Source organism: Cavia porcellus, unplaced genomic scaffold, assembly GCF_034190915.1.
Source record: "Cavia porcellus strain 051 isolate PalLab524CR breed Dunkin Hartley unplaced genomic scaffold, mCavPor4.1 scaffold_22, whole genome shotgun sequence".
In the NCBI taxonomy this organism is placed as follows: Eukaryota; Metazoa; Chordata; class Mammalia; order Rodentia; family Caviidae; genus Cavia; species Cavia porcellus.
In genome coordinates this window covers 28,781,802-29,070,159 of record NW_026947505.1, presented here as the reverse complement: position 1 = coordinate 29,070,159, position 288,358 = coordinate 28,781,802, and the positions used below count along the sequence as shown (strand labels likewise).

The window sequence follows — 288,358 nt, the reverse complement described above, 5'->3', positions numbered from 1 at the left end:
TTCATAAAATAGTTTCCACTCTTTAAGTTTGTTGGAGAAATTATGGTACAAATTTATCTAAAGCATGTAGAGAACAGTGCCCAGCAACTTTTAAAATGTTTATCAGTATTATGTTTTTGTCTTTACTCTCACATACCAGTTACATAGCCTACGCAGTGAGCATATCCAGCTGTATTAATCTTTGTAGCTAAATATCTCAGATTAGTGGGCTAACCTAATTAGATCAGATGGGCTACAGCCGAATCGTTCCTCACCAGTGTTACACATGCTACACCATAAAGGTGTGTAGTAGGCAATGGAAACCCAGTGAAGGGGTGGTTTTACATACTGATAGGCTGAGTTAGCTTTTCTAGGTGACAAGGAGAGAAAGTGTGACAGGAGACAGAGAAAACTTTCTAGGCACCCTGTGTGTAGGCTGAGAGATAGATGGAGCCAGAGGAGGCGTGTGGTGTTGGTGAAGATGAAGGTGGGAAGGATGATAGCGTACAGGGTCCTAAATAAGTCTCCACTTGGTCATTCCCGAAGTAAAGAGAAGCATCATCTCCCAGCGGTGAAAGACAGGGTTACCCTGAGTGTAGAAACGTATCTGTAAGCAAGGATTGGGACAACTCATTAGCTCTGTGGCAATTTAGCAACTTTATGGCTTAAATAAGTTATTACAGTCTGACCTGGCCTGGAACATCCAGACCATTTACTGAATGGTTTCGCGCTGGAAAATACTGCTTTTAATTTCAAACAGTCTACAGGCAAACCAACTTTTGGGAAACAATTTGTTCATAAAATGAAGTCCTCCTGAAGTGTTTGTGGTCATGAAACTCTCAGTTCTAGTTAAAACAAACAAACAAACAGAAAACAGAAAACAAAAATAAAAAAAGTCAGGGGAAGACAACCAGAATTCACCATGAAGCAAGCTGTCCCTGTGAACCAGTGCCACGCCTAGGCTGCCACCACCAGGGAACAGCTAGACTCCAGCCCCTTCCAGCACATGGGTTGAGAAACAAGAACCAACCCTCTTCCACCATAAGTAACTGGCTGATCTGGAGAAACACAGGCTGTGATGATAGGCATTCAGGTGAAATGAAATTGGATGCTTATGGTGTTTGGTGCTGCACTGACTTTGTAGGTGTAGGACCAGTGGTCTCATCATCTATTCGGAGGATAATGGTACTCAATGTGGCATCTATGGGGCATCTCCTTCTGAAGGTGGTAGCCATTGTTAATTCCCTGTTATCTTGTTTTGAAGTTCTATATAATTTTCATTGTTTTGTTGGGTTGGGTCTTATTCTGTTTGATTTTGTTATATCTGATGGCATAGACAGCCATTTCAAAGATAGTAAGGTATATCATGGTAGCCATTTGGATTTACTACGGTCTTGTTTACTATTATCTTGTCCTTTATTGTATTCATTGTTTTGTTTTTATTGGTTCTATTCTGTTCTGTTTTGTTTGATTTTTACTATGTCAAAGGTATCTGCAGCTATTTTGAAGACGACAAGAGGCATTATGGTAACTGTTGTTGATTTTCTATTGTTTTGAAGTCCTGTGTAATTATACTGGCTTGTTTTAATTTGCTTTATTCTGTTTTGTTTTGCTTAGCTTTATTCTCCTTAAAATAAAATAAAAATATAAAAAAGAAGCCCAAACCCAATTTCTGAAGGGTTAGTGACCAAGCAATGTTGCTTTATTCTGAAGAGATAAAAGAAAGCTTGCTCTAAAATGCACATTATGAGATTTATTTGTATGCATTATCCTTAAATTATGAAATTGGCATGGAAACGTCATTCATTCTGGGTCCTGTCCATTGTGTACCAGGCATTATATGAAGGTTTTTGCACATATTGTTTAATCTTTATGAGCCTCTAAAGTTGTCGTCATTTCAGGTGAGGATATGGAAGTTCAGAGGGTTACCTGGTTTTGCCAGTATCACAATTGCCCAACAGTAGAACCAGAGGTGGAATTTGGATCTGAGTTTTAATCGGGTAACTGAACCACCTCCTAGATGTCTGTGGATCAGTCAACACTCACACCATTTTTATTTGGTCTTCAGGCTTTAAAAACAGCCCCCTTGGCTGAGCATCTGGCCTGTGCGGCAGATGCATTTGCTGTGTACACTTTGTCCTTACTGCTGTCTTCTCATTCACATCAATCTTGTTCAAATATTGCAACATGTGATATTCTCTGCATGCTTTTCAAGTGTATCATTTAATATATTTGAAATCTCACAATACCATTCAGTCATAAGCAAATATTCACATCCATTAGTTACAGAACAATAAACCAAGCTAGATGAAGGATGGATGGCAAGTTCTGAGACGTAGCAATGGTGGAAGGTATCAGTGGAGCCCATAAAAGTTCCACAGAACTGTGAGTCAATAGAAAGAAATTTCCTCCATGCGGTGACACCCAGAATGCTGAGATCTCAGGATGTTTGTTTGGCTCCAAAACTCCATTCTTCCCTTCCCCCTTTTACCACATGAATTGTAAATATATAGTCATGTTTACAAGTTCCTAATTTCTTTCTGGGACTCCTGTGGTAATAAATAGCAGAATCATGAGCAATATGCTTTCTAACTCAGAATAACACCCCATATCCAATTAACCTGAGCTAAATTTTAGGAATTCTATGCAGTTTGACTCAGGACTGAAAAGTGGGTACAACAAGGAAAAGAGAGACCCTGAAAGGATAGAAACGGGTTAGGGGCAGGGTTAAGAACTTGCACACTTTTTTGAGTCCCTCTCCTGTGCGACATTTCCTACACAGGTGCAAACTGGCAGCCATAGGCTCGTACATAAATACCATGTATGGGAAAATGTGTCTGTGTGTATGTACCCACAAACTAACATGTATTATTTGCCAGACATTGTCCAAAGTGTACCAGTTAAACCTCAACTGCACACTGTGACGTGGGAGGTGGTCCCTGTTCCCACATTACACATGAGGCAAGTGAACAAAGGTTAACTGCCCAAGAGCATCTAGGAAGGAGGGAGTCAGGACTGTGCAACTGACTGTTACCCATCATCTCATTCCTGTGAAACGGATTAACTTTAATTGTCTGTTGCAAGCGAGTTATGACCTGATCATTTCAGCTTCCTTGTTACCCAAATTAGATCACTTCCCTATCCAACTTGATGGATCTCCCATGAGTAACTTTGCATGCAGTTGACAGCAACGAGGTAGATAACTAAGGAAGATCTCTTTTCCAAATCATCTTCGGCATGTTTTTAAAGATAATGCCCAGGTTCTCATCATTGTATCTTCAGTTCTGTGCCTGAAATCTCCTTCTTTCTTGACTTTTTCAAAGTCAAGAATACCAAAGAACAAATGCTACAAACTGATGCCAAACATGAATTAAAGAGATCACAGGGAAAAAAAAACCATCACATCCTTCCAGCTGCTTACACTGATACTGAATTACATCCGATTAATGCCCAGGGAAAGGTGGACTCCCCAGTGGCTGTGAGCCCTTGCTTTTTTCTTAGTTTCTACCTTTGTATGTACTTCTTTCCTCTCCTACTTCCTTCAGACTTCTCAATTTTCTAGACTTCCTAACTCCCCTCCTGCTCCTCTTTCTTCCCTTTCTCCAAAATCCATGTGGCCATAAAGCTCAGCGGCTTTGGTGCTGCTAAAGATTCATTGATGTATAGCCTTGCTTATTGTACAGAATCTACAGAAAAAGTAAAAGTGGACAAGAGAAAAAGAGTTAAGCCACATTTTATCTTCTCTTGTATAATGCCCTTAGACAAGTTTGATGCCCAACTCCATCTCTTCTGGGGATGTCTGAACTATCGTCACCTAGGTATCTGCATTTTCAAAACAAAGACAATAATTCCTAGCCTACCAAATTGCATTAAATGGCATAGTGCACCCAAGTATCTAATACCTGTCACTTTTTTAGCAACCTCTACCCTTCAAAAAGACTGAACGCTCACTCAAAGGAAAAGCTTCACTCAATGAAGCAAAGTTAGAGGCTGAGATTGGGTTCTTTCCACAAAGGATGGAAGAAGACAACATTCTTGTTCAGATATAAAAAGGCAGAGAGTTCTAGTGACAAGGAGTCTCAGGCTTCCCCAGCCCATGTCCCATACTGACTGGTCTTTATGTAGAGAGATGGGCTTGGAGGACATCAGACATAAGCATTTGTTTGGTGAAAGGTCTATTTCCAGTGAGAACTTTGCTTTGCCCTTAGGACTACATAAAAGAAACTTAAACTGAATGACATATCCCCATTCTACAGACAGATTCTGCTCTAAGATGCAGCCTTATCCACCCCATTTAGTGGCTAAGCCAAACCAGAGCTGAGGTTCCTGATTTCAACCATGGCTCAGGACCCCTCTGTCCTATATCACGTGCAAGGCCTTGTGAAAAGAACAGGGTTGGAAGGAGGGGTAAAATGGGGTCATAGTAGGCTGTGTGCATCTGCTTTCTCTAGGTAATAGCAGCCTATCCAAGCAGCTTGCAACGTGAAGCTGAAGGTTAACACAGGCAGCATAATAGAACACCCAAACCTGGGAGAGAAGGGAGGGAGAGATGAGAGCAGGTGCAGGGAAATTAACGCTACTGCAGAGCCCACATTGTGCACACATAATGATCATGTAGGCGTCAACTTTATCTCTGCTGTGGAACATTGTGATAAATTATTAAGAAAATGGTTTGTGCAAGTGGTGATGAAAAAAGACCTATTCTTGCCAAGCACACTTCAGCAAATTGGAGGCAGGGGCTTTTTATTTCCCATTTTGAATTTTGAAAGCAGTTAAAATCAAATATGTAAATTGTAGGTGTACTCTTCATAAATTCATAAATGAAAGAGAGAAAAGAACAAAATTTGTATTTGAACAAGCATCTTTGAATAAAGTTAGCATAAGCAGAATAGTGGGTCTGAGATTTAACCACATACTTCCAAACGACTTCAATCCTGGAAGATAATTTTACACTTTAATAGTAAGGACAGTTCATTTCACAAATTTCTTCATTTACTGAATAATGGGTTTCCATTTGTTAGATCTCTGATTTGAATTCTTATAGTTAGAATATTAGATTTTTCTGTTTCTCTCTCTTGTACTCTCTCTCACATACTCTCTCTCTCTCTCTCTCTCTCTCTCTCTCTCTCTCTCTCTGTATTGCTATGTAATCTAGATTAGCCTTGGATTCACTGTGTGGCCCTGGTTGGCCTCAAACTTGCAGCAACCTTCCTGCTTCAGCCTCTTGAGTACTGCGATTACAGGCATGCACCATCACACCCAGCTTAGATTTATTTTACTTAGTGTTTTTACCTGCTTTAAATTTAAGTATATTTAAATGTACATTGAGTACACAGTTTTGTTTCATTTTTAGTGGTCAACGTTGAAAACTCAGGAGACTTAACAGCAAATTTGAGATCTTTGCCTTTGCAGGGATACTAGAAAGACCAGCAAGGTTTAGGCCCAGGTTCCCAAGTGGAAGTGAATTAACAGCAGTAAAGGATTTCCTCCTACAAGTGTGTGACAGCATTCACACTGCCCTGGCGACCCTACACTCCTGCAGTTCTAGGTCTTCCTCTTCACCTCCTTGATCCCTCTTGGGACATGTCCTTTCTCTGACAGACCTTGAATCTACACAGATTTGAATCTGTCCTTTTCCCAATAAATCTTAGTTAGGTCATCTTTTTCAGCCTTTTCCTACTTGTTGAATTTAAACTTTGGCACAAAAGTCCCAAGCAGACAGAAGGAGCTTTGCTGAATAACATGTTACTGAACTTCTAACACAATTACTTTGGCTTTTTATAAGGTTCTCAATTCATATTTAGCAAGCAGTTGACTATCTCTGTCTCAAAAGAAAAGACAACTTGCAAGATCTCTCTCTCTTTCAATTCTTTATCTCTTCAATTCATCACCTTTTAGAAAAGTAAAAGATACACATTTACCTAGAGATGTTAAACTAATTAACAAGTACCAAGTGAATCATTTGGGAATATAATCGATGTCATAAGTTTGACAAATATTGTTTACATTGGAAAAGGTGAAGCCTCACTATGGGCCATGCACAAAGAAAGAATTTGGCAAGTTCAACTGAGAGATGACCATATTGGGTAAAGACATAAAGATCTGCAGAGAAGGGAGGGAGATCTACCAGAGAAGGAAAGGAGGCTTAGTTCATGCTAGGGCTGCTTGTTAGTTCATGTTGGCACTGAGGAATATAAAGATCCTACCTTTGGGTCAGTGCTAGCAAATGTTTTAAGATTAGAGGACAGGCTGAGCATGAAAACCTGGACGTTCTCCTCAGAAACTCTGTACCCCACACCCACTGCTGCACTGCCCCAGCTTCTCAGAGGCCCAAACACGAAGCTCCAAGTCACCAAAGATTCCCAGGATGAACGAAAATCAAAACATAGAAGTTCCTGAGTTCTCTGGGCAAGGCTTCCCTCTCTGGGTCTTCTTCCTTTAAAGGAGGCAAGCCCATCATGATTTTGCACTCCAACTTGTGGACTACTTGCCATGTGAACAGAGTAGATGCTGGCTAAGCTCACAGAACCATATGCACAGGAGACACAGGAAGAGCTGGGTTATGCTACACAGGTCTGTTCTTTATGCTGTTCTACTTGTGCTGTGTCCCGGGAAGTCAATCCATATGAAGTGCGGCTACAGATTCTGATGGCACCTGATTTGTCTGGTTCACCAATAGCGGAACCAGTGGACACCCAGGAGCGAGAGGCACAGGAGACCCATACATTTATTGCTAATCTTTCTCCTTGCCAGGGTGCCGTTTTTCAGGAGAAGTCGACTGGCATCCTTCTCCAAACAGTTATTGTGGCTAAGTGCCTGCACAGGCTCTGTTCTTCCTAGCCCTTGGGTCCTACTCTACACTGAGCTCCCACTTTGCAAATACTTCCTTTGCTGACTTCTCCTCCAATCACCGTATGGAACTGTGGAGACTCTTGTCTCCCAATACTCAACTATACACCTGTGCACCTGCCCACACCCAGATGCTCCGTCTATGCCGGTGACAGTCGCTGACTCTGTAACTGTGCTTATTTGTATAATGCTGAGCTTTGGGAAGCCCTGTTTGTTATTTGGAAAAGGAAATATCTTACAAAAAATATGACTCTGCATCTATATTTACAAAATGCTTTGGATCCAGAAGGCATGTATGAAATCAAACACCCACTATATGAAAACAATTTTCATCTAGCTAGACCTACCTCATAAACTGAAATAAAATTTGGAATAAATTGGAGGCCCTGGGACATAAATAAGTCTTGACTCCTGGATGATGGCTATAGACTGAGCTTCCAGAAAAGGAAAATTTATTCTAATAATCAGTTAGTAGGCTTGTTATGATTCCCAGTAACACCTGGGAACACTTGAGAAATTCAGTCATGCCGGAGGTAGAGCTCCGTGGTAGACAGGGTGCTTGCTTATCATGCTTAAGGACCTGCTTTGACACCCAGCAAAGTGAGAGGAAAGGAAAGAAGGGAGGAAGGAAAGAAATTTTCCAGCCCCCTTTGCATCCCGGTAGAAACAGAAACGGGGATTCTGACTGAACACAGAAGTTTTGGGACCTCTGAGCCTGAGTCGTCATGAGAAGGAAGGACAAGCCAACCCTCAGGAGTGTCAGTGAGCACCTGGGATCAGATGGCCTCACAAGCAGTAAAGAACTCAAGGACAGATGAATCCAGAAACAAGGAGGCTTCTTTTGGAGGGACTGCTTCACTATAATAACCCCCGCACTCCTGGCTACAGCTCAGCAGGACTCCAGCCCCTGGGGGGTCTGTGATGAGCAGAGAGATGTACAACCAAGGAGCGCCCCGTTATCAAAAGAGCTGAGGGTTAACTTGATGAAGAAACAGAAGCAGTGTGCACTGGAACAGGAGACATGAAACCCCTATGGAAAAGGCCGGGTCCTCATCAGTGTAGATGTCTGAAATAGCTACACACCCCTTTACCAGAAGTAAAACTCAGAATGAGAGCTGGATGAGCATTTAGAGTGATTCCATCTTTACAAGAAAGTGTGTGTCTGGAATTTTCTACATCTTCAGTGCCTTAGGTTAAAACTAGTCCTGAGAGACACAATGTAGTTATTTATTCTGGTGACAAGGAAACATGTTGGCTGTAGGGAGAGGGATAGTCACCACGACCCAAATTTCAGGCAGGGCTTGATGATCATACCTTCATACCAGTCCCTGGCTAACCAGCTGGGCCCTGTTTTAATTCATTATTTTATATAAATTGATCTGCGGTTTTCAATCTTTAACGTATAGTAGACTAACTTATTGAGATAGTACCTTGTGTTTTATTTGCTGTCTTTTCTTCTTGCTTTGTTCCTAGACATTGATGAAGATCCTGGTGTATTCCTGCTTCCGTGGGTTTAGAGAAGCTGAGAAACTTCTAGAAGGCAGCATCTATAGTAATAGCCAAAGAAACTGAAGATTACAGAAAAATCAGAGAAAGATAGAGTGGAGGCAGTGGACAGAGCTTTCATAGGCAGAAAGTACAGAAGTAGAGAAATGCCCAAGGATGGGAAGGAGGTAGAGTCAAGGGACCCAAGGGGTAAGACTCGAAGAGAAAGACCCCGAGGCACACTTGATGACCACTGACTGCATCTTCACACCATTAAAGAGGACTTCAGGGAGTTCTGTGTCCCCAAGTTTATTCAAAAAGCATAGCCCTAAGAAAAACATGTAAAAATAACAGTAAAACAGAATTTCAAAATAGCCTAGTAGGACAGTAACAGTAATTAGTACATTGCATATTGCTAAGTAGTAGTTATTCAGAGTACAAGATATAGGCATGAAATACTGTTCAAACAATATTATCACACACCTTTCTTTTCAATGAACCTAGAGAAACTGACTATATTAGTATCTTAACTAACACAGTATCTGTATGTATTAGTATCTTAACTAAGCGTTTTGAGAACTTCAGATTAATCATATCTCTTCAGGGACAGAACAGTCACTTGTTAGGAAGTCAGAGTGCTGAAGTCCACTCAGACCCCTTGCTTCAGTAGTAGCTCTGGGAGGGCTGAAGCATCCACCCTCTAATAGATGCTCCCAATGCAGGTGGCATCTAGAATGCTTCTCCTAAACATTAGAAAAGTAAAGCAAAATCTACACTGCTTTAGTAACGCTGGTAGATATTCAGTTCCTAAAAATAAATCCTCCTTTTTTGCATCTTTAGTGCCAGCCACTCACCTCCCCAGGAACAAAGCTGAGAAAGCGACTTCTGTCACTCCTAGAATCCATAATTTCCTCTTTCTGTCTTTTATTACAGAGAAACATATAGCTGGTTAAAATGAAAGTAGGTCCTTCAGTTTTGTGCTGCATACAAACCATACATCAATGACATAACGTCCTGACAAATAATGGCGCTACTCCTTCTGCCTCACTAATTTTGCCTTTGTCAAAGTGCCTTTTTATGGTGTACTCTTGAAACTGTAACAATTAGATGGGAACGATATTGGGATGAGTCATTTTAAAACATGCCACTGTGCTTACTAGATATAAATCCACACCTCGTCTGGCCCGGGGACATTTGGTGTGTGATGTAAATGCAGTCATCACCTCCCGGCTGTGGGGTTACATCATCTTCACATAATGATATTTGTCTCAGAAAAGGTCACTGTGACCCCGCAGGTGAATTCTACATGGACTTCAAAGCCAAAAATTATTGACAACAGTCTGTATGAAAATACAGTCAGTCTCGGAACTTTTATATTGTTAAAAGTTTCTGAATGAGCACAAGACAATAATGGGAAGTTTAATAAGGATAGTTGGGTAGTTGAGTATTTTGTTTATGGTAAGCACAGCAAAGTTCGTACACATGAAGCCTAGATGCAAATCAGGATATTGGGGGAGACTCCTTTTTGATGGTTAGTGTTTGGTGTGTTTCCTTCCAATATTTTTGTTTTGTTTTTGTGACAGGTTCCCCCTATATAATGCAGGCTGGCCTCAAAATCACGGCAATTCTCCTGCCTTAGTCTCTTAGAGCTGGGGTTACAGATGTGTGTCACTCGGTCCAGTCTTGGTTTTTTTCTTCCTAAATGTACATACATATATTTCTTTCCAAATTAGTATGATGCTGTGGATGAAGATAAACTTATATGCATTCTGAGCAAGTATGTGCCACTTTTAATTCATTTTATATTCATGAAATTTTTGTCATTAAAAATGTCTACAAGACTATAGGCTATCCACAGCAGTGTTTTGGGTTCTCTATTACGTAAGAAAATATCCACAAAAGATCAATGAGAAAATTAGATTGTCTCTGGGAATTCTTTCTCAGAGTAGCAGCTACAAACAAGATATTATAAGATCAAGCAGGTAACCTAAGTTGAGAAAGTTTAGCTCAAGAAAAATGAATCCTTTCCATTTTTAAAAAATGCATGGCCTTGTCAGTGTGTATTTTATTTTCCAACTTTTCACAGAGATATGTAAAACTTTATGTTCCTCAGTCAAGAGAAAAGCAAGAGCCCCAGCCTGACGATAAATCGCAACCTAAAATCAAGCTCAGCCAGCTCTTCTAAAGCTAATGAGATCTGTTGTGGCAGGCACTGTTGATTTTCTATTATCTTATTTTGGAGTCCTATATCACTTCCATTGTTTTGCTTTGATGGGATTTATTGTTTTATTTTGTTTGGTTTGATTCTCTTTAAAATAAAATTGAAAAACAAAGGAAAAGAAAATTGAGCTCAGTAACAGGATGAGAAAGCAATGGGGCCTGGTGACTAATCAGTGAATATCTCACCTAAATGGCACAGTTGTCATATGGAAATGCCTAACATGTCTGGATTACAGTATTATCAGGAAGATTTAAGCACATTAGCTTTTATGACAGCATCCTATTTTTAAAAGCTTGGAACAAATTTTCTAAAAATTTTCATATTCTGGCCAAATCTACTGACAGTTTGTAACTTCTTGTGGTGGCGAGAAAGCAAATTTCAGACCACAGGCAACCAAATCCCTCTATCTAAGGACCAATGTCAGTGACAAACCCTCTGACTGAGCCAAGATTCTCCTTGTGTTAGCACTGCACATTCTGTTTCTCGGGGAAACTCTCAATCCTGAGCAAACAGAGGATGTCAAACACCCTCAATCCACATTCACCTGACTCTAGTTTATTTTGAACTTTGATCAACACATACATACACACACACATGTGTGCGTGTGCCACAGACTTTTTGGTTTCAATTTTCTAAAAAAGTATTGATTTTTCTAGACTGTTTTCTTTTTCTTTTTGACTCATCTCAGCAGATGAAGAGGTTGAAAAATTTGGACTGGGGACAGGTGTTCCATCACATTTCTTGATCCAGGTCATCAGCTGCACCTGCAAGTCACAACGAGTAATAAATGGCAAAACTAGTTATGAAGTTCTATGGCACGTAACAAAAAATGACAGCACTCAATTAGCAAATCATTTCTCCAAAAGGTCAGGCATTAAAAAAGGATTATGGGAGCAAGAAAATGACTTAATATCTATTATAGATTGGGCTGAATCAAAGTACTAATCAGCGAAATAGGATGACTCAACTGCAACTGAGCCAATGACATGGTTAACGATGCAAGAAAATCCATCTTCTAATGAACAGAGGCTTGCCGCTACCAATCACTTTTCTGAGACAAGGCTGTGACTTGCCTCCAGAGTCACTTGGGAATGCTAGAGCTGGAAAACTAAGTCTTACCTGCTGGCCTTCTTTGCGATACAGCTCTGTAAGAGATTTGGGCACCTCCAACTAGACGCACTCACATAAGATTTGATTCACAATTAAGTCACCTTGGCAGGAGGGCAGGGACAGGCATTCCCTGATGGTTTGGGGGCCTGCATAGAACTGTGAATTTATGTCTACATCTGGCAGCTGAGACAGCAACTTCTTGCTTCTATAGCTTCCTAATTAACTAGAGGCGACCTTCAGTGGCCTGGCTGTGCAGCGTGGTTGGGCTTATTCCTGGCAATGCAGTCTAAAGCCATTCCTCAGCTCTTTACTCCTTAGTAAATTCCTTTCTGCTTATGATAGCAGGAAAAGATTCTATTCTCTGCAGCAAGAATGCTGATTTATCATTGAAATACCTATGTTAAGCTTTCTTGACACCTCTAATTTTAAAAATGATTACAATAAGAGAAGTGTGTAGAGTCCTACATTTCTGCTGATATTCCCTACAGTGCCTAGGAAGAGTGGGTAAAAAAGAAAAGAAAAGCCTACATAGTTGAAAGTGATAAAACTTGAACTGTTGGATCGCCAATGATCATTCCAAACTTTCTGATTTTTCTGCATAAGGGTTATTAGTTTAGTGTCTTTCCTTCTAGTCTGTAAACTATAAGAACTGGGACCATATTTGTTTAGCCAACCAACCTTCTATAAGTGACATATATTTTTCGCTTATTGATAGAAACTAAATAATGTGTGACTGCCTGAAGTCATAGAAGAGATAATGAATATTTTGAGGTACAGTGTGTATTGTTTCAATGATGTCAAAAGTTGTCACTTACAGAGCAGCTACAAGGACCAGCCAGTTTACATCTATTATCTCACCTCCTCTGTATATAGGTTTTATTTTCTGACTTTTTTATTTTAAAGAGAACAAAACAAAACAGAATGGAACACAGCAAATCAGAACAGAACAATGAAAGCAACACAGGACTTCAAAGCAAGACAACAGGAAATCAACAGTGGCTACCATAATGTCTCTTGTTTTCTTTGAAATAGTTGTCCATACCTTCACACACATTCTTTTGATTGGTTTTATCCTGTTTTGTTATGTTTGATGTTATTGTATATACAGGTTTTAGTGCCTTTATTTCACATACAAACAAACTGAGTCTCAAACAACTCAGGGAAAAGTCATAGCCAGTGTTTGGATTTTTATTCAAATTCGAGAACTCTGATTTCAAGCATGATAAAGCTTTATTATACCCCACATGTTCAGTTTTATGCATTCAGTGTCCCTGTAAGTAACTATGAATCTCCTTGCAGAGGTTCAAGTATCCGAGAAGTCCATAGCACCTACGGTTCTTCTCCCCATCCTACGAAGTCCTTTAGAAGTGACTCCTGGCATTTGTGTACATCTATGAGTGACAATACTACTTCATTAGCGTGTGTCTCCTTCCAACTCACAGCATCACACCTGAAGTGTGGGAGAGAAACCCATGCACACGCTACTAAGGCTCAGAAGCAGGTTGCTTTACCCTGAGGATGAGTGTTTTGCCAGCAAATTTCTGAATATACCACCAGTAATTTTCCATTCAGAACTTGGTCCAGGGAAAACCTATTTTGCTCAAGGGTTGTTTCTATAGTAACAGTCATACTCACCTTGAGAGTACTTTCAATCTCAACTTCAACCCCTCTTTTAAAAATCAATGTGACACAAAAGGAATTTGGTTATGTCACTTTAGTATTCATTCATATACTCACTTATTCAGTCAAAAAACATTTATACAACCTTAGTGATATGTTCAGATGCTATAGTAAGAACTCCCTTATAATTTCTTAAATTTTCATCTTGCCAATAATTACAGTAAAACTAGGAAGGCTGAAACATGTTGTTTTGTCATAAAAGCATTTATGGTGGTCACATCTTTGGAGCCCTAAATCCAATTTGTGTGTAGTTCTTTCTTGTTGAAATAGTTGAATTAAGCTTAGTCATAGAAATATAAATCCCTCTAACTTGGATATGACTCGTTGTCATCCTAATTGATGTGTAAGTGTCCCTTGGCTACATATAAAGTCACACTAGTTAAATAACCCACAGGATCTGACAGAAGACCTAATATTTCAAGTATAATATTTTATCTTTTGTATTTCTGACGATTCTTAAATCCTGATGCCAATTATATTAACAAAAATTTATTTCCCTTCATGTTCTGTTCATCAAAGTGCAGGCACTGATCCAAAGCAGAAAAAAAATCAGCTTCTAGCATATTTTGCATGATATATTTTCCCCCCCTGTGGCTATTTTAAACTAAGACCAGTTTTGCCTGGTCCTCCCACCCAGCCATCCTCCTGAGATAAAACCATACACTCCAGCTGATGGTTCATATAATGCAAGTCGAGGTGGAGAATAAACTCAAGCAAAGGATCCAACCTTGTTATAGTCATTCCTCAAGGAAAAGCCACTGCAGTTCAAGGACTATTGGAAAGGCTATTCTCACCCATAAAAACTTAGCTTTGGGCTGAAATATGGCATGTGACTTTCTAGCCCATAAGTACTTTCAAATGAGAAAACTCAATTACGTTCTCCTAAATTAAATGGCTGTTAAGTGGCAGAGAATTGGGTTTTGATGTTTTTAAATTTCTTGCCAAAAGCTTAGGAGGAATTTTTTATGTTTAAAAATGTAATGAAAATATAGTGTGGCAACAAGAGTTGAGCAAGAAACCGAGATGTTGATTTAGATCCAGCTCCTCAACTTGCCTGCCTCCACTTCCTTGATTATGGAGACTATAATACTTCCGGGTTGGTACTTCTGTTGATGGATGACTGTGACATTTACCTCTTCCTAGCAGGTGTCAGGAAACCAATTTAGTGATTCTATTTTGATTTTTTTAGTTTCAAATAATGCACTCTTTCAAGGTAGTAGATCAACAACTTCTCCTCCTGTCTCTGCATTAGTCTGTAGCAATGGAGCACAAGCCCAGACAACCTAACAAGGAACAGAAATCCTTTGTACCACTTTTATGCCAATGAGTTTAGAGTCAGTGGGATTCTTCCTTTCACTAATTCCCAGCAGAGAAGGGTTTATGCCTCAGAAAGAGTAAAGGATTTAGGAAATTTGCTGACCTCGGTTTGAAATTTATCTCCCACTTTCTAGATGTGTAGTTATTTTCTTCCTTGTGACACGAGAATTGCTGGTCGTGAAGGATGAAGGACAGAATGGCTATAAAGTGCCCTGCACACAGCAGACCTCAATGGCAACAGCAATGAACACCCCATGAGGGAGCCCAGGCCAGAACCATTCACTGGCACCCATGACAGTCTCCCTCCCTGCTGGGAAGGGGGGCTCTCCAACCAGAGAGCCTAAGTAAGTTGGTGACTCTTTCACCATCATGCAAAAGGGCTAAAGATTTGATTTGGGTCAAGGACATGAACTCAGACATTGCTTTGGAGCAGATACTCCAGAAATGAAGGATATTTTAATATCCTGGCAATGTAAGAGTAAGGTTTTCCAAGCAGCGTGGCTTTTTTCTCTTGAAATAATTAGCTTTCATAATGATTCCTAATATGAATTTGCTTACTTAATGGAAATACAATGTGCAATTCTGTATTCTTGTTAACACTCAGAGGGGCAATAATAGTCAAAGCTTGGAAAGCTTATTAAGACTAATACCCAGATGTGGGTAAATGCATTAAAAAGCCTTAGTAAAAAATACGCACTATTGATCCTATTCACAGTCTCAGCTTTTGCAGAAGGTCTATTACAGTACAGCGTGCTATCAATGCAAATTAGTCCCTAATGTGCAGCTTTTCTCCCTTTAAAATGAGGCAACCTGAAACTAAAGCTAAAATATGCTGGAAATCACTGCATAATTGTAGTCCTTTTTATCCTTTCCTTCATGTTTTATATAATTTACTTACATAAGGTTGCAAATGTTTAGCATCTCATGTGCAAACAACAGTTTTCCAAACTGGTTAACAAGGCTACAAAATGTACTTTTTTGCATAAAAAAAATACAAGTTCTGATGTAGATGAATAATAGACCCTAGACCAAGTTAGATACAAATAAAATAAAATTTACGTTGCTGAATTCTCATGGTCCAACATTCTGTTGTATAAACTGATCATCTAAATTAGAACCCCCCTCTCCCTTGAAGTCATTATTTAAACACCCCTTCAGAAATACTGTAACCATTTTCTTCCAGAAACCACTAAATAAGTTTTCTTTTTCCTCAATAATTTTTAATTAAGGTTAAATTTCACATACTATAAAATTAGCTATTATAAAAGATACAATCTTTAGCAGTTAATAAATAACAATGTATGCAACCAACACCTCTATTCAAGTTTCAAAATATTTTATAACCCAGAGGAAACCCCTTGTACACATTAAGTGATCAAGCTGCCCATTCCACACACACACCAGATTCTGGTCTCTTGTAACCTCTGATTACTGTTAAATAGCTTTCAACAAATTATACTGAAATTCTGGGAGCAGAACAATTCATAAATATGGTATTTCTCAAGCTTTGCCTGAAGATTTTAACGCAGTTGGACCTGGAGGACAGCTCTTCGAACCTTACAACATCCTGAGGAGCTTTCTCCATCCTTAGAGAACATCTTCAGTCTAACAGAATGACTGAGATGTGAAGAAGAGAAGACCCCAGACAGATGCCTCCTCTAACAGAAATGGCAAGACTAAATGCACAGGAGGGTCAGGGTGGCTTAGGGGAAGTTTGGGGACAGGTGACGTGCAGAGGGGAAACAGCTACTGAAGTGTCATGAAGGAAGAAAGGAAAGAAAGAAGGAAAAAAGGAAAGAAGAAAAACAGGAGAGGAGGAAAGAAGAGAGGAAAGAAGAGAGGGGTGGCATTCTGTGCACCTGTGATCAGCTTTGCACATGGGCAGAACTAGCTGCCCATGTTCTCAGGGGGCAGCGCAAAAGTGTTGGTGGGCTTGGGAGATGGGGAGCAAGTTGTAATCCGACTGATGCCTGCAGCTTTCTCTCTGCAGTAAGTCGTGACTGCAGGAGGGAGTGGTGGGTGTGCGAGAGTGGGTGTGGCTCCTCACAGCAGCGTGGCACAGGTAGGAAGAGGCAGAGAATGAAGACAAACATTCTAGAGAAGCTGGGTGTGCATGCGGGGCTGTGCTGAGGGCAGCCAAGGAAGTGACAATCAGGAGCTGCGGGCGGTTCCATTCAGCTACTGTGTACCCTTCTCAGGAGGCTCAGCCCTCTGCTGCAGGCAGGACACAAGACTGAGGCTCAGTAGCGGGTAGTCTGTGCCAGGAAGAGGGAGGAAGAGGCATGAAGTATTTTCAAAAGGGAAAAAAACCTCAGATTCTCTCAAGAAGATAAAACAAAAAAGATTTTTATTGTAAGAATGGTAGGAACTGGCCATGTTTGTAGCAGCACAGCGCCTGAGTTTGATTCCTGGTACCAAAACCAAAACAAACAAACAAATGATAGAAACTGATGCAGTATTTCCTCCTTCCTTGTCTGTACCTCCTTTATTATTCAGCTTGTCATAAGGTTTCCTTTCATGCAAGGAAAATAGTTAATAGTCTTCAAAGTGTGTGCATCATGACCAGGGTGCACAGAGAGCGAACACAGTTAGATTACAAAAATGAGAAAGATGCTTCAGTGAAATGAGTCTTTCACTCACTAGCAAAGGAAGTAAGGTTTATTTAAAACAAAACTACAAGAATAGAAGGTGCAAACACATTCAGCTACCTTATCTTTGACAAAAGAGCCAAACATGTTCACTGGACGAAAGATAGACTCTTTAATAAATGGTGCTGGAAAAACCGGCTCTCTATATGCTAAAGACTAAAACTAGACCCATGTCTATCACCATGCACTCAAATAAGATCAAAATGGATCAAAGACCTAAATATTAAAACAGAAGCACTGAATCTACTGGAAGAGAAAATAGGCAGAAATCTTGAAGGCATAGATATAGGCAGAGACTTCATGAATAAATCCCAAACTGCAAGGGAAATACTTCAAAGAATCAACAACTGGGATCTCATCTTATTAAAAAGTTTTTGCATATCAAAAGGAATCACCAACAGAGTGAAAAGACAGCCCACAGATTAGGAAAAAATTTTAGCCAATTGCCCCTCAGACAAAGGACTTCTGTCTTGAAAAACGTGTAAAGAATTGTAAAACATTAAGCCTCACAAATTCAAAGACCCAATCCAAAAATGGGCATCTGAGAGTGAGAACACATACTTCTCAAATGAAGAAATACAAATGGCAAATAAACACAGGAAAAAGTTCAGCATCACTGTTCATTTGAGAAGTGCAAATTAAACAATACTGAGATTCCACTTCACCCCAGAAAGAATGGGTGTCATCAAGAAATCAACCAACAACAAATGCTGGAGGTGCTGTGGGGAAAAAAGAAACACTTCTCCACTGTTGGTAGGAATGCAGACTGGTGCAACCACCATGGAAATCAGTATGGAGATTCCTCAAAAAGCTATGGTTAGAGGACTCATTTGACTTATTTATGCCCTTTTGGGTATCTTCCCAGAAGATTTAAAAACATCATAGCACAGTGATACGTGTGCATTCATGTTTATAGTAGCACAATTTTTAATAGCTAAATCCTGGAAATAACCCAAATGCCCACCAATTGAGGAATGGATAAAATAGATGTGGTATTTTTATACAATGAATACTACTCAGCCCCAAAGAAAGATAAACTTGAGACTTTTATAGGTGAATAGATGCAACTTGAGACCATATTCAGTGAAGTAAATCAGACTCTTTTATTGCCTCTCTGGTATGAGCAACTGAGAGTAAATAGGTCTAAAATATATAATAGGTATTGTGAAATGGGATAAAATTTTTAAAAAGGAAAAGGAACTAGGATGGAGAAAAAGGGAAAGGAAGAAAGGGAAAAGGGAGGAAAACAATGCAAGTTATTCTGTTTCTTAGTTCATAGAAAAGAAAGGTTCATGCTAATATCAATTGGAGAATTTTTTATGCCCATATCCAATGCTGTAGGCAACTACTTTAAAGATGGTAACATGTAATGTGTTAACTATTGTTATTCTTCTGTCATCTTGTTGCAGAATTTGGTTGTTCCTTTTACCATAAATTTTTAAAAATACAACTACTTTTCTTGTAGAGGAAATCTGTTGAATTTATCTGCCCAGTTTTCCTTATATCCTTTCTGTAATTGACCTGCCTACTCCATATATGTACTGTAAGAAGCTGCCTAGGACCAAATTTTCCATGCTTTCTCCTTTCGCAGCCCTCTTAGTGCCTCAGTAATTTCTTTTCAATGTCTGCAGGCTCAGAGAGATATTTCCCACTTCTGCTTATCAAGTAGTTAAAAGCAATCAATTTACTAAGTACTCATATGCCCCATTAATTTATTAGCTGTTTAAAAAATTATGCATTAGAAATAAAACTCAGACAAGTATTGCATGTTATCCCTAATAAGTATCTAGGAAAGAAAAAGCATAAATATAGAAGGCAGGCAGACAAGAGGCAGGAGCTGAGGGAGGGGAGGGTTAGAGTTGGAGCTGACATGAACAAAGGATGTTAATCCTTGTATGAAACTGAGTAAACTATTTTAAGTATGCATTATATGAAAAAGGAATAAATTCATAAGAATTATCAGGTATGTTACCTCCCTAATTAAAAAGCATGGATTAAAAGCAATAGTTCAAGTCAGAGCAAAATTAGATGAGTGTCACTATCTGGGGGACTGGCAATTAAGCTTAGTGTCCTCATTCTCCAAAAGCAAAGAGAGTAGAGCTGATTCACATAAGACAGGACCTTAAATGATTTCTCAGTTGGTGAAACTCTGCAGGGAAGGAAAAGAGTCATAACGAGACACATTAATCTTTTTTTTTTTTTTTTTTTTTGAGACACATTAATCTTTAGGCCTTTCAGTTCCATAGACTCATTCCAAGAAGTGGGGAAAAATCTTAACAACGTGTTCAAATTGTTGTACGCTTTGTAAAATTTGTGAAAGCAGCCTACATTTTTTAACATACATTGTTGAAAGACTCCTATGCCATTTGCGTAGTAATTTCCCCCTTAGATTTCTGCCACCCAGTGGAGTTGGAACGGCTGCATGCATGTTGTGGTTCCTGGTAAAGGAAAGTTTGGTTGACAATATATTCGTTTGGCTTTCCTGGCATATATTTATATGGCTCGAGGTCTCTTCCACGTTGCCGTTAATGTTGGTTGTCTTGGTGAAGGAATGGCTGGTAGGTGTTTCTGCTCCCCACTGGGCTAACTCAACCAGTAACATGACACAGAAGTGTAGAAACAGAAACTGAGTCACTACACAAATATTCCTTATGGTGTCTGACACCAGAAGGTGACAACATGCAGAAAGGGGAAGAAATAGTGATGCAATGATTGAAACACAAGGAGCCTGAAGCTGTCTGTGGAGAAGTCTTCCAATCTTCAGATGTTTACAGTTTTAAATTGGACATGCATTTCTCATGATGTCTAGTCAAATTTAAACTTCTCTCCTGTCAGGACATACTTGACGATGGAGTATATGCAGTAGTAAATGGAACATATTCTTCTTTCTTTTTAAAAGTTATCCTGTGAAATAACTTCCCTCTTTTACAGAGCATATAACCAGTGAAATGTATCTTGTAAGCAACTGAAGCTTTTATTAATCTCAGTTATCAATAAAAAAATTTCAATCGATTGTCTTTCTTGGATTCTTTTCATGAAAAATTATTTATTTATTTATTTATTTATTTATTTATTTATTTATTTGAGATAGGGTCTCACTGTGTGTTTCACACTGGCTTTGAAGTCCTACATAACCCAGGCTGGTCTTGAATGCTCAGCAATCCTCCTGCCTCAACTTCTAAAGTGCTAGAGTTACCAGTATGTGACACTGCGCCTAGTGCAAGATGACTTTCAAATATTAGCATATGAAGAGAAAAACTAAAGCGTGTAGGGAAAAAAGTATACGGAGGTGCAGGAAGCTATTAGCTGGTGGCGAACATGATAATGCTTTTCTAGGTTATACAATATTTGTGGTACTCATATATTTAACTTGTAATTTGTTGATATTTCTTTTTCCAAATCTGTATTTGTTCATGTTCATATTTTTTCACAAGTAAAATCTACAAAATTATACAGTTGTGAGGTCCTACAAAACCTGGACCTATCCTCGAGATCAAGTATCCCATTAAAAAAAAAAAGTCTTTACTACAGTATCCCTGAGAAGAGCCAGTGAAACCCTACATCTTCATCTCTGGAATAATTCCAAAGCAATGCAAAACAGTTCATGAAATGACTTTGCAAAGAGCTCACCACCCATGACGTAATCAGTGGACCAAACCTGCTCAAAGACCTCAGTGAAACACAGAGCAGGAGTTAACGCTGGCAGGCAGGTGTTCCGAGGACCCAGTTTCCCACAGATATCTGCACTTTCTTCACCTCCTTTAAGCTCAGTAGTCTCAAAGGTAATTTTACGATTTTTTAAATAAAATATTGCTACTTCTCTAAAATATACTCTCTACATGAAAACAAAGAGCCACAGTTGCCCAGAGGTAATACGTAAAAGAGGTAAGTATTTAAATCAATGGATGAATGAATGGATAGAGGATGGGGAGTTAGGTAGATGGATGGGTAGGTAGATAGGTAGATAGGCACAGATCTAGGAATAACTTGGGTAGATGTTAAATGTCCTTATCTTATATGGAATTAAACAGTTTCTGCAAATCCATCTGAGTCCACAAGCACTTCCATTTGCATGCTGTGTGTCAGAATATTCCATCCTGCGTTAGTCAATCTTAGGGTCCACAGAAGTACACTTATATCTTTTATTGGGAAAATTAATAATTGCTATAACTGTCCTGTTGCTTTACCAAGTGACAAAAAACCTGCAACACTAAGTGTTAGTTGTAGAAGACACTCAATTTACACAACAAATAAAAATGTGAAGAAAGTACAAAGCGTCATGGGCAGAATGGATGAGAGAAATGGAAAGCTGACGGTGAGATGACAGTAGCCAAGAATGACGGGAACAGTGAGCAGTCAGGAAAGAAGCTGGGGGAGCTGAGGAAGTAACCGGGCATCCCTGGTCAGCCTGCTCAGTCTGGATCTGAATAGATCTGCATCTTGATTCCATGTGATCACCCTGAATGAGCACCTCAACTTCCAACATCAACCAGAGAATTTCCAGAAGTTGATGCAAAGGCAGTGCAGCCAGGTCTCTCTCCGTGCTCTAATCCAGGAACTTTGTCTCCAGACCCCATCATACGGCCCCAGACTGTTGTTTCTTCTGTTTTCAATTCTTTGTGGGACCTTCCATTTGGTGAGTAACTAAGGAAAAGTCAAAGTCTGTCTGTAAATCTGACTGTCCCAGGTGAGCAGGAGGGCAGGAAGTGGGAAGCAAGTGTACAAGGTGCTGCATAGGTGCCAAAGAATGTGGGGAAGCTGAGAGAGTATAGGGGGAAAGGGTGGGAGGCCTCTGACAAAGCAACCTTCCTGTGACTGCCACCAAAGCATCCTCAGAGTAAACTGAGTTGTGGCTGACGCCACAACTTTCCAGGATGCTTTCTTTAATAGTACTAGAGAGAAAATTCTGTCCCATTTTAACTTTTTTATAAACTCATTCACTAGTGAAATTCTTCTATATCAACATCTTTTATTTGGTCTCTTGGGGCTGAGGAGGAGGAGGTAGCATATAGAGAAAGAGAGGAAACTGCCCCTGAGCCCTCTCTCTCTCAATTTGAGGAGGGTTTCTGGAAAATAATAGCTCATTGTATAATCTTATGAACTATGATTTAGGAATAAAACAGATTTTTTTACCAATGAGGACGAGAAATAGTGTTTACACTTTATTTTCTTTCTTTTTTTAATTTTTATTTTTAAAGAGAATAAAAACCAAACAAAATAAAACAGAATAAAGCCAATCAAAACAAAACAATGAAAGCAATATAGGACTTCAAAACAAAATAGGAAATTAACAGTGGCTACCATAATGTATCTTGTTATCCTCAAAGTAGCTGTCCATACCATCAGACATGATAAAAATCCAACAAAACAAAACATAATAAAAGCAAACCAAACCAAATAATGAAAATGATAGAGGATTTCAAAACAAGATAATAGGAAATTAACAATGGCCACCATAATATCTCATGCTATCTTCAGATTAGCAGCCCAGACCATCAGACATAGGCATGTAAAATTAACCAAATAATACAAGAACTAAGTAGCTTTTTTATTTTAATTGTTATCTTTTCAGAAATTTCCAGTGTGTGACTTCTAATTTCTACTGTGTCTGTGTCTCCTGAACTTGTCCTGAGTGGGCCGGAGGTCTGAAATTGTATTTTGCTCCTTCATCTTGACATTTTCCTGTGTTCCTCCAAATCAATCCAGTGCTGCATCCTGAGTGCTTCCTACATTGACTGCCAGTCCGTTGGGGTAGTGGATTGGATAGGTACCTGGGTTCTTCTGATCCAGGGTTCCTGAGTAGAAAGACATAGGCAGTGGTTCACTGATGGTCCTCCTGGTGTTTTTCCTGAGAGTGGTGGGGCCTTGTGGCATAGTTTCTTCTCCAGGCCAGGACTGCACTCACCAGATCACTCCAGGCCATGACTGGGCTCACCAGATCACCATGCTCACTAGTGCATGGCCCCTGGAGAACTCCACTGACAAAAGACTAGTCCCAGCCCCTATATTCATAGTCAAAGATTGGCCACATACACAGCACATCTCGGAGATGTAACACAGACATTATCACAGGACAGTAAACACCAGAAGAAGGTAGGTTCTTGGAAAAGCTATAAAGAACCATCTATATCTGGAGGACAACCCTGAGGAACAGACGTCTGCTTGCCTCCTTGAGAGAGGCATCAATGCTAGTGGTAGAGTTCTATATCATGAGAGGCTGGCAGGCAGCAACATAGAAGACCAAATAGAGGACACAAATAAAAGAACAGATGAGCTTAGGAAAAGATGGAAACAAAAAATGCCCAACATAGGAGAGAAAGAGAATTCATGAAACAGATCCAAATAGAGATCCAGAAGACTAAAACTTCCATTGAAAGTATATGTAACAGATGGAACAAGAAGAGGTTAGAATTTCAGATCCTGAAGACAGAATTCCAGCTAGTGACCATGAAAAGAAAGATATCTCAAAAATACACTTTGTTTCTTAATATGATACACTTAAAAATCTTATATGACCTCTACAGTTTTATTTTGACTCCACAAAAGAAAACTTACAATATAAAAGGAGATTATTTTCAAAACAAAAACATCATGCCAGGATTTGACTAGTCATCCTAGTATTTGTATAATCGACTAATTTAATTTATTACTAAAGAAACCACCTTTGTTTACTGTTGCCATGATGGCAGGCAAATCTCATGCTGTAACATCATAATCCTCAAGGTCTTTAGAGTCAAGCAACTCTAAAGGACTAGCATCACTGTGGTTGCTGGGAAGGGTTAGTATCTTTCCTCTCCCTAGATGGTGTCCAGTGTAAGCACATCGTGGCTTCAATCACACGCCACTGACTACTCAGAAATGGGCAGGCCTTCCCTTTCTAATCTAAGGGAACTGCAGAGACACTTACTCAGCTCTAGTAAAGAAGTCAATATCTCCCTTGGTGACAGTGGCTTTTGGCAGCTGCTATTAGTCAGGGCCTCATCAAGATCTAGTTGCTGTGCTTAAATTAGGACAACTCAATAATGATTTAGTTAAGAACCAGGCACAATAGGTCATGTCAGTAATCCCAGCTACACAAGGGGCCTGAGGCAAAAGGATCACATGCCTGAGGCCAACCTGGGCAGCATAGTAAGTCTCAAAACAAAAATTTTTTTAAAAGGCTGGGATTGTAAGTAACTCAGTGATAGAATGTACAAGGCCCTGGATCAACCCAAAATAATGAAAGAAACTATTCATAAAGCTGTGGGCAGGTTGAAGGGAAAACAGGGAATAAGGCAGCACCCCAGAAGATGAAACAGAGCAGCTGTCATCACACTAAAGGCACAAGGGGTGGGAGTGTCAGAACCCAGTAAAGAGCAGTCATACGGTGGGCCCCCGGAGAGGAGGCATGCACTTTCAGCGTTAAGGAATGTGTTCAGCACAGCTGGACCTAGCAGGGGGGCAGCCAGATAAGTAAATACCCCACCTTTACTCTTCTCTGTTCAAGTTCCTGTATGGGCTCAGCATTACTGAATCCAAACAGAAGCCAGAAGGTAAGGCATCCCATTCATACAACCCATACATGTCACGGAGAAGAGAGGAAGGAACAACTGGGAAATATTTAATATGCAGCCTCTCCCGGCTGCAGAAGGGGCCAGTCCATGCATGAAGCTGGGACAAGAGATGTCAGACAGACACAAAGCAACTGGTGACCAGTAACCTTGAAGTCTGCCCTCTCCTGGGATTTCTGCTATGTAAGGAAGTCATGCTTCCATAGCATATAAAATCAGCTTAACTTGGAGGACCTGTAACCTGCAACAGAAACTGTCTTAAATGGATGATTTTCAAACAGCAAATAAACTCATTAAACGCTTGAGAAATCATTTTAGTAAGTTAAAATCAGTACTTTTTAGAAATGAAGAGAAAGAATGGAGCATATAGATACATCACACAGAAATGAGTATCTTTTCTTAGAGTTGTTTCTATTTTGAGTTTTGTCCAAGAAATTATAATTATTTCAATAGTGATAATGTTTCTGTCAATATCTATTTTTTAGATCGCATGTATTTTCAAGGTGTGCCCTTTTTGTACAAAAAATGGGTCACTCTCCATTTCTGAAGACCCTGAAGAATGATTTGAGCCTTATGTTAACAGGAACTGATTTATTTTATCCTGGGCCTAAAGCTTTCTCTAAGGAGACTGCTGGACATTTTCTTCTCTGAGTCCCTTCGCAAGCTGTTATAAAATTCCTCCTGTCAACCAAACTCACTGCCCTAAGAAGGACCAGAAATACTTGATCTAACAGTTTAACAAGTACTAGCATCTCCCTGGGTTCTACTAGTAAAACACTGAATAGAGTTTTGTGCTCACTTTTCTTTTTTGTTTTTATGTTGTTCAGGTTGGCCTTGAATTTTCAGTGTTTCTGTCTCAGCCTTCCTAGCAGCTAGGAATGTAGATGAATACCACTGCACCCAGCTAAACTCACTTTTGAAAGATTATATGGTGGGAATTTTCCAGTCTCTATGTTATTACCAGACAATGATCAGATGAAATGAAGCATTTCCAATAAAAGGGCTTAAGGAAGGCGGGCAAGTGGAAATGCCCCTAGGAATACTTTCAGCTGCAAGGAATAGAAAAGAAATACTATTCGATTATTTCCACTAACAAATTATCCAGAGGTTGGTGCTTCTGGTTCCAATTAGGTGGTAGAAGCTCAAGGTGAGATCAAGGATTCAGGCTTTTTTTTTTTTAATATGTTTACCCTGCTATCACAGTGCCTTTTTATCTAGTATTTGTCAACTGATAGTTACAGAGAGATCAATGTAGCTACCAGCAAGTTAGCCTTAATTACTTTCAAGACAACAAGAAAGATTTGGGGGACCAGAGGGCTTCTTCAAAGTTTCTATATTTTTAATCAGGAAAGAAATCTTCCCTAGATGACCCCCACTACCATCTACCAAAGTAACTACATCTTTTCAGCCTGAAGTGGGCCATTTCCTAAATGCTGAACCAAACACTGGCACGGGGGAATTGAATTACCATAGCTGGCTAAGACCAGTGAGATTCACATGCTAGATTCCCCACCAGATTCTTCCTGCCTTGAGATTTAGAAATTGAAACATAATCAGGATCTCTTGCCTTACAAAGAGGAAGTCGCTGATGAATAAGCAAGTAACAGAATTTCTCCTCTTCCTTGCATTCTGCCATCAAAATTGGACTTCTGCATCAGAGCAAACTCTGTAATTTTTGTAACATCTGTTCATCCACAAGACTCTCAGAAAAATAGGTCACCTATGTGATTTCTCCATAGTGGATAAAAGAAAAAGAAAACTGGGGTATTTAAACATGGCTTGACTCTCATAAAGCTTTGCTTCAACAGGAAGGCTTTAGCTAAATAGTTTTTGCCAATTGCCTGTTAGAACAAGACTGAGGATATACAAACCCCTAATGGTTCAGGATCACAAATCAATTAGAACAAGTGGGCTGTTTTTCATATGGGTATGTTCTTCATATCCATAGTCCATCCAATCTGTGAGCAATTCCAAGTGCTGGCTCTATAATGTGCCCACAAATACATCCAGGATGTTAAAATTCATACAAAGGAAGGACTGAACTAACACCCTGTTGGTTGACACATTCCACTGAATGTGCTTTTCTGCTGGATCACATGCGTATTCAGAATAAAATGGAATAAATTCCTGAGGATATTCAGGTTGTTTACTTTAGTAGTAAAAAATCTTACTTAAATGTTCTGATAGAAACTACTCCCTTTGTTTTTAGTGGATTAAAGCTATTGTATTAAAACTGAATACCAAATTCATCAGAGTTCCACTAAAATATTGAAATGATCGATATAACTTTCTGCATTGTCAAAACTCGGGGAAGGTACAGCATGGCAGGATGTGACCATAACTCAACTGATGTTTGAGCTGGCCTTGGATGCAGATGCTCTGCCAATAGACATCATGTAGTGAGCGTGGCTAGGGGATTTAGGTCACTTACTCTAGGGGTGGTGTATGGACATTTTCCAGGCGTGTTCTCATTTAATTCTCACAAGTCTGAGAACTGGAAATTACTTTTAACTTTTGACATAAGAGGCAACTTCTTAGGAAAATAAAGTAAATGTTTCATGTTTATTTTTATCTTAAAATGATAACATTTTGCTGGGTGTGGTAGTACGTACCTATAATCCTAGCACTTGGGACACTGACTCAGGAAGTTTGAGGCCAGACTGAACTACAGAGTGAGACTTTGTTTCAAAAAGTCATATGAATTAATATAAAAAATAATAAGTTTTATTTGGAAATATCTTGAGGTCCTCAGTGTATAACTATCAGGTTGGATCAGATCCATTATATTTGCTGAAGTCCATGGATATTAGAGTTATGATTCAAGTTGTCCATTTAGACTCTAAAGTTCTTTGGTTACAATTGAAACAGAGGCTGAGTAATTTAAATAAAGCCAAAACATATTGGAGAAGAAGGACTAGCTCACCCAGTCAAAGGTGAGCAAAGAAATCATTGCAAGTATAAGTATAATCCCTAGTTTTTAGGTCACAGGAATGCATAGATGGTGTTCTTCAGGGGGAAAAAAAAATCTATAAAGATGGTCAGTTCCAGTCTCTTCCTGTTTATGTGGTCTGCAATTCCAGGCAGTGAGGTTGACTCTCATTGCCCTAGTTTAGATTACATACCTCACTGCTTTTCAAGAGAAGAAGGAGATACTGATTTTAAGCCTCGAATGGGACATGACTCTCCCATGATGCAACCCATTTGCCAGCAGAGACTCGGTGGAGACTCAGTGCAGCACTGAGTCTGTTCTCAGCAAACACAGAATGTCCTAAAGCAGATAAGACAGGGCAAGGAATCTTGCAGGTCCCCAGACATCTGGAGACACCCAAAAATTTATACAGGATGCCTCAAGGACTTTGCCTGCTGAACTGCAAGACAGCCAGAGAATTTGACCACTGATGTTTATTAACATCTTCCTGCCTAATGTCCCTTGCCTCCTTCCAATCCCTATAAAAGAGGTCCACTTTTCTTTCTCCCCTACAGACCTTACTGCCCTCTGTCTGCCTACTCCTAGGTATTAAACTGAATACCTTTTGCTTTCACAAAGCCTGTGAGTGGTCTCCACCTCATGCAGCAGTTCCTTATATTGGTCATCAGCACATAAAGGGAAGTGTCAGCTCCCTTCATGAAAAGGAAGGTGCTGCTGCGTGAAGGAAGGAGTGATGCTCTGCTGGCCAACGCACCCAGTGTCCACAGCAGCATACTGTCTCGCTGGAACTCACCTCTAAACTACTCCAAATCTTTGCTCTTCACCATTTTTCTACTCTCTTCCCAGCCACACATGAATAAAGGCACCCCAGTAAAGCAAACTGAGATAAACATATAATAATTATCAAGTAGGGCTTGCCCCTCCTGGGTACAAATTCAGGGATAAGAATAACAGTCACAGAAAGGCCTTAAGACCCTAATGGCAGGCCATGCTGATGGTTCCCACATCCCATCTGCTAGTCACTGTAGTGTGGTGGCCCACTCCCTAGACTGTGCTGCTGGCAGTCAGGATGGTGTAACAAGCCAAACCTAGGGTCCCTGCATTGCACAAGTGTGTACTTCCTGTTTCTAGCAGGCTGACGTCAGAACATTAACATTATTGTTACTATCAGGATCACCCAGCAGTTTCATTACTGGTTTACTGTTTCAATATTAGCTCTGGGAAAATGTCAACTTATACTTTAAAAATTCCAAGTTCCTTCTTGAAGTAAGGATTTGTTTCTTTACCCTCACAGAATTTCCATGGTTTCAATGAATATGTGAAGAGACAATTAAATCATAAACTTTTTCTTCTTAAATTACACTTGTGTTTCCAATTGTAAAGTAACCACCTAAAAATCTTTTTGATATTTTAATATTCTTGCTGCTGTATCATATTAATTTGAAAGCTTGGAACTTCATTTGGAACCATGAAACTGTACATCTTCTTACCTCTTAAACTATTGTATATATTTTATCCTAGCATGGTCCTGGTGGATAAAATAAAAGGACAATGTTCTAGAACAAAAGAAAGAAGAGGGTAAGAGAGGAAAAGGAGAAAGAAAAGAAGAATGAATCCGCTGTTTTTAACTGATGTTTACTGAGGATGTAATGTGGGGTACATATCCACACACCCAGTTTTAATTGACAGCAAAGATAGTTACTGCTATAAATGAATGAAAGAAATTGAAGGATAAAGTACAAAAAGAAGTCGTCTCATAGCTTCAGATGGAATGGGCTTTAGCCGTGCTGTGCTGAAGAATTTAAAAGGTAAGCAGTTGTTATTATTTTTTAAATTTTTTTATTATTTTGAAGGTAGTAAAATACAACAGAACAAGACAGAATAAAGCCAGTCTAGACAGTATAGTGAAATTGGTACAGAACTTCACAGCAGGTTACTGGGATAATAGTAATAGATACCACAGTATATCTCATCATCTTTACAATAATGTTGTTCTTCAATCAGATGTAGCAAAATCAAACAAAATACAGAACATTATAGAATGTGTCAAAACAGAATATTGAATAGAGAAGTACCATTAATCAGAATAAAGCAAAACAGTGGTAAAAAGATTTGCCTTCAAAGAGATGGTAGAAGGAAATCCCCCTTATTTGCTATATTGCATATGGTCAACCTCCCAAGAGATGCTTAGATCTCTGGCTCCCATTTGCTAACAGGGGTGGGGTGGGAGAGCATGGGATGTCTGATTTTCAGCCTGAGTCCCGGTAGGCTCACTACCACTTAGCAGGGAGGTGAGCTGATTGCATGGTTTCCCAGCGCCCTAAGTTCCAACTAGGCATGGATCTCAGGAGTGGTTTCTTTTTTAAAAGCCTTTGTAGGTTCCAATACATGTATCAAACAGGGCAAGAGGATGGCACTTTGGATCGAGCCTGTTGGATTCCAATCCCAGCTGTACTGTGTGAGAGCTACCTGACCTCAAGTTACATCTGTGGGTCTCCGTTTTCTCATATGTGACGTGGAAAAGTGAAGCCAGCAACTACATAGTGTGTGTGTGTGTGTGTGTGTGTGTGTGTGTGTGTGAGTGAGAGAGAGAGAGAGAGAGAGAGAGAGAGAGAGACAGACAGACAGACAGACAGACAGACAGAGAGGAGCAGAATGGTGTTGGGACTTTACAATATTATCTATCAGGGTAGAATGGTGTGGATCCATGAAATTTGTGTTTGCAGGAACATTATCTATAGATGTGTAGAAAGATTATCATAAAACAGTATATGAAGTATGAGTCTAATTTTATTTTTTAGATACAGTTATGCCTCAGTACTCATTGTTAATCCATTCTGTAAAACCCATTTATGTGTAATCCATGTGAAAAATATCATAACTAACAAGTACTAAATGAATTTTTCCATAAGAAATATTACTAGAAATAATTTGTGACAATTCCCACTTTTTCCTGGGCTAATACTGTGTTAATATAAACCTTTTAGGTTTAGTGGTACCATTCTGAACCATTTTTGTGGCCCATGTTTAGCAATTAAAATGCACAAAAGTGTAAATCTGGAACAAGCAATATAAGGGTGCTGAACTGCTCAGAACCTGAGAGTTTCACCAGCCACAAGGGCTGAAGTATATTTTTCTGGTCAAAATGGGCCAAGTACTAGATTTCACTAGTATTAGGAGGGTTGTGCATCTGTAAGGTGCTGTGGCTTAGCGGTAGAGCACTTGCCTAGCATGTGGGAGGCCTTGGGTTGCATCCACAGTGCGAAAAGGATGGAAAGGAGGGGAGGAAGATAAGGAGGGCAGGGAGTGGAGAGAGAGAGGAAGGGAGGCAAGGAGGAAGAAAAGACTTGTCTTGTGTTTCTATTTGTGTGCCATATACGTTAAAGGAAGCAAAAACAACATCATGGTAGCAGTCAATGATCACCTCTGCATGGAGTTCTTTAAGTGACTGGATTGTTCGCTGTCCTTCCATGGTTTCCAAATTTTATGAAATGAATCTGAGTGACCTTGTATAAGAAAAAAATCATAAGTGGAACCAATATTTTTAAATGGTTAAAAGTAGGAAGTTTGAAATCAAGAAGAAAAAGGCCTTTTACTTTAATGTAAAAGATCAAAGAAAAACCACTTGGCTTGGAGAGAACACAAATTTCTGAGGCTCTGTCTGAGTATCTTCAGGGAAAGAAAATAATGTGCCATTGAAATTCAGTGTTTAGGTCTTCGCTGCAAGACAGTAAGTCAGTGAGTATGAAAAAGCTACTCAATATTGTTGTCCTTTAGTTCATTTCTAAACTCAGGCTGTTTGGTGACGACGTGGGGGTCAGATAAAGGATGTACAGAAGAGGCGCACAGTAAGAATTCAGTGATACCTGTATCTTACAAGCAGCCCCTTTATAATCTTTCTTACTAATTACATTGAAAAATAAGAAAATTTTATATACCTTCCTACTATATAAAATAGAAAGTAAAGACACTCATAAATGTAACAAATAACTTGATAATCCTTATTCCTTTTTATTAGTATATAAGTCCAAAGGGCAAGAACAAACTCCATTTAAAAAAAAAAAAAAAAAGACTATTTCTAGCTGGTTTATTACACCTATATTTATGAGATTTTTAAAAATTGAATTAAGGGCAAATCTTGATTTATCTAGAAAATTTTAGCTTAAAAAAATTAGAATTATATTGTTTCTATGGGCGCCCTCCCAACACAGCAGGGATTATTTTCATTATTTTTAGGTCTCACGGCTTTGTGATCTATTTAAAGAAGTGAGAAAAAATAAAAATGGGGAGAAAAAAAAGGTACTCTAATGTTACCTGCCTCCAAATCTCATTATTATCAGAAGCTTTACTTCTCAGAGTTTAAAATCTGTAGGAATACTTTGGGTATCTGACACAACAGGTCTGGAGTAAGGTCTGTGAGTCTTCTTATTCTCTTTTGTGGTGCTGAGCTTGAACCAAGTGCCTCACTCCCGCTAACTGTGTGTCCTCCGTCTACCCACACACCCTCTCCTGAGCCACAGTGATTCTATTCCCTGTTTCTAACGAGCTCCCATCTGGTGCTGATCCTACTGGTCCTTGGGCCACTCTTTGAATAGCCGGTTCTCAAGGCCTTTAGGAGAATCAGCGTATCTGGTCTAAATGTTTCTATATCACAGGTCCTCATGAGAAAAAGTTCCTTGTAATTTCCATCTCTCCCCAACTCTTTTCTTCAAACGTTTTAATGCTTCAAGTATTGCTCACTTTACTCCCTCTGATGTTTCTGAAGCCTGTCTCTGTCTGGTAAGCCGTTGTTTGTCCTGCATGGTTCATCTCAAAAGCGCTTCTGGGATAAGACTTGCTCAAGATATGGTTATATCCCTATAATGTAGTTTCTGTTTCTACTGGCTCCTTTTCCCATCCTCGTTTGACCTACTTGCTCTGTCAAAAGGCTGGAAAGAGCATTGAAGCAGGGTACTGCTTGGGACATATTCCTTCCAACTAAGCATTTCACCAGAGTCTGCCACTTATTGGCATCGTAGTCTACTCAGCGAGGAGGGATAAGCGGACTTTTATAATTTAATGTTTGCAGAGTCTTTGGGGTTCCTTGAGGGGAAGATACTTGTAAAACTACAGTGATATGCAAATATTCAAATAGTACCATAAGATGTATAAAAATCATTTTCTTTAAAATAAAAAATTACTTTCGTTCTACTGAAAGTCCTCTCCACCTAACAAGGGTAAACACAAAAACACAGATAAGTCAGGAAGGAAATAGGAGTACAGATGATCACTTGTGAGTTCCTGACCTATCTAAGCAGAGCAGCACCCAGCCAGCTAATTGAGGAAGTGTTTCCCAATGGGGTGCCCAGAGTTGCCCGGAGCTGCCAGATCTTTTAGATGACAGAAATCCAGACTTTTATATGCAGTCTTCCACACCAATAAATCCAATTTTTGGTCATTGTTATTGTTTAAACACTGTTAGAGCCAAACTGAGCAAATCAGTGGACCCGATGTAGCTGGTTGAGAAAAAACAGGAACATACTATTTTTTTTTGCACTTATTTAAAAATGAAGATGCTGCTTTTGAATTTTTACTTTTAGCCTGTTGAAATCACTTAAAGGTGATTACACCGCTTACTAGTGCCTGATGTCACTGGGCTCAACTTAGCCTATAAACTAAGATATGGGTATTACAGCCCAGTCCTACCTGTGTGGTCTTGTCCTCATACATGTGATTTCCTCACACAGGAAATATATCCAGCAGCATCGTAAAAACCTACTTCTTTTATCTACATCAGCTATTAGCCATATTTAGAGCACAGCTGGTAGGTAACCTGAAGAAGATTCATGACGGCTATGTGAGTATTTCTGGTTCTGACCAAAGTCTATATTAGCAGTGCAGCATTCAATTCCCATTCTGACGGTGCGGCAACTTCTTCAAGACTGGCAGGGCATACAAATACTCGAAAGCAGTAATAGTGAGCTTATGGTATCTATGCTATAGCACAGGTAATTTTTTTACTCAATAGTTGATCTATGCAGGCCTCAACTGATCCACCCCAATGTTTACATTAATTAACATCTGTTATGGTTTATATATAGAATTCCCTCCAAAGCCTATTGCAGTCATTGGGAGGGGGTGGGCTTTTCAGATGTGGCTGAACCTAGAGTGTGTGATGCTGGGATTAAGGGTGTGTGATTAGTTCAGAGACTGGTTTGTCACTGCCTTAATCCTAACAGCCTGGGTAGACTATAAAAGGGGGAAAAAGAAGCTGTTAATGTCAGTCATTGTTTTTGCTGTTTTCCACCACCATGAATGGTTGCCCTCTGCCATGAGCCCCCTACATTAGAGTTAGCCAATGATGGACTGAAACCTCTACAAACTATGAACTAAATAACTTTCTGCCTTTAACTTTGGGTGTTGGGCATTTTGTCACAGAAATAATAAAAGTAACTAAGAAAAATTTAGTACCAAAGGACAGGGATATAGCTCAGTGACATAAGCACCTGCACCAAAAAAAAAGTACCACAGAAGTGGAGTCATTGTGACTGTATCTATACATAGTTCAGGAGCCTGTGGGAATGACTTGTGGTAAGAATTTGGAAAGGTTTGGAGATGCTGGCTGAAAAAGTATCACTGGAATGCCTTTGGCTGTACAGAAGATTCTTGTCAGAGCTCAGAAGACCATAAAGCCAACAAAGACCAGGCTCAGGAGGATTCTGTTGGGAGGAAGGACTGCATTGTGTGTTATGGCTTGGCAGAAAGTTTATCTGCATTTTGCTCATATCCAGAAATTTTTGCCTGACACTGAAATTAAGGTGGCACACTAGTTAATCTGGCAGCAGAAATTTCAAGGCAGTTGAATGTTGAGTGGTGGCATAGCTACTGTTGGGAGCTTTTAGCCAGATCTATGTTGCGAATCAAGGGGAAAGAAGCCTGCAGAATGATTTAAGATATTTGAATTTGACTAGAAAGGAAGCTCCAGTAAAGCTGTGGACTGCAAAGATAGAGCAGAGGAGATCCTGACTGCTGAAAAGGAACAGGAGAATGGAAAACATGGCCTGAGAATATCACGACAAGCAATAGGCCATGCTTTGTGGCCTCAAAATTGCAAAAGTGAAACACTTTGCTTTGAATAGAAAACCTTAGAGTACTGTGTTCCAGAATGGCAGCAGCCTAGAGAACTTATACTCAGAATTGGGTTCAGAGTACACAACAATCCAGGCATTCAACACCTATAGTCAAGAGAGAGGGAAACCTGACTATTGCCCCAGCTGGTAACTGACCTTGGCATAATCTATGTGGCACTGTTTTAGGTGCGTGCAAAATGCAAGATATGTGGGGTCAGGCAGACCTCTGCCCAGATTTTAAAAGAAAGAGGTCAAGCAGTATGCTCCTGAGAGAGTAGTGTGTGAAACCAAAGGTACAATAAAGACCCCAGAAGTTTGGAGAAGCCAAGAACACAGATCATCTGAGGAAAACTGTAAGAAGGGAACAGAGCAGATCCAAGAGCAAAACTATGAGAGCTACAACCACCAGAAGTGCCATAGGGACAGAGACACCCTTTGGAGTTTACATTTTGCTGCAGATTTTCTCAGATTCTGCACATAGAACTACAAGGCTTAATATTTGCCTGCCAGATTTTGGGCTTGCTTTGGTCCCATTACTTTGTATCCCTGTTTGTAATATTTGGAATTGAAATATCTATCTTGTGCCATGGAATGTTGGAAGTGTTTAACTTTCTTTTAATTTGTACAGGCACTTACAGGTAAGAATTTATCTTAAATCTTAGAGGAGACTTGAGAATTGGACTTTTCAAAAATGTTGAAACTGTATGGACTTTAACAACTCTTAGAAATGGACTAAGTGGCTTTTTCGTAAAAGGACGTGTGTGTTTTGGGGGGTCAGGAGCAGAATGTTATGGTTTGTGTCTATATATTTCCCCAAAGCTTCATTTAGCCACAGAAAGATGGCTGACTCTAGACTATGTAATCCTGGGATGAAGTGTAAGTGATCAATTCACTGATTGGTTTGGTAACACCCTAATCCCAGCAGCCTGGATACAGTATAAAAGGGGCAGAAAGATGTTATTAAATTTGGTTGTTAATTTTGCTGTCTTTCACTGCCATGAACTATTACCCCTCTGTCATGTGTTATCCTGCCTTGGAGCCAGCCAGTTATGGACTGAAACCTCTACAGATTGTGAGTTAAATAAACCTTTCCCTCTTTAACTTTCGGTGTTGGGTATTTTGTCCTAGCAACAAGAAAAGTAACTAAGATAGCATATATGTTATGTTTTTGAACAGTAACACTCAAAACATTCATTTAAAAATAAGGAGAAGCATTCAGCACATAATTAGCAAATATATTTAATAAAAAATAATGTATGTATTGTAAAGCATAATAAAACAAAAATTTAAAAAATCAAAAGAAAATTAGGTAGGAGAAGAAATTCAATAATAGGACATGAGTCAGTGAACAAAAAGAATCCATAATTGAATAGTATTTTCTTTTCTGTATGCACTGATCCAGATCACTGACCTGCCATTTCTTGAGTAACAGTTTTCAAATAACATCTTGATGACAGTCAACTGGTTTTGGAAAAACAACATAAATGCATATTCTGCTTATTCTGTTCCCCCACCTAATAAGATTCAAGGCCTTATCTAAAGAACTCTTTAAAACATACACACTCTCTACAGGTACATATATATGATTAAAGCACAGCAAATAGAAACTTGATTTGTCATCCTCTTTGGGATCCAGTTCACTTAATTAGTCCCCCAAGGTCACAACAGTAATCAAAGTTTTGTTTGTTTATCTAATAATGCATAAGTACTACACAGTTAGTTGACCACACTGTCATTAGGACATTCCTCACTGTATTGTGTGATAATTGCAGCATAACAGAATATTAAAATGTGGATGGTACTATTGGATGTGTCCAATTGGTGACGGTCAGACTAATATGAGCCTGATACATACTTTACTAATATGTTGTACACACACGGTTATCCATGGCAGTTTTACAGCTACAAAGCACCAGGCCTGTAGGTCATGTGGTTTATACTGTTCCCCTTCCTGATAAGAAAAATGTATGGCAAAGTGACCCACTGGGATATATCCCAGGCTCTCATCCATCAGTCTGGTGTACTCTAATGCTGCTCCATATCAACACCCACATCTGTGTGTGAGCCCCTGCATTCTACACTCTGCAATTCTAATTTTCTGAGAGATAGAGTGAACAAATTCTCAGCAGCTGAAACTGCCTTTCCCCAGACCTGCTGTTCCGGCATGGACCAAACAGCCATCTTGCTGCTTCACAGGGCACATGCTCTGTTTCACAAGCAACCCCAAAGGCAGAGAGGCAGGTGAACTGAACAGATGGTCCCCTGATACATTCCATTTCCTGCATTCATGGGAGGACAGTCAAAATTTCGCACCTGGATATCAAGGATAAGCTGCCCTTGCAAGGTGTGCCACTGTGTGCATGTGTGATCATTTATTTATAGTATACTGAACACACACTATGGGCCAGGTACATGTCAGACCCTTCAGAGAAAAGCAACAGCAATGTAACAGGCTGAAATGTTACAAGTGATGCCAAGTGGAACATAATAATAAATAATACAAGTCACAGAATACATGTAGTATAAGGAGTACAAATATTATAGATTATAAAGATACAGTAAAATTGAATGTATTGTATTCATGTATCTACATCTGCAAGCCAGGTTCCAAGATTTCAGACACATACAAAATTACTGCCACCTAACTGAGTTATCACCAGCTTGTCCTATATTTTCTAGTCATAAAAATGTTGCTGGAAGCAACTTGGAAGAATTTAGAAACATATCTGTGTCCCAGTTTTGCTCTTTACCAGCTGAGTGACCTTGAGCACATTCCTCCAACTCCCTGAGTAGCACTGGTTTTTCTCATAAATGAGTATGATAACGTCTACCTTATGGGGTTGTCAGGAGGACTAAGACAATGGAGGAGTATGAAATAGCTACAGAACAAGTTCTTTCAGCTTTCTGTGTTGGGTTGTCTGCCTATAAAGACAGGATAATAGTAAAATTCAAGTCATAGCATTGCTATGAAAATTAACTGTAATAATGACACATTCAATACTGAAGTTACTTTAGTTACAGAAAAGGGTTGGACCAAAATGTGTAAATTTTGTTGTAAAAAAGAGAGGGGAAAAAAAGTGCTCTAAAGGATACAACTGCAAGTGTGTTTAGGGGCGTTAAATAGCTGACCATATTAATGTTTTTGGTTGGATCATTGAACTCAACTGTTTGCAATCTCACTGTTTGAATGTCTACTTTGTATGCTTTGATACTGTGACTTGAGCAACTATCTCTAAGATGATAATGTGAATCTATTAACTGGTGATTTCTTACTGGTTTTTTTTTTTTTTTTTTTTTTTTTTTTTTGTAATTCTGTATTACTTGTACCTTTACACCGCTTTGTTTTGTTTTGTTTTTTCTCTTTTTTTTTAAATAACATTTTTTAAAAAGAAAAGGTTTAGATAAACTATAAAATTCTAGATACAATTATGATACTATTGACTACCAAAATTGAACATAGTCAAGTGATTGCTGGAAACAGAATTGTTCCAAGGAGCTACATATCCAGGTTGAAGCTTCAAATCTCAAATTTTCAGGCTCAAAACTAGTTTGAAGATTGAAATATATGGCTCTTGACTGGGGGTATAGCCCAATAGTAGAGGGCTTCCCTCACAAATCCAAGGCCTGGCTTTGATTCCAGGCACTACAAAATCAAACAAACAAGAAAACAAAAATTGTCACACACATGGTTCTGCCGTGACTGTAAAGTTACCTGCCTCCCAACTGAATGTACGTTCCTTCCTGAGGCCTCTCTCTGCATCTCTTCTTATTTATTTATTTACTCATCCCTTCACTCATTTACACTGGAAATGGAGCCCAGCACCTTGATTATGCTAGGCACATGCTCTACCACTGAGCTACACTGCCAACTATTTCTTTTAAAATCATTTCTCAAAGTATGAGGACTTTAAAATCCAACACAACTATTTATCTTAGTCCTCATATATGTACATAAAGAAGGTGAGACAATGTCCAACCTTTATATCTTAGATCTTTATGCTTTGCATCTTTTAAAGAACAATTTTCCCATCTATAGTATGTTGCATTGTCAAAATGAGTTAATATAGCACCAGAACAATTTGCAAACCAAAAAGTAACCTGAGTAGAGAAGATAGAAATATCTACTAGAATTTGAAATTACAAATCTCTATATTTTTTCTTTGAGTTTCTCTGACTTATTTTTTTCTTTCTTTTTTTCTTTTTTGTCTTTTTCCTTTTTATAGGTACCAGGGATCAAACTCACAACTGCCTGCTAGCAAGGCAGGCATTTATACTGCTGAGCTAAATCCCCAGCCCCACTCTCTGACTTATTTCTACATGCTGAAGAATTCCTGTTTCAGTGGCCATTGGTAAAAGAGTATTAGGACATCTTATGACCCAAAATTTATTAATAGTTCAATTCCAGTAGGTAATCAAGTTGTTTTTTGTTAGAATTCTTAGTTTCTGTTAATGCAATAGTAGAGGGCTATGTGAAGGAGCACAGTTAAAATAGTAGCATTCTTCAAATCTGTTTGTGTACAAATCCGTACTACCAGGAAGCACAGACATTTTGCTTAAAAAGAAAATTAACTACCCAAACTTTTAAATTATCAGCCTTAGAATTTTCAAAAAACAACAAGAATAGGACAAGGAGGAAGAACAATGATAATTTGTTTCAAATGATAGAAAGATGCAAATGAGAACAGAGTGAAAATTTCAGCTAAGCAGACCTCAAAAGTATTTCCGTGCCTGTTGCATATTTAAAGGAGATTTCTCTCCCCTTTCACATTTTCTTAAGTGCTCTGACTAAATAGTGCTCTGCGAGCACCTGCATTTGTTGTGTAATATTGATGAATTTGGAGCCGCTAGTACTGTACATCTCTCTATGAATAATAGGACACACATAAATGATTCAAGTAAAGCAACCAGAAACCTGATATTGCCGATCTTCCCTGGGATCAAATTCATTTATCAGCCTACTGAGGTCACCACCCTCAGTTTCCCAGGACCTACCCACTACAATGTTTAATTGATCTACTCTCTCATTTCACTCATTCGATTCAAAAAGAGAAAGAGTAAAAATTTCTTCAATGAATTGACCAGCAAGCAATTGTGCTTAGCTTATTGTGTCCTCTAAAACACATATTAATAGTTATAGTGCCATTAATACATGTTATCTCACAGAGATAAGGGAGAACAAAGAAATTGGGGCTTTTCTTGTGGTAGTGATACTATTAATACATGCTTTTGCAGAGATAGTGAACAAAGAAAGAATTGAACAAAAATCATAGCTTTTCTTTCTTTTTTTAGTCAGGGTCTTTTCTTGCTAATCTTTTCATTACTTGTTATCCCAAGTTTAATTCTCTCCTTGCTTACATTTATCTATATTATTTTAACCTCAAGAGTATACATATGTAGTTGTATATGAAGATACATCTATCCATGTACATATGCATTGACTACATTGGCAGATATAGAGCTCTAACTGGGTTTCTGTGAAGTAAATAGTTTAACAATTTTTAAAAACATCACAATGAACAATGGAATAGCCTAATGTTGAGAAAGCATCATTTCCTTTAAAGCTACAGTGCTAAAATTTGTCCATATGAAATTTCCTGTAAATGATACTACTTGGTGAAATTGGGATGATCAATACATATGGAAAATTGTAGAGCATATGTTTAAATGAATTTATTTTCATTGTATTGACCAAATAAAGACCAAATACATTCCAAGCATCTGAATTCCAAGAATCTTTAATATTGTGAAGATGATTAACATGAATTCTATTTGTTGGTATATTTATAAATATTTAACAACTGTTGAAAGTCAGGTGCCCTGATTTACAGAACGTACTGATTCTTGGGTAAATGTACCCATTGTGCTTGATCTCAAACAACCAACAAAAAGTCACTGAACACAGTTAGCAGGATCTGTTGTATAATACACTACAGCATTTCCACCATGTAGAATCTTTCAGATTTCACAAATAAAAATCCAAATTTCTTAGTTAAATTAAAATTTCAAATACACAATGAATAATTGTTTTAATGTATTTCCACCACAATGCCTTAGAAAAACTCATACTAGAATATTTTTCACTAATTGAAATTCTAATTTAACTAGACATACTGGATTTTATTTAGCAACCTGAATATACATAATGTGAACAAAAACAACACAGTGTAAAAATAATAGGACTGATGATGTTTGAATAGGACTGATGATTTTACTGATGATGTTTGAATCCTTATTAATTTTCTTTGAATATAAATTAAATTTTATATTTATAAATTAAATACGTATTGGACAACTAACTGGCAAGATGTGTGCAAATTTAGCAATCAATTTTGGCAAGCTTACTCCAACACAGCACTGATAGTAGACTTCTGTTTAATAATTTTACATTAGAAGGTTAGAATTTGTAAATGGAATGGGAGTACATATTTTAAAGCGTATGTCTGTTTATAGTATTACAGTTTTAAAATAAGATCTAAACATGGTTTAATTAAGTGTAACTGAATTTTCCTAATCCTTACCTGTACCTTCTCCCGCCAAATTCTATAGGAAATTTCTCTTTGATAAGGATGAATACATGTTTAGGTTTCTTTCTTTCTATTTGTAGGGATTTATGTGAAAGCCTCCTTAGAATTGGATAATTTTAATGAAAAAAAAATACATAGTTTCAAAGCCTTTGCTATTTTCTGTGGGCTTGGGATGGAGGGATGGAGAATGAGAAAGAAACTCTTTCTATTCTTGTATGTAGCTGTGCATTGCATCAGAAATTACTAGTGCAAAGACCCACCTGAAATTTGTTTGAGGTAAAGGTGAAAACTTTTCACTGGTCCATAAACAAAGTAAAGGGACTGAGAATATGCAGGGAGAAAACAAGATTAAGATAAACTTTGGAGAAGAGGCTCCAAGCAAAAGTTTACCTAATTTTAAAAAATTTAATAAATAGATACACAAAGAAAGGAGTCCTTCAATTTAGTTAAGTATTGTATTCAAAAGAATTTTCAAAACCAATCTCATTTTGACACTTGAGATTTTCCTGTTTCATGATAAAAGCCTGTAGTGTCACTGGTCGTGGTGGCGGTTGCCTAGAATGCGCGTGCTCAAGACGCTGAACCAGCGATTTCATGGCCAGTCTGGGCTACATAGTGATTTCAAAGTCAACCTGGAATCCATAGCAAGGTCCTGTCTCCTAAAACAAATAACAAAAAAACTTGCAGTGTGGAATATATACAATGTGTATTAAGTTAGGCTTTAATTTTCAGCTTGTCTTCAAGCAAGAAACCCTCAGTACAAGTTCTATTTAACATTATAAGTTTATGCATGGTGTAATCCGATTTTTCGCAAACATTTGCCCTAAATGTAAACTTCAGTTGTCTTTCGAGAACATACAAATGTATTTTCTTTTTTTTAAAATGTATTTTCAAAGTAGTGTTAAAAGCAATTGTCTTTTATGTTCAAACCTATGGCTGGCAAAGACACCCACATGGAAAGTGGTAAATTTAGATATTAATACCAGTAAACAGCTGTAAATTCCTTTTGTTAATGTTTTCATTTTTAATATTAGATAATTATACCACAAATAAGAATAGTTACTAAATATTACTATAGATGTTTTGTGTGTGTGTATGTGTGTGTGTGTGTGTGTGTGTGTGTGTGTGTGTGTGTGTGTTTGTGTGCTGGGAATGAATTCAGAGCCTTGGGATAAAGTCTTTGTTTTTAATTTAATTTGAATAGTGATTCAGTAAAATATTCTCACCAGGCCTTCAAAGTTGTTTGTAAATGTTACTTTCCAAATTGAGTTTCAACCACATCAAAAAAAGCTATTATAGTATTAAAAATAAATAAGCTACAGAATTCAAGTTATTTTACTAATATAATAGACTTTTTAAAAGCATCATCTGACCACTTGGTTAAGCTGGTATCAATCAGCTCAAAGGAATAACCTAAAATTATTATAGAAGTTTACACCCTCTGTCAAACTCTACTCCCTTCCATATTGACTGATGAAAATTAATCCTTTCTGGCCTTATCCACGCAAAAGAAAATTGAATTTGTTTCCATTTTCTCACTGAAGTGGAAGTTGGAAATACACATCAAAGAAAGATGCTGAATTTGTTCCCAATAGCAACGCAAAAGAAATTCAAAACTGTAAATAATGTTTCGTAGATAGTATTGTTGTGGCTGTGTCTGGATGTCCTCCTAGGGCCTCTCATGGTGATGGGGACTTTTCAGAAGTGGCTGGATCTAGAGTGTGTGGTGCTGGGATTGAGTATGTGATGCTGATATTAATGATGTGTAATTGCTAAGTTAGTTCTCTGATTGGTTTGGCAAGTTCTGGGTGTGGATAGTGGGAGGGGCAGGTGGCCTGAATGGATAAAAAAGGACAGAAGGAAGGTAGGCTGCTCCTGTGCCGTGCTACCCTGCCTTGGATCCAGCCATCTATGAAGTGAAACCTCCCCAAACTATAAGCCAAAATAAACCTTTTCTCCTTTAACGTTGGATATCGGGTGTGTTTTTTTCTGCAAGGAGAAAAGTATCAGCTGGGGATACAGCACCTGCCTGTCAAGCATGAGATCCTGAGTTCAATTCCTGGCACCAAAAAAAAAAGGAGAAAAGTATGAAGGAAATAAAATGGTAAAAATACAAGAAAAAGAGAAATGATCATATTTGAGACTGGCATTCATACATAATGCAGTATTATTATCATTACTATTATTATTGTTGTTATTTGGCCCCATTAATTTTTCATTACACCCACTACAGAGGTTGCAACACTATCAGATGATGGTGAAAATGTGATCAAATTATAGACCAGGGTCCCAAATTCTCTAACCAGAAGCACTACAAGAACAAATGCCCAGTCTCTCTTGTCTTACTTCTTTCCCTTGGAGAATAAAAGCTTGGCACAGACTTCACTAATTTTCTTTTCTACTTAAAAACCTTGTGGCTCTGAGCTCTCACTTTGAAGCAGAACAGGCCTGAGATGACTCAGCTACTTGCATACGGTTGGTGGGGGTGAGTGACAAGATTTCAGCAGCCTCCGTCAGCTCTGTGTCATTAGAGGACAATCTCATTACTTTTTCATAAAATCAGAATACTAACAAATGTTCATTTGATAGGAAAACTATATTCCATATTTAAAAAAAAAAAAAAAAACCTTATCCATTTTAACCCCAAACAATGTCCTTGTAACCTAGGCACAAACACTAGAAATCATATCCTTTGTTTTTTTTTTTGTTTTGTTTTGTTTTTTTTTAATTTTTATTTAAGGAGAAAAGAAAAGAAAGAAAAAAAAACAGTGAAGGGGTACAAGTTATACAGATTTACAGAATAAAAAAATGCGCAGTAGGAAATCACTAGTTAATGGATTACATATTGCCATCTTAGAAATAATTGTTTAAGTCACAAAATTAAAGCTTGTAGAGTGGACATTCCAACAATGATACTGCAAACAGTTCTGTTCAATGATCCAATAAAACTCTGTGATATCATTTTCTATCTTATACATTTAAATATACATGCAGTTATATAGTTTAGAGCACTTTCTTTTCCTCTCTTTTGTACAGTGACTATTACACATTTTGGGTTTCATTGCTCCCACGGTTCTTGTTGCTTTTTTGGAAGAGAGTAAAACCAAATATGACATAACAGAACAGAATCGGTCAAGTCAAAAGGGTAGACATAATAGATAATATAAAAACATAATACAAGGTGATCAACAATGGTTACCATAATGCCTCCTGCTATTTCTAATAGAATTGCCTATATCATTAGTTGTAATACAATTGAACAAAACCGTAAAGAATAAAACCGACAAAACCAAAACATTGGAGATATTGTAGGTCTTCAAAAGTAGATAAAAGTCAACGAGAATGGGCGTTATAATGAATCTCATTATCTTCTCAGCTGATGCCTAAACTTTCGAACCTGATACTATCCAGCAAAACAGAATATAGGAACCTCAGTCAAAAACAAGATGGTGAGAGTAATACAGGGCTTCAATTCGAGATAATAGAAAGTCAAAGTGGGTTACTATATTATATCCTGCTATATTTTTCCCTTTAATTAAATGGATAAAAATAAAAAAGTAAATAATGGAGTGGAGATTGAGAAAAAGGAGGGCATAACAGTGAAACAGGGCAGATCAAAACATAACCATTTAAGCAGAATAGTGTTTCACCACCAGCTAATCCTGACCCAAAAATAGTTACCATATTGACTCCCTCCCTGAAGTCCTTGAGTACAACTTCATATACTGTAGCATTAAGTATATCAAAACAATGTAAATCCATTTAAGAGAATGACAGCATTATAGAGTATTTAGAATCGACTAACAGAAAATGAACAATGGTCTCTGTATAATCTCCTTGTCTTTAAAAGGTTTTTTCCTTATACTATCGTACATAACAAAATCAAATAAGATACAACCTGTTTAGACCATTGGAGACAGAAGAACAAAAGCTAGATGAGACTTCAAAACAAGATGGTACTAAATCAGCATTACCTATTAAGATGTCATTTTCTCCAAAAAAAGCTGTTCCTATCATCCAATCTTCTGTCTCATAGAAATCATATCCTTTGAAACTCTTTAGTATTTTGACTTAAAAATAATGTTAACTGAAAAATATGCAAGGAACCACATGTGTCTGCAAAATTACTTTAGAGAGTATTCTAGACAAAAATTTAAGGACTGTTGTTGCATGAATTGTGTTCAATACTTCTTAGCTCAAGCATAATCTTCAGCACAACTCTTAACAAACCCATTACAATAAAATTAATAGATTTTCTGATGTGTTTGACTGACTTGAGGGATTTTAACAATAACATAGTTTGTAGATAAATTAATAAATACCTAAGATGGAAAACTGAGCAAATCAATTGAGTTATTAATGAGTGAACAAAAAGAAAAATAAGGAAATGTAATACTCAATATCTGTATAACTTTCAAAAAACTTAAATGCACTGAGAGGATATAATAATAAAGTATTTTAATATATAAGGTAAATACGGTTAATTTAGATTTTTAGATCTGATTTAAAAGGCAGTTGGTAAAACATGATTCCACAAAAACTGTTTCTCCCTTAGGCATTTAACTGTTTTGAACATGGTTTAGCCAAAACAAGAAGCGCACTCCAGGAGGTCTCCATGGGCATTGTCGATGAGGATGGGCAGGTATGGGGAACCACATGGAAAATGAGGAGCCTGCTAGTAACAGCAGGTGTTAAAACTCACAGGGTCACCTTGAGTAGAGTGTGATGATGCACACCTGAAATCCTGGTACTCTGGGAGACGGAGGTGTGCAAATTCAGCCCAGGCAACATAGTGCCTTAGCAAGATTTTGCCTCAAAATCTAAAAAAGAGCTGGGGATGTAGCTCATTGTAAAGATCCTATGTTCCATCCCCAGTACTGAAGGGATAGGGGTTGTTGTTGAAGGGAAGCTACCTTGTGAGTAGTTGTGACCTTGGTGACGATTATGTAGCCAGTCCAAGGTAACTAATGGGAGGAGGAAAGAGCTCCAGAATGCGACCTCCCCGTTCTCTTCCCTCTGACTTCCTCAGGAGCTCTCTGTTGGACAAACTGTCCTCATAAGGGAGGGCCTGTAAATCTATACAGGTCTAACTCTGAAACCAAGAACTTGGTGCAAAATGGTGGTGATGGAAAGAAATGGAAGAAAGCAAGCATACAAACATAGTATTTATTGCATTTATTTATAGCTATCATATTACAAAAATATTCCTTACTATAGAAAATTGTCCACTTTATTTTGATTTTAGATATAAGACCAAATAATAATAATAAATCATACATTTTTAAAAAACATTTCAATTAAACATTCTCTAAGCACATTCTGATCACACTGGAAAATTAAAATATTTATGAAAATTAACTTATTACATTTTCGATGTGATCATAGGGAAAGAAGCTAATGGGGAGGACTGTGAACAGAAGATGCTTTTGAAATGCACTAGAAAGACCAGAATTATTATCATTTGAGGAAGATGTTGTTTTATTTGGTTTTGCAATTGGATAAGAGGAACGGAAGAAACATTTTCCACTAACAATATTTACTGAAACGGGAGCTTCTACTTTCTGATTCTGAAACACAGCGAAAGTCTGATCCTAACTCTAAAAATACAGTATCTTTACCCACAAGTAGGTTGCTGTATTTAGACATAATTCAATAAGTATTTATGGATCCCATACTCAGTACTAACCACAATTTTGGGAACTATTGACACCACAATCAATGAGACTGACATTGCTCCCATCCTGATGAAAGCTTTACTCAGACAAACCTTGTGCAGAAGTCCACTGTTTATTTAAAGAGAACAGACGAATAATGATAAAAATAGAGCTGTGCTGCTTTAACCACATGGGGAGCCTTTTCGGTCTCCCTGTCTCTTCTGTCCTTTGGAAGTCAGCATTGCAGCACAAAATTCACACAATTTATAATCCCCAGGGTTAGGGGTCTCAGTATGTACCAAAGGGCTGGGCTCAAATCATCCTGGGAAGATGTTTACTCATAATTCTCATTTAAAACACTGAGGAAATTAGTTACGTGGTGAAGTTGTGGAATACTAGTTTTGTCATCAATCAATTCTTTAATTGAATGGCTTCTGTAGCTAAAGACCTGAGAACATAGGGATGAAAAAACAAGCGCCCCTGCCCTCCAGCAATGCCCATTCTAGCAATAATACAGGCTTTCAATACCTAGTGACACAACTGGTTGCTTAATTATAGCCATGATGACTGCTATGAAGGGAAAGTCCAGGATGTTCTGAGCGTGGTAATGTGAAGGCTTCCTTAAGGAAGAGAGCTTTGTGCAGATGACTGGTTGATAGGTAGGAATTGATTAGTCCAAGGATTGCAAACTCAGATTACTTCGGGGGAGCAGGTAGATAACACAAAGTGTGAAGCCAGCAGTGGTAAGACTATAACAAATATGACAACCCAACATGGACTGGCGGGAGTCCACTGGCCGTGAGGCACTCAATTCAAACTTTGAATATTTCTGGACTGGCCAAACCAAAGAGGTCTGCAGCCAAAGACAGCAGAAGGACTGGCAAGCTGCTGCAATGATTCACACAGGAGGAACAGCAGGAACAATGGCCCTGGGGCAGGGAAAGAGCCCATCTGTTTAGATGAGCTAAAGGCCACAACTGTGAATAAAGACAGACCCCATAGAAGAGAGTGGGTACCACCTCCTCCCACAGGTGAGCAGAGAGGAGCCACATCATGCAGGGCCTCATCAGAAGGTCAGGGCTTTGACCCTTAATACCCTTGGCTGTCCAGTATTGAAGAGTTCTAAACAGGGAAGCAAAAGATTGGAAGATTAGTAAGAAAGTTGTGGTTGTTCCCCATTTCTCTTTTGTATTTTTAAAAAATCTATTATTAGAACAAGTTTTTAGGCAGTCTTGCCTAGTATTTTTGTTCTAGATGATTAAGCTAGATGCTTCCATCTCAGTTCCCAGTTCTGAGCAAGGAAGTACAGTGTCCACCCTGAAAAGGAGTGAAATGTAAACCTGGCCCTATGCGTGGAATCGTCTAGCTGCTGGCTGCTCTTGCTTTTGGTATCTCTTGCTGAAGTCAGGATGGATAAGACAGCCCCACTCCTCAAGAAATCCACTTGATTAAGAAAAGAAACACTTAAGGCAATAGATTGCAAGCTCTCTGTTGCTGGTAGTGATAACATAGATTCTAAGTGTCATGAGACCACTAAGAAAAGGGACCTCGTCTTCCAGAGTGGGGAATCAGGTGAGGCTCCTCCAGAAACCTAAACGCAATGGCTGCACTTCATCATTTGGTTTAGTGTTTCGAAAACCACACGTAAATATCATTTGGAGAGATTGTCTCACACAGATTTTTGTCGACTTAATTATGTATGATGATATATTTGTGGTAAGAATGACTTGCACTGTTACCTCATCCAATCTCTCGGTTGCACAATTCTTGGTTCTTCTAGAATCAAAAAACTAAAGGAAGCACTGCCCTAGAGGCTGACTATGAGTCAGAAGTCTCCATGGTGAGTATTTAAGGGTGAAAACTTGAGGTTAGGAAAAAATTAAGACAGACACATACTTTCCTTTTGAAAAGTGGAAGTGACAAGCTCTTGCAGCTTTCATATGCCACATGACATGATATATTTGTGTTTTGGTTGTTACTGTGCAAGGCAAACATTCTGATGTTGAAATTAACTCTTTTTAAAAATGTGTTTATGTACTAGTATACTTAGGGTGAGCATTAATTTCTTCCCTCTCCTGCTCTCTCTAAAGCTCTATGTAAAAATGTTCATCTGATATTAATGCTACAAATAAAGCATTGAGATTAGAAGTCATTTCCTGCATAAAAATTACCTTCTTTAATATAGGCATCATTCCCCTTTATGCTGTCTCTAAATCTAACTTCAGAACTCTCTATGTCTGAATTAAAATTTCATCTTGTAGCTATTTGGCCTTGCATAACTGACACAAAATCTTGTGGTGGTAGAAAGTTAGCTTTCATGTAGAGATCAATTTCTGATCACGATCAAAGGAAGAGCCCTGTGCTTTTATCTCTGGGCAGGAGGAAGACTTAATAAAACTGTACAGTGGACTTTCCACACAGAAGTTTCTTTAACACAAAAATGTATACCTGCATTTTCCTGACCAACAGGGAAAAACAGTATAGCTTTAAGACGGCAGATACATTCTGAACTCTATCAAACAAGACTGGTATTATTATCATGACTAATTCAGTTTCAGAAGAATGCTCTGATATCTTATACAGGAGCCCAAACATCTGCCAAGCTGCTTTCTCCCTCCAAGTGACAGAAATAAAAGAAAATAAAATGACAGTTGTCATCAGCCCACTTTCTACCTTCATTTCTCTAGTCCCTAGCAACCGAAGTTTCTACAATGGGCATATTGCAGTGGTTGTCATAATTCTTAAGAAACCAAATTTCTAATCTTTTCCAGAAAGATGTGTCAATCTTTTAAAGGTACAAACATTAAATCCAAACCTGAGAGGCAAAATATATCATATTCTACTAAAAGTTCTAAGAGGCAGATAGTTGACAGAGTGTACAGTTAATAAGGGTAATAGTGACTTCTGTGGGGAATGTGTTAAGACTTCTAAATTTATTACATTAGTTCATTTAATTGTTGAACTATAAAAGGAAATGCAAAGAGATTACTTTTTGATGTTAAATGTTATAGTCTCACCTATATTAAAAGCTCAAAATGGGTAGTAATGATACATAGTCCTTAGTACAATGTCTATCACACAAAAATATTCAACATATTCATTATTCAAGAATGTATTCATGAACGAATGCCTCAGATATTTTTCAACTGATATTTTTCTGATAAGGCTATTTAGTTGTCTGTAAAGCAAAGAATAAACTTTGGAAAACAACTAGGATAAAAGTTTTACTTTCTAGCTCCTAATATGATAAATACATTATTCTAAAGCCACAGGAAGAAGATGAAATAACGTAGAAAGAAATAGAAACACTGGCCTTGAATCCCACACCTACCTCCTACTCTGGTATCCCAGCCAGCAGCTGGAAGTTGGGTACATCTCTTTCATCCCCAAATGAGCTATGTGGAGTCCTGTGGCTACATCCAGGGAGCAGGGGTGGAGGGCATAGCTCCAGCACTCTGGCCGTGCCTGTGGGTGTGTGGTTGTTGGGAATGTGGCTCAGGGCAGCCAGGTGTTAGGAGCCACCAGGAGAGGGCCAAAGCTTGCCCTCAAAACAAGTGTCCCTGTAACTCTCTGAACACACACATCTGAATTAATAAAGTTCAGACTTGAGCTTGATACCAGAGTACACTAAGAACCTTCGAGAACTGGTGTTGTAGGCTGAAGATAGGCTCCCACAATTCACATTCAATTGCAACCTTAAAATAGAATGTTATTTGGAAATAGCACCTCTAAAATGTAATGAGTTAAAATGAGCTCATAGTGAATGAGGGTGGGTCCTAAATCTGATATCACTGGTGTCCTTATAAGAAGAAATGGTACATAAAGATACACAGATGCAAAGGGAGGAGCCATGTGGCCACAAAGTAAAGACCAGAGAGATACAACTATGTGCCCGAGAAGTGCTGGGAACCGTGGGAAGCGAGGAGGAGGCCAAAAAAGTTTAGTCCCAACACCCATGGGGGGAGCATGGCCTTGGACAATACCTTTTCATCAGGTTTCTAGCCCCCTGGAACTGCAGAGGAATAAGTTACCGTTCTTTAAGCCTCTCACTGTATGAAACTTTGTTACAGCAACCCTCAGAAACTAGAATAGCTAGGAAAGTTCGAACTCCCTAACCGAACACCAACGGACTCTGGATCTTGGTCCAGTATCTTCTCACAGCTTACAGGCAGCAACCCTCCTATGGGTCCAGAAAGTACTCAGAGTTCCTAGGACTACAAATGTGCACTCCTGCCACCTAGGGGGCCCATCTCCACCCACCTCCACTTCATGAGCAAACCATCCTCACCGAAGTCCACATCAGACAGCATCCCCAACCCCAAATTGGGCGTGGTCTAACTGCCTCTCACAATCTTGGGCACTTTCTTCACATTTAGCATTTGCCACTTTATATTTTGAATTAGTTGTTACATCTACAACTTAATCTTCTTTACTGTACTAGAAGCTCTTAGAGGAATGAGCAAGTCTTAAGTAGTTTTGCATTGACCTCAGTATTTGGGGTCAGTGCCTGAAACAAAGTGGTGACTACTGAGTTGACTGATACCTATGTTGTCTTTCTTAATGTTTCATACGCACATGCAAGTTTAATGAGGAGGAATGGTTAAAGTTAAGAAAGTAGCCACGATACTGCAAAGTCTAATTGGAGATTATGTATAATCTCCAATAATGTGTATATTTAAGTTGATTGAAAAATTGATTCCTAAGTAATATTGCTCCTATTGAATGGTAACAGCAAATCTATTTATTACTAATGACAGCATTAATTTTCTGAAAATATCCAAGAAATAAGAAGGCAGTGATGGAAAGAGGGCATGCAGAGAGTCGTTTCATACTCCTACTTGGAATAGGCTTGCCAAAAAGAGCACTGCATCGTTCCAGCAGTGGAAATGGGGCCCTATTATCCTTTCATGAAATTCCTTGTCTCATAGCTCTTCCCTACTCTATCAAGAGCAGAGGAATAGGAGATGACGGTGAAGCCCGTGGCCTACGTCACTGCTCTCCAGGCTTTCCACAGGAGCTGCAGCAGGGACTGCTTTCTTGTTGTTGCTGTGGTTGTTATTTTTTTCCTATCACCCAGCATTCCCATGCCGGCATGGGCTCCTCTGCCACCTCCTACTTTCTGTGGGGAGAAACATCAAAGCAGAAGGATCTTCAAAGACCGGTTCAGTGGAACTCACCATGTCGTCATCCTAGCTAATCATGAGGTCAAACCAGCTGACTCCACATATCAGGTTTTTCTGGCTCAGATAAAGCACCTTGCATGACTGTGCAAGACTGATTTTCTCTCTGGAAATGAACATTTCGTTCTTGTCTAATGTGTTGTCAGAGTCCCCAGGGCTTCTGCCCTTGGGAATGTGGTAAGCCCTTGAGAAGTCATATCCTGCAGCACAAGTAACTAGCTGAGTCTTCCCTAGTTACAGGAACAGCCAGGGTTCAGAAAGAGAAACCTTACACAACTGCTAGACAGTATCAGACAATGGAGCTTTGCAAGTCCCCAAGGGTGCTCGCCTCTTGCAGGTCCACCAACCACTGAAAGAGTCTTAGGAAGGACCTGGGCAGTTGACCAGGAAGCCTCTGAAGGACAGGTGAAGAGAACTCCATTGCTTTGTGCAAGGAAAACTGCGTGTTAAGCAAAGGTCAGAGAGTCAAGTCATAAATGGAAACAATTTAAATGAGATAACCTAAGGTATAGGTCTAATTAAATTAAGTAAACCAAAGCCTGTGCACTTTCATTTTAAAATGCTATCTGTATCCATTAAATCTAATTATGTTCCCCTGGGGCATTGGCTTTAAATGGATGTTAGTGATGATCGCATTGAATTCTTGCTCCCCGCCTAACTCCAAAAGCTTTCATGGTATGGGTACAGCTATTAAATGATTGCAACTGCCAAATGCAAGTGCCTTCAACTTGACACAAAAAGTCACAGGGGAGACTAGCTAAGGGCACCATCTGAGTTAAATGCTTTTTAAAATTTGGGGTTCCTTTTGTTCTTTTTGTCTTCTTGATGCTCTTCATCCTCCCAAAAGGTACACAGGTGTGTGTTTTTGCAACTTTCCAAAAGTTTGGCAACTTACTCCCATAAACTCTTTCCATTTACTCCCCACCATCAGACACATCAATCCAATTCACAGAGCATCTCAGCGACTGGAAGCATGAATCGGCCATCACCAGGCAAGAAAAGCATCTTATCTTCCCTTCGCTGACTGGACAGGTGTGCAGGTGATGTCCCGCCATCAGAAGAACCTGGTGGCATCATTCTCCGAGCCCAACCAGTCCCATCTTTGCCCCTTCATAGTCTCCTGAAAGTTATTAACTTTCTTTATTAAAGAGGATGCACCAATAGGACCAGATGGAGATTTCACAGCTTTGACTACCTCTGGGTGAGATAGGATGGAACGAATTAAGCTAGGACAGGAGGAAATAGAGATTTTAAAAATTATACTTTAAAGAAACACTGCACTTTTCAGAACACATGCCTAGTTTACTTACTTTTTTTCCTTCTCTCTGAACAGCAGAGCTGGACAACTCCTTTTTAGCTAAGAACTAGTCTGCCCATTCTACTTTGCTCACAAATGATTCTTTTTCACCTGTGAATGGACCAGCCTTTTAGCATTTCCCATGAGAACCTACTATTAACTCACTAAGGGTGGGCCATCCTCTCCCACCTACCAAGACTACAGTTAATATATTGTCAAATTCCACAGATTTCCACCTCCCAAACACATGAGAGGTTCCCAGTTCCCAATTGTACTGCACCGCATCTCTGTGAGCATCCCCATTCCACTCTTGAGTGCCTCCTGTATCTACCCCTGATAAATCCTTCTCATGCCTCTTTTACTGATGCTGCCTGAAAATTCTTTTTCTGTGATGGAAATCAGGGAACCTGAATCCAAATTTCAAGTGGTGGCTTAAATTTATCCTTGGGGGCCCTTGGATCCAGCCTGGTGACACGGAGACAATAGACTTGCTCCACACCAAAGTTCTAAAAATCAGTGAAATGGAACTGAGCTGCATGAACAACACAGTTGATGTGACATGTGTTGGATTTTATACAGATTAGGTTCTATAAAGCTTTGAAATTAGAGATTTTATGACAAACTGAGATAAGCTTTCTCTGTACAGCTCTTCTGAGCAGCATAAAACGTGAATTTAGGGATCACTGTTATTCGCCATGGAGTGATGAAAAATTTTTCTGTGTCTTTTTGGGGAGATTAATCCTAGAATTCTTGTGTTACTTAAATTGTAAAATGTGGCCAAATTCCCAGAAAATCTCGAGCCAAGAATAATGGCTGTGTCAACTATTTAGGTTCAGAGTGTTGTCAAACCAAATAATTCTCATGTTTGGTGGAAGCAGAAGTTGGTTTTGGTGGAACTGATTTTTCTTTTAAATACTGGAGATTGAGCCCAGTGCCTTGGCATGGAGCTACATCCCCAGCCCCCTGCCCTCCTTCCTATGCTTGTTGAGATAGGTTTTCACTAAATGACTAAATTTGGCCAAGACAGACTCAAATTTGGCATCCTCCTACCACAGACTCCCACAGAGCTGGGATTACAGATGTGTACCACTGCACTTAGCTGACAATTGATATCTTAAGTATTTTTATCATCAACTTTGGTGCAACCTAAAATTTCAACTTCGACCATACTTAAAATCATTTGAGGGCTTTGAAACATGGGTTGTGCAGACCCCATCCCAGGCCAACTAAGTCAAACCTTCTCTCAGGGTGAAGGCTGGGTGTCAGAATTTCTCAAAACTCCCAAGATGACTATAACACATGGTAAGGGTAGAAAAAGCCTAAAATGAAAACTAAGAAGAGTTATAAGTGGTGGAGGGGAAGCATAACTAACTAAGCACATACATTTCAGGCACATCAACTCCAAACTTTGCCTTTCCGGGGACACAAAGGAACTCACAGAATTTTCTGTGTATAGATTGTACAATTATGGGGTAAATTCTTAACCGTATAATTGCAGTCAGCAAAGAAGACAACATTCCCTCCAGATTTCTCCTTCTGTGTCCAAAGCACCTATCAGCCAGGGTGAGGACTCTCTGGTGGAGAAAGTAGAGGGTCTGGGATGATCCTGGACAAAGTTTCAGTAACAAATAAGGGCCTCCGTTTGCTTCATGAAAAGGGCTGAATCAGAGACACAGGATTTGTCTGCAGAGTCCATTATTTTATATTCCAAGGGAACACCTTTTAAAATTAATCAATATAATCACCACAACTGTAAACATCGATTTTGAAAAGTCATAAAATAACTGAAGGTTTTAAAATATTGGTAAGTGGATACAGCATATCACAGTGAACTTTTCTTGAATAATAAACTTTTCTGTGTGTCATCCCCAAATAGGGAATGGGCTCTCGTCAGGCCCAAGGTCTAAGAGGCAGTGTTTCTGTAACTCCAAGGCCCACCAGAATTCCCTGTTGAGTTTGAATCTGTGCACTAGGGGATGCCTCGTGTAGTGGACAGTCCTCAGACCTCTGCCTGGAAGCCAAGAGTGGTACTTTATTGGAGTACTTTGAGCAAAGCGCTATTACCATATTATCAGTTACCTCTGAAAATGAACAGGATTTTTTGGTTAGAACTTTCTTAGTAGTATTAATCAAATGACTACATTTCTGAGACATTGCTGCCCGGCTTACACCTGAAGGGAAATAGTAAGAAAATCATCATTTTCTACTGAAGGCATATGTAAGGCCCTCCTCCACCCACCAGTGTAAGTTCCTCTCTGTGATCCAGCTGCCTCTGGTAAAGCAAGCTGTCTGCCTCTTGGCTGTTTGAAAATAAGTGGTCCTGATAGGTGGTATTTTAAGTGTTTCATTAGCCTACATATCAATCAGGCAGATTATTCTGAAATTGTATAATTTATGTTTTAAAACCAATTTCTTTTTGTCAAGCTGGCTGTACATGCCTATAATCCCAGTACCAAGAGTCGGAGGCAAGGAAGAGCCATGCAAGTTCAAGGCCAACCTGGGCTATATACTGACTTCAAGGGTAGCCTGAACTCCATAGTAAGAACTTGTCTCAAATACACAAACAAAGCCAGGAATGGCGGGATATATTTGTAATCCAAGCGCTGGGAAGGCTGAGGCAGGAGGGTTGCTGTTAGATCAAGACCAGCCTGAGTAGCACAGTCAGTTCAAGGTCAGTCTGAATTATATAGTGACACCCATCTCAAAAAAAGAAGAAAAAAAAAGCTAGCTGGGCATCATAGCACATCTCCGTAAGACCAGCTAATCAGAAGGTAGAGGCAAAAGGATCATTAAAACCCAAAGTTCAAGGTCAGCCTGGGCCACCTACCAAGACTCTATCATAAAAAAGGAATCTGTAGCTCTATGTAGCCACATATTAAGTTTAGCTTAATGAAGTTGGTTTTGGAGGTTGATTTATGGAAGAGTCACGTTGCATTGCTTTGGATGGCACAAATATAAATTTCTGTGGACTGACTGTTAAGTGAGAGATTTGACTAAATGTCCGCCTGGCATCTGAAGGAACTACACAAACCAGAAGATTATAGAAAGAGGCAGAGCGGGGAGGGAAAAATTAGTGGTGGAAACAACGTTCACCTGGGGAGCAGGTATTTATGAAGCAGAGGAGAGACCAGCGGAGTACGCTTAGGGCCCTTTTTGTCATGGGGTGACACAGTTTCCCGAGGGCACCTGCGGGAGAGGAGGGAGACCACGCCCTGCCGCATACCAGTGAGGATCTGCTCTGAAACAGGTTTGGGAAGCCAGAGAGAGGCAGATAGGGATTGAGAGAGAAGGATGGAAAATACAGTCAGGCTTCTCGAGAGAGCTTTTGCCACCCTAATAGTTGTATGATGCAGGATCTTGAGATAAGGCACAAAAACAAATACGTAATTTGCCCAAAGTCCTTCTGAACTGAAATTCTAATAATGCAGACAATCTGACTCCAGCAACTCGGCCAGAGGACTAAGACAGCTCACAAAATGGGAATGCGCTACTCTCTGTGCATTTTATTGCATCCCTGCTATTAAATTGATAACCCTACCTAGAATGAAAATAAATGGAAGGATTTACAAACAGTGATAAGAAAGGATTTTTATTATTTAATGCCTTATGTCATGGCACTGAGAGTTGAACTCAAGGCCTTTGCACTGAGCTACATCCCCAGCTCTTTTAAAATTTTTTATTTTGAGACAGTTTAGGCATAGTTAGTGGCCAGCTAAGTGTGGTGGCACACACTTGTAACACCAGCACTGAGGAAGCTGAGGCAGGAGAATTGCCATGAGTTTGAGATCAGCTGGAGCTGAGTCCAAGACCAATCTGAACCATGGAGACCCCATATCAAAAAATAGAACAGTAACAACAGCAACAAAAAAATAATTACTAGCTACATATAGATAAGAATTATCATACCTTGACAGAATCACTAAGTTGCCCAAGCTAGGCTCAAATGTGGATTCCTTCTGCCTCAGCCTCTCAGGGCCGGGATTATATGCTTGTCTAAGTGAATTTTTTAAAATGTACAGAATGATAGTAGCTATTACTTAAACAAAACAATATAAATAAAACAAAAAGACTGCTTACTACACTTCAATAATTTAAAATGAGCGAAAAGAGCTCAAAAGAGAAAGTAATGATATTTTGTTCACCCAAACATCACTTAAAAAGTTAAAAACCAGCCCTATTATTCTATCTCTATTATTGAGTGTTCTTTATAATAATTGGATGTTAACAGATCTTGTTTGGTCATTCTGAATTACTGTGCATGGAATTGACTTATGTGATATTTTTCCTTAACATTTTATTATAGAAATTTTAAAACATATAGCGAAGTTGAAAGAAAGTTCCCGTGAGCCTTAGCTACACTCAGCACCAAGGCTGACCATACTGATTAATCCAACATATTTAGCAATAACCTCAATTGTCACAGTTTGTTCCAGATTCACGTTCTAATATTCAATATTCACGTTCTAATATTCAATCACGTTCAAAAAGTTCAATAACTGAACATATGCTTCGATAACAAATAATGGAAAACCAAGTAATTAGTTCCAAGGGCCAAAACTTGTACTTATAAGTTCATTTTTGCAAGACTGTAACAAATTTCACAATAATTAACTCTCTTGTGGTTCTCATGGTTTATCTCTTAGCTTTACTGCTGGAATCTTTCTTTGGAGCCATGGTCATGATATTTTATGCAAATAGAATTCAAAAATGTTTGAATGGGCTAACACAAGCTCTGTTTGCTGTCTGGGTGAGAGTGGTGCTTAGACAGATGTGTCACCTTTGTGTCTGTGGTGTCACATGTGACTCACTGGGCTACACAAGTTTTTCCAAGTCAAATTTTCAGTTTGACTATGGAGCAAAATTATAAACACTGAGCAGATGTCTTTCCAGCTTTGCTGTTTGAGTCGTGGAAAGTTTGAGCTTGGAGCTGTTCAACAACTGAGGGATCACTGTACTCTAGGGACAGCACCTTTGAGGGGACTTCGGCTTTGTCTGAGTCATCTCAAAGTGCCCTCCATGATGCATGACCCTGGTTGCATCATTTGGATGGATGCTGATAACTCAGTGTGCCTTAGGCAAGGATAAGTGATAAGCAACTGATCAAGTGCAGAATTCAAAGAAGTGATAAAATACAGAATCCTTTGTGTGCTGTGCATGTTAGTACTAGTTGACTGTCCATGCACACCGATGACCAACAGTCTCCTGGTTTGAAAACATATCAAATGCTTGGTTTTTTTAAGACTGAGGATTGAACCCAGGACTTCTTGCTTGTGAGGCAAGTGCTCTATTACCAAACTATATGTCCAACGCTTTTTTTGTTTCTTTTGAGACAGGGTCTTCCTAAATTGCCCTGATGGCTTTAAACTATCAATTGTCGTGTCTCAGCCTCCTGAGTAGCTGGCATTACAGGTCTGCACCACCATACCCAGATCCAAACACTCTCAAACTTCTATTCCAATAATGCTTCCTGCTTACAGCAGCCATATGAACATTTTTGGACATCCCAACCTTGACTCTTTAGAAGCCCACCATCATCAGCCTCACTGTGATCCTGACGTGATCACCACGATGACACACAGCTGTGAATGCCATTGCCTGTCTCTCAGTTTTATTATTGGCTAAGCGTACATAAGAATTTTTTTTTTTTTTGAGACAGGGTCTGACTATGTAGTTCAAGCTGCCCCTGAACTCACTAAGTAGCCCAAGTTGGCCTCAAACTTATCTCAATTCTCCTGCAGCTGGGGACAAATAAGGATTATTATAGCTTGAACAGCATCTCTCCCAAAAAGAGATGTTGAAGCTCTCACACCCTAGGACCTCCATATATGAGTTTACTAAGAGTCTTTGTAGATTTAAACAAGCCAAAATCATTTCAATAGATTCTAAACAAATATGGCTGATATCTAAAAGAAGGGGAAATTTAGATAAAAGATAGACCTGCACCCAGGGAGACTGCCATACCGAGGTGGAGAGGTAAGGTTGAGCAGACCACCAACAGCTAGGAGAAAAGCATGAGCAGACTGTCACCCACAGTCCTGAGACAGAACCACCCAGGGAACATCTTGAGCTTGAATCTCTCACCTTCAGAACTAAGAAACAGTCATTTTCTGTTGTTTAAGCCATGAACCTGGACCTACTTTGTTATATCAGCCACAATAAACTAAGACAGGATATTGGCAGAAACTTGGTGACAGTTGTCTTTGGGGACAGGTAGAGAACTGATTAGAGAAACTCAAATGGTACAAACTTTCTTCCAGTGGATGTACTAACATTCTGAAGGTCTTTAAAAAGAAAAACAGTAAAAATACATTTTAAAGTGTTGGGGACAACATCTGGTGATAACTGTTGTGTTACCTTTTTGGCATTTGACTGTGGTTTATTTCTATCTTATCTGTACATGAGAAAGTGCATTTTGTTATAAAGGTAAATAATAAGTACCATGGGATACAGATGTGTAATCTTCATTTTTCCAGCTTGACAATATCCCTGTTGGTTTTTTTCCTTTTTATTTCTTTCTTTTCTTTTTGTAGCATATATATTACATTATGCAGGAAGCAAAGATGCTACATTTTTTTATACGTAATTCTTCACCACAAAGTTTATGTCACAATATAATTTAATTCACAATTTTTCTCTTATTCTGAGACTAGAAGTCAAATAAAAGGGAGTAATTATAAGATTCCAATTTTTAGAACTAAAAGGCCTAATGGTCTCTAGTTACTGCCAACTTTTATAGAAAAACCAGTGTCCCTCTATGCTGGCCCAGATACTTGACATCTTTCTTCAGTCCTTTAACCAAGACTATAATTGTTGTTCAGTCTCTTCTCTTATTTTCTGGGAGTCCTAAACCTCAAATAGTGAAGCTAAATTTAAAATTGTCCAGTGTGTGCAATAGAAAATGGATCTGATTCCATGAGTTATCTAACAGGACTAAATTATGCCTACAGAGAGTGGGTAATGGCTCAGGCCACTGACGGAGCCTATGATCTGGAAGCTACCATGTAAAGGACATGCCCATTGGACCAGGGCCTCTGATCCAATCTCAGAGCCAAAGCTATATCACACACAGATAAGGAGACACTGTCCTGAAGCCCTTCATTTTCACTGGTAACAGGAACTGGGTCAGAATTCACAGAGCTTCTTTTGACTTTTCCACACCAGTAATTTCAGTAGGCTTTATGTTTTATGTTAGATATAAAATTATATTCCATTTGCATATGTACATGTGTAGATGCATATACTACCTTTAAGAATAACAATAAATTCAATGTTTTGCTTTTGATTGCCGTGCCTTTATCATCAACAGATCAATACATATTGATTAAGCCATATATGAAGCAAGAGGCTAGCTGTGGTGGGGAACATAAAAGACTAAGAAATGGTTTCTGTCCCCAAAGGAGTCCTTACACTAATTGATTGAACAAACTCAAGGATCTTGTCATGCTCAACGTAAAATCATTGCTGAAATGTATGGTAAACACTGCATGGAGAGTGTAATGGGAGCCAGAAGGAAGTTATTTTGGTTCCAACAGCCAGTGGACATTCTATCCAAGACCATCAGATGTGAACTGTCTTAAAAGAGATGAAGCTAGGTCAAGGGGCAGAGCCTGAGTATTACACTGTACAGAACACAGAAACAAAGACAGGCAAATAGGACCGGGCACAATCTGTGTTAGGAAAATGAACGTGTCTGATACAAGCTCCAGATCTGGATGGAAGCCATAGGGGACCTGTGCCCTACAGACAGATATGTTTGTGACAGCATCTTGCTATGTATCCCAGAGTGGCCTCAAACTCACAATTGTTTCTCTGGTCTCAGTCTCCCACATGCTGAGATGAAAGGCCGACTCTGTGATGCCCAGCTGTCTTTCTGTCATTCTTTCTGTTCTTTCTTTCCTCCAGCAGCTATTGATTGAAGGACTGTTAGATGTTTCAGGTACTGGGGACAGGAAATAACATCAACTGGCTAGCAGCCTACATTCTTGTCAAGTTGACCAGCAATAAAAAATATATATATAATATCAGACAGCAATAAATGCTATATAAAAACAACCAAAGCACAGACACAAAGTCTATTTTTTGGTAGATAAGACAGTGAGAGATTTGGATAAAGTGAAAATGTTCAAGAATCTGGAGGAAGAATGTGTCAACCAGAGGAAACAGGACAAAGAGCCTAATTTAAAAAAAGACGTTTCAATTCTTAAGGAACAATAATACATTCTGTATGACTAGAACTGAGTGAGCAGGGCAGAGGATGTGAAAGAAGCCAGAGAAACTACCAGGCCCTTTGGACCACCGCAAGGAGGTGGAAACTTATCTGAGCATGATGAGGAGCCATTAGCAGGTTTTGTCTGTTTTACAGTTTTAAAAGACTTTTCTGCTTGCTTGTGTGAAGAATTTATTGCAAGTCACAAGAAATCAGTTTTGCAATGTTTTAGGAGACAGATGATGGATTCTTAGACTAGAGGGGTAGGGTGTAGGTGTTTGACCAAAGTCGAAATAAATTTCAAAAGTAGGGGCAAGAGGGCTTGTTGATGAATTGGATGAGAGAACGATGAGACAGAGGTGGACATCAGGCTGTGAGATTGCCCAAACAGTGGGATTAGCAAGAAAACAGAATAGAAATTGGAGCCAGGTGCTGAGCTGGAATGGAAGAGAAATGAGCTAGGAAAATAGAATGAGAACGAGGGAGCAGGAGTAGAGAGAGGAGTGTATACTCTCCAAAGCCATGCCAAAATACACAAAGCAATCTCAAGAAAAGAAGTGGTAAGCTGGGTCAAGTACATTAAAAGTCTGAACTCAGCATGCACTGCACTTGGGTTTGGCAGCGTGGTAACAGAATGAGAGGGAGGAATAGAAAGAGAGGCCTGAAGAAGACAATAGGGGAGGGACCAGGGGTTTAGGTCAGGGGCACAGTGCTTGCCTGGCTAGGGCAAGGACCTGCATTTGATTCCTGGTACCAAAAAAAAAAAAAAAAAAAAGAGCAAAATACATGAAATATAGAGCAGTCTTAAGGATACAGAGCTCTTGAAATGTGATGGGAGCTAAAGGATACACGAGTGTTATGCAGGATCTTATTTCAGATTGTAAATAATGTGGCCTTTCTGTGCCAAGTGATGATGGAGGCAATGAGAAAGGAACAGTGCAAGCAAGAGAGGAGATGGCTCCAAGAGAAAGATCACGAAGAAGACTCAGACCAAAGCAAGAGGTATCAGCATGAGATGGAGTTGGGTTCTCCTCTTCCATTGTGTAAAATAAGGGAAGACAGGAAACACAGCAATGAATTTAGAACCAGCAATGAACTCAGTGGTGGATTTTCTGTCTTCTTAGTCAAATAAGAAACCAAGCTCTCGGCTGAGAAAGAGCAGGAAAAGTGTTAGTTATCTGAAAAGAATGATATAAACAGCCGCCATATAAAGTGTGAAGTTCGTCAACTGTGATGGTGCATCCTTGTAATCCCAACACTCAGGAATATGGTCCCATCAATCAATCATTCAGTAAACACAATAAACTGTGAAGGAAATTTATGAAGCTTGCTGTACAATGCCAAGAGTCCACTTAAGATATGCGGTCATGAATTTTCTGTGAGTGAAATCAGCATGGTGAGATGCTTTTCTCCCACAATATCCTGCTCGTTGAGGGGATAAAGGTAGGTGGAGACTTGGGTTTAAGTTTTCAAGGTGAATAAACGGGCGAGAAAGGAATAAAGAATCATAGAGTGGTTATAGAAGGAAGGGAGAAAAGGACAGATAGTGTGAGAAGAGTCTGTGGTATTGGAGAATTACTGGACAGGGAGCGGTGTTGGGAGTGTTTCAAGGGAGGTGGTGGCAGCCCGGTCAGGTGGAGATTTGCGCAGCTGTAGTTGGTGAAGTTGTAGGCAATGAAAAACTCTTGACCGCACAATGAACGGTTGACAGGGGAGGAAACAGGCTATGCTCAAGAGACCAGAACAAGCTCCTGAACTTTCCAGTTTTCTTCTAAGAATAGTGGCTTTTCTAATCTTTTGATTTTTTGCTACTTCTCAATCATCAAACATGGATTAACCACGTGGCAGATACTAAATTATACCCGAAAAAAAGAGTGCTGCTCCACACACCAAATGCTTCAAATCCCTCGACCATTTGACCACAAACTATTTTATCTAAGCCTAAGACCTATGCTGAATAGTTTATAAAACAGCAGAGACTGTGTTTTTCTGTTTTTCAGGCAATTTTGCGCACTTGTCTTAATTGGCTTTCACAAGATTATAGTGGAATGGACAGATATAGAAGCTGAGACCATGGTGGCTAAGCCACTGGCTTAAATTCATATTGAAGGACATATATATTTACTGCCAGGTGAATGAAGGTTAAATCTCCGAGCTCTCTTGTTTTACAGGTTTATTCTAAGACTGTGAAAAACGAAGAGGTCCCCCAGTGTGTCCCTATGGTCATACATTGCTATAATTTTTTGTTACATTGAGAGATATCAATTCCACTTGTGTAAATACTACTGTTTCCAGTCCAATTTCCTCTCCATCAAATTTTCCCTCACATTGGGTGGCTTTGAGAATTTTAAACATACAGTTAATGAAGAATTGACTTAGGGATGTATGTGGTTTTATAGAATTTGTGTATGTGGCTAGAATCACTTTTATGTATTGTTACAGCATTCCCAGCCTTCCTAACATAGGACTGACTTTGAAGAATGCACTTCTCAAAGCATTATTCACTCTTCCTGAGCCACCTCCTCTGATTTCTATACAAGACTACAGAGCCAAAGTTTGTCCCACAACATCTGACACCAGTGTGGGGTACGGGTAGTGAGAAACACACAACATTCCTTTCTCTATAAAACATTGTCATCTCTTTGTTATGGTTTAGATCTGGGGTATTCTACAAAAGCCTCATGTGTCTGGAAGGTGATGGTATCATGGGGGTGCTATGTTCATCTGGCTTGCAGTCAGTAAATGGAGCTTGATTGGAAAAGGACCTGGTTAGTGATGGATCACTAGGGGTATGACTTGAAAGGATACATCTCCTTTCCCAGCTGCTCCCTTCCCTCTCGTGGCCACCATGATGTGAGCAGCTTCCTTCCCCTCAGGACCTTCTATGCCCCGAGGTATTTCCACACTTGAACCTTCCAACCATGGACTGAAGCTTCCAAAACTGTAAGCCGAAGTAAACCTAACCTCAAGTTGTGGATGTCCAGTATTTTTGTCTCAGCAATGAGCAAAGTGACTAAGACACTTTTGAAAAACTGAAGAGTAGACAGTCAATAAAATGGAAAAATGATGTTATAGAAATCTGTCAGACTGTTGCTTACTAAAAAGGTTGTTTTTCTATGGATTTTGTGATATATGTAATATTTGCTGTGAAAAATCGATAACCCCTGATATTGTTTTTCTCGTTTTCAATTTTAAATTTATATTCACTTTCATAACCAATTTTCCATTCTTTTTCTTCAAAAAGATCTTCCCCAAGCTGTGGAGCTCCCTTTATACTTGTAAATAAATTGTAAATCTTCTATCTCTTCACCTCATAAACTTTGGAACCTCTCAAATCTACTCAATTCATTTACAGTGACAGAACGAGAAAAGTATAGAGGGGACTTTAACCAGTGGTAATTTCCAATAAGCAGTTTTTTTTTTTCCTAGTGACTTACTCATGTTGAATATTTTGCTGTCATGAAAAGATTGAGAAATTCTGTGCTCCCTACCCCAAACCTCCACCCCAGTAGTTTTCCTTTTCAAACACACACCTCTTCATTTCCTGATTCTGGCCTGGACTTGAAGCAAAGGCACCTGAGTCCAGCCAGGAAAGCTGTTATTATAACAGCTTTGGCTGAATAGGGGCAGGAAATACCAGTAACCTTATGTGAGCTCTTCCCCAGTAGATAACCAACGTTAGTGCATAGATTTTGTGCCCTTGCATAATTCAGATGATGCTTAGATATGATATAGACATGTGACAACATGCTTTCTCCTAATTTTTTTAGGTTGATTGATATTGAATTCCCAAAATGCAATGTTGAAATAAGGAATATGTATAATTTTGTTTTGTTTTTTGCCAACTCCTGAAGAGCACTTTTAGTGGGAATATTGTTCTAAATGCTTCTTTTCTTTCTCTCTTTCTTTCTTTTCTTCTTTTTTCTCAGATACAGGCTCACTACATATGTTTCCCTGGTTGGTCTCCATCTCCTGGTCTCACATAACATTCATGCTTCAGCCTCCCAAATATCTGAGATTATGGGATCATACCACTATACCTGCTTAAATTCTAATTTTAGTTATCAAAGAAATAGACAAAAGAAAATCTTTAGCCAGAATGGAGAAGATTTAGTTATGGCTTCTTAAGCAAAAACAAATCACAACATTTATTGTTTAATCTTTGCACAAATAACTATGTTCACTTCAGTCAGTCCCTGGACCCCGAGTAAAATGGGAATTCCCTCCCTACTGTATTAAAAGAAAGACAATGAGAAAGAGAAAGAGAAAGAGAAAGAGAGGGAGAGAGAGAGAGAGAGAGAGAGAGAGAGAGAGAGTCAGAGACAGAGACACAGAGACAGAGACACAGAGACAGAGACACAGACACAGACAGAGAAATTCCCCTTGCAAACTCCCTGAATCTCCACCAAAGACTAGAAGCTTATTTATCCTATTAAGACAGGAAGCAGGGTTGACCTGTTAATTACAAAATCCCAGGGCACATCCACAGAGCACTTTCCAAAGTCTTGCCTGTGGACTTCTCATGGGAACAAAAGAGGTTTTCTGAAGGACAGCCTAGAATTGAGTTTACCCTGAGGAGCGGGTGATACAGAAAGACCAGTCCACACTGAGTTTTACACTGAGAGAGACTACTGTGGTCTCTCTCGCATGGTGGCTCCCCTCACCTTGCAGAGTATAGTTCTTTCCCACTTTTACTTGATCCAAAGTTATTCCACAGAGCCTATTCCTCTTTCTACCTTTAATAAAATGTCACTACCATTTGTGTTTGTCTAGACCAATTCTTTGCTTAGAACAAAAAGAACCTAGAAACCATCTCCAGAAGAAGACTCCAGCACCTCAAATCCGGTAACACTAAGAGACTAAGAGAACACATATCTCCCTTTCCCCCATGTTAGCGTTCCAAAGTTTGAAACACCTGACTCACGTGTTTATGATTGTCTCTCTTTTATTTCTACCTCAGGCAGTTTTGAAACCTTTATTGTTCCTTATAGCATTGGACATAATTGTTTTGAGTTGTTTGCTATGCTAGTGAAACAAACATTTCAGGACTGGAATTGGCCTTGCCCTGGCCTGCCTGATGAATCAATCTAGGTCAACCAACCCCTGGGTTCCCAGCATGTCTCAAGACTGTTTTTCTGCACTGAGGGGGAGTGTGTTTACACTCCAGTTGCACACCTGGGCTGGGCTGTTTGTACTGCTTGGGGGAAGAACAGGAGGGCCTGACCCTAGGTAGATGGCTCTTAAAAGTCTACTACTATTATGTCAAGATTATCTTGTGGTGAAACACTATTTTGCTTAAATGGCTATGTTTTGACCTGTACTATTTTGTTGTTATGCCCTCTTTTTTTTTTTATCTCAATCTCCTTTTTATTATCTACTTTTTCATTTTTATCCTTTTAATTAAGGGAAAATAAATGAAAAAATAGCAGGACACATTATAGTAACCCACTTTGATTTTCTATTAACTTGATTTGAAACTCTGTATTGCTCTCACCATCTTGCTTGGACTGATTTTCCTCTATTCTGTTATGCTTGATAGTACCAAGTTTGAAAGTATAGGCAACTACTATGAAGACAATCAGATTCATTGTGACACCCATTCTGGTTGACTACTATCTTCTTTTGAAGTCCTCTAATGTCTCCAATGTTTTGGTTTTATTGGTCTTATTCTTTACTGTTTTGTTCAATTTTATTATAACTGATGATATAGGCAATTCTTCTTAAGATAGCAAGAGGCAGTATGGTAACCATGGTTGATCACCTTGTATTTTGTTTTTACATTATGTATTATGTCCATCCTTTTGATTTGACTGACTCTGTCCTGGTATGTCACATTTGGTTTTACTTTCTTCAAAAAAAAAAAAAAAAAAAAGTAATAAGAACCGTGGGAGTAATAAAACCCAAAATGTGTAATTGTCATTGTACAAAAGAGAGGAAAAGAAAGTTCTCTAAAAGATATAACTGTATATATATTTAAGTGTATAAGATAGACAACCATATTACTGAGTTTTCTTGGATCATTGAACAAAACTGTTTGCAGTCTCACTGTTTGAAAGTCCCCTATACATGCTTTAATTTTGTAACTTCAACGACTACTTCTAAGATGACAATATGTAATTAACTAGTGATTTCCTACTGTTTATTTTTTCTGAAAGTCTGTATAACTTGTACCCCTTTTTCTGTTTTTTTTTTCTTTTTTCTCCTTAAATAAAATTAAAAAAAAAAAGTCTAAGTGGTAGGAGAGGGGGTGGCATAAGATTTCCAAAATGACTCCCTCCAGGAGAAGCCTTCATATTTTGTCTCTATATGATTAGTTCTGGGCATCTTCCATGACTTGTGTTTACTTCCCAGATATTTATGGAGTTGATACTTTAGATGCTAGAGTGGCCATAAAACAGTGAAACTGAACAAGATGCTTTGCCTGGAGATTGCCTATTAATATTTCCCATTAAATCCTTCACACAGAATAATAACAAGTATCTGCATCTGGGAATAGATTATGAAACAAATGAATGGACCTTGTAAGGAGTGAGTAGAAAAAGTCCAACTAGCTAAACTTTTTGGGGAATGAGGCCCCACCACAAGTTCAGCTGTTAATCCTAATTGCATCTTGGGTTGTGATCAGGCCCCTCTAAATAACCCAGGTAAGAGGAAATAAGGACATGACTCTTTTTCACTCTTATTACTAAATTAAAAAAACTGTTCACTGACCATCACTGCCACTAGCATCTCTGTTATCCATTTTATAATTTACTGCCTCCGGCTGCTCCACCTCCACCCACCCACTACTGACCTTTTAGCCTTATGACTATTCATTCTACTCCTCCCAAATTAAAAGGATTAGGGAGTGGCTTGAAAACCAGTTTTTCTCTTAATTAAAAATTCCAGGAAATGGGAGGAGGGTTGGGGAGAAGTTGTCTTAGGACAACTTCTCTCCAGAGTTAATTTACAAAAAAGAGGTAAAATATGTACAAGTAATTTACCTTCTTCACTAACCCTGTGTTATCTACAGCTCAGTTTGAATCATCATACCCAGTCCCATTGGTGAGGAGAACAGGGAGGGCAGATTGGAAAACCTTTGGTAACACACAGAGCACACTATGTTATAAACACGAAAACCACACTGAAGGGGGGTGAGAAAGAAAACCTGTGTAACTTTGAGAAACAGAATTTTGTCTATAAACCAGAAGATAAAGACAAAAGAGCCACACACAAATAGTATGCTCCAGAGCTTGGTGTGAGTTAGCAATTCTGAAACAGTTTTCTGTGTAGAACAAAAAGTAAATCTATTGTGGATAAGGAGAGACACAGTGTTCATTACCAGAGAAAGGAGATAGGAATTAGGGAAAAAGAGGGCGGGAACTCTGTGCATCAAAAGCAGGTCCAAACTGGGCCTGGAGATGCACGCCTGTAATCCCAGCACTGGGGAGGCTGAGGCAGGAGGATCGTTGCAAATTTGAGATCAGCTTGGGCTACAAAGTGAGCTGAAGGCCAGCCTGAACTGCGTAGTGGAGACTCATTCTCAAAAAGACCAAAACAAACCGAAAACAGGCCCAAGGATGTGTTTGTTGGACATATGTGTGCATAGGTGGGCTACTTTTAAGTTAATCTAGAGTCTTACTCTCCTTTTTAGAAAGGCTCACCAAGAACCAGGGAAAGAATGGAAACAGATTTTTGTCATTGCATTTTAAAAGTAAATAGGAGCTTTTTCTTTTCAAAAAATGTCCTGATTGTGGCCAGTGAGGCACAGTCATGGTGCAGAGCTGTGCAGTGGGGTTAGGGAGCTAAGAGAGAACCAAAACATGCAGGGCAGACCTGGTCCCCCAGCGAACTCCACCCCGCAGCCTGTTCTAAGTACTGCAAGCTCCCATCACTGCATTCAGCTCCCCAAGACTCTCCCAAGTTGAGATGGCTGATGAATTTTAGAATGTACTTTTGATGTGTGAAACACGTCTAAAGGGGAAAATCCTCCTGCTTAAAATGTAGGAAAAGAGCAAACCCACACTTTTAGGAACTCTTTTGAACCCCATTTAAATTAATCAGTGAGTAACATAAAAGGCACAGCCCTTCAGAAGCAGGTCTCAGAGACTCCGCACACAGGAGGGCTCAGGAAACTTACAAGTCACCGAGTTACTTTCTCCGGGGAACTTTCCCTCTATTAGTCACTCTCATGTCTTAAATGAGAGATTAGTCAAAGAGGTTTGATGTTACAGAGTGAGTCACTGTCTCCTGCCATGGCTCAGAGAGAGGTCTCTGAGCCGTTCTGACAGAGAACTCCTCTTCTCTTGATGAAGAAGAGCTGTTTGTACAGAAGTTCAGGCAGGGAAGACAGCTTTACATCAAGCTGCAAGTTGAATCAGAGAATTTTCAGGTACTCAAAGGCATCTGTTGATGAAGACTACGGCGGTAGTCACCCCTGCATGATTCTCTGTCCCGGATTTCCTTTCTTCTGGCCTGCCACTGTGAAAACCTCCTACGCCATCAATTCTCCATGCCTTGGGACTTTCCTGCAGTCTCATTGACAACTCCAAGAGACCACAAGGGTTAAAATCAGACTCTGATGTGTTTGTGTCCTTTGCCTGATTGCGGTAACGCTGTCTGAGAGGTTGACATTAGTAAGATAGTGAATACTCAGCTATAATCATACCTAAATTATGGGACCAAAAGACCTAGCCAGGAGCTAAAATGATAGTGCACAGCCATTTTTGGGTTCTCAAAGCTATAGACCTAGAAACAGCATTACTATTTACAAGTTTTAGCCTATAGTACAGAATCTGGTAACTCAGAATTTGAAGTTTACCTTAGAATTTATTTCGATGAAAGAAACTGAAATGTATTAAATAATAATTGCTAAGCCTAAAATCTAGGAATTTATTTGTATGTTTACCATATACTTTGATATTTGAAATGTTATGTACTAGAAAGGCCATTTATATTTCTAGAACAGATTGGATTTTATGCAGTCTTTTTTCTTGAATTAACAGCAATTAAAAATGAAAAAAGAGCTAAATAATAAAATAAAATGTAGGGTTCATTCATCAAAAAATATTGATTCGGGGAGGTGAGTTTTATTAGTTTGTTTGTTTGAGGTAGGGTTTTACTGTGTTGCCTAGGTTGGCTTTGAGCTCCTGAACTCACAACCCTCTAGCCTCCGCCTTTAGGTAGCTGAGACCACAGGCATTAACCACCATGCCTGGCAACGATTGTTATGATGTGTCAGACTCTATGTAGTTACTGGGGAAATAGACAAACAAAAAAATGGGCCTGGCTCTCAACAAGCTTATAAATGGGAAAATCACAAACAAACTAAACAGATGATCTGGTAGGTCACAGCCTGTGATGAATTAACAACTACTAGTGGTCAGTTTGTAATACTAGCTGAACTGAATCAGCGTGTGCTGGAGGAGACAGCCCACCTGAACATTGTTGCTAATATCAAGGAGGGACCTGGAGAGGAAGAAGTGGTTGTGTGTCGTAGTGTTGTTGGTTCTCCTGGGTGTTGTTGGTTCTAGTAAGTAGTTGTTGGTTCTCCTGTTGTGGTTGCTTCTCCTGGAGGAAATTGTCAAGCTTCTTTCCTGATATGAATTCAGCTGTTCTCATTGTCAAATGAGCTTGGGACCTCACTGTCACTGAGGATGGCTGTAGTAATTTTTAGGGGAGCCCTGGTCCTTTCTTTGAGTGTCACTTCCTGGCTCCAGTGCAGAACCCCCTATCCTACTTGCTCAGATCCTTTTTCCCACTGGCAGAGATTTTCTAGCTTCCACCACTGACCTTTGGGCCTCCCAGCACAGATCCATGAAAAAGACTTGAATAAGACATTGTCGCAGGCTCTATACCTTCAGCTAGACTCATGCAGAATGTTGCCATCGGATCTGGATCTTCAGTTGGATTTCTTAGAGTGTTCAGTGTGTGGACAGATTTCCTGCACTTTTTGTGTTTGCCTCTTTGAGTGATCATTACAAAATAACTCTGTAAATTATGTGTCCTGTATTGAATTGTCTTCCTTGCAGATCCCTGACTACCACACAGCCCATGAGAATAATGTAAAATAGCATGAAGAAGAGAAATCCTACTGTGGGGGCAGCAAGAGTGAAGAGAGAGCCCTACAGAACTGCCACCTGACCTGGTTTTAAAAGGGAAACCGAGGTCCCCAGGGAGGCTCCAGGCAGGGAAAAGACAGTGAATAGAGGGGGAAGGGCAGGCCTTTCTTGGAATCCAAGCAGACAGCAGGTGCAGAGTAATAGAGGGACACATATCATCTCATGCTGTAACACATGCAGTCCGTATTACCGGTGAATTCAGTGGCAAGGGACAGGAAGCTAGGAGCGCCTGCTGTAAAAGGAGCAGGTGCAGCTGGGGACTCTGAGCCACCAGGCCACCTGTACCACTCTCAGACCCAATCTAACCAGCAGCAGGGGGCCGAGGGAGGTGCTTCCAAAGAGACATGGCCACATCTGCGTGTTGGAAAAATGTCTTGGGGTAAAAGCAAAATGAGACAAACTCCAGGGACCCCATGTAATTTATACAGTCTAGTTAGAAATTCTTCTCACCGTGTCTTTTTCCTCTTGAAAGTCATGCTTAACAGTACTAGCCTTCTTTGATCCTTTATGCTTGGTGCCAATGCCTGATGATGTCTTTTATGCCCCAAACACAGTCAGCAGCATTAACATAGAGTGCAGAGGGCGAATTTCAGATTGCTATTACCTTGTACATTCTTTTCACCTACTTCTGCATCTCCCCCATATGAACATCCCATCTAAGTAAAGATAATTCCGTTACTGCATGGTTAACTGCCAAACAGGGCTCTCAGCCCCCTGTTCACTGTACCTGTGTCTCTAAGTCCCCTCAATAAACATGTCCTAGAGCATCCACTATCAGTCAAAGACTCTCACACTCACAGAGAATCGTTAGACTCCTCAGGACCTGCGAGTTCTCTCTTTCTGTAAAAGTTAAGGAAACCCCTTATCAGAGCCCCACTCCTCTGCTGTGGCTGGGGAGGCTTCAGCAGATGGGGTGCAGGGAGATGTCACAATTCTGTCTGCAGCAGAAGGCTTAGCCTTTGGCTAAATCCTCGGCTGAATATCCCGTGTCTTTTAAGAACTGGGCTGCCACACAATCACATTCTAACTGGAAAGCCAAAGATGACCCCATAAAATATAAAGTTGATCACTTAGTAAAACCAGGATGGGTTTCCTGCAGTGTTTTCAAAGCATACAACTAAGAGTTACTCATAAATATATTCCTTCATTTTGTAGTTTAAATAACTTTCACTAGGTATAATATGATCACCTCAGTTTAACTTTTTTGAGACTAACCACCCTATTTCTGTTTTCTCTCCTTTTTATTTGCTTTTTATTTTCTGTATACCTATTACCAAGATGACTGTTAATAAGAAATTAATTTTCTTAAAAATTAGAAATAATCAACTGAGCATGATAATAATTGTCTATAATTCCAGCATTTTGGGAGGTAGAGGCAGGTGGATGGTAGATTGGTTCAAGTCTAATTTGGGCAACTTAGTGGTATAATGAGACCTTATCTCAAAAAATAAAGCAAAACAAAAAACAGTAAGATGGGAAAAGGAAAGAGTTTAAGGCAAAGTTCTTGAATTCAATCCTGAGTAAAACACACACACACACGCACACGCACACGAAAAGGTAGATAACAATGAGGCAAACTAAACATATCCTGCCTCTTTTCTCGTCCCGTCCCTTTTCTCTTTTCATTCATACGATTGCTAGATTTAGCAAACAAAAAATACAGATGGCCCAGTTAAGTTTGAATTTCAGATAATAAATAGTATACCTTATGCAAAATACATGCATATACTAAAGGAATCCTATATTTATACAATATTCAAATTATCTAAAAAATATGTATTTTATTTGGCAACTTATTCAAAAAGACTTTGGTTTTATTTCATGATATTTTGGTTAGGGTACCTGTCTTGGAAAAAAAACTTTTTCCAGCTTTATTGAATGAAATATAAAGTAGTGTCACTTTGTCAGATTAAAATAAAACACTTTGATGCTGGAAGATAACAAAAGACATTTGTGAATAAGTGTAGCCTAACATGAGAACATGCACACTATAGGTTAAGTAAAGTCTCCAAAATATGTAATTAGATCATTATGATAAAATAATAATAGCTAGCATTATAGAATTCAAGCTCCGTAACAAGCGTGTTCTAACCACTCTTTTGTATTAACTTGTTTAAAACAACCTATGAGATGAATACTATTATTACTCCCAGTATAAACATGAAATAATTAAAGCCTCCAAAAGGCTTATGTGCTCACTCTATATACATCCACACATATATACAGTATATCACCAAAAAGTCAAAGATAAACAACTACAAGAAAATGTAAATAATACTCATTGTTTTGCATAAGAATATAATGATTCCAAAATCTTTTTCCTGCATTTTCTGTACTTTCCATAGGAAAATACATGCTTTTCAGTAGAATATAATTTAAAATCTAAAACCTATCTATTTGGGGAAACTATATACCTATTTTAATGCCCTTGATATTTTCCCAGAACATGCATTATAAACCTAGTTTCAGGGAGTTAGGTCATTGTAAGTTTTAACTACCCCAAGTTTTTATTTGGCAGATATGGGCCTCATTTTCTTTTTTTTTTTTTTTTTGTCTTTTTCGTTTTTTTATCGGTACCAGGGATCGAACTCATGACTGCCTGCTTACAAGGCAGGCGCTTATGCCGCTGAGCTAAATCCCCAGCCCCATGGGCCTCATTTTCAGAGAGAAAGAGAGAGAGAGAGAGAGAGAGAGAGAGAGAGAGAGAGAGAGAGAGAGAGAGAGTTTTGTTATACTCTATAGCTTTTTGTAGACATTCTATTCCGTGGAGCAATCTTGGCTTTATAGCCAATAAGGCAAGGTACAAGCAATTTGTGCTCGCTTCCACCTCTCCCCTTCCATGTGTTCTGAAGAATCGGTCAGCCTTTAGAGAATTATAGACTTGTCCCTGCTGAGGTCATAGTGTTGGTGTTGGTGCGCAGGGAGCAGGTTTGTCAGCTATCTGTCAGAGACAGGCCTCACAAAGAGCTCAGGGAAGGCTCCAAGAGGACCATAAACTCAGACAGTTTCGGTGGCTCTTATGTCATCACTAATAAGAGTTATTTTTACAGGAGACTCTCACTAGCAAAACACAAGCTTCCTTGCTTTAAAGGAAAGATGCCAGCTTCCAAGCATATCCTTTAATTGCCTTATATGTAATAGAAGAGGTTATTAATGTTGTGAACAAGCCAGAACAGGGACACAGAAACCAACTGTTCCCCATTCCTGTGGAAGTTCCCTGGAAGGCAGGGGTCTAAAGCCACTTGGAGGATGCAGGAGATTGGAGAAGGGATCCTTTCCCACCCACACCTTCAGCAGAGTACTCTGTCTTTTTTCCATTGCTAATGACCTCCGACCACTTCTCATGGTCTATGAAGGTGCCCCAGCCCCGAACAAGAGTGAGTCACAGTTTGTACAACTCATTGGCACTGCCAGTCCGCCTCTGCTCTCCCTCACAGTTTTTGTTTTCTTGGTATGCTAATTAGTTGTTGGCACACTATGCGTGTGTCTCCTGAGTAAAAATAAAAGAAAAAAAATTAGGCACCTGTTATTTCTGGAATGAGAGTTCCGTGCATCGCACCGAGGTAAGCCACTCACTTGGAGTCCAAATACAGGCCAGTGTAGGGTCACTGAAGCCAGAGCTCCTCTTGTTCTCATGCGCTACTTTTGCCAGGCATAGAGGAACACGATTTGTGGTACATATGTCCTGTCTTTTGCTGAGCTAAACAGAAAGCAGACTCTCTTCAGAAAAAAGCAGAAATTTTAGAGTTAGCGAAAACATGTAGTCACCCACCCTACGGCCTCCAACCTGGGCTACACATCAGAATCTCCTTGGTAACTTTTAAAGAAATACCAATGCCTTCGCCAGAGCGGTGGGGCCAGCCAGGACATCAGTACTCTTCCAGTGCTCCGCAGTGATTTCTTGGGGCAAATAAGCTTTAAAACCTTGATAGATTTTTGTCTATCAAGGTCCTTCCAGACAAAATGAGATCCAGAAAGACTGTCAGATTGTCCTAAGGTCCCATGGCTTTTTTAGTTTGTGTTGGACTACACAGTCTTAGAGTCCCTACACCTAAATATTGGGCTTTAAATCCACAGAGCCCACCACAATCAGTGTTTGATGAGGACAGAAAGCCAGGAGAACAGGAAGAACCAAGATCTCATTTTCCCATCATTCCATAGCTTCTCACTGAGAACAGTAGTTCAGATAAACTTAGTCCAAAAATTTTAGCTGCAAAATTCCATCTTTATATGTCAGATTCCCTGAGTTTATGACCAGTTCTTTTCTGTAAGAATTTCTATCAGTTTGCTTGCCCCTAAATCCCAACCCAGATGTCTGTATCCTAAATAATCCTTGTTTTACAGTAAGTACTTGACCTTGTCCAATATTCATGCCTTGTGAAGCTCCCATTTTGTGCATTCTAACTTTCCTAATTAAATCTGACATTTTTCAAATTAATAAGCTGTTTGAAATGGCATGTTTCCTTTGGTATCAAGACATCAGAATGAAGGGCAGACGTGTAAGAAGTGTGTGTTACAACTAAGGAGACACAGACTTATAGCTGGCCCTGTTGAGGTTTCAGCACAGAGTTCTATAGTATTACCTGGCTTTTCTGGTCACCACCAGGTCAATTCTGTCATGTTACTCATGTGGAACTTATGCCAAATCCAGTGTGTTAGTTTTTGTCACTGTGACAAAATATCTGGGAATAACAATTAGAAAGAGAAAAGTTATATTTATTTACTTATTATCTTTTTGAGACAAGATCTCATTATGCAGTTTAGGCTGGCCTTGAGCTCACTTTATTGTCCAAGCTGGTCCCGAACTCACAACAATCTTTCTGCCTCAGTCTTCCAGATCCTGGGATTACAGGCATGTGCCACCACACTCATCTGGAAAGCTTTGTTTTGCACATGGTTTCAGAGGTATCAGTTCATGGTTAACTAGCTCCACTTCTTGTAGGCCTATTGCAAGGCAGAAACACCATCACAGAAGAATATGGATGAGGGAAGCTGCTTACCTCTTGGTTGCCAGGAAGCAGGAAAAAAACCATGGAAGAAGAGACCAGGGACCACACATTGTCCCCAAGGTCAAGTCATCACGATTGGCTCAAACAACTAGGAACCACCTCTTATTTCCATCACCACCCAATAATGCCATCAAATTATGATCTCATTAGTGAGCTAACCCACTAATGAAGTGAAAGCTCTTAAGAGTCAATACTGCTCTACACCTACCCCTGAATTGCGCTTTGGGGTTGAGCCTTCAGTATATGAGTTTTGGGAGGACACTTCATATTTAAACTGTAACATTTGATCAGCGCAATATGTCACGTGTTCTTATCGTTGGAACCCCTCTCCCAGAACTGTACTGCCTGACGCTGACCTCTCACTCTGGACACCTTCCATATCTGCATTCCTTTGCCTGAAGGTATTTTCTGTCCCTTAATCCGGTTTTGCTCACCTGTACAGCAGACTAAAATTGCCAGAAACTAAACATCTCCCACCATTCCCAAGGTCTCAACCCAGTACTGATAGGAAGGTTCCAGTTCTCATATCCTTCAAACACAGTGTCCCTAACCCCTATATTGGGTTTTCCCTGAGTGGAGCTTGCCTGGCCAACACATCTGCTATTCCCCGCTTCCCCTTGGTACTCCTTTCCCACCTCTTGCTGGCATTTCCTAAGCTTACCCTCCACATATTGTGCCCTTCCCTCCCTTATCCAGTGCAACTCTCTCACTCCCTCTGATATCTGACCACGGGAGTTCTTTGAACTCTTGCAGTGTGCCGTGTTCTCACTCGCCTTTGGGATCTTACTCATGCTGTCCTCCACTCCGTGTGCTAGGCTCACTCACATGTAGCCTTCAGCTTTCAGTTTAAGTGTTGCTTCCTGTGGAGAAGCTTTTTCAGATACTGAATCTGAGATCATGCACTTGATGTACGCTTCCAAATACAGAGCCCATCTTGGCCATTTAGCATGTTTATTGTTATTCCCATAACGTCCCCAAATCCATCTCAATCCCCAAACATCATTGTCCTTGGTCCTTTGTGTTTCTTGATGGCAGGAACCCAATTCAGTTTGCTCCCTACCACATTTCTGACACCCAGTCCTACACCTGTCACAATAAGCACTTAGCAAATCTTCGAGTGTAAGGCAGACTTGTTTACTGATTGTCAGAGTGAACAAAAGTATTTTGTATAAAAGTTTTTTTAAAAAAATCCTACTCAATGTAATGTCCGCCTTATGTGGTTGTACCTATGACAACACATAACATTTTTTGCTCCTACTTTAAGCCCAGGGACAAGAGTGTGAGCCAAGGATGAGGTTCCTGTCAGCTCTGGTTTTTGACCTTAGTGTGACCTATCATCATGTTTTCGTTTAAGTTTTTTTTTGTACTGGAAGATGAACTCAGACCTCGAACTTGCCAGGTAGGCACTGTGCCTCTGAGCTAAATCACCAGTCCACAGCTTATCATCATTTTTAACCTAAAAAAAAGTAGAAATCGGGTCAGTATTCTGTTAAAATTATCAAGCCCAGAATTTAAAATGTGCAGGAGACATTTAGAATAGATACGTACAATATGTCAATAAAAATGAGAAATATGGACAAGAAAAGTTAGTAGTCAACCCTGTACATAAGCCAAGGTGTGGAAGCAAACCCTACTTACTGCATTTATCAGCTGTCAAGGTCGATGCTGTCTCCCTAGGCGTTAACCTTTCTGTTTATTCCTTTACCTTAGAGACCTGCAGTCTTTATCACCACAAGCCTAGCTTCCCCATGGAAGGTTGGGACTGCATTGGAATAGCCAGTCCTACCCATTTCCAGCCACCACTGCTGGGAAGTCCTGGGGGAGGGGAAGCAGGTCGAGGTTTGCCTACTGGCTCTTGTTCCTCCTTATTCTGCTGCCTGTTTTGTCAACTTATTTGCAGGTGTAAGATTGTTGCACACCCCTGGGAATAGCCTCTGCTATTCAGCCAACCATAGAACTCTTCCCTGCCCTTCAGTCAGCTTGGCCTGCTGACTTCCACTCACTCTGAGATTCATTCCAGCCCTGTGCAGACCCTGACAGCTACCCGATTGGAAGTGCATCTCTGTTCTCATTGTCCCCTGCCTTTTCCTCCAGCAAACATTTATGTTTTGAAAACACAAGTTTGCTCTTGTATACCAACATCACCCTGAGCCACTTCATGAGTCATCTGAGGACAGATCAGTGTCTTATTCCCCTTTTGCATCCCAAGCACAGTGGTTTTTACTAGCCAATAAATGTTTGTTCGACTATGCTAAACAAAATGACCACCTTTCGGAGAACCCAGACTCTGCATGACTACTGGCAGACACACTCTAAATAAGCTGCTACTGATTGGTTTATTATCAAACTATAATTTTAAAGGTTTTCCTTATGCCCTTTAAGTGCACTCAATACATTGGCACAGTTTAGAAAAAAATATATTTTGGCTTTTAAAAAAAATATGTTTCCTGTGTCAAGCACAGATCTGTCATTTTGAGGGATGTTATTACAGACAACTGTCCAGTGTGAAATAGCTGGGGACCTGGGCCAAAGGCAGGTAGGTATCACACTACCAACCCTAACTTACTCAGATTTCTCATGCATATGAACGTGTGGTAACTGTGGACAGTTCCCAAGCAGGCTGTTTTCTATTTTAAGCGGACTGAATAGAAGTAGTCCTTTGTTAAGATGAATGAAATTTGCAGTCAAGGACTGGAATTCTTTTCTGAGGGAGGGGCCCTCCAAGAAACCTACTCTAACTCCACCCTGGCGCCTGGCCTAGGAGTGCCTCGGGCCACTGTGTCCCCACCCAGGCCAGGAAAAGGCAGGGCAGCCAGCACCAGTGAGGTGGGGTGGGGTGGGGGAGTTGAAGCAGGATGCTCAGCCCATTTCAGGTTCAGGCCCCTGGGACTCAGGCAAGGACATTCCTGCACTTGTCTTGGTCCTTCAGCATAGTCTGAGGTCTCCTGAGGCTATCTCTGATCTCTTGTGTGTAGAGTAGCACTCCCCACATCCCTCATAAACCATAACAGTTGCTGTTTAATAAGCTTTTCTCAGGCAGTACACAAGTGTTTGCATAATATCTACTTTTTTTAAAACACAATTTGAAAAATTGAAATAATGTTCAAAATAATTTTCCTAAAGCTGGTGTTGGGCATCTGACCCAAGACCTGCACTCACAACAAGCAATGTATTAAAACTATGATAATAAAGATATTTTTATTGTCACACATATGGAATCATTTTATTCCTTCTAAGAAACTCCTTCTAAGAAAAAATGTCTTTCTGTTTATAAGGAAATTGAAATGCAGTAGAAGGTCATCTACTGTTTTTTTGATCCAGAACTCTATCCACTATGTAAACTCTCTCTCCTTTGTCTCTGTCTTTCCGTCTCTGTCTCTCTGTCTCTCTGTCTGTCTCTCTGTCTCTCTCTCTCTTTCTCTCTCCCTCTGCTTCACAGCCAGGGAATAAAACACAAGTGAGAAAAAAGCTCTTGAGGAGCTAGATGTGTGATTTAGGACTTACATTACCTAAGCGCTTCATAAACATGCCAGAAAACACAGTACCTCTCATCAGTAATTTAACTAAAAACCAAGCGGTCTGTTAAATCCCTGAATTGGTTCGTGGTAGGGATAACTGAGTTTTGCCCCAGTTTCTATCTTATTTTGCTTTAAAGTATAGGCTGCAATTATAAGAGATGTATGTTTGCCATTTTAGCTGCATGAATAAAAGCACAATTCCTTGCTAGCACCAGGAATGTAACCTTAAACGAAGAGTCATTTCTTGCTATGGCGCATGATATGCTATCTTCAGATATCTAAGGATCTCAAATATCTGCTTAGTCTAAAGGCCCAACTATTCTCAAACTCCGGTAGTAGAAATGAGCCTGAGGCCAAGGCTGGAGGAAGATACTGTTTGTGAAAACAATCCACTAATCTTGGGGGACCCTCCCCTGGAGTGACATATCTGAGGGATAAAGAATCATCCAATTGAAAACATCACCTTCATCTGTGAACAAGCTGATCAATTTCTTTCACTTCTTCTAGTGTGATGGCTGTTCTTCCTGGTTCAGTCTAACTTTGATTTATGATGCCAGTTTAATGTCTCAGCATACGGGGCATTGACCTCCATGAAAGAGGAGTAAAGCTTTGTCAATCTGATGAGGGCTACAAAGAAGAGGACGTGACAGCAAAGTGAGTTCTCTTGACACTCTGGTATTCAAGGATACTTGCATTAGAAGGTTGGATCATGCAAATTTCTGTTTTGTCAGTAAGCAACCACAAATCATAATCACCAACTGCATCACCTCCAGCTTCCTGAGTACCAAGTGGCTCATCCCTTCGGCATTAAAGAAACTGCCAAACTTGCTGGGATGACCAGCACTCTATTTCCAAACAGGAGCATACTACACAGGAAAACCAGGCAGTTAATATGAAGATCTTTTGGCCAGAGGTGATCTTACACACAGAGCTGAGGTCCATTTGCCTTGATTGCAGGCTCACTGTACATCATTTGCTGTTGTAAAACTATCAGCCTCAAAGTACCACAAAGTAGCTCAGCACCTTGCTGCCTCCAAAACACTCCCTAGCTATCCACATGACTGCACCTTCCCGTAGAGGCTTTCTCTGACTGTCCTGTTAAAATGTAAGCTTTCATTCCATCAACCCAGACACAGCCCTGCGTTTTCCCCATTTTTCTCCCTCCATTATTTGCTATATTATATACTTAGGTATTGTGCTCCTTATCTGCTTCCACTGAAATATGAACACCTTCAGAGCAGAGATCAATTGATTGATTGATTGATTGATAGATTGATTGGTTGAGACAAGGTCTCACTATGGAGTCCAGGTTTGACTTGAAGTTGTGATCCTCCTGCCTTAACCTGCTGAGTGCTGGAATTACAATACATGTGCCGTCATTCCTGGCTAGAACAGAAATTTTTGTCTTTGCTTCTTACTGCTAAAATCTATGCTTTTGGATGAATTCCTACTATATAATAGCCATTCAGTAAGTGTGTGCTGATGAATAGATACATGAATGAATAGGTGGGTGGATGGGTGTGTGGATAGATGGATGGATGGTCATTGGAGTCATGAATGGTACAATGAGTTGGAATCTGATACAAAGATTACAGATGTAAGAGTACATAAAGAACAAGCTGACTTCTCAATTCTCTGCTTGCTTGCAACTGTTGAAACACTGATTATTCAGGCCAATTCTGCCCCTGCAGTCTGAATGCCTGCTTCTATCACTCTGCCACATAGCTTCTGCACTTCTCCAGGACAGCTAGGTGGTAACGATTCTTTGGAGTGTTTCAAACGATTGTTGAAAACGATGAAAGTGGTGGCTGAAGAGGTACTGGGGTGGATCTTAAGGCTTCCTGTGAGGTCGAGCATAATTTCTGTTCTCAAGGGCCAGCTCTGTACTCACATTAACAGTCTAATTGTCAGTGGTGGCTTTTTGCCATTAAAATCTATTGAAATATGCCCATTCTGACCTTAGTAGATGCTGGTTGCTATACATATTATCGCCTGTATTTATTAGGGATGGTGTGATCAGTGTACTTATTCGATGAGGAATTCCTAGTTTGTTCTATTGGATCCTACTTGGGTCAAAGGCTCCTGCACAGTACCCTTTCTCATAAAATGCCCAAGTCCTCATAACCTCTGTGGGAGCTGAGGTAGCACATGGACTTACTGAAGTTCAGTGCCAAAGAGTCCACAATCCACAGGCAATGAGTAAGAGGACATAGCGTGGCCATTGTGCAAAAACTGTGAGTGGCAGCTGGAGGTCCTCATTAAACAACTGATGCACCTCGTCCCTTCTCTGGTCTTGAAGGATGAGATAAACTTTAGCTCCATCAACCCTAAATGCTCACACTTGGGATATCATCTTCATTGAGCTTCTGCTTCTGCTTTGACCATGGCTGTGGAAGAGGGAAATGGTCACAGGGAAGAGAAAATGAACAAATGAATACCTCCTATTTCAAAGGGTGACCTTTCCCGATGCTTAATAAAACCCTCCACACGCCTTAGTCTGAGACCCACAACAGTTCTGAGACCTGCTCCCCATTTGTCTCCATGTATCTGACCATTCCTGGCCCTGCTAGAGTTTTGGTTTTGTTGCCTTTTACTATGCTTACAGTTCAACTTTTTGTCTTTTTAACTGTTCTTTGTTCCTTCAGGACAAAGGCTAGCCATAAAATCACTTTACAAACCACTGTGCCTCACGTAGTGAGAGTCTCATTCTGGAAGCATCTATGAGCTACTCCTGACAGAGGGAAAAGGAAAATTGCTGACAGAGTACATGGTGGTAAATTTTATGAGTCAACTTGACTGGGCCATTCAGGGTCTAGCCTTCGTTCAGCACTCTCCTGGCTGTGTCTGTGAAGGTGTTTCCCTGGAGTGTAGTACCAGTGTGGGTGGGCCTCACGTGATCTGTTAAAGATCTGAGTGGAACAAAAGACTCTTATCTGTGAGTAAGAGAATTTTCTCCTAACTGCCCACCTAGTTCAATCTCAAACTGAAACCAGTTTCTCCTAGATCTCCAGCCAGCCAGCATTCAAACTAGACCCACACCACTGACTCTCCTGGGTCTCCAGCTTGCTTAGTTACAGATCTTGATACTTGTCAGCCTCCAAGATTATTTTGCATAATAAATCTATATCTAATGCTATGGTTATGTCTACATATTTATCTTTTATTAACTCTCCTCTTCTGGGGAACTCTCACTAGTATATAGTAGTTTTCCAAAGTCTTATGTTTAGGGGAACCGCCTATCCTAAGTATTATCCCTAGTGATCTTGATTAAAAAAACATGGTAAAGAAACAAATAGGATGTTTGCACTGGTGATGATGATGGTGGTGGTAAAGACTTGACTGTTCACTGTGTCCCTGGATTGTTCTGAATCCTTTACAGGTAGGGGTTAATTTAATCCTTACTATAAATGGTCTGTGTGATCTACATTCATGCAGAGAGCATCACATACAGCATGAGTGAATGAACTCAATTTGAAAGAGCAAAATAAAAATTGAAAGAGGTTACCTTTTGGAGTTAGTGGCATTTTCTTATTAAAAGTCTTAATTCTCACTCCAGGGAAACTGCAGAGTGTATGATAATAAGACATTTGCATTTTTGTAGTGGTCTAAAGCTCTCCATTACCGAGGGAAATGATTTCGACTCAATTAGAACATTAAGAAGAGGATTAGACAATTTGAGTCCCAAGGTTTAAAAGGCTTAGAGACTGTATATAAGGAAGAACCAACTGAAGATAAGAAGGAATGCGTGATGATATACATTAATCCTGGGTAGGACCTATTACAAGGTATTTTATTTCTTTGTGCCTTTGTGTGATTGCTCTGAATTCTCAAACTCATTTGTGTGGAAATGAAGGATGCACTCTGACACTGAACGTGAGTCTGGAAACTTTGGTCCATACGTAGTGTGCAGTCTAATGTCTGCTGTTATGCTGTGTTTAGTTAGAAACTAAGGTAAATTCTTGAGCTGGAACAAGCCAGTGGACCGACCACAGGCTGAATTTGTTACAGTAGAAGAAAATAATATGCATCCTCCAAAAACTTTATTAAGATATAAATTTGGGTAGGAAAATGCTGGCATACTAATTTTTAGATGTTGTTATTTAGTCTGATTTTTTCTAGGAAATTAAAGTTGATGATTTTTAAGGATTCCATAGAAGGGGAAAAATCGAAGGAAATATTATTAAATTCTTAGTCTGGTTTGGTTGTTGATTTCTTTCCATACCCTGGGGAAATGCAGAAACTTCTGTATGGCTCATTTCATTCTTCATTAATAAAAATAGTAATAACATTATGGTTAATTATAGCATTTCATTTTCCAAATGAGGACTTACCGATTGGATCATACTATAAAGCCACAAGGGTCACTCGGACAAGGTCAAGTATTCTAAAATCAACACACATTCCTTTGGCTTCCCAGCCACCAAATTGTACCCCAACATATACTGTTAGTTACTGGGGAGACCAGATGAGAGCGCATAAATAGAGCGGCGCATAGCTGACATTCAACAAATAGCTGTTGAATGGATGTTTGTTGAAATTACAGCCTCAAATGTTATACTTGGCAGCCGTTACTGATAACTGTCATCCCTTTTAAGCTAAATTTGATTCTTTCTATTGTAGAATATACATCAGGATGAAACAATAAAAAACTGAATGACATAAAAAATTGTCATTTGTATGGATAACTGATCTGAATTGTTCCATGACATTTGAAGTATGATAAGTAGGGACATTCATTTAGCAACACACACACACACACACACACACACACACACACACACTTCCAGACCTGCTGGACACCTCAATCCAGCCTACACAAGGCAAAAGTATGCATTCCACATGGTCCCAGAAGCTTACACTTGAGAAAGCCACAACCTGCCTGAAATTAGCTCCTCAGAGCCTAACACGTTTTTTTTTGTTGTTGTTGTTGTTGTTGTTTGTTTGTTTGTTTTTTCTGGTGGTGAGTTTTAAAGAAAAAGCAATCATAGGATCTCAGAGATAATGGAGAGCCTAGAAGAAGACTCAAAAGCTAGACCTAACCTGCAGACAATTTCTTTGGTCTATCTTGTAGAAAGTTTTAAACATTGGGAAATTTTATGTATGTATAGGGTTTTGCAGCTGCCCTCCTAATGCCAGAAGATTTGGCAACATGGATCTGACCATTCCATGGGGCAGTCATTGGTTGGTGCTGAGTAGCAGCTGCCCTTTTCAGGGGTCCCCACTTACCTTAGTTCCTAATCTAAATAATTGGAGTAAGAGTGGGACATCTGTCATAGGAAGAAAACTTTCAAAACCTCAATTAATTTATCACTGTGATTGTAGATGGCACTGTCTATGACAGCATATAGTATGACTATATCCACAATTGACATTGGTTTCTGTTTCCGGTAACAGTAAGCAAATTATTGTATAGAAGTTCTTATGGGTAGACATTATTTCAAAATTCATACATTAAATCTTTTTAATCTTCTTGAGAACCCTAGGAGGTACATACTATACCTATCTTCATTTTCAGATGAGAAAACCATGGACAGAATTTAAGCAACTTCTGCAAGACAACACTGGCAGTAGACCACAGGGCCAGGAATTGGACCTGGTAGTTTGAGTTTAGGATCTTGGCTTACAGACACAGCAGTATACTTTTGTATCCCATGTTTATCCAGATACAAATTTGTTTGTTGCTAAGGCTCACACCTATAGTCATAGCTACTAAAAAAGGCAAGAGGATCACTTGAGCCTAGGAGTTTGAGATCACCCTGGGTAACATGGTTAGATTGCATTTCCAAAATTGAAACTGAAAATGCAGTTCCTGAAACACTCTACATTTGTGAAAAGTATTCTGGATCCCTAAAGGTGAAGGTTTGTCTCCTCTGAGATCCCATATACCTTGTGCTTACTGCTTCTGTAGTAACTCGCATCAAACAGTCATGAAATTATCCTGAAATTATCCTGGCTAACTCTGAAAGAATAACTTATGCACCATCATGTATTATGCAGAAGATATTCAGCAGTTGAATTTTAGATGACAAATTTTAGATGTGCCTTTTTAACTTTTGGATTACTATCTCTTAGAAAAAAAAATGACATTATGTCCAAATTGGACCAATTCATAGCCTCCTGAGTGGTCTCACCTCTAGACTTCAATCTTTCCTTGAGAACATTTCCCTCTGCAAAGCATAACACCTTGTTCTCAAAGATGTTGTGGAAATTGACTGAGAAAATGCTTACAAAGCATCGCTCACTTAAAAGGATCACACAATATAATAACTATTGTAGATGATGTTAGAATATTTCATTCAACATCTTTTTCAGAAGGATGGCCCCAGACCCAGTACACATGACTCTGTTTTCATCTCTGACCTGTGCTTCTCCATCTGCCATCAATGAGGGAGTGCAGGAAGCCACACAATAAATACGTCTCAACCCTCAGGAACAAAAATTAGATTTACAGACTTGGAATAAAGGTGAAGAAGGTCCATTGCTCATATTAGCACTTACAAATACATTATTATGAGGCCCTACTGCAGAGTTGTTTGAATGAATTTTTCAAAAATTAAATGTAAGGTGTAAAAAAACAAAAACAAATTCTTATTTGCAAATGGCTGCTTTGGGCTCATTCCCTCAGACCTCTCTGGGAATTAGGTCACTTGCTCTATAACCATACTGTCCAGCACCCAACAGATATAGTCAAAACATTTTCGGCCTTCCATGCTCTGAATTCTATTGTGTAGCCACTAATGTCAGTCGCTACCTCCTCTCTGAACGTTTTTTTGATAACAGTAACAATAGCTCACATGTCCTTTTTTGATAACAATAACAATAGCCCCCACATCCTAATCGGCAGTGTGCCCTGCACCCTGTTAAACAACTTATTGTATCTTTGAATTGTCAAAGAACTCAGCGACATATATATGATGATTGTCCCCTCTTCAAAGATGGAGAACGTGCTTGGGTAGCTTAAATAATATGCCATGTCCTGTACCATAGCTGTCATCTGGTGAAGACAGATTCAGACCCAGACATCGCCACACTTCTGCTTTGGGCCACTTTGTCTCTAGCCGGATAACCCACTCTTTTGTTCTTATTATGGTGTTGATTCAAAGATGCACATTGAATCACTGAAATAAAAAGATAAAATTCATGGCCTTTATTCAGATTTCATCTTCTTTCTCACCCACACAGGGATGGCATGCATCTAGTAGACTAAATAAATACAGCTTAGCATATCTGCTATTAAAAATAGAGGGAAGTCTTATTTTAGACCTTTTCTTCTTTCTGAGGGTTACAAGTTTGTATATTATCTAGAATGGCTTACAATAAAACATGATTTTGAAAATCTTTCAATGGTCCATTTCATTATAAAAATAGCACACATGGGTTAAAAATAAGAGTATTCCACCCCAAGGACACTTTAACCCTTCCAAAAAGCTAAAATATTGGTACTCCATTCAACCTAATCCAAGAAGAAATCCTAAACAGCACTTTCTAGCAAAAATCTATATTAAAACTCAAAGTGAGGGACTAGATAAAAAGCCTTTTCTAAATGTAAATAATAAGCAGTAAAATTTTGAGCACATTGGCCTCCCCACTTCCCATTCAATGACAAGGTATAACTGAAGTAAATACTAAGTCAATAAGAATATGGCCACCAAAAAATGTTTAACATTTGCAAATCTGATCTTTCACAGTTCAGATGTTTTTGGATTGTATAAAAACTTTCCAAAGTAGCCAGCTTCTATTCAGACTGCATTGCTTTATATTTCAAATTAATTAATTATTAGAATTTATGTTTGTGATGCTAGGGATTAAACCCAGGGCCTTGTCCATTCTAAGAAAGCACCAACCACTGAACTATATATCGAGCCCTGTTGTTATATTTTTAACTAAAAACTATTTTTCCCCTTCTATCTGGAGAATTTTAAACTTTTGACTGCACTCCTTATAGACTTCTTTATTTTGGAAACTGAAAGCTTTATGAAAATCTTATGATGCAAATTTAGTCACATTCCTAATCTCTGTCAGAATCTTGTTTAAATAAGTATCCTTTCTGTTGATTAAGGTACTTTAATGAAAAGACTGTTTGACTGACTTTGTAATCAATAATAAAAAAAAAAACACCAAAAAGAGTGGCTACAATTTCTCAATATAAATTTTGTTCTACAGGCTGCTATAGAAATAAACTTCAAGCCAGGAGTGTGGCACATGCCTGCAATCCCAGCACTCAGAAGGCAGAGGCAGGAGAATCTCTGCGAGTTTGAGATCAGCCTACACTACACAATGAGACTCTGGTCAATAAATAAATAAATAAGATTATTGACTATACTTTCAATGTAATTCTATAATTCTGAGATTGTCTGATCACGTAGGAATCTTCAACTGCCAGGTGTGTTGGTACATGCGTGTAATCCCGGAATTTGGGAGGGTGAGGCTGGAGGACCTCTGCAAGTTCACAGCCACTTTGAACTGCGTAGTGAATTCAAGGCCAGTCTGAAATTCACAGTGAGACCTTGTCTCAAAAAGACAAAGTAAAGCAAGACAACCAGAAGAAAAAAAAAAAAAAAGAAATATTAGTAAATCTCAATAAATGAACCAGAACTTCAGAAATATGATGTATATTAGCCATTTTTGTGGCACTGCAATTTAAAGGAGGAGAGATTTGCTTTGCCTCTTGGTTTTAGTCCATGGCTGGTAGGCTCCAAAGAAGAAAAAGGATGGCAGAAGACATAAGGAAGGAAAAAGTGTTCAACCTAAGACAACCAGGAAGTGAAGAGACGAGAGAGGACTCTGGAACAAGAAAACACCCCTCAGACTCCCAGGTCTGGACTCCAAGTAAGCCAACCGGGACCCACCTCAGAGTCGCACAGTCAGCTACTGAACTCACCCGTGGAGGAATCTACGACCAATATAGTACCCCTACCCATCTATGTTCCTTCCATTCTACAAACATGGGGGATATTTTAGACCTCAACCACAGCAACCATTTAGTTCTAAACTCAGTAGGTAAGGACTAATTGAGTTCCCAATAGATACCTGTCTTGCTGCTTCATGAATGCATTTTATGGTGTTTTTATTTTATTTTGTGTAGATTTCATATACATGCCCGCAATGTCATTCACTATGCAGTAACCTCAGGCAACTCAGTTTCTGTCTCCAGGCCTGGATTTCATCACCTTTATAATGAAGGGCTTGGGTTAGAAGAGCTTTAGGCTCTGTTACACCCCACAGTCCTTAGGTACTGGCACATACTATTGTTTGTAAATGTCCTAGCACCACACATGGCACCTCAAATTTATGAAGCACACAATCAAAGATGAATGAATGGGACTTTTCAACAGAGGAAATAAAAAATCCTGTAAAAATGAAACAGTCTGGCTGCACAAACCAGCCATAAGATATAAAATGTTTTTCACCGCAATTGTAATACCCACTTACAATAAACACTACATCATAGATTCTTCTGTCCAGTTCCTAAAGTAACCGATTTCAACTTTTTGACATATAGCTTTCCATTCTTTTTCTATACTCATGAAAAATAAGATTTTTCCTTAGAAAATATTTTTATTTTTGGCATTGTGAATTGAACCCAGAGATTTACACATGCTAGACTGGTGTTCTACCATTGAATTACATTCCCAGACCAATACATATTTTATTTTGACTCAGGTTCTCACTTAAGAGGTCCAGGCTAGACTCAAATTTGTGATCCTCCTGCCTCAGCCTCCTGAGTAGCTACAATCACAGTTGTGCATCACCTTGCCTGGTGGAATTATATATATATATATATATATTTTTTTTTTTTTTTTTTTTTTTAATCAGTACCAGGGATCGAACTCATGACTGCCTACATGCAAGGCAGGTGCTTATGCCGCTGAGCTAAATCCCCAGCCCCAAATTATATATTTTTTATCTTGTTGGTTTTCTTGGTCCATTTTCTATTGCTCCATCTCACACAGACCAGGTTATTTATGAAGAACATTCCAAGTAGCTCAGGGATAGAGATTCTGTAGCATGGGTGAGGTTGGGGTCAGTCCCCAAAGGAAGAAGGAAAGAATAAAGTCTGGCACAATGGTGAACACACCTATAAACAACACTCTGGGAGGCAGGGCAAGTAAACCATAAGTTCAAGCCCAACCTAGGCAATTGGGTGACTTGGTGAGATTATGTCTCAAAATAAAAAGTAATGATGTAGCTCAGCGAGAAGGCCCTGGGGTTAATTCCCCGTGGGTGAAAAATAGGGTAAAGAACAGAGCCTTATTTCAGCTCACATTTCAGTAGGATGGGTTCTTGCATTTTGTGGGCATCTGGTGAGAGCCTCACACTGCGTCATAACATGGAGGAGGGCAGAAGGGAAGTGAGTGGGGACAAGAGGCACACTGTGTGACAACCCTCTCACAGGCACTGAATGGCAGTGATCCCTCTCAGTGGGGGTGGCACCCCACGACCTAATCACCTTGTAAAGGTCCCTTCACCACATCTCAATAGAGACTAATTTTCCAGTCCATGAATTTGGGGGGACATATTCAATTCGCTGCAATAATATACAATGAAAGCTTTAAGTTCATGTTCAGTAGATGAATAATACTCTTTGAAATATTCTTTATCTGATGCATTTAACAATGTCCTATTTCCCCAAATTCTTGCTGTTACAATCAACCCTGTAATAAGTGTGCTTTTTCATAGAGCTGTGCAAACCAGTGTTTATGCTTTCAAAGCGTACATGCTAAAAGCAAGGTTATGAGATCAATGGATTGATACCTTTTAATTTTATGTGTATGTTGTTTGATTCTTTTCAAAAATATTTATACAGTATATGAGAATGCTTACTTTTCACAGATTCTCACTTGCTTTTAATGTATGTCATTTTGATAATTTCTCGTCTGAGAAGTCAAAAATAGTACTCCCATCATTTTAAATTGCATTTCCCTACCTGTCAGTAATTTTAGCATCTGAACCTGAATTTATTTGTATGTGTTTTAGTTCTTCTGGCTTATATTTTTATTGGTTTGCTTCTTATATCCTGGGTATCTTTTATACTGAAGATATTTGCCTTTTTTTAAATAAAATTTTAGGAGTTTTTTTATATCGAAGTTATATAAGTCCTTTGTCCGAGAGTTTTGAAATTTTTTCCCACATATTACTTACTTAACAAGCAATATAATAATATTCACTTTTTTATATAGAAAGTGAGTATATCAGAGTTTTACTGCTATGGGTTGATTTATGTCCCATAAAAATTGTATGTTAATTCCTAAACCTCCAGTGCTATAGTAATTGTGTATGGGTCATTGAGAGATAATTAAATTTCAATGAATTCATGAGGACAGGAATCTCATAATCACACTGGTGTCTTCACCAGAAACCAACTGTTCTGGCACCTTGAAATAGGATTTCCAGCCTCCAACACTGATAAAATGAATTTTTGTTATTGCAATCCAGTCTGAGGTATTTTATAAGGCATTTAGAGCTAAACCAGTAACAATATATAAACTCTGAGAATATGCTGCCCCATCCTTTGACTTCACCAATGCTTCTCATCTGTTCAAGCATTTCCAATCTAAGTTATGAACCACTGTCACTAAACATTTCTTTTGGCTTTCAAGGTTTCCAACAGAACCCAGGAAAGAGAACATAACAAAACACCATCTTATGCTCACAGAATATGGTTCAAAAACCATGAAGTCTAAAAACTTAGCTGAAACACTTCAACAGTTGAGATGACGTGAGTATTTTAGTGCTGGAGTATCTGCAGTGTTACCCATTCTTACCCCTGAAAGTTTTGGTTGTGTTGACTTGCAACTGGGTTTGGCCAAGTTCATTAACCAGAATGCATGCTCTTGGTCTCTCCATGTGACTTGGACTTCCTCAATCCTTGGTGGCCTCTGAGAAATCAGACTGCTTACATAGTGGCTCAGATTCCAAATGAGAATGTCTCCGTGAATGAGGGAAGGAAATTACGGCCTTCCCTGAGCTAACCTCAGAAGTCAGACACCATCCTTTCTACATACTGAATTAGCCCCACACAGATTTAAGGAAGGAAGATAACAAACCCACCTGTCCGTGGGAGCAGAATTGAAGAATTTATCGCCTTGTTTTAAACAGCCACATACCTATATAAATACAATCATACATATGGAGCTAGGTACATATACAGATGTGTGTATTAAATCCTCTTTAAATTCCATTTAATTCTCCCAACCAGCCAATTGCTAGGTAGTATTTTGTTGTCTTACCTATTTTCACTTGCATGGTTCCATAGCCAGCAAGTGGTAGAAAGAGGATTCAAGAGAATCTACAGTGAAGCTCAAGCTAATTCTACTAAACCGTATTGATTTGAAAGGACATGTTATTAATTTTATCATTCATTATTGCCACTCTAATAATTTTGAGTTCATATCATATTTGTAATAATTTATTTTCTTTGGAAATAAAATAAAATGGATGAGATGAAACTGAGTTCAGTCTTAAGCAGAATTTACAAAACAGATAAACCTCAGGTAGACTGAAAGAATGTCAAATTGAGAGCAATCATGTTCAGGGATTGATCCTCCCCTAAGGCACAGCATTTTCTGGAATAATAGGATGTAAGGCTCCTGAGTGGGTTCTTTGTCTCTTTGATAGAGGGGTTCCTGCTTCTGGACATTATCTGCCCCCCTCACTCTCCCTTCTCTGCAAGCTTCAGCTGATTGGAATGATCTGATAAATCCCCTCAGCTCTGTTTCATGGTGCACAAAGAGATAAAACTGAAAACCATGCCTACACAGTGGGGAAACAGAACCCTGGCTGCTCATTAGCCTCCAGAGTATTTTAATCAATACCAACACAGCAGCCTATTCTGTCACGCACGTAGCCCAGGAGAAGATTGACAGGGGTAACCCTCCTGTGCCATGGTTCGTTTGTGCTGCACATAGAAAGGTAGCTAATGAACATCTTTTGGTAAGTTAAATTGAAAATATAACCTTCTGGTCCATCAGTTAAGAGATCATTTGAACTCGATCTGAAAGGCTGAATGTTGAAAGAAAAAAAAAAGAGCAGCATAATTAGTAATACCAAAAAATGTATCTTATAAAAAAGGCTGCAAAATCTATTGCTACCTCAAGGTCACACATAAGCCCATCCAATTCACAAGTGATGAATGGTTTTCATTCCCACTGGGTGTGTACATATGTGTTTGGGTCTCTGTTTGAGCATGCATACTGGTAATGCTTCCGAGATCTCTCTATCAATGAGATTTCCAGGATGATAAAGTCTTACTGAGTCTTTGAAAATGACCTGAATGAGGAGATAAGAGATCATTATAACAAGGAAGGTCAAATCAAAAGAGAGTACAAAGAAATATATTTTTTTTCAAGTAAACAATGTTTGAAGGTTCTAAATTGTTTCTATGATGTAAACAATGGATGAGGAATAATCATATAAATGTGAAATCTGGAAGAGTGTAAAATTTATCTTTGGTGTTAACTGAATTATCACTAATATTCAAATGAGCAATTTCTCACAAATTGATTTGTCCCCTTGGGCTACATGTTGTCACATTGCCACAAGAGAGCAGATTTCTTTATGCTTTTGTGACAGGAGAGACTATGTCATAAACATGTTTGGCACCATTTTATCACATAGAACCAGTGAGAGAAAAAAACAGAGAGAGGAGTGTGGGCGCCTGCGTGGGGGAGCAGGCTCAGGTAAAAAGAAAGGAACATGGTGAGGTGTAGGGAGGCGGCATGCGTTTCTAGTTGCTGCTACAGCTTCTCCTGAACTGAGGAGCTACACTTCGTAATTCTGAAACAGCTGAAAATGATTCAGGTAGCAAGTAAAAGACCAGTTTATCTGATGATCTGGCCAAAACCATATCCCTGGCACAAATACAGCATGCTTTACATGTGGACAAAGGTTGTGATTCAGTGGGATTGCCAAGCCATATATAGGGTGCTACAATGATTGCTCTCTTTCTTATAAATGTGATGTCTGGCACATTCTTGCTATTCGGTGTCAAGTAACAATGGAAATATTGCTTGACCTATTTGCCAATTAGAATAAAATAGGTGAGGGGGTGAGGTGGCAGAGGGCTTGCCCAGCATACTCAAGGCTCCAGGTTGATCCCTAGGACATTTAAAAATTATTAAAGAAAAAGATATAAATACTGATTCTAGAGCAAGCTTCATATGATTTCTCTTAACCTAGAATGATAACAAACTGCAGGCTGGAGCATTTTAATTCTTACTGAATCTCTTTCCTAGAAAAGCAAGCATAATATTTCACTTCTTGCATCTTTTATGCAAAATTCTACCACTTTACTCATTCTGGTGTTGATTATGTGCCTCTCAAAGAAAATATTAATAAAAACAAAATGATGTTTTAGTTTGATTTTTCTTTTATCACTTTCCTGTAATATATGCCTGAATTAAGTGAAAGATATCTGATTTGACGAAACCAAAGAAACATTCTACAATTCTTTTTTTTAAAAGTGAGTGATCTGTTTGTCCTTTGAATGTACAAAATCAAACCCAAAGAATTGGGACTGCAGTTCAGTTGTTAGTGTGCTTGCCTAGAATGCTTAGGGCCTTGGGCTTGTATCCTAGTGAACAAACAAACAAACAAACAAAGTCAGGGAAGTTTCTTGATTCCTAATTATATACATTACCATCATTGTGGCTGGAGTTCTAAGCACATGATAAAATCATCCAATTCAAATAAGAATGCAAAACATTTGTCATGATCTATTTGTATTCCCTTAGGGATATTTATCACTAAACAGACTTTTTATTGTTTATTATCTTTTGTGTTTTCCAGGACAAAAAAAAGTCACATTCCATTCAACAACTAAATATCTATACCAAACCATTTTAATCTCTGGAAATACAGACTTTTTAAAAAGTACTACAGCAGTACCTGTCTCTTGCTTTACAAAAACACAGACTTAATATTTTGCAAAGCACACCCACATATAATTTGTGTTTGTTTGTCTGAGACAGTCTTGTTATACAGTTCAGGCTGGTTTTGAACTCATTTTGTAATCCAGGCTAGCCATGAAACATGTATGATTTGAAACTGACAATTTCCTTGCGATATAGATGGAACAATGTTTTACTGTTATTTTATAGATGAGGAAATTGAGACCTCAACAAGTGAGTTGAGTGATCTCGTTGAATATTACCTGATTAGGTTAAGAATAAGATCTTTAAATAAACACAGAATTCTTTTCATTTTAGAAATACACTGGCCATCAATCCCCCCATCTGTGTGTGTATTTGAAGGAAGAAAATGGGCTATACTACAAGAAAGCAACTAGAGGTTCAAGGTTCTGCTTCTAACATTAGAATTTTCCATAAAATGGAAAGAAGCATTATTCCAGGGTCACAATGTCACTGAGGCTAAAGGAAAAAATGTTAAGGATATGATTATAATGAGAGTTAACATAATGGCTTAAGAATCTCCGAGCTATTTAGTGATTTCTGCAAAGAATCCCATGCCAGCATCACTGATATCAACCTTAATTTTTTTCTTTTTTGCATTTAATTCATTTGAAAACCATTCATCAAGTGCCTCGCCGGGCCCATATTGAGGGTACAAAAATGAATAAATATGTTTAGTGAGCAAAAGAAGTAAATACATGTGTTAATTAAATTGAAACAATAAACAGATGTTGCAAGAACCCAGTGGTTATTTTCTTTTGTATTACAAGAAATAGCCTACATTCCTTTCTAGCTTATTAACAATGACCTGTCAAAGCAGACACTGGGTAAATAGTAGTCATTCTGGGTCTTTATGAAAATAGAGGTCAGAGTGAGGTGAAAGGTGTTTTGATTTTCCCTTAAGTAGCCAACAGAACATTAAACACACTTCTCTATCATTGCACTGACCAAAATACAATCTGAAATAACGGATGACTTTACCTGTTCAGAATCTCTGCTCTGTGTTTCTGTTTCCTCATCTAGCATTTTTCCAGGCTGTGTACTGGAATCATCCTTTTAAGGAAAACCTAGGCCTCCCCAGTTCCCCATCACCACCATGCCCTCTTCCAAACAAGCATGGACTTAAAACTTTCGGGGCTGGGGATTTAGCTCAGCGGCAAAAGCGCCTGCCTTGCAAACAGGCAGTCGTGAGTTCGATCCCTGGTACCAATAAAAAGGAAAAAGACCAAAAAAACAAAACAAAACAAAACAACTTTACAGAGATAGATGTGCAATTCTGTTCTAGGCTGAGAGTTGCTTAGTGTCAGAAACCACTGAGCTTTATATTCCTAGTCTCTTGCATGGACTAGGTGATAACGGTAGCCTCAGTTAGGAGAGCTAAGTGGGGCTGGAGGCAACAGTATTTAGCTTTGTCTTCTTCACTTCCTCCCCCACAATCTGTGCTTTCTACACCCAAGAAAGGCTAGTCTACCTAAAACCAGTGTGCATGCCGGAAAACTAGTGTCAAAGCAAGATCATAGGGCCCCTTCTCACCAGATTGCTTATCTGGTAAAAATTTGTTTGTAATACTTTTGGGGAACAAGCAATAACTTGAATGGTACCATTGTTCTGTTTGTTTGTTGGAAGGATTTTTTTTTTTTTTTTTTTTTTTGAGGTACTAGAGATTGAATCCAGAGCCTTCACTTTAAGGTACATCTCCAGCCCTTTCTTACATTTTGTTCTGAGACAGGATCTCTGTAAGTGGCTAGGTTTCCCAAGCTGGACTTGTGATCCTCTTGGTTCAGCTTCCCAGAGTGCTGAGATTACAGGCCTATGCCACCATGCCCAGATCATAATTACTTTTAATGAGGTCCATTGCAGAATTTCCATGCAGCACAAATCTTAGCTTTTCATGAAGTCTTATGAGTTTTGATGTAATCTGTAGCCAGCACCATAATCATGAAAAAAGAACATTTTTATCATCCCAAAATAATTCCCCTTGAACTACTACAATCTTAAATGAACTCTAGGAGAACCCTAAAACCTATCGCGAGGCTGCAGATAACATAATACAGTCTTGCATTTTTGACAACTCAAAGCACTACTCCAAAATGAATAGTTCTTTTTCTCTCAGTCATCATACTGTTTGGTTGTATTGCATTCTCCTTTTGGAAAACTTAATGTATTGAGCACAAAATTTCACTGTTATCCCCCCAAAATCTGACCCAACAGTAGAGATTCATACTCTGCTTCAATGAAACCAGTACATCTCTTCTCCCAACTAACTTGCATGTTTCTATTTTTTCCCAAGACAGCCACATAAATAGTTTAACAATGTCAAGCTTGTTGTTTTAAGCAAAGTGACTATTAGTTGCATCACACTGACACTGAGCCTTTTCCTTATTTATGATTATATTTCTGCATGGGGAACATGGAAAGGCTTTGTATCCTGGGGACATCTGCTACGTCTAGATTGGCTGGGTTAATGGAGTGATACAGCAAACAAGTAAGTAACCAAATCAGTGAATGGGGGAGAGAGAGAGAGAATGAGTGCTTGCCTCCATTTTCCGGATGAGGCAGCATTTGAAAGGCACAGTGAGGTCAGGTGACTGGCAGAAAGCCACACGCTGATGTCACAGCAGTGCCTGTCAGATGCCAAGTTCATTTTCTTTGCTTTCTCCATCCAGCTATGGACTGTTGCTTAAACTCCCATAAAATATCAACAATGAGAAGTAAAAACCAAAAAAATAAACCACAACATTAAGTGGTTTTCTTGCATGAATTTGATGTACACAGGATCGCATAATTAAGATTAGGGGATACATTTTCACTTGACAGGAACTAAAAATTGGTTCCTTATTCACCAGACTTTCTATTCCATTAAGTGGATTTCAGTAATACTTTTTGGCACTGCTCTGTGCATTTCTGCAAATAATAATAATAATACTTTGTGCACGTCCGTTGCATTTCTATTTTCACCAGGTTTCTTTAATGAAGAAAGACAAATACCTTCCCCCCTGCCCATTTTACTATGACCTGTTAGGGAGAGGAGGCTGGAGAAGAGTCTCTGAGATCTCCCATTGTTACACCAATGTTTGCACTCGATTTCAGTTTTCTTCACATTTGCACAAGTCAGGAGCACCTTGGCTGCATTGCTGTGGAGAGCCTGTTATATTGGAACGGGTATCCAAAGAACCTGAATGAGCATAAAGAGTCATCATTTCGTATGAAACTAATTTAAATGTTCTAACAGGAAAGCAGAGAAGGCGACTGACTCCCCTGCCAGGGGGGTCCGCTGTCCCGCGTGTCCTGCACTCCTGCTGTCTTCCGTCCATCCCCTGGCCTATCAGAGGTGCATGAATGCTGGCTTCCTCTAGCCTCACTGCTTTCTCTCCCTCTGCCTTTCTGGCGCGGCTCTCCCTCCCTGCCTCCCTCTGGCTTCTGTTCTTCCTCACTCCTTCTCTCAGCTGCTTAACTACAGCTCCCACTGGAACTTGCACAATCAACAACAGCTCTCCTCCCGAGCAGCCTCCAGAAGCGCATCACCTGGAGCGGCGCCTCGCTCGCTCCCCGCCCGGCCGCGGAGCTAGCTGGGGGCGGGGAGGGGACTCTTCTCCCGCCCGGCCGGCCGGAGCATCTCCCTGGAGACCCCACATCCCGCAGCCGTCCTGCACCCCGACGCTGTAACCGTGATGACTGCATTTCGGAGCAAGGATGGAGAGAGAAAAGCTACCGTCGGGAGCAACTGAAAGTGAGGAGCGGTTGCTGCAGTAGCTGGTGCTGCAGAATGTGCGCGTGAAGACCTGAGCCTCGCTGGTCTCCATCCCGCTCGGTCTTCATTCACTGTCTCGAGGAGAGCAAAGGGAAACGGATGCCCTAGCCAGGCGGGTGCCACCCTGGATCTATAACCGTGAAGTCGCCACTGTGGAAAATGGTAAACAAAGACATGAATGGATTTCCAGTCAAGAAATGCTCAGCCTTCCAATTTTTTAAGAAGCGGGTAAGGACAGGTTGTTTGCTTCTTTTGTTTTCCGTGCTTCTCCTAAATGCTTTAGAATGCTTGCTGAGGTGATCCTGAGGTTTGGTTGGTCAGCCCTTCAGGAAAGCTGCCGCTAGTGTTGGTCAAGGTGAGGACTGGTCCTGCCTGGATTCCAATCTGTTGGGGGCGGGGTGGGGAGGAGGGGGGCTAGGAAGAGTTGCACTGGGCAGAGGCGGTTGGGGTGAGGTGCCTTGGAGAGGCTTTGAGCTGGGAATGGGATTTCTCAACCAAAGCCACCACAAAGATTACCAGGTAGTTTCAGCAGAACTGGCCTGAGTACAATTATGGCCAGTAAATGAGTTGGGCTAATTAAGGATCTCTCAGGCTATCTTTCTCTCTCTATCTGCCTCTCTCTCTCTCTCTCTCTCTCTCTCTTCCGTTTTTGAAGGGTCCAACTTTTCCACACCTTTCCTTTGCTGTTGCTCAAGTGCTGCATTCTCATTTCATTAGTCTGAAGGAGCAGCTTTGCCCCACAGATGCATTTAGCCAGTCATCAGCTATCTATGTATAAACAGTGAGGGACTAGAGTGACCTTTCTCAGAAATGATGGAATCCAACATTTTAATCTTCTATTTCAAGTTGTCTCAGTTTTGCATAATGTATCTTTCCTTTGCTTAGTATGTCTTTTTTTTTTTTTTAAGAGAGTGCGGGTGTATTTGAGTAACAGTTTAAGATTTTGCTGCTATATATATATTTACTGAAATTCCTTGTTCTTTCATTCATAGTGTTAATAGTGTTGCATGGATTGTAAATGGACTTTTTTCCCCCTTTTTGTGTGTTTCACAATAAACTCAATTCGCTGTTAATGGCCACACTAGTGGTCTGTAATTCTGCAAATTTATCCCCAAGTGGGGGGTAAGAAGTGAATGATTGTTAGAGGACTGGTGAGTGGCATGTTTATGGAAAGTGTATTTTAAGCCAGGGAGCTTTCTGTAGTTCCCAGCTGCCCTATCCTTTTTGATTCCCTAGGGTACTTTCCTCCAAATGTTTCTCTCCATTCATTCCTCCTTTCCTTCATTCAGGTCCCTTCTGTGCCATGCCTGAATCACAGCCCTTGCTAACTTCCCAGCAGAACACAATGAATTGCAGGCTGGGCGGGATGACCTCCCTGCACCAAATGGGCAAGCTGGGAGCCTGGGTTGGAAACAGCATGATTGGTCCAACTAGAGGGCTAGCTGAGGCTCCCACACTGAGCTCTCTGTCAGTCAAGCAACATCTCCCCAGGAGTCCCTGGGTCCACTGAAACCAACGGAAACCAAAATCTTGTGCAGTGCACATACCAAGCAAGGGACATCTCTTCACTAGCTGAGTGTGCAAGCTGGATGACAGGAAGTCAGTACAACTCCACAGAGTAGCACCACACTGTTTAGAGTTCTCTTGTGGCCAAAATATTTCTTTGCAAGGGAAAGGCCTCTTTGTGAAGATAGATTTCCCAGAAGAAATAGCTACTTTGCTAATAAAAAAAAAAATGCCATGACCTTTTTATTCAGTACTTACACTCTCAATTCCCTTTTGATTAATCCAGTTTTCCTGTTATTTTTGAGAAGGGGGTCTTGCTATATTGCCTATGCTGATCTCCTACTGCCTGGGTTGAAGCAGTCCTCCTGTCTCAGCCTCTAGAGCTGTGGGACTACAATCAGTCTACTGTGCACATCTCAATTAACTTATTTGATGATGCTAGGGATATTTTAGTTTATTTAGTTCTAGGATTGGAACCCAGGACCTAGGACCTTATGCAAGCACTCCACCATTGAGCTACATACCAGGCTCCAGGGCCACGGTTTAGGACTCTTTCAATCAGATATCCTTAATCAACCGCATTGCTTTCATGTAGATTTTTTTAAAAGTTATCTCTTATTTTCTTTGCCATGAACATATACTATAGAAATACTAATTTACCATCTGGCTTCATTTTGCTTAGAAGTATAATTTACCAATATATTTTAGTTTTAACTAGTGCTTCTGAAGATCATGACTTTTGCCAAGACCAAATCAGTACGTGCATGTATCTAAGTCCTTGCAGGGAGAAAGCGTTTGCTTCAAGATAACCAGCAAGTGACTTCACCTGCCTTCTAACCTGGGCCTGTCAGTTGCTGCAGGTAGGATCGGCAATTCCCCCCACCCCTCTGCTCTCTCTGCTCCTCAAGGACACCTAGCTAAGGACAATGTGACTGTGTACCAAGTCATTGACAGCCCCAGGGAGGAATTCTTTGATTCTTGTCTACTTGGATTTATTCCTCATTTTTTTCCTGTATTCTAAATAAATGCTCATTGCAGTTTACACCATGACTTAACTTTGATATTTTTGTTGTTGTCATTTGTTTGCTTTTTGTTTTTCAAATTGTACAACTATTATACAAATAAATATGTGAAGAATTAAAATGACATTGAGGTTTATTCCACCTCTTCTCCTGTCCTCCTCCCCTTCCCAGGGGTAATTAACTGTCATATTGGTGTTCTTACTTTCCAGACCTTTTTTGAAAACCCTCTCTATGTATTTTACATATACATTCATCTGCTATATATAAAGTGTTAGCTTAAGGCCAAGAATAGTCCATTTTCCTACATGCTATTGTTGAAGTTCCACAATTTCTGCATATTTTAGTTTTAACCTAGCTGATCTTACAAAGTGAACCTTTGTCCAGTGCCCACACTGAACCATGAATAGATCTTTTTTTAGGGTTCATTAAAAAGAAGGGGATCTAAATTTAATGGGATCTAAATTTTGATTGCAAAAGGCGTAAAGAGTGCTTCCTATGCCCCTAAGACACTCTCAAGAGGGCCTAAGAGGCCACAGAGGAGAACACAGATGTCTGTCCTGGTGGCTGTACTCTAGCCATTGTCTATTGGTGCTGTGTTTCTGGCACTGCCAGGTATGGTCTCAAATCCTCATTATAAACCTGTAAGTTAAGAAAAAGTATTAAATGCATAAACCATGGTTTAGAGAGATTAAACAACTGGTCCAAGGTCATGCATCTGGAGTAGCCAGGATAAAATCGAACATGTTCCACTCAAAACCACATCTCGTATTCTTAATCCAGATATTTTGATTTCAAACCACCGTTAGCTCCTTTCTTTTTCTTTTTTTTCTCCATGAATAATTTTCTTTTCCCCAAAGTGAAATCTGTATGCCACTACCCAATGCATAAAACCTATAAAGACCCCAAGCCTCGGCAGCAAACCTCCTCTGTGCCCCGACAGCCCGCAGTGCAGGCGGCCTGAGCATGGTGCTTGCCCCAAATCCTCCAGACTTAGGCCTTTTACACAGCCTTGCATTTTAAAAGCTCAGCTAAATCAGCTTAATTTCACTTAGCTGAGAATTGCTGGGCAAAGAGTAGATAGGAATTCCACTTTCACTCTCTGTTTGTTAATGGTGACTTAGCATAGAATAGGCTGTGTTTTGTCCTTTTTTTTTTTCCCCTCCTGTACTGTGGATTAAACCCAGAGTCTAAGCACTGAGCTACATCCCAGCTCTTTAAAAATAAAACTTTTGAGACAGGGTCTGTCTAAATTGCTAAGTTTCTCTGGCTGAGCTGAAAATTTCCATCCTCCTTAGCCTCCCAGATTGCTGGCATTATGGGCACATGCCACCATGCCAGGCTTGTTTAATTTTTTCAAAAACTCCAAAAATTTCCTTAAAATGAATGAAAAAATGTCCTATCGGTTTTATTCTGATATTCCAAGAGGTTTAAATGTTATCAATTTTGCTAAAGGTAATCTACTTTTATGATTTAAAGATTTGTTCATGACTCAGATTCTTACATAATGACTTAAAAAACACAAACAACATTGTTTTGAGCTTTATAATCCTTTTTGGAAATACAATAGGTATGTGAAAAAGACTTCTAGACTCATGGCTATTTTACCTTTGGTCAAATTTCAAAGGATATGTAGCCGTAGAGAATTTGAGATTCAGAATGAAACTGAGAAGTCCCCTCATTGACTTCCCTATTTCAAGATGAGCAAACCCATACCTGGGGAATGAATCACCTACTCCAACCAGAATGGGGCTAAAACAAGCATCACATCAAGTGTAGAATGCTTTCCTCTTCACCGTGTGGTCAGGCTAGTTCAGCATTTCATGATTCGTTCGTTCATCCAGCCGCAGATAAAGTAAGGACACAATGCAGTGTTCTGTGTTTGCAGAGCCAATTATCTTGACAAGATGTTGTCTTGACTCGATGTTCACGACTGTGCATTTAAACAAGTCCTTGTTTTGTTTCTTAATAACAATCTCTTGTAATAACTGTTACATGGTAGTGATATTCCTGGGCACGCTTTATATGTATGAACTCTAAGCATGTCACACATTTAAATTGTCACACACAAAAAATGTAGGGTAAGTGCTGTTATTACATGAATTTCACAGAAGAGGAAGGTGTCCTGGGGTTAAGGAAGTAGATGTGTCATACAGGTAGTAGGTGGCTGGAACAAAACCGGGTTTCAAATCCAGTTCCTGGTTTAAGTTGCTGATTCCAGCAAAGCTGAAAAATGAAGTCCATCCCCTCTGAGGTTGTCTGTCTGTCTCTGAGACAGGGTTTCTCTGTGTAGTCAAGGCTGACCTTGACATGCAATCCTCCTACTTCAATCCCAGAGTGCTGGGATTACAGGTGTGTGCCACCACACCTGGTTCTAAACTGATTATCCTCTTTTTATTTTATTTTATTCTATTTTAGTTACTGGGTATCGAACCCAGGACCTTGTACTTGCCAGGTAGGCACTTATGCTGAGCTGTACTCTTGGCTTTAAAGTGGTTATTCTTTACCACTGTTTCATAAACAGGACTCCTGTAATCCCAGCAGTTGGGAGGCTGAAGCAGGAGAAATATGAGAATGACCAGCCTGTGCTATACAGCGAATTTAAGGCCAGCCTAAACTGTGTAGTGAGACTCCATCTCAAAACAAACCAAAACAGAACAAGACAAGCTCTCTTCCTAATGGGAAACCCGTGAAGTATTCTCAAACGATGTTTATTGAGCATGTACTAAGGGTCACATACTGTTCAAAGCACTTTGTAACAACCCTCATTAAGCTCATTTCACAGTTAAGAAAACCATAGGTCTGAGATGATAAGGTGCATGAAGTCACAGAACTAGGAAGAGGAGTAGCCAGAATTCAAAATCGGGTGGTCAGCCTTACCCCCACTGCCTACTGATGGCTGTGACCACATCCCACCCTGTACTTGGGACCACCACCCAGAGAGATTTTTTTTCCCTCTCATAGATATGAAGAGGCATATTTTTCAAGTATGGCTAGTAGAAATACTTCCAACAGAATTCTGTCTTAGTTTTCTGCAAGACAGATGTGATCATACATCCTGAAAACATGCTGTAGGCTCTAATGGCATCTGTGCTTTCTTTGGAAGTGACAAACTGCAGGGCTATCGCCAAGCTCCACCTGAGCACACTTCCCCAGCACACACAGCCACCTCGCTGTTTACTCTCTGTAGCTCCCATGGGGTGGGAAGATCCCTGAAGACAGAGAACCAGTTTCCTAGGGTGGCAGAGCCCCTTCTTCTTAGGCAACTTTTGTTGAATGAATGAATGACTTTTTGAACTCATGTGTCCCTACATCATTGGCTTCTTCTTGCTCTTCAGCTAATGGCTTAGAAATCCAATGTATTCTAGCTGTGTGCTTGCCCATAGATGAGATATAAAGTAAGAATGAAAAAGAACTTAATCTGTCTCAGATGTTGACATCACCCGTTGGTGGGGAAATTCGACCTCAGTGTGTTTGCTGACTCTGCCCATATCACAGCTCTGGTAATGTTTTCCTGTCAGGTCAAATAAGGCAGACGGGCTAACGAGAAGCTGATCGCTTTTTAGTTTACATGAATATAAATCATTGACTTCAGTATTATACAGAATGCTCTATGCATTCTCCCACCTAGAATCCTGTAGTCTTTCCGATTATTTCATTTTCCTTGGTCGCTGGTTTTTGTGCTGGGAATGAACCCCAGGACTTGTGCGTGCTCAGCACCCCCTCTGTGTCCAATGCTGCTTTCACAGCCTGATCCTCCTTCTGTTTCAGTGTGGTCTGGGGAAGGCTTGGAGTGGGGAAATGAGGTGAAATTCAAGCTGTCTGTTTCATTTCAATCATTAAGGCTTAGAGGGTTTGCACCAGGACAGAGCTCTGCTAACTGGGTTTCATCACCCGGGGAAAGGAGATAGTGAACCGTTTTCATGAAATAGATAGTTTGTCTCCTGGTGGCTCTCAAGAAATTCCTGTCATAGAAGCTTATTCTGCACGAGTGCTTGGGAAATGTTTTGAACGTGAAGTATAGCAGAGTTTCTTGAAACACTGCTCTATTTTGAAAGAATTGATCTAAAAATGTGGCTGTCACACAAAACACAGGGGTATGGGGCATTCGGAACTCGCCTGTGTTTTACAGTCTGTAAGAGCTTAGCAAGGTCAAGCAAAGTTGCAGACCAGAACTGGGCACAGTGCTGTGTATCTACAGTCTCAGCTCCTAAATAGTCTGAGGTAGGGAGATCACTTAGCTTCAGAGTCAAACATCAACCTAGGGAACATAGAGAGAGTCCTCAGAACAAAAAGAAGAAGAAGAAGGAGGAGAAAGAGGAGGAGGAGGAAGAGGAGAAGGAGGAGGAGGAGGACAAGAAGAACAAGAACAAAAACAGAAAGAAAGAAAGAAAGAAAGAAAGAGAGAGAAGGAAAGAAAGAAAGAAAGAAAGAAAGAAAGAAAGAAAGAAAGAGAAGGAAAGAAAGAAAGAAAGAAAGAAAGAAAGAAAGAAAGAAAGAAAGAAAGAAAGAAAGGCTTTATGGGAGAGCCATCAGCAAGCATGTCACTAGTGGAGATTTCTGATCATGACAACATAAGGCGAAGAGTTATACTGGGAATTGGATCAATAGGAAAGCTTAATTACTAATGTAGTGTAGGTGAAGCTAAAGATAGTTCGCTAGAGGAAATATTGTGGGAGCGTATTTTAGTGTGATTTTAAAAAATACATTGCAATTATTTTTTTAGAAGTAAACCCAAGATGTAAATGTCAACACTCCTAACTCTGGCAGAGAAGAGCCTGGCTCTTGAGTGGGATGCTGTTTCCTGCTGCTACCTGGAGCCAGCGCCCCTCACTTGCCAGTGAGTCTGGGTGTGGAGTCGCCAGTCTCTCCCTGCTGCAGAGCTGAAACGGTGCCCGTTTCCGTGGCGGATGAGCAAGTGAATTCACAGGGCAGTTTCCCTGAAGTGCTTGAACTGAAGGAACAGGAGTCACCTCCTTCCTCCTGGAAAAGCAAAATCTCTGGGTCTTAGTCCCCGTTGTACCCTTCTAGCCCAGAAATAAGGACAGGTGCAGTAATCCACCCTGGTGCTTCGTCTAAGAGCAGGAAGCCCAGAACGTGGGGAGCTTTCTCTCACAATGATGTTGGGAGATTTATAAAAGATTGTGTGTGACGAAGGATGAGGGCGAGGAGAAGCGGGAGGGGCAGCAGCAGTTGGGGCGGGGAGGCAGACAGCAAGGCAAGTTAGGCCTGCCTTGGCATCCTCCTGCAGCTGCTCCGACATTTGGAGAAAGGATTACTGTTATAGTTTGTTTACTCTTACACCTATTTCTCTGTAGCATTCTGAAATGACTTCATAAGTACTGACAATAAGAGGAATGAAATTTGAGGATGCAACTAGGGCAGTAGGAAAATCTTCCACTTGGCGGTACAAGCTGCCAAAATATTACTCTAATTGCTTTCTAGATGCTGTGGGGATATTTTTATGTGAAGAGTCCGCTCAGATACTTCCATGGCATTGGGTCACCTTGGCCCTTTTTTCCTTCTTAGGCCAAGGCATTCACCCAAAATGTCATATGGCGTTCTCTCTCTCTCTCTCTCTCTCTCTCTCTCTCTCTCTCTCTCTCTCTCTGTGTGTGTGTGTGTGTGTGTGTGTGTGTGTGTGTGTGTGTGTGTGTGTCTGTCTCTCTGTCTCTCTGTCTGTCTGTCTCATCTCTATCTCATCTCTGTAGGATATACTTGTAGAAAGGCAAAAGGAAGAAAATTCAGAATCAATATACCTCTGCATCCATTCCCCATAGGAAAAAAATTCACATCTTAACAATGGCTTCAGGAACATCTTTTTTGGTTTGCTTGTTTGTTTTGTTTTGTTTTTTGAGACAGAGGATCACTATATATTTCAGGCTGGCCTTGAACGCACTATGTGGTGAAGATGGCCATGAATTTGAAGTAATCTTCCTATCTCAACCTCCTAAACGTTGGGTTTATAGGCTTAAACCACCACACCCAGCACAGCAATATTTTGCTATCTGGAAATCAGTCAGTTGGCTCAAGTGACAATAGCCAGTATGAAAGATCTCCATCGCACAAAGATTTTAGTTTCCACAAATACCAAGATCAGAAAGTGTCTCCTAAGAGATTCAAGACTTTTTAGGACAAAAATTTTAAAATTCCAAAAAGGAGAAAAAAAGAAAAAGAAAGTAAAGAGTTTGAAAACCAGATATAAGTAGAAATATATATTCATAATGTTTATTATTTACAAATATAATCTTTTTTCTGAATGATCTTTTTGATAGTCAATTGATTTCTGTAGAATTCTGAGTCTCTCTGGGCCAGTACATATTTGGGCTGTAACATAAGAAAGATCTGGGATCAAAAACTATTAGTTTCCAGAGTAATTCAAAAGATCAGGGTAATGCAGGCAGGGCACAGCAGTGCACACTTGCAATCCTGAAGCAGGAGTGTAATGAGTTTGATAGCAGCCTAGGCTATGTAATGAGTTCAAGGTCATCCTGGAACAGTGAGACCCTATCTCAAAACACAAAAAATAAAAACAAAAATCAAGGTATTGTGTAGCAAAATAGTGGCATGGAAATGAAAGACTAAAGATATTTAAGAACTCTCTCTGGAGTCTCATTTGGCATCTCTGAAACATACAGCACAAGGTTCCTGAATGTAGGAGCTTCTCTGTCTTGTCCACAGCTCTATCTCTGTGTATGGTATGTAAGGACAATAAATGTTTGATGAATCAGTAAAGACAGTTTAACAAAGTGGTTTGGAGAAGAAATATCCCGTGCAATCGCAGTATCAGGACTTGGGTAAGTAAGGAGCATTGATGAAGCAAAGAAATCAAAATTTAAAGAAAATCTTGAAGTAATTTGTATTGCTTCGAGTGGTATTGTTTGACATGTCAAACAGTAAAACAGAATAAGTAGCTCATACCTAATATACTCAAAGAGCAGGTAAGCAAACAGCATTTATTTGATTAGGGCTGGTGGAAAATAGACCTGAGCACTGAACACTAAACTGGGTTGTAATTTGATGATTAGTTTGACATTTTTACTAAATGTAATTTTGGGGAGAGCTGAGAAACAAATTCAGGGTGTGTCAGACGTTGACTGTATGTCAGACATTTAGCTCTACCCCTAAACCTTGAAGAAGGTTTTAAAGTATCCCCCCAAAATCTAAAGGGCTTAATTTACAAATATCTGTATCTTTTACATAATTTTTCTGTGATTAATAAGATTAGTGAAAATACTAATAATTTACCTAACAATGTTTAGTGGAATTAGAAATTTTATGAAACTAAGGCATTATCAAAGATACCTAGGAAACAATCCAGGAGGTAAATCACAGAATTTCTAAGCCCTTTTTTGATGAGAAACAAACAAATCTTACAAGATATGTGTTTAATTTTCACAGGGAAACAGAGGTTATGTTACTTTGTTAGAGCTACTATTAACAAAGTACCACAGATCTATGGCTTAACCGATAAAAATTTATCATCTCACAGTTCTGGAGGCCAGAAGTCTGAGATCAAGGATTTGAATCTTGTGAGGGTAGAGAGAGAAGGATCTATTTATTCTAAGTCTTGCTTTCTGGCTTAGGAATTGCCTTTTTTTTTTTTCCTTGTGCTTTCCCATCATCGACCTATATGCTATCAGCCAAATTTCTCCTTTCCCAAGAACATTAACCACACTGATTTAGGACTCACCTTAATGATTTCATTTTAACTTGATGAACTCTTTAAAAACCCTATCTCCGAAGAAGGCCAATACTATGGTTTTGATCATGAATGTCCAGCAAAGCTAAGAGCTGAAGTCTTGGTCACCAGCCTGTGCGCTGTGGGGAGAAGATGGAATATTTAGAATGTAGGACCTTGTGGAAAGAGGTGAGGTCACTGGGGACAGCACTTTCACTGCCTCTTTTTCTGCTCATTGGCTGCAGGAAGATATTTCGTCTGTCACATGCTTCGGCCATGAGGTACTGCCTTGCTGCATGCCCAAAGACAACAGGCCCGTGCCCATGAACTGAGACCTGCGAAACCTTAAACCAGTAGGAACTTTTCCTCTCATAGGCTAATCATCTCAGGGATCTTGCTACAGTGACAAAAGACTGGCTAACACATTTTGAAGCCCAGAGATTAGGATTTCAACATATAAATTGGGAGACATAGTTGAACCCATAACCAAAATACTCCCCATCTTGACCCTCTGTATCTAAAGTAGGATGTACTAAACAGGATGAACTCAAAGATGGGCTTTTTTTTTACTTTGTTAAAATTATTAGTGAATTATCAGTGAATTCTGAAAAGTATCAAATATTACAAAAAGAAAATCTAAAATACTGTCCTGTAGAGTATCAAGTAAAACGGAGAGTCTGTGTCTCTAAAACAAGAATGTGTTTTAAAAAATTGTTTTAAGGCAATGGGGTAGAAATAGAAAGTGGGTAATATTATGGGGAAAATGTTATGAAATGTTATATAATAAATTTTAGTGAACAAGGTAGCTGATAAGATGTCTGAAATAGCACTTAAAAGCTTAAAACTAAATGATACAAACTGGTAAATGAATTTCTCCAAAGAATATTAATATAATTGCTTTCACATTCAACCACTTGACCTCAGAGATTAAATGTTACAGAGTAACAGCTAGGACCTGGCACTCATGGCAGGCTGGGATTTAGTTATCAGCTTTGGCAAATCAGCCATATCTAATTTGTTTGTTTATTGATCAACTTTGACGCAAAAGGGCCCACACCTTCTTTACATTGTCACTAATGGGATGGTAAAGCCATTGTTAATAATTAGGTTTCTGGCACAAAATGAACATGTAAGTCAGTCACTTGAGAGAACCCTTCAGAACTATTCTCAATTAGATAAAATTGCAGAGTGTGTAATTTTTGTTCATCCAGTATCTTTTGCATTATATATTTCATTCTTTTCCAACACTCAGAAGAATACAAATTTCTAAGGTGTCTTCTTACTTCAAACAATAGATCAGAATTTATTTGAATGTAGGATTGGTTGAAATCCCACCCAAATCCTCGCCATCACTTTTTAGTATTCATGTTAGCAGTAGCTAACATGAATGAGACTATCTACTCATCAGATATTAGGGTAGGAAAAGATATATAACAATTACTAATTTCCTTCACTCTCCACCCAACTGCTTCTTCAGAAACTTGGATTTTCCCCCTCACCCTGCTCTCACTTTTCATAGCCCTGTGAACCTCCATTTTTATGGTACCTGTTATTTCATAATTACATACTGAGGTAGTTTTTTAGTTAATGTCATCAGAATAATTAATGTCCTAGTGAACTATGATCTCTGTGAAGGCAGGAACAGTCATTCCCTTTCACTTAAAAATAGTTCTCTGCATCTAGCTCCTGGAGGATTCTCAGTAAAATAAATTGTTGGAACAAAAAGAAGAAATTATGAGTCTGTCCAGAAGGGAGAAGAGAAAAGAACAAATCTTAAAACCCACACAGAGATAAAATACCTTTTGCTTTTATTCTTTTTGGTTTATCTTAACATTCCATCATCTGAGACACATTTATATTCTAAAGAACATCTTTTCTGTTATTATCTCATTGTATTTTCTATTATTTACTGTTTCCTGTGAAGGTATCATGTAATAAATTGTTCTCATAGATGTAGGAGAAAATCTTTTTTTCTTGAAGGAAATCACATTTAGTATGATATAATCTCTTAGATTAGTCTCAGTTGCCAAGAAACTCAAAGCTAAATTTAAAGGTGAATTTCAGTGAACAAATTAGACAAATCTTTAGAAGTAAATCCTTAGTACTGGATTTGACTTTAATTTTGTATTTTTATTTCAACTCTTCTATTATATGCATCTCATCACACTGCCCTGGATGTTTTGAAAATGAAGGAGGAAGCATATAAATAATAAAAGCAAAAAGCAAATTTCATGTACTAGTTTTAAATATCAAGGATAGAAAGCCATTATACTATTACATTACAATGAGCTGTGGGTGGTTGTACATGTCTGTGGGCCCAGAAGGACCACAAGTTGGAGCCCAGTGTAAGCAACTTAGTAATTTTGCAAGACACTGTCTTAAAAAAGTTAAAAGGGCTGGAATATAACTCAGTGCAAAGGCCCAGGGTTCAGTTTCTAGTACCATGAAAATCAACAAACAAGAATACATTACTATGATAATAACCAACACCTTCAGAGGAAATGCAGTTCTAGAATATGAATTGCTTTGTAGCATTTGTGGTTCTATCTTTCTTATGACTTGCAACATAGAAATGCAGTTTTGCTTTACCAACAAGGACACTGAGCATAAGAAACCTCAAGTGGTCTTTCTGCTGGCACACAGCTAAGAAAACTCAGGGATTCTCATGACATTGGAGACTCTCTACTACATCACATTACTCCCCTCCCACCACCACCACACACAACTATTTTTTGAGACAGGGTCTCCCTATACATGTTGTCTAGGACAGTTTGAACTTACTATATAGGCCAGGTTGGGCTCAAACTCTAGATTCTCCTACTGCAGCCTCTGGAGTTCTGGGATTACCATTCCTGGCTGTACTGGCGTTTTTCACTGGGCATCCACGCTGACCATCTATTCTTAGGAGCGTGAGAACACTGAAATGGAGCCTTCTGTCCTCATGCTTGGTCTCAGTCTTTAGTCCAGGAAGACTGGACTTTTTGTTGGTTTTATTCTGAAACAGGGTTTTATCATGTACTTCAGGCTGACTTTGAACTCATGGCGATCCTCCTGCCTCAGTCTCTCAAGTACTGGGATTACAGGCTGGTGTAACAATGCCTGGCTGGAATCTACTTTTAGGTACTCTTTTAAGTAGTTTTTTGTACCAACTCCTATTTTTTAAAACTGTGTTGCCAGTTCTGTAGTTTAGGCCATGTTGATCCTTCCCCAGAGAATGGCCACCACTTCCTAACTGGCCTTCTAATGCCAGTCTTGCTCCAGGGACTGCTCCAAACTGTAGTCTAGCAGAGTTTTCTAAAGCACAGGTCAGAGTTTGATAGCCTGGTTCTTAAAACATTTCAATGATTATGTCCTCAATCCCCAGCACCCCCCCCCCACCAATCCAAAAGAAGTCCTGCTTTGTTAGCGCTGAAAACAGAGAATTGTCTGAAATGGTCCCTCCTCCCCTTCATCTCTGTACTCCTCTTCCTCCTTCCTCTTCCACTGAACATTCCCCCCATCACACAGATGTGAAACAGCTGGAATAGCTTGCCATCCCCAACTGCACCATCCCGCCACCTACCGAAGGGCTCTTTCCCAGCCCAGAGGCCACAGACCCTTCAGAGACAAGACAATGTCTATGAACAGAATTCACAACGTGCATGACAAATCTTATGCATGTTTTCATAAACCTGTCACTGAAATCTAGTACCTCCTCCAATTATAAATATATCTAACAAGCCCCAGTGGCTTTACCAAGACCTGCAATTTTGTCACTAATAAACACCAAAGTATTTTCAAAGCCCATGACAGGTGTTGAGGTGCCACAAAGGATCATTTGTGCTCACTGTTACTGAGAAATTTAGTGTAATTATTAGGACCTCATAATCTACTCAGTCAATAAAGACTCTCAGAGTGCTAAGAAACTTTTTTAAAGTATTTTGATAGCTACAGGGTCTTCCTTCATAGTCCATAGGCGTTCCTTGAACTCCCAGTGACCCTCCTGCCTCAGCTTCCTGAGTGCTATTTCAAGCATCCACTACCTGGCACAATTGTATATATTTTTTTGTTAGAAATGTATTTTAGGAAGGGACCGACAGGTTTCACCAGACCTTTAGAAGTGTTCAAGATCCTTAAAAGCCGAGGGTCCTTTCCTGAAGAATATTCTGATGTGAGCTCTGTGCCTCTGCCATGGCTTACATCCACTCCCCCAGCCCCCAGGCTTGGTTTAAAGATGTGCCCTGGAAAGTGCCATCCCCCAAGAGCCATTCTGTTTCATTTTTCTTCTGGTGGTACTGGGGATTGGCAGGGTTCACATCTACTAAACAGCCACTCCAGAACTGAGCTATGTACCCACTCTGCTATATTTTTTGAGATAGGATGTTGCTACATTACCCAGGCTGGCCTTGAACTTGTCATCGTCCTGCCTCAGTCTCTCAAGTAGTTTTCTGTCCACTGCAGTAGCAGTGTACTTTCCCTGCTATGACACTGGTTTCACCAGGGTGTGATTACCTTTCAGTCTGATCCTTTCACCAACACAAGCTCCCTAAAGGCAGCCCTGTAACAGCTGCCATGTCCCCTACACAGTAAACCCTCAGCTACCTTTCAGTCTTGACCGAACTCACCCTTTAGCACTTGAATTCACCCTGAACCATTCATTTCTTCATATCAATGTTTAGTGAGAGTCTAGCAGGTCCCAGGGGTCTTTCTAAAACAGAGCAGTACAGACCAAAACATCTGCCCTGAATGCATACATTCTTAAGAAGTAAATCAGTCAATAAGCACACTGTAAAAGCAATACATTCCATAGCCAGGCTGGTGATGTAATCCCACTACTCTGGGAGGCTGAGGCAGAAATATCACAAATTCCAGCCAAGCCTGGGCACCTTGACTACTTACCGAGACTTTGTCTTAAAATAAAAATTAAAAGAGAAAAGTCACAAAAAGACAAATACTATGATTCCACTTACATGAGGTACTCAGAGTCCTCAAATTCATAAATAAAAAGTCAAATTTTCAGAAGCTCGAGGGAGGGAATGAGACATTGCTGTTTTCTGTTCGGAAAGATGAAAAAGATTCTGGGCATGTTTGCACAATGATGCCAAGGTGCTTAAACCCACAGAATCGCACCCCTAAAAATGGATATGATGGTAAATTTATGCCATATGTATTTCATCACAATTAAAAACAAAACCACAGTGCAAGGCCTGGCTGCCATCGCCTGTTGTTTTTGCTAAGGGCTTGAATTGCAGCCATGCTCAGAATATTCCTCATGATTTCTGCCTTTCACCACGCTGCCGGGGAAAGAGAAGGGCAGGTTTCGTAACGTGTGTGCTGAATTCCTGAGATCTGCACACCGGTCCCCCCAGCCACTCCCAGCGTGGACACACGGGAGATCTCCAGCAGGGAAGGGGTCTCAGACCGCTGCTCAGGCCTCCTGCTTATCTTCCCACATTTCCAATTTCATTCAAGCTGGTTTTCTTCTGTCATACATCACCAAGGAATTACTAGGCTATGTGAGCAGACAAACACGGCTGGTTTTTGAAAATCAGATAATTATATCTGATTTATATCTTCAGTGTCTCTCTAAGTCACTTTAATACCCCTGCTTCCCTGAGTTTGGCTTTATGGCATTCAGTTTCTTTTTTCAGTCACAAAGGATGATCTACACGCATTTCAAGCCTAATTGCATCTTTTATAAGTGTTCTGCCTTCTGTCCTTTATGACATTTAAGTAGAAGAGTTTTTTTTTAAAGTAAATATTATCAAATCTTGATATTTAAAGGCTTGATATCAAAGTGATTTGTGCAATCTCAAAACAACTGGTTCTATCCTGAAACTTACATGCAATCAAGATTGCCTGGGTTTTACCATGTCAACTGTACAGCTTAGTTGTTTTGTTATTTTACTGATTTTGCCAACACAATTTTTTCTAATCCTCCTATTTGCCTCCAACATAAAAATTTTGTTCTTCATGTGCACTGTGATCAGCAAAGCTTCATAGAATGTCAAGTCTAACTGTAATAGCATCAGTGGTGCTCTTAATTGTAACTTTAAAATGTTTAAAATGAACAAATGTTTTTCAGTGTAGCAGTGAGATTTGCACAACTTACTAGAACCTAACAAATTATGAGCCATCTTGCATATCTGAAACTTAAGGTATAGATTGCCAGAGCTTAACTTTTACAAAATTAGAAATATTCTCTCCCTCATCTCAATTTCCTCTGATGCACCCAGGCTAAAACATGGAATTTACCTTAAAGTAGCCTACAACTAGCATGTTACTCAATTATGAAGGTGAAATATGACTTAGAGAATAACTTTCCAATTATAATGATGTCATTAAATTTCTCTTCTGGTCTTTTTTTTACTCGGTTAATGGAAGCCTTTTGACTTTTTGATCATTATGAAGATGTATTGGTAGTCCTTCTAACATTCCTTTAAAAATAGACATTATTAAGTGACTGCAAAATCAGAACCCGTGGCTGAATAAGTAATCATCTTAAGCGTTTTAAGGTTAGTTATACATAGTGTCAAAAGCTCTGCACAGGTATTTCCAATGTATTTTGAGCTTTTAAAATATTTTCCTCTCACTTCTCTGAGTCTACTAAATTTAATGTGTGTAATCTGATTCCTTTTGCTAGAATATGTAACCTTGCTAGAATATGGTATCTCACTTCATGAGCTAGAATATGGTATCTCACTTCATGAACTTAATTCTGTCTACGATTCTGATCAAAATGAAACCGAACCAGAATCAAATCAAATTCTCTCATAAGGTCAGGATTGAAACTAACCTTTGAATGTGACTCTGTTCTCATCCAGTTCAGTTTGCAACCAGAATCATGGAAAGAATCAAGTTCATGAGTCAAGGTGTCACTGTATTTAGAGCTTTATTTTCTTTCTTTCTTTCTATTCTTCCTCTTTTTTTTTTTTTTTTTTTTTTGGTCTTTTTGGGACAGGGTCTCACTATGCAGTTCAGGTTGGCCTTGAGCTCACTTTGCCCAAGTCTCAAACTTGCAACATTCCTCCTGTCTCAGCCTAGGGCTTCATTTTGATGGTGAAATCCATTTGTGCCAAGCAGTGAACTCTAAATGTTTCCTTAAAGCAATTTCTCTGATTTTACTTTCTTCATGTGTAAAATGGATCTCTTACCTTTTTTTGTAGCAAATCTCCACTTTACCCACTGACCAATGGGTCTCCTGATTGTCTTACCTCCAAGCTCCTCTCCGAACCTTACCACACTGCCACTTGCTGTGGTTTAAAGGTTCACATTTTGGAAGCTTAGTATTGAAAGTGCTCTGCCAATGGAATTTGGCGGTGGGGCTTTGAGAAGTAAGGAAGATTAGATGAGGTCATAAGGATGAGGCCCCATGATGCCGTGAATGGCTTTACAAGAAGAAGAGAACCAACTCCCACACTCGCTCTGTCTCACCGCCTCTGTGACCCCTCTGCCATGCCGTGATGCAGTGAGAAGATGCGCAGATCCTGTGTTCTTTGTCTTCTCCAACTCCAGACCGTGAGCTAAATGGACCACTACCTTTTAGTGATTTCCCAGCCTGAGATACTCAGTTACAGCCACAGAAAGTGAACTAAGACACAACTGAGGACGAAGTGTGGGAAGACTTTTCATCCCGGCCCTTCTCGTGGTGAAATGGCAGGTGGCCTGTGAGACAGTCATAGTATTTGTTTTTCCTCAAAAGAAATAGACATAGAGCCAGTGCTTTGAGCGAATAAGCCTTTCCCTATTCACATAGTATATCACACTTATTTGTGTTCCCGCCTCTTTGTTTTATCCCTAAACTCCTATAAAGATATTTTATCAGAAACAATCACATCCAATACATTGCACATGATGAGTACCATGATGGGTACAAACTTGTGTTTGTATATTTTTGTTGTTGTTGGATTTGGCTTTGGATGCTTTTTTGGGGTGAGAGGGGGATAGAGTTTCAGGGCATTGAACTGAGGACCTTGCACCTCCCGAGCATGTATTGTGTTACTGAATGACCTACTTGGCCCTTGTTCATGTCTGTCACTGGGATCTAGCACATTCTGTGGAAAGGCAGAAGAGGCAGGAGATTAGAGATGGGGCCCTACTGACAGTCAGCCCTGGATTCTGCATCTGACTTGCTCTGTGATTTCAGATGACTCAAATGCCTTCCCTGAGCCTCAGTGTTTTTCATATATAAATGATAATAATCTGACTTTATGGAATGTTTTATGCAAAAGAGGTGATGAGCTGCAGCTTGGTGATAGACAGCTGCTTTTAATATATTAAGATGTTCTGATCATTTTCAGAAGAAATTAACTTCACTTTTACTGAAATAAGAATCGATGTTTCATTGAGCCAAATTATGAGCCTATATATATGTATGTGTATGTATATATGTATGAGTCCTAATGCATAGATCATAGCTGACCATTTATGAATCTGAAGGTGAGTAGAAACATCAGACTTAAGATCTATAACCTCAGATATTACATCAGTCAGAAATTAATTATATTTCACATAGTTATTGATTACACATAATATCAAATATTCACCCAAGGATGTCAAATCAAAACAATGTCTCAGTTAACGAATAGGATCTTAGTGTGTATCGAACAGCCAACATGACAGTCCCGCACTAATCAGCATAGGCTGTAAAAATAGTAAAGTACCTGTGTAGTGTCACACGGTGGTACCCGCCTGTAATCTCAGAATTGTTGGAAGTCTGAAGCAGGAGGACTGCAAGTTTGAGACCAGCCTGGGCAACTTAGTGATTTATGATACATTTGTCTCAAAATAAAATAAAATAAGAGAGTTGGAGACATAGTTCAGTATGAAGGCCCTAGAGTCATTAAATCCCCAGTACCTCAAAAAAAAGAAAGAAAAGACAAATGTAGATATGAATAAGTCTGTACAGCTTTAAAAAGTGTCTTTCACAAATGTTGTATTATTACTACTTTTTAGCTTCCACAGTGATTTTTACATAGTTGTAATTTTCTTTTTCTTTCTTTTTCTCTGTCTTTCTTCCTTTCTTTCTGTATTTCATGTTTCTTTCTTTCTTCCTTCTTTCCATTTTAGTGCTGGGGATTCACAAGCTCCACCACTAAGCTGCACCCCACCATTTATGTAGCTACAATCGGGGAAGCTAGCTTTCCGGATTCCGGCTCTCAAGGTTTTTCACTATAACCAGAATGTTGTCCCCTTTAAATTGGGCAAGACATGTAACCTAACAGGCTCCATTTTCCTCACCTGTGAGAAGGATCTGAAGACTCACGGTCCCTCTGAGGGCTAGTTTTTAGCCTGTAGGATCAGGAGCCACCCCATGACATTCCTTGTCTGGATTTTGCTTCCTGACCAGTTTATCTACTCAGTCACCTTGGGGATGGGTGGAGAGGGGCCATCATTGTGTGAGGAAGCGTGCTGCTGCCGTGGGCTCGCCGCCTTGGACGCTGACTCCTCTGAGTTGTCCCCACTGATTGCCCTCCTGTCTGTTTCCCAGCAAGTTCCACCTTCACATTACCTTTAAAAGTATTGGCCTTTATTATGAGCTAATTACCTCTTATTTTAGAGACATTTTTATCCTTAGGCATCTCTAAGGATAGAGATGATATACAATTTTTATGCTTCCAAAACACCAAAGCATATTGGCTTTAAGAGTTTTGTGAAGATATGAAGGACTAGATTAGCATAGTATAACGTTCCAGATGAATTTCTTGTATAAAATGGGGTGTACCCTGTAAGTTTCTACCCAAAATGATACGCCTTTGTGCTTTAAGCTCTTTCTTTTCTTTTCTTTTCTTTTCTTTTCCTTTTCCTTTTCTTTTCTTAGTGCTAGGGATTGAACCTAAAACCTCTCACTTCCTCCAGTGATTCTTTCTTTTTTTTTTGAAATGAATTCCTGTTCTGTAGTCCAAGCCAACCTGAAATTCTCTATGTAGCCTACACTGGCCCTAAACCTGTAATCCTCCTGCCTCAGCCTCAGCCTCAGTCAGAGTACTAGAGTTATTGTCATGCCCCGTCACCCCTGGCTTGCTTTTGGTTTTTGAATGAAGGGAGAAAGAGGCGCTGTACAGAGATCAGAGCATCTTACTAAGTGAAGGCAGGCCCGTGAGAATGGGTAGAGAGGATGGAAAGACTAGAGAAATCGGAAGAGCATCTGTTTCTTAGCCCACCAACGAGGGATGGATTTATGCAGTGGTCAATGAGATGTCAAATAAGACACCAATGGAGACTGTTCTTTGAACAAAGAAAGGTGACCTGAAAACTCTGGGCATGATTAGCACTACTGAGGCCTCCTGAGACAGCCAAACAAGTCAAAAGTGGCAAAGGGGTGTTTTCCATTCCACCAGTCATCTGCCCCTGTCCTCAGCCCTCACATCGGCATCGGCACAGGACAGCTAAGGCATCAAGGGTGCCAGGCAGACACCAGCAAAGGAGCTGCTCCCAGCCGGGAGATGTGTGCAGGGCTGCAGGCCCAGAAGAGGCTGAGAGCACGTGGGACCCACCACACAGACAGGCAGTGGGGCTTAGTTCCGGGGAGAAGCAGAGAGGAACTGAAACAAAAGCAGGATTTGGCTGCTACCTTTTAATGACTTCATTTGCACCAACCAGCTCTAGAGTTCTGGGATACATTCAGACAAGTTAATCAGATTAGCAAATAGTCACGTTAGAAAGTACAATACCAATTTAGCCCTGTGGGAAAGAAAGAAAAGTGTCTTTCTGTCGTGAGAAAAAAGATTATCTGAACTGCGAGAGCCTCCCTCAGTTTGAAGGAGGAGTGGGAGATCAGAGAGGAAAGTAGGGTCCCCTGACCGGCCTGCCTCAGGCACTCCCGGCTCGTAGCCCCAGGCGTGGGTGCTGACATCTCCGTCAGGGCAGATGAATCAAGGGCTCACAGCCTTAGCTAGGGCATCCTGGGGACTGGTTCAAATTACCCTCTAACTTGCCAAGGCAGAGTAAGACCATTTCTTTCTTTTGCTTAGAAATCTATTGGTCCTTGACAGGAACACAAGAAGTTCTGGGAAAAGTGACTTGCTCTGTGTGGGAAGAACAGTTAATACTTTCCTGCTGGCCTTTCTGTATGCAGTAACCTGCCCTGGTCATTGACGTACAGTGTAAGATAAGGTTTCTTGAGCAGACCTTTTTATGGAGGATTCAGAAATAAAGTCTGAAAACCCAGGTTAACTAGGTAGTTAATGTCTATGGAATGTGAATTTTTAGAATAATCTGAAATCCAAATGTATGAACTTCTAGTTAGGAACTAAAAATATGTTTTTTACAACATGACACCTCTGGAAAATTATAAATATGTTTGTTAAAAATGTCTTCATTTCTAGGGAAATTGGAGAAGTGGGTTACTAAGCATCATAGAGACTTTAGAAGAGCTAGAAGAAAGTGAGAATATATTGAAATATAATATTTATTATTTCTCTCCAGATTGATACTAAATATTACCTTTCCTTTTTTAGAAATTCAGCTTTAAAATATTTCAAAGTCTACATCATGTTGAATTAAGATAATTGTATATAATTTAAAGAAATAAAAGGAACAAGATTATGTTAACCAGTACCAGAATGCACACAGAATATTCTTCAAGGTGACTAGACAGGGCTTTAAAACATGAATAATTCTCATCTAAGAACTAATGATTAGGTTAAAAGGTGTCTCGTTTTAAATGAGGAAATCCATTATATTCATCCCTAGTGACACAGAATTATTACTATACTGTAATTATTTTTTATGTTGGTTCGTATTTCAACCAGGGTTGCTGAAGAGTAGGAAAAAAATAATTATAACAAGAAGTCCATAAAGTGCATAGTGCCCAAGGTAAAGTTGGGGAGAGACCCTTGCAAGCATGTATTTCCACGTCGGCATGTAGGACCAGGTATATAGACACACTTAAAATATATATTTCATAGAAATAATTGGCTCATTTCTAAGTCACCTCTGAGCTTTGGAATTATTTTCATAAGATCCATTCAGTAGTCTTAAAAAGCACAAGGACTAACCTTAAGCATGTGTTATGGATTAAAAACTGGTGGTCAGCTTAACACCAGCTACATCAAATTGGCGTGGTGCTGAGTGTAGATGGCCCACCTGAGGAAAGTGGCCAGCATAAAAGGAGACATGTTGGGGAAGAGTGGGCACTGTGGGTTCTCCTAAGTGTCGTTGTTTGGAGCCATTGGTTCTCCTGGAGGAGCTTGTTATGGCTGGCTTCTCCAATATGAATTATCATTGGAAGAGCTTGGGACCTTATTGTTGAGAGTGGCTGTGCTTCAGTTTGGGGGAGCTCTGGTTCTTACATTGAGCATCATTTCCTGGCTCTGGAGGGAAAGATGTGTGCTGTTTAATCTCCAGGAGAAGCTTGTCACACTGGCTTTCTGATATATTCAACTGTTCTCATCGTCAGAGGAGCTCAGGACTTCATTGTTGCTCAGGACGGCTGTGGTAATTTTCAGGGGAACCCTAGTCCTCATTTTGAGTGTTGCTTCTTGGCTCCAGTTAGAACCCTCAACCTATTAGCACAGATCCTTCATCCTACTGGCATAGACTTTCTAGCTTCCACTGCTGACCTTTGGGCCTTCCCAGTGCACATAAAAGAGACTGGCGTGAGTCATTGTCGTAGGATCTAGGCCTCCAGTTGGACTCACGGGAGGCATTGTCATGGACTCTAGGTCTTTATCTGGACACATGTAGAACGTCACTGTGAGCGCCAGGCCCTTGGTTGGATTTTCTAGATCTTTAGTGTTAAGGACAGATTTCCTGCACTTTCTTGTGTTTAACTCTGGGTGACCATCATAAAATAATACTATAAATCCTGTGTCTTGTGTGTAATTATTCTCCTTATAACCCCTGACTACAACCACATGACAATATAAGCATATCGCTTGTACCTTTGAAAGATAGCCTTTTTAAAAATCCAGTTCTCTATTCTACATTTATCCAGTGCAGAATTTGTTTTTCTGATGACAGTCCCATAAAAAAATCTGTTGCAACTGTACATGAGTAAAGGCATTTGGTTGAGAGATATGGTCAGTTTGGTAGAAAAAACACTGGCTGAGAGTTTATATACTTGTTAACCTTATCTAAGTCCTGATCTATTACAGAACAATTAGATGACTTCACAAAATCTTCAGCTTCATCTCCTACAAAATGAAAACCATGTGAATAGCTTTACTGAATGCAGATGTGTCCAGGAGCTTCCGGCCTATGGAAAGGTTCACAGTTCATACTTTTCTATTATACTTTTTATTATACTTATTTGAGCCACAGCAAAGATCTAGGGAAAAGGGTTATAAAAGCAAATAGAATTCCAAAGAGCTATAAAGGAGCTGAAAGGAAGGGATTCATTTAACGCCTGGAACAAAATGCATGCTTTTGACACTTCAGAGAATGGAGGGTTTGCCAGCCTTTTTGATTTGCCCTCTGCAGGGCAGCTGCCTCCTTACAAGGCCCACTGAACTTTTGGTATATGGGAAATCTCACTACGCCTTCCTATTTCCTCCATCCGTGGACCATCTTTTACAGCGCAGTTATGCAAATCCTGGAAAAAAATGTGTTCATGACTTTTCTGAGTTTTTACCTCTCTGTCTTGTTTCATCTCTGTGTCAGCTGGGAAGTTGTAGAGAAACAAACTATTAGGAAACAGAGGGAAGGGAATGAATTGGCTCCTGTGCTTGTGTGGATAGCAAGTCTGAAATCTACAGGGCAGGCTGAAGACTGATACTGCAACCTTGGGCAGAATTCTTCTTTCTGAAGGAAACTTCAACTTTGTTCTGAAGACCTTTTGATGATTGAAGTTCACACTGATTATTAAAGATAAACTATTATAAAGACTGTGGATATTAACCACATCTACAAAATACCAGGAGAGCAACCCATGGGCTGGTGTTTCGTTGAAAAACTGACAGTAGCCCAGTGAACTTGACACATAAACTAATTATCACATTGTCCTTCTCTATCCTACTCTTTTTAAATGTTCCCTAGTTTGTCAAGATCCCTATTAAAGTCAGATGAACATGTCTAGAGTCGGAACTCCAGACATGATTCAGTAGCACAGAGGTCAGTGCATCATTTCCTATTTTTGGCCTTACTGCTTCCACTGGCCTAACCTAATCCAAGTAGGACAGAAGATGGATTAGTCATTTCCTATAAAGCCTAGAGTGAACCAAAACATCTGAGACCTTTAAGCCAGTCTCTCTCATTCCACAATTAGTGGGAAAAGAATCAATGAGTTAATCTGTCATGTCTCAAACAGTTTCAAAGATAAGATTTAACTTTATTACTGCATAAGCAACTTCTCCTAGCACAAATTATAGAGCTACAATATATCAAAAGTGAATAAGCTCACAGAGGTTCAGACTTCCCTTCATTTTACATTTGCTAAGTGTCTGCAACTTTCTCCAGAGTGATTCTAGAAATTTCCTATCTTTGCTGACAGTCAGTTTCATCTTTGGAAAGCTAGCTATGAAATAATTACATAATGAATTATCACCTACAGTATGTGTGTTTATTCAGTGTACACACTTGCCCAGGGATCACATGCCGTGCTGCTGCTACCATCTGCTTGTCTTCCAGTCTTCACCACTTGCTACGTAGATATGCTTGTTACCTCTTAATGGATAACAGAGTAGACCTACAGGTTAAATTAGTTACTCAAGGTAGCACATCAAATACATACAAGAAACAACACCTGAAATTAAATCTCCTAACAGGACCAAGATACTGTACTAAAGCTGAACTGTAAGTGGTGGATGAGAAAGTTAAACAGTGCACAAAAAATGTAGTTTGATCTGGATGCAAAGAAATTGGAACAGAAAATGAGAATATGAAATTTCCAATGATTCAATCTATTTTTCAGACCCCACCAGGTGACAGGTGCACACTTTACAATGTATACAACAGAAGACTGTTGAACTTGATCCATTCAAGACACTTTACTTAGCATGATAAGCAACACAAAGACATTCAAAACCAAGTCTTTATTTCTAAAGAATTTACAATCTAAAAAGGAATACATATTATGAAGCTAAAAGACCACAGATTGTCTATCCGATCTTTCTTTGTGTCCTCATGACAGTTATGAGTAAAATACAAGCAGTGAAATAGTAATAAGGCAATTAGAAGATGCATATTCCTTTTCACAAAGAAGAAGATTGTGATTTGAAGAAATTTAATCCAAGCAAGGACTTGTAATAAAAGTGGTCCACGACCTCTTTTGCTAGCCACAGAAATGCTCCTGCTGCCATCCTTATCATGTGTGTTTCCAGAGGAGAAGGATCAACCAGGCAATAGCGAGAGCTAAACCAGTGACCCACCAGACAGTAGAAAGTGAAAATATTAAAATGTGTTACAATCAAAGAGGCAGAACTAATGACAGTTGGATGAGAAGAACCTGGAGATGAAATTGTAATTGCATCATTGACAGTTGCTCAAGTCAAGCAAATGCCAAAGTCAAATAAGTCATTGGTCCAAAGACAGGTTAGAAATCTTATACACCCCCTTAGGAAAGGAATAAGCAACAGTTGTCACCAAGAAATTAGTTCTAGACACCAAAATCACAAAGAAATTCTCAGGGTACAATGACATCTTCTTATTTTGTTTTTATTTTACCAGTTTTTTCTCTTAATCTTCCCACAGTGTGGTAAAAAACTATTCTTTTATATTTTTTATAATCCCAGAAAGGGAAAAATACATCTCTTATTAATTATCCATAAGCCTAGTTACTAGCTAGAATCATCAGACATTCTAGGAACCATAGTGTGGAGCAATATGATTGATTCATACAAGAAGTACAAAGTAAAATGTGAGTTCAAGGGGAAGATATTCTCCAGAGTTATAGTCAGCATTTGTGAAGATGTTTCAGTTGTGAAAAAGGGTCAGGTTTTCAACTTTAGGTAAGATTTGTGCTACAAATCCAAGGGACAAATGGCACACTTATTGACAAGAACACATGAGAAACCAGAGGCTTAATGATCAAAGAGTATAGCATTTGTTAGGGGAAAATTTCAGCCAATCTCTGGCTTCATATAAGGCACAAAAATAGGCACTTGGCTGAGAACAGGGTTGCAAATTTTGCTAGCACCAGAGCACCACAGAAGCCAAATAAAATGCTAAACCAAGTGACTTAGACTTCATTCAGTAGGCAATGAAGAGTCATTGAGGGTACCAGGCAAGGCAGTAACATGATAAAACTGTGTCTTGGAGACGAAGTCTAAGTGTAGCGTGGATAGGAAGGGGACTGAGGGAGGAGTGATGGTTTTTTAGCATCACAGTCTGTGACCCCTGAGTTCCCGAAGATTGATCCCCATGGGACTGAGAAAATATTCCTAAACTTTTTTTGTCTTTCATTCAACTACTAGTGTTCTTGAATCCTTAGATTACCATAAACATTGGTCTCCAAATTTATTGTTCTTTTTAATACTTTAAAATTTTTGGTTTTTTTCTGGTTTTATTAGCCAATGGATCTACAAAAAAAGCACTCAAACAATTTTATAACATGTTTTTGGAATACTCTGCCTGATTCTTTTGAATAGTCAAAATTAATTTCCCTTACACTCAGAACACGTGCTTTCTATTTTTCCACAAACTTTAAATGCTTATTTTATATAACTATGGACATGGACAAATGATTTTTTTTTAAAACTTTATTATCTTTTGGCACTGAGTAGAATGCTCAGGAAAAGCAGCATTGAGGAAATGAAATCATGGTCATGATCAATTAAGGATGTAATGAAAGATTATAAGAGCCCCAACTGTGCAAACAATTTGAGTTCAAATGGTTTTTATTGCCACAAGCAATCTATATCACATAATGAACACTATCGTTTCAAAAAAAACCCCAATTTTATCTCATGTGGTTTTGAATGAGGGGTGATATTTAACAGGTGTGTACTGGTAAGCCATATTAGTTAGAAATACTGAAATATTTCCATAGTAGTTGGTGGATAACCACTGTCCAGAGCTCCCAACAACCAGCTCCTCATCCCTGTTTCTGAGGACTCTTCAAGAACGGCTCACAAAACTTTGAGCCAGCAAAGAGATAGAGCTGGTACACAGGGACCCTAAGATCTCTGCTGGAGTCCTACTGTGGACATCTCTGCTTGGGGCCCCTGCTATTCACAAGGCGAAGGCAACACTTTGAACTGTTCTACTCACTGACAAAAACTTTCTTTTCCCCTCTAATGTCATTCCTAGCATCTAGCTACACCATGATACAGTTTTTCTGTTTCTGGAATCTGTGAGTCTGCCTCTCACTTCTGTTTTTCTCCCTTAGTTTAGTTTTGTTGTTTTGCTCTTCTTTAGATACAAGGACTTACTATTTATTCCACACTAGACTGCAACTCTCTGTGTGGTCCAGGTTGGCCTCAGCCTCTGGGATGCCGGGACTGTAGGCAAGGGCTACAGTGCCCAGCTCACTTTTGTTTTTGAACTATGTGGCTATTAGCTCGTTTCTCCACACTACAAGAGCTAGAATAGCTGGTCTTTCCTCAGGGCACAGCCTCAGTCTGGTAATCCAGACTAAAAGAGAAGAACTCTTCTCTCACAGATTCAATATGAAAAAAAATAAATAAATAAATTAGAGAAGGATCTTACTGGTCCTGTTTGGGCCACATGGCTAGAAGCCATGGGGATTTATTGTCTTTATCTAAATCTCATGCTGATTCTTGTGGTCAAACCCAATGTACTCTTCTTGATAGGTTTCCAAAATCATATTTGAGATGAATAGTTCCTAAGTGAGAAGGTGAGCATGAACTGTTTTCACCTGGCAAGGGGCGCCAGGATGACAACCCCAGACTTTCTGAGCAGAGCTAAGCAGGTATTCCTGTTTTCTTTACCGTATTGTAACATAGTATGTATGAAACACTTGCTAAGTCACATTTGTATGTAGATGCAGTACCTAACTCATTTTGAGTGCTGATTTCATAGTAAATAATTGGCAACAAGCATGGTGATCAGAAGTTTCTATAGATCACCCTTTTCCTACAAATTTTCCTATATGAAGCTCTCCAAAGAAAGGCAAAACATTTTTCTGAAATTTAATGAAGGCCATGTAATTCACTAAATGCATATTTATGAATTGTACATCCTATTCCCTCTTCTTTTTCTTTAACAGCTTAAGTGAGTCTGCCCAATATCAATACCCGCAGGAAGAAATGCACCATATCTGAAGAAGGTGTAATCACCAAGGATAATATTGTTGGGGTCCTTCTTTGCCTTATCGTTATTTTGATTGTTTAAATGCATCTGCCCTGAAAAATATCTTTCTTTCCCTCTACTTATACAGACTCATGTTAACAGCCATTTTTTCTATCTCCATTGTCCTGAGGCCACAGTAAAAATTCCAATTTCAACAATTTCCATAGGATCTCAGAACATCTGCAAAACAGTCTCCACCCATCCTCCAATCATTTCAAACCGAAATACAATTCTTGGACAGAGCAGGTACTCAGTAAATATCTGTTTCTTAGCTTTAGCTCTTGTCTTGTTTTTAGGGAACAATTAAATCTTACCATTTTCTTCATTTGTGAAACACGAAGTTGGGGAAAAAATAGAACACAGAAATAGAAGCCATTACTGATACAGCACACGCATAATTTGAAGGAAAGCTGTTTTTGTATAAAATTGAAACTGGGTGTGCTGTGTAGTTTTTTATGAGAACTCCACAATGGAGCAGAAATGTCAGAGAGTGGTAATAAGCCCTCTGTTTGAATGTTAATCATCTTCCTTTTCATTTATCATTTTCGATTTAATTAAGTAATGTATATTGTTCAAGTAATGAGACTTTCTCTTAGTCTTTATCTTTGCAACGTAACAACTCCCCTTAATATCATAAGATTATTTTAAAAGGCCACCACAGGATTTTTTTTTTTCAGTTCATCTAATAGAGGAATTATAGTTGTAGAAGAATGTGACTGGAATGACAAACAGGGATAAAATACACTGACAACAGTAAATGTTCTTCATTGTTGAAATGCATTCAACAAACCCAAGCTGAGTTGTATACACCATAGAGGTAGTAGATTCAAGTCTTCTTAGTATTCTCTGGCTGACTATGCTTGAATCTGTGATGTGGCCAGAAGGCTTTCACAGTCTTTATTGTACAGATAAATATATTGAAGTTTAAATGCAGCTATGTTGAGCAAGTGTGCTGCTCAACATAGTTGCAAAGTTAGAACTGGAATCCAAATCTCTAAATTCAATCCATTGTTCATCTTGATAGGAAATCATTTTCTATGTCTTAGATTTTTGTTTGTCTTGGTAGCTACAGCCCCAGTGCTTTTTTTTTTTTTTTTTTTTTTTTTTGCTAAATTGGCAAGGTGGACTCAAACTTAGCATCTACCTGCCTCTGTGTATCTGGGAGTACAGTAGTGTAATACCACATCCACTTACATTTTCCCCAGCCCTAAAATTTCAAAATTTTAAAAGCCACCAATAAGCTGGCATACTTTAAAGCTCTCCTGGTGTGGCCAGGATGGACACCCACACAGGAGGAGGGCCTTCTTGAGGCCTCTTGGCAGACGGTGCTACTGTCATGGCTTGGTTGCTTTCCCCTGGGCCTACACTGCTCTATCCAGGCCACGGCTCCTCTAACTCAGCCACTGTAAAGTGTAGATTCCTTCAGCCTCCCCTCCCTGTGAGCCGAGGGCAGCAGGTCACTTGCCACCAGACTCTCCTACCTCTCTGGCTGTCTATCTTGCCATCCACGCTCACAGTGACCAGGCCTTAAAACCATGCCACCCTCTGTATTAAGACCCCACCTTACCCTCCTTGCCCCCAAAGATGAATTCGTGCCATCTCCAACATGTTTCAACCCTTGATTTCCTGGTCAGTCTCTCCTGTAAGAGTCCAAATTGGCTCATAAAAGTAGACTTAGCTCTTCGTTTTTATTCTTTGCACTTTGAAGAGTACCTCACACGGGGCAGAGCCAGTCCACAGAGCTTTCTTCATTACCTCCTGTGCCGAAGATGAGCTAAACTCTCGTATGATTGTGAGTCTCACTTCTTGGGAGCATCAATTAAAAATAAAGGCAAATAGTATAGTCCAGGAATAGTCCAGGAAAAGGGAATGCAGATAGCAAACTTCATTAAAGTCCCATTAAGGAAAGCATGAGAGATAGTAGTGATTCTTAAGAAATTCACATTCTGGGGGCTGGGGATTTAGCTCAGTGGCATAAGCACTTGCCTTGCAAGCAGGCAGTCGTGAGTTCGATCCCCGGTACCGATAAAAAGGAAAAAGACCAAAAAAAAAAAAAGAAATTCACATTCTAAGTGAGGAAGCAGATAAATAACACTAAAGGGTTATGGTTGCTCGGTTGAACAACTGAACACCAAAATGGGTGAAGGGAAAGAAGCCGGACAATAGAGGATTGTCTCCGAGGTGTCCCTGAGCAGGGTTCCCGGATGGACATGTGGGTCAGAGGGAAGCCTCGTGAGGGTTTTCTTTTCTTTTCCTGTTGTATCAGGCATTGGACCCAGGGCCTTCACAATAAACCCCATCCTAAGGTATTTTCCATTTTTTAAATTTCAAGACAAGATCTCACTAAGTTCCCCAGGCTGGCCATTCTCTTGCCTCAGCCTCCAGAATGCTGGGATGACAGGCATGCAACGTATCAGCCCATTCTTGTAAGAACTGCAAATGCCATTCCATGGGTGAGGGGCTGAATGCATGGAGAACAACAGGAGATGAGCTCTAGATCCTTGAGGACTTGGTATCGGGGCTATGTACTTGGACTTCACCGTGATAAGTGTGCTGCAGTTTGGGTGGCACCTGTTAGTGAGTCAGGAATTCAGCGGACTGTATCCAATATTTTAGGAGAATAGACTGACATAGAAAATGACAATGCATTTCATGTAAAATAGATAGTTGTTTTGGGGCACAAGTAACTTCAGTTACGTTTACCTTAACTATCTATCTATGTGGTGCTTTCTTACGGTGAATTACTCCTGACCAAACAGTACCAGCAACAGCACAGGCAGCAACAAAATCCACTCTTGCTTTTGGAAAGACACTGTCATTGCATGAGGGAAAAGATCAAAACGGCAAGGTGGGTTAGGAGATGGCTCTGGAAACCCAGAGGAAAGACAGCACAGTAGTGATTCCTGGATGGGAAAAAGACGCAGACAGATTGATGACTCGGCCCCCTTTGCAGTCCCAAGGCTGCTGCTCTTGTTCAATCCCTCCCATTTCTTTTCTAACCAATTCCTAACTCAGCTACTTACATTCTTTTCATCCCACCCTTGACACTGACAACCCCACTATCCTGCTCAAGTCACTTCCATGGCCCCCTCATTGTCCCGAGATTCAAGCTTTACACAGAGAGAATTGATTGATTTTGCCTCTCTTGTTTTGGATTGATTTTGTAAACATCCAATGCAGATTTCTGCCTCTGTATTTTGTCTTTGCATTCTCCTGCTCAAAATGCCTTTCCCATTTTCCTTGCCGACTTCTCTTTAATTTAACCTGCAGGCTCAGTTTAACCATCACTTCCTCCAGGGAAGCCTTTCCTAATTTCTCTCTACTGGACTAAACTCAGTGTATCTTTTCTCCCATCACAATTTGCATAAAATTCTCATGGAATGGAGCCTGCATGTTCATCATTGCAAAGGATTAGGCTTCCTCGCATCATGTCTTACAAATGCAGAAACTTAGTTGTAAGTAGGCTGATAGTTTTGCTGTCTGGTGATTCTGGACTTTTTAACGCAGCAGAATTGTTCCAGAGCTAATGCTGTTAGCTAATTTCTCCATAATGCATTTCTTATACTGTTAGTGTCCACAGGCTCCTGGACCAAGGACCACTTTGAAATGTAGGCTTCTTCCCTCAAAAGTCAATCTGATATTGTTTGTATCACCACCACATAGTACCAGGCAGGTAGGAATCTGTAAATGCTGCAGAATCCAGATGGTCCCTATTTAAGATGGCTCACTTTAGGATTTTTCAACTTTACCCTGGTACAAAATTGATGTGCATTCATTAGAGACTATACTTGGAAATCTAAATTTTAATGTTTTCCTGAGCGAACTATAATGAGATCCTCTTTCATAATACTGGGCTGCTAAAGCTCCAGTCGGACACAGGATCATCAGGGGAAGCGACCAACACTCTGCAGGTGACTGTTGCTAGCCCTGATGTCCAATGGGTTTGGGATATGAAAGGCATCTTGAGCTTACCTAGTTGGCAGTTGCCCGTGGGTTTATCAAGACACAACCCCATCCGTAATCTGGAAAGCATCTGCATACACCAGGGAGGTGGGGACGGAGGGAGGTGAGCAATGAAGTTTACTGGCCTCTTCATGAACACTAGTTTCAGTGTCACCAGTCATTGAGGTCTTCGTGCTCACATTTATTTCCTCACCAATGACAAACCCAAGGAGACCACTGAGTTTCATAAAAAAGAAAAAGGATTTGCTCAAAACTAGCACCAAGGAGATGAAGGGGCCTCAACACCCAACTCACCATCTCACCATGTGCAGGTCTATGTGGGTCTTTCATAGCAAGAGCAGTGGGGCCAGGAACACGGTGACACACACAACAGGCCCGTGCTTGTTTCATCCCTTCCTGGCCCCTGTGCCCTCTCCATCTCTTGACTGTGCAAAGGAAACTAGGCTGAGATCTCCTGGTATCAGAATCTGTAAGTTCTGCTACTTCATTTAGGCTGAGAGAGACAGGGGTGATGGTTTATGCTTTGGGTTTGAGAAAGTTTGTAGAAGTCACTTTCTGATAGAGAAAAACAACAACAAAAACTTAAGCTCTAAGGTTCTATTTTTCTATGCAGGTTACACTTGGAGTGAGACTCTAATTGTCATGTCCTTCACTTTACTCCCAGCAAATATCAAGCAACCTATAAATGCTTTTTAATAAATACATTGCAATGGGTTGAGAAGAAAATGTGAGGTTAGAAAACAGAGATTGTTTTTTCATGAGGTTTGGCGAAGAAGAAAAAGAGTTGGGGTGGTGGGGAAAGGGGGTGCTGGAACAAGGCAGAGTTTGTGGGTGTAAAGGGGCTGTTTTTAGTTAGCATGCTAGCTTTTTGAGATGGTGCAAGAACAGTGTGTTTAATATGCTAAGAGATGGTAGCCTAGAGAAAGAGAGAGGAAGTTAAAAATACTGGAAAAAGGATTGTTTGGAGGAGGCAGGAGAGGAAGCTTCCAAAGCTTGGGGGATTACTTATGGACAGGGTGCCAGGCCTTCTCCCAGGGATTAGTCCAGTTTCTCTGTTTTGAGTCTTTTCTTCCAATTCAAAAAGAAAATAACCCAACATTCTATCTCAGAATTAATACCTGGAATAATTCTTTCCTACTACTTTGTTTGTTTGTCTTTTAAATGTTCTAAATCCAGAAAAGATCTGTCTTACAGTTTAAAGACAGGAAGGAGACAAACTACTGCCATTCCAAAAGAAAAAGCTATGTGAGTGATTTCTCACGCTTTGACTATGTGGCACATGCAGGGTGAATGTGAGGAGATTCTCCGTGAAGAGAAGAAGGAGGATTTCTAGTTCCTGAGCAGGAAGTTCAGGGTTTGGAAGGGTGAGGATGCTGGTGGAGGGGAGAAGATAGGCACCCCTAAGAGGGGTGAAACAAGAGCACTTCCTGTGCAGAGCGATATGTTCCTTCTTTCCTTCCTCTTGCCAGTGGGCTTCCCTGGGACCCGTGCCCCAGGCTAGGCCCAGAGGAACATGTTCAAGGTTAAACCGAGAATCCAGAAGTGGAGCAAGTACCCGAGTGAACAATGAAAGGGAAGGACTAGGAAACCCCAAGGGCAACGGCAGGTAGCGATGGGAAATTCCAAAGGCCGCTGAGTCCTCTTAACGTGCCTGTTCCTGGACAGGTATTTCTGTAAGGAAAAAGGCTCCATAGAACATATGTCTTTACTTTGGTAGAGCTTCTTAGTAAAAGACAAAAGATTTATGCGATCTGAAGAGAAACCAGAGTATGGTAGAGCTTCTTAGAAAACCATGTTGACATCCAAAAATAAGTAGAGTTACTCCCAAAAATAACCAAACAATTCCTATTTTTACTGGTGATTTTAGTTGTAAAATCATAGGCTATCTTCTGGGGAGCTGTTTTTAAATTGAAAAAACAAGCTTGGTGTGATGGCCCACGCCTGTAATTCCAGTAATTTTGGAAGCTGAGACAGGAGGATCACAAGGTCAGGTCCTATCTGGACAACTTAGGGAGACTCTATTTCAAATTTAAAAAAATAGGTGAGATGGGGACATAGCTCTAGGTGAAGGTCCTGTGTTCAATCCACAGTACTACAAGACATAACAAGAAAAGCTATTCTTACCCTTACAAGTCCAGTTGGAAATATTCAAGGACAACGTAACAGAACCAGTTAGCAGAGAATTCCTGTGGTTTTATACAAGCAATAAACACTGCACATGTCCACAGAAAAGAAAACCATATAATGACTATGTGTAAGAAGACATCATATGTTACTGTTAGTGACCTTATCTTCCAGTATTTTCATATTTTAGGAGATGTGCTATGCAGCCACTCCAAGCACCAGTGAGATGACTTGACTTTGCTGCCATAAGCCTTCTACTGAATCACATTTGTCATAATTAGAGGCTCCCAGGACTCCTTTGGAAAAGGAGTAGGTATGAGGGGTACCTTTTATAATCAACCAAACTGCCAAGGATTTTTCACTAGAAAGCTGGGTTGCCTACATCTCAATTGAAAATAAAGGTGATCTCATATAATAAGAAGACATCTTTTCGAAAACTGCATAAGTTGCATTCCACTTCAAGTTCCCTAGGCTTTTGAAAAGTAGACAGCTTTTTTATATCAGAAAACAAAAACAGCAGGTCCAGCCATCAGATTCACATTTAAGTGCCTGGTGCTCTATCGTTTTTTCTGTATCCATTGATAGCATTATAAGCTAAACCATTTTAAATGAAGAGTCATATCTGTTTGCTATTACATAATAGGATAAAAAAAACCCACAAGTGGAAAATCCCTAGAAGCTGGCCAATCTCCTTAATCACATCTGGCAATCTTCTAGTCTGAGGGATTATTGCTTTTGGATAGCACTTTTTTTTAACTAAATTAATAAAACCAAAGCAAACTGGATTTAGAAAGAATTTGGATTAATAGTTTAGGTACACACTGTTGTTTGAATGTCTGAGGGGTAAAAGCTGGCCCTTAATTTTTCACCTAAAAGTCTTTGGAGGTAGAGGTCTGGTTCACCTGGGAAATAGGCTCCCGTAAGCCCTGAGAGGGGATTCCAGATTTGTTCGCGATGAGGAGGATGTCTTGCTCCAGTCTGTGCTTGTTTACAAAGCTCTTCACAAACAGGTTCACAGCTCGGATCAGACCATGTGGCCCAGGTGGCAACAGAGCCAGGGCGGCCTCTCAGCTCCCCTGGGGCCTCTAGTGCTGGTCTCTGAGGGGTTCCCTAGCCACTCACAGTCACCCCCACCCTCAAAGCCACTCCAGGTTTCCAGAAGCACAATGGGCCTGTTGGAGCTTGAATTATCTAACGAGCCAGACAGAGGGTTCCTCTCTCAGCAGTTTCGCCTGATCCCAAGGCCAGAGGGGCGGCCTTTGTGTCTACTCAAGTTCCAGCCACTCTCTGGGCTCATATAAGCAGCATAAACCCTGTCCTTAATGGGCACTATAAAAATCACTTGTGAGCAGGTACCAAAAACAAGCGCACAAACAAACAAACAAAAAGAATCACTTGTGAGCCCTCCAGCTAGTGAGAAGTTCCAGGGAGTAACAGGGAAGGGACAAATTGAGAATTTAGCTAAGGGAGAAGAAATATTCAAGACAAACCATGCAAAAAATAAAAACAGCAACAGTCCTGTTAGAAAATGTACTACGATACCCATTTTTATAACACCCTGTTTGATTCTTCTGAAGAAATGGATATTTCTCCATTTGCCTTCCTTGTACTCTTCTGTACCTCTTTCTTCCTTTCTTTCTTTTTTCTTTTCTTTTTTTTTCTTTTTGTATCACAGATCAAACTCATGACCTTGTGCTTGCCAGGCAGGCAGTATGCCACCGAGCTATATCCCTGGCATGATGATCCTATTTCTATGTCCAAGGATCAGTAGGAGTTTATTTGTGAGACAAATCTGAAGTCATGGGCCTTAATAATGAAATAACCATTGCTACACATCACAGTGAAATGAAATAAGACACAAAATACACACTGTGTAAGGCACAAAAGTTTCTTTAGAACCTTTGAGTAAGTCCTATATTTCTCTAAACTTCAGTTAAATGCATAGGATAAATTCTAATAATTAAATCCCCAGAAATACACAGTTAACACCTAGGCACATGCTTCCCAAACAGAATTACAGAAATCACTGTTTTGTTTTATTTTCTTTCCTGGAAGATTTCAGTGAGATATAGATACTTGCTTTAAATTTCAAATTATATTTGCAGCTTGGATCTTCCTCTTGAAATCCAGGTTTGGCCATGAGCCTCTTCACTTGGAGTTCTGTTAGCCCTGGCTCTGCACTCCTCTATCAGGACTTCCTGAGAAGAGGCCTCTGAAGCCCTTCTTTCTACCTCCACCACCCTAATCATCCACTTCTGCTTTGCTCTCCATTTTCCATACTGACTTTACTTACTTATTTAGTAAATAATGCATCCTGTAATAAATAAACATATACCCCTAACCATAATTCAAGCTCCATAGGGCAAATTTAGGGGATGGGGGGTGACCAGGGGATATTTGCATTTCAAGATACCTACAATCTTAATCAGTCAGGCCATAAACTTGCAAATATATTTGAAAATAGATCTGTTAAAGTCCATAATAACCTGAAAGCTAAATCTCCTTGGCAAAAAAGATACTGAAAGAAAGCCATAATTAAAAGATTAACTTTAAATTCAGGTTTGGAAATGAAGCAGGAATGATTATCAACCTCAAGCTCAAAACTCTCTGAACAAAAATAATCAAAAATATTTTCCATCCCTAATGAAATTGAATACTTTCTAGATTGATCAGAAACACATTAGGACTAACATCCGAACAAGAGATTCTGTAGTGGCACCAAAGTTTCAGTATCACTTCAACTTCCATGAATGAATGTACATTAATCAAACACACTTTTATTCTTTTCTTTCAGCCGTGCTGGTAATCATGTGCAGGGCCTCATGCAGCCTATGCGAAGGCTCTACCACTGAGCAGGAGCTCCAGTCCCTCAAGTGCACGCTCTCAAATACACCTCCTGATACACTTATGAGGATCTATGGCTAACAAGTGCCGATGGAAACCTCGAATGCTAACCTTAGGGCACTAAACTCAAACTCAAACAGACTTCTTAAATGCCTATTGACAAAAGTGCATGTAAATAAAGTAATTAAAAGACGTGCAAGCAAAGAAAGATGATTTTAATTGCTGAAGATTTTTATAAACTTTAAATACAATTATTCTTAAAAAACTAAGACTATGTTATAAAAGGAAGAAAAATAGAATATTCGTGAGTGTAATAATAAATACAATATTACCAATTTCACCTCTCTTGCTTTACCTATAAATAGTATATATTTTTTAACCTTTATAATTATAGCAATTAAACATTTCTGTATCTTTCTTCAGATATTGTTTTAAATTTTCCACATCATCCCAGTCTTCATAATAGTTGTGTTTGGTGATTTCATAATACTCTATCAAGTGATAGGACAAATAGTGTTAGCTTTCTTACACTATTACAATTGTAGTCTGTGCTTGGTACATATTTTAACTAATTATAGCATTGCTCACTAAAATTCAACACTGTGATCTTATTTTGCTACATGCTGACTTTGCTAGTTGATAAATATAAAAGAATCCGTAAGAGTCTTCTCTTTTAGGGCATACTGAGGGTTAAATCCAGGCTCTTGCACGTGCTAAATCAAGGGCTGACCCCTGAGCTGTACCTCTGCCTCTGCAGGAGTCAATTAAAGAATGCAAGTGACATTGTGAATTCCAAGCTTTGGGTGCCAGTCTGGGTGCCATCTCAGAAATTGCAGGTGTATAAGCTCTAGATTCAAGGCACATGTGTCCTACCCTACCTCTTCTTTGTACCCTAGGGAAACTGGCTTCATTCCTCTGTGCCTCTGTTTCCCCATCTCTAAAATGATACTAGTAACAGTATGTATTTCGAAAGTCTGTTCTGAAGATTTAATGAATGATACATGTTAAATATTTTAAAAAGTGCTTTGCAGCTAGGAATGGTGAAACTTACCTGTAATTTCAAACTGAGGAGTCTGGGGCAGGAGGTGGAAAGTTCATGAGTTCCAGCCCACCCTGGCTATATAAACATTGATTCAACCTAAAAAAAATTAACAAATGCTGAGGACGCAGCTTGGTGAGAAGGCCTTGGGTTCAGTCTTCAATGCTGAAAAAAAGTATTATGCTATTTAAAATGCTAAAACTATCATTTCCTATAATATTAGGATAGTCATATTTGTGTGTGTGTGTGTGTGTGTGTGTGTGTGTGTGTACATGTGCCTTAGTAGGAATACTCCAGTGCTGAAATTACAGGTGTGCACCACACCTGGTGAGATGATTCTTAACCAGAGAATTTCTTTTATAAACTAGTTTTTTTTTTTTTTTTTGTCTTTTACCGGGGATCGAACTCACGACTGCCTGCTTATGCTGCTGAGCTAAACCTCCGGCCCTATAAACTAGTTTTTGCAATATTAATTTAACATATTAATTTGCTTAGAAACTAATAGATACTGAGCAATGGGGCTAGTGTTTTTTGTAGTCAGCATAGCTAGCAACCTACCTTAGAAATGCGTGAACTATCATTCTGTCTGCTTAATTGTAAGTAAAAGAGCCACCGCCTGTTGAACACCAGCCCTGTGCCAGACAAAGCACTTAACCTTTGACAACCTCACAAGGCTGTGGATATAACTCAGCGGTAATGTGTTTGTCTACCATATACAAAGTCCCAAATTCCATCCTCAGCACTGCAAAGACATGAAACGAGAGAAAACATTGTAAATTTTACAACCTGGGAGGAAATGCTACCCCAATCTTACAAATGAGGAGAAAGCAGAGATAAAACCAGTACCCTCACACACACTGCCGGCCAGGGACGGATCGGCATTCACTAATTTGGAGTTTGTGAAAGCTTGGGAGGTTTTAAGACTAAATTATCCTTTCATGTGTATCCATTCCATGAGGTTTTCCACCAGAGCCTCACTGAACATCAAAGGAAGTCAAATGTAAAATTTTTTCCTTTCTTTGATACTCTGCAGGTACGAAGATGGATCAAGAGCCCAATGGTCAGTGTGGACAAGCATCAGAGTCCCAGCCTGAAGTACACCGGCCCCTCGGGGGTGCACATCCCTCCAGGGGAGTCTGATTTTGAGCATACCTTATGTCAGTCATGCCTGGGTGACCATGCTTTCCAAAGAGGGATGCTCCCTCCAGAAAAGGAGTCATGCTCATGGGAAGTCCAATCCGGATGTGAAGTAAGTTCATTTTTGCTCTGAACCCATTCTAGTGGAAGGATTCTAAGCCTTTCTCTTTGCTCCCCAAAACATTTTAATACACATTTATAAAGCTCCTGAGGAAGATACAGAGATGTAGCTATTGTTAGCCCTTTTTGCTAATTAAAAAAAAAAAAAAAAAAAAAACAGACCTTACGGTTTAGAGTGGTTTCAGGTTCCCAGCAATATTGATCTTCTGAAGGTAGAGATTTTCCATTCACCCCTCCCCTCACACATGCACAGCCGCCTCCATTATGAATGTCCCTTTGCAGAGTGACACATTTATTACAGTCAGTGAACCTAGGTGGACACATCATTAGCACCCAAAGTCCTTGGTTCAAATTGGAGTTCACTCCTGGTGTTGTACATTCTATGGGTATTGACAAACGTTAAATGAAATGAGTCCACCAGTCCACCAATATAGCACCACACAGAGCAGTTTCACTGCCCTAAGAGTCATAGGTCCTGTGTTTAGGCCCCTCCTCTGCATGTGAACACTTGGCAGTCACAGATCATTTGCTACCTACATAGATTTGGCTTTCATGGAGGGTTATATAGTTGGAATCACACAATATATTGTATCAATGTTTACTCTGCTATGAGAGTGGTACCTAGAAATTCCTCATTAGCTGTTTATTCATTTAGAGCTACGCTCTAAGCCCCACGTTTCATAATCTATAAAATTTCATGCAAATATGTCATTATTGTTCATGCTTATTATAGATCAAATTTTGGATGATGGAGAAAACAAATGGTAATAGCCATCTCTAGGTTCACATAGGTTCACTGAAATGTTTAGCTTAACATGATTCAACCCATTTACATAGTACTCTATCCGTGTTTCAGTATCTTCCCAAGTTCACAAATTCATAATTGTACCGGCATTTTTCTCTGTTACTCCAGGAGCTTTGAGGTTTGGTTGTTTGTTTAGTCAATATAAGAGACAACAGTTAGCTGACTCATTTTGCAGGTTCTAAGATTTCAAATAATTAAAGTTGTATTTTTAACTTATTCTTAATTAGGTTCATGTTTATTTTGAGTTTTGAAAAACCATTAGAGAAAATTTTATATTATTTTGATTATCAGCATATTGTCATAAAAATACAGCATTTAGAAGGTACAACATATTACAAAGTGTAGTTAATTTCAAGTGATCTTCCAACAGCTTGCTCCAAGTCAGTGCATGTACCATGCCAAATGTCAACTGCTACCACTACCTTGCTCCTTGTATTAACAAGGTAAGCATTTCCAGACATAAAGGAATTACTTCAGTGTTAAAAGATTAAAGGCATCAAATCTAAGCTCCATTTAACCTGGTATATTATGTAATGTCTTCAAATCTGTTTCTTCATGAAACAGTAATATTAGCTTGTTTACTTTCTAGGGTTATTGGGAAAATCAGAAGAGATTATATACATGAAATGTTGCATGTTCTAAACAAGTATTCTATCACTGAGCTATACCTTCAGCCCTGCATTTCATAAAATTCAAATTATGAAAATTATGCAACATTCAATGCAACATTATTATACTGCTTGCTGATTTATGTACTAGCTAAGCTTGTGCAGTGGACTCTGGCTCAATTCCAGGTTGATCATAAAAGACAATAAGTTGATTCTAAACACAATAGTTGGCATACTTTTTCTGTGAAAGACCAGATAGTAAACATAGGCTTTACTATGTAGGTCATGCAAGCTTTTATTTCTAGTCAGCTCTGCCTTTGTAAGGAAGGAAATCATAGGATAATTGTAAATGAATGAGCCTGACTGTGTTCAAATAAAACATTTTTATCTACAAAAACTTTTGGCCAATTCTTCTACTTTATACAGATTTAATGCAATCGTAATCAAAATATTAAGAGCATTCATCTCAGAACTAGAGAAAACAACCCTAAAATTCATATGGAATAATAAGAGACCTGGAGTAGGAAAGACAGTTCTGAGCAACAAAGACAAAGCAGGAACATCACAATTCCTGACTCAAAATTATACTATAAAGCTGCTGTGATAAAAACAGCATAGTCTGAAAAAAAAAAAAAAAAAAACCTAAGGATCAATGAAACAGAATAAAAGATACAGAAACATCTCCAAGCATTCCCAGTTATCTTATCTTTGACAAAGATACCAAACACCTTCAGTGGAAGAAAGATAGTTTCTTTAATAAATCCTGTTGGAAAAATTGGCTTTCCCCATGCTGGAGATTAAATCCAGGCTCATATCTCTCACCATGCACTGAACTAAAATCAAAATGGATCAAAGGTTTAATTTTTATTGGATGAAACTTTTCTTTTTATTTAATTAATTTTATTGGTACTTTTTGACTTACATAATAATCACACTCATCATAAGGAACTTGTATCTATACAGAACATTTTTTGAGTCTTCTTTTTTCCCCATCCACCCCCCATTCCTTTCAACCCTTCTTTCCCTATTTGTTTACAAAAGTCTTGTTTTCATTTTTTTTCCATTCTTTTTTCTTTTCCCTTTCCTTTCCTCCCCTTTCCCTGTGATCCTCTCCCTTGTTCCCCTTCACGTTTGACTTTCTTTCTTTCTTTCTTTCTTTCTTTCTTTCTTTCTTTCTTTTTTTTTCCTTTTTTCTTTTTCTGAGATAGGGCTTCACTGAGAAGTTCAGGCTGGTCTTGAACTCACTATATAGACCATGCTGGATCTGAACTCATGAGGTAGCCCAGGCTGACCTCGACCTCACAGTATCTTCCTCCTTCTTTAACCTCTTAAGTGCTGAGATTATCAACTTGCACTACCACACCCAGCTCCATTTCAGCATTTCCCAATATCTATTCTTCATTTTGCTGTTTATTTACCCTTTCCATTCCTCATATAATAAAAATAATCTGATTTTTAAACACACGTGTCCTATTTATTTCACTTGTGAGGATAGCCTCAAGGTGTATTCATTTACCTAGAAATGTCTCAAATTTATCTTTCTTTATGGCAGAGTAGTACTCTATTGCATGTAAAAACCATGTTTTCATTATCCATTCATCTATTAATGGACATCCGCACTACTTCCAAGATTTAGCTATTACAAATTGTGTTGCTATAAACACCAGTATGCATTCTTTTCAAAGATCTAAATACTAAAATACTGGGACCCAGCAAAGAGCCCTAGTTGTCTGTGTTAAATGTATGGTGAGAGGATAAAATAAGAAACAGAGACAAATTTAGTAATAGATGGTGAGTGACTGGGAAGTCAGTGTCTCCAGAAGGGCCAAGGAAGCCACCCTCACGACAGTCACTGTTTATTGGATGTAGACAGTGATAGACAGAGATAGTGAAAAATTCAAACTTGGCAGAAAACTCAGAGGCCTGTGATTCAATGCGCAAGTATAATTTTGAGATCACTCAAAAGGGCAGAGATGATCTTATACTAAGAAGGACTTTGCCCTGGAGTGTTCTTTAGATTTAGTTTTAGTCGTAGTAGCTGGAAGAGTTAATGGGGAATCTCAACTGGATGGTACTGATAATCCCAAACCTCCATTCTATCCCTTAGGGAAGGATGAAAAATTAACCGTTGTGAATTTGTGATCTCCAACACTAAAACAGAAACACATAATCTTCTGGAAAATAGGTCAAGCTCTTGAAGACATAAGTATAGGCAAAACTTTATGACCAAAACACCAACTATAAAGGAAATATTACATGGAACCAACAACTGGGATCTCTTCTTATTAAAAAACTTTTTGCACAGCAAAAGAAACCACTGAAGAGTGAAAAAACAACCCACAGATTGGGTGAACATTTTTCAAACTATTCTTCAGACAAAGGACTACTACCTAGAATATATAAAGAATTTGAAAAAAATCAGACCCCAAATTTAATATCCCACTTCAAAAATGGGCATCTGAAATACACATTTCTCAGGTAAGGAATTAGAAATAGCAAATAAATGTATGAAAGAATGCTCAGCATCACTGATCATTTGTGAAATGCAAATTTAAACAACACTGAGATTTTACCTCAATCCAGAAAGAATGGCTATTATCAAGAAAGCAACCAATAATAAATGCTGGAAAGGATGTCAGAAAATAGGAACCATTCTACGTTGTTTGTGGGGGTGTAAACTGGCAGAAGCACTATAGAAATTAGTATGAGGATTCCTCAGAAAACTAAAACTAGAGTTTCCATTTGACCCAACTATTCCCCTTTTTGGCATCTTCTTGAAAGAGTTAAACACATCATAGCACAGTGATATATCTGCACCCATGTTCATAGAGACACAATTTATAATAAGTTGGTAACAGCCCAGCAAAAGATAAGTGAATAAAGAAAATACGATTTTTATATACAGTGGAATACTACTCTGCCGTAAAGCATGATAAACTTAAGACATTTACAGGTAAATATATGAACTTGAACCATACTTTTAAGTGAAAGAACCTTTACACAGGTGTTTAAATACTACATTATTCCTCTTGTGTGAGAAATCCGAAGAATAAATAAATAGCAAAAATGGAAGATAGATATTGGGAAGTAGGAAGAAAATACTCAAATAGGAAGGGGAAGAAAGGAGAGGGGTGAGGAAATAGAAATTTTAAGAAAAAGAGTAAAAGGAAAACAATGGAAACAAAGTTTTTATAATTGGAAAGGGGAAGAAAGGTTAAAGGGAAGAGGGAGGAGTATGAAAAGAATTAAGATACAATAAGTACAAGTACAAATTTCCTACAATGAATGTGATCATAATATATGGCAAAAGTGTACCATTTCAAATTAATTTTTAAAAAAAACCTTTGGCCAGTCTACTGGCTATAGTTTGAAAATTGTAAAAGAGGTGATGAATATGTTAGAGATAAAAGAACTTCTCAAGATTTAGAAGCAGAGAGAGGGCTCCATAGGTGTTAGATGGAGCCCAAACTTCTGGTCTAAATATTTGCTTGAGACCCTGCTGTGCTCTCCATGTGACGGGAGCTGGGGACAGATTAAGGATTGAGTGGACTTCCACATACAATAAAACAATTAACAAAGAGCTGAAAGGAATTTAAGGCAACGTTGTGTTTTATATTTTTTATTTTATTGGAATAACAGGTAAATCATTTTCTAATTTACTTGGTTCTCAGATTTCACTGTATTTTTTTCTAAGGTCATTACCAATCAAGGAGACTTTCATGTTTTGCAATTTTAAAAAACCCCAGAGTTCATGTTCTTACAGGGATGAAATAGTCCCTTGGAAAAGCAAAACTATCCTTTTAGAAAGTGGAGGCAGTTTAAGGCATTTTAAGAATGTGGAGAGATTATGAGATGTTGGAGACAGTGATGAGAGGTGGCCAAGCCTGGAAGGAAAGACGCCAGGTTCTTCTGACATTTCCTGACGTCAAACTTTAGATAAATCTTTCTCTTTTCTACTCCAAGTTCTTCCCTATAAATTCTGAGGTAATAAGTGATTACTATTGATTTTGTTTCCCAGTTTTTTTAGTAGTTTGCAGATAAGATAAAATTAAATTTCTTGTAAAACTAAATCTATGAATAAATAGAGTGCTGGAATCAGGCTGTCTATATTCTGATACCTGCTGTGGCCACGATCAATGGAACAACTTAAAGAAGTGACAAAACATCTCAAATGTCATATGGCGGTTCTAATCTAAGTAAACCTGCTATGACCTATGCATAAAAATAAACCTCCTTTGATGTGTAAAGGTAAAATATAGAAAGTGAGATGAAAATATTTTAAATAAGAAAGCAAGGAAGTTCAAATCCTTTGTGAATTATTGTGAGTTTTATTTTTTGACATAAAAAGAATATATGCTTCTTTTAAGTATGGAAAATCACTAAAAGTTATGTTGCACTTAGTTTGTGTCAGGCCTTGCCCATAATCTAATTGGTGGCCTTCAAACATATTTGTTTCCATGGAAAAAACTGGGGTGTTTGTACTGCCAATAAATCACCCAGAAGAATGTCAATATGTGATGTCACTGACAGTGCAGTGTAAAATGGACGGTTTATAAATTAAACGGATCTTTGTGGGAATGAGATGGGAAAGATAAATAACAGAGCTGGGAAAGCTGTTACTCAATACTGCAAGCTAGTAAGTTGTAGCTCAGCCTGAAATCAACATGTGGGCCATGAAGAAATGGACACCAAAGTAGTTTTTCAAAAGGTGTGCAGTGGGTACATTATCCACAAACTATTCTGCACTGCTGCTCTCACAATAGCTTCAGTATCCAGATCCACCACAGTTGAAGGAAAGAATGCTGTGGAGAAGACACAGGGAAAGAAATTTTGTGTTAGGAAAGGCAGAACTCAATCAATATGGCGGCCTGAACATAAAGGGCATCTCTCCTTCCTGGCTTAAGTAACAGAAAACACGCATATTTCAACACTCTTTTTTAGCACTCCTGTGAAAGAAGTCATGCCATTGTATGGATAAGAGATAATTTAAAATCACAGGTAAACAGAGAGCAGGCAGTAAAGCAGTACAAAATGATTAAAACAAAGAACTACGGCAAAATCTAGGGACACTGCAAACTTGTATGTTCAAAAGAACTCAGAAGTTTGGAAAACAGTGACATTCCAGGCAAGGTCTAATACAAGGAGAGTAATTTTAGCATATAAATATCAGACAAAATAAAATTTAAGACAGAAAAACTATAAGGACCATAAAGGAATATTTTCACATTGATTAAAAATATGTACTAAGAAGATAAAATGTTCACACATTGTGATTCATTTAACATGTAAATATTTAAAACAATATAAATACAAATCTACAAATTAATGTTATGTAGGGGAATATTTATTATGTTTTTCCTAGAAATTGCTAGTTCAAGAAAACAGGGATGGAGAGGGAATGCTGTGGTAGATGCTTGCCTAGTATGGGTAAGTCTCTGGGTTTGGTCCTCAGGAACGTACAGGAGAAGAAAGAAACTGATAAACAAAGAATATACATTAAACATACATGGAACAATTACAAAAACAGGTCAAGATTTAGATCATGAAATATATTTCATAAAATTCTGAAAAGCAGAAATCACGTAAGCCACAAGAGCTGATCACACACAATTAGATAAATTTAGAAACTAGAACAATGTGAGCGCCAACTACCATCCCCAGTTAATCAACCCAACTAGAATTCACAATTGCCCTTCCTAATAACATGAGCTTACATAGCAAATAAAGGAAATTAAAACCTATTTTTAAGTGCTTATAATACCACTAGGGAAATACAAATTGAAACAAAGAACTCTCCCTTTGTCTTTAATCCATCGAATTGTCAAAAGTCGAATATTATTATGCTATTAAAAAGTATGGGGAAAAAATGTTTAATGGAAGAGTTTTTTGGCAGTGTCTCTATATTTAAAATGTCAAAATCTCATTTCTTTTAACTTAGAAGATCTCTGTCTCCACATCCACCCTAAATAAACACTTGCTTATGTGATAATGGGGACAGGTACAACAATGTCCTTTACAATATTGGAAATGGCGAAAAAATATGAAATGTCAGTGGATAACAAAACTGTAAACTCATAGAGAATTAATTATGGGCTATGCCTGTCATCTGTTATACAGCAAGTAGAAAGAATGAGACCTGTACATGCTGGTCTATCCCAACATATGTTGGAGTAGAAAAACACTGAAGACGAACACATATAAGGCACTAACTCATTTATTTCAAAGACATTTTGTGTTTATTCCTCTATGTTTGTATGTATACGTGTACTTGTAGGAATGTACAAAAGTATAAAAAAAAAGTATGCGGTGTTTAAATTTTTGAAAACGTATTATAGTAAAAGACACATTGCCATTCATTTTCCTTCAAACGCACTTATTCTGTCTTCCTTGCCACTTCCTGAGACAGTTCTGAGCCTTTTTCCTGAGTGCCTTTAGCTGTGCTGTCGTGGCTGCCTTAATGTCTTATATCAGTTAAAAATGTTTACCTTTCAGTCATTCTGACTTTGAGGAGCAGCCAGAATGTGCACAGCCCAGATTCCCTGAAGGATGTGCATAGGGACACACTGTATTGTTTTCAGAGCCTGCCTTTTCCACTGCATGGTACTCGGCAGCAACATATCCTGGATTTTTAAAATGGTATTTCATAAAGACACACAAAAAAGGACTTTCAGAACTGCTTCAAAAAGTGGCAAGAAAGATGGGGTAAGTATATTTGAAATAAAGAAGAATATTTGGGGGAGATTAATGGCACTATGTCTTTCACTGTACTAATTCTTTAATTTAAATGTTTGTGTTCCATTCACACCCCTTGTACATTTAAAAACCAAGAAAATCTTATATAATATTTCAGAACATCTTCTTGGCATTTAAACACTATATATATATATATATATAGTGATAACCAGGTTCCATGAAGTAGAAGAGACTAGTCAAGAGGAACTTCAGCTCTATCTATATATTGCTTGAATTTTTCAAGACCCTATTAATATATTACTTGTGGGTTTAGGGTAAAGTACTAAGTAAATATTTATAGCTCTACCCTATCAGTAGGAAGTCAGGCAGCATCACATGATGTGTTCACACTTTGAGATCATTTTATCTCTACAAAGAAAGGCACTGGAAGAGAATGGAAAACAAGATTTAAGCTTTCAGTGCACCTCAGTTTTACAGCATCTGGTAATTACCTTGCTCTAACCTGTGCAATATTTGTTTGGGTCCTTGTTTGTTCACTCTTTGTAGTCATGAAATCTAAATTGTTCAAGTTCTCATCTCCTACCAGGGTCTCCCATAAATGCCATAAGGTTATTGAGCCCACTCCCCATCTCTACCCTTTGCTTTTACTAGCTGAAATTAACATTTGGTCATGCATTTAAAAAAACATTTTTAGCATGAAAAAGAGAGACTAGGATAGAAAACTCTGCAGCCCGTGTTGGCTATAAATCGCGTGCATTCTAGAGGCTGCATGCCAGCAGCTCACGGCTGATTCTTATTAAGTTTGCCTTCTCATCTGGGATAGATTTGGCTGAGTGAGGATTTCCTCAGACTCCCCTGTCTGTCTTTCAATTGGAGGCAGCTTGGAAAGTGCTTAGTCAGCGACCAAAAGCTGAAGCCAGGGCACTTTGTGCTGTTTTTCAATTCTAGAGAAGTCAGAGTCCTCGGGAAGAGTCGTCCAACTTGGAGCAGTTCTGAATCACATTACTACAAACAGAAGAATTAACACTGAGTTGTTGACATGATTAGGTGTAAGGTCACTGCCTCTTCTCAGCAATTTAGCAAAGACAACAATAGAAGGCACTTTTAATGAAGCAGACTTTACACAGTCCTAGGCTGAGTGTGAGCGTTGTTGCTGGCTTAGCTGTTTAGATGCCTCACCTGCATCTGTCAGTCTACCCTCAAGAAAGTGCACGGGGCCCTGTATATTTCTTCTCTAAATTGCTGAGCTGTTTCTTTGAAGTCCAGGGAGCTTGGAAGGGAAATGGTCAGCTGAGGAATAGTTTCCATACTGACTGACTTTGATATCATCTTGAGGTTTTCTAATCTCCCTTTAAAAAGGTGCTATAAAAGCATACTTAAATCAACCAGATGCCTTTATAAACTTCTGGTTTCTTTTAATTTACATCATAATTTTTATAGATATTAATGTAGTAATATTTCAAATTGCCTCATTCCAGCCCCATTTTCTGCTCTTGACATGACATATTATGGTCTTGGGAGAGGAGGTCTGGTGACTTCTTGTCCCACAGTTCACTATGTTCCTCATCCAATTTCTAACCATACTGTGTTTGAAAAAGCACTCATCACCTAGAACAAAAGATGATAGTACCAGAGGAAGAGCCAGCGTGGACCCTTTCCTCCTTCCCCATATGCCTGGAATGATTAAGTGGATGAACATGAATTCTTTTTTTTTTTTTTTTTTTTGTCTTTTTCATTTTTATCAGTACCGGGGATCGAACTCACAACTGCCTGCTTGCAAGGCAGGCGCTTATGCCGCTGAGCTAAATCCCCAGTCCCTGAACCTAAGTTCTACAAGGCCTCAGCCACTGGCTGTCACATGACCCTGTGCAGGTCACCTGACCTCCTGCTTCTCACCCAAGAGACAAGAAAGATGCAGGGCCGCTAAGAGAGCCAGAATCAAGTGAGGACGCATACATGGAAACTCCTGAAAAAGCTATAAACTGCATCTAAAATATCATTAATTAGCAAATGTACCTATGGGCAATAAAAGCTAAAACAAACTTCTAGAAGTAAATCCCTCTAGGCAAAACAAGCATCACATTTCCAAGCTTTTTCTAATTAAAAATAATAACATAATAAAGAATATTACCTGAAAATAATAAGTCTTGAGAGATTTTTTAAATGATATATTTATTTATTCTCTTAGGATACTGAAAAATCCCTATAATGACTATTGCTAGTATTTATCTGAGTATTAGTAGTATTGTAAACAGCATTGGAAACAAGAACATTTTACCCCAAAACACTTAGCATTCTTTTTTTTTTTTTTTCTAAGAAGGTAGCATTTTAAAAAAAATAAATGTTTATTTTTGTCAGGAGTATATAAGATAAACTACTGGGTTTTCTTTGAGACTTTTAATAGCTTTTCCTTTGGTCCACAGTAATTTGCAATGTCCACAGTAACCTTCAAATCATGTAGTTCTCTTTGTTTAAGATCCAGAAAAGATTACCTTGTTATGCTAGAGCTCCAGCCGTGAGCTCTTAGCTAGCTAAAATTTTATTTTCAAATTTCATGTCTTTTAATTGGACTTCTTGACTTTTACTTTTGACTTCAAAAGAATTGTTTAAGAATTTTTATAACACTATTGTTGATTAGAAAAATATTTTTTTCTTTACACAACAACTGTTTTTATTTTTGTGCTCAGTTTTATCCCAAGTATGTTCATTTTCTCTTTTTTTACAGGATTGTTGTCACTGTGTATATGTGATGACGATTCTAACTTTTTTTAGACATATTTGTATGTTACAACATAAATTCAACAATTCTTCTTATAAGTTAATATTGTATCAGCTTGATACATTATGATACTACTGGTACTTTCATTTTATTATTTTTATAGGACTAAAAATGATGGGTTTCTTTCTCATTTTGAATAACTTTCATGATAAATTGAACCTTAATATAAATTCTCAGGAATGGAGTGGTTTGAAGATAATTACAGTGCTTGTGAGAATCTTTCCAGACCAATTTAAAGAAAGCTGATTCAATAACATTGCTACCAGCATTGTATGAGTAAGTCTATTCCCCTAACACTGTGCCCTTTAAAGGTGCTGACATGTTTTAATTTTTCTTAATTTAGTTAAATGATACATCATTGATTTAATGTGCATTTCCTTGATTATCAAAAATGTTAAGAAATTTTTCCATTTTTCACAATTGTGGCTTGCAATCCCTGGTGTAAATTATTTCTGTCTTTGCTTCTTTATGTGCTAGATTTTACATGTCCTGTCCTTGATTTAAAATGAGTTTTATCTCTGTAGACTTAAGTTTTCTTCAGTCCAATCTGTGATGGGCAGGGGTGTTTTGTTTTGTTTTGTTTTTGAGTGTTGGTTATTGAATTCACAAAGATCATATCTGCTTTTTCTTTTATCAGGTAACACAAAAGAAATTTACCCAAAAATTCACCTGTGTTACCTGAAAACTAAATTAAAGAATACTCTTTTTCGGCCCCAAAGACACAAAGTAAACCCTTATAAAAGGAGAAAGATGATTGGCTTATCACCGGTTTTTATGTCTCCACCACGGGCATATTTTGTAGCTGGTGAGATAGTTGCTAACCAGGAAGTAGGATGGTCCTCTTCCAGGAGTCTCCCACATTTCCAAGCTTGTTACTTGGGGCTCCTGGAGCAGGAAGTTACTTCTATTAGATCTATGCTTCCTTTCCCTTCAAAAGTGAGGGCCGCGATCCACAGGTCTCCTACAACCCAGCCTGAGGAGGAGGACAGCAGGGACTTCAGGTCACTCCCGCATCTCTCTGCTTTAGCTGCAAAGCAACCCATACACATGTTGCATTTAGAGTCATACAAACAACAAACGTTAGGGTTTGTGCTTTGGGATAAGGCAAGTTTATGCTTATAGCCATAGCTGTCTTTATCACATGAGCTCTTTTACTAGTAACATTCATCCCACCAGTATGCTGTGTTCCCAAGGATGAATCTGGATAGAGTGGGGAGTCCATCCAAGCTGCTAAAGACATAAAATATTCTAGGAAAATTATTCCCTGTCCTACCCTGGAACCCTCTAGCCAGTGGTTTCACTTACCCTTGGAGTTGAGCATATTTTTTTGGCTTTTGTTGTATGTAACCCAATCTTTCCTGCTTCTAATTAAAATTTATTTCTTTTGCTATAGTCCTTTCCAGAAAACCATATGGCTATTTTCCACTAAAATAATATCCCTTCTTAGTAATTTGAGACTTTTAAATTTTTAAAAGACTTTTTATAAACTACTATAGATCCATAAGCAAGAGCAGAATTTAAATAACAAAGCAAGATTTGATTATATGTAACTTGATTTTTTTTTTGCCAATTTCTCTTTTTCTTCAGAGTTGGTATTTTTTCAGGAGGTTACTTATTGAAATGATAGAATTTAATGTAACAAATAGCATATAGTGGAAAGTACTCTAGAGAGAACAAATAATATCCCTAAAAGAAGGCTTTAGAGAAAAATTTGATAATAATTTCTTCAAATAGTATAATTTTATCCTGATACAAGACTTTGGGGAAGTGAAAAGATTCATTCTTTGAATCTTCTAAAGAAAAATACCAGGCTTGGTAGCACACATCAGTAATATTAGCACTATGGGAAGTTGAGGCAGGATTGCATATTTTGGCCCAGCCTGGGCAAATTGGAATTTACTGACATTCTGACTCAAAAAAAAAAAAAAAAAAAAAAAGGCATCAGGGGAAGAGATGTAACTCAGCATTGGAATCTTCAATTCCCAGTACCACCACCATCAAATGAAAAAAAGGAAGTAAAAGTTTTTAATTGGTATTCTTTATTCAAACCTAGTAAATTCTCACCCATTATGTGTCTAAAGAGAGACAGAGGCTTAAATAAAAATCAATATGTGCTGAGACACATTGGTCCATGGTTTTCAAGATAAATAAATCATTTTCAATTGTTCAAGTTAGATATCAATGTCTTTGTGAGCTGGTAAGTAAATCAAACTATTTCTAGGCAAGATTGTAACAAATCTCAATTTACATAACACCATTTTGAAGAATCATTACCACTAGCAGAAATATGTTGATATTCTGTAAGTGGCTCAGCTCCATTCTACAAGTAAACCGAATCTTATCAACCTTGAGTGGCAGTCATTGGTATAGGAGTATACTGAGATTCTCTTGAAAGCCCAGCCAAATTCCATAGCCTTCTATCTATAAGTTTAGTTTACTTTTCCAGTGTTTAACAGCCCCAATAGGTTTAAATACAAAGTCTAGATTAAATAAAAGTTATCTTTTACTCCATTGGATATTCCTGTTGTTTTCCACCTGGGTTGATTTTTAAACAACTATTTCAGGAGATTCACCTAGATTCTTATCCAAGAAAAATGTGAGAATTCAGCACCCCAGCTCGGTTAGATAAGCAGCAGCTAGGTGGCTCCCTCCTTTAGTAACACAGAGGTTATAGGTCTTTGCAGATTAGAAAATGCTAAGTGTATTAACTTGGGAGTACCAGAAAGAAAAAAACAAAGAAGGAGAAGGGAAAACATTGATGACACTTAAGTTCTCTGCTTGGCTTAGAAGTTTGTGTATTAGCAGCTGAGTTATTTTTGATGCAAGCAAATCTGCTGCTACCATGAAGACAGACCTTGCAAATAATGACCACCTATGGGAGTTACTAATGGGGACACCAGGAGAGTTTTGGTTGTTGGCTGAGCAGTAAGTACTCCATGCAAGTCTTCCTGGAGAGGAGGGAGATACTGACAAGTAACCAGGAAGCTGTACACACTGTGATAAGTACTATGATAGGTGACAGGACCAGGAATAGACTGCATCAGACAGAGGCTGTCACCCAGCCTCCAGGGAAGACTGCCCAGCAGAAGAGAAATCCCAAGACAGACGTGAAGAAGGAATAAGGTAGTGAAACACGGAAGGGTGGAGAAGCAAACTCTGGACAAATGGGACAAACAACCAAAGGTCTGGAGGCCTGTAATTACCCAGATAAATTTGGAGCAAGAAAAGTGTAGCTCACCTGGAAAACAGAGTTTAAATCACTAAGGACTTTCACAAGGCATTTGGAATAATTTTTCTGCTTTCATCAGGAAATGAAGATATACTTAATATCTCAGTCATAAAAAATGTCAGGAGAAATAAAGAATGAATAAGAAGGTTGATTTCCACAAATTTTTACTTTGGATTAAGGTTTACAGGTCTGACCCTGTTACGGATAAATATGCTTGAGATCTAATACTAGAAGCTCGATGCTTGTTTTGCAAAGAGATGAGGACTCCAAATTTGGGACAGGATAGTATTTACTAAAGAGCTCTAAGCACTGGAATAGGAAGAAGACTAAAAAAGGGTGTGTGAAACCATGAACAAAAACTGTATTTACAAAGTTTATTATGATTGGTAACTGAAAGTAAAGAGAAAGATGAAAGATTTTGAATGAGAAACCTTAAGTATAGGCTTCACTTCACTTTGTGTTTGACTTGATAAGCCTGAGTCTCTTGCAGAGCAGTGGGCGCGTAGGTCAGTGTGCGGGAGTTCTCTCTGTTGGGTTAGTTCATTATATATAAGTAGACAGAAAGCTGTACAACAGGCAGAAGAGACCAGATGTTTCTCAGATTTTTCTGCATGTGTCTTGTATGGGAAAATGATGTCACTGACCCTGTACCAATGTTAAGTGTGATTTGAGCTTTAGTTCCTAGTGGTAGACTGTTTATAATCTCCTGCCTAAACTCACTGCAGGCCAGTGGGAGAAATTTTCAGTGGACTCGAAAAGTTCATCTAACTGAACTTCCTTGATTGAACAAAAGCTCTTTACCTTTTAGCACAGGGCTTTATCACTTACTCTCATCAAAACCAAACATACTGAGACACAAGAAAGAAAAACAATAGCAGTGTTTGAAGAAGTGCTTCTATTTTTCTGAGTGAGTTTTAACCTCTGAAGAAGGCAAAGTTCTGATTTTCTATGTGTAGTAGAAATCATGACAGCTGTGAGAACTCAGATGCTTATTGAAGACACAAGCAGAAGTCACAGGCCCTCGTTCATGGATTTAGACTAAAAACTGTCCATATTTTAATGGGCTGGTAATGGTAATTATGCATGATAATATTTATTTAGGCAAGTCAGAAATACCAAGCACAAAGGATGTTTAAAGAAAAAATGGCATGGACTGTTTTGCAAATGCACAAGCTGAAATTATCCACACTTTCAGTGAGTAGTGCAAATTGTGTGGCATGGAGTTAGCTCTGGCTTCCATTTCCTGGTTAGGGTGGCTTGTAAATCAGTGACATGACCCATGAGTCTCAGGCATGCTACATCACTCCGGCACCTGCTTTCCCAATCAGTCATGTTACACTGATATCTAAACACAAATAACTGTATTATTAACCTTGAGCATGAAAATTAACCTTTTGGCCTTGACAGGAGGTGCAAGCTCAAGGTAATACAGTTCACTTCCTCCCCGTGACATACACCATATATTCAATTCATAAAAACAGGGCTATTTTTTCCCCCTGCTCAGCATTTCAGAAGTGGCAAGTTCCATTTTGAGTCCCACGTTTGTGGCTTCGTATAGGAAAATTTTACAAGAGGCCCCAGCAGGTGTAACTTTGAACTGAAGCCACATGACAAGCAACAACGTGCCCCTGACTTAATTTTGGGGAAATCCGAGTTTCACAACTGCCACTCGGGCTGGTTCATGAAAAGAGAGATCTCCCCGCTCTGCTCTGAAAGATCTTTCCTTCCTCCTTTCTTGCACCTTTAGAGTACCAAGTATTCTCCCAGACAGTTACCCTGTCTTGGGTACCTGCACGGGGAGAGGGCTAGGGAAAGGTAGAGAATGGTGAGGAGAGGATCAGGCCCTGGAGCATGACACAAACAATAAGAACAGGACAACGCAAACATCTGGTCTGCTTCTCATGTCTCTGGGAATGTTACTTGCTATTATCCAATATTTAGGAAAAAATACCTGGGCCTTTGACACTTTCTAGCTTTGACACTTTCTAGCTGGATCCTTGATGCTCTCTGTTTACAAAATTAACAATATATGCTTAACAGGGCTGATGTGAGGCTTAAATGAGAAAATGTCTAGACATTTACTCATTTATTTCTGTTGCTATCTTTCTCCTCTTTTTACTCCAGTTTCCTCAGCCTAGAAATGACCATAGGCCCACACGGTGAAGGTCACACAATGCTTCTGAACTCTGTGCAGTGTGCCTAACCTACTTCTGCTCTGGATCCGGGCATATAGCCATTGGCTACCACACTTCTTAACTGCAATAGAGGTCCTTTTTCTTTTCTTCTTAGCAAAGAGAACATTTTAAAAAGAGGTAGAAATTAAAAAGGAAGTACATCACTGAAGGAAACTGTGCCAGTGTAACCCATGTGGGAGTTTCATTAAACAAGGTCCTTATTTCTAGGGTCACTTGAGATAATGTTTCTGTATCTATTTTGTCAAAATGGCGGGAAAATTGGAATGTGCTTTTCTTTGGGGGCAAGATGTTCAGGATTGCCACTCTCAATTGTAAAGGTTATTTTCCCTGAACATCTACTGTTGACAAATCTCAAGGAGTATTGTACAATCCACATGAAACTCTGAAAAATTCTTATAGACAATAAGTGAGCTGGCATTTTATGCCATTGAGCTGTAACCACTGTGGAAGGGTAAATTGTCTATACTCATGGGAGAGATGCCACAGGCAGCTGTGTCTTTATTTTGAATTCTAGAAGATAATCACTCTCTGGAAGACAAAACTATTATGACCAGAAATGTAAAGGAAACCACACTAGATTTTTTTAAAATTATTGTTTAGGCTTTTCTCAAATTTGGTTTCATTATTTTAAACTTTAATCTCAAAATGCAACTTTCTTTCCCCTGTATAGATGAACATGCAATTGAGTTTTAAAAATATAAATAACAATAATTGATAGACTAATGAGCAATATCTTTAGCCTTCAGAGGACAAGACAGCCAGTACAATTTGTTAGGGAAGAGTTAATAAATAATAACTGAAAAACCACTAACAATTTAATTTCATCAAGGATCATGTTAAAACTTTAAGGTCAAAGAAAATGTCTCCAAGGACCATAATGAATTGTTTCAATTATAATTTCATCATTTATTTTTAATATGCCTCCACCAAAGACAATTTAGAAATAAAGTTCAATCATTAGCACATGAAAGACGGTGTGTATTTTTATTGCTCTCATTGATTTGTCATTACCAGTTCTGAATTTCCTGTACCGTGAGGCAAAAGCTAATTAGAGATGAGTATTGATGATAACACTCTAATTTTTATTTGAAAGTCATAAGGACCAATAAGTCCCCCCCACACACACACACATACACACACTACTGGTTATAGCTACCTAGACTTTCAATGTATAGCCAAGTTCACACTCAAGGACAGATTGCTAGGTTTTTTGTTTTTTGTTTTTTAGTTTTGGGTTTTTTGTTTTGTTTTGTTTTTGGTACCAGGGATCGAACTCATGACCTCACGCTTGCCAGGCAGGCGCTTATGCCGCTGAGCTAAATCCCTGGCCCCGATTACTGGTTTTAAAACAAAAACTCTAAATATTCCCAGGACTGTAAGACAATGCTGGATAAATTTCACACTTTCTAAAAGCTCTACACTGGCTCCAAGTGTCTATGACCTTCAGCCTGGTTCCTTATTTCCAAGGTTCATCTTAACACAGAAGCTGAGAGGGGTCTGAGAGCCAGGACCCCTCACAACAGCCCTGCAGCTGCTCTCCTCCTGCCCTGGGGTTCCCAGACCCCAGCTGGTTAACCGGCCCTTCCCGGTGCTGCAGCTGCACACCTCCCCACGTCCCTTCTTCCTCTGCCATCTGTTGGGTCTCACGATCTAACTAACAGGTGCTTCTTCAGGAGTTTGTCCCTGCGGATCCCTCTTCACCAGGCCTTCTGCCCTGCGCTTCCTCGGGTCCCTGCCTACTCTCCTCTTTCACCAGGCCCCAGACGCTCCCTGACCCCACTGCTCTTCATCCTGTAGGTTCCACTGCGGTCACTTGAAGCGCACCCCTCCCTCCACCTAGCCAGGTGCCAGGCTGTTGCATGTGAGGCGGACCCCGCAGTCTGTGCTTGTCTGCGGTGGCTCAGAGCAGGGCCTGCACTGGCTCAGTTTGTTGGCAGGATGACGGGTCAGGTTTCCAGCAGTGTGCAGGACGTCTGGGACAGCAGCCCTCTCCCCCAGGGCCAGACACCGCCCTAGAGTAAGGAGCCGACCCGAGCTGGCGTCAAGTGTTTGCTGTCATCCCTCGTTCGTCAGTCCGTTCTGTGTGCTCATAATATCTTCAGTGAAATCACAAACTGATGGGAATGTTGGAACCAGAGAGGGCTATAAAATTCATGTCGCTTAGCCTCTTCATTTTACAGATAAAGAACTAAGCCCAGGAGAAACTCATAGGCTGACAGTAGCAATAGAAATTGCAGAATTTGCCCATGCCCTTTCCATAAAGTAGTATTCGCAAGAATGTTTCTTGTCTGCAGGGTTGTACTAGGTTTAGATCCAGTTGGTGACACTTTGTGGGTATTTATTTGTCTTGCTCACTCACCGATAGAGAAGCTGGTGAATTATCAGAGGGAAGCACAGCCAACAGCTTTTCAGAGCAGCATAACAGAGTTTTTTTGCTGGGGGGACACTTTGTCCAATTTCCTTTGAGTCAGATGGCTGCCCCCAAAGCTCCTGGGATCATTAGGATTCCAGATGTGTTTGCACCCATTGATCAAGGTTAATGTGACAGCAGCTCGCTCTTTGCCAAGATTAGCTGTTAGACTGCATTCAGAATTGTCATTTAGCTGCTGGCAGAGGTGTGGGGGGAAAGGAACCCTTTTCACTGTTGGCGGGCTTCTCGATTGGTGCAACCACTGTGGAAATCAGTGTGGAAATTCACAAAAAACTAAAACTAGAAACTCCATGTGATCCAGCTATTCCCCTTCTTGGTATGTATCTGAGTTAAAAACATGATAGCACAGCAATATGTCCACATTCATGTTTATAGCAGCACAATTTGTAATAACAAAATCTTAGCAACGTTTCAAATGCCCATCAGTGGGATGAATGGATAAAGAAGATGTGGGCTTTTAAAAAATACAGTGGAGTACTATTCTGCCATAAAGGATACACTTGAGGCATTTCTAACTAAATGGCTGCACCTTGAGACCATACTTAAATCAGGAACACATGTTTAAACATCACATTGCTTCTCTAGTGTAAGAAACCAAACAAGTAAATAAGCACCAAAATGTATAATAGATATTGTGACATAGGAAGAAAATGTTCAAATGGGAAGGGGAACGAGGGAGAGGAGAGGAGGAAAGGAAGGGAAAAGAAAGAATGAGAAATGGAAAAGGAAAAAAACGGAAACAAAGCTATTGTAAATATGGAGGGGAAGAGGGTTTGAATGGAGGAGAATAGAAAAAGAGAAGAATCAGTATGTCATGTATAGGTACAGATTCCCTATGATGAATGCGATCATTATGTTTATCTACAATGCACCAATAATCTCAATTAATTTAAAAATGAAATGTCATTGGTATGATTGTAATAATTTTAATTTATAATTTTTCTCTGCAAAATAGACAACATACAGTGATTTAGATTAAGTGAGATTTGAAGTAGTTAAAACCTCTGCTAAAATATTCAGAAAATGGATTAGCGAATATTTGAGACAGTCTAATTCCCAGGTCCCACAGTTCATGAATTCTCCTTTCTTAATACATCAAGTCCAGTTCTACTCTTTCCACTTTGCAAAATAACTCGTTTTGTATGTTAGTATGTTAGTGAGTAGAATAGACTTTGATATTAGAAGGAGATGTTTTTACTTTAATGTGCTCCAGATCCTTATTAAGGCCAGTCTGCTTTATTTCCCAGTTGTACTAATTAAAAGGACTAATTATTTCCATGCTAGTATCTCAGGAATATCTTTCCATGCATAAAAGTTTTGAGGGGATTTAAAAAAAAAACTGATTTTGCGAATCATGTGAGATTTAATACTCCTTAGTCCTAATTAAAGAGAGAATTAGATGTCAGTTTATTAGATGGCTGTCCTGAACTCTTTGGTTTCAAGACTGTTCTGGATTTCTGCCATGTGTGAAGTAGTTGCCAGAATCTTTTCTTTGTATAATATTTAGTATAAAGGGATTTACCTCATTCCTGATGCTAACACGTCCCTCAAATGCAGTTTTGAAACCTAATTCTTGTCATTTGTGAAACTTAAACCTAGTTCCAAGATCCTTCCTATATAAAGTCACTGAATTTGTGAAATGTTATCGTAACTTTCCTAATTCACAAATCAACTCATTTCTTACTCTCATGAAAAATAATTCACATGTTTGTACACAGGAATTCAGTTATTTATTTCTCTGATGCAAAAATGAGAGAGACTAAAAAAGATTTGCCTTCCAGTTGGAAAGCAGTCCTTTCCTAGAGATATAGTTAATCTTTTCTACAAATGTTTGAACCCTGGAATAATTACACTCTAAAAACAATTACAAAGTCACATAAATGAAGAAAACCATCATATTGAGCAACGAGATTTCTATGAATATTTTTACTGCTGCAAATTTTCGTGTGCTATATGAATTACTTGCATTATATTATTTTCTTTATTTTTTAATTTACGTTTCTTTAAATTTTTTTTAGTACCAGAGATCGAATTTATGACCTTATGCTTGCCAGGCAGGCGCTTATGCCACTGAGCTTAATCCCTGGCCATTATATTATACTCAATGACAGGTTTATTCATATTTAAACTGTCTGAGATTGTGAACATGTAACTTGTTTACTCTTTCCATTTCCCATTGTTTGAGACAAGAGAGTATTTGCATAGAAATTTACTTCACTGAGGTCAGACTATGCAATCAGACTGAAAAAGCAAACCTAGAGCGTGAAACCATTTCCCTTAAAATCTGTAATGAGTGAAATTGCATTTAGTTTATGGTAATAAGGCCAATGAAAGTGAATTCCAAAAGTGGAAGGTATTCATTCAACGGTGAGTTAATTTATAAGTGATTGGCCGTGGTTATGATTGCTTGGGTGCTTTGTTATCCAAATGTAATGGTGATGGACAGAAGAGGGAATTTGCAAATAATATCATGGTTTTTCCCTGAATCCCATTAGCACTTAGTAGTTAATAGCTTCCTGATTTTTGACAAGAGGAGAATTGGAGCTCAACACGTAACAAACTATTCTGTTTTGTAATTAGTATAATGATCTCAGAAAAAACGGTAACATCCTGTACTTGCAATAAGACTATTTTAGATATTTGTGATGTTGGCAAGCCAGCCCAACATAGTCATCCCCTAATGAATTTTTAAAATCACTTATCTAGGGCTATTGATGAAAATAACAAATGAAGCATAGAAGCAATTATAGGAAAAGAAAGCACCCAATATTATGTAAAATGTGTTGGAACTGAGTGATAACGTAAAATTCTTCACTTCACTCTCAGACTCTAGTTCCCGGCATCCTCCTTCATAACTGACTCACGGTCTATTTTGAAACAAACCTGTCAGCACAAAAATCTTTTCATTGTACGCTAAACTTTATACAGAAAAGTTGGGGGCTAATAAAATAAATAGATAATTCTAACTAAGGGACCTCACACATATGTAACTCTACATTAATACTGAGCATGTGACCTCCAAGTCAGGAGTACCCCAAATCCCCCATGTTTTGAAGTTGCATTTCCTAACACTGTGCTTAGAAAACTGAATTCATTAGAAAAACACCTACTTCACTGTTTAAGTCAAATACTTGATCTCATTCTTTTTTACTTTCTGCTTCCTTCCTGTGAAATCATCTCCTGAATCTTTTATAATGAATTTATTATTTTAAAATAATCTTCTCTTATTTTCTTTATAAGCTGCAGAGCTGTATTTTCATCCTGATCCTTCCCACTCGTTCCCCCTTTTCTTTATGAGGTCAGTTAGGTTGCTCTAGAATCACCATTGACTTCCTGGCTGTGCGTAGATCTTCTTCAACAACACATGACAGTTTACCAGAGCACCCTCACCCTCAGCAGTGACGCCCACAGAGGGCACTGTCTACTCCCCTGGCTCTAGAGGAGACCGCAGAGCCTCCCCTGCACCTTGCTTTGTTGCTTAGGTAGCTGGATTGTTTACCCAGTCTTCAACTTCAAGCTCGGCCTGATGTGCCATGAGTTACACCCAATATAGTAACCAGCTATTGTCTTCAGAAAGCTGTCGGTAACCTCCACTCCAAAATGTACTCAACTGCCATCTGGCCTTCTTCAAGGAAAATTAATAATAGTACTGCTCACCTCTCCTCAATGCTTTTATTTTCCAATATATGAATGGTTTTTTTATTACTTGCCATTCTAAATATATTACAAGCTCTCCAGTCAGCTTTTCTTTTTTCTTTTTGGTACCAGGAATCAAACTCATGACCTTGCACTTGCCAGGCATCCCAGGCAGTTTTTATTTACATATTTATTTATGTATGTATGTATTTATTGGTACCAGGGACTGAACTCATGACCTCGCGCTTGCCAGGCAGGTGCTGGTGTCAGTGAGCTAAATCCCTCTGGCCAGTTTTAAAACGTAGACTTCGGGGACTCGTATTTAGGAATAATACAGCTGGTTCCCTCCTTCTTTCTTCCTTTTCTTCTTTCCTTTCATGTCCTTTCATTTTTTTTCTTGTTCATTTTCTTGCTTTCTTCCTTCCCTCCATCCTTTTCTCCATTTCTTTTTCTTTTCCCTCCCCTTTCTTTTCCCTTCTTCCTTTCTTTATTCCTTCATTCCTTTTTTTAAAAAATTTTTTGCAGTGCTAGGAATCTAACCCAAGGCCACTTGAATAACAAGCAAGCACTCTGCTGTTGAACCCTACCTTTGTTTATTTTATATTAGTTTTTAATTTCATATTATAACAGAAATAATTTTTTGTTTACATTTAGCAACTGACTGATTTCAGATAAAGGTGTTTATAAAGTAGAGATTATTTCAATAGGAAACCGATTGTAAAAATTATAGCTACAACTAAAAACACAGTTTTCTCTGTTTAGTTTTATTGGTAATATTTTTTCTTTACTTATTCTTGGATGAATTTTCCAGTTTTTAATTTTTCCAGCAAATTCCTGGCCAAAAGAAAAAGAAAAAACATTATAAACTAGCTGCATAATGCTAGTAGAATAACCGTGCCAATTTAGTTTGGCAGCAGTGTGTGAACAAATTTAGAGTCTATTTCTGCATGAATTATAATTAAATCCCATGTTTATTGTTTTCTTTTTTTCTTCTTTCTTTTTTGGAAAGCAGGCTGCAAATGATTGCATCACATGTACGTATATGATTTGGAGTTCATTGATCCCTCTGAAGGTCAGACCTTCAGAACAGTAGCCCAAGGTAACCTTGTCTGGAGTGTTGAGTATTGATCTTTGGGAAGCTCGAAATAGTGCTGACCTGGCTCATAGATTTACTTTGGAAGAGAACCAAGTCCATGAGAACATTAGCCAATAGAAATCATGATCGAAGCCTATGAGATTCAAGGAAACCTCATGGGGAAATTTTAATGCTCCCTCCTCCTCTTTTCTCGGTGACACAAAATGAACCTCTCATGGACTAGAATCAGAGAGCCGTATCTTGCATAACTGCAGAGAAACTCCAGAACTCCAAATTAGAACTGAAGATTGTAAGTAGGGTACACATATGTCTTAGTTACTTTTCTCGTTGCTTAAACAAAATACCTAACACTTAGTTAAAGGAGGAAAGGTTTACTTAGCTCACAGTTTGTAGAGGTGTTAGTTGATAATCAGCTGATTCCAAAGCAGGGAGGCATGACAGAGAGCCATCAAAGGAGAGAAATAATTCATGGCGGGCAGAAGATAGCAAAACAAGCAAGAGATGACTACAGCTCTGTCACTTACATCATACCCAGGCTGCTTAGGGTGGGCAGCACTCACACCCTCAATCCCAGCATCATACTCTAATCCAGCCACTTCTGAAAAAGCCCCACCTATGACTGTATGAGGCTTTGGGGGGACATCTAGATACAAGCCATGACAGCATGCATTCAAGTTTACCCATGATTCAGCTGAAAGAAGTGTGAGATTGTTGCCCAAAAACATGAATCAGTTATTCTTTTTTATTGCAATACATTATATCAGGGCTTTTTCTAGTTCTGACAGTTATCTCTTCACTCCATTTCTTAAGAGACTGACAAAGTTGTTCTGTTTAAGGTAAAATAATGCAAGAGGGATTTATAAATACAGATGCTAGATAATTTTACATTATAAAACTAATACAAAAGTATTTTTAAAAATTTTAAAAATGAAGAAATAAAACAAAAAATTCTATAACCTCACACACTATTTCAATAAACATTATTCATACATTCTTATTTTTTCTTAAAAACACGAGTAAATTAAAACTTCATCTTATGATTTCTTTTATTTAACATAATGTAGGTAATGTTTCTTCATATTATTTTTTACTAGTACATTTTTGTAATACATAATGTTGGCATTCCTTGTGGGAAGTTAGTACATGAATATAACACATCCTAATTCCTTTTCTCCATCCCCTTTTCCTTCTCTCTCTTACTTTTCCAGCTGCCTCTTGACCCTCCTCCTTTCTTCTAGTACATGTTTACAGTATGTAACATTTACATTTCTTATATGCAGTTGACACATGTGTATAACACATCTTTGTTCCTTTCTTCATTCCCTGACTCTCCCCTCCCTCCCCACCTCCCCACCTCTTGATTCCCTTCCCCTTTGAGAAAGATCTATTTCCCTGCTTCATCTTAGTAAAATCACTTTACAGATACCATGTGAAGAGTGGATATGCCATATCTCACTCAACCGTTTCTCCATTAAATGTTAGATTAAGTTGTTTCTAGTGTTTGTAATTATTAATATTGAGATGACTTTGTGCATATAGATTTATGAATTATTTATTCAGGAAAAATTGCCTAAAATGAGATAAAAGTATTTAATATTTTAAGGCTATTAAAATATAATAGCTTTCAGAAAAAGACAGTTTTTTTTTTATTTTTCAGACAGGATCTTCCTACGTAGGCCAGGCTGTTTGGAATGCAGTGTGTAGCCCACACTAGCCCTGAGTTTATGGCAATCCTTCTGGCTTAGCCTTTTGAACCCTGGGAAATAGGTGTGTGCCACCATTCTAGGCTCAGAAAATGTTTTAAAAGTTAAAACACAAGTAATACGTGGGAATACTATCTTTAGCAAACCCTTAACCAGCACTGATTGTTGACGTTTTAAAAAATAGTTCTGTGTGTCTTTATGGATATCATTTTCTTTTCAAATATGAACTGTTTAACCCAATATCATTATTGTTAATCCTTTCTCCTTACCTGGCAGAGAGAGATAAATGTGCAGTATTTAAAACATGGGGTCAAAGCATGTTCCATTTTAACTTTTCAGTGGCTGCTTGGAAGACTGAATAGTGTGGTGATTCTCTATCCGATCCGTTTTAGTCTGTCTCAATAGTTTGTTGTGTTTTTGTTTGTTTTGAAACAGGGTCTTGCTATATAGTTTAGACTGGCTTTCAACTCACTACATAGACATTGGCCTCAAATTCTTGGTGATCCTCCCGCCTCAGCTTCCCAAGTGCTGAGATTACAGGCGTGTACCACCATGCTGGCCATGCTTCAGTGGTTTTAGAGGCATATTTTCCATAGAACTAAGGCATCAGTTCTAACACAGTTGAAGAGAATTACATAAACTGTATGTTCTAAGCAGTTGTCCTCCGGTGTTACTCAGCCTCTAGTCATTGTAAGGTCAAGTTTTGTTAATTACCACCCAGCTGTACATCCTACTCATGCCCTTAGCTGAATGGATTTTTTTTTTTTTTGCATATACTTTTGAGTAGATTCAATTGAGAAAAAAAAAAAGCATTGATAAAGAATTGTTGAGCTCAGGAAAGAAATTTCAAGGATTCTAATTAAAACTATTTTTTTACCTGGTTGTCTTTTTCATGACCCTGAGACCTCAATCTCACTATTCTCTGCAGAAGACAAAGCCTCACTATGTGCATGTGAGCACACAGATACACACACACAAAGAAAAATCATCGCAGGTATATGTATGCTGGAAGAACCCACCAGAAACTGGTGGTGGTAATTAATAAGACATGGGGACAGATCTCTTCTTTCCCACATACTTCAGCAGATAATCAGAAATTAATCATCTTTCCCTTCCAAAATCATTTCAGTATAAAATGGATCATTTCTGTGAATGTTCAGAAAAAAATTCATCAATTTCCTTTAAGAAAGTAGGCAGTTGTGACCAACATAAATGGACCTGGTGCTTTTGTGCAGTTTTATACTAAATGCAGTAGACTAGAATGACTTTAGCAGATGTTTTAGTAATGGGCTGTTCAGATTCATTTCCTTTGTGCACCTGAGTGCTACAGGTTTACTGGGGTCAACGGGAAGAATAAGCGAGGTTTGCAGACTAAGCTGACCAGCAAGCACTGCGATTGGGGAACGAAGCCTTGCTGTGAATCTAACTCCTAGTATCTCTCTTCTCTGGCCCAATGATCTTCAATGGCAGCAAGTTCCGGGCTGGAATTTTCATTCCTTTCAACGGCAATATTTGGAACTCGTGGTGAGCCTTGGGATACATTGAAAACAAGGAAGCACAGGCAGCCTTCTGTTGGTGTTTACAAATCTGTTTCTTGTTCTGAGCAGAGCCCGGCAGTAAGATATGTATACAAGTAAAACAGATGTTTACTGTTCATTGATTTTAAAAATATCTATTTATTGACTATTGTGGCCAATGTTAATATGCTACCATGCTAAGGCACTGGGAATTGGTTTCTGAATAATGCGAGTCACATTCCCTTTCTCTTTAGAGCTTACAATCTGGGAACTTCTAAATGATAAATAATAAACAATAACAATGTTTATTTAAAAAGTATGCATTGTTTTGCCAACTCCTGCCCATTTCATATCTATGTCCTAGAAATGATTTGTCCTTAATTAATTTTTAACTGTAGCACTGTAAAAAAGGTATCTTATTTCATCATCTTTATTTTCCTACAAGAAACTAATCATTAAAACACTAATCCATTTTGCACCATCTGTGAAGAAAGTGACTACTGATTGCACCAAGAATAAATTCTATCTGTTCTTGATAGAATAAGTTAATATTTCAAACCAGTTAATAGGGCGGAAATAAGCCCTAGAGTTAAAAGGAAAATGAATTTCAAATAAAATTTTAAAATAAGACTTTATTAACACATCCATTCATTATATGAATAATTGTTGCAATCTAAGTCACTTGACTTTATACCTATACATATTTGGAGATGATATGGTAGTGAGTAAAAGCCTGGGCTTATTCAGTCTTCAGCACCACACACACACTCATACACACACACACACACACACACACACACACACACACACACACACGAACCTTCAAATTAGAAGACTAAAGAAAGCATGGCTTCCTAACTACATTTATCTTCCCTAAATTATTTCACTGTCCTCATCTGTAAAATGAGTATGATGGTGATAATCCCTTCCAGAAAGAGAAATCTGAAGCATAAAATGAGTTGATTAATGGGAAGCACATTTTCCTGCTTGATTGGAGGCATTTTTTTTTTTTTTGTCCCAGGCAGCCAGATTGTCCATCTGCTTTACAAAGTTTTCCTGCAGCGTCTTGCACTTTCTTAGTCTGATGGTACCTCCCATCCATCCCTCAGATAGTTCTAGACAGTTAAGCAAAAGACAAGCACACCAGAACCGGAACTAGAAGGAAGGCTCATTCCTGACACTGCCTTGGAGCTGAGGAGAGAGACCGCCCCTACCAATTTTAACGTACATTTTCTTTAGGAGGTTGCAGCACTGACTTAGTTGCTATAAACATTTGACAGTTATCTAGAATTTCAGCAAATTTAGTTTTGACAGTGCCCTGCTAACTTGTTGATATTTTCATTGATGGACTGGAGTTTGGAGCAGCTCACAGCACCATTTTGCTGGTTTCACCTCCCTGAGAAAGATTTCAAAGATTAATTTGATCATGATTCTCCTTTCTCTAAAAATAGGACTACTGACAGTGCCCATTTGATTTAAGGTTTAACTGAGAAAATGAGAAAATAAGTGTCTGGCCCACTTGTAAATATTCCATAAAAATGTTAATCATTCTGAAATATGATGTGAGTTGAAACTTCCATATCAAACTGCAGGGGATTTACTTCCTCTTTTGAGACAGCTGAAGCAAATTCATTCATTCTTCAGCAGCAGGTTCTTGTGCTCAAATATCTGGAATGTCTATCCTATCTTTGACCAGAATATGGATCCACAATTACATTTCACAAACATGATAGTATTTCTTAAACTAAATCCTGGACAAAAGGAATGATAAAATACAAACTAAATTCATATATGGGTAAAAGACATATGTGATATATAGTAGTATTCCCCAGATCCCTCCAAAATAAGTAAGGAAATAAATAAATAAGAAAATACAGAAAGAAAAGGAAACAAAGAGCCGCATGTGAAAGCACATGGGAATGCCATGGAAAATATCTGCAAAGGAAGCACTAATACAGATTGTTTTGGAACTCTCATGGCCTCCTGTTGTCATTCTTAATTTCCCAGAAGTTAAGCATTCAAGTGATCTGACTGGGATCAGAACAATCAGTACCTCTTAAACCGAAAATCAGTATTTAGTAAAGGCTGCCCACTTCACCATATGTTATATGGGTGTTTTCCATTCCCTGGACATTCTCCCACTCATTTCTTCATGAGCCCAATGACCTGCCCACTGAATACCAAAGAGATGTTGAGTAAAGAATCATTGCCAGGATGTGTGATGAACTTGGCTACATGCTAACCCAGTTTCACAATGAAAACCTCACGTGGCTGCCATTCAAAAACTTTGTAAAAGATATATTCGTGGTGTTTTTGTGTGCAGAAAAGTACACTTCATATTTGTCAGGTATGATTTTTAACATATGTTTCATATCTAATACAAGAGAAGTCAAATGAAATCTCAAAAAAGAAAAAGAAAAAATAATCCCGATAGGATCAGCTTTGAAAGACCCTTCCAGCACATCTGGAAACCTCTGAGAAAAATTAACTCAACATCCTGGACTCTGGGGATGGCCAGATTATTAGCTGGTTTTGCAGAGGCACTCTTTGTGCAAGCCAAAACACATAGAACTATTTTAGACCTGCAGACCTTGAATATTGTACGGTTAGCCTATTGCAAGATAAAAACTCCAAATATTTTAATGGTATTTCTAGTTCTATTCACAAAAAAAAAAAAGAAAGAAATCATGCGTTTGTTAACAATTGCATTTGGCAGGCTAGACTCTAGAGCTAAGGTGTTAAAGGAGTCTTGAATACCAGACTTTTGTTTCTTACAAGAAAAATTAAATATTGAAAACTAACAGAGCAAATTTCAATATCACATTGACCTTAAGTCTGCCACAGCTTCTGTGTAGAGAAGCAGTACAAGCATTTCTCCTACAACTCCACAGAAAATCCAGATCCAGATTATACTTTTTTCCTTTTGTCAAGTACTTTTTGATAGGTAAACTCAAGGAGAAACATATTAAAGAATATAGCATCATTTGCATTGAAAGAGATTTAAAACATTTCTCTTTTCCCCACAAAACCTGGGAGTCTATTCATGACTGTTTATTACTTCGTGTAGGCTTGAGAGTCATTCTTTTTCGTCTGCAGTGCCATGATCTGAACTAGATGATTTAGTTTCTTATCTATAACAGTGGGTATAGGTCCATCCATCACTCAATCCATGCTGATTCCAACTGGCAGAAGTTGATTTAAGGTAGTTTGAGATTCCCCGGAAGCCTAAAATTATCCTGGTCCCTCATTTTCTTTGGATGAGACACTTGCACTGTAATATTGCGTTTAGGTTCCTCACTATGATGGGTACTCATGGTGGTGAACTATTGGAAAGCACTGTGCCTTACATGGGAGAAAAAGTCTAGTTGCAATTTTGCGGCAGATTCAAATTCTCCTTGAATTTATCTATCAACTTGAATTTCTACAGTTTTGACTCTTATTTCTTCCCAATTGCATACTGTGTCATAGCTATATACAGTAATATGAAAGATTAAAATAAGCAATTATTAAAGATTTGTTCTGATAACTTATTTAGTAGTAAGCTACAACCTAAACAGTTTTCTACATCTTCATGCAAAGAAAAAGAACTGTTGGATTACAGTGGCAAAAGCTAAACACATGCCAGGAAGTAGCTTCTTCTACTTTGAGTCACTATGGAGGCATCGCCTCCTATAGATCATGTTAGTGCCCCAGTACCATAAATTCAGAAGCACCAGGACGCTGGAAGAAATGAAGACACATGTCAAACCACAACACTTGGGCATAACGATTATCTTCTTTAATTGTGATAGATGAAGTGGAGTAGGAGTTATGACTCTCATCTTAATGGTTTAGAGATCAATAACTTACTCATTTAACAAACATTTACTGCATGTACCCTTTTGGGGCCCGTGAAATTTAGAAGAGACCACCAACAAAATGAAAAAGAGATCAGATTTGAGATGTCAAGTACCATGGAGAAAAGTAAAGCAGGAAGACAGAGGGAAGTTTCCATTTAAACGGAGTATCAAGAAAGACTATACCAAAAAGATGACATCTGAGCAAATACATGAGCAGAAACAAGAGCTTTGTGGGTATCTGAACAAAGAAAGCTCTGAGCTGAAGACTCGGCAGGTGCAATGTCCAAAAACAAGTCTTTACTTTTGCTCTAATCATTTGAACATAGCTTATTTGATAAACATCAAATTTTTCCCTCTGTGTGTGTGTGTGTGTGTGTGTGTGTGTGTGTGTGTGTGTGTGGTGCTGGAGAGTGAACCCAGAGTGCTCAGCCACTGAGCTACACCCCACCCCTTTCATTTTTTAAGTGTTGAGGCAAGGTGTCACGAAATTACTCAGGCTGGCCTCAAACTTGCAATTCTTCTGCCTCAGTCTCCCAAAGAGCTGGAATTGGAGGTAGATGCCACTGTGCCCAACTAAACAGCAAACTTTTTCTATCAAAAATTCTAAACTGGTCATGGGGGCTCATGCCTGTAGGCTGAGCAGGAGGATTGCTGGGAGTTTGAGACCAGCCTAGGCTACATAGTGAGCTCAAGGCCAGCATGAACTGCATAGAGAGCCCCTGTCCCAAAAAGACAAAAAAAAAAAAATTCTATGTCCCCCAGGGTCATCATACTGTTGACATGCTTGATGGTATAGCCATGGGTGATAATAAACCATATCAACTATAGCAATTTGGGAGGCACTTAGCCCTAATCCTAACACTCTTTCCCCCAATAATAAAAATTGAACCCAGGGCCTTTACACTGAACTATGTTCCCAGACTTTTTTTAAAAAATTACTTATATATTTATTTATTTTCATTTTGAGACAGGATCTTACTAAGTTTCTGAACTGCCTAGGCTTGGTTCAAACTTGCAAATCCTCCTGTCATAGCCTCCTCAAGTGCTGTAATTACAAGTCCTAACTTAATTTTGTTAATTTTTCCAAGTAAGGAGACTAAGGCTAAAAAAAATTTACTTTCCAAGGGCTACATATGTGGTCAAGGATCTAAGTGCCTTAACTGTACTGCATGTATTTCTAACTCTAAATCCTGTTCTCCAAACAGCTATATCTATTTCCAGCAACTCCGCTCTCAAATAAATACAAGGAGCCTTCTTCTGCCTAAAGTAGTTGTATTGCAAACAACATAAATAATTTCTGGCTATTTGTATAAACTTCTGTAAGTCATCTTCTTAAACTCTACTTTCTCATCCATTAAGTAAAGTTAATGAACTGAATCTGTTAAATACGTTCTAATCACAGAACATTACAATTTCGTGATAGTATTAACTTCGGCTACTTTAACATAAACAGTCTGCCTCCTACTGAATCAGTGATGTAGTCAACAAACACATATTGATTGCTTTCTCTCAGAATCAGGCAAAATCTATAAACATCATGCCAACAAGTAACTTTTACTTAAGAATTTAATTGTGTGCTTTGGGATAGAATCCATAAAGGTCTCATCTAGGTATTTTGGCTTAATGTAGATTCTTGAGTGACAACTTATATGCCTGCAGGTCCAAGGAGGAAACTTTCCCAGATGCAACAGGATGGGTGTGGCTATGGCTCTATGCCAAGTCCAAGTCAAGGCAAGGCTGTTTTTTTTTTTTTTTTTGTACTGGAGATCGAACTCATGGCCTTCTACTTGTCAGGCAAGCGCTTGTGCTGCTGAGCTAAATCCCCAGCCCTTTTTTTTTTTTTTTTTCTTTTAAGGTTGATGATTTTTAACTGTTTACTGAAGCTTTTTGGGTGGGGGGCAGTGTGTTACCAGGGATTGAACTAAAGACCTCTCACTTGCCAAGCAGGTGCTTATGCCATTAATCCAAGTCCCAGCCCTTAAAGCTGCCATTTTAAGAATGTGAAAAAGCTCTGCATTTTAACATAAATGTAAAGATGCAATCATTGCTTTTGGTGATATAATTGAATATATATATCAAAGTAGACTCCCTTAAAAATTTTAAATGACAGGCAATGCCTCACTCCATACTCTAGTGACCTTATTTACTGCTTTCTTAATGCCTGTTTCAATCAACAACTTCAAAAAATAATCCCCATAGGCGTGGAGACTGTCCACATGACATGGTCATCTATACTTGTGGCCCCTAGCATGGTGGTTACAGGACAATAGCTTAGCTACAAATATTTATTGATTGGATAACCCAATTAACTTCAATTTGAACATAAAACTGGATTTTAAAAAGTCAGCATCAGTTCTCAGCTAAGAGTCAAGGCTTGGAACTCTAACCCTCAGCTGTCACTAACACTGGGGTTGCGTCCCTAACATTGGTCCTCATTTCTTCGACCATAGAGCAAGCATGGAGGGAGAAAAGGGTCCCTCCAGTTCCCCAAGTACCTAACCTTTGATTGCAAATGCGAGTGTAGAGGGTAGGAAACATTTGATTTGGGCTGAAGTGCAGCTCACTAGTAGCTCACTTGCCTGGCATCTGAAGAACCTTGGGTTCAATCCCTAGCATTGCAAAAAATGAAACCAAACCAAAACAATAGCAGCAACAACAAAAACCCAAACAAGTACTTGATTTAGCAGAAGTTTGACCTGCATATCTTGACCTTACATAGACCAGAGTTGAAAAGAAGTACATGCTGAGCTAAATAGGAAATGTACATTAGAGAAGTGGTTTGGGTGGTGAATTCCTTAAGCAATCCACAGTCACAAGGGCCAAACTGAAAAATATCAAAACTGAACAAGAGTGCAATTGAAAGAAAAACTATGAAGGCAGGAACACTTGACCAGTTTGACATCACAGTCTCTTTAGTGCCTATGCCCTCATGTGATATGGAGGTAACTGATGTTAAGCCACCAAATGAGAATAAATCATTGGCTTGCAGAGTTCAAAACTCTATAAGACTCCTGGCTGCTGATCCTGCTCTGAAGTCTGATCCTTGACCAGACTTCCACTGTCCTTGTCCATGCTGTCATCTTTATAAGGTTGCAGGTCACAGACAAGCAAACTGTGGAGATAATTGCAGGAGCAATCTAGCAGGGCATATTTGTACTCTCCAGGCTTGAAGTGGAAGGTTGTCCTGGACTGTGTAACCAGGCCCTGCCACTAGGCACTCAGAGGTGTCATGGCCCAGTGGGTCAGCAATAGAGGGAGTGCTCCAGGAGTACTGTGGCTTGAGCACAGGGACAGGGCCATCATATGCCCTACAGGCCGTCATCACATTAGCCAAAGAAGAGAATGAGGTGACTTTCCCAGCAGCCAGAGACTATTTGCAGCCTTGACCCTTGAAAACTATGTTCCTGGTCACCAATTTGCAAAGCTCTCACCTATTTGGGACACTCCCACCACCACCCTTGCTCATTTGTGATCATTCGTCATGCCTTGGCATATCCTTCTTCCAGCTGCCCCTTACGCTCATCCTTTCCTTTCCATTTTCACAGTCCCATCTGCTTCATGTGCTCATCTGCTCTCCTCCAATGTCACAGCAGTCTCCTCATTTTGTCCCCTACTGATTCTTCCAACTCTGCTCCCTCATACAGACTTACCAAGCCCCTGAATTCTTACAATATGAAGGAAACTGATATCCAAAACCTTGTGCCACCAGGTTCCATCTAGTTTCCCACCATTACTCCCAAGTGCCTTCCATTCCCATGAACTGTTTACCCAACTGCTGTCCAGACATGTCTCATTGTTTGCTCCCAATCGTGGGCTTGTGGGCACCAACCACTGTGGACACTCTTCTACCACCTTCTCAGCGACCCAAATGTTGCCAATGCTTAAGGAACCTGCTCAAGTAATACTTCCTCCTTGAAACTTTGCTCAATAACGTTGCTCACATGGTTGCTTACGCCTGTAAACTTGACTATCTTAATAATTGTACCACATAACTTCACATTGAGAAGAGCTTACTGTTGGCCTCTAGATCTGTTTTGTGGCTGTGTATTTCCTGCTTCCCAATCAGAAGGCAATGTCTTAGAGTCGATGAATTCTCCTTGTGACTTTATAGCTGGGTGGCAAACCTACGGCCCGCTTACTGCAGTAGGCACACAGAGACTTCTCTGTCAGTATGTGACCCAAGTCACCCCAGCAGTGCCCCAGAAGTACAGCATTCAGATTTCATTGTAGTGCTGCACTTTGAAGTAAAAAAGTGGGTTTGGGATTGAAGTTTGGGCACTCAGTCTCTCAAAGCTCACTATCACTGCTTTATAGCAACTAGGGTAGTAACATCTAGAATTTAAATACAGCACATTCTTGAGTTGGTTGTGGTGGTGCCTGATCCGGCCTGCAGATCAACCTATCTAGAACTCCTGGAGGGGGAACGGGGATTAAATAAAACACATAGGGGAGACAAAGAGAGATAGAGGCAAGTCAAGATAATCTGATCAAGCCTCCAGTTTATTCAGAAAATGATCACACCTTTTATAGGCTAAGGGCAGGAGCTGGAACAGGAAGAGGTTAAACAGACGAATATAACAGGGTCACCGTCACATCCGGATACGTGATGTAAGCAGGAGAGGATTATGGTTAATGTAGGCAGACGCAGTGCCCATAGGAGAGAGAGGCATGGAGGCAGCAATGCCTGTCACTCGGCTCCCTACAGGTGCCTGCATATAATGCCAGCACTCTGGGAGGCTGAGGCAGGAGGATTACAAGTTTAAACTCAGCCTGTACAATTTAGAGATGTAAAATACTTTATCTTAAAATTTAAAAAAAAAAAAAACAGGAGATACAGTTCAATGTAAAGGTCCTAGTCTCATCCCCAGAACTGGAAAACAAATATAGGGGGGGGAAAATGACCCTGTTTGGTTAAAGTGCAATAAGCCTATCAAGACTTGATAGAGGAAGTATCTTCTTCCTCTTTGATACAAATAATTGAACTCAAAATTTGGTATTTGTAGGGTAGCATTTTATGAAACAAGGGCATTAGGCATTTTATAGAATAAAGACTTCGGAGAGCTGAGAATATAGCTCAGTGGTAGAGCAATTGTCTAGTATGTTCTATCCCCAGCCCTCCACCCCCTCACACACAGACACACACACACACACACACACACACACACACACACACACAGGCTTTGGCTCATTTCTCTTATCAGTGAGCTGTTAATAATTTATTCCCAAGTTCATCACCAGAATCTGTGGAAAATTTCTGGACATCTGACATCTCCTTGAATGTATGTGATGTTATAATACACTTCCTCTTCTAATGCTTAAATTACAAACAAACATTACTTTTAGGTTTTGAAACTATGATGACCAAGCACTTAGCAGTTACCTGCTAAGGACGCTCTTTCCTCTAGCTTCATACCCCAAAACTTCCAATTCTGCCACATAAAGACATTTTGTTTCATTCCTCCATTTGTTTTAAATGTCCTAGGACTCATTGGAAATAAGTTGAAAATCAATAGCAGTTGTATTAGAAAAAAATTGTTAAAGTGTTTCATCTCAAAAAGAAAAATACTGTAAGGATTTAAGTAAGGAAGCCAACTTCCATTAATTTTTGTAGAGCTTGCAATTTTAAAATATCTTTTTAAAAAATCATTGATTCAAGTCATTCTTTTTGCAAAATAATGCAAGCCTTCATTTCTGTTTTTCAGAATGTATAAGGTGTTATTTATTAAATAAACTTTAGTAACTTTGTTAAACTTTAATTAATCCAATTACTATTGAAATTGTTAATTTTGATAATTATATACCCCTAAAACTTGTTAGCTGGAAACACATTCTAAAGAAATTACAGGTGGGTTATCATTATATCCAGGGTTTGCTTTAAAATATTCTAGCCCAAAATAAGGCCAGGTAAATGAAAATAAAATTGGCCAGATATTGCTAATTATTAAAGTTGGATGAGAGGTCTATAGGGGTTTATAATACTGTTTAGTTTTGTATATGCTTAAAATTTTCCATAATAAAATACTGAAATTTTGTATACTATTGTTTTGTTGTTCTTTTTATATTATAACTTTTTCACCTTCCTCAGTCACTTTCCTAAGATAGCAAGGCTACTGGGAAAATCCTCCTGAATCTTTATCCTGGAGAAGGGAGAAAGAACCAAAAGGCCCACTGTGGATTCCCCAGCTGTCAAGCCCTGCAAGTTACTCGTCACTTTGTTTTCCACCTTTCTGTTGAGGCACAGGTGTCTCATGAAGACTCAGCAGCAGGATCAACATCTGATAATGAATTTTCTCACTTGTGAAGAATATAAGGCTACAGAATTTTGTTCTAGAGCATTGCCTATTAACTCTTCCAATTCAATGGGTTTTTCATCAATTTCTGTGTATGACAGGATGCATGAGCTGTGCAGACCATTTGTTGTGGGTTCTTTTGGTTCTTGGGAATCGAGAAAAATGCCAAGTCATCCCTGCACCTTAACATCACAAAGAACAAGAAGGAGTTCTTAGTGACCCTGGCTTCCACATGTAGGATACTCTTTTTAAACAAATAGTGATAAAGATTCATTTATAAATAAATGAGATCTGAAGTGATGATATTTGTTTTACACAAATGCCACAAAGACACAAGTAGTTCCAGAGCTTAATGCAGGAAGGAAGCTCATACATGGCGATTTTCGGCATGTATGAATAAAAAATAGTTGTAAAATAATTCAGGACTTTTTGAAATTAAAAGATATAAACACGACAAAACCATCATGCATCCTTTACTCTTGTGGTGTGTTATAGATTTATAGGTGATTGAAAACGTTTCAGTTACCCGCATCTGGAAACATCCCTGGCTGTCTCCTTTGGGTGCTGATCCTCAAAAGCAGTACCTTGTTTCAGTGGCTATTTTCTGGCTTTGGCATGGAAGCTTCCCGGGAACTAGTTCACATGCCAGAGAGGATGTCTCCCCCGGCAGAGGGACCTCCATAATGAGGCATAAAGCCATTTCATGAGAAACCGTGGGAGGGAAGCAGGCAAGTTTAACTTCAAAATGCAAAGCTAAAATGAAACCTAATAGCTACTTTCATATTTGTGGTATAATGTTATTATAAAATATTTGTGGTATAATGTTATTATAAAAAAACTAATCTGTGTACTCAAAGGTGACTCAAAAGTTCAGACCAGGGACTGAATTTTAAAGGGCTCAGACTTCATTTCAGCCTGTAAGGAGCTTTAGTACAAGTACAGCAGTACCGAGTGGAATGGGAGGAAATCATACTACATTGTTGAATGTAAGGGATGTCTTATAGTGCTTCTCAAAATGTGGACAAAGAATAGTGCTGCCCCACACACTCTTTTTTTTAACATTGAAATAATCTCCACCTCCTTCTTCCATCATCATCGTCTATAGTGCTAAATACTGAGTTTAGGGCCTTGCATGTTCTAGGAAAATATTCTGCCAGTGAACTAAAACTCAACCTACAATTTAAATCATAATGACATTTTTTTTTACTGTACTTTTATTTCTAGAGACATGTTTCCTATAAATGAAAATCCATTCCTATATTTACGACACTTACATAATTATGCATCAAATATTGTATGTGTCTCTGTTGTATACCAACAGACGTAGAGTGGTATCTATCCCATATTTTCCTTTAATTATGAAGAGAGCACTAAGCGTGAGTTCTATCCTCTTACCAAATATTTGTGAACAACATAATGTAATGTTAACAAGACGTACAGTGTTTTGCAACAAATGCCCAATATCTAATTATTGTGCATAACTGGAACTTTATGCGAGTTCAGTGTCAGCTCCTTATTTCCTCCTCCCCACAGCCCAGGAAACCACCACTCTCAGTTTCTATTTGATGCATTCCTTGTAAGTGGAATTATATGCAGCATTTGTCCTTCTGTGACTGCCTTATTTTCTTTAGAATAATGGCTTCAGAGTTCATTCATGTAGTCATGTATAACAGGATTTTCCTCATTTGAAAGGCCAAGTAGTGTTCCCTTATACATAAACACTGCATCTTTATACATTCATTCATTAGTCGATGTTTATCTTAGGGCCTCATCTTGACTGTTGCTAATGATGTTGCACTGAATATGAGAGTAGAGACAACTCTTTGAGGCTCTGATTTTCATATAGTCTTTGATATTAACCCGTAAGGGAAGAATCTTGTATCAGACTGTAAATTCACTCCTTCTTTCATCAGTAATATCTTGATATGGTAGAAAATATCACTGGATGCAAACAATGCCCTAATGATGTTCTTGAGTACGTCAATTATTACTGCAATGGAAGTAATTCATTTATTAAGTTGTTAGTGAGACTACAGACTTCACAGTAATGAAGTGGTCACACTGAACAATACAGATAAGTAGAAAGTCCCCTTTCAATGCTGAAAGCTGTGTTTCACTGATTGAGAATACATTTTTGAAAGCTACATCTGACCCCCAAATATATCACTGTTATTCCTGGGAAAATATCATAAGAAATCTATCACTTGGACTCGCTCTAGGCAGAATATCCCAGAAGAATAAGTAATATATATATTGTGTATGTACATGTGCTGCTATTTAAGAATATAAAGATTCTATTATGATTATAAATTAAGAATTTGGGCAACCCATTGTGGACCCCTCCTGTTTCTCAGGAGGTATACTTACTTCCCATTCCCCCATTCCTATTCTCCATTCTTTTTTCCAATAAATTTTCCTTCTCTTAAAGAAAATAGATAACAAGTAATCATATATTTTCATGTATACACATTGTGCTGAGGGAAGCCATGCCGGGCCTAGGGGGTGGTAACAAACAGCCAGTTTTCCCTTCCCATGAGCCAGCGCAAGCCACACAGGGGCTCTTCCTGTTGGTTGGGGGAAGCCATGCTGGATCTGGGAAAAGTAATAAGAAGTCAAGTCACCCTTCCCGTGAACTGACCAGCATGTGGGCTGGGAGACAAGAACATACACACACACACCTGAAAGCAACTGGCTGATTCAGAAGACAGGCTGACTTGATAACAACTGAGGTAACAAAACAACTTAATGCTTGTATTGTTTGATTGACTTTATAGACCTAGGGCTGATAGTATGGGCATCTATTGGAAGGATAACAATGTAAACTACAGGAAATAAGGCGGATTTGCTTCTGTTTTGTTTTTGAAATCCAATATTGTTCTCACTGTTTGCTTTGTTCCATTTTATTGTTTTGTTTTATTCAGCATTCTGCTTTGACTGGTTTTGCTCTGTCTTGTTTTGTTTAATTTGATTATGTCTGATGGTGTGGGCAGCAATTGTGAGAATAGCAAGAGGCATTAAGGCAGCCATTGTTGATTTCTTATTACCCTCTTTTGAAATCCTGTACCACTTTCACTGTTTTGTTTTCATTGGCTTTACTCCATTTTTAAAAAAATTTCATTCCTTTAAAATATACTTTCAGGGGTGGGGATTTAGCTCAGCGGCATAAGCGCCTGCCTCGCAAGCAGGCAGTCGTGAGTTCGATCCCCAGTACAGATAAAAAAGAAAAAGACAAATAAATAAATAAATAAAACATACTTTCATTCTTTTGTTTTGATAGGTTTTATTCTGATTTGTTTTGTTTGATTTTATTATGTCTGATATGGACAGCTATTTTGAGGAAAGCAGGAGATATTATGTAGCTTTTGTTGATTTCCTTTTGTCTTGCTTTGGAGTCCTGTATCACTTTCATTGTTCTGTTATGATTGGCTTTATTCTGTTTCATTTGGTTTGGTTTTATTCTCCTTAAAAAAGTTTTCAAAAATAAATTTGCTTTTGCTCAAGACAAAAAAATTGTGCTGAACACTAGGGCAATACATTATGTAAATTTTCTAATTTAACTTTGAAACTACCTTTGCCACTGATTTCCTCACTTTGCAGGTAGATGTTCTTGTAAAAATCAAAACAATATATGAACTTTAACTTCACAGTTGACTTCTGCCTGAGTCTTGTGCATTGTTTAGATATGCTGTTTTGAGCATTTTCTTTTGAATGAAATTCTAGTAATATCTTGATATTTTAGTTCACCATAGGCTTTCATTTTTCCACTTCATTAGTTGGCCTGTATTAAATTTTAATAATAAATAGAAATTAAGAATAATTAGTGGATTTCTTTTTTTTTTTTTTTTTTCTGTCTTTTTCGTTTTTATCGGTACCAGGGATCAAACTCACAACTGCCTGCTTGCAAGGCAGGTGCTTATGCCACTGAGCTAAATCCCCAGCCCCAATTAGTGGATTTCTTTAATTCAGAAATTCTCTAGACACTGGGACTCTATACAACAATGTATGTCTTCTAGCTGAACCCCTTTCTAAGAAATATGCAGGTTGGCAATCCTGCTAGAGAACAAATACATTTGGATGAGAAAAGAAAACTCAACACAGACTATGACATTCTCAACTCTTGGAACTTTCCACATGGTCTTAGACTTACTGTGAAAGTGGGAGAGTTTTCCCCATCTGTTCCATGTGGAAAACAATTGTCACTGAGGATAAGATAGAGAGGAACAGAGGAACTTCAGAGACACCCTGCTCATATGTAATAAGAGTTGCCATCCTGGATTTAGGAAATCCTCTCAAGAAGAAAATGCTGCCTGTTGTTTTGATTGCTGTCCTTACCCAGAGAATGAGATTTCTAGCCAGACGAACATGGAGTGGTGTGTGAAGTGTCCAGATCATCAGGATGTCAACACTCAGAGAAACTGCTGGCTTCAAAAATCCGTGACTTTTCTGGCTTATGAAGATCCCTTGGGGAAGCCTCTGGTTGGATCAGCCTTGAGTTTTACTGTTATTCTGAGGCGCTTGTGAAACACAGAAATGACTACTGTCAAGGCCAATAATCAAGCTCTCAGCTACATCCTGCTCATCTGTCCTGTTTTCTCTGCTCCTTACTCTTCATTGGCCGTCCCAACACAGTTACCTGCATCCTCTACAGACTACATTTGGAGTTGTGTTCACTCTGGCTGTTTCCACTGTGCTGGCCAAAACCTTTACTGTGGTCCTAGCCTTTAAGTTCACTGCTCCAAGCAGAAGGATGAGGCAGTTGCTAGTGTCAGGAGCTTTTAGTTCCATCTCCCCATTTGCTCCCTAATTCAACTCACTTTTGGTGGAATCTTTATGGGAACAAATTCACTCTTTACTGACCCAGATGCATACAATGAACGTGACTGTATCATGATTGTGTGCAGGAAAGGCTCACTCACTTCTTCCTGCTGTATCCTGGAATACCTGGGTGACTGGCTCTGGTGAGCTTCACTGCTGCTTTCCTGGTCAGAAACCTCACTGATACACTCAATGAAGCCAGGTTCCTGACCTTCAGCATGCCGGGGTTCTGCATTGTGTGGCTCACCTTCATCCCTATGTAGCACAGCACAAGGGGAAGGTCATGCTGGCCATGAAGGTCTTCTATATCTTGACCTCCAGTGCAGGGCTGCTGAGCTGCATCTTTGTCCCAAAGTGCTACATCATTTCATGAAGGCCAGAGAGAAATTCTCTATCTGGATTCAGAGACAAAACTCATTCTGTAAGAAACAAGCCCTCTTACAGTTAAACACATGTGTTTCCTAAAATGCACAGGGAACATGTATGCAAAATTGGATCACTGTTGCAGTCAGATATCATTTTAAGTATGGTATTTATATCAATCAAAATTGACTTTAACTTCTTTGTTTATAGTGCTATGGTCAGTGCAACACATAGTTATCAACTTTTCATCTTGGATTTTCTACTACTTATTTTTTGTATCCTCTTAATAGGTTGGCATTCATTCTAATATTTATAACTGCAATTATACTATATACTTTTGTCTTATTTCCTCCTTTTCTTAATTTGTAAAGTGACAATGAATTCCTTTCTCTATATCGCCATGTTTTTTATTCCTTTAATGTATTTTATTGTCCTTTTTTCTTTGGAGGAGTAGCATGTCTTCAATATGATGATTATATGTTACAATAGTTTGTTAAAAATAATAATAAAGAAGTAAAAATTAAATAAATAAGAATTCGACTTAAAGAGCAACTGAATTAAAAGCAGGTCTTCATTAACAGATTTTCCCAAGTAGTATTTACTAAAAGTAATATTTCTGGTGTGTGGAGCCCCAAAACATTTTTTATGTAACCACTGTCTTTAAGTTTGTTTATCATCATGGTCTCTGCATACAGTTGTGCAGGTTGTGCATTGCCCATGGCACTGACAGAGGGAGACAGTAGAGAGTGAACTACAGCCCTATGGGCTTACCCCATCATCAGCCCTGAGAGTGAACCTGCATCAAATCTAGGGTGACCACCTTCCCAGTTTGTCTAGAATTAAGTGGGACCCTTAAGGGTGTAGACAGGACAATCCTAGGCAAACATTCCTAGTCAGGGCATGGTTATGCCACAGTGCTGACTACAGCCTTGGCATCCTGCTTCAGAACTTTGGGGTGAAGCCCTGCACTGGTGACATTGTATCAACATCAGTTCTTCTCTCCTTATGTTTCCTAGGTGAAGGAGCCATGCAACCATGCCAGCATCCTGACCAAGCCTGATCCAAGAACCTTCTGGACTAATGATGACTCAGGTATGGAGAGAAACGGCTCTCTAGCCCTGGGATGCCCAGCACACGTTCTGCATTACCTGCTTGTCTACTTGTGCCCAGCCCAATGCTTTACTGTCAATTTCATCATCATGCAAGTCTTTTAATCTAATCACCTTTTTCAGTGTCTGAAGTGTACAGACCATCAGGTACAGCTTTATGGTCGGTGAAGTATGTTCAAATACAGGTGGAATAGAGTAATGAGTTTATTTTCTGGAATGGAGGAGAATAAAATGGGAAATTAAAATGGGAGAATAAAATGGGAAACAGTGTCTTAAATTTCTCCTCAAGGATGAAGTAGGGATTTACAAATCTAACATGAATCACACTTCAGAAAACTTACGGGCAAGTGTAACTCATACTGAGAGATTCAGAGATAGCAAGCTGATTAAAATCAGAGGAATGCCATTTATGAGATCAGAGAATATTTTTCAGGTTATAAAATTAAAATTAGACAAAAGGTAGCTTATGTGGTTATAGGAAAGAGGGCAACCTTTTATTCATTTTCACAGTCCTGTGCATTTTGAGGCTAATTGCACAAAGCCAACACTAGAAATCAAAAGGGGGCATGAACCAAAAGGAGTTAAAATAATTAAGAGGGGTGATAATAGAGCTTTTCTTTTTTGCCTTTTCTAATTAAATAGAGTCTAATGAAGTGGAAAACTAGTGCTGAACCTTAATATTTATATTATGCCTTACATTTTTATAAAATGTGCTTACAAAATCTAATTTAGTATTTGCAGCAACCCTGTAAAACAGGAGGGGTAGTCTATTCTCAGTGTCCTTAGAAATAGGATAACAAATGCAAAAGAATGTCTGACATATCCAAAGCTCATTGCCAGAAACTTCCAGGACTGGGAACAAGGCAGAGAGCTGTGTGCCCCATTCCGCGTTCACTTCCTAGGTGGAGCAACTTCCCTGTGAGAAGCAGCCTGGGCAACATCTGTGCTTTAATCTTTTCTTCATAAAGGGGAGTCAGAGTCCAAGCCTATTAGTGAAAACAGGAGAGCCTGAGGAGATGAATAAAAGCTCTCTGATAGCTTTTTTATCTAATGACCAGGTTTATGGTCTAAATTTATTATCAATTTTATTTCTCAGATTTTATTTTGCTTTGTTTTATGTATGTCTTTTGAAAAAAGACAAAGAAACATTAAAGTGAGTTTGCCTATCGATGCCATCACTGCAATCCATTAGCTGTGCTACAACAACAAACAATACACTGGCTAATGCCACTATTAAGATCTACAGCACATGTGTTTTGAAGAAGCAAAGTGGAATGACGCATTCTTATTAAAGAGGAAATGCTTCCTGATGTTGATAAAGAGAATGAAATGAGAGGAAAACTAGCAAAGGAGAAATCCAAGAAATATCATGCCCATGCATTTTAGAGCTATAGAAATCAAGTTGCAAGAAAAACTAATACAGAGCACGTAGAAAAATAAGACTAGAAATACTTCTGGTCTACATACTTTTAAAACTTTTTAGATGATTTTTGGATCATCCATGTAGTTAGAGAGATGCAATGTACCTTCTGTAGCAGCTCATCAAATGAGAATCTTCTGGATTACTAACATATGCAAGGAGCCATGCCTAGAGGGAATTTATCTTTTTGTCTATTTGTTCAACCAATGACCAAGCCAGAGTATTAAAATCTCCACATATATTGATGAAATTGTGCTATGCTTCTTTGATTCAGTCAAAAGTTTTGTTTCATATGTTTTGATGCTTTGTTATTAGGCACATATATCTTTATGATTATTATGATTCCTTGATAAATGATCATTTTATTATTAGAAAATAGTCTTCTTTATCTCTGTTAAAACTCTTTGTTTAAAGTATGTGTTTTCTGGTATTAGTATAACTGGTTCAAACTTACGTCTTCTCTTCAGTGGTATATCTTTCCTATCCATTTATTTTCAAACTATCTGTATCTTAAAGTACTTTTCTTATAGGTAGGTTTTCTCTTTAAATCCATCTGAAAATCCCTAGTTTTTGCACACATAATGTTTAGGCCACTTATGCTTAATGCAATTGTTACTCTCTCCTTGGTTAGACAAGGTCTCACTTCATAGTCCAGGCTAGCTTAGAACTTTTTCCTTTCTAAATATTCCTTCTCTTTTTTGACTATTTTTCTTTTTGACTTCTAAGGTTACTTGAATGCTTTTTTAGATTTTAATATTAATTTATCTAATGACTATCTAGCTATATAATACTGCATTAGATTTCTAGTAAAGATTACAGTAAATAACTTTAAATTTTCACAAGTGATTGCCAAAAACTTGAAATAAAATTTGACCATTTATACCTAAACTTGAAATAAAATTTGACCATTTATACCTCCCCCACCTTAATCCTTCATATTATGCTTGTCATGTTTATTACTTCTACATGTGAAAAAACCCTATGTATAATGTATTCAAAGTTAAAAAAAAAAACACCTTTTTTTTTTGTTTTTTGTTTTTTTGAGACAGAGTTTCACTATGTAGTTCAGGCTGGCCTTGAACTTACTCTGTAGCCAGGCCGGCCTCCAACTCACAGCAATCCTCCTGCTTCAGTCTCTCAAGTGCTGGGATTACAGATGTGTGCCACCATGCCCAACAGAAAACCACCTTTTGTATGTATCATTTCTGACGGTCTTCATTTGTTCTTAAAGATACAAGCTGGGTAGGGTGGTGTATTCCTGTAACTCCAGCACTCAGGAGACTAAAGCAGAAGGATCACCATGAGTTTGAGGCTAGACTGAGCTACATAGCAAGTTCAATGCTAGCCTGAACTACATAGACCCTGTCTCAAAAAGAAAAAGGAATTACAAATTTCTCTCTGGTATCATTTCTCTTTAATCTAAAAAGTTTTCTTTAGCATTTCTTATAAAGCAAGTTTCTGGCAATGGAATATTTTATAGTTCCTTTATCATCAGGATGAAAACATCTTCATTTCATTCTTAAAATATGTTTGGATGATCTTTTTTAATTTTCTATTACTTTAAGGATGTTAGTCCATGTTCCCTGGTCTTTAGAGTTTCTGATGAAAAGTCATCTTAGGTTTAGAAAACTAAATCTTCTTCTATTTTACCGGTAGTTTTCTTAAATTTGGCACCTGAAGGAGGCAGCTTTAATGCTGTGGTTTTTACACTGAAATACGCCCTTTCTTCTGCATGTCAGCACACTAACTCTGACTTCTAACTGCCCTTCTAACTGAGTCTAGACGACAGCCACAGCAACTCCACACTACCCTGTACTACATGCAAATTATGAGCTCATTAAGAAATTCTTTATGAGGTCAGTGTTCTAATCATGGCCAACAAAGTGCATTTTATTACTGTAACTTCTCCAAATTCCTGAAATAATTTTGATACAATGATTCTGTCATTTCCCGTGGAAAATATTTCAAGTGATTAGAATATTTCCATTAAAAGCCAGTCATCATTGGAGTATTTTATTTATTTAATCTATAGTAGAGCCGCTTTATACTCAGTTTTGTGATTTGATTTGATTTTACTTTATTTTTTCAGGCAGGGTCTTGCCAACTAGCCCAGCCTGGCCTTTGGCTCACTATGTAGTCCAGGCTGGCCTTAAATTTGGGGTGATGCTCTTGCCTCAGTTTCCCGAGTGCTGGGGTTACAGGCATATATCTCCACACTCAGTTTAGACACAGTTTTAAAAAAAACTAGTCTACACTATGTGATAGAAACAGAGCTAACAAAAAATATTATTCTTTTAGAACAAAAGAATTATGAAGATTAGCTGGTAGGATTGCTTAACTTATCTTGCTCAATACCTTTTTATGTGAGCACTAGAGGACACCTCTGGGATGCTCAGTTGCCATGTGCAGGTATTGGTTGGTACATAATTAGGAAAAAGGTCATTTTTAAAGTAGTTTTCTTTTCACAGTTATAATCTAAAAGTGTCATATATTCATCACAAGCAAAAAAAAAAAAAAAAGGAAAGAAAGAAAAGAAAATGAGAAAGAGAAAGAGAATGAAAGAGCAAGATACAAAGAAAGGGGAAATCCAGAAAGGAAGAAAAACTAATGGCTCATAATCTCACCACCCACACGTGTTCACTGGCTGCAGTCTCTCATGCAGTCCCAGCATTTGTTCAGGTAATAAGCAAACAGGCTGCACAAGTTTAGGTTCTTTCCTGTCAGTTTTGTTTCTTAGGCTTTGAAACCCGAGTGGTTTGTTTTGGTACACCTTTATTTTTCATTTGTCTCACCTACAGTGGCTGGTAGTAATCTTTAAATTAGCATTTCAAGATAGGATGAGTTTTTTCTCACACTTTCCAAATGTGTCTTCAAAATGTGCTTTGTCCAGTACTGTCCCTGGGAGTAAACATGATGTACTTTGCTTGGAGAAAGTAAGGCAATGCAAGGGTTAAACAATAAGATTTCTTTAAAGGGCCACCATTTTAGCTGGACACTTGTTTCTCTAGGCAGGAAACCATAGCTCCTTGATGTTCCTCCTAGACTTTTCCTTTTTATAGGACAATTTATAGGACAAAAAGTTTCCTTTTTATAGGCCACTTCTAAAACTGCATTTCTTTCAAGCAAAATCTTAACAGCCAAAATCACAGTTGCACCCCTGGAAGACTGAGGCAGGAGGTTTGTAAATTTAAAGCAATCCTGGGCAATTTTACAAGATCTTTCCTTAAAATACCAAATACAAAGCAAGGACTGGGGATGTAGCTCCATAGAAAGCACTTGCCTAACATGAATGAAACCCTCAATAATCCTCCATTTCTTTTTTTTTTTTTTTTTTTTTTTTTTTTTTTTGTCTTTTTCATTTTTACCGGTACCAGGGATTGAACTCATGACCGCCTGCTTGCAAGGCAGGTGCTTATGCCACTGAGCTAAATCCCCAGCCCCCAATAATCCTCCATTTCTAAAATAAAAAATAAAAAATTTTGCAATTTTTATCCAGAGAGAAATTTTAACTCCCTTGTATTTCCAGAATTATGCCTTTTTCTTCATAATTTCTAATAATTTGTCATATTTAAAACTTTGGCCTAAATTTCTGGGAACTTAGAAATCACTGTAAAAGTAGCTCATTTATATTTGCTTGAGAGAAGTAATAATTTGTGTATCAAATGTACAAATGAAATGATTCATTTCTACAGAAATGTTTCAGTATTTCATAGAATATATGAAATTAGAACATTAAAGTCATATAAGTAGAAAAAGGACTTCATTAACATAAATTTTTCAAAATGAAGGAAATGACTTCTAGATTGTGTTTCTTAAAAACCAAACATTCTCATATTTATATCAAGAAAACAGTTGCTTGGGCCTCCAGAGTATTGTATTATCAAAAAAGGGGACTGTGATAAACAGTAATGATGATTTGCTTACATAGGATATTACCATCTGATACATTTTGGCCATTGTATGCATAGCAGTTGTGTCTCTTTATATTACAAGTAAATCATATAATAAAAATTGTATAGGTGCATAAAAATCCTTTAACTAGACTCCCCTCATTTCCTAATAAGCACAAAAACGGTGGCTATTTCAGTAATAAAATCATCCTATACCCAGTGAAGAATTCCAGGCACTCAGTGCCAACAAAGGAAGAAACACATCAGAAAGGACAACAGCACATTCATAAGAACCTGAAATTATCCTCTGACCTAAATCTTGAATTTCTCCACTGAATTAGACAGGAAAGCTCTGTGCAAAGATTGATTTTCAGAGAGACTATGATTTCAAGCTTCTTGTGAATGCTTAGCTGCCATTCAGACTTTTTTTTTAATGTGTTAAAACTTGATCAATAATGGCTTCAACCTCTAAAAATAATCACTGACATTCTTATTAGCCCAACGAGAGTCATCCTAGCTTTTTACACAATAAAATGAAAGGCTCCCATCAGATACAGGTTGTCTCACGCCAAATACAAATAAAAACATAGTGTTATGCAGCATGGTGAGAAAAAATGTACCACACCTCAAGTTAGAATCCTCAACTCCTTAGCTATCTCCCACTAATCCCTAAAATAATTTCTGAGGCATTCATCATGGCACATGCACAGATATGTTAGAAAAATGAATACAATTAGCTCTCCCCAAAATTGAGGTAGAAGAAAATTCATTTTGATGGTCTTATTGAAGACTTAGTCCTCCATTAGGAGGACAGAGATACATCGCATGTGCTGTTGTCTCACATCGTCTAATTGTCCGACTGAGTCTTTTGGGAAATGAACTTCGTACCCATGGCCGCCATCTTAGAATTGGTAGTCAGAGTCCTTCTCAGTTCCTGGCATTCTGTGTTTTTCAGTCAACTCAACCTCCATGGGAATGAGTTGACCAGTGGGCCATGCACAGAACAGCAAGAAGGTGCCAACTGAGGCACAGTCTGTTGTGGTCGTGGTAGTGAAGTTGTTAGACCTTCTAGGTTTGTTGCAGATCTCCATGTTGGTGCCTGGGTGACTTTTAGCAAATTACTTAGCCCTTCTGTGCTTCCATTTCTTTCACAAAGATTGGAATAATAATGATTGTGGAATTTTGTGAGGTTTAAAAGAGATAATGCTATAAAGTTACTTTGAACTGTGTAACATATAATTAGTGACCAATTTAGTGTAAGCTCTTATTTGGAGAAAGAATTATGTCATTTACATAAGATGGTATTTAGACAGGGTTATTATGAGTGAAAGCATAATACATTTCATTTTATCATTATTGTTCCTATTTTATACCCTACTGGGCCTAGCTTTTGTTTTTTCTTCCTGAACTTTGAAGCTCTTTACTTACCTGACTGCATTATTTGGGGTTCCAGACACAAGACTGATAAGATTTCTGGAAACAGACACAAGCTGGCCCTAAAGTCTTCAAGTGGGACATAACATTAGATACTGCCTCGACATTTGGATAACATATTTCATTGTTTTACTTTTCTTTTCTTTTTTCCTTTCTTTTTTTTTCTTTTTGCTTTTTCTTCTCTCTAATTTCTTTTAACCTTTAAGATTTTAAAAGTATAATCAATCAGGTGAGTGTAGTAGGGGATATTTTCCAATACTTCATGTGTAAACTCAAATTTTAGATTCTACTTTGGGGTAAAACAATCCCTTCCCAGTTTATAAGGCTCTTCCTGAACTGGAACAATTCTCTCTCCATGTTTTGTCCCTGTGGGCCTCCTTTCCATGTTGGCTGCCACAGCCAGACATAAAGAATCATGAAAATATTTTCTTTCTTGCATCTGTAGTGGATTCTTACATGAAAAATTATGGAATTCTTATACCACATTCTATAGGCAAAAAACAGTTTTGTACCCCTTTAACTATTTACAGTGGTTTAGTGGGATACAAATTGCAGGATGGGTGATTTGTTCCAGTGAAATGTCATTTCTAAACACTTCTTTTGAAAGGCACTTAGAGTCATGTTCCTCTAGCATTTGAGGTAGGTTTGGCAGTGAAAAACACATCAGATCGGATCTGCACAGTTGTCCTGCTGCCAAATATGTGCATGTGTCACTATAAACTCAGTTTAGCTCAATACAGAGAAGCCCCCCCACCTCCATTGTGTAAATTAAGGGCTTAGCCTTCTGAAGCTTTACAAATAGAACAAAATCTGTTGTCGCTTTTGTGAAATTCACAAATTTCTCTTTCTTTGTTATGATCAAAATTACGTATTATTTCTGCAGCTGTACTAAAGCATTTCAGAATGGGTAATTTTCTGACTTTAGAATTCTCAAGATATTTTCACATGGTATAAATGCAATTTCTCTTCCACTTATAATGGGATTACACCATGATAATCTAACACTTGGGGCTTGAGGCAGGAGGATCATGGGTTTGAGTTCAGCCTGGACTACACAGAGAGTTCAAGGTCAATCTGAGGAACATAGTGAGACCTCTCAAAAAACCAAAAGTACAACTTAAAAATAAAATCCTACTGTAAATTTAAAATATCCTAAATTGAAAATGCATTTAGGGCTAGGGATTTAGCTCAGTGGCCTAAGCGTCTGTCTGGCAGGCACAAGGTTGTGAGTTCAATCCACGGTACCAAAAAAAAAAAAAAAAAGAAAGAAAGAAAGAAAATGCATTTAATAAACTTAACCTACTTCACATTAATGCTCAGGTCTACTCTACCTTAAACATGGTCAGAACATTTCTGCTGGTTCAGAGCTGGGCATCGTAAGAGATGTACTGCATATTGCTAGGCTATGAAAAGAAAAAAACTTTTAAGAGTACAGTTACTATTGAATGTATATCATCAAGTTGAAAAATCCTAAGTTGAGCTATTATAAATTAGCAATTGTATATTTCCCCCTACCTATTTCACTCAAATCCTTCATGCCCGGTGTCTTTGATTTTCATAGTTTTACAAGAGAATTCAGTTTAGTTTCATAGTAGCAGCAAATTTTGCTCATTAAAAAGTGATTTAGGGGAATGAAATGTCCAACCTATGTCCATGAGTTTGTGTTCTCTGAAACCAAAGAATGAATTTTAGGAACAATGGAGGTAAAGAGTAGAGTATATTTATGGAGAGAAAGCTTCTGTCTGAGAGAGACAGAAGGGGTCCCGAGGAGGTTGCCAAGGACTCTTTCTTTTCTAACGACTTTTATTGAGTAAAACTATGGGGTCAAGGTTGGGAAAGACTGGGAGCTCACAAGGCAGATGGGCATAAGGTGAGACATAACTATAGTGTTCCAGTCAGATCAATAGTTCAGGTAACATTGATTACATTAGGCACAAATGGAGAAGCAAGTCACATAGGAAGCAGGCATTTTTATAGAGCTGTGACTCTTTTCTAAGCTAATGGAAACTATTTAGGGTATCAATTCTCAGGATATGAGTGCATTTGTATGGTCTTTTGTCTTGAGGCCTGGCCCATAGTAGGAGGTGTCAGATTCCCTTGGCAGTTGCCAGGTGTCTGCACTGGCTCCACTGAGACCTAGCCCTATCTCACTGCCTATAGTATTTGTAACTAGCTCAGCTACCTGCAACAAAAACAGTAAGAATAATTGATTGACTGCAACTTTGTAATTTTAGAAAAGCCATGTTTTAGGGGTTGGGGATTTAGCTGAGCGGCATAAGTGCCTGCCTTGCAAGCAGTCAGTCGTGAGTTCGATCCCTGGTACTGATAAAAAGGAAAAAGACAAAAAAAAAAAAAAAAAAAAGAAAAGAAAAGCCATGTTTCTCATATTTTGATGACTCTTTTCTATTGCATTAATTTATATCAAACTAATATGTCAAAGAATCAAAAATGTAGTATTAATTTCAACTGAAGTTAAAATGTTTTAATGAAGTTCATTAGTTTGAATATGCTGAAATACTCAGCCTTTAACAATGTTTTATTTTACCCAAGAAGTGTACCCCACATACATGATAAAAAATACTGTTAAAATTTTCAAGGAAACAAACCAAAAAAAAAAACCTTTCAAGATATTAAGTTTGAGTTTATTTGAACAAAGAATGATTCTCAAATTTGGCAGCCTTCAAAACCTGCAGTGGTTCAGGAATCTTTGCTTGGTTAATAGGTGGACAGGGAGTATTTACAGACAAAAAATGGTGTTGAGGTACAGGAAATAAGTGGACTGGCTGCCTCTCTAAGTTTATCTTATTTAGACATGGTCTGATCAATTGGCAGCCTGTGATTGGTGGAAGCAAGGCTGCTGTGATTGTTTGAGATCCAGGTAGTTACAAAAAAATATATATAAGGTATTGTATTCCTAAATCAGGCTTTAGTTTGCATACTAAGTTAGGTGCAGTCTCTCAGGGATGGATTCAAGATATGAAGCCTGGCTCTGACTAAATTTAATTTAACAATACAAAAAAAAAAAAACAAATTTTACCATAAGCAAAATAGAGAAAAGGGTTTCAGAATTTTGTTTTTAATAAAGGAGTGTTTTGTCTGGTTAGATAAAATATAGATTTGAGCATTTGAAGAAAACCTGTTTTTCATTTGGAAAATTGAATATAGTGAAGAAAATAAGCCAATAGATAATAATGAAAATAGATCATCTCAGTAACCAACATCTCACAGAGAAGGTCAAATGAGGAATAGAGCATGAGAGGCTGAGGACGGGATAGGACATTGGGGTAGAGGTGCCACAGGAGCCAGGTGGGCTTACAAACAAGCAATGCTCAGAGAAGAGACTGGCATTAGACTTTAGGGGAGAGCTTCCAACGAACTCCTTTCCCACTCTGCACCTCCTCTTTTACGAAGCTGTGAATTGACAATAGACAGAAAATACAAAGGCTCTCTAGACGGGTCACTGAAACACACTTGGATGAGCAATGTTGCTATCTGAACTCTGCCCCTTCCGTTTCAGAAATTTGTGGCAATCAGCTCTTTTCACTGATTGAAATGTTGATTCTTAGAGGAAAATTTTATATTAATAGCTAAGTTGTGCTGTTCTTGTGGGTTTTAAATTACATAACTGACTTAAGTTTTCAAATTTTCTCCCATCGCTAATCTCGTCTGATCTTCCCAATCACCCTGTGAGATTAACAAAATGAACGTTAACCCCGAGGATACTTGAAGAAGTTAAGTAAGTGCTTTGCCCAGAGTCAAATGCTGAATCAAAAATGCTGAAACAGTCCTGAAAGATCACATTTGCTGGAAATTCCTCTAGTTCTCATTTTATTTCTTCAAAAATCTAAAAGTGGAACTGCCCCAATGAAAATAACCTGAGTTAGACACAACTGTTTTGGGAAAGGCATTAAAGTATAAGATTCAAACTGATGAGTAGTCCTGCCAGTAGACCTAGGGAGCTGAGGATGTTGAAAATATGGGCTTTGTTCCACACAAATGATACATAATGTCTCCCTTTCAGCCCAACTCTCTGCTAGGTTCTACAGAGAAGCAGGCAGATCTTAGATAGATATATTGGACAAAATACGAGTAGATTATTAATAGTGCGAATACAAGTCAAAATGATGATGATAGTGATCTACAAATATGTGAAGGACTAGCACATAAAATCGATAAGAAGGCAGATTACGGACAGTCCTGATTTATGATGCTCCATTTAATGATAGTTTTGATTCTACAGTGGGGTTGAAGTGATTCTTAAGTAATAAGACAGAACAAAAACATCAAATTTCATGGAAACTCCTCCAATTCTATTTCCATTGCTTCAAAGTGCAAAAATGGGACTCTTAAGAGTAAGAATTTGCTTAATAAAATCAATTCTTTGAATTTAAACTTTAATCTTTTTTTGGGCTGGCAGTATGTAATATGATACACTCATGATGCCAAATACTAGGCTGGTGTAAATGTTTTGAGCACATTTAAGGTAAGCTACGCAAGTTAGACTGAGCTATGGTGTTCTCTAGTCTAGATATATAATTCTCTTTGAAACAAATTCTCATAGCCAGGGATTTAGCTCAGTGGCACAAGTGCCTGCCTGGCAAGTACGAGGTCGTGAGTTCAACTCCCAGCACCAAAACAAATAACAACAGACTCTCACTACATAGTTCAGGCTGGCTTTCAATGCAGCATATAGGCTAGGTTGGCCTCAAACTCATGATACTACTGCCTCAGTCTCCCAAGTGCCAGTATTACAGGCAGTCACCACTACATCCAACTTTATATATATATATATATATTTTTTTTCAATTTATGATATTTCCAGCTAAGTTACTAAGTTCCTGGTTAGAACAAATAGGGTTGTTGGTGTCTGAAACACCTAGACTTGCTTTCTGGCTTTGCCATTACTAACTGCATCATGTCACACTTAGTGTCATTAAACTTCAAGCCTTAAGAATATGTGAGATAGTTAACATTTTCCATAGAGTCATTATAGAGGTTGAGCAGAAGTTGCATAATAAGCACTAAGCATAGCATTAGACAGTTAGTGTAACCATTTAGTGACTCCTTGCTGGTAAAACAGGGGATATAAACTGAAGTTTCAAAGAGGGATATATTCATTTCCGCACATTGGTTTGCCCAGAGGATCAGTGCTGTATCCAGCATGAGAATATGTGAGTCACTCCTTTAAAACTTCAATGAGGCTATTTGAGTTTGGCCTGAAAAAGCAATAATGCCATCTGATAATGGTAGAGGTGACTTTTTGTGATAGAGATGATGTCAGTGAGAATTTAAGCAAGCCCTCAGTAAATGGTTATCAAGAACATCTAGGGATCACTACAGTGTCCCATGGAGTAAAAATTTAAAAAAAAAAAAAAAAAAAAAGGGAGACTCATTTTCTTTAAGGTATTTTTGTACCAGCAAAGTCTCTTCATGATTCTGTAACATGTGAATTGGGTTGGTAGTACTATTCCAGTAAAAAGTCCAGCTTCCATGTATATAATAGTTTTAAATTTTAAAACAAAAAGAGCCAGACCTGGTGGCACACACCTGTAATCCCAGCATACTTGGGAGACTGAGATAGGAGGATTCTTGTGAGTTTGAGGCTAACCTGAGCTTTGTGGCGAGTCAAGGTCAGCCTAAACTACATCTCTCAAAAAACCAAAAAATAAAACAAGCAAAAGCATTTAACATAATGATTCCAAACTGTCCTCCTCACACATAGACACAGAATATAACAGTGCATGCACAGAGTGGCTTCACAGAAATGACAGTGTTCTGTGATGACCTAACCTCACATCTCCACCCAAGCCCATTGTGAAACAAATGACCAGAAAGAGAGTGGGAAAAATCGGAAAAGCTTGCTCTCTGAGGATAAATAATTGGCTTGCCCGGAGAAGGGTAAGATCTCAGATTTCCTAGTATCGTTTTCTCTTGAGGTTTTACGTTTTGGAGACTTTTGATATCATTCTAGGAAATAATTTAGCTCCTTTTAGTGTTTTTATTATTGCTGTGTTTGTCTTGGACATCTACACGTAAATATAATTTCCAACATTTTTAATGTGTGCAGTATCAAACAGCAGCCCTGAAGTATCTTACAGAGTCCTGATGAACCTTTCAGAAGTCTGTAACATTCAAAAGAGTGAGAGTCCTAAGAAAAGAAACTGGAAGGCTGGAAGAGATGAGAAGACCTCAGGAAAGAGTGGCAAGTGGAGGTTGCACCAAAGTTATGAATGTGGGGCCTATCTAAGCCCTTCAGTATTCTCATAAAAAAGAAAAGGAAGACAGTGGACCACTCATGATGAGTACAGCAGCAGCTCGTAGCTCTAAAAATACAATATTTACAATGTGGTCAAGAGAGACAGGAAAACACTTGTGGTAAAATCAAGGCTTCCCAAACAGAACCTGTAGGTTGTATTTATATTGGTGTATCAGAAGTGATAGGAACAACATGATTCAAAGAATGAATTTCAAGTGATCTATCATGATGATCTGTTTGATTCTAAGGTTATGCATAGTAAAGTAGAAGTGTTAGTAGATAATAACTGGTGGAAATAATATTGTCTCTTTGATTTTGAAAAATTACATTTTCACTGTTACATAATCTTTGGATCAATAATGCCTGTAATAAGATTTTATTAAAAAAATACATTGACCTGGGGGCTGGGGATTTAGCTCAGCGGCATAAGTGCCTGCCTTGCAAGCAGGCAGTCGTGAGTTCGATCCCCGGTACCGATAAAAAGGAAAAAGACAAAAAAAAAAAAAATATATATATTGACCTGTACTTTGGAGGTAACTATTTGCTCTGGTTGGGACTGAAAATGTTCCCTAATGGCCAGATGATGGGTTAACTAATTAACTAATGGGTTAATTGATGGGTTGATAGTTTAATGGACTATTAGAAGGGTGGGATCTAGCTGAAGGGTGTGAGTCATGGGGTTGTGTGTATCTTGGCTCCAGTCCCTTTTTCTTTGATGCTCTCTCTTTCTCTCTCTCTGATTTTTCTGCTTCATGAATGCCATGATGTAAGCATTCTTCCTCTGCCAAACCTTTCCATCATGATTTTTCTCCCTTGATGCAAGCCGAAAAGTAATGGAGTCAAATGACCATGACCTGGAACCTTTGGCACCATGAGCCAAAGTAAATCTTTCCTCCTTTAAGCTGTTTATCTCACAAATTTTGTCACAGTAACCAAAAGATGACTAACAGCCTAATATTATTTACTAAAAGGATTTATATAAGTACAATTTAGAAACAAATTACCCTTGAAAAAGTATTAGATTTTATGATACATTCTCAGGAAACTATGCTATCAAGGTGAATCATAGTTCTGATGCTTATAAAACCTAGGATAAAATAGCTTTTGAAATGAAAATTTACTCCTATGAACAATTCTATAGTATCTCCTTCTGAAATATGTCTTAGAGTTTTAAAATTGAAGTATAAAGATAAGATAGAAGAAATTATGGTAAACCCAAGAGAGAAATTTATCAAATACCTCCAATATTTATTGAACATTGATTATGTACAAGATGTAAGTTAGAAATAGAAAGAGACAATTTCACAAAATAATCCCACTCTCAGAATTTAAAATTCTCAGAAAATGTAAGCATGTGTAGACTTCTTAAAATCCCTGTTAAGCGCACGGGTTGGGTGGTATTCAGAGTTAGAGATGAGTTTTAAGATTTTAAATTAATCTATGTAGTAAATGGATGTTTTTCATGTCTCCCACAATTCTAGAAGTAGAAATTATGGAGACATAATGGACACTTCCTAAAATAACAGCTATCAAAAAGTCACATTTTGGGGCTGGGGATTTAGCTCAGCGGCATAAGTGCCTGCCTTGCAAAGTGTACGGTCGTGAGTTCGATCCCTGGTACCGATAAAAAAGAAAGAAAGAAAGAAAGAAAAAGACAAAAAAAAAAAAGTCACATTTTTTCAGAGCATTTTGGGTCATCAAAGGACTGAGTGGCCATAACCTGACACACAAGGGGAATTTGGGAACTTAACATTGCAGCATCATGGTGGCTCTGTGGGGAACCTAAAACTGTGGTGCTAAGAACTGCCTTTCGTCCTTTTAATCAATTAATATTTTCAAATATATTGAGTGAAGGGTTAGACAGTATAATTAGGGCAACACAGTAATTCATCTTTGAACTTTTGCTTAATAAATTGATATAGTGTCCCACTTTCCACAGGGTTATAACATATAATGTTGCAAGTTATTAGGTACAAAGGGTTGTAGAGGACAAAACTAAAGCAACAAAACAAAAATATCAAAGCTAGCCAGAAAAATTCTAAAAATAGTGAAATATGAAATACACCATGTTCTCAGAAAACAGCAAGGTTGCAGACTCTTCGGGAAATGAAAATCTTACCACAAAGTTGATGAATAATCCTATTTTCATGTTTCTGGGAGATGAAGCCCGTGTCTCATTTTCATGTTGGTAACACCACCCCACCAAGTTCCTGGTAAGTGGACAGGTGCAGCACTATAGTGCCTCTTTCTGGCACATTCCTGAAGAAGAGAGGTAAAAGGGAATCGGTTTAGTAGGTAGAACTTCAGACAGTTGTGCCCTTTGCTTGCAGGCAGAAAGCCTAGATGTCCACTCTTATACTAATTCATGGGTTGTGGTCACTGATTTGCTAAATAGTCAGAGACATGGAACATGCGTAACTGGAAAATTAGTGAAAAAATGGGGGAAGAGGTAAATAGGCCCTTCTGAGTGGGCAACAGCTGAAAAGAGATTTATAGTCCATATGCACCCAACAAAGGGCTAGCCCAGAAGATGAGGACTGTAAAAACTAAGTGGAAAGGATGACTCAGTCTGTAGAGTCTGGCACCAGCTACCCTTGTTATTGCCTAGTGGGCTCATAGGCAAAGTAGCCATGGTGTTAAGGATGGGGGTTATACTTGGGCTCAGGAAATGGGCTTCTGCTACCAAGGCAACCCTAGATTTGACCACCACTGAGTGCCCAGTCTATCAGCAGAAGAGAATAACATCATGTCCCATTCCCCAAACTGATCAGCCAGCTACATGGGGCAAGTTGATTACAATGGACCATTTCCATCATGGAAGAGGTAATATTTGGTCCTTACTGAAGTAGACACTCTGTACAGGGATTTGCCTTTCCTACATGTAATACTTCTGCCAAAACTACCATCATGGAATAACAGAATACCTTATTCACTGTCATGATTTTCTGCATAGGACTGCTTCTGACTGAAGAACTCAATTTACAGTCAAAAGTTCAGTGACAGGGTCATGTTTATGAAATTAATAGCCATCATTCAGAAGCATCTGGCTTAATAGAACAGTAGAGTGACCTTTTCAAGTTTCAGTTACAGTGCTGTTGTTTGCTGTGCAGGGGCAAGTTTCTCTCATATACAGAAACTTCCCTTATACAGTAGGGGTGATGTGACCCCTACTGAATTAACAACATATAGACTTTCTCCGAAGTGAGAATTTGTGAAGCAGGCATAGTGGTAAACACCTGTAATCCTAGCACTTGGGAAGCTGAGGCAGGTGGAGCACTATGAGTTTGAGGCAAGTCTGAACTGAATAATGAGATCATGTCTCAAAAAAAAAAAAAAAAATAGGATTTGAAGGACTTGATCCTGGAACGAAGGGGTCAAAAACCGCCATGGTACCACCTATCATACCCTTAGTGACCCACTAGCAAAATTTTTGTTTCCTGTCCCTGCAACTTTATGTTCAGATGTGCACAGATGGCCTAGATGCTGTAATTCCAAAGGGATGAATTCTTCCACTAGGCAACACAATAAAGATAATGTTACCTTATGGTGGATCCAACAGATAGATTCCAAGTTCTTATTTACAGCCAGCAATGAAGTGCAAAGCTCATACCCTGTGGTGAGGGAAAAGTAGCTATATTTATTGAAAGCCATGAACAGAGAAATAGATCATGGAAAAGGAACTGCATGCCATGCAGATAAATCAAGCTCTTGAGGGCTTGTATGTTCTTTGGTCTGGGGTTACATGGACCACTCCTAAGGTGCCATCTGAGCTCAAGGGGGTAGAAGGGAGTAATTAGGGAGGAATGGCTTAAATTCATATTTGCGAAGGAGAGTGAATTCTTCACTTCCAATATCCTGTCTGTACTAATTCCACTAAACTAAAAGTTAAGACTGCTACTTGACCACTTTGGGCTCCTCTTTCACTGGAGTCAACAGGATAAGATGGGAGTTATGGTACCAGTGGAGATAACTGAGCAGAGTACTAAGGGGGGAAATCACAGTACTATTCCATGTGGCGGTGAAGGACTCCAGCACCCACAGTGCTAGAGAGCCACTAGGGCATCTTTTAGTATTCATAACCCATGTGATTAAACTCAATGGGAAACTACAACCAACCACCAATCCAAGAAAGATTGTGAGTGACCCGCGCCCTTTAGAAAGGAATATTCATTTCATCCTGCTAGATTTAAAAAACACAAAACAAAACAACAGCTGAGGCATTTGCTGAAGAAAAAAGGAAGAGAACGAGTAGTAGAAGAGAGTTATAAACACCAACTAGGACCACGTGACCGATGGTAGAAACAAAAACCATTATTGCCATGAATATATCTTTTCTATTTTGTTAGGAAATTTCTTTGTGTGTTTATATACAGTACACAGGTAAAGCAAATATGCTTGTCCTCATTTCTTTCTTATTCTCTTATCATATAACACAAGATATGCTTATTTAGTACTAAAGTGTTGTTACTTTTACATCATCATTTTATGTTATAGAATATATCAGGGGAAGAATGTAAACACCACTCAAAGACTTTCCTGCTTTTTCTGGGAAATGAGTTAATCCATTTTCACTTGTACACAGAACAGATATACCCTGTTAAGTGGAACTAGTACTTTGTTATTGTCTTTATTTTAAGTACGGTTCAATGAGATGAGCATAGGTGCCAAGTTGACAGCGAATATAGTTTTGATGGTTATTTTGGGTGTTGACTCTACCAGATTGAGACATAGATTAAGAAATGTCTAGGGAACAATTAAAGTGTTGTTTCTGGGTTTGTCTGTGAAGGCGCTTTTAGAGGAGATTGGCATGCCAGTCAGTGGACTGAGTGGGAAAGATATGCCCACAAGGTGGGCAGGCACTGTCCAACTGGCTGGGGGCCTGGATAAAACAAACAAAAACTAATAAAGATAATTTCTTATCTTGGTTTCTTTCCTCCTTATCCTCCTCCTCTTCCTTTTCTTCTGTCTGCCTACTACCACCACCTGTAGCTAGGATATTTTTCTTACCTCCTTGGACATCAGAGGTCCAGGCCCTTTAGCCTTTGAACTTTGAACTCTAGGACTTACACATGTTTTTAGACCTATGGCCTTGAGTTGAGAATTAGATCATCAGTTTCCCTGATTTTGAAGTCTTCAGACTTAGCCTGATCTTTCCTTCCAGCATTTCAGGATATCCCCCTTGTAAACACTTTGTTCTGGGATTTCTCAACCTCCATAACCATGTGGGCCATTTCTTTTATATTAGTCAGTTTTTTTTATTAGTATAACGAAATACCCGAGACAGAAATTTATTCAGCTTAGAGTTCTGGACTACAGAATACTATCTCTGGCCCCATAGCAGACTATAGGAACACATACAGGAGCTAGGGATCATATTGCAAGAGAGGAAGCCACAGAGAAATGCATTTGCATAATAACTTGCTCTAATGGGAAAGGAGAGGTCCAGGAGAGCAACCGTAATCCTCTCTTTAAGTAACTGTTCCGGGGACCTACGGCCTCCTGCGAAACCCACATCTTAAACTTTCCACACAATCTCCCAACACCACTATCTTGGGGATCAAGCTCCCACAACGCGAACCTTTGGAGAACAAACTACACCCAAACTACAATACCCTTTAACTAGCCCCGTTTCATCTATATGTATCTATTTGTCTCTTTGTCTATCTATCTATCTATCTATCTATCTATCTATCTATCTATCTATCTATCCTAGAGATTCTTTCTCTCCAGAAAACCTTAATACAGGGGAAATGGAGAATTCAGATGACAGTACCAAAAGAAAGAAAAAGCAGGAGACATATTTTCTGACTCAGGAGATTTTGTGTGGTTCTTGGAACAAGTAACTACTCTGGTTTTTGGCTGAAGAAGTAACAAGTAACTACACTGGTTTTGCATTTCGAAATCTCCATCATACATTACTCCTAAAAAGTCTGACTCCTCAGTTTTCTGAAGGAATCGAATGGCATATATTTTATACAGTGAAATAGTTACACCTGAGTGTTTTGGGTTTCTTTGGTATTTTTCCTTTTAGTAGACTATGAAGTCACTGCTGGGGGAATATACTCTTGATTATTAGATGAAGAAAGAAAAAGCTAAATTTGATTGAGACTCAGCTATGTGCTCAGCAATATGGAAGGGCCATACTATTAAACCATTTCATTCATCAAGTATTTCTGATGCACCAGAAGTGTTTCAGGGCACCAAGGACACAGTGAAGAGCAAGACAGACAAAACACAATCCCTGGCTCATAAAGATCATTTCCTAGGGGGCTGGAGGTTTAGCTCAGCGGTATAAGCGCCTGCCTTGGAAGCAGGCAGTTATGAGTTCGATCCCCGGTACTGATAAAAAGGAAAAAGACAAAAAAAAAAAAAAAAAAAAAAATCATTTCCTAGTGCAAAACATTAGCAATAAATACAAGAAAAATGTGAAGTAGTAATATTAGCATACAGGTCATGGAAGAGGGGTGAGTGACAATGGATGGCCAGCTGGTTACTTTCAGTCCACTGTGCAGGTGATGTTTACTCGGAGGTTTGAATGGTGAGCCGTGGTCAGCCCTGTTTTGACTGTAAGGAGGAAATTGTTCTAGTTGGAGGGTATAGCAAAGACAAAGTCCCCTTTGGCCTGCAAAACAAACGAAGAACATGGTGATGGGCTGAGCCTGGATGGTAAGGGGAGACTAGGAAAAGAGGTCAGGGAAGTAGGGAGCTGACTGGAGAAGATTAGGTAGGTAAGAAACACAAATAATGTAAACCAGCCTTGAGGGAACTCAAGGGCCACAAAGGAGCCAGATTTCTGTGGTTTAAGAGCACAGCATTCCCTGCTGAAGGTTGCAATGATGGACGGGTGGGCACGGAGGCTTGCGCCCTATATGACTACCCGAGTGTGGGGCACTATTATAGGAAGTAGCAGTGGTTCTAAGCCTCCAGAAGTTGATGCTTCCTCGCTAGATACCACAGAACTGACATTTGTGCCACAGGACTTCTAGTTCATTTCTCACCTGAAAAAGAAGATACCTTAAATGGTCAAGCATGCCCAAAATTTTATTCTAGGGACATTAAGCCACAGCTGGGCCACAAGAAATATATAGCAGTATCTGTAAGCTCACCTTAGAAAGTAGCATTCTATGAAACAAAATACAGATCGTGCCCTTCCCCAGGGGAGCAATGGCACCCAGCACGGGCATCATTTTAAACCCAGGACTGAGCACAGTGTCTGCCACAAAGGACACGCTCTACAGAGACCTAAAAGATTAAAAATAACAGACACAAGGATCAGTTGGCGCTCGCTCCTCTTCTCTTTGCTGGAAGATAAGCCAGATGACCTAGAAAAGCGACTTAGGCACCCACTGGCCTTCTCTGACCTCCTTTCGGATTCATTTCGTTCGTCCTGTATTTGTACTCTATTGTTTCTAACCCACTCCAAACAATTAGGATCTTCTTAGTTTTTTGGCTTACTTTCTACTATTTTTTTTACACTAAACTGCAACCTTTACTTTAAACACTTGATAAATAAGGATTTACTCATTGTCATAGCAGTTTGTTCTTTGCTACAGCAGTCAGGAGCATAGTCCTTGGGGAGTAACAACTGCAAAGGACAAAGTTGAAGAACAAAATCAATAATCCGCAAGGAGCTCCCAGTACACAGGCCTGTCTTTGGTTCTGTGGAGTAAGAGGCCTGTGCTGTGGATGGGCTTTAATCGCAGCACACTTACACGTATCACTCTGGCTTTTGGGGGCCCCTTTATCTTTCTCAGTTTGTAGTTGTGAGAAGGGTGAGCCAGACATGGCCAATAGAGGCACACTATGTTTTTCTATACGAGCTCATATTTTTTCACAATTTATATATTCCCACTCTACAGATGACAAAGATAAGGCTTAGCAGCCCTTAATGATGTCTGAGTACAGTTTATGATAAAGAGCCAGTAACATGTCACTGACACTCCTAGTTATGCTGTGCAAGTGACAAGGGAACAGATGTAGGCTGGGGGAAGCAGCACATGCCTATAACCCTAGTCACTTAGGAGACTGAGGCAGAAAGATTGCAAGATGAAAGCTAGCCCAAGCAACTTCCTAAGACCTTGTCTCAAAGAACAAAAAATAAAAAGGCTGGGGGTGGAGCTCAGTAATAGTGTGCTTCTCTAGCCTGTGGGAGGCCTTGCAATTCCTGGTTCTAGGGGAAGGAGCTATGTAGCTTACACTCAGGGTCAAGGTCAAAAGGAAGCTCATTCAGCTGGTATACATTAAAATGATGCCAGTCATTCGTGCTGCTGGTCTTCCCATTGCTGGTTACTATCACATTTATCTTCCTTTGTTGCTGCAATTTTTAGCAAAATTGATAGGGAACTGTCCTTAAGGTGGCCTGATTTTCTACTGCTTTTTCCTAGTTTGATTATAGGATCAAAAATGGGAAAGCCTTGGAGAGAGGCTTACACTAAGCAAATTAAAACTTTCAGCTTTTACTGTAGTTTGACAGAAGACATCTGCCAGGATTTAAGATGATGTATTTACTGTTGGAACTTAGTAAATAAATTAAGGGTGAAATAGAACCCTTTACATGGTCTTCATGGGTTCACATGTGTGTCTAAAGAAGGACTTAGTAAAGAAATTCCAGAGCCTGTGTGCTGGTCCCCAAGGCTGGGCTAAGGGCTGGAAGCACAGTGTCAGCTTACGGTTCACCTGAAAGGGGTATAAGCAGAGGCGACAGAGGGCCAGAGAGAGTGGGGAGGCTCCCCACCCCACAATTCTGTGACCTACTTATTGCCACAGTGCTTGACATTTTATCACTACAAATTAATTTCTTTCAGTTGACAAATGTTTTTAAAATGTAAATGCCTAACCACAAAGCTATGCCAGGAATCATAAGGTTTTCAGTAAGGCCAGCTAGAAAGTCACCAATAGTATTGAATTTTGACTTCAGGGTTTTTCCAATTTCCTCTTCTATGCAGACTGTTGTATCGTTTTTCATAATCATATCGTTTACAAAATGTGGATGTCATATTGCAGATAAATCCTGAGAGCCAAATACAAAGCTACAAAATGTGTACTAGTCCACACTCTTTATATTGTTTTCTAGTTGATAGGTTTAAAAAGATTTTATTTGTTGTTCATTGCATTATGTTCAGTCAGACACGGGCAACAGTTCAAAAGACAGAGCCAAGGGCACTCTCCAGCCTTTGCAGACTCACTGGCTGCTTGCTATCTATTGCACATTTTTCCATGTTATGAGCTCGCTCTAGTTTCTACTATTGTCTGCCCTGCTGGACATAAAAAAGGAAATATATCACAAAGCCATGCCTGATTCTATCATCAACTTGCCTGGGGTCTCGCATTGTAAAAGGAAGAGCTAGAACATTCCTGTTATCCCTTTGTTTTGAAAAAATAAAAAATTGCTGGGGATTTGGCTTAGTGTCATAAGCACCTGCCGGGCAAGTGCAAGGTCATGAGTTCAATCCCCAGTACAAAAAAATAATAAAAATAAAAACTATTTAAAAAGCCCTGCATGTGCTTTTGTGGGTTTTAATAACCCTGAGCACTATTATTATGGATAATCTGTTCTCTTGTCTATCTGCTATCTCACATTTTTCTTCATGCATGTCAATTTTGATGATTATGAATATGGAAGGTAATAAACACTATAGAACCTGCATCCTATAAATAGACATTTTAAATACCCACCACTGCGATTACTTGTCCCTAATAGGTATCATGAAATAAACTTGCTTGTCATCATTTTGTTTGATGCATACTGTATAAAAAACAAAAAAGACAGGGACTTGGTGACAACTTCCAGCAAAGCTGATCCACTCAGTTGCTCTGTAGAGTAATGGTTACAGGTACTAGTATTTCTGGGTACTTTCTTTGAGGATGTTTCAGAGAAAAGTTTCAGTACGTGCCAACCAATAAATCAAAACATGGGAATCTAAGGTGTGCGCAGAACTGTTCATCATTTCTGGCTCTCTGACAAATATAAAGCAAGGCATTGTCCTGTTGTTAGCGGGAGATATTAAATCTAGGTATTGAAGACTAACACAGCTAACATGCTGCAGGAAGTCAGAGGTTATGACGTCTTTATAAAAATATTTTTTCTATTTCCTCTAAAATATTGAGAACTTAATTTATAAGTCTTTATATTGAGTAAAATCATATTTTAGTAAAGCTTTCAGGTTTTAGTATTTATAGCCCATCACTAACATGAAATAGAAAAGGAACAAAACGCCAATTTTCCCAAGTATTAAAACACACATACACATGCATGGTGACATGGCTTGTAATCTCAGCATTCTGTAGGAGGCTGAGGCAACAGATCTACAAGTATAACCCCAGCTAGGACAACTGAGTAACACCTGTTTAAAAATTTTAAAAAAGAATTAAAAATGGGCTCGAGATGTAGCTCAGGTTAAGGGCCCTGGGTCCAACCTGAAATGCTGCAAAAAAACGCAAAAATAAAAACATACCTTGAAAAATGTTTTGTTTTGTTGCAGTTTACATCTGGGTGAATCATTTCTATTAGTTTTGATGCGGTCCCTTCAGCGAGGCATACATAGACTACTGGCTTGGGGGAACTAGCTGGTCTCTTCAGCTATCTGTACATCCTGTGCCTGTACTAGGGGTTGCAGGGAAATTCCCCGGGACTGATCAGAGCTCAGGAGAAAAGAGCACAATCTTTGCAGTCCGGAGTGGTTCTCCCGGAGAACACGATCGCCCTCTAGGTTACGTTTGTTCAGCAAGGCGAGGCAACTCTGGCCACTTCGCCACCAGGGAGGAAGAAGGAAGGGCCGGATTCCCCCTGGTAGGAGGACTAGCTGAACCAAAGAAAGAGACTGGCGACAGGAAGGAAGCACAGATCAAGTGTTTGAATAGCGGCCACAAGGCAACCTAAAGCCGGCGCAGCGCTAACAGGCGCGTCGCACACAGTTCCTCCGTCTCCCCTCCCCCCTTGGCCGTGTGTCACCTTCCTGTTCGGAAGTCTTAGTAGGTTGCTGGGACAGAACACGGGACGCCAGCCCCACCCATCAGGTATCCGGTTGGAAAAAAAACCCAGTCTCAACAACTTGATTCTCTCTGTTAAATGATAAGTTTAACAGACCATCCGTCTCCCAGAGCTGCACAGTCGGATGGGGGAAGAAGGGGCACATGAGACGGTTTCTTTTCTGTCCCAACCACAAATACATGGTTAGAGGGCCCTGCTCCAGTCAGAGCCCTCTAACTTGAATTCCATATCCTTCCTGGCTTGCATGCTGCAGAGCTCCTTTGAGAAAATGAATCCTGAGCATGTGTTTTGAATTTTTTCTGGGCTGATTTGTGATAATCAGCTAAGCTACATTTCTTGTGTGTCTTGCTGAGGGTGTAACAAACCTAGGACGCTTATGACTGTAGTTTTTTGGATGATGTTGCAAGGGAGGCAGGGGGAGGGGAGGGATAAACGGCCCAGTGTTGAACTTTGTAGCTTGCTCTCTTCCTGTATGTAAATTCCCTTATATAAAGTGGGGTTCCTAACAAGGAGGACTGTGGCCTCTGCTTAGTGCTCCCTTGTCATCTCTGAGCTTCCAGCCTCCTGAGGCACACAGCCCCAAGCTCCCCTCTAACCTCTGAAGTTACCCCCAACCTTCATATTCTGTTCCAGCTGAAGAATGAAGGAGGAGGCTATAAGATCCCCTTGGAAAGGTTTGTGCTTTGAGTACTATCTGTTGTGGGAGGGTGGATAAAACAGATACTGCAGAGGAGCTGGGGTTAGTTATGGAGAAGGCGCACAAGGTGAATACAGGTCAGTGTGATGGAAGGTTCTTAATGTTTTAGCACAACAGCAAAGATTCTCAGCAGCCTAAGCAAACTTTGCACATGTGGAGCAGTTATTGTGATTTGCAATTGCCTAACCTTTCTTTAGGCTGGAGGTTTAATTGCAGCCAATAGAAAGTGCTTTTATAAAAAGCTGGTGCTAAGCAAAGTTTGTCAACCAGTCTCTAGGACAGAGAAGATGCCATGTCCCCTTCTCCTGGTCTCTGACCATGGAACTACTAGGGCTGAGGTGACTGTACCTGAAAAAACAAAACCCTGCCAAGATTCAAGAAAAAGCGCTGCGCATGCTAGTCCCCGTTTGACAGCTGGCATTTTGCAGTGTGTCAACTTGAAAATGGCAGGCCCTTTGGCAACAAGGGGCCACAGCAGGGCAGCCGCAGACAGCGTCAGCGAGCGCCAGGTACCAGCGCTGCGAATACTGGTAACTCGAAGCGTCTCCCTGGCCCCTGGGCCAGGCTTAGTGTCTGTGGCTTTGCCCGGCCAGCGCTGGCGCGCGTCCCCGCTCGGCAGTCAGACTGCAGCTCACAGCACCGGGGTTACTGGAAGGCACCGGCCTCGTTCTCTCTCCAGTCCGGCCCAGCCCGCTCGGGATACAGCCTCTGGCTTCCCTCCCTTCTCTGCCTTCTGGAGTGCATTCTGTCGGTTAACCTCCAAGGATTCACAAGTCATTTACAAGGGAACTTGAGAGAAAAAGTAGCAAAATTTAAGATTATTCTCGGGTCAGTTCCGAGATAAACCAAAGGAGTAAGCAAGATGGGGACTAGCGAAGGGACTGTAAGGTAATGCAATGTGATTTTATAGTTTGCTGGTGGGAGAGCGGGACAGGAACAGACCCCCAGGCGAGGCAGGCGAATCGGCGACGGAGGGTCAAGCCAGGGCAGTCGCTGAGCAAAGCCACCTCTTCCCTACCTTGCCATCTCCTCACGTGTTCTGGGCATGTCAGGGATTAAAAATGCGAGGCAAAAAAAAAAAAAAAAAGCCACAAAACTTACATGCAGAACGGACGGAATGTTCCTGCAGATTAGTTTACAAAAAAAAAAAAAAAGTGCAATGCAGATTGCACTTTTTTTCCCCTTTAGTGCCGAGACTTATTTTATTTCCGCCCCCTCCCCTACACATTCCTGACCCCCCCTTCCCTCTTTCTTTCCTTCCTTCCCCCTCTTCCAAGTTCTGGGATTCTTCAGCCTTGCTTGGTTTTGGACAAAAGCACAAAAAAGGCGTTTTCGGAAGCGACTCGGCCGTGCACAAGGGCCATTTGTTTGTTTTGGGACTTGGGGCAGGAAATCTTGCCCGGCCTGAGTCACGGCGGTCCCTTCAAGGAAACGTCAGTACTCGCCGGTCTCTGTCGCCTGCCCCGCAGTCCGCTGTCCATGGGGGAGACGCAGGGCACGCTGGCCCGGGCCCGGCTCGAGTCCCTGCTCCGGCCCCGCCACAAAAAGAGGGTCGAGGCGCAGAAAAGGAGCGAGTCCTTCCTGCTGAGCGGCCTGGGTAAGCGCCCCGCCCGTCGGGGGCTCAGCTACTCGGCCGAGCGGCTCCACGGCGCCGCGCGGCGCTCGGGACGGGGCTTCGGGGGTGGTCTGGGGCCGCCGGAGGCGAGGGCGACGCGGCGGCCGGAGCCCCACGCCGAGCGTGCGCCTGGCCCCCGGGGCGGGTCGCGCCACGCGGACGGGCGGCGGAGGCCGGCGCGGGGAGGCGGCGGGGTGGCGCCTGGGTCGGGGGCGCCAGGCTCTCGGGCCGCGAGCGCGTCCGCAGCCAGGGGCGAGCGGGGACACGGCCACCTGGGTCGCCCGGCTCCGGCCGGAGAGCGCCTCGGCGCGGCGATCCTGCACTCTTCACACAGCGCCAAAAAGGGAGGAAAAGTGGAAAATTACCCGGGGCCGTCCATCCCTCCCAGTCTCCTCCGCCAGCGTTTCCCTCTCGGGCAGGGGGTCCGAGCGAGCTGGGGGCCGCCCCGCCCTTGGCTCCCCGACTCCCGGAGGAGCGAACGGTCCGCCACTCTCCACACAGGCGGCCCGGCGCGCGGCCGCAGGGGGCCGCAGGGGGCGGGGCTCTCGCGCGGCTTCCTCATTGCACGTAGGCCACGCCCACGCCCCGCCCACAAAGAGGCTCAGGGCTTATAAAGCTGACCGCACTCTGGTCCCGCGCAGTGTCGCCCAAGTCGGTCTCGGGTTCTTTTCAGTCAGTGTTCTTTTCGCGACAATGACGGTGAAAACCGAGGCTGCTAGAGGCACTGTCACTTACTCCAGAATGAGGGGAATGGTAGCGATTCTCATAGGTGAGTGTAGGAAAAGAGGCTTGACTCTGGGATTCGCGAAGTGGAAGTGTTTTGAAGGTCCCACATCAAATTTGCGTGTGTAGAGTTGGACCTTATAAAACCGGCTAAATGTGTATTTCTCTGATCTTTAATCCACAGCTTTCATGAAGCAAAGAAGGATGGGCCTGAACGACTTTATTCAGAAGATAGCCAATAACTCCTATGCATGCAAACAGTAAGTTCAGAGGGGAATCAGAGGAAATAAAAGGTAGTATTGCTGTAATTGACCACTCGCGAAGATTTGTTCGCGTCACTGCTCATCCGGAAGCCCAAGACTTCCCCCGGGAGTGGAAATCTCTTCTCTCCTTAAGTTTTACTTTATCTGACACATTTTAAACACTAAAATGAATTTATGAATTGACCTTGTTTTCAACACCCTCTCCAGGAACAACCCAAATTTCTATATTTAACTGGGTTGTCAAAAATTTAACTGTTTTTCCTTCAAGTAATTAACTTGGGGATTTTTTGTTGTTGCTTATTTTTGGTCTTTTGAGACAGGGTCTTGCTGTGCGGTTCAGGCCGGGTTTGAGTTCACTTTGTATGCCAGACTGGCCTCGAACTCGCAACAATCCTCTTGTCTTAGTCTCCTGAGTGCTGAGATTTTAGATGTGCGTCACCACGCCCGGTTTAAGTAATTTACTTTGGTGTTGTCGATTTAAATGCTGAATTCTCTGGGAACGTTTAGGTCTACTGTTTAGCTCGGTGTGCCCCCTAGCGGCGATGTAGGAGTTCTAAAGTTGTTCTTCATTCTCTACAGCCCCGAAGTTCAGTCCATTTTGAAAATCTCCCAACCTCAGGAGCCTGAGCTAATGAATGCCAACCCCTCTCCTCCAGTAAGTATTCTCTATTTGTTCATCTGTGGAGGAAAATTATAAATGAATTCGTATTTCTGCATTAGCTGATTAAAATAGCATTTCTAGAAATTATCAAGGCAGGAATGCATTAGTTCACAATGTAACAGGTGACACGTATTTAAGTATTGAGTCAGTGGAGTATATTTAAAGGCACACTTCATAAAATTTATGTTTGCAACATAAGTGCCGTTTCCATTTTCATTTTAAATAATAACATGCATGGATGAAAAACCATTTTGTAAATGTTTGTAAGTGTTCAGTGACTTGTCTAAGTCCTATCTAGCTGTAAGCTTTTACATTGCCTGTAATTTATTCTTTGAAGTAGTGAAATTAATCAAGAATGTTTTATTTCCTAGCCAAGTCCTTCTCAGCAAATCAACCTTGGTCCATCATCCAATCCTCATGCCAAACCATCGGACTTTCACTTCTTGAAAGTGATTGGGAAAGGCAGTTTTGGAAAGGTAATTTTACATGCAAAGACTTTCAAGATACTCCTCCATGTATTTTTTTTTTTTACATTCTTATTGGATGAGGATAGAAAAATAATTTTTAATTGAAATTTCAGGTTCTTCTCGCAAGGCACAAAGCAGAAGAAGCATTCTATGCAGTCAAAGTTTTACAGAAGAAAGCAATCCTGAAAAAGAAAGAGGTATGAGATGCCTCCCGTGGCTTGGGGTCACAGATGCATGCTCAGTGAGTTTTTACCCTGGGATTTTAGTGACAAGTTGCAATTTGCCACTAAATCTTGTCCTTTTCCTAGGAGAAGCACATCATGTCAGAGCGGAACGTCCTATTGAAGAATGTGAAGCACCCTTTCCTGGTGGGCCTCCACTTCTCTTTCCAGACTGCCGACAAACTGTACTTTGTCCTAGACTACATTAACGGTGGAGAGGTAAGCCAGTGTGGACAGAAGCCAAGCTTTGGGTCTGCAAATTGTTTGCTTTTAGAGATACTTAGTTTAAAGCTACCTAGCAGAGAGGAAAAGTTACGAGAATTAGCATTTCTTCAACACTGAGATTTTAGAAGAAAAAAAAAAGAATTAGCGTTTCTTTTAACTTGCCGGCTTTCAAATAGTTAATGGATTATTTAAAGCCACTTCCTGCAATTGTCATCTTTAGCAGTGTATGTCAAGAGTGATTCCGTGCTTTGGCAGCCAGACTGATCCTGTTCTGTCTTCTGCAGTTATTCTACCACCTCCAGAGGGAGCGCTGCTTCCTAGAACCCCGGGCTCGCTTCTATGCTGCTGAAATAGCCAGTGCCTTGGGTTACCTGCACTCTCTGAACATCGTGTATAGGTGAGTCAGAGAGCTCATACAGCTGCCTTCCTGGGTGGGGAGGAGCATAGTCTCTGGAGCCTTAAAATAATGGGTACTTATGTGCCACGTGGTCACCCAAAATCTGGTGTCCTGGCATATGCCCTTTCTTGACTCCATGCTAGTAGGAAGCCAGCAGATAGGATTGTGTTAATACAGAATACTACAAGGACCTTTTTTTGGTTATTTTCTGAGGTGATACTATTCCTGCGTTTAAATGCTTCTTGGCAGTGATCTTTATGGAGGATATCTTCTGATCTTATAAAATGAAATTAACTATGCAACAACTTTTTTTTTTTGTATTACAGAGACTTAAAACCAGAGAATATTTTGCTAGATTCCCAGGGGCACATTGTCCTCACTGACTTTGGACTCTGCAAGGAAAACATTGAACATAATGGCACAACATCCACCTTCTGCGGCACACCTGAGGTAGGAACTCTTGATCTGCTGCCAGCCCTCCCACCAGGCCAGGAGAGAAGTGTGCAGTAATACTTTTGACTGCCCAAAGAGTAAACTCTAGAGAGCTCATAGTACAGTTCAGCTCAAGTACACTTTTGTTTGCTGTAACATGGGACATAGTAAGGCCTTCTAGTACTTCAAATACAACTACCCTTGGTAGGATCCATGTCATGAAAAAGGTCTTTTAGATCCCCAAGTAAGATACCTGGGGGTGCCCTGTTGTTTCCTAAATACCAGTGCTTCTAGAGAGCATGTTAGCTTCAAAAAGTACAGGGATTTTATTGGAAAATAATTTAAAGGAATATACCCTCCAGCTTGACCCCAGGTCTTAGCCTTTCAAAGTGTATATTTGGCTTTGAGATCGCCTGGTTTTGTCAATTCTAAATTCTTTTTTTTTTTTTCCCTGTTGAATCTTTCAGTATCTTGCACCCGAGGTACTTCATAAGCAGCCTTATGACAGGACTGTGGACTGGTGGTGCCTGGGAGCCGTCCTGTATGAGATGTTGTATGGCTTGGTAAGTAGCACAAGGGGAACTGTGGGCATCGCCCCTGCTTCTGTGACATTCTCTGGAACACTGGCCTCCTACAGACAAGAATTATCTGGGCAAGGCTGATATGCCAGCCTTGCCCTGGCTTGGCCTCATCAGTAAGCTTATCAGAAGCTGATGAGCTTATTAGTTTTATAGGAGTAATTTTTATCTAGTAAAAACTATAGCTTATTAGCATAGACTTCCCTCCCCACACCCAGGGAAAGACGATCTCAAGTTCAGCTAAATACTATATACTGCAATTGAACCGTTTTCCCCTGTTGGTAATACATGCTATACAGAACTTCTAACAAGATTATGAAGTAATTTTCCCTCTTCTTTCAGCCTCCTTTTTATAGCCGAAACACAGCTGAGATGTATGACAACATCCTGAACAAACCCCTCCAGTTGAAACCAAATATTACAAATTCTGCGAGGCATCTCCTGGAGGGGCTCCTGCAGAAGGACAGGACCAAGAGGCTGGGAGCCAAGGATGACTTTGTGAGTGGTGTTTCCTGTGTTCTGGCCCTCTGGGAGCACAGTGCTCCCCCCTGCCCCCCACCTTTCCTGCCTCCGGTCTGTCTACATTCATCTCTGTCTCTTCTCAACAGATGGAGATTAAGAGTCACGTCTTCTTCTCCCTCATTAACTGGGATGATCTCATAAACAAGAAGATTACTCCTCCTTTTAACCCAAATGTGGTGAGTTTCTGTCTCTTAACTACAGGGAAACCCAAAATGCACTTTGTAAGTCAGGATAGTGGTTGGTGGGATTTGAAAGTAGTAAATTGGCAGGTATTGTGTCCGCAGACCCATTATGGTCCCAGACAGTAAGTTTGTCCTCAAAAAAGTCACATAATGTTTCAAGCCTAGTCTTTCCAAAAGTACCAACAGGCAAAAGTGAACTTTGTTGTTCCTTTATTTAAATCATATGTGGCCCTTAGGGCTTTGTACCTAAAAGGCAGTGCTCTGGGAGTTTCCATAAAGCATCTTGAAGAGTTGAGCTCTACTATTACAAGCCCGAAAGCTTCCCTGTTGCGTACCCAGGAGCATTTTTGATGCTGAGTGTATTTTCTCCTCCTGTCCTAGAGTGGACCCAGTGACTTGCGGCACTTCGATCCAGAGTTTACCGAGGAGCCTGTCCCCAGTTCAATCGGCAGGTCCCCTGACAGCATCCTCATCACAGCCAGCGTAAAGGAAGCGGCCGAGGCGTTCCTTGGCTTCTCCTACGCGCCTCCCATGGACTCTTTCCTCTGAGCAGTCCTAGGGGTGCTTGTGAAGGACCCTACATGTGTCTGTGAATGTTTTAGTTAGCCTTTTGGTGGAGCTGCCAGCTGACTGGACATCTTAAAGAGAATTTGCACATCTCTGGCAGCCCTGTTGCACACTGTTTGCTGGAAGCTTTTCAAAGAGCACATCCTTCTCAGTGAGCTCGTGTGAGGTTTTCATTTTTATCCTTCCTCCCAACCTGGTGCTATCTCTGAATTGAGCGCCGCCCCTGACAGGTGTGAGAGTCTCAGTAGAAGGGAGACGCAGGTCTGAGAAGGGTCTTCCCTAGGTCTGTTGGGGCTGTGATAATGAATATTCTGAAATGTGCCTTTTCTGATGAGATCCTGTTAGCTCCAAAGCTTTCCCTATCGCAGAGTGTTTCAGTTCTTTATTTTTCCTTGTGGATTTAGTGTGTGAACAATGGTATGAGTGTGGTATGCCTGATCGCAGATGGATTTTGTTATAAGCATCAATGTGACACTTGCAGGACACTACAATGTGGGACATTGTTTGTTTCTTCCATATTTGGAAGATAAATTTATGTGTAGACTGTTTTTTTTTTTTTGTAAGATAGTTATTAACTAAAACTTATTGAAATGGTCTTGCAATGATTTGCATCTAGATGCTTAAAGACAGCATTGCTGCTACAAATATTTCTATTTTTAGAAAGGGTTTTTATGGACCAATGCCCCAGATGTCGGTCACAGCCATTGGTGTTTTCATTGTTTAAAATGTCACCTGTAAAATGGGCATTATTTATGTTTTTTTTTTGCATTCCTGATAACTGTATGTATTGTATAAAGTCTGTACATTGGGTTATAACACTAGTATATTTAAACTTACAGGCTTATTTGTAATGTAAACCACCATTTTAATGTATTGTAATTAACATGGTTATAATATGTACAATCCTTCCTCCCTACCACACAACTTTTTGTGTGTGGTAAGCCAATTCTGGTTTGCAATAAAACCTTGAAAATATTTACATAAATTGTGTCATGTGTTACTTTGTTGTGTTGAAGAGAGCAATGATGGTTCCATTTAAAATCATTAAAATTGAACTGTTGAAGGATTTTTTTGGAGACAAATTCTCCTTAAACCATCTAGGCTGGTCTCAAACTCCTGCCTCAGCCTCCCAGGTGATGAAAATATAGGACACATCAGCATGCCCAGTCTAAAATTTCTGGTTTAGTGACTTATTTCCAATAGCAGCAGCTTTTGAATCCAGGGCAGTAGCACAAGATCTTAAGGCCAACCTAGAAGACGGGTGTGTCTCAGTGGTACTGGGTTTACCATGCATGAGGCTCTTAAGTTTGAATCCAGCACAGGGAAAAAACCCTATATTTCACACATTTCATTATTGGTTCTTTGAGACAGGGTCTTTGCATTGCATTTAGACTATAAATAGTCTAGACTGGCCTCGAACTCAGAGCAGTCCTGCCTCTCTATTCCCAGTGGGGATTACAGGCACAGAGCTATCATGCCTGGCTATTGTATGTTTTGAATCTAGGGCCTCAGGCCAGCTAGGCAAGTGCTCCACCCCTGAGCCACATTCCCAGCACTTCCTAATTTTATTTTGAGCCAATGTCCCATTAAATTGCCTAGGCTGGCCTTGAATTCACAATCTCTGCCTCAGCATCCCAAATGGCTGGGATTACAGGCATGTGCAACCACACCCATTACCAGCACTTTCCTCTGAAAGCATTTTACTGTGGGTCAGTCATTAATCCAAACAAATCCTTTTCCATATATTCATCTTGCAAAGTCAGCTGTGAAGTAATGTTCCCTAGACCTAGTGACTGCCCTGTAAATTGGGCTGTTTGTCCTGACATTTGACTTGTTTTGAGTAACAGGTAATTCTTTTAACAAATATTTGACGGCCTCCCCGGGGGCCAGCTCTACTTTGAGTGCAGAGCAAAGGAGACAGCCCTTGCAGAATTGATGGGAAACTAGACTGAAGCGGTTTGTTGAAAAAGAAATCCAGGTAATGGTCTGCAAGTGCATGAGAATGCCACTAAGAGCTTAAGGATGTTTGTAACAAATGTTCCCAAAAAGCTGACCTGACCAGATTTCCGCTTTTGAGAGTAGCCAGAGGAGGCCCAAGAAAGGGGCCCAGCAGGAGCACATTCCTGGCTTGATCCAAAGGATCAAGGAATGAGCCTGCAAAGTAAGGGCCCCACAGGGGCTGCGCCTGCAAAGCCTCCCCTAGGACTCATCCTGCCAGGTATATGCTGCGGGATGGGGGAAGGGTTAATACTGGATTGCTCGAATCCAAACTTTGGGCTTTCTCACTTGTCCAGGCCTTTCATGCAAACATTAGCAAATGAGTCCCCAGGTAGTTGACCTTGGTGTTGCCTTAACTTATGTGGACACCGACGCCTTCCACTTCCTTGACCTCCCAATTTGTGCAGAGAATTCTACAAGGAAAGGTTGTGGCCTGTTTTTTTTCTCTTACCACTCAGGGAGTCTTCCAGCATCTCTTTCCCTCCTCCTCCAGCCTTGGGGCTTCTGGGGGCTGAGCAGGTGTTTGGAGATCACTTGATCCTTCTTGTAATCCAGTGGAGAAGTGGGCTCAAAGTGAGTCAAGGGCTTCCTGCTGCGGGCGACCAAAGGTCAGGCTCTACAGACAATGGTTCCCTAGTAAGTCTCCTACTGAACCAAGTGACACAATCCAAAAGATGGCAGTTCTGAGGGGGAGATGTTCTGCAAATTTTCTCCTCATTCACATTGTCAGTAACAGTTATGGATTCTTCCTTAACAAAATATACTTAAACCACATTTTTCTCAGAATGGTTCCTGTAGATTGAGAGTCTTCCATCTAATCATTGATGTCATGGATCAAAGTCAGTTATGGATTATGAATGAAGCTGTTCTACTTGTGAAAGATACAAATCTGGTTTACTGGTTTATAGTCCATCACTAAATACAATTTGGTATGTATTCATCCCAGATGGAAAGATCCCAGAGGAATTTCCAGTGTTCTCACGCAAATACAGTCGTAGATTAGTTCAAGCACGAGTGGGTGTGAAGGGAACAGGTAAGAACAGGGAAGTCCAGAAAGAACAAGAATGGATAACAGATGACGAATATTGACTAAACATGAAATGTGAACTAACATTCGTGTGCAGCTCTCGTTTATCTAAGGGAGTACAGCATATTGCTTCCAGTGTATTCTCTGAGCCACAGCTAGACTCCATTTGCACGTGACAATTGAAAAAGGACCACTCGCTTCTCCATAGTTCTCAAATCCTGGTCAGCTCAAATATGGGCTTGGGGTGAACTTACACAGTTCAGATTCCCATAAGTTAATATGTGACTAAAGCTATCACTATCATGAAAAATAAATCTGTCACTATCCTTAGGGAGCCCATTATCTTGGCAAGATGTGGCAGCTACATATTATAGTATCTGACAGATGGTGGATGTGAGCAAAGGGAACTTCAGAATTATAAGGGGTTGCTGGGGATGTAGCTCAGTGGCATAAGTTCCTGCTTGGCAAGCACAGGGTTGTGAGTTCAATCCCCGGTACCAAAAAAAAAAAAAAAAAAAAAAAAAGAAAGAAAAAAGTACAAGGGCTCTCAGTACAAGGGATCTGCGGTAGGAGAAGCTCTAATATTCTTACTAAGCCATTCTAGCTCTAGGGACTATAATGAGATGTGGGCTGTAAGGAGGTAAATTCTCAATCCCAGTAATGGGTAATCTTTCAGAGCGCTTTCAAAATGCCAGACATTGTTCTAGGCATTTTGTGCTCAATTTATGCAATCTCCATAACAACACTATGATGTCAAAAGCAGAGAAATTAGCACAGAAAGGTAATTTACTAGTTAGTGAGTAGTAAGGTCAGAAGCCAAATTATGACATTCTGACCCCAAAGTCCATCCATGCTTGTAACCATTACTTTTATCATGCCTAAGCGGTGGCAAGAAAATACAATAGCAAACAAACATACGCTTATTATTCATTTATATATTAACTCATCAGATTTTACAAAGTACCACCTAGGTGTGGTACTAGGCAAAGTGAAGGAGAGGAAGACAAAGAGGGATAGGACCAAGGAGAGAGAAATTTTGCAATTATAGACACTGTCAGGGCTTGGTGAAGATTAGTAGCAACTGCAAAAATATACACTGCAGAAGAAGAAGAACTTGGTCTACTTGCTTAGAAAATTCTTTGGCAATATGTACCAAAATTATCATATATGTAAAACTTATGGTTCCTGGGGTTCCAAAAAGGGTTCCTATATTCAAAAAATATTTTCAGTAATCTTCACAGTAATGTTACGCATGTTGACCCCCAAATCAGAATAATTCAAAATGTCTACCAGTCAGATGAATACATTACAGGATTTCCCATGCGTCACCATACAATGAAAACAACAGAACTGTTGCTATATACAACAAGGAAGAAAACTCACAAACAAAAACAGGACTGATTTGATTTATATAATATTTAGAAGCAGCCAAACAAGATGAATCAATTTGGAAGTCAAGATGTGATTATCCTTGGGGGAAGACTGTAGAGCTAATGAATGAGGACGGAATCCAGAGTGCTAGAAATTTCTTGATCTGGTGGATGATTTTGCTTTTTGTTACTTCTTCAGGCTGTACACCTAGAATATGTGCAGTTTTCTCTATATTTGTTACATAATAATAAAATACGTGATAGGATAAAAACAGGATGTGAAAGAAACACAGAGGAGGGACTGCTTAACCAATCCGGAGGTCAGGAAAGGAGCTAAATTCTCAAGTCACTTAGGAAGAAGATGCGTAGGGAAATCTAGAAGATGCAGGTCCACCCTCGGATCTTGAAAGTGCGGCAGGGGAAGGACATTCCAGGCTGGTAGTGGCCGGGGAGGGGGGGGTGAGATGTGCACAAGCACAATGAATGGGACATTTGCCAAAGAAAGGGACTCAGAAACTGGACCTGAATCCCAGCTCTACTGAGCTACTGTCTAGATTTGGGCCAGCAAAAATGCAGAACAAGCTCATTTAAATTATTTCTTCAGCGGGAGAAATGCAGCCAGGGTCCATCTCACCATGCTAATCCCGGAACACAGGCCAGAAGGAATTGGAATTCAGAGAGTGCTAATCTTTTTCCTTCCCACCACTGCCTTTTGCAAGTTTTCCTCCTGTTTCTTAGAATATAGGGTTTGGGGGGAAGACATTACAAAGTAGTGGGAATGTTTAAGTTTTTAAACCGGGGTCTCCCTATGTAGTTTGTGTGAGCCTTGAACTGATGATCCTCCTGTGTCAGCCTCTTGATTATAGGCACATATCACTACGTGGAACATAGTGTGGAATAATGTGGAACAGTGCAAAGGACTGTCCTTCATGTTCTTGAAAACCACTAGAAAAGTGTAGATTCCAAGAAGTAGCAAAGGAAAATGTTTGCAGGTTTTCCATGAGGTAAGTGATGGAGGAGCGTTTTGGTGGTCCTTGCTAAGAGATGTAAGAGTGAAGAGAGCTTTGGAACAACTGTTTTTAAAAAGCCATGTGGGAGATTCCTGACAGTCATCCTAATGGTGCTAAGAAAAAGACAGGAAGAGCTGTCTTGAAGGTCCCTACATCAATGTGGAATGAAGGAGAAGGGTGAGTCCAAGGCAAAGAACATGTAATGTAATTTATTTCTTTAATGCAATTGAATTAACAGATTGGGCGTATTTGTCATAGCTGCAATGGCTTCTGAGACAAAGAGCACCAGTTTCTTTGACATCCTTCAGAATATGACTCAGCCCATCAATAATCGATCGATTTAATCTGCAAGGCAAAATGTTACTAACTGTATTCCACTAAGGAATTTCTTTCTTCATTCATCAAAAATCCCTAAAGCCCTTTTCCACATGTTTTGAGACTTTTTTGAAGGCCATAATGAGGCTAAAACTCTTTTGGGTATAAATCGGCATAATAGCTACCACAGAAACAGATTCATCCTAATTAATCAAGCCCAATTTCAGAACATATTTTCTTAAAAAGGAAAATATTTACACGTTGTTCTCCTTGCATGAAAACTATTAACTAATTACCCAAACCAAAAATTAAATTACCATTGCTTGGACTTCCCTGTGGCTTTATCCTTAGCCAATTCAGCCACTACACCCTTGCTAAATGAGGACGCTTTTAATTTGTGTATATTTTTCCTGCTTCCCACTGTGAAGGACTTTGGCAGCAAGACTTAGAACACCTCAGTGTTTACTCAGTGTTCACCTGTAACATTGTGTTCAGACAATTATTTGTGTATTTGGATGTCTTGGAAACCATAGGCTCGGGGAGGGGCAGGGTTCTCTGTCACCTTTATTCTGTGTCCTCTGTCCTGTGCTCCTCCAGCTGTGTTGGCAGGCTGATGTCCACACTATGTATTGACAGTATAAGGTACAGAGTGTCCAAAAGAAAATGTACAGGGAGGGCAGGAGCTTCTCATGAGCAATCGACCAAGGGTCATCGGCATGGAAACTATGCTACCTCTGTAAACATACATAAAGTGGATGAATGGATGGCATGATATTGCTGTACTTTTCTGCTAGTTTTAGAATCTTTGTTTTTGTTTTTTTTTTTTTTTTTTTGGTGGTACCGGGGATTGAACTGAAGACTTGCGCTTGCCAGGCAGGTGCTTATACCAACTGAACTAAATCCCTGGCCCGAATCTTTGGTTCTTAACACATCAATTCAAGAGGCCAAAGTCATCTTCCACCCTAAACTGAACTAAAACCACTGGATCCACATTGGGTTATAGTGTTGTTTGCTAAGCTCAGCACAGGTCTATCATTTGGACGCTAATTAAAGGTTATTAATTAAATCAGTTAAAATTAGGCTCCAAATATGTGGGGATCCAAATTGAAAACAATTTATCACTATTTTATATTTTAATACTTTTTAACCAGTGTGGTTTTTCTTTTTTGTTACCATGATATGGAAGCATAGTTTCTTTTCAGTAAACATTTATAATTGAACAAAAAATAAACTGAAAACAATAATTGTATTTTCTCATGGAAGATCGTGAAAAAAAGATATACAGACATGATCTCATGCTCAAGTTAAATTACATAGGAACAATGAACACTTTCAGGTAAATTTTGAGAAATTATATATCTCAAATAAGACATATGAGAGCTATTTTAAAATACAGTGAAATGAAATACAAAATAAAGTGGAAAGAATGTGCCTATTACGACGCTTCCTTAAGTTTTCTTATTTATACATAGATAGCACGCACAGAAAGAGTAATTTCACAATCATCTCTCTGAGCCACTCTGCCCTCAATTTCTGGGGCTGGAAATAACCAATATTAGCTTTTCTGGTGTGCTGTTCAGAAGTTTGTACATGTGCACAAGCATGAACTCTTCCGAAAGCAGGTGTTTCTAAATTAGAAGTTATAGGAATCATTTCTCAGTCTGTTGACTTATGATTCATGTGGGATTTTAAAGGTGGGAGCAAAGGAAAGGTCTGAGTGGATTTTTTAAAAGTCACCTCAATTGTTCAGTTTTTGATGAGACCTCTTTTTTTTTCATCTTTTTCCTTTTTATCGGTACCAGGGCTTGAACTCACGACTGCCTGCTTGCAAGGCAGGCACTTATGCCACTGAGCTAAATCCCCAGCCCCAATTGTTCAGTTTTTGAAAATCAAAAAGTTCACTTTTGTCAGAGGTGATGTCACAAGCCTCTAATCTCAGCTACTAAGGAGGGAGGATGGCAAACTCAGGGTCAGGCTGGGCCACTTGGTGTGACACTGTCTCAAAGTAAACGAATAAAAAAACGACTCCAGGGTAGCTCAGTACTAGAGCATTTGCCTGGCATGGGTGAGGCCCTGGGCTCAATCTCCAGATTCCCCAGTGCCACAAAAATATAATGTGGAGGGGGGAGACTCACTTTTGGGATTCTAGTGCTAATTTTTGTGTGACACCACCCTCATAGTGTATGCCTAGTTTTCTGACGTTAAATCAGATGCTGTAATCTGGTTTTCCACTATAGAAACATTGAATCATAAGGCAGTGAACTGCCTGAGCCTCGGGCATCAGGTTTCAAGGCTGTCCTTGGCCATTATGGGTTTTTGTCCGGCCCGCGCAGCTTCTTCAGAACCTAAGTCACCCTCCAAAATGCAGCTTCACCCTAGCTATACTCTTTTCTTTCTTTCTATGTTCCCTTCTTTTTCCTGTCCTTTATTTTGTTTGTTTGTTTTGAGGCAGCATCTAGCTAAATCATTAAGTTCCCTGGGCTGTGCTTGAATTTGGTATCCTCCTGTCTCAGCCTCCCAGAATATTCAGGGATTATAGGCATTCACCACTACATCTGACAAGCTATGCTCTCTTAGGCAACAGGGACACTGCCCTGGTTTCCTTGTCACTAAATCTCTCTCCCACATCTGGGGAATACCTGAATGTTTCTCATAGTTTCCAATTACATTCCTATGAGTCACTCTGCCTGTAAACTATCCTGTCCTTTCTGATTACATGGACTTGGACAGGAATGGAACATTGGAGAGAAACGTCAGAGGGACCATAGCTTGAGGTCGAAAGGTCATTGCTTTTAGGAGTCAGGTTGGCAAATCGCATTAGAATAAGATGATCGGAGATGTAGGTCATGTATCTTCCCTTATAGAGACTAAAAATAAAATAGTAATGAAATTAAAAAGTAAAACCACTGTATGGCCAGGTAAAATTAACCTGCAGTCAGGAATATCTACATATTTTATATTCTAATCTCGTATGTAATTATTCAACAAGTTGCCTCTCTCTCCATTTACGTCCTTCCCTTGTTTATTAGAATTAGCAAAAAGCAGCAAACACTATCCATTGAAACCTCTTTTTCCCGCTATGGAGTAGAGGAATGAATGGGCTTCTAAAAGGGACAATAACTTAGCGCTGAATGAGCTGTGATGGCATTCACACACTTGGTGGCCCCAGCTTTCATCAGGATGCCACAGCCAGGTTGGCAGGAAGCAAGCAGGCTCTCAGCGTCTAGATGAGGAGCATTTGGTAGCCTCTCCTTATGCAGACCATTCACTCCCCGCAGGGAGAGCGTACACAGCGTTGGGTTAGCAATCTGAAGAATGAATTTTTTGTGCAAAGACAAAGAATTGACTTGGCCAAGGTGTCCTGAGTTACAGTGGCTGGGAAGTCAAGAAAGGGTTAAGTTGAGGGAGGAAGCATGGAAAATTAGAAAAACTCCTGGCTTTTGAAATCCTTCCCACTTTTTAATCTCTTTCCAAAAGGAACTAAAAGCACTTCTTTTGCAGAGCTCTGAGGTAACTGTCATGTATAAGGAATGCAGGGAATGTTTGCCATATTTACAAGTAAGTAAATAACGGCGCTTCTGGCACTTGACCTGAGGCCCTTTTAGTGGTGCATCTTGGGCTCTTTCTTTCTTTCTTCCTTTTTCTTCCTTCCTTTCTTTCTTTCTTTCTTTCTTTCTTTCTTTCTTTCTTTCTTCCTTCCTTCCTTCCTTCCTTCCTTCCTTCCTTCCTTCTTTCCTATCTTTTTTTCTCTTTCTTTTTTGGGACAGGGTCTCTATATGTAGTCTAGACTGGTCTCGAACTTGCAGTGACCTCCTGACTAGGCCTCCCGAGTGCTAGGGTTACAGGCGTGCACCACCACAACGGGCCTTTAGTGGGACACTGTGAAAAACACTGAGAAGTCAGCCTAGGGGCAGCCGAGGCCACGGGGATCAGCCCAGCCTCCCTCAGCAGATCACCAATGATAAGATATAACATTGAATAATTCCACATCCTGTTCATTTGGAGTCTTTTAAGACTCAGGCTTATAGGAGCCCTTTGAGATTCTTTTTTAAAATTAAGCAAATTTTATTTTTTTTGACATAAGTTCTCTCTATGCAGTTCAGGCTGGCCTTGAGCTCACTTTGTAGCGTAGGCTGGTCTCCAACTCACAATGATCCTCTTGTCTCAGCCTCCCAAATGCTGGGATTGCAGGTGTGAGCTACCTTGACTGGCTTCTGCCTCTGTCTCCTAAATGCTGGGATTATGTACATGTGCCACCACACCCAGCTCTCTTTTAAGATCTTCTTATCAGATTATTTTTTGAGTTTTGTTTTGAACCAGCTCTGAAAATTCTTCCATTTAAAAGCAGGAAGTTTTTTTCAAGAAATTAAATCCCAGAGAACTTGCTATTAAGCTAAGCCTTAATTTGAGGAAATTATGTATACAAATATGTAATTTAATCCTGGCATGGTGGCTCTTGCCTGTAATCCCAACACTCAGGGTGCTGGGCAGGAGGATTTTGTTGTGAGGTTGAGGCCAGCGTGGGTCACAAAGTAAGCTGAAGGCCAGCCTGAACTACATAGCGAGACCTTGTGTCAAAAAATAAAATAAAATAAAATATAAAATAAAATAAAAATATTAAAGCCAGGCATGATGGCTCATGCCTATAATCTCAGCACTCAGGAGGCTGAGGCAGGAAGATTGTTGTTCCATCCCAGCCTGGGCTATCTATGAAGTTAAGATTGCTAACCCAATCCCAAGTTCCATCCCAGCCTGGGCTAGCTATTAAGTGGACTCAAAGTCAGCCTAAACTACATGGTAAGACCCTATCTCAAAAAAAAAAAAAAAAATGTATGTATAATTAAAATAAAATCCAAGTCATTATCTCACTATTATTTAAGCTTTATTTAAATGAAAATCTGCACATTGGAGAGAGTGAGACAGGGTTGTGGAGAAATGAAGTCTTGCTATTACTGAACACATTCAATAAGATTTTAGTGAAATCAGCCGTACAAAGGACCAAAAAAAGAAATTAGAACATGAAATTGTACCGGACATATAATTGGTTGGAAGTTTCATTCCCCTATATCAATGTGACACTTAAAAATCAACACCAGATGATTGAATATCAAAGAGAAAATTGTGCAGGTAACAGAAGGAAATGCCTGAGAATATCGAGTCACGGCATCAGATAACTAATATGCATGTAGACAGCAGGTCCATCAAACTGCCAGGAGCTGGCAGACACCTTCTGGGTTGAGAGGAAAGACTCTTCCATATGGGAGTCAAGGCTGGAGCATTAATATGTTGTAGGCAGCTGAGTTAATTAGAAATCTTGCGGGCAGTCAGACAGGGCTGGGCCTTCAAAGCAGCCAATGCAGAAGACCAGGTATCTTGCAACCTTGGAGACAGACATCTGGGCTGTGGGCCAGATCTCAAGATAAAAGATAATGCAACCACACCCTAAGAATAAACATCAGGGATTGATATTCTAAATAGGGATTGATCACTTTGAGGAAGCCAGAAGAAGCCACTAGCCCAACCCCTCACCAGCAAAGACCCTGTTCTGTATTCATGCCCTTTACCACGTGACTGGCTTCCCCATTGGATCCCGATTCAATCAATTTTACCTAAGCAATTACACTCATAATCTTAGTGATTAACCTAGTTCTGTTCCACCTCATGCCCCTGATTTGCAAGTTCCTATTTTCCCCCACTTTAGACTCACCTCAACTTGCTCTATAAAAATCCCTAGAGAAGGCAGGGTCCTCAGCAACCCACTCAGGACCCCTTCCATCTCTCTCTCTTTCTCTCAGTAAATATTCTGCTTTTGACCTCCATTATCCCTAAAATTCGTTCTTTGGTTTTAGAGAACACGAACTCCTACCAGACATCTGGTAGGTTGGGAGTTTCTTTCCCTTATGTCACATGGGCGTGAAGTAGGCTTTCAAGGAAGTAATGGCCACCTATGTTCCCAGAATGCTTTGTGCTATCTCATGGTAACTCAGTTTACTTTCTTATCAAACAAGAGAGGTAAACAAAAGGGAGTTTTTATTTCCTTTTTACGTATGATAATACTGATGTTCTGAAAAGTTTTAAGGACCAGACACCTGTGGAGGGGTGAAGGACATAATTGAAACCCACTGTTTCTGACAGGACAATGGCCTTGTCTGTTGGCTGGGCCTCCTTGGAGTCTCATGGTGTTTATTTACACAGCAGTGATGGAGGGAGCAGCCACCAGGAAGATGCAGCTCAGCTATTTTATTCTCCTTTTTTAAGAGATTGCCTTTTTATGAGGCAGAACCTTGAAACTAGAGAAGAGCACAAAGGTCACCAGTTAATAACTTTGGGATTTGCAGATCAAATGTGAATGGGCCATTTAAAAGTGAATAGTGCTGTTAAATTTGTTAGAATTTTCCTAAGAAGCAATTTCTTATGTTTAATGGTGTCTAAGGTCTGTACTTAAAGGATAGATGTCTCTGCTTTATAGCTTTCACACAAATGGTGTGACAATCAAATGAAGAAAGGAATTTTTACATATAAAGAATTACTGTTGGCGTTAACAGCAGGACTTTGTGAAATAACATTAACCCCAGTCTGCAGCGCCGCTCAGTGGACACAAGATGCATGACATTGGGATTTCTTGTTTTCCGGTGTAAATACTAGCTGTATTATCATGTGTCTGCTATTCTAGCCTTTAATTCACATTTACTGTATTTCTTAGCATTTTATTCATGCAATTGTTTGTATAAAGCTTTTTCAATGGTTTTTATTAATGAATCATGACCTCAAAAAGGAATTCACACTGTGTTGCTGTCTTTGTCCAAATTTCAGCTTAGGTATTTTACCTTATAGACCATCTGCTGTTTAACACAGGAGAAAAGAGCAGGTCATGCTGGAGAGCAATATGTCCTTCTTGACTTCCCCATAAGTTTTACTTAACACTAAAATCTACACCTGAAACTTTCATAAGCATATTATTGTTTCCATAGAAATCTATTGTGTGTTTTGCAGTGTGGGCCACCATGCGGGGTTACAACCATAAGCACAGAAGAATGTGGTTCCTGCCTTCATGGAGTTTGCAATCTGAGTAACTTGCATGATCAGTGACTGCGTGATGGCAAGGTCTCAGCTCAGGAAAGAATAATATTTCATTTTCGTAAAGCAGCAAGTGTCTAACTGGTCCTCGTGTATATGGGGGTTTGGCATATGTGGGCTTAAACCAGGAAATTTTAAAAGTAAAGCTTTTTTGTTTTAGTTTGACAGTTGGTACAAAGATAAGTGTCCTAAATGTTATTATTTAATCTTGTGAAATATTGAGCTTTGGAATCGGAAACACCAAGATTTGAGTCTTGTGGTCATTTACCATTCTTATGACTTTCAACAAATGATGTATCTCCCTGATAGCTACTTTTTGTTTTCAGTATCTTGAAGAAGAAAAGCCATGACTATTGTACTGTGGCATATATGCTAAGTGATTAGTAAATATTTTACATATCTGGTCCAATGCCATATGATTTTAATGTGATATACTGTACTGAAATGGAACTTAAAATTTAAAGCAAGAAAAAAACATTAAATTAGGTCCAAAATAAGGAAAAGTTAGTAGAGCATAGCATATAACACTATTATGTTTGAATACAAAAAGCAAGATATTCACATTTTAAAGAATTCCAGGATCATATCTAATATCACTTAATTACCCCAAGAGCTGGGCTAAGGCCAGTGTTACAAATCCAACCAGTTGGAGGAAGAAGAAAGCTTATTGGTTATCTCAGGTTTTGTGTTTACATAATAGGAATAATGGAAGTAAACTCATGACTTTTAACTCTCTGGGCCATGCCTCTTCAGACACCATCAGAAGAATAGCTACTTCTAACATTGAACAATATTAACAGAATACTCTCGTCAATTTTTCTGGAGGTCTTACCAGGGGAAAGGGATTTCAGTGAATTCTCATGTCATATGTAGAAGCAGATGAAATACATCAAATCTTGTTTCAGTTAGAGGAGTCTTCTGTCTCTTAAGCACATACACATTTATACCCATGAACCCAAAATGTCCCAGGAGGGAGGGAGATGTTAAGGAGCTAATGCCAGCCTGGGATGGAGTTATACACTTGCAATCCTGGCTACTCTGGAGACTGAGGTATGAGGATTGGAAATTGGAGGCCAGTCTAGGGAATTCAAAGAAACTCTGTTATGAAATGAAATGATATACAAGAAGCAGGAAGCCCTCTGTTATGGATTGGAAACTGGTGGTCAATGCCAGCTGAATTACATCAGCATGGCACTGAGCGTAGATGCTCCACCTGCAGAAAGTTGCCAGCATAGAGAAGTGGAGAAGGATAAGTGAGGTGTTGAGGTGTTGAGGCGTTGTGGGTTCTCCTATGAGTTGCTGTTTGAGCCGTTGGTACTCCTGGAGAAGCTCTGGTCCTCACATCGAGCATTGCTTCCTGGATCCAGAGGGGAAGATGTGTGCCGCTTGGTGTCCAGAATGAACTGGTCACACTGGCTTCCTGGCATGTACTCAACTGTGCTTATGGTCAGAGGAGCTTGGGGCCTCCGTGTCGCTGAGGATGGCTGTGGTGCTTTACAGGACAGCCCTGTGGTGCTTTACAGGTCTTTGCTGTGTGACTTCTTGGCTCCAGCGTAGAACCCTCATCCCACCAGCACAGCTGCTTCACCCTGCTGGAATAGACTTCCTAGCTTCCAATGCTCACCTTTTGGCCTTCCCAACGCGATGGATCCTTAAGAGACTGGCGTGAGTCCTTCTTGTGGGCTCTGGACCTCCAGTTGAGCTTGTAGGAGGCATTGTCATGAGCTCTGGGTTTTCATCTGGACTCATGTGGCACATTGCTGTGGGATTCAGGCCTTTGGAGAAATATTCTATGTCTTTGGTGTTGTGGATAGATTCCCTGCAGTTTCTTGTGTTAACTCTGGGTGGCCATCATAAATAATATTATAAACTCCACTTCCTCACTTCAATCGTTCTCTGCACCACCCCTGACTACAGCACCCTCCCTCCTGTGAATCAGCGCCATGCGTGGGCCAGACCCCAGCCCCTTCCAGGAAAACAAGAGCCAACACCCCCACCCAGCTGCCACCTCACCCCCATGAGCAACTAGCTGATCTGGAGAAACACAGGCTGTGATGATAGTTATTCAGGTGAAATGCAATTTGATACTCAGAGTGTTTGGTGTTTCACCGACTTTGCAGGTCTAGGGCCAGTGGTCTGATCATCTGTTCAGAGGATAACAGTAAGCAGTGGGGCATCTGTGGGTCCTCTCCTTCTGAAGGTGGTAGCCATTGTTAATTCCCTATCATCTTGTTTTGAAGTCCTGTATCATTTTCATTGTTTTGTTGGGTTGGGCTTTTTTCTGTTTTGTTTTGTTTGATTTTGTTATATCTGATGGAATGGGCAGCTGACTTTATTCTGCTTTATTTTGCTTGGTTTTATTCTCTTTAAAATAAAAAAATTTAAAAAAAGAAATGAAATATGAAAATAAATGAGTCAAAATAAAATACAATAAATAAGGATGCAGCTTAGTGGTAGAACACTTGCCTAGCGTGTACACAGCTATGAATTTCATTCCCTGTATGAGAGAGAGAGAAAGAAAGGCAGAGGGAGAGAAAGAAAAACTGATCTAATTTTGGTTGAGATCTATGTACTCACTAGGTATTGCAGATGAATGAAGTCATTTGATCAGGTAGGCACCAAAGTCCCAGCGTTCTTGGAAGAATGAAGTACCTTCTCCATAGAGCTGGTGAATGACAGAGAATGACAGAGACAGAATTTTAGTCAGGTCTTGCTGATTGTCTCTTTCCATCACTGTGCAGCCAGAAGGAAATGTGCCTGCTGCTCTCTGACCTGCATATATAAATCCCTCTTCATGATCTGTGGTCAGCGGCACAGAATATACCTTTCTCTCACTAGCACCAGAAAAGCAAAAGTTGCTAATGTTCATCCTTTTGGGTCCACGGACGCAGGTCGTAACTGGAATCAAAACAGGTCTGCTAGTTTAAGGGCACGTTGTTTTATACAGGCTGCTTTGGAGGAATAGGTGGGCTACCAAGCTTCACTGATGTTTCTTTATTCTGGCCTTCTTTTTGTTATTTTTCTCTCTGCGTCAGGGTTTTCTGGGAAGGGCTATTAGCTGCTTCCTCTGTGGTTCTTGTTCTCACTGGGTTTTTTTTGTTGTTGTTGTTATTTATTTATTGTCTTTTTAAGACAGGGTCTCATTATGCAATTCCGATTGACTTGAGTTTACTTTGTAGCCCAGGCTAGTATCAAGCTTGCTATGATCCTCCTGCCTCAGCCTCTGGAGTGCTGGGATTACATATCTGGCTTTATTTTCACTGTTTAAAAAGATTTAGGGAAAAAAAGTTTAAAAGGGGGCTGGGGATTTAGCTCAGTGGCGTAAGTGCCTGCCTGGCAAGCGTGAAGTCATGAGTTTGCTCCCCGGTATCAAAAAAAAAAGATTGGGAAGCATGAAAATGAAAAGAAATGCTGATCCGAGCAGGAGGTTGGTGTCACTAGATCTGAGCTTCGTTTTCCAGATGACTTTGTGACTGAGTTGGCCACACTCCTGTGTGACATTAGTAGGCTGAAAGTGAGAACTGAGGTCTGTTGTCACACGGAGACACAGGCACTGGGGGGTAGGAAAGGTGCACAGTCCCACTCACACTCAGGCACGCGCGAGTTCTCACAGCAACAGGGACTTCTGAGAAGGGGTCACAGCAAGGCCCACACCCATGGGTTCCACATTCCATGCCACCACAGGTCAGAATGTTTGGGGGGAATCTGCATGTGTGCTGAACATCATGCACAGATATTTTTCCTTGCCACTATTCCCAAAGCAAACCAGTACAACTCCTAACATAGCATTTACATGGGATTAAGGGTTATAAATAATCTAGAGATAATCTAAGTATAGGGAGGATGTGTGTAAATGATATAAAACACTATGCCATTTTATATTAAGGGTTTGGGCATCCTTGGATTTTTGTAGTTGTGGGGGTCCTGAAACCAGTCACCTGGCTGAACTTTGCCTTGTTTCTGTGCCTCGTCCTCCTGTGATTCCTGGTTCCATGTACAAAGCCTTGTGAAATGACCTCAAAGACTGTCAGTTCTCAAATGTGGCAGGTGAGAGCGAGGAGCTGTATGGGGACCTGACCAAGGTCCCCTGTAGGAGGGGTACGGTGAAAGGATGAAATAAGAATCAAACAAATTTAGTAATGCGTGATGGGTCTGGGAGGTCAATGCCTCAGGATTGGCAAAGATCCAGATAACCCAAACCAGCCAGGATTGCTCCGGTGTACACAATGCAAAGGTGGACACAGTGATCGGAGGAGTCAGAGATCGATAATTCCCAGTGGATCATCCTGGGATGTCTCGAGACGCTCCTATGCTAAGAAGGAGTGTTCTTTTTCAGTTTAGTACTTTTGGTTTAGTCTTAGTGGGTGGGAGAGGATGGCCTATCTCAAGAGTTAATGGGAAGGGTGAGACCATAATCCCAAGCTTCCATGTATCCCTTAGGGAAGAATGTGAAGTTAGCCATTGCGAATTTCTCCCATAGCTCCAGTAGGGCTGGGCTCCGGAAGGAGACTTCTCTCCTTGCTTTGGTATAAGCAGCAGGAGCAAATTTAGGGTGTCCATGCTGGAGGCCAGGGTCAGGGTCCTAACCAGAACAGCTGCAGCCAGACCAGATCGTAGATTCCCATGACCCAGCTATTCTGATCGAGCTCTGAGCTGTGCTGGTGGTTTTCCATTTGCTGTTGCTGAGAGCCTGCCTCACCGATTCTTCATGAAGTCATCTCCCTTTTCCTTTATCTAATGTAACTGCCCTATAAATTATTCTCTCTCTCCGACATGCCTATTTTCTTTATCACAGCATGTCCTGCAAGTAAATATCTAGTGTTTCTTTTTGAATATAAGAACAGAGACCTTATCTATCTATTCTATTAATCCCTTACAATTATGTGTTTGGTCTATGATAAATGTTTGTTGAACGAGTGAATGACTGAGTTGATTTTTAGACATTTTAAGGAATATCCTTGCTCTGGAAAAGCAGAGATGATAATTCTTGGATTTATGTCACTCAGTTTTTCAAAACAAAAAACATCAACAGCCTAAAATTAGAATAGGAGGCCAAATAAATAAATAAACACAAAGAATCAAATGGATGACAACTGGTGATAAACTTCAGATAAAAGTCCAGAAAATCAACTTTACAACTATAAAACTGAAAAACAGTCGGGTTTAAACATGCATATAAAAATTAGGTCATTTAGTTGAGTGCAGTTTTAATGGGAGCCAAGTGTAAATGAAGTTTCCAAAGGTCAAATGTGCTCTTAGGAAGATTAATAGTATTGACATGATCCAAAGAAAAAACCGTTTCACATGGTACTGATGGGGAAATGCCTGGAAAACAGGATTTGGTTTCGGGGAGGCTATTAAAAAATGGAGATTAAGATGAGCAGGATGAGAAAGACTCAGAAACCAAGTTCCATAACTAAGAAATGTTGTCTACCCTGGAAAAAGGGAGTTAATGGGCTGGTATTTAGCTAGAGACAGGGGTGAGGAAGACAGATACAAAGCCTGCTGGCTGCCTACAATTTTTTGGGAAAGCGGGGTTAACATTTTCTTGAAATGTTGGATGGCAGTGTAGAGCTACAATGTGAGAAAATTAAAGAAATGCAATCAGGGGCTGGGGATTTAGCTCAATGGCGTAAGTGCCTGCCTTGCAAGCAGGCAGTCCTGAGTTCGATCCCTGGTATGGGGCGGGGCGGGGGGGGGGGGAGAAAAACGCAATCCAGGTGTGGTGGTTCAGCCCTGCAGGCCCAGTTACTCCTCAAAAGGCTGAGGCAGGAGGGTTGCAAATTTCACGTCAGCGTGGGCAGTTTAGCAAGACCTTGTCTGAAGATGAAAATGGATTAGGGTTACTATTTTAGTTGAAGAGCACCCAGAATTCGATCCCTAGTATTGCAAAACAAAAACAAAACAAAAAACCCTGAACAAATAACCCTCCAATTTTTTAAAAATAAAATTTTAAAAATGTAGATTTTAAGGGCAGTTTAAAGAGAAACTGTTTAAACAGGGTCCAACAATGGGGTGGGCTCTAGACAGCTGGCATGAGCACATGATGGCCTCATAACTAATTTTGGGGCCAGGATATTCTGATATTCTTGCATCAAGTGGGACCTAGCAGATAACTCCTACACTTTTTCCTGTGCTGAATATTTGATGTTTCTAAGGGTTGTTAAGACTAAAATAAAACCATTTGGAAGTGTATAAAAGCTCTCTACAGACATAACCTATTATTTTTATCTGCAATTCCAACTTTATTGCCTCTACTTTGTTACTTAAACATAGGTTTCCTTATAGTTCTTCGAAATAGCCCAGGAATGAACACCAAATAGGATTACAGCAAGAAAATGGATAAACTATTCCCTTGACTATTTTAAGTGATCATAATACAGAAATACCACGTCCATATTCACTCGCTTGGAAGGCTGTTGCCAGGAGACCCAGGGAGCCAAACTCCACTTTCCTAGAGCTGGAACTGATTATCTCAGTCACTGATGTCTCACAGAAGAGTCCTCAGGGAAGTTGGGATTAAGAAATTCTCTGGAAAAGGCCCACAAGCTTTCATTGTAAACCAACTGTAGAGTGACTGTCCAAGCTGTGGCCCCGCCTGGAAACAGATCTCTCTTTGGCCTTCCTCTCTCTGTTCGCCCCAGCCCACCCAAGCTCACCAGGGTGAAAATGGTGTTCCACTTAACGGAAGAGTCTTCTAACAGTGTGGGTTGGGCGTTGGTAAACTCCACAATGTATTCTGAGGTGTGACTTAAATTCTTTTTTCTTTCTTTTTCTTTTTTCTTTTTTTTTTTTTTTGGTATTTTTACCAGTACCAGGGATCGAACTCACGACCACACGCTTGCAAGGCAGGCGCTTATGCCGCTGAGCTAAATCCCCAGCCCCTGGTGTGGCCTAAATTAAAATCCTTCTCTGCAAGTGATCATTGAAACAAACATGCTGGATTCTCATTTGTTAGAGGGATAGAAAGGAGGGTGAGGACTTTTGACCTATTGAGAGCACCCAGGACCCTAGTGCTTCTACTACTACTGGTAGTGTCTTAATCAAGTTTATAGGACTTACTACTATGCCTAAATCAAGTTATAGCTACTAAAAGCCAGGATCTGCATGTCATGATCATCAGTCACTGTGGATGCAAATCCAGTGTTGCAGTAAGGCACACACTCAGTTCAGGGGAAGCTGATTTCTCTGTGCTCCACAGCAGCTGAAGGCAGGCTAAGCCCACTGCATTCTTCTGGAAGTAAGTGCTGCTAGCCCTCGCACTTTCCTAAAATCATCAACCAGCCACCTGCCAAGTTCTAGACAGAGAAATGCAAATGGAGTGTTGGTAACCCTTTGCTGGTAAGAACAAACTGTGAAATTGCAACCTGAAGCTAATTTTTCAGGAGGAAACTTCCAGAAGTCTAATTCCTGAGGGGCAGGGCAAGTAGTTCCTCTATATGTTCCAGACCTGCTGAAGAGTCAGTGTTGTTCTCAAGCACAGCTTTTCTTTCTTTTCTTTTCTTTTTTTTTTTTTTTGGTCTTTTTCCTTTTTATCGGTACCAGGGATCGAACTCATGACTGCCTGCTTACAAGGCAGGCGCTTATGCCACTGAGCTAAATCCCCAGCCCCTAAGCTAAATCCCCAGCTCCAAGCACAGCTTTTCTAAGACTACTGAGCACAGACTACCTCTAAGTTTCATCCTATTTCTCCTCAGAGTTCATCAAATTTGCCATGCCCAGCTGCTATAATTTTTGCCACCTCCTTAACTTTTTGTCCTTTAAATCAGTCTTAATTTAAGGCATTTAACTACTTGGACGTAAGTATGGTATATTCTTTCAAGTCAGCTTTCAACTCTGTTATGGACATATTGTCAATTGTTTAATGTTGTTTTTCATTTCTGAAGCTAGGTAGAAGTTTGAATTTGAATTTTAGAAATGAAAATGTAAACCACCTATGAAATTGTGTTATTTCCATTGAATCTACTACAAAATTTGAGGTCAAGTAACCAGTAAAAATATTGTTCAACTATTTCAAAGAAAGCTCATTCCTGTTCCATTATTCCAATGAGTAATGCAGAGCCATTTCCTAATTTTTTAATTTTAAATCTAAGCGTTCTGAGCACTATGTCAGTGTGGCATTGGGTTACATTTATTGGTGCTACTATCATTTCTATTTTATAACTGAGAAACGTGAGAAGCTACATGTCCTAGAGGAAAGAGCAAATCATCTCCCACGTCAGGATTCGAGGCCATGCCACTGGGTGCTGGAATGTGCTCACCCACAGAGGCGTAGTCCTCTTTCTCTAGCTGTAGGTGAACTCCAGCCGTAGGTGCAGAGCCTTCCCAAGGCCAGCTGCCAGCACCTCCTACAAACAAGACAAGGCCTTCATAGTTACAGGTGAGCTGCTGTTCAAAACTATCTCCTCAGTGTGAGGAGTAGAGAACATAACCTGTTTGCTTTCTTCTAAGGCTCACTCAGCACAGCCATCCCTGGACAAAGCTTTTATAAATACAGTGACTCAAGTTATGATGGTAGCAACAGAAGGAAAGAAGGAAGGAGGGAAGGAAGGAAAGAAGGAAAAAAGAAAAAAGAAGAAAGGAAGGAAGGAAGGAAGGAGAATAAACACAAATGTCTCCTTTTCCTTCTACCTGGCCCTCTAGTCTCTTTATTAAACATGATATTCTAATGTCTACAACATAGACTTCATTCATCATCAATTTGTACTTATTACTTATGAACAGAAATTTATTGAGGGTTCTCCAATCTTACAAAATTGACATAGTATTTTTGGTTTTCTGCTTGAAAAGTTGTTTTCATACTAATGGTTGATCACAGTCTGGCCTTGGCAAAGCAAGTTTCATAGCTTCATAAAAAAGGAAAGACAGTGTCCCATTGTTGCTGGTGTGAAGCAGAATGAATTGAGGAGAGGAAAACTTGAGGCTTTGCAGAGTGGGAACCCAAAACAACTCAGGTCCTGAGCGGTCCAACTCCCTCCCCAGTCACTGGATAGCAACTGGTACTGCTTGCTACTTCATTTTGCTTAATATTTTTAAAGTAATCTCAATGTAAAATTGCCAATCAGTGCCAAAAAAATCTTCGTGAAACATTTAAGAGTAATTGACATGTAACTCCAGCACTTCCAAATGCTGTCCTCCTATACAAATACAACCCAGCATCAAAACCAGGAAGTTGACACTGACGCAACATTGTTGTGTAATCCTTAGACCTCAGTCAAGTTTGGTCATTTGTCACCAAATCCTTTATATTTAAAATTCACATTTAAGTCTTCCATTTTGTTGTCATGTCTTTTTAGTATCACTCAACTTGGAACGATTCCTCAGACTTTCCCTGCATCCATGACATTGCAATATGAGGTGGCAGGCCAGCTGTTGTGTCATATGTCCTTGAATACATCTGTTTATCTGCTGTGATGCAGATGATATCTCTTCAGCAGACTTATCACAGAAATGATCCTATGATTCCTTACATTTTCTTAGATGTCACACATTTCAAATTGTTCTGTTATTAGTGATGTTAACTTTGATTGTTTGTTAAGATGGGCCTGTTATGGTTCATACTATAAAGTTATTTCCTACAACTGGAAGAAAGGATTTGAGACTATGTAAATATCCAATTCATCCTCCATCTTTCAAAATTTTCATTGCTTTGTTCATTTTAGTTCTTTTTTTATTTTAATAGGTTATAATCTGTTATTATGTATTCTGATACTCATATTGTTCAAAACTTGGTATACACAGATCTCCAACATAAATTCTGTGTATTTTGACATGTGCCCACATCCTTTGAGCATTTCTTCACTTTCTGACACCCTCCTCCAAAACATGTAGATCTAGACCTGGATTTTGCTGTTTCTCTATGGACCTCTGGTTCTTTTTTTGGTGAATAATATGCAGAGTTCAAGAATGAGTATTGAGTGTGCTCATTGACAGGGTAGGTTCTGTTGTGTCACTATTCAAGCCATGACTCTCAACTTTGTACTTCAGAAAAAATGAATTAGTATGTATTCCAATTCCCATTCAATTCATCCTTCCTTCCTCTCTGTATGTAGTTATAGCACCTTGCTCCAATATGAAGCAACCAGTTTTTTCAATCCTTATGTATTCGTCTGGCCAGGTTCCCTCGGTGTCATCTATGTCCTGTTGTTTTAGTTGTCCCCTTCTCTACCTGGGTGCCCACCTCACTTTCTTTAGGTTCAGGTGATCCATGCCAGGGGCCTCCTTTCCTACAGAGACACCAATCTAATCTCACACAGGCTCCAGCTCCCATGCCAAGCTGGCACTTTCTCAGGGGACCATCTTGCTGGGTCAGTCCTGCCCTGACTTATTTTTTAAATTCTCACCCACTAATAACCTTGAGCCAGAGTGTTTAAATGGAGACAAAGAAGAAGAGTAGATGTGTCATTTTAAAAATAATGTTTGTATGCCTTTTAGATTTATTTTTGGTTATTCTTCTCCCTCTTTTTGTGGTATGAAAATATAAACTTCACTTAGATTAGCTATAGTTGTAAAAACAACACTGGCCTTTTTGATTAACATACTTACGTAAATTAATGATGGCATTATTCTAGATTTGAGGACCTTTCAAATAATAGTGCTACAGTAGTTGCAGGCATCTCAAACAATCTTGAATGCAATCTTTTGTATCAAGTTTTTCAAATCTTGCTTCCTAAGGTCTCTATCCTAAACATGTTAGTTTTCCCATGGAAGTAACTTTATCTCCCTTCACACTCCTTTGGTCATAGAATTTCTCAGACCACATTCCTTCCAAGTACTAGTTACCACCTCCAGCTAGTTTTTCAAAACTCTGCTTTTGGGTTCCACTACGCAAATATTCTCATGAAACCATCAATTTCACAAATAGCAGTCATAGTAATTATAAAGTGTCTGAAACATGTAGGTTACTTAATTTCATGGGAAAATCAATAATTCATTGTTTACAGGCAAGAGGGACAGTCTATGACATATTGGTTGCCTTTTTGTTCTTTATAGTGAGGTTGACTAGCTCAAGCCAGTATAAACACAAGATCCCCTGATGCGGGGACATCTGACCTGTCCAAGTGGTTCCCACATCACCGAGGATCATTTCCAACACAATGTGTTCACTGTGTTCCAATGAAAAGAAAAAAGAAATCCTAAGCAAGGATATAAAGTGATTTGAGCCTTGGCCAAAACCAAGAAGAGAAATTAGAATGGAATTATTACCACCAGTCTCCAGTAACTGAATATTTTGCTTAGAGGTCTTGGTATTCATTTGAGTCACTGTGCTGGTCATTTGTGACCTCTTACATTTGTGGGTCTGATGGCCAGTCTCTGATGTAGAAGGAAAAGTAACAGTATTTCTCCCATGTTGGAGATACTTTTCTCTGCTGGAAAACACCAGGTGAGTCAGAATCACAAAAGTTTAAAAATCATTTGAGGCTAAGTTTTCTTCAAATGCAAAGTGCTGAGTAGAACGATGCAGAAGAAAACGACCAGAGCGTATGGAAGCCGAGGACAGTCTTCTGTGAACACGGAGGGTGAGGGAGAACCGCACCGTCCTCTGATGAACTGGTCCTAGGAGACCGGGCATCATCCTGGGCAGGGTGAATGTGGAGGTGTGAGCTGGTCTGGGAGAACTGCAAAGCACTGAACAAGAGAAGACTTTTGACCGAATCTCAAACTTTGGAAATATCTAGATCAACAGTAAATTTTTATAAGTGATAGGAAACAGTGTCTATTTTCAAGCTTGAAGTGAAAGAAGAATGGAAAGAAAGGCGCTATGAGACCAGGGCATAGTAACGGAAATGCCTCTGTGAGATGAGGAAAATAACCTATCCTCAGGGAAGGCGCAGGGTAATTTTGTGGCATTATGTGGAGACAGCCACGGGGCCTTGAGCTAAAAACCACTCTGCTTACTTTGAATTGGTCTCTTTCCCCCAGAGAGAGCTCAATTAAATTCAGTTATTTTAACCCTGCTTGAGGGCCAGTTCCCTGTGGGATGGCTTAAATGGCCACTTAATGTTTTCAAGGTGTCCTTTTATAAGAGACCAGTATATTTGCATGTTCTCCCCCTATTTGCTTCTTGAGGAATTTTTCCTTTTTCTCTGACAAGTATGTAGTATTCCTACAGTAACAAAGTAGGTGATAATTTTCCCATGAGGTGATTTAACTGCTCTAAGAGGATTTAGCTCCCTGCATTTTTAGGAGTCTACATAGTTCATGTAAATCCTCTTAGATTTCCCTTTTAGACTGTGGCTGCTGCTGTACCAACCAGGAAAGAATGTGACCTCTGTCTGCAGGAGAGGAGCAGCAAGACTTAAATCAAAACTTCTGTTAACAAAAGTGCTCCTAAAATGATACCGATCTACTGTGGAACTGTCTTCAGTGAAGATTTTTAATTTATTTATTGAGGATACTATCTTTAAGGTATCCCCTAAGTACCTAAAGACCTAAGGTACAGTTAGGACACCCCTTTACTCTCTCTCTCTCTCTCTCTCTCTCTCTTTTTTTTAATCAGTACCAGGTATCAAACTCATGACCATGCTCTTGCAAGGCAGGTGCTTATGTCACTGAGCTAAATCCCCAGCCCCCTTCACTCTCTCTCTCTTGATAGATAGATGACTAGCTAGACTTTATATCTAGTCCCTGGTTTTATGTACAAGACTGTTTTCTAAAACCTAAAACTGTTTCTGATAGAACTGTGGGGGACCGGCGGCGGCTGAAAAGATAAGAAGTATGAAATATAAATGACCTTTATTTTGAGAATGCGGGGAGAGACACCCCCAATCCCCTGGGGTGTGGCACCCCCCACCCCAGCAATCTCTCTGTGGAACACGTGGAGTGGGGGTATAGAGGTAGCTTAGGTTGGGGGTGGTGCCTGAGGGGCATTAGGGATGCACAAATAGCCCATTGGCATTCTTTTGGTGCCATAGGTAAATTACTAGGGGTGGGGGAGATAGGAGCTCCTTGGTTCCATCTGAGGCTTTTCCAGCTACAGTGTCCAGCCTGGCCCAAAACTCTTTCAGTTTCATCCTTGCACCTTGCTTTCAGACACAGTAATGTAGCTCCAGGGGATCATCTAAGTTCTTTAATTCTTTTTTACTTTTGTGAATGAGGTGACTTAAGTCAAGGACACATGGTGTGGGGGGCATGTAAATAGCCTCGGTTTGGGGTGGAACCTAAGGCGGGCATTAGGGATGTACTGGTAGCCCATTGGTCCTAGGTTTGGCGCCATATGTAAATTTCCAGGGGTGGGAAGATGGAGTCATAGGTAACTTCCTAGGGGCTGGGGAGATTGGGGTTTCTTGCTTCTGGTTGAGGTTTTCCTGGCTACAGTGTCCTGTCTGGGCCAAAACCCTTTCATAAACTGCCCCATCCCTCTCCTTTTTTTGTTTATAAGCAGATTCTCTATTTTTTATTTTCTAATTAATTTAGAAAATAGTAAGGTCTGAAACAATAAACTGGTTTAGAAATTCCATTCATTTTGCTGCACACACAGATTGGAAGGAATCCAGCTCTGCCAGTTGTCTGGCGGGTAATGACCCCATGCAGCAGCTCAAAATGCTGCTCAACTGAATCTAAAAAGGTCTAAAATCAGCATTATCATGAATGTACTGAGGGAGATCTGGGTGTTACATTTATAGAAAAGGTGTCAGCATGGTTGTCCAGCAGGCACAAGGGTAAGAAAACACATTTGTTTCTTATCTATTATGTATTAGACATTACCAGTGTTAAGACTCTTCCAACTCACAAAACAATAAAGGATATGTTTTCTCTATTTTAAAAACAAAAAACTTGAAACATAAAGATATGAAATAACGTGCCCCAGTGTCACAAAACTAATAAACACATGGCTGACCCAAGATTGCAACTAATATGTGTTTAGCTTTAAGATGTGTTTCAAAGGGGCTGGGGATTTAGCTTAGCGGCATAAGCGCCTGCCTTGCAAGCAGGCAGTCATGAGTTCGATCCCCGGTACCAATAAAAAGGAAAAAGACAAAAAAAAAAAAAAAAAATGTGTTTCAAATGGTCAAAAACTGCAAGCTTTCGCTCTAAAATCAAAAATAAGACAAGTGTGTCCACAATCAGTAGTCTTATTGAATATAGTTCTGGAAAAATTAGCCAGAGCAATTAGACGAGAGAAGGAAAGTACAGAAGAGGAAGAAGTTTAATTACCATTGTTTACAGATGACCTGTAAAAGACCCTAAAGATTCCACCCAAAGACTTTGAAATTTAATCACCAAATTTAGGAGCATAGCTTGATACAAAGTCAGCGCTCAAAAATCAAGAGCATTCCTATACACAAATAGCAATCTCACTGAGAGAGAAATTAGTGAAAACACAACTCTCACAATAACATTGAAAAATGAAACAGGAATAAATCTAACAAAGGAAGTAAAAGATCTCTACATTGAAAACTACAGTACTCTGAAAAAGGAGATCAAGAGGATATCAGAAAAATGAAAAGTTATTCCTTGTTCTTGGGTAGGAAGAACGAGTATCGTGAAAACGGCCACACTCCCAAAATTGTTATACCGATTTAATGCAATTGTGAACAAACTACCAATAACATGCCACACAGAACTAGAGAAAACAATCCTAAAATTCATTTGGAACCAGATGATACCCAGAATAGTAAAAGCAAGTTTGAGCAACAAAGGCAAGACAGGAGTTTTTATAATCTCTGACTTAAAATTATATTACAAAGCTACTGTGATAAAAAAAAAATGAATAGTACAGTACTAACAACAACAAAAACCCAGCATACTCAAGGATTAATTGAGTGGATTAGAAGATGTGAAAACAACTCTAGACATACTAAGATAAGCCACCATATCTTTGATGAAGGGGATAAACACCTTCACTGGAAGAGAGATAATATCTTTCATAAATGGTGCTAGAAAAACTGACTTTCCACATACCAAAGATTAAAAGTAGACCCATGTCTATCATCATGCACTAAAGTCAAAATGGATCAAAGATCTAAACACTACAACAGAAACACTAAATCAGCTGGAATAGGTAGAACTCTTGAAGACAAAGGTGTAGGCAAAGACTTTATGAACAATACACCAATTGCATAGGAACTATTATAAAGAATCAACAACTGGATCTCATCACATTAAAAACCTTTTGCACAGCAAAAGAAACCACAGAAAACTGAAGACAGCTCACAGAGTGGGAAAAAAGTTTTGCTAGTTGTTCCTCAAAGGACTAATATCCAGAATATATAAATAACTGAAAAATCAGATACCCCCCAAATTTAAAGACTCAGTCCAAAAATGAGCATCTGAGATAAATAGATACTTCTCAGATGAAGAAATACAAACAGCAAATAAATATATGAAAAATGCTCATCATCACTGGTCTTTTGAGAAATGCAAATTAAAACAACACTGAGATTTCATCTTGTTTCAGAAAAAAAGTGGCTATTATCAAGAAATCAATACTAAATGCTGACTGGGCTGTGGGAGAAAAGGAATCCTTATCCAACATGAGCAGGAGGATAGACTGGTGCAACCACTGTAGAAATCAGTACAGAGATTCCTCAGAACACTAAAACTAGACATTCAATTTGACCCAGCTGTTCCTCTTCTTGGTATCTTCCTGAAAGAGTCAAAAATATCATACCACAGTCATATAAGCACATCCATATTTATAGTAGTACAATTTGTAGTAACCAAATCTTGGAAGCAGCCCAAATACCCATCAATGGATGGTTAGATAAAGACTTTTCTTTAATACAATAGATTATCATTCTGTCATGAAGAAAGGCAAACTTGAAACATTTCAAGGTAAATGGATAGACCCTGAGACACAAGTTGGAGATTATGAGGAAAAAAGATGAATCAAATTTTATTATATGCAGGTATAAATTCCCCATGATAAATGTAACTTCCATGTATACCTGAAGTGTACCAATAAAATTAATTTTTAAAAGTTCATGGAAGAGAAACAAAAGCTGTGCTCCTGTCAAGTAGAAGCAAAGTACTCTAAAATAACTTCTTTCTCCTTAAATGACACTCTTATTAAAGAATGTGCTGCTAAAGCTGTTTATAATAGTAATAAGAATCATCATTTAAATTTATTTTATTGTTTATAATAGAAATAATTATTATTAATTTGAGCACTGTCTGAGCAATTGCTCTTTATAAATTAAAAAAAAACCTCTGGAATCTAAGTGCAGGCATAAGTTATTGGAAGATGCAAAAGCATTTATAGCAAAGATTAGCCATCAAAGCCTTTGTGATATACTTTTGACTTAACTCATTGGTTTCAAATCTAATGTTTTTAAATAAGTTGCCAGACACTACAGCAATATGAAGTATGTATTAAAAAAAAAAACAATAAGCAGTGGGTGAAGCATTTTCCAGAAAAGGCAAGTTTTAAAAAATTGTAAGTTGTAAATTAAGAAACACCAAGCAAGCCATTGCATTGCTTAAAGCCAATTGTGGGGGGTAAAGAATATCCTAGATAGCTCTGCACATATCAATCCATGGAATTAGGGTTAGGTTTAGCTAAAATGGAGACAAACACTTTTCTTTCAAGGAAAGCATCCTGGTGGTCCTCCACGACAGTGAACTTTTTAGAGCTTTCAATGATACAACAGCTTGCTATGGCATGCATGTCACAGGTTTGCCATGACTGTCTTGAGACATTGGCCAGATGATGGTAAGCTTTTTGCCAGAATGTAACTGTTAAAGCACACAATTTTCCTATGAAAGATAATACTTATCAAAATTTGTAGAGAATTACTGTATTATATTAGTTACAAATATCTGCATAGATAAGTCAAAGGATGAGTAAACTTTGATACATCTTATATCTGGAGAGTTGAGTCATAGCAAAAAACATGGAGTAGCCAGATATCATTAGGAGAGTCTGTAGCCATATAGGAAAGGATATGGGGCACCAAGGGTAAACACATATTCACAGTTGATCAGGTTCAGTCACACAAATGACATCATTCTCTTCAAAAATTGAATTATAACTCTTTTAAGTATTTTATTTTTTACTTATTTTATTTCTTCAAATTTTGCATAAATGTTCACATAAACACTGAACTTTTTTGGTGAAATACCATGTGATATTTCAATGCATATACACATTATATGATGTTTAAGTCAGGGCTAACATGTCCATCCCCTCAAATATATGTTTATAATTATCTATTTTAAGTACACTGACATTGAATGAATATATTCTTCTTATAAAAATTCAAACAGTCCAAGTTAATCTAAAGTGATTCTCAACCATTACTTACAATCCTCACCCCTTATCAGAGACAACTATTAATTTGGTGCTTATCATAAAAGTGCCTAACACATTTACATTACACCATCTACAGTTACATGTAAAGTTCTGTGCATGTGTAGATACGTAGAATGTTTCACATAGATGTTATGCATTCTCTTCTCTAACTCATATTTTCATGTTAAATGAAAATATTTCTCATATCTCTTTTATGGAAGCAATTCTTCCATAAAAGATTTTTTAATATAATCCTTTTGCTGCTGTTTCTTCATTATATAGATACAGCCTTTGTTACATTTTTAATCTTTATCATTGGGTAGTTAAGCCATCTGAATTTTAGGCTATTGCAATCAATGCTGCTATCAACAAAATTAAATAAGATGTCGTGTGCTCTTATACAAATATTTCTCTAAAACAACCTCTAAGAATTTAAATTTCTGGGTCATAAAGCATGAGTTCTAAATTTTAAGCTTATACTCTATAATGTTATAGAATTTTTGCTATCATTAATAGTATATTAGAAAGTCTCTTTGTTCAGATACTTCTTAGTAGTATTATCAAATTTCAGTATTTTTTCAAGATAGGTGAAGAACAATAGTATTTCACTGAAGTTTGTGTTTTGACATTACTTGATAAGTGGTGAGATTCTCTTTCTATAGGGCTATGGATTATTTGTGCTAGCCTTTAATTATGTGTTATAACTTTTTTCTCATATATGAATTTTGAGTTCTTTGTAAATGTTAATATTGACCCATCAATTGTTATAAATATTGTAAATATTTCCTCTTGTCTAATGGTGGTCTTTTATCTTTATTTGCAAGGATGTCTGTTCTGTAGAAGCTTAAAATTTGTTTTTTTATTTATAGCTTTTTATTGATAGTACTTTATATTTCAGAAGATCTTTCTTTGACTAAGTTCTATTCATTTTTTTCAATACTCTTGTACTTGAAAATTTTTTTTCTCAAATGGATTATCACATGGCAAATTTGAACAATTTGTTCAATTTCATTTTGCTTCATTTTCCTCGGAAGAAAAGAAAGACAGGCTGAGATTTTAATTTTCAGTTAAATTCTATTGTGTCTGGGACTTAGTGTAATTTTTTTCTTTTTATAATTTTTAAAAAATTTTATTAGTGCATGTTTGCAGTTCCTCAGTTGACAATCACTTTGGGGAGTCCTCTTTTGGAAGGACTTTTTTGTTCCACTATCAGATCAGTAAGTCCCAGATAAGTGCTGAGTCTGGTTTGGTTTGGGCCACATGCCTGCTTGGGTGGCCATGATTAATGAATGCCTGAGTCACTTACAATTGGGGTCTGGGAGAGGTCCTCAACAGAAGTTCTACAAAGGAACAGGCAGTGCTATTACCGAAGTCCAAGAGGAAGCAAATGGGTGGATGAAAGTGATAGACGCTCGCTACTGCTCTAACCTGTCCTTTATCCTGTTGCATGTTGCCTTCTGATCTTTTAGTTGCTTTTATATAGAAGCTGATAATCATCATCACAGCTAATGCAGAGCACTTCTTTTAACTGTGTTAAGTACTTTTCATGAGCTCTTTTTAAAAATATCTCTTTGATGGAAGAAAACTTAATCAAGGATTTTGAGCACATTTTGGAGATGAGAAAGAAACTTGGTTTTTAATGCTTTAAAATCAATCATCCTTTTTTCTAGTTAAAATAAATGTACCATTCTAATAAGCACGAGAGATGCTTATCAGAAAACCTCAAGGGCATGAGACCACTCTGAAGTTTTAAACGAAGAAAACAAACTAACAAGGGTAAACAAAATCCATTTTATTATGCTGCAGACCTGTATTATTGGTTGTAAGCAAATGTACTGGCACTCGGTTAAAGTATAAGCTTATACTCTATAAAGTTATAGAATTTTTGCTATCATTAATAGTGTATTAGAAGTCTCTTTGGCAAAATAATGTTTATGAAAACTGCAATGACATACAACCAAGAACTTAATGAAACAATTATCAGAATGCCAGGGCTTGAATTTCTGGTTTTGTCTCTGCATCAGTAAAGGTTTGATTACTATACTTAACCTCACACCATCTCCGTTTTAGTGATATGGAGGCATCGACAGTTTCTACCTCATACAGGTGCTGCAAATCTCAAATGAGGCAACACATGGGGAAATACCTGGGCTGGCATCTGAAGCATTAGGAAGCACTTTACAAATGGCAGCCATTTCTATGATCATCATTATCATCTGGAGCAAAGCAAAGATTACACTTGGAAAAAAATCAGATAGGACTAGTGGTCATGTTACAACTAGAAGCAGGAAAAATAAAAGTTCAGAAATTCTCAATAAAATACTGGGCTGGGCAATAAAATACTTAGCTCAATGGCTCAAGTGCTTGCCTGGTAAGCATGTGGCCATGAGTTCAATCTCTGGTACAAAAAAAAAAAAAAAAAAAGTAAAATAAAATCAAGAAATTTCTTTGGGGCTGGGGATTTAGCTCAGTGGCATAAGTGCCTGCCTGGCAAGCATGAGGTTGTGAGTTCGATCCTTGGTACCTAAATAAATACATAAAATAAAATACTGTTTAAAACTAAAAGTATCAGTTTAATAAGGTAAGCTTTAAGTTTAATGCAATAATTTTTAAAGACTTTAAATTACATGAATGAAATTTGGTGACATCTGCTGGGAGAATAGATTATTCAAATCACATCCTAAGAACCTATAATGATTCATTTGATTTAGTGGTTTTTGTTTTGAATCCTGAATTTAGTCTCAGATTCTAAGAGGTGTGGGAGGGAAAAATTTAATTTCTCCTGCTCTGTTCTCACAACCCAGATATCTGACGTCAGATATGTGTAGTGTTTTCTTCCATATACTATACACCCAATTCTGTAACAAATGCCAGCTGTGTGTTCTATAATTCACTTCTGTTCTGACACTATCTACCTAACTTCAGGTTCTGTATGTTGATGGCTCAGTCTCCCAAGATTCCCTCATTTTATTTTATCTTATTATTATTATTTTTTAATTTTAAAGATAGTAAAATACAGCAAAACAAGACAGAACAAAGCCAACAAGACAATGCAGCCAAACTGGTACAGAACTTCAGAGCAGGGTACTAGGAAATCTATAATAGCTGCCATAGTGTACCTCGTTATCTTCACAATAGTTGTCCATTCCATCAGGTATAGCAAAATCAAACCAAGAACAGAACACTATAAAACCAATCAAACCAGAATATTGAATAGGACAAAACAATCAGAAAAAAAGCAAAACAGTGAAAACAGTATCGGACTTCAAAGACAAGATAGAAGGAAATTCCTTGTATTTGCTATATTGCATATTGTTTCCTCCCAAGAGATGCTTAGACTGCTGGCCACAGGTCAGCATAATTATCCAAACAATACAAGCATTTAGTTGTTTTATGAGCCTTAAATTGCTATCAACTCAGGCTATCCTCAATACTATCCCGTTGCTAATGGGAATGGGGGGAGTGGGGGGGGGACACGTTGGATTCTAAGCCTGCACCATGCTCACATTTCTCAGCCCACACTGGAGATGCTGACTTTTCTCGCCCTGGTGCGCATGCGGGTTACACCGCTTCTGGCTGGTTGCTTTCTTGGTTGGTCCTCTAAGTCCCAGCAGGTGGATACTCCGGAGACACTGACTTTTCTCTCACTGCTCCATTTTAGATATCAATCCAGAATGCTGGACTGTAGTCTGTGCGTCTGACAAAATGGACTGTGAATCCAAGTTTCTCTAATTTCATCCTTGGGTTTAATTAATTTGCCAGAGTGGTTCACAGAACCCTGGGGTACATTTTTACCTACAATTACTCATTTATTATAGAGTGCTACAAAGTATGCAGGTCAACAGCCAGATGGAAGAGGTACAGAGAGCAAGGTGTGGGAAAAATGTGAAGCTTCGCGCCCTTTCTGGCCTGCTTTCCTGGATACTGTGTGTGTTCAGGCAGACAGAAAGCCATTCCTTTTGAGGTTTTATGAAAGCTTCATAATGTAGGTACAACTGATGACAGCATTGGTCACTGGTGATTAATTCTCTTCCTCTTCCTTGGGTTTGGTCTAGTTGAAAGTCTCAACCCTCTAATCATGCTTTGGTCTTTCTGGTGAGCAGCTCACGTCCTAAAGCCATCCAAGGGTGTTCCCAATCCAGTCATTTCATTAGCATCAAAATCTAAGTGATTTAGAAGCTGTGTGCCAGGAAATGAGAAGGAAAGCCAAGTATATATTCTACAACATCAAACAAATGCTTTGCTAGATTCCGTATGCATAGTGACAATTCCTATTCTTAAAAAGCTCCAGATTCAGGATTTCAGCCAAAACCACCTGTGTTTGAAATGAGGAAAAGTGGATATTATCACTATAACTTGCCAATTCTATTCAGAGAATCAGATCTACATCAAAAAAAGCAATAATCATACATTACTGCTACAGGAACAAATGCTAAAATGCAAGCTATCAATTATATAGCATTAAGACAAATGGGAGATATGGAAAAAGACAATCAATGAAATATTTGGAAAGTCATTCAAAGAGGTGAGTCTGGAATTCCATTTAATGACATGAGACAGAGGGAACTCTAAATGTTTCTTGAGCAGAGACATAATGATAAAACCAGTGTTCTAGTAAAGCTAACCTTTTGGCAACCTGTAGGATATACTGGGGCTTGGGAGTGCACTGAAGATTGATTTGGATGTCCACTCTTATGGAATGAATATTGGTGCTCAGAATTAATTCACGTGGTGGGGGGTAGGCCCCTCACAAATGGAACTAGAACATTATAAGAAGAGACCAGAAAACTAGCATAATTTTTTTACCCTGATTAAGGATATGAGAAATCAGCAGTCTGCAATCCTGGAAGAAGCCCTCATCACAACCTGCCCATGCTGGTACCCTGATTCCAGACTCTGAGTCTCCAGAACTGTGAGAAATAGCCTCAACTGTTAATAAGTTGTCCAGTCTATGCTACTTTGTTATAGCAGCCTGAGCTTTCTAAAACAACTCCCATAACACACATGCAGTTAAAGACTCCACCTGTAGAAGCCTGGATTGAAATAATCCAAAAATATGGTGGCTCTGATTGGTCCAAAATCTGCCTAAATCCAAACCTTTCAATTTTTAAATTTAAAATTATCATTCATAATTTTTCAAGAAATATTGTTCTCAAGATGATTTTCTGTCTTATTTATAAGGAAAACATATTTTTAACTTTCCTTGATTTGTTAAGTAGCAGTACCTCAAGACTTATAACAAAGTTGAGTACATAAACTATTGTCTATATCAAAGCAATTTTGAGGATGAAAAGAGGTGGGACCAATCTTAGAGTGGAGGGACTCCAGGAGTCCTCAGACCTATGGACAGTCAGAATATTCATCTGTCCTGGTCATGATTAGAATTCCCCTAGGACTCCCTGGTGACATCTGCTGTAAAAGGCCCTGTGACCGTTTACCAATCCCACTTTTCCTTGATTGGTCTCTCCTCAGTGCCATCTGGCCAGTGTTCATTTAACCACATTCTTTCATTTTTGAGGCCATGGAATAATACACAGTTTTGAGTTTAAGAAACAGCAAACTAACCACTTGGCTTTGCTCCCAGCCTCAGATCTTCCTCAGCTGTTCATTGTTCTGCTGCTAAAGGTTTTTAAACGGCCATCAACCAAATGTAATAATGAATATGAGAGTGTTTGGCACTGTAAAGCGTTGTATAGGTAAAGGTGAGGTCAGTGTGTTCTCACTAAGGAATGAGAAAGACAGGAAGCTTTTGAGAGGCTACACACACACACACACACACACACACACACACCTAGAGCTCTAGTGATCAGCAAAAATTCTGGGATCCATCGCAGTTTAGAAGCTGTCCCTACGGAAACCAGTGCCAGCTGCTTCCAGCCCAGCATTTTGCTTCAGCATTTATTACTCTGGCTGCTTCTCTCGCTCTTTTAGCTGGTGATTTGTCTTGCAATCTCTCAGACACAACTGTCTTTTTTTTTAACCAGTGAATTCTATGCCTCTTGGCTTTTGCTAACAGAAATCCTTTGTGTGTTGCACAATTTCTGGGCCACTCTGTGTTCCTTGCTGAAGACCTCCTATCCAAGGACTCCAGAAGAAATAAAGAAGCTGAATATGTCACTGTCTATTATAGAGCATTCCTGCCTGGCCCAGGCTCTGGTGCCAAGCAATCTTAGAAATTATTGGCCTTATGTCAGGTGGTGAGTCCTGGCACAGGGATCATTTCTAACTTATGTGCTGAGAACCTTCAGCTCCCTGCTTTAAGGATGCCTTGTAGTAGAACTCTATCATTTTATGTCACACTAATTCATTTTTCTTTAAGAGTTATTATATTACTTCATCTCATTTAGTCTACTCTTATAAGACTTACATGTTTTAGGTCTTAGCAATCACATACTCTTTATATAAGTTATAGCTCCTAAAATAATCAGCTCTGTCATCTTCGAATGTCATCACCCTTTAAGAAATAATAATGATGATTATTTTAATGGACTGAGTTGTCACTATACCACACATCTTATATCAATCTTTTATTTATCACAACCTAAATTCCAGATAGGTATGCTTAACATCCTTTTGCAGAGGAGGAAAATTGGTCACAAAGACATAAAATAACTGACGTAAGGTCATAAAATGACGTCAACTCAACTCTTATTCCAAAGCAACTTCTTTATCCCAATGACTGAAGTTTTATATTCCGACCCATCTTTTTTATTATTGTCATTTTGTTTTTGGTGCTGGGGATCAAACTCAGGACCTCGCACTTGCCCAATAGCCACTTGTGCTGCTGAGCTAAATCCCCGCCACTCCACTTGACCCATCTTTTGTATCTTTCTCTTTTTCTCTAATTTTCCTAAGATCCTGTGGTTATTTTTTTTATATAGTAGTGTATTAGAATACTTGCAGTGCTATAATTCTATGTAAAAATTCCTGGGATCTCGATTTTATTTTTTTCTTTGTTTTTTTATTGTTTTTTTCGAAACAGGGTCTCTCTATGTCATGTAGGCTGGCCTCAAACTCACTTATGTAGCCCAGGGGGGCCTCAAACTCACAGCAACCCTCTCAAGTACTGGGATTGCAAGCAAGGGCCACTCTGCCCTGCTTTGATGCTATTTCACAGTGGTTAATAATGTACATATGATTTTTGCACTTCATTTTTTATTTCTCAACTAAAATTTTAGTGTAAAATACCAATCTATTATTAATTTTATCTTCTCTATCACAAAATTTAGCCTATTCTCTCTTAACCCTTAACCCTCCTACCCTATAGGTAGGAGAATGCATCAAGTAAAAAATTCTTGTTTCAACTCCAGTAGTAGGGTGTATATGATTATTGCTAGCTATGAATGTGACTAAGCCTCTCCTAGTATTCTGAGTGTCTCTAAGATTACAAGTCCTTGGAACATGTGGACATTTTTCAAATTCTTGTCATTTTGGTTGTGTTAACTACACTACCAGGGCTGATTCAAAAGTAGTAAGGGAGGCTAATTCTCCAACACTAAATTATATAATCCTCACAAGAGATGCTGAGATAGAGTTAAGATAAGCAGAGTCTTAAGGTGAGAGGTGATCTCCCCAGTTGACATAGTATTTATTGCCTATCATTCTTTGAAATATCATTAGATATCTAAAATGGTTTAATTGTTGAGGAGGAGACAGCAGTAACAAAAGATAGTAAGACGGTCTCGAACCAGGGATTTAAAGGATATGCAAAGGCCCAGTCTGTCTAACACCAAGCTCTGCCTTGAGTTATCTGAAGAGTGATCTTCAGCAGAGTATCGTTATGTGTGATGGAGAGTCAGGCTTATTTAAATATGCTGAGCCTTAAGTTCAGAGAAATGAGAGAAATGCTGGCTCCCCAAATTCAAGCAAAAGTCTGGTTCTGATTGGTCAGGATGTCTTGCTGGTCAGTGACTAGAAATGCTGTGCTTACATAGTTGAGATACTCCATTGAGCTGATTGTGATGCTTTTTTACGCCTCTCATTTTGTTGGCAAACTATTTAATAAAGGATCAATATGCAAAAGAAAACCAAGGACTTTTCAAAAGGACAAGAGGAAGACTTTAGCGCTCTCTCTCTCTCTCTCTCTTTGACTTTAAGTTAAGGTTATCTTACAGAATGGGAACATGATCCTTGCTCAGAAAGATTATTAAGAATTCCACATGGGAGCAATTCTTTTGGGGGAAAATATCACCTGTGTTTAACAGTTGATGTGGAAACTTGTAATTAAGCTTTGACAGCCCCTCTGGATTTCTAGGTGTTTTGAGGGACAATAGCAAAAAGTGAGTTATATCTGGGAACTGTTGTGGATTAGATCGAATCTCTCTAGAATCATATCTTAAAATTCTAATGGCCTTATTTGGAATAGTGTGATTGCAGATGTAATTAGCTGACATCATACTGGGGCAGAGTAGCACCCTAATGCAGTATGACTGGAGTCTTATAGGAGTGGTCACCAGAGATGAACACACACACGGGACTGCCACGTGAAGGCACAAGCAGCCGTGGAACCACCAGGCTTGCAGCAGATCCTTCTGGCCTTCAGCCCGAGCACGGCCCTACCAATACCTCACTTTCAGACTTCTAACCTCCACAGCAACAGCAGTAAATTTTTGTTTTTCTAAGCTGTCCAGTTGCTGATGGTTTGTTACATCATCTTTTGTAGAGCTCAAAGCACAGCCACAATTGTGACCTGTAAGAGAAAAATTTAGAATCAGTGGACTCCACTACATCAAGGGATAAATGGCCTGTGATCTAAAGCAGGATTGGTGCTCAACAGGGACACCGTGGGGAAATAAACAAATCCAAGGCACAGAACCTGAGCGACCAGCTCCACCTGGTGTTGGAAAGCTGTGCGGCTTCTTTTACAACTGAAAAAAGCAGATGAGTATATGGACTATGTGGTCTCAAATTATTAACTGGAAAATTGTATATTCTTACTCATCAAATAATTTTTGAATATCTGATATGAACTAAACACTTCTCTGTACTGAAAATATACCTTTGACCATCCTTTTTGCTCAACTGGCTCATGAAAAACTTAACCATTGTGATAAAAATGGACACCATGCAAGGGCTCACTAACATGGGAGAAGCACAGAGCTTCCTACTGGTAAGAACCATATATATATATATTTTTTGGAAGATATATATATATATATCTGTATTTGGACAAGATATATATATTTGGAAAAACAAGTTACTGCCTTTGGCAGATCGATTGCATTGGAATCCTTCTCCATGGTTGGGGCAGCAATTTGTTCTTACAGAACAGACACTGATTGTAGATAGTTTTGTCTTCTGTTACAGGCTCAACTATGTCTTCTTAAAAGTCGTAAGTCCAAGCCCAAACCTGGTATCTCAGAATTTGATGATCATTGGTCACAGTTCCTTAAAGAAATGACTAAGTTAAAGGGGGGCTGCTGGTGTGGGCCCTGGATATGAAGAGGAAATTTGAATGCACAAAGAGATCAGGAACATAGCAGCCCTGAGGAAAGTCTGTGTAAGGAAGCAGTGTGAAGATGACTACCTGCAAGCTAAGACCTCAGAAGAGACTGACACTTCCAGAATTTTTCTTGTTTGCTAGATTTGAGAACTGTGAGAAATGAATTTCCATCATTTAAAAATACACACAGATAGCGCTGAGATAGATGAGATTTTTACTTAGCCAGAGCTTCTGAAACGGGACCCTATTTCCCCCAGAAAGCTGTAACATAGGCCATAGGTTATATGAACCTTCCTACATCGTGTAGGTGATGTAGGGAATTATAATACTCTAGCAAGCCTAATCAGATTTGGATTTGCTTTGATTTGTAGAAGGAAAACCATCGATCTTAGCTATAATTGTAATTTCTCATTTGTAGCAGTTTACATTTGTGCTTTACACCTACTTATATTACGTGTAAAGCAGAAATCAAGGAACATTTATATTTTGATCTGATTATGCTGATTGGTTAATTGAAATTGTTCTACTTGTCTGTGCTAGAAGTTTTCACTAAAAGCAACAATGTGGTCTTTAGAAAAATATAAAATGTCCTCAGGATTGTCATCTCCAGGCTGGGGCAGGAAGACAGAAAGCAAACTTCTGTGCTCATTCAAGATCTTCACAGATGGGGCTAATGTTATTCCAATTAGTCATTCACCTAAAGCACACATTTGAACCTAGTCTGTGCATTGGCCTTCCTTAAAGAATATTTAAAAAAAAAAAAAAAAAAAAAAAACTATTGATGCCTGGCTCTGGTTCCTACCTCACTGTACTCCCACCCAAGATTCGGATTTAATTAGATTGAAGTGTGGCTTGAAAGTCACAGTTGCAGAAGCTAAGGTTAAAAGCTCTCTAGTCAATTCTAATGTTCAAAAATATTTGAGAGCTGCTGTTCAGTCTATAGAAATTCATTAAATATCTTTCAGTTGTGATCGATAAGATCGTAAGTTGGCTTTAGGAAAATTAATTTAAAAACCATGTATAGGGTATAGTGGTTTGAAGCCCAAAGAAGTTTCAGTGTTAGAGAGGTCATATAAAGGACTAATACACAGAATAAAGGGAGAGAATGATACCTTAAAGAGGGGAAGCGAGATACAATTGAGAGCACTGTTGGTACCTGTAGACTGGCTTTCATGGAGCTTGGGATATAGCTCAGTGTGCAAGTGTTTGTTTGGCATGTAGAAGGCCATGGGTTCAATCCCCAGCCACCAGGAGGCGCATTTGATTACCTAATCAACCTGTTGATCAAAAAGTATTAAAATAATCTATGCATCTTAGTAAGGTAATGCCTTTCCAACTAATACACTGAGTATTGGTTTTTGTTCTTTTCTTTAAAAACCCATCAGAATTAGTACATTAGCTAAATTTGACATTCATTACAAAATTATAGGCTATTTGTTCACTGTCCCAAAGTTTGCATAAACACCTGCCTGACAAGGGCTAAGTTGCGAGTTCAGTCCCCAGTACAAAAAAAAAAAAGTAAGAAAAATAATTAAATCTAAAAGCATTTCCATTATGAGTGATGTAAATTATGTTGTAATAATTAGTTATTAATAATCAGCAAAATGAGAATTAGATATAAAAGATATTAAAGATATTAAAGATTATAATTTAATAATATACTAATTATATTACAGCCATTTTTAACCTGCTATAGAAAATTCACAATTATAAAAAAGTTAAACACTGCTAAATTATTTAAAAATAAAAAATACTGGGAGGAAAACTGGAACTTGCTTAATAGACACAAAATTTCAATTTTGCAAGACTGAAGAGTTATATAACAATGTGAATATACTTGACACTATTGAACTGGCCACTTAAGGTAGTAAATTTTATGTTTTCTACCACAATTTTAAAAATTTAAACATTGAAAATTGAAAAAATGTAACAAAATCTAAGCTAACCCACTAGATTTTTGTATTAATTATCTTTCAATGTTGAAAGAAAAATCTAAAAACATATACTTATGTGTATACGTACACACAGGTTATTATATAGAAAAAATTAGAAAAAAAAGAGAGCTGTTTATATGGAAACATTTTTTAAATTATTAAATAAGTTTTGGAGAGAAGTAACATTCAAGCACGATCCTCCGCTCTTAGAGCTAACATAACTTGTTTAGTTTCCTCTTACACTGAATCTGGGCTGACCCAAAACTTGCTTTGATCAGTATAATGTGATATATAAACTCCAAACTGGGCTATAAAGGATCCACAGCAGCTTGTCCTTTTTCGTGTTGGTTTGTGCTTAGCGAAACCTGGGCACCTTAAGGAAACATAAGGAATATGGTAGCAAGAGTTACAAAGAAAGAGTGGAGGACTTCAGTTGATGACCCAGCTAAACTTCCAGCCAATGTCTTTAACAACAGCCAGCCATGCACATGTGATGGTTTTGGCCTTGCGGTCATCTATCTCAGCACCTCAGCTGATTTTATGTGAATCAGAAAAAGCATCTGGTCATCACAGAATAGTAGGAAATAGTATATATTAAAAAATTTAAGCCATTAAAGTTGGAGATACAATATTATATATCAATAGATAATTGAAATAATTTGCACACTACTTCAAAACTTAGCAATTTAAAACAGAAAATTACCACTCACAATTCTATCGTGTTGTAGTCAGGGATTGCAAGGAGAACATTTACATAGAGGACAAAAAATTTATAATATTATTTTATGATGATCACCCAGAGTTAAATACAAGTGCAGGGAATCTATCCACAACACTAAAGACCTAAAGGGCCTGGATCCCACAGCAATGTCCCGAATGAGTCCAGCTGAAGACCTAGAGCCCATGATAGTGCCTCCTAAGTGTCCAGCCGGAGGCCTGGAACCCATGATAATGACTCATGCAAGTCTGTTTTATGGATCTGCACTGGGAAAGCCACAAAGTCAGCAGTGGAAGATAGCAAGTCTATGCCAGCAGGGTGAAGGATCCATGCTAGCAGGTTTAGGGTTCTACACTGGAGCCAAGACATGATGTTCAAAATAAGGACCAGGACTCTCCTGAAAAGTACCACATTCACGCTCAGCAACAGTGAGGTCTCGAGCTCCTCCGATGATGAGAATAGCTGAGTTCATATCAGGAAGCCAGCATGACAAACATTTCCTGAATATTAAACACAACAGCCTTCCCTCCAGAGCCAGAAAGTGATACTCAACTAAGGATGAGAGTTCCCCCAAAATGAGCTGCAGCCATTCTCAGCCACAAGGTCTGGAACTCCTCTGATGATAATGGCCTAATTCACATAGGAGAAGCCAGCCTGACAAGCTCCTCCAGGAGAACCAACAACTCCAAACAACAGCAACACTTAGAACAACTCACAACACCACACTCTTCCTCTCCATGTCTCTTTTATGCTGGCAACTTTCCTCAGGTGGGCCATCTACACTCAGCACCATGCTGATTTCATTCAGCTAGAGTTAAGTTGAACACTGGCTTTTAATCCATAACATATGGTTTGACTCAGTGGCTCATGCTTGAGGTGTCTCTTGTGATTACAGGTAGAAGAGCAGAACACACAAAAGACTTCACTCAGATGACTGGCTCAGGGTGCTGGCTACTGGCTGGGAACTCTGCTGGGACTGGCATCTAGAAGTCTTCCTTGTTCTGCACGGAGGCCTTTCCACATGGCAGTTTGGGCTTCCTCTCTGTAAAGTAGATGAATTTCAAGTGAATGTTCCAAGAGGAAGGAAACAGAACCCGCCAATCTTCTTAAAGTCTAGATTTGAAAGTTCCAGAATATGGCTTGTACCACATTCTGTTTGTCTAAGTAGTCACAATAGCTCAGTTTCAAAAGATGTAGAAAAATACTTATCCCTTGTTGGGTGTAGGGATAATAGACTGTTTTGCACAGAGGGAAAGAATTGGTGGTGATTATCATTGGAGACAATCTCTCATAGCCCACCTTCTGCTACAAAACTCACACACTCTTCCTTTCCTCAAAGTTTCTTCCTACATGGTATTAGCTTAAATTCCAGGGTTACATCATCAAAATCAAGGTTTCTTCAGGTCTCTTAAGTGTAGCTCTTCAGATAATGTTTCTTGGTTGCAGAAATCTATGAACTAAACACACAACATATTATACTGAGAAAAAGACAAGATAATTGCAATTGACACAATCATTCAAAAAGATGGAGAGATAGGAAACACTTATCAGTTATTGGGCCACAGGACTTCTGAAATCACATAGATATGTATTGTCATTTTCTCCTACACTGACGGCAGGGAACATATTTTGATTACATCTCGGTTCTGTTTGCTTGGAGTAGTTCACCTTGCTTCTTGAATCTATCCTTTACTCACCCTCCCATTATCTTAAGAAATGGCTTAGTGGAAACTAAGTGGCTAGTTTACTTGCCCTAGGTGGTTGGGAGCCCAGTGCCTCTTTTTATTTTGAACAGTCTTGAATCTTTTGTAGTCCCACCTCGCATAAAACTCTAGGGGCTTCCAATGCAGTTTAAAATCTCCACAGGCTTCCTATGCATCAATTTATAATCCATTCCATTAGCAAAACCCACATCCACAAATCTCTTTACTATAAATCCCTCCTTCATTGGGCCGAAGGTCAAGCTGCTATGTGACAGAAGTTCTTAAGATTCCTACAACCACTATTATCCAATGTTCAACAGCTGAGAGTGCTTTGTGGTTACACCTTTAATCTGGTTTGTATATATATATATATTTATCCTGAAAGTGTGTTTTACAGAATCCTTCATAAATTTGAATTCTCTTCCAAGATAATTTTTTACTTCAAGAATTTTTTTTGCTATTTAGATAAGTTGAGAATGAGTAATAGTTTCATTTATAACCCAGAAAGTTCTGAGATGAAAATATTTCTTCTAAATTCATCTTGAGAAATAAATACTTCATTCTTTAGTTCAATGCACTCTTCCTGTAGTATATGCTAAGCAGTCAAAAGACATCATTAGGACTTTCAGTATTTTCTTTGACCAAATCCTCAAGTCAATGAAGTAACCCTTCTCCAGTCCATGTTTGCCGATGACTATCTAATTCTGCCTATACATGACTTTTTTCCTTGATTCCAGTATTAATTTGCTCTTCCAGATTTTGCTCAACTTCTAAAGCCCTTGCAAGCTGTGAACTTGTTTATTCCCAAAATATCACTACCATACATTCTAGAATTTTGTTATTGGAAAAGACTCAGCTTTCAAGAAAGTACCGTACTTACCAAAACCTGAGAAAGACCCAACTATAAAAGAGAACTATAGACCGATCTCCCTAATGAACACAGATGCAAAAATCCTCAATAAAATATTGGCAAATAGGATCCAGCAAATCATCAAGAAGATTATACACCATGACCAAGTGGGATTCATCCCAGGAATGCAAGGATGGTTCAACATACGCAAATCAATAAATGTAATCCATCATATCAATAAAGCCAAAAATAAGAATCACATGATCATTTCTATAGATGCAGAAAAAGCCTTCGATAAGGTCCAACACTTATTCATGATAAGAACTTTACAGAAAATTGGAATAAATGGTCTTTACCTCAATATAATAAAGGCCATTTATGACAAACCAACAGCCAGCATCATACTAAATGGCCAAAAATTGAAAGCCTTTACTTTAAAATCGGGCACAAGACAAGGATGTCCTTTATCACCACTCCTATTTAATATAGTACTGGAAGTACTAGCCAGAGCAATTAGGCAAGAAAGAGAAATAAAAGGGGTAAAGATAGGAAAAGAAGAAGTTAAATTATCATTGTTTGCAGATGACATGATACTCTACATAGAAGACCCCCTAAACTCCATTGAGATACTCTTAGATACAATAAATAAATTCAGTAATGTGGCTGGATACAAAATCAATACTCAGAAATCAATAGCATTCCTATACACGAACAACAAAATTACAGAGAGGGAAATAAGAGAAACTGGACTATTCACATTAGCAAGCAAAAAAATGAAATATTTAGGAATTACTCTTACGAAAGAAGTGAAAGACTTATACAGTGAAAATTATAATACACTGAAAAAGGAAATTGAAGATGATCTCAGAAAATGGAAAGACATCCCTTGCTCATGGATAGGAAGAACAAACATTGTGAAAATGGCCATTCTCCCAAAACTGTTATACAGATTCAATGCAATCCCAATAGAAATTCCATCAACATACCTTATAGATCTAGAGAAATCACTCCTAAATTTCATCTGGAACCAGAAGAGACCTAGAATCGCAAAGACAATTCTAAGCAGCAAAGACAAAGCAGGAGGCATCACAATCCCTGACTTGAAGTTATACTACAAAGCAACAGTAGTAAAATCAACATGGTATTGGAATCAAAACGGAGCCGAAGATCAGTGGAATAGATTAGAAGATACAACCACAACTACGAACACACTCAACCACCTTATCTTTGATAAAGGAGCCAAGCAGGTTCACTGGAAGAACGACAGTCTCTTTAATAAATGGTGCTGGAAAAACTGGCTCTCCATTTGCCGAAAACTAAAGCTAGACCCATGTCTATCACCATGTACTAAATTAAAATCTAAATGGGTCAAAGATCTGAATATTAAAACAGAAACACTAAATCTATTGGAAGACAAATTAGGTAGAAACCTTGGAGACATAGGAGTAGGTAAAGAATTCATGAACAGGACTCAAACCGCACGGGAAATACTTCCCAGAATCAATAACTGGGACCACTTCTTATTAAAAAGTTTCTGCATGTCAAAAGAAATCTGCAGCATAGTGAAAAGAAAACCCACAAACTGGGAAAAGATTTTAGTGAACTCTCTCTCAGACAAGGGCCTCTTGTCTAAAACATATAAAGAATTAAAGAAACTCAGACCTCCAAAATTCAAAGATCCAATCCAAAAATGGGCATCTGAGATGAATACACAATTCTCAGATGAAGAAATGCAAATGGCAAATGAATACATGAAAAAATGCTCATCATCATTGGTCATTAGAGAAATGCAAATTAAAACCACACTGAGATACCATCTCACTCCTGAAAGAATGGCCAGGATCAAGAAAACCGACAACAAATGCTGGAGAGGCTGTGGGGAAAAAGGAACTCTCCTGCACTGCTGGTGGGAGTGTAGACTGGTACAGCCTTTGTGGAGAGCTGTCTGGAGATTTCTCAAAAAGTTGGGACTGGAAATCCCATTTATTCTAGCTATTCCACTTCTAGGCATATTCCCAGAAGAACTGAAAGCATCATACCACAGTGATATATGTGCACCTATGTTTATAGCAGCACAATTTGTAATCGCCAGATCTTGGAAACAACACAAGTGTCCATCAACTGAGGAATGGATTAAAAAGTTGTGGTATTTCTATACAATGGAGTATTATTCAGCTATAAAGAAGGATCACATTGAGATATTTATCAATAAATGGGCGCAGCTTGAGACCATACTCATAAGTGAAATAAATCAATCTCGCATGTGTGAATACCGAATAGTTTCCCTAATGTAAGTAATGATTCAAATATATAAAAATATGTGGTAATCATGATTCCCCATTAGGTGGCCTTGGAGCCTTATAAAGTTTTCACTCATTAATTAGAAAGGCTTTATTCTGGGCTTCTTGATTTGAAAATATTTGAAGCTAGAGTATATGAAGTTTTATCCAAATATTTCAAGGAAAAAGACACTATGGTAACTACTATTAAGTCAGGTTATATGGTGGTGAAGTACTAGGTTGTTGAAACAGTCATGCTGTGACCTCTATTGTTATATTGTTATGTCCTGTTTTATCTCAATCTCCCCCTTATTGTTTTAAAAAAATTATTTAGTCATTTCTTATGTTTGTCTTAATTAAAGAAAAAATTCAAAAAATTAGGATATATAAATAGTAACTCTTTTTGATTTCCTATTAACTTGTTTTGAAGTCCTGTAGTACTCCCACGATCTTGTTTTGACTGATTAGACTCTGTTCCATTCTATATGGTAGTATCAAGTTTGAAGACATAGGCAACTACTTTGAAGACAATAAGATTCACTAAGATACCCATTCTGGTTTGACTATTGTCTTCTTTGGAAGTCCTGTAATGTTTACAATGCCTAAGTTTTATTGGTCTTGTTCTCTACTGTTTTGTCCAACTTTATAATATCTAATGAGATAGACAATTCTTTTTAAGGAAACAAGGGACAATGTTGATAACCATAGTTGATAAACTTGTACTCTGTTCTACACCATGTGCTATGTCTATCCTTGGTATTGACTGACAGCTTTGTTTTGCCATATTTGACTGTATTCTTCCCCCCCCCCCAAAAGTAATAAGCACTAAGGAGTAATGAAAAAAAAAAAAAAAAAAGAAAGTACCGTACTGAGTTTTCTTTGAATATTTATTGCTCCATAGAAAAAAAAGTTCTACCATCTCAAGAACCTAATGCCTCAATTCATATTTTTCACAGTAATTTACCCTGTCTCTCGCAATTCTTCAGGGTGGGGCAGTTCTTCTCCAGATTCTCTCGAAATCCCTCAAGTGGAATGATTCTTGGCACTATTTGGAACACTAAGATGGCTTCTGTGGTCACCTGCCTTGGGACTCTTCCACAATGGCCTCTGTCCTTAGGTGCATCTTTTTTTTTTTTTTTTTTTTTTTTTTTTTAATTTTTATTTAAGGAGAAAAGAAAAGAAAGAAAAAAAACAGTGAAGGGGTACAAGTTATACAGATTTACAGAATAAAAAAATGCGCAGTAGGATATCACTAGTTAATGGATTACATATTGCCATCTTAGAAATAATTGTTCAAGTCACAAAATTAAAGCTTGTAGAGTGGACATTCCACCAATGATACTGCAAACAGTTCTGTTCAATGATCCAATAAAACTCTGTGATATCATTTTCTATCTTATACTTTTAAATATACATGCAGTTATATAGTTTAGAGCACTTTCTTTTCCTCTCTTTTGTACAGTGACTATTACACATTTTGGGTTTCATTGCTCCCACGGTTCTTGTTGCTTTTTTGGAAGAGAGTAAAACCAAATGTGACATAACAGAACAGAATCGGTCAAGTCAAAAGGGTGGACATAATAGATAATATAAAAACATAATACAAGGTGATCAACAATGGTTACCCTAATGCCTCCCGCTATTTCTAATAGAATTGCCTATATCATTAGTTGTAATACAATTGAACAAAACCGTAAAGAATAAAACCGACAAAACCAAAACATTGGAGACATTGTAGGTCTTTAAAAGTAGATAAAAGTCAACGAGAATGGGCGTTATAATGAATCTCATTATCTTCTCAGCTGATGCCTAAACTTTCGAACCTGATACTATCCAGCAAAACAGAATATAGGAACCTCAGTCAAAAACAAGATGGTGAGAGTAATACAGGGCTTCAAATCGAGATAATAGAAAGTCAAAGTGGGTTACTATATTATATCCTGCTATATTTTTCCCTGTAATTAAATGGGTAAAAATAAAAAAGTAAATAATGGAGTGGAGATTGAGAAAAAAAGAGGGCATAACAGCGAAACAGGGCAGATCAAAACATAACCATTTAAGCAGAATAGTGTTTCACCACCAGCTAATCCTGACCCAAAAATAGTTACCATATTGACTCCCTCCCTGAAGTCCTTGAGTACAACTTCATATACTGTAGCATTAAGTATATCAAAACAATGTAAATCCATTTAAGAGAATAACAGCATTATAGAGTATTTAGAATCGACTAACAGAAAATGAACAATGGTCTCTGTATAATCTCCTTGTCTTTAAAAGGTTTTTTCTTATACTATCGTACATAGTAAAATCCAATAAGATACAACCTGTTTAGACCATTGGAGACAGAAGAACAAAAGCTAGATGAGACTTCAAAACAAGATGGTACTAAATCAGCATTACCTATTAAGATGTCATTTTCTCCAAAAAAAGCTGTTCCTATCATCCAATCTTCTCTGTCTCATTTCTGTTGAGCTCTTTTTCTGTCAGTAGCTGTCAGTTTGTCTTCTTCGTTTTGGTCTCTGCTCTATTCGTTGTGGCCTCCCCGCCCCTATTTCTGGGTTCTTTGTATTTTTCTTTTTTTAGAATATCCTGCAATACTTTCTGTAGGGTTGGATTGGTGGTTGCAAATTCCCCCAGTTCCTCTTTATCTTGGAAGCACCTCGTTTTTCCATCAATTTCCAGGGACAGTTGTGCAGGATATCTCAATCTTGGCTGTAGATTATTATCTTTCAAAGCTTGAATTATTTCTCCCCATGCTCTTCGTGATTTGATGGTTTGTGAAGAGAAATCTGTTGTAATTTTGATGGGTCTTCCCTTGTAAGTGATCTGTTTCTTGTCTCTTACAGCTTTTAATATTCTGTTCTTGTATTGAATTTCTGGAATTTTTATTATTATATGCCTGGGTGTTTCTCTGTTAGGGTTGTAGGTAGCTGGGGTCCTGTATGCCTCATACATTTGAGTATCTTTACCTTTTGCTAAATTAGGAAAATTCTCCTGGATTATTTCTGTGAGTAGCTTTTGTAGTTCACTTGTTTGTGTCCCTACTTCTTCTTTTATGTTCTTAATCCTTAAGTTATGGCTCCTCTTATCATCTTCTTGTCTTTGTATTATTGCTGTGTGTTTCTTTGTTATTTTTAAGAAGTTTTTCATTTCATTCTCCCATGTTTCAAGTCTGCCCTCCAATTCAGATAGTCTGTCCTTAGTTTCTTTCAAGCTGTTATGCCAGTCTTGGGTATACTTCTTGATTTCTTGATAGTCCCTTTGCACCTGCTTCACATACTCAATGCTTTCTCTGTTTTCTCCATCAAGCAATTCTCCCCTCTTTTTCTGTTCTTCCACTCCACCATCTGCTTTTTCCTGGGTGGTGCTTAGCATTTCTCTAACTATTCTGCATACTTCTAGCTTCAGGTCATTGATAACTTCATTCCTGAATTGGTCTATGAGGCTCTCTAAATGGTGCTTAATGTATATTGGTACAGTGTCCACTATTGCCTGATTCTCAGGATTGGGGGTCGAGGAGCCTTTTTTGTTGCTTCCCTTCCCCATATTTTCTGTTCCTTATAAAATGTAATCTTACACAGGAGGCCCGGCTTCCCTGCCTGCCAGCCACAGCTTGATCAAATTGCGCTGGCTAGTTGTTCCAGCTCACCGCTGCGCCCCAGGGAGTTGCGGAGGAGGCAGCCTACGCGGAAGTCGGTCGCTCCTCCGGGCCACCGTCAGGCTCTGGGATCTGGGCTAGGCCAGCCTAGGGAGTCTGTGAGCAGCGTCCCTCCGGCCAGGCACCTTTCACCAATCCCGTCCGAGAGGGAAATGCGTGGCTGCAGTTGCCACCGCGCCCTGCTCTTACAGGACTGCCCGCGCCCAGAAAATCCTCCGCTGGAGTCAGACTGCGGTAGGGAGTCAGTTCCTCGCTCACCTCGCCACCAGTCAGCCTTACTTCCTGCCCGTCGCGTTTCCGAGACCGTTCCCAGATGCCCGTTCCCAGAGCTCGGGGGTCGCGTCTCTCCTTGCTGAGCCGCTGTGGAGGTAGCCGGCCGCCGCGCGGCGGGAAATCCAAGCCGCGGTTTCCAATGGCGCGGAGTTGAGCCTCCACACCGAGATTTTTCTGTTCCTATTTTAGCGCCAGGACTGTATTCCAAGTTGGATTCTCTCAGCCCAGTTCGTTCCTGAGTCAGCAGAGCATATCTCTACTGGTTCGTATCTCCTTAGTCCGCATCATTCCTGGCCTCTGAGCCGAGCCTTTAGAGAGCGTTCAGTAGTTGCTGTTGTCTGTCCGCCATGTTCTCCAGAGTCGTCTTTTTCGTTTTTATCGGTACCAGGGATCGAACTCACGACTGCCTGCTTGCAAGGCAGGCGCTTATGCCGCTGAGCTAAATCCCCAGCCCCACCTTAGGTGCACTTATCTTCCATGTGACTGACAATGGCTTCTCTCTCTTACAGAGTAGTTCAGTCATTTTACATAAGTCCGTTTCCAAGCCTGAAAAACCAGAAACTTTCAGACCTTCTCAGAACTTAATCATAGAGCTTGTTTTGTATCCCTTTGGACACACTCGATCATCTAAAATATGTTATAGAATCAACCCAAGATTAATTTTGGAATTCATACAGAGGTGGAGACTGGAAGATGTAATTCTTTGTGGACCAACTTTTGAGATTAACAACACTTGAAAAGACTTAACTACTAGTCTTGCAACATGGAGCATACTGTATGTCATTGATTGATTGGGATATACATTTACCTTAGTTTTATCTCAATGAGTTATCGTGTACACCTAAAATGTCTTCCCAAAACTTCATGTGTTTGCAAAGTGATTGGATCATGGGTGTGTGTGTGTGTGTCGGGGGGGTTGATTAGCTGACTTGTTAGGAGATGAGGTCTGGTTTAGAAAGCCAAGTCACTGGGGTCCATCTTCCCCTACTCTCTCACCCCTTTCTGCCTTTACTCGCTGCTTTCCAGCCACTGTGAGCAGCTTTCCTTCACCATATCCTTTCACTGAGCCCTTCCTGTCTTAGAGCCAGCTGAATATGGATTGAATTCTTTAAAAATATGAGCTGAAATAAACTTCTCCTTGAAGTTATAAGTACTGAGTATTTTGCTCCAGCAATAAGAAAGTAATTAAGACAATCAAAAATCATTGCCAAAAAACTCAGAGGCAAAATTTCAATGAATTTCATGTTGGATTGGCACGTGACCTTGATTTGAAATAATAACAGGGCATTGTTGAGAATTAGACCTATCTATTACAACCTGCTACTTTCTAAATTACAGATACAGCATTTTGGAAAGCGATTACATGTAAATTATTCAACTGGCTAAAAAAATTACTCAATTTTGATTTCTTTTTTCTTTTTCAAAGATATATTATTTTCATAAGTTTCAAACTCTTTATGGATGGAAAATGATTAATTGAATAAAATTGTGTAAGACAATCAGCATGTATCATCTAATCTAGTAGTGATGAAGAAAGTAAAATTAATTTGTGGATAGCAAAATTCTAAAACAGTCCCAGTATTGTTGACCCTGTGCATTACTCTTTCTTTGAGTGGGTAAGTGAATTATGAATATAACTGAATATGTCAGAATAGGATAAAATAATTACTTTTTATGATTAGATCACTATCGTTTGCTTTAAGAAACAGGTTTTATTTAGTTGACCTGTTCTAGTCAGACAAGTCCTTAAAAGACATCAGGCTCTTGGAGAGAGAGATTTGACATGGCATGAACATCAACTACAAGGAAAATTCCCTACTGCTGACTTAAAAAATCAAGGGGACAACATGACATGGGATTAAAAGAAATCCTTAAAGTATGACACAAGAAGACAGATACCTCAGTCTTACAATGACATAGAACTGAATTTTGGCCACTAGCTGAACTCTAGATGAGAATGTAGCCAATCAACACCTTGATTTCTCCCCTGTGAGAGCTTGAGCATAAGACCCAGTTGTACAGTCATCCTTTGATATCCAAGGGCAATTAATTCCTAGGCCCTCCTGGATACCAAAATCTATGGATGCACAAGTCACTTGGACAAAATGGTGTGGTATTTGGATTCAACCTACACACATCTTTCCAGATTCTCTCTCTCTCTCTCTCTCTCTCTCTCTCTCTGTCTCTCTGTCTCTCTGTCTCTCTCTTTTTCTTCATTTCTTCCTCTCTTTCTTTCTGTACTGGGAATCAAACTCATGTCCTTGTACTTGCCAGGCAGGTACTTATGCTACTGAGCTATATCCCCAGCCCCTTTCCTATACTTTAAATCATGTCTAGATCACTTACAATTCCTAATATGATAAAAATGCTAAATTGATATTTATAATGTTATATTATTTAGGAAATAATGACAGGAAAAAGATCCACATATGTTTAGGGCATTTACAATTTTTCTTAATATTTTCTTTCCACAGTTGGTTGAATCTAGAACCCATAGATCTGAAATATTGACTGTAAGAAGACTTCTAACCTACACAACTGTGAATTTAGACAACTAGGCTTTTGGCAATCTGCTTTGCAGCAGTAAAAAACAAATTTGATAATTTCCTAAGACTTTAATAATATGTATTTGGAATTAAAATATAATTTGTTGAAAATATGAATGCTACTGCTAATATCTGAGGGAAATTACTGAGCATTACTGAATATCTTGTAGAGAATTTTGAAGACTTCTAATGTCATTTATAATTTCCATGGACAACAAGAAAATAATACAATGACAGAAATAAATCAATACCTTTCATAAATAACTCTCAACTTGAGTGGTCTTGATTTTCCAGTTAAAAGACATGAAATGGAAGAATGGATCAAGAAACAAAATCCATCAGTATGCTATTTACAAGAAATACATTTAACCCAAAAATAAATTTGTGACTGAAAATCATACTATGAAAAGCAATATTGCAGGCAATAGGAACCCAAAAACCAGCCCAAGTAGCTATGCTATTTTGAGAAAAAGTGAACTTCAAGCTAAAACTAATTAAAAGCAGGGAAGAAGATTACTACATATTGATTAATAGAACAATTCAACAGAGAGGTGTTGATAACATACGTATATATAGCAGGTGTGGTGGTACATGCCTATAATCTTAGCACTCAGGAGGCTGAAGCAGGAGGATTGCTGTGAGTTCAAGGCCAGCCTGAACTGCATAGTGAAACAAACAAACAAACAAACAAACAAAAAATGTGCATAACAATAGTAACCCAACTTCATAAAACAAGTACTATTAGACATAAAAGATTAGATAAATATAAACATAATATAGTAGGAGAGTTCAATACCCCACTGCCATAAATAGATCAACTAGACAAAATGATAAACAAAGAAATAGCAGAGCTGAGCAAAACCTTTAAACAAGTGGACTTAGTAGTCATTTACAGAATGTTCCACCCAAAGGCAACAGAATACACACTCTTTTAAACAGCACGGGAACTTTCTCCAAAATAGACTACAAAATAGCCAATAAAGCATGCTTGAGTAAACGCAAAAGAATCAAAATTATACTATGTACATTATCAGATCATACTACAATGAAACCAGAAACTACAGAAACATAGAAATTAAGCAATATACTCTCAAATAAATAAGACACAAAAAAAATCAAAGAAGAAATGAAACAATTCCCAGAACTAATTAATCATGCCAGTGCCATGTACCAAAGCTTATCTGCCACAATGAAAGCACTCCTAAGAAGGGAATTTGTGCCCACATTCAAAAAACAGAGTAAGCTCATAAAAATAACTTACCAATATACCTCACGTTCCCACAAAAACAAGAACAATCCAAATCCAAAGCTAATAGGGGAAAGGAAATCATAAATATCAGAGAAAATAATTTATGAAATAGAGAAAAATCAATACAAAGAATGGATGAATTAAAGAGCTTATTCTGTGAAAGAATAAACAGAATAGACAAATCCTTAGCCAGTCTAACAAAAAAAAAAAAAAAAAAAAAAAAAAAAGGAGGGAACACCTAAAGTCAATTCAATTAGAAATTAAGAGTGAAATAACAATAGATAATGCCCAAATCCAGATTATAAGCAACTATTTCACAAACTTGAATGCAAATAAAATATAGAATTCAGAAGAAATGGATAGATTACTAGATGCTTATCAGAGACAAATAATGTATACATGAGAATGGAAATTATGGTTATGTGTGAGTTTAAGAATTTAAACGGTTTGGGATTTAGCTCAGTGACACAGTGCCTACCTGGCAAGCATGAGGGCCTGAGTTTGATTCCTGGTACTAAAAAAAAAAAATTAAAACAACATTCATTTTTAATATTATCTATTTGCGAAGAGAGACAAAATACATTTATAAAATCATAAAATGTTGAATCTTAAGGTGTTTAAAATTTTTAAGTTTCTTTTTTATATTGCAGATCCACTACAGTCATAGAAACACCAAAGGACAAAAAAGAATTAATAGAAAATCCCTTTACATCATTTCTCTTAAGTAATATGGTGTTTACAAATGTTTATTTTTCTCATCTTCCCAAGGTGCTTGATTTTATAGCTCAACCTGTTTTCCACTAATAGTAGCTAAAATTATTTTTCTAATAAACAGATATCAACAGTGCCATAAGTACTGAACATTGAAATGAAAGGAAACATTTCTAAACAGCTTGATTTAGGGCCATAAATACTTATTTATGAGAAGTAACCTGCTGTTGATGTCCATCACAATTTTTCAAATCATGAACAAGTTGAAATATTTTAGCTGGTTATACCTATTTTGTGGTTAACCATTTAGGGGTTTGTGTTACCTATTATGACACTGCCAGATGATAAATTTGTAGAGTAGGTATCTTAGCTACTTTTCTCATTGTTGACATAAAATACCCAACACCCACAATTAAAGGAAGAAAGGTATATTTTGGCTCACGGTTTGTGGAGGCTTCTGTCTGCAGTTGGTTTGACTCCAAAGCAAGGGAGCGTGGGAGGGGCATCACACAGGAAAAACAGTTCATGGCGGGCAGAAGGCAGGAAGATGGCAAAGCAGGGAAACAACAAGGAAGCAGCAGCAGCAGTCTATCTCTCCCTTTTGTCCTTTCCAGGCTACCTGCCCTTTGGGTGGTGCCACCCACACCAGGGTAAGCTTTCCTACCCAGGATGATGCCAAACCAATCAGTGGACTAATTTAGTAATCATGCTCCCTGAATCCCAGCATTGCACACTTATTCACTGCACCACATATCAGAGATCCAGTCACCTCTGAAAAGCCTCATCTGTGACCACATGAGGCTCCAGGAGGACAACTAGACGCAAACTATAACAACGACTTATTAATTTTTAATGTAGATATAAGAATAAATGGTTAATCTTCCAAAGTGATTGGCAGAGAATTCAGGTCTAGGTGTGACTTAATTAATCCTTTCATTATTTCATCCATTTTAGGATAAATGTATGTTAAGTATCTGAATACTAGAGCTATGGGATTAAAGAGAATGATTAAAGTCCTACCATGAAAGAATCTGCATTCCAATTGTCTTGGAATAAAAGCTGTTATTTAAATTAAATCTAAGACATACTTGTTGTTATAGTGACATTATACTGACTGCTTTAAGAATAGTCTTATTCAATCTTCACAATAAATTTGTGATATTAGTACTAATCTAATCAAGTGGATAGTGAATTGGCTTGATGTCCCAGTGGCAAGATTTTTTGACCTTAAAAATGAATGTGGAACTTCTTTCTTGGTTGCTAAGAAATGCCATTTTAAAAATTTTAAAAGATAATAAAATTCAACAAAACAAAACAGAATACATTGAATTTAAACAAAGCGGTGAAACTGGTACAGAACTTCAAAGCAGGATAACAGGAAAACAATGATGACCACTATAGTATATCTTTTTTTTTTTGATACCAGGGATCAAACTCAGACTGTGCGCTTGCAAGGCAGGTGTTCATACTGCTGAGCTAAATTCTCAGCTCCACCATAGTATACCTTGCTATCTTCACAATAGTTGTCCATTCCATCAGATATAAAAATCAAACTAAAACAAAACAGAATAAGACCAATCAAAACAGAATGTTGAATAAAGCAAAACAATTAATTGGAACAAAAACAAAACAGTGAGAACAATATTGGATTTCAAAAACATGATAGACAGAAATCCCCCATATTTGCTGCACTGCATACTGTTATCCTCCTTAAGCTTTCTGACAATATTCTACTACTCATAACAACAAAAGCTCAGACTGTCAGCCCCAGGCCTACAAAGTCAACTGAACAATACAAGCATTCAGTTGCTTTTTGTACCTCTGTTGCTATCAACTCAGCCTGACCTCCAAACCAGCCATTGCTTACAGGGTTGAGTGGAGGAGTTGGTGATTCTTGCTCCACGCTGATAGGCCTACAGGAGGCATCATCTGACTTTAATCTTCCTGGGCCCCGCATGGCCTGCACGGCTTACCAGAAAGTTTGGTTAGTTAGCTTGTTGGTGGGCTCCTCCTAGCCCCAGCATGGCCAGTTCTCAGGAGGTGTTATCTGACTTTTGTCTTCCTGGGCCCCACATGGCTTGCACTAAGAAATGCTGTTTGGATAAATAGAAGTTGTTTACGATTTAGATCAAATGGGTTTTGTTTATCAAAGAAAATTTATTGAATAACTACTATGTGCCCTGTACTCTGCTATACATTAGTTAAGAAATCTAAAATTAATCCCTTCCCATGAGGAGCAAGCGGGCCAGGGATACAGCTCAGAGGCAGCCACATCACCTGCCTGAAAAGTGTGAGGTCCTAAGTTCAATTCATGGTACCAAACAAACAGTCTGGTTATATCACTGTATTCATTTTTATGCCGTCTTTTAAAATAGCATCTAGTGAAGAATCTGTGATGTTTATGTTTTCTACTTCCTATCAGAATTCTTAGGAAAAGAAAAATATTTGAATGTTTGCAGAACTAAAAATGTAGACCAGCAGTATTAAAGACCCTAAGAGAAATTTTCCTTACCCCTGGGGGATGTCCTGGGTGGAAATGTCTAGCCTGTGCTCTTACAAGGGAAACTGAACACTCCAAATGCCTCCCCAGCGTTTTGCCCTAGAAATGCAAGATCTGGATTCAAAACAAAATAAAACAAAACACAAAAGGGCATTTGATCTTTTCACACTAACAAATTGCCATTCCCACTGTCTTTTGGTCAGCCTCTCCCATGCCCTTTTTGTTACCTTCTTTCTATTTGGGAAATTCAACTCCTGAAAAACAGTTGAATCAGAAGTGAATGTATTGATTCTCTCTCAAGGAGAGGCTTCACGTGCTCTTTGTGTTCGGTGTTATGGAATCAGCAGGATGGGTAGAATAAAATCCCATTGTTTCCACAAAGCAATGCTAGATAAAAGTAATTTGGCAGCTGTTTGAATTGGGAGTAGGAGCAGAATATAGCAACCTACTAAGTAGTTATAGGTTTAAAGAGATCATTTAACCAGCACTCGATTATCAGATAATGAAACTAAGGACGTCTATTCATCCTTTTTGGCAGATTTTGGGTCAGGTAGGTAATCCCTGATAGGGGAATGAATGAGCAAACATATGAGAAAAGGTGGCTTGCCCATTAACAAGTATGCATTATGACCAGTCTCAGAGTTGTATTATAATATGTTTTTATTCTCATGGATCTGGGGGTCAGCTAGGGAATGACTGATCTAGGCCCCGCATAATGGAACATATTCCCCTATAAGGCAAGAATTTTCTAACAATGTTCTACTATGCACAGCAACAAAAAACACACAAAGAGCCAGAGAGAGGATTCATGATACTGAAAATGCAAACCAACAAAACAGAAAACCTTTAAGCATGGCTTCTTATCAAGCCCAAAAGAAAAATAAACTCTTTGAAACTCTTTAATAAGATTCAAATGAACATAGACTCTGTAAAATAAGAGCCGAAAATTATGAGAAAGGTTTTTTTAAATACAATAAAATAATGAAAGTAGGAAGATAATGAAGCATTTTAAATGAATTTAAGAATGCAGAAATAGAATTAAAAACCTATATTTGAACAACTGGGGAGCAGCAAACTTGGCACTAGATAAAATCCAGTCAATGATGTTTAGAAGCTTGTATGTATGTATGTATTGATTAATTGATTGATTTTGATCTCCCTATACTTCAGACTAGCCTTGAATTCTCTATGTAGACCAGGCTGACTTTGAATTTGTGGTGACCCCCATGCCCCAGCCTCCTGAGTCCTTCGATTACAGGTATGTGCCACCATGTTGGGTTTAGAAGCCTTTTCATAATGAAGAAGTATTAGGATATGAGCATCCATGATATAAACTTAAGGATTCCCTAAGAAACACAAGGGGATAAAACAAACATTAGCTATACACATTGATGAAGAAAAAAAAATTTTCCTGATTTATGTACTTGTTGTTATTGTTGTTGTTTGGTACTGGGGATTGAACTCATTACACCAAACCCCTGGCCCAATGTCAGTGTACTCTGATCAAATGCTACCAGAGAGAGATACATTGTTAAACAAAGGTGATTTTATTCCCTTCATACAGCAAGGAAAGCACACATTGGAGGATTGTGCGGTGTGTCAATAAGAGGATGTCAGTAAGTCTTATTATAAGATTTGGGTTTATGGTGGGTGATTTTGGGAAAAGTTTAAGAATAAGCTATTTCTCTGAACTCGATACTATCAGATATAAGTGTTACTTTGTGACTGGGTATTTATTAGTCCTTCAGGACTCTGGTAACAAAGTCTTAAAACCTATGAGGCTTAAACAACACAAATGTAGTCTCTCATTCTGAAAATCAGAAGTCCTAGACTAGGCTGTTGGTGAGACCATTCTCCCTCTGACTCTGCCAGCTTGTAGGAGTCCCTTGACTTGTCACCGTGTATGTCTGGGTTGCATGCTTTCTTTGTATGTGTGTGTGTGTCCAAATTTTTCCAGTATAAGGACACAGTCACACAGAACTAGGGACCCATGCCACTGCAGCATGAAACTCATCTAGTCTAGACTCTCCAGTACCATGATGCCCTTTACAAACAAGGCCAAATTCTGAGGTCCAGAGAGTTAGGACTTCAATGATGAACTTAGCAGTGGGTCTTGGAATACAAATCAATCCACAGAAGCTTTTTAAGTGAGTTTTATCTAGAAGGAGCTTTATCGAAAAGTAAAAGACTAAAGCTAGAATTGGTAAAAAGGAACTGCAACTATTACTACTCAGGTGAGAAAGAATTGACAATTTTTGTTATTAGGAGAATGTTCATGGTTTTGCATGATCGTAGAGTAGGTTTGCTTTTGCCCTAAGCTGTCTTGGTCATAGAATAGCTTGGTCTGTTGTCCAAGTTCTGTGAAATTATTTTTACTCAATGGAAAAGTCAGTTAGTGGTGAGAGATTTGAGTATCAGCAAAACCAAGACCGAATTGTCAAACCAGACCAGCGTCCAGCTGAACATTCATTTTCAGTCGTCCACTGAGGGTACAGGACATTAACCTATAGTTTTCAGATCTTCATTCTTGCTGAAATGTTGCTAACTAGGAAGATTTGCAAAGAACATAATTTATATTTCCATATTTAAGATTTCAAATGCATTTATATAACTCTCTTTTGAGCAGGATAAAGTTCTTTTTCATTCTTCCAAAGCAAATATCTTTAAAAATGGCCAGTAGAAAGAGAAAATAGAAAATGTATTGTCAGCCAGATCCAGTGGTACAAGCGTGTAATCTCAACATCTCAACTCTCTGGAAAGCTGAGGCAGGGGGATTGCAATTTCAAGCCCAGTTTAGGGATGCAGATACAGCTTGTTCTGGAGGGAGTTTGACACCTAGTATGACAGAAAAAAGTAAAGAAAGAAAACAGTGGGATGAAGAGTACTTTCAAAATAGATGAATGGTAAGTTCTTGTGTTCTATAGAAAGACAGTCCAATTCATGGAAAATCTGGGGGAGACTTGTGCTTAGCTATGCCTTAAGTGGATACAGGGAGCTGCAGAGAGCTCATCTCATTAAAGAAGTTCTGAATTACCATAAAGCAAGGATTCTTTCTTGGGTGTCAGCAAGGTGAAAGGGTAGGTTCTGAGTCTGGGCATTGTTGAACAACTTTTAAATTAAAGCTTCAAGTTTATTGGTGGTCAAACACTGTGTACATCTATTCTAACATGGGACCAGAGAAGTGAGCTTCATTTTATTACTAAGTGCTGAATTAAGCATCCCATTCCACATTACCTGTAAAGGGGATAAAAATGTAATTTATGATACACATTTTGTGACTTGATTTTGTGATTGTCAATATGAACCTTTTATGAACAATGGCAAAGTTTAAGATGAAAGAAAACTCATAACTAAGACATTGTTCATGGAGTAAATTTTGTTTTATAGAAGTGTAGTTACTATTCCTGTAAAATGTCAGCAGGGTAAATGTCACTAAACTAGAAATCAGTTCTCAGGTGTCTTCGTGGGACGTCCATCCCTTTCACACCACTACTGATGGAGATCTTTGTGTCACGTTAGGAAAGAGGGTCTGCTGGGTCTGTCTGTTTAATCTCCATTCCCTCTTCCCGTTCTTCTAAGGAAGTTCTATAGAAGAGTTAAGAGAAATCGAACTATTCTAATATGTTCTTCTGTGCTTAATGAATGTAAGTGACAAAACAAAGTGAAACAAGCTGTTGCGAGTCCTAATGACAGTCATGTCTTTCCTTCTGGGCAGTTCTTTAGCTTCTTACTGACGGCTGATACGTGGCCCAGAGTACACACTCACTTTATTGTTGACCTGAATCAAATACAATTGTAATGATTAATGTTCTGCAGCAACACTTTGACCATCATAAAACGAGGCTCCCTTGTGACCCTCGCATCAGCCCTATTGTGCTGCATTATGTTGTATTGTGGGTAAACTGAGACTGAAGTAGCATGTTACAGCTACAAGAATTTGTCCTTCACTGTTTCATCCTGATGGGCTCAATGGCTCTAGATAAGTTTTCAGCTTCTCCATCTTTTCATTTGTAAAATGGGGATAGAAACACAGTTTGTGAGATCCAATCAGACAATGGATATCAAGCATCAAATGTCAAATGTTTTCCTTTATTCTTTTTCTTCTACCATGACATAGTGTAATATAGTTGTTGTGATGCTATAACAGAAGACACTGGGTGCTATGATATGTCTCACTCATATAGGTAAGCAAAATCATAGAAAAGAAGGTAAAGCCCTTAAATCTCCCTAATACCTGTTCTTTTCTGCTCGTTCCTTTTGCCTTCCCATCCTTTGGCTTTAGTTTTTCTATCTTCTTTCCCCATTGGACCTGAGTCTCTTCATTCTTGGTACTGCATTTGGTACCTTCAATTCAGCATCTAATAAATTACTTCTCTAATTTGATACTGCATGGATCAATTTATTTTAATTTTTGAATAGAATGTATGGCTTTTATCTAGATGTCCTCCCAAAGCCTCATGCATTCATAAATCTAGGGTATATGATACTGGGATTAAGAATGTCATGCTGACGGGGCTGGGGATTTAGCTCAGTGGCATAAGCGTCTGCCTTGTAAGCAGGCAGTTGTGAGTTCGATCCCTGGTACCGATAAAAAAGAAAAAGACAAAAAAAAAAATTAAAAGAGACAAAGAATGTCATGCTGGGATTAAGGGTGCTTTACTGTAGGTGTGAGTGGTACCACCCCTGCCATGCCACCCTGCCTTAGAACCAGCCAATAATGGATTGAAACCTCTACAAACTATAAGCCAAATAAATCTTTCCTCTCTTAACTTGTGAGTGTTAAATATTATGTCTCAGCAATGAAAAAATAACTTAGACAATGAACCATAATAAAATTATCTAGTTTTTATTTCAAGTGAGTAAATTGAATGAGAGGAAAAAAATTAAACTATTCTGGTTATTGTCTTCACCATGTTTTTTAAATAAAAGGATATTTTAATACCAGAAAATAAGAGTTGGAAGAAATTAATCTTAGAATAAAAGAAAATCTCTTAAATTGAGCAGATAGCTTTCTGAAAAATTCTGGATGGTTTTAATTTCTTAATCCTGATTTAGTCTGGTAAAAAATATGGGTCCAGAATCTGGCTTTACCAATCATTTTCTGCTTTACTTTTTCTCTCTTCTTCTTCTTCTTCTTTTTCTTCTTCTTCTTCTTCTTCTTCTTCTTCTTCTTCTTCTTCTTCTTCTTCTTCTTCTTCTTCCTCACTTTCTCTCTCTTCTTGCTTATCACAGTGTAATTTCCTTATGCTCTACTTTTTTCAAAGTGTGCATAATGACAGGAATAAATTTTAAAAGTCAAACTCACAGTGGAAAGCAGCTTAAGATGTTTTCAATCCTTTCAAAATATTTCCATCTATCTACTTAATTGGCTCATTTTGTAGTCTCATAGAAGTCAAATTTCAAAGATAGGATATGATTGGCTTGATTAGCAAGTTCAAAGATACCCTTGCAGGTTTGGACCATCATTTCTTTTGTCATTGTCCTAGTTATTTTTCTTATTGCTGAGAAGAAATTTCCAACACCCACAAGTTAAGGGAGGGTACGTTTATTTACCTCACAGATTGTAGCGGTTTCAGTCCATAATCAGTTGGCTCCAAGGCAGGGTGATGTGGTAGAAGGGCACTGCAGAGGAGAAGCAGTTCATGGCAGGCAGAAGGAAGCAGAGCGATAAGCAAGGACGACACAAGTCTCCTTCTGTCCCTTATATTGTATCCAGGCTACTGGGATCATAACAGTGCCAAACTAATCAGTGAACTGATTCAGTAATTGTCTACCCTTGAGACTCTAGCACTGCACCATGAATCTATCACACACTCTAGATTCAGCCACCTCTGAAAAAGCCCCACGTATGATTCCATGAGGCTTTGGAGGGTATCTAGAAACAAACCATAACAGTAATATCATGAATCAGGCTTCGCCTTGTGTTTGAGAGACATGTCCAAGGAGAAAGTCTGCTAAGATTGGTACTCATGGTTCTATTTTAATGCTGGCCTTTCTGGTACCAAGCCTGATCTGAAAGTCAGATGAGACAGATATTTTTCAGCAGGCAGCAGAAGGCCCTTTTTTGAGGAGAACATTAAGAATTGACTGTTTCACAGATGGCTCAAGTCCCAGATTCTCAAATGTTTCTGTCAGTGTACAACTATGGAGGAATTATCATGCTCACTTCTTGATGAAGCAATAGGGAAAGAAAGAAACTCTGTTATCTTTTCTCTCTCTTAAGAGTAATAAACTTTGGGGGCTGGGTATTTAGCTCAGCGGCATAAGTACCTGCCTTGCAAGCAGGCAGTTGTTAGTCTGATCCCCAGTACCAATAAAAATGAAAAAGACAAAAAAAAAAAAAAAAGAGTAATAAATTTCAAACTAACCCACCAAATTGTGCATTATTCAAATTGCAAATGGAAGCAGAATAAATTGCTGGAATATTTATTTGCATTTTGTTCATATTCTACAGGAAATTTCAAGAATAAGAGCTGTTTTCTTACTTTCATGCCATAAGAAACCAGGTTTACAATCCATTTTCATGGCTTTGGTGTATTTTTGAAGAATTTATGACATAAGAGGAAGCCACTGACTCAAGTTTAGCTTTTGGCCGAGAAGCACAGCACAATGAGGAAGATTTAAATTGAGGTTGAAGAGCCAGAAAGGAGCAGATAAGAACACAGGGAGGGAGCATTCCATTTTCCAAGAAGATACAAGTGGGAGGTCCAAGGTGAGCAGGAGACTGTGTTCTAAAAAACCAAAGAACTCCCCATGAGGTGGCTCGTGAGCCAGAGAGGAGCTGCATGCACTTGTCAAAGGGGGTACATTTATTTCCTTTCTGGATGTTTCCTTCCACATGGAAAGGGCACAACAGTCAAAGGCCTGACTGCTCTCCACTCGTTCTATCAGGCTCCCAGGACAGAGAAGCCACTGTTTTGAAGAGTAAGTAAGATGAACAAACCATGCCTCACATCCAGTGTCTCCCCGTGTTTCCCTGATCTGTTGTCATTGGTTTTCTCAGCTCACACCAGTGGAGGAGGATGTAGCTGCCCAGAGCTGCCCTGGTTGGGTAGGAGGAAAAGTTGAACATTGAAATCTAAAGTTAGCAAGCCAGTAAAGCTTTATTGGTGTCTAAAATGATATTGGAATCTTCATCTTACCATCCTATGCCTGTCTCTTACTCCTGAACTCAGGTGGAGGAGAAAAGGGGATGTCACATGTGAACTTCTCAGAAACCAACAGCAAATAATCCTGGCCTTAGAAACCAAGGTAACAAGTCCTCCTGTCTACTCTAAATAAACCATTCAAGTATTCATTCATTCAATAAAGACTAGTACATGCCTATAGTATGCTCAGAAGTATGAATGTGGAAAATGGACATCTCTCTTTTTTTTTTTTTGATAATTTTTATTTTAAAGAGAATAAAACCAAGCAAAATGAAACAGAATAAACCAATCAAAACAAAACAGTGTAAGTGGCACAGGACTTCAAAACAAAGTAATATGAAATCAAAAATAGTTGCCATAGTATCTCTTTTTGTCTTCAAACTAGCTGCCATACCTTCAGATAGAGTAGAAAATCAAATAAAAACAAAACAATGAATGCAATAAAGGACTTCAAAACAAGATAATAGTAAATCCAACATGGCTACCATAATATCTTGTTATCTTTAAAATACTGCCCATGTCATCAGATATAATAAAATAAAATAAATACAAAACAGAATAAAACCCAACCAAAAAAACAAAACCAATGAAAATGATACAGGACTTCAAAACAAGATAACAGAGAATTAATAGTGGCTACCACCTTCAGAAGGAGATTCACCCATAAATGCTACATTATATATTGTTATCCTCCAAATAGATGATCAGACTACTGTCAGTGAAACACTTAACACTACAACCCTTAAGTTGTATTTTACCTCATAGCTATCATTGCAGCCTGTGTTTCTCTAGACAGCCAGTTGCTTACTGGGGATAGAGGAGAGCTTGGTTCTTCTTATCTGCCAGTCTGAGCGCCAGAAAGGGCTGGTGTCTGCTTCTCCCAACAGTGGCCTATGTGTGACATTAACTTCAAGGAGAGCTTGGCTTCTTGTTGGCTTCTTGTTCTCCTCCCCGACAGTCCATAAATGGTGCTGACTCAACAGTAAAGGGCTAGCGTCTCCAAATGGGCATCTTAACCATGGTAATGATGTGGTAAAGACTAGAAGCCTTTCTAGAGATGAGATCACCACATACATCTTTTTTCTAAATGAAAGATATCAGTCATACTTGGGGGCATCATTTAAGTTCTAAAGAATATAACCTTTCTCACATATAAGTAGATATGGGAGGCAGGCATTTACTATAAGTTATTCTACTGATCAGGGAGGTTAGCAACTACCTATCTTCTCTAATCCTACACTTACCAAGCAAGTGGCCAGTAGTGTGCTTAACCCTAGGAAAAAAAAATCTGAGAGATCCAGTCTCTAAAGAAACACTGTGACCTATTATTGTGGTCAAAGGCTCTGACAAGGCTACTGGTGTGTCACAGTAAAGCCCTAACCATTCTGCAAACAAAACTGGCTCCTTGCAGGGCTTCACCCAAAAAGAAAGCCTGTCATTCAGTGCCTCTCCACATGAGCATGTGCACCAGACCCTGATGACATGTCTGTGTCCAGAATAGTTGCATCAGGAGAGCAGGCTATGGTGTTGCTTTGGAAACTATACCCATCACATCCATCCAAGAGTCTAACTCTTCATGTAGAAATAAGTGACAACCAGGAATGGGGGTGCTTGCCTATAATGGCAGCACTTGATTTAGGCTCAGGCAGGCAGGTAAAAATTTAAAACTAGCTTGGGCTACATAGTGAGTTCAAGACCAGCATGAAGTACATAGTGAGACCCTAGAGAGAGGGAGAGAGAGAAGAGACAAATAAGGACAACAAGACAACCAGACACAGACCTTTGCCAAAAGGTTTGGGTGAACACAGGAGGCCACTGGTGGTAAAAGCTGGAAGCAGAGTATGCTTGGGACCCCAGAAAGTCACTCTTGTGGAGGAGCATGCTTGATTTAGGTAACCTCTGGACATACAGTAGAGCTGGGTTCCAGTGGGGAGACCCTGAGTTCCTACGATGCTTCTTTCCTGTAAAGTGAATATGACAATGGATTTGAATTCAAGAAGTAAGCACTTTGGCTTCCCAGACTATGAAGTTTCAGCTCAAGAGCTGGTTCTTTCCTAAGATATGCCAGCTGTCAGCATCTGGAGAATTTGAAGATGCCTTTTGCAATGAGAAATTAAATTTGAGTGCAAACCTTCCACATAGATACAAGGGAGCCCTTACTTTCATGGGAAAATTCAAACACTCCCATGGGAGATTTGTACCCTAGCTAACTGGTTGCCAGGTAACAAACAATTTCCCAAAATTAGTGATCAAATGAGAAGGAACCAGAAGAATAAACAGAATGACTAGTTCCAGAGAAATCAAATTTTATTCAGGGAATTAAAGAGAATTAAAAAAAAAAGCTTAGAGGCAGAGCTAATGTATACAGCCAGCTATCCCCAGCCCCCCTACATTGCTGCAGGATATAAGAGTGGCCTTGTCACAGCAGATGCACTCAAATAATGGATTTCATCATCACCAAGCTTCACTAATAAGTAGAGATCACAGGCAAGAACCAGGCTAGGAGGTGGCATCTCTCTCAGAAGGAGTTCAAATCTGTCAGGCTCCACTTTTAAAACATGTTTCCTTCAGGCTGAGGATTTAGATCAGCAGCATAAGCACTTGCTGGCAAGCATGAAGTCATCAGTTCAATCTCTGGTATCCACCAAAAAAAAAAAAAAAAAAAAAAGCTCTTTCTCCCTTATTAGGATGCTAATTTGGGTGTCAGATTAACAACAGTTTTTTTGAGCAATGTATTATGGAGTCATAATTTTCTTTTTCCAAATTTGTGAAATCCAAGGAGTCATAATTTTCAAAAGAAGTTATTTATGTTGTGAATTGTTCATTTTCCAGCCTTTAATGCTACATAATTCCACAGATCCTGGGTGAATTTACAGCAACACTCTTGACGTGAGACCTCCTCCTTCTTTGCATTCTGTTTAGGTTTTGCTGAAGTACAGCCCTGATATTTTTTTCTGAAGGGTGAGCGGTAGAAAACCTCTGAGCTATGATGATACTGCAATACAAGAAGTAATAATTTGATCTTCACCACTGCCTTCTGGCACAGAGCTTGTAAAACTTCTATAATTGCTTAAATTCCTAAAATTCCTTGTGTTGATTATTGCCAAGGGTTGCACTGGAAGTGGCAGATTGAAATGAACTTATTAGAATTCTAATAATGCTTCCATAGGATTATAAAGTTAAACTTCCCGAACTGTGATGAGGACAGAAAAGGAATCTCTATAGTAGAAAACCTCTGAGCTATGATGATATTGCCATACAAGAAAAAATAAATACTTTGATTTTCACCACTGCCTTCTGGCACAGAGTTTGTAAAACCACTGTAATTTTTTAAATCCTTAAAATTCCTTGTATTTCCTAATAGTGATACAAAGAAGTTTCTTTGGTTATTCATGACTAGCCCCTTACCACCCCAGCTGAGTTAATAAGGTGACTTCTCAAAAGTCCCTATGGACAAAGGAGGCTGATCGTCAGGTGACCAGATGACTGGAGAGTTGGAACTTTCAGTCCCACTCCCGCAGGGCAGGAGAGGGGGGTGGAGATTGACTTAGTCACCAATAGCCAATGGTTTATTCAATCACGCCTACTGAAGTTTCCATAATACTCCAAAGGGCTTGGATTTGGTGAACTTCTGGAAAAACTGGGCTGCCACTGGCGGAGGCTAAAGCAGCCTCCTTCCCTTTCCCATTACCTTGCCCAGGACATCTCTTCCACTGGCTGTTACTAAGCTGCATCCTTTTCAGATGAACTGGTGATCTAATACACAATTGTTTTTATGAGTTCTGTGAACGATGCTAGCTAATTATTGAGCCTGAGGAGGGAGTCATGAGGATGTGCGATTTATAGCATGTAGTCAGGAGCACAGGTCAGAACTCTGGCTTGCAATTAGCTTCATGAGGTGAGGGCAGTGTTGTGGGACTCGGCTCCACACAGTGGGTAGAAGACAATGTCAGAACTGGACTGAACTGTAGGACATCCCCTGGTGTCGATAGTGGCTGGCGAGGGGGATTATTTTTACCTGCCATTAGAAGTGATGATCGAATAGTAGTACATCAAATGAGAAAAAGTAATTAATTTTGTCTACTTAGCTATGTATGCTTTAAAAAACTCTTTGTCTTCATTTGGAAGTGATGGTGTCAGTTGTTATGTAACTCTAGATTGTTTTAATTGCTCACTCTGACACATGGCAGCTGACTCTGACAGTAAATATCATTCACATATTTACAAGGAGGTCTGGGCAAGGTCAGCCTTCTCCTGGCCTTCCCTGGCCTTCCCTCAGTGAGGAGGAGGCTCTGTTCCTGCTGCTCATCTTTCTTCCCACTCAGCACTCTACGGTTTATAATGGACAAACTTCTTAGGCTCCTTCTATAGTCAATCTGTGTTGGTTACTTTTCTCTCATTGTTAGGACAAAATACCCAACTCTCAAAATTTTAAGGTAGGAAAAGTTTGTCTAGCCCATATTTTGTGGAGATTTCACTCCATAATCTGCTGGGTCCAAGGCAGCGTGGCTCATGGCAAAGAGCAACAGTTCATAGTGGCAGAAGATAGCAAAAGCAATAAAAGCCAAAAGGGAAGAGCATGAGAGCAAGCCTCTTCCCCTCCTTTATAGTGTATGCAGGGTATCTACCCCAGGGTGGGCATAGCACTCATACCCATAATCCCAGCATTGAACCATGAGTCAATCACATACTGTAGAAACCTGCCCCCATGACTGCATGAGACTTTGGGGGGGACATCCACTCACAAACTATAACACCTCTCCACTTTGTTTACTGCATCTGTTGCCTTCTTATATATTCTTTTTTTTTTTTGGAACTGGAGATCAAACTCAGGACCCCAAGATTGCCAGGCAAGTACTGTGCCACTGAGCTAAATCCACAGCCCACCTTCTTATTTATTGAAAGTCATTCAGTGCTCTGGCTGCTTGTCCTCTTTTTTTTCTGAACCATTTTATTGTTCAGTCCTTTCCATTTGGATCATTTCCTCCAGCACACTGACACATAGTAACTCCTCCCTTCTGAAAGAATCCCTTTCTTGGTCCTGCACTTTGAACTATGGCCCCATTTCCTCTGACTTTCTTTGTATAAATACCTCCTAGGGCTGCCTATAGACTCACACTGTAGTTCCTCTCTTCTCTTTGTCTTTTGAGTTGATTCCACATGGGCTTCCTCCCCTGTCATTCTATTAAATGACATCCTTGCCAAGATCACAATGATCCTGAGTTGCTTAATCTAATGGTGAGTTGTCAGTTCTCATCTTTCTTGACTTTATTCTCCTCAAGAGCAAATAAGCGTGCTGCTCACCACTCCCTCCTGGCAACACATCTTTCTTTAGTCTCCAGCATAACACATTTTTCTCCCCCTGTATACAGACTTTTAGAGTGTTCCCTCGGTGACTCCTGCCTCCCAGAGCTCACACTGTGGTATAACACTGTCTCCTTCCTTGAATGTGGTCAGGGCATGTCTCTTTGTATTTATTTATTTGTAATTAACAAATAAAATGTGTACGTATTTACCATGCATGATAGTAGGTTTTGAAATTTGTATGTTGTAGAACAGTCAAAAAAGCCATTTAGCATATGCATTACCTCACATAGTTAACTACTGCTTGTGGAGAGAACCGTAAAAATGTACTCTCTTGGTGATTTTGAAGAATACAGTATAAGCAGGGAATGACAGCACATGCTTGTCACCCCAGTGACTCAGGAGACTGAAGCAGGAGAATGAAAGTTGAGGCCAACCTGGGCAATTAAGGTCTTGTCTCAAAATAAAGGTGACAGGAACTGGCTTGGTGGTACAGTAACCCCAAGTTTATGCCTAGCACTGCTATATATATATTTACTAACTATATTCACTATGTTGTATGATAGATCTGTTAAATAAGACTTTCTTCTGTTTAGTAGATGATGACAAAGATTACGGCATCACTGGGAATCCAGGTCCTAATGCTACAAAGAACTAGTCAACATTCTTTGGTGCCTGTGTCCTTAGTAAAAGAAATCAGAGAAAACACACATAGGTAGGCTTGCAGAACACAGGCAGAACTTAGTGTAAGGTAAAAAGTGCAGACAGAATACACTTCTCAGCAAAAAGGTAGGCGGTGCCATGAGACAGAAGGAAACGCATGGAGTGAGTGTTTACGTATTTTTATACCCGGGAGAGTCACTCCTGGGGTTTAGGAAACTATGATGATTACTTGGCTATAAATGTTTTACTTGCACGGTGTGTACAGCTTAAGAATGCCTGCCTTTGTTCTTTTTAGGTGGTCACCGAAGTGTACTATTACCCCAGAGGCTTTAGTCATATAAGAAACATGAAAAAAAAAAAAAATCTTGAACCAAGTTTCAGCCTAACGTGGGTCAATAATGTAAAGAATGTTGTCATCACTCTGGTTTCTGAAATCAGTGGGCCTTTCTTCCCGGCTGGCTTTGAGCAAGTGAGTAGGCATGTTGGGAGGCCATATCAGTGTGTGTATCTCAGGAGAAACACTAAACCCTGAGGGCAGACTTTAGCCAGAGCTCTCAGCTATTTAGCTTCAAGGAAATAATTTCTGCCAAGCTTGGAAGCAAATTTTTTTTTTTTTTCAGTACCAGGGATCTAACGCAGGACCTTGCCCTTGCCAGGCAGGCGCTTACACCACTGAACTAAATCCCCGGCCCATCTGAAGCAGATTTTTACTCCAGTCAAGGCTTCATACAAAACTGCAGCAAGCATCCACCTCTTTAACTCTGGCTTTTTTTTTTTTTTCCCCCTGAACTGGGGATTGAACTCATGGCTTTTGTATTAAGTCATATCTGTAGACTTCTAATTGTTTTTTTAAAATTATTTTAAAACTGGTTCTTGCTGATTCACTAACCTGCTCAGGCTGGGTTTAGAGATAAGATCCTCTTCTCACCATTTCCAGAGTTCTGGGAATACAACCACTGACCACCATGACTGGTACCTGCAGCTGTTTGAGATCCTGAGCAGAAGACCCAGCTGACAGAAGCAAAGAAATGGGGTTTTTTTTGAAGATACTACATTTGTGGCAAAATGGTTATACAGTAATAAATAACTAATAAATATAAGGGGTCAATCTAAAATCTATTCAGTAAGGGTCCCCACAATAGAAAATAAAGAAAATAAAGGGCAGGACATACTAAATGAAATTAGACAACAAAATAATGTTTCTAAAATATAAAATACAATCTATACAGATTGAATGTGATAAAGATTAATTGATGGAGGGAATATTCATAATTAGATGTGATATTTCATACTAACAAAGACAAAGTCGCTCAAATGATTTCTAAAAGTGAACCATAGGTGGGGCTGGGGATTTAGCTCAGCGGCATAAGCGCCTGCCTTGCAAGCAAGCAGTCCTGAGTTCGATCCCTGGTACCGATAAAAACAAAAAAGACCAAAAAAAAAAAAAACAAAAAACAAGTGAAACATAGGGGAGCAAGGTGGGTGGGGAACAAAAGGCAGGCTTAGAGGCCTGTGCCTGCAATAGCAGCACTCTGGTTGACTGAGACAGGAGGATCTCCAGGGCAACCTAGCAAAACATAGTTTCAAAGTGAAAAAATAAAAAAGGGATGGGTGATAGCTCAGTGCAGAGGCTCTGGATTCAATCTTTAACCCTGCCGAAAAGAAAAAGAAAAGAAACGGACTACAAATTAGGTAGGCAATAAATTTCGTGTCCTATCTGTAGATGCTTTAGAATTTCTGAGGAAAAGTTATTTTAACCTAGTATTATATACCAACTCACACCATTTCTCAGACATGAAACTCAAATGAAGGTATTCTCAGACATGCATGGCTCGGAAGTTTTTTAAAATCTGATTGCTCTTCTAAAAAATACTGAGGATATTCATGTAAATGAATTCAAGAAGAGATGAGATCAAGAGAGAGGAGAGGAAGGGGAACTTTCAGGGAAGGGGAAGAAAGGACTAATTGAGAAAGAGGTGATAAGAAGGGTGGGTATCATTAAAGCATAATATCACAGTGAAATATCACAGTGAAACCCATTGATTTGTGTAATTAACATGAGTTACTATTTATAACAAATAAAGGTGGAGATAAAGATTATGCAGCAGACTTAACAAGCAGCCTGCTCAAATTATAGCTAGAAATCAAGTGCCAGTGGATATGCCTCATCAAATATTGTGAAGAACTAGATGGTATTTGTGAAAAGGAAACACATGCTTTTCCCTGGAAAACACAAAGTCAATTAGAAAGTAACAGAAGAGCAAATCTATTGCAGTCAGGGTATAAATGTGAAGTAATATAAAATGTGGTATGACTTTGAGCCTTTGATGAGTGTAAGACAATAAATTAATTGACTTATAACAATTGATCATTTTTTTTTTTTTTTAGTGTCACAGCTTTCGGTGCACATGAGTATACTTCTTTATTCATCCCAGAGCGTTATCTTCTCTAATTCTATAATGAAGTGCATATTCATTCGTTATAAATACTGTATGGTGAGCAGGAGTTTTTAATATCAGTTTCTCGACAGCATAATACATTAATTAAAGCTAGAGAAGTTAAAAACCTTAAAGGTGGAGAAGTTAAAAACTGATTATTTCGAACTAAAGTTGGTTATGCAAGTTGGGGGTGTTATAATGAGAACTGGAAACTTGTGGTGAGATCAGTGACTGAGAATAACTACTATGAATTGGGAGCAGAGAGGAGGACCAGCGATGTTTGTGGTGGTGAAGGAGCCGGGAGGACCTGACATCCAGTCAGTGCTCTGCTCCCCAGGCCCTGAGGGTGACAGGGATGGCTTCGCCATCTCTAATTTCCAAAAGGGTTGGGTAGGACAGGAAGAACGGCCTCTCTGAGGGAACCGCTAATCCACACCTTTGCGATTCTGCCATCTCGCCCAAATGTTCAAGACAGTGAGGATGTGCTGGAAAGAGAAATGCTCCTCTAGGTGTGAGAATCCCTTTCCCTTTCTAGTTGTTGAAGCAAACTTTCCATTTCTGTGGTTGCAGAGATCTTTTCAACCCTGAGCACTCTCTCCATTCTCTCTTCCTCGAGGCAGCATAATTCTCTTCAGTCAGCTCAGGCCCAACAAAAGCCAGGGGAGGAGTGTCCTCTGGGTGCCTGGCAACCACTACTTCCTGCAGGGCTGCTGGCTGGGAACATAAAAGCCTGGCTATCTCCTGGGATGGAGGAGGTAGCAGGGCGACCAAAGGCAAATTGGTGTTTTTCCAGAATTTTCCATTGTTCTACTCCCTTTCTTGCCTGCCAACCAATCTTCGCATCTCTGAAAAGAGTATTTTGAAATCCCTACACCATGCCCCTGTGGGTTTCCTGGGATATTAACTTCTCCACCTGAAGTCATTCCTTAGTTGTTGAGGATCTCCTCAGATGTCCTCAGGACAGAGCAGAGGACCCTAAGTCTGCATCAACAGTGCCAATGCCCAGGCAGGGAGGGAACTCGTCAATTCCCTGTACCTCTCTATTTTGGAATTTTGTTGGTCTGATAAAGCTTCTAGAAAATGTCAAATTCTGAGAATAATTTGGCTAAAGGCACCAACAGAGGAAGATCAATTTTTGACAAACATAAATACGATTCCCCTAACCAGAAGCTCTAATAAACATTCCCAGATGTTCAGATGCAATGTCTGAAGAAAGGTTGTTCTTTTAAATATTGAAGTCAAGTTAATGAGAACAGGGGTTCTTTAAAACTGGATGATTTTATACATTGTAACAGCTGCTCAGAGCAGAATCTGTGCCACTATTAAAAGTGAGCGTTGCATTTATATTCCTGATAACCGTAGAAATGTTTCATTGGTCCTTCAAGACCTTCACCCACAAATATGTGTTATTTCTAGTTCAGAGATCGCTTGGAAAACATCTTTATGGAAGGCTTTCATCACTTTCACCACATCATATTGGTGGAAATAGCTACTGATTATGGGAGCAGTCGACTTTTAGTGCTATTATTTGGACCTCGGTTATTGAGCTGTGCTTCGTGTCTTACAGATTGAAACCCAACACCCTACAAATGATGGTATTGGAAAGCTGTTTCCTCCAACTCTCAACCAGTGGAAGGT

General features: G+C 39.2%; 1 protein-coding gene and 3 long non-coding RNA genes across 9 annotated transcripts; 2 read left to right on the top strand and 2 right to left on the bottom strand.

Moving 5' to 3' along the window:
• Positions 1 to 95,102: 95,102 nt before the first annotated feature.
• On the bottom strand, positions 95,103 to 98,970 carry LOC134472083 (uncharacterized). The gene is made up of 2 exons (XR_010041911.1): positions 98,800 to 98,970; positions 95,103 to 98,449 (listed from the first exon to the last, which is right to left on the bottom strand). It is a non-coding gene; the product is annotated as an uncharacterized LOC134472083 (long non-coding RNA).
• Positions 98,971 to 98,979: 9 nt separating this feature from the next.
• Positions 98,980 to 214,259, top strand: Sgk1 (serum/glucocorticoid regulated kinase 1). 4 transcript variants are annotated; one of them, XM_003468448.5, is made up of 14 exons: positions 98,980 to 99,253; positions 138,403 to 138,618; positions 181,642 to 181,717; positions 208,944 to 209,019; positions 209,602 to 209,677; positions 210,055 to 210,159; positions 210,264 to 210,347; positions 210,459 to 210,590; positions 210,881 to 210,993; positions 211,320 to 211,443; positions 211,893 to 211,988; positions 212,346 to 212,501; positions 212,612 to 212,701; positions 213,089 to 214,259. In XM_003468448.5, exons 1-14 carry the CDS (start codon positions 99,185 to 99,187, stop codon positions 213,254 to 213,256), a joined length of 1,581 nt encoding a protein of 526 aa, XP_003468496.1. In that variant the 5' UTR covers positions 98,980 to 99,184; the 3' UTR covers positions 213,257 to 214,259. The 4 variants fall into 4 exon arrangements, with proteins under 4 accessions (XP_003468496.1, XP_013006550.1, XP_063089043.1 ...); XM_013151096.3 differs by lacking the exons at positions 98,980 to 99,253; positions 138,403 to 138,618; positions 181,642 to 181,717 and adding an exon at positions 206,232 to 206,398; XM_063232973.1 differs by lacking the exons at positions 98,980 to 99,253; positions 138,403 to 138,618; positions 181,642 to 181,717 and adding an exon at positions 207,732 to 208,018.
• Positions 109,178 to 208,559, bottom strand: LOC134472084 (uncharacterized). 3 transcript variants are annotated; one of them, XR_010041913.1, is made up of 4 exons: positions 208,402 to 208,559; positions 198,275 to 198,345; positions 196,854 to 196,993; positions 109,178 to 109,371 (listed from the first exon to the last, which is right to left on the bottom strand). It is a non-coding gene; the product is annotated as an uncharacterized LOC134472084 (long non-coding RNA). The 3 variants fall into 3 exon arrangements; XR_010041914.1 differs by lacking the exon at positions 109,178 to 109,371 and adding an exon at positions 144,345 to 144,841; XR_010041912.1 differs by lacking the exon at positions 109,178 to 109,371 and adding an exon at positions 147,388 to 150,538.
• A 7,105-nt stretch (positions 214,260 to 221,364) lies between the features above and the next one.
• Positions 221,365 to 226,230, top strand: LOC134472082 (uncharacterized). Its single transcript, XR_010041910.1, has 2 exons — positions 221,365 to 222,552; positions 225,988 to 226,230. It is a non-coding gene; the product is annotated as an uncharacterized LOC134472082 (long non-coding RNA).
• Positions 226,231 to 288,358: the final 62,128 nt, after the last annotated feature.

What these genes read in the sequence shown, in the direction of transcription:
- Sgk1 (XM_003468448.5), top strand. Translation starts at nt 99,185, where the DNA reads ATGGTAAACAAAGACATGAATGGATTTCCAGTCAAGAAATGCTCAGCC. An exon ending in CAATCCTGAAAAAGAAAGAG is followed by an intron (nt 210,348 to 210,458) that starts GTATGAGATGCC and finishes TCCTTTTCCTAG; the next exon opens with GAGAAGCACATCATGTCAGA. An exon ending in TGGGAGCCAAGGATGACTTT is followed by an intron (nt 212,502 to 212,611) that starts GTGAGTGGTGTT and finishes TCTTCTCAACAG; the next exon opens with ATGGAGATTAAGAGTCACGT.